Source organism: Hirundo rustica, chromosome 6, assembly GCF_015227805.2.
Source record: "Hirundo rustica isolate bHirRus1 chromosome 6, bHirRus1.pri.v3, whole genome shotgun sequence".
Classification (NCBI taxonomy): domain Eukaryota; kingdom Metazoa; phylum Chordata; class Aves; order Passeriformes; family Hirundinidae; genus Hirundo; species Hirundo rustica.
Window position 1 is genome coordinate 2,487,114 of NC_053455.1, and position 243,224 is coordinate 2,730,337.

General features: G+C 52.1%; 9 protein-coding genes, 1 long non-coding RNA gene and 1 pseudogene across 21 annotated transcripts; 6 read left to right on the top strand and 5 right to left on the bottom strand.

Moving 5' to 3' along the window:
- Positions 1 to 6,802: 6,802 nt before the first annotated feature.
- PTGDR (prostaglandin D2 receptor) lies at positions 6,803 to 11,111 on the top strand. Its single transcript, XM_040067981.2, has 2 exons — positions 6,803 to 7,846; positions 10,845 to 11,111. The coding sequence occupies exons 1-2, from the start codon at positions 7,031 to 7,033 to the stop codon at positions 11,109 to 11,111; spliced, it is 1,083 nt and encodes a 360-aa protein (XP_039923915.1). The 5' UTR covers positions 6,803 to 7,030.
- Positions 11,112 to 17,133: 6,022 nt separating this feature from the next.
- PTGER2 (prostaglandin E receptor 2) lies at positions 17,134 to 20,743 on the top strand. The gene is made up of 2 exons (XM_040067874.1): positions 17,134 to 17,990; positions 20,507 to 20,743. Exons 1-2 carry the CDS (start codon positions 17,145 to 17,147, stop codon positions 20,741 to 20,743), a joined length of 1,083 nt encoding a protein of 360 aa, XP_039923808.1. The 5' UTR covers positions 17,134 to 17,144.
- Positions 20,744 to 42,897: 22,154 nt separating this feature from the next.
- Positions 42,898 to 80,236, bottom strand: TXNDC16 (thioredoxin domain containing 16). 2 transcript variants are annotated; one of them, XM_040068455.2, is made up of 20 exons: positions 79,955 to 80,236; positions 74,086 to 74,289; positions 73,048 to 73,130; positions 72,248 to 72,321; positions 71,350 to 71,424; positions 70,932 to 71,053; positions 70,358 to 70,448; positions 68,257 to 68,413; positions 67,043 to 67,209; positions 66,665 to 66,725; positions 65,075 to 65,216; positions 64,214 to 64,360; positions 63,705 to 63,764; positions 56,593 to 56,761; positions 56,159 to 56,298; positions 51,364 to 51,448; positions 47,970 to 48,108; positions 47,273 to 47,427; positions 45,811 to 46,001; positions 42,898 to 44,848 (listed from the first exon to the last, which is right to left on the bottom strand). In XM_040068455.2, exons 2-20 carry the CDS (start codon positions 74,252 to 74,254, stop codon positions 44,562 to 44,564), a joined length of 2,514 nt encoding a protein of 837 aa, XP_039924389.1. In that variant the 5' UTR covers positions 74,255 to 74,289; positions 79,955 to 80,236; the 3' UTR covers positions 42,898 to 44,561. The 2 variants fall into 2 exon arrangements, with proteins under 2 accessions (XP_039924389.1, XP_039924390.1); XM_040068456.2 differs by lacking the exons at positions 73,048 to 73,130; positions 74,086 to 74,289; positions 79,955 to 80,236 and adding an exon at positions 72,484 to 72,730.
- A 465-nt stretch (positions 80,237 to 80,701) lies between these two features.
- GPR137C (G protein-coupled receptor 137C) lies at positions 80,702 to 104,346 on the top strand. Of its 6 annotated transcripts, none has more exons than XM_058420863.1 (7): positions 80,702 to 81,123; positions 88,245 to 88,288; positions 88,950 to 89,178; positions 92,155 to 92,304; positions 92,826 to 92,948; positions 93,042 to 93,157; positions 96,467 to 98,630. In XM_058420863.1, exons 1-7 carry the CDS (start codon positions 80,791 to 80,793, stop codon positions 96,783 to 96,785), a joined length of 1,314 nt encoding a protein of 437 aa, XP_058276846.1. In that variant the 5' UTR covers positions 80,702 to 80,790; the 3' UTR covers positions 96,786 to 98,630. The 6 variants fall into 6 exon arrangements, with proteins under 6 accessions (XP_058276846.1, XP_039922469.1, XP_058276847.1 ...); XM_040066535.2 differs by lacking the exon at positions 96,467 to 98,630 and adding an exon at positions 104,172 to 104,346 and having other exon boundaries at positions 80,704 to 81,123; XM_058420864.1 differs by having other exon boundaries at positions 80,704 to 81,123; positions 96,508 to 96,770.
- LOC120753827 (splicing factor 3A subunit 3-like) lies at positions 96,959 to 98,630 on the top strand (annotated as a pseudogene).
- ERO1A (endoplasmic reticulum oxidoreductase 1 alpha) lies at positions 103,587 to 123,056 on the bottom strand. The gene is made up of 16 exons (XM_040066533.1): positions 122,953 to 123,056; positions 115,942 to 116,061; positions 114,713 to 114,796; positions 112,471 to 112,509; positions 111,175 to 111,251; positions 111,007 to 111,080; positions 110,239 to 110,359; positions 109,804 to 109,841; positions 109,165 to 109,176; positions 107,997 to 108,023; positions 107,734 to 107,826; positions 106,107 to 106,353; positions 105,184 to 105,253; positions 104,959 to 105,045; positions 104,695 to 104,828; positions 103,587 to 103,983 (listed from the first exon to the last, which is right to left on the bottom strand). Exons 1-16 carry the CDS (start codon positions 123,037 to 123,039, stop codon positions 103,923 to 103,925), a joined length of 1,371 nt encoding a protein of 456 aa, XP_039922467.1. The 5' UTR covers positions 123,040 to 123,056; the 3' UTR covers positions 103,587 to 103,922.
- A 2,229-nt stretch (positions 123,057 to 125,285) lies between these two features.
- PSMC6 (proteasome 26S subunit, ATPase 6) lies at positions 125,286 to 135,392 on the top strand. The gene is made up of 14 exons (XM_040066841.2): positions 125,286 to 125,412; positions 126,182 to 126,261; positions 126,490 to 126,529; positions 126,890 to 126,942; positions 128,772 to 128,839; positions 129,219 to 129,333; positions 129,857 to 129,944; positions 130,415 to 130,476; positions 130,559 to 130,682; positions 130,810 to 130,871; positions 131,857 to 131,977; positions 132,069 to 132,149; positions 134,298 to 134,369; positions 134,896 to 135,392. Exons 1-14 carry the CDS (start codon positions 125,286 to 125,288, stop codon positions 135,012 to 135,014), a joined length of 1,212 nt encoding a protein of 403 aa, XP_039922775.1. The 3' UTR covers positions 135,015 to 135,392.
- Positions 135,393 to 136,199: 807 nt separating this feature from the next.
- LOC120754680 (uncharacterized) lies at positions 136,200 to 138,655 on the bottom strand. Its single transcript, XR_005701520.1, has 3 exons — positions 138,513 to 138,655; positions 137,185 to 137,325; positions 136,200 to 136,428 (listed from the first exon to the last, which is right to left on the bottom strand). It is a non-coding gene; the product is annotated as an uncharacterized LOC120754680 (long non-coding RNA).
- Positions 137,702 to 151,982, top strand: STYX (serine/threonine/tyrosine interacting protein). The gene is made up of 11 exons (XM_040068549.2): positions 137,702 to 137,944; positions 146,521 to 146,553; positions 147,370 to 147,423; positions 148,123 to 148,220; positions 148,620 to 148,680; positions 149,410 to 149,446; positions 149,974 to 150,013; positions 150,105 to 150,155; positions 150,630 to 150,702; positions 151,202 to 151,295; positions 151,470 to 151,982. The coding sequence occupies exons 1-11, from the start codon at positions 137,888 to 137,890 to the stop codon at positions 151,541 to 151,543; spliced, it is 672 nt and encodes a 223-aa protein (XP_039924483.1). The 5' UTR covers positions 137,702 to 137,887; the 3' UTR covers positions 151,544 to 151,982.
- A 3,024-nt stretch (positions 151,983 to 155,006) lies between these two features.
- GNPNAT1 (glucosamine-phosphate N-acetyltransferase 1) lies at positions 155,007 to 161,964 on the bottom strand. Of its 2 annotated transcripts, none has more exons than XM_040068508.1 (6): positions 161,914 to 161,964; positions 159,437 to 159,624; positions 158,724 to 158,786; positions 157,678 to 157,805; positions 157,078 to 157,139; positions 155,007 to 156,849 (listed from the first exon to the last, which is right to left on the bottom strand). In XM_040068508.1, the coding sequence occupies exons 2-6, from the start codon at positions 159,606 to 159,608 to the stop codon at positions 156,702 to 156,704; spliced, it is 573 nt and encodes a 190-aa protein (XP_039924442.1). In that variant the 5' UTR covers positions 159,609 to 159,624; positions 161,914 to 161,964; the 3' UTR covers positions 155,007 to 156,701. The 2 variants fall into 2 exon arrangements, with proteins under 2 accessions (XP_039924442.1, XP_039924443.1); XM_040068509.1 differs by lacking the exon at positions 161,914 to 161,964 and adding an exon at positions 161,675 to 161,792.
- An 11,629-nt stretch (positions 161,965 to 173,593) lies between these two features.
- Positions 173,594 to 224,058, bottom strand: FERMT2 (FERM domain containing kindlin 2). 5 transcript variants are annotated; one of them, XR_005701292.2, is made up of 17 exons: positions 223,834 to 224,048; positions 205,290 to 205,523; positions 193,407 to 193,541; positions 189,800 to 189,832; positions 189,127 to 189,352; positions 188,894 to 188,996; positions 188,356 to 188,463; positions 186,612 to 186,746; positions 184,935 to 184,984; positions 182,643 to 182,767; positions 181,211 to 181,317; positions 180,654 to 180,875; positions 178,315 to 178,335; positions 177,720 to 177,844; positions 176,927 to 177,068; positions 174,783 to 175,047; positions 173,594 to 174,339 (listed from the first exon to the last, which is right to left on the bottom strand). XR_005701292.2 is itself a non-coding variant. In XM_040066826.2 (16 exons), the coding sequence occupies exons 1-16, from the start codon at positions 223,988 to 223,990 to the stop codon at positions 174,874 to 174,876; spliced, it is 2,097 nt and encodes a 698-aa protein (XP_039922760.1). In that variant the 5' UTR covers positions 223,991 to 224,048; the 3' UTR covers positions 174,767 to 174,873. The 5 variants fall into 5 exon arrangements, 4 of the variants coding, with proteins under 4 accessions (XP_039922762.1, XP_039922760.1, XP_039922759.1 ...); XM_040066826.2 differs by lacking the exon at positions 173,594 to 174,339 and having other exon boundaries at positions 174,767 to 175,047; XM_040066825.2 differs by lacking the exons at positions 173,594 to 174,339; positions 178,315 to 178,335 and having other exon boundaries at positions 174,767 to 175,047; positions 223,834 to 224,049.
- Positions 224,059 to 243,224: the final 19,166 nt, after the last annotated feature.

The window sequence follows — 243,224 nt, forward strand, 5'->3', positions numbered from 1 at the left end:
AAACAGAGCAGAGTCACAGAATTCCCTGAGCTGGAAGGGATCCACAAGGATCAGAGTTCGGCTCCTGGCCCTGCACAGACACCCCAGCAATCCCACCCTGGGCACCCCTGGTGGGTGTCCAAACGCTCCCGGAGCTCTGGCAGCCTCGGGAATGTCACCAGTCCCTGGGGTAGTGCCCGGCACCCTCTGGGGGAAAAAATCTTTCCTGAAATCCAACCTGACCCTGCCCTAAAACCGCTCTGGTCCTGCCCCACCCCAAAGCTCTGACCCTGACACTCTCTGGGCTGAGCTGCTGCAGCTTTGAGCTCCTTCCTCGGGTGTTTATACCCAAAATCAAAATCTGCTGCAGAATTCAGCTGGATTTGTTGCATGGATTTGGTGCATCTGGAATCTTCCCAGCTCCCCCCCAGCTGGAAGTGGACAGGGAATCCCAGACTGGTTTGGGTTGGAAAGGACCTCAAACCCCACCTTGTTTCATGGGCAAACGTGAAATTCCCTCCTAAGTCAGCTCCGCGGGAGCTGCGATCCCATGGCCCGCCCTGGGAGCACCATCGCAGTCGGGTTCAGCCCTTCCCACGGCCCTAACAAATCCAGATCTGCCCCCGGAGCATCTTTCCGGCTCCTCTCTCCTCGCCTGACCTCCCGAGGCCTCCAGCCCTGACCCCTGCAGCCCCCGAGGGCTCAGGGAGGGGGACTAATCCCAGCAATCAGCCTCGTTCCCTGCATTTATCTGCTTCCTGCCTTTGTCTCCCCCTGACAGCTTCTCCCAGCAAATCCCTGCCACATTTCCCCGGCTCCGTCCCCCTCCCCGCCAGCTTTTGTCCCTCGGAGCCTCCGGGAGCTGGGTGAAGAGGTTATTCCCCCCCGACACGTGTGACAAAACCCTCCCGCCGAGGTCACCGGGCCCCGGCAGGACCGGCTCCGGCTGCGGGAGGGAGGATTTGTTCTTTAAATTGAAGACGGATGCAGCCCCCGGAGGCGTTTGAGGCTACCAGGGGACTTTCAGGGCTGAGCGATGCGGCTGAATGGGGACAGAGGGCTCGGGGTGGCTGGAAATTCAATGGGAAAAGAGAGGAACACATGGGCAGCGCCTTTGGGAGCGGCCGGCTCCACCCAGCCCGGCCCTCGGGACGGGGGATGGACACACGGACACGCAGAGGGGTGGGAATCCTCGCCTGTGTGGGGTTCACAGCTTTTCCGTGCCTGAAGCAGTGAGCCCAGCCCGCTTGGGTTTAATTATTCCTATGTTTTCTGAGTTTTGGGGTTTTTTTGTTTTAGATTTTTTTTTTTCCCCGCAAGGAGGTAGAGGCCGCTCATGAAGGGAGGAAAAAAAGAAATGGAGGGAAGGAAGGAAAGAAGGATGGATTTGGGTGGAAAGGGACTTGAAAATCATCCCATTCCAAACCCCTGAGATGGGCAGGGACAACTTCCACTGTCCCAGGTTGCTCCAAGCCCTGTCCAACCTGGCCTTGGACACTGCCAGGGATCCAGGGGCAGCCACAGCTTCTCTGGGCACCCTGTGCCAGGGCCTCAGCACCCTCCCAGCCAGGAATTCCCAATTCCCAATCTCCCATCCATCCCTGCCCTCTGGCACTGGAAGCCATTCCCTGTGTCCTGTCCCTCCATCCCTTGTCCCCAGTCCCTCTCCAGCTCTCCTGGAGCCCCTTCAGGCCCTGCCAGGGGCTCTGAGCTCTCCCTGGAGCCTTCTGCTCTCCAGGGGAACATTCCCAGCTCTCTAAGCCTGGCTCCAGAGGGACTCCAGTCCTTGGAGCAGCTCCGTGGCCTCTCTGGACTCTCCAGCTGCTCCAGGTCCTTCCGATGTTGGATGCAGCGCTTTCGGTGGCTCGGCCGGGTGGCGCTGCCTGGATGGAAGGGAGGAGAAGGAGCGGGGCCGGTCCCTGCGATCCCGACGATCCCCGGTGATCCCTGTTGATCCCGGTCGCTGCCGCCGCCTGCCGCCCGCACCGGGACACGCAGCGCGCACGGACGGGACTCACGCACCCACGGAGAGCCCCGCACCCCTCCCGCTGCTCCCTGCTCGGGCACAATTCCCCCCGCCGGGGGTGGCAGAGCCGGGACCCACGGGAGACCATCAGAGCTGCACCAGCCCAGCCCGGACAGGTGCCGTGCCGTGCCTTTCCTTTCCTTTCCTTTCCTTTCCTTTCCTTTCCTTTCCTTTCCTTTCCTTTCCTTTCCTTTCCTTTCCTTTCCTTTCCTTTCCTTTCCTTTCCCCCTTCCCCTCTCCTCTCCTCTTTTCCCTTTTCTCCTTTCCTTTCCCCTTTCTCCTTTCCTTTCCCCTTTCTCCTTTCCTTTCCCCTTTCTCCTTTCCTTTCCCCCTTCTCCTTTCCTTTCCCCCTTCTCCTCTCCTTTCCCCTTTCTCCTCTCCTTTCCCCCTTTCTCCTCTCCTTTCCCCCTTTCTCCTCTCCTTTCCCCCTTTCTCCTCTCCTTTCCCCCTTTCTCCTCTCCTTTCTCCTCTCCTCTCCTCTTTTCCCTTTTCTCCTTTCCTTTCCCTTTTCTCCTTTCCCTTCCCCTTTCTCTTTTCCCTTCCCTTTTTTCTCCCCTCTCTCCCTCACCCTCTTCTCCCCATCCCATGGCCGATCCCTCCCCTCTCTCCCTCCCGAGTTCCACCCCCGTTTTTTCCCCTCCCGGTCCCCCCAGCCCTGCCCGGATCCCTCCCCGTCGCTCTCCCCGGCTTGTGCTTGAAACTCCACCGATCCCAAAACCGCTTTCCCCGCTCTTTCCGGTCATCCCCCGGCCGGGACAAACCCTGGCCCGGGCCGGGCTTGTGCAACCGGGCAGCGTTGCTCCATCGGCCCCTTCCTGCCCCACGCCTGCTTTTCCTGCTCGTTTTCCCCCGGTTTTCCTGCCCCCGGGCAGGATGCGGTGCCTGAAGGCGCAGGAGGTGGCTGCAGCCCCGGGACCCCCCGCGGGACGAGCCCGAGGCTGTGAGCGCAATTCCCGACTTCCCAGGGGTTTTTTATTTTCCTGCGGGAGGAGCCCGCAGCTGGGAAGGATCGCGGGATTGCAGCCGGTGACTCAGAGCGGGGCTCTTCTCTTCCCGAACCGGAGCGATCGCGGCGCCGAAACTCCCCTCTGCTGGAGACCGTGGCACGGCCGGGATGGGGGGACGCGGGGAGCAGCGCTGTCTCCATTTATCGGTTGAAATCGGCGGGGTTGGGCGTGTTGAAAAAACAAAACAAACAAACAAACAAAACAAAAAAAAAAACCCTCAAAAAAACCCCACAAAAAACTAAACCCAAAAAACCCCCAAAAAGACACACACACACACAAAAAAAACAACCAAAAAAAAAAAAAAAACACCACCAAAAAAACCACCCCAAAAACCCACAAAACCAAGAACAAAACAAAAACCCACCCCAATACCCCCAAAACAAAACAAAAAAACAAACAAAAACCCACCCCAATCCCCCCCCCAAAACAAAACAAAAAAACCCAAAACAAACAAAAAACCCCGAATCCCCCCCCCAAAAAAACAAAAAAAAACCCCAAACCAAACCAAAACAACCCCCCAAAACAAAAAAACCCCCCCAACAACAACAAAAAAACCCCACACCACCACCATCACAACAACCCCAAAAAAAACCCCAAAAAACAACAAAAAAAACAAAACCAGAAAACCCGAAAAACATCCCCCACCCACTTGTTCTAAGGGAGGAAAAAACCCCGGGGTATCCCCGGCGTGAAGGGTTCCCCATCCTTGTGCCTCCCCAAGCCGGGGAGCTGTGAACTCCCGAATCCCGCCGCCTGGAGAGGCTGAAATCCTATTTAATCTGGGAAAACCAGAGCTGGGAACAACCGGGAAAGGAGCCCGGGGAGGGGAGGGCGAAACTCTGCTCCAGGAAGGACTCGACAACATTTTTTTGGAAAGAAACCCAACAAAAAAACCCTAAAAATTCCTTGTGGATGCTTCAAGTTTTTTCCAGTTCCTCATTTGCCTCTGGGTTTGGTGGCTGCTTTTTCTTCCGCTTTGGGTTGTTTTTATTCCGTTTTTTTGGGGGGGGGGGTTTTTTTTGGCCTCCCCACCCCTCCTCTCCACCAGGAATGTGACCAGCCACGGGAAGGTCACGTCGGAAGCGTGACGGACGGGAGAGATTCGTCATCCGTGGTGGCGATGAGACTTTCTCCAAAATCATTTTCCCCTCCCCTAATAGCTGCAATTTATGCAAATGGAGCCGAAGAGGAGCTAAATGGGGATTTGATGCAACCTGGCTGCCCACGCCCGGGGATGGAGGCGGGGGATGAGCCTGCGGTTGCATTCCCGGCTGGACACCCCGAGCCCGGCTTTAGGGATGCACAGCTCTCCACAGAGAAGGCTGTGAGCTCTGCTTGGCCGTCCCCAGCATCAGCAGGAGAAGGAATCCGGAGCAGGTGAAATCCTCCCCCTGCCCACCCTCCCCGACACCCCAGCCACACCCGCGCCGGGCGCTGCCTCCCGGGACATCAGAGCCACGGCCAGACGGTCCCAAAAAAGTCCCTTCTCCACCCCAGGCTTTCCCCATCGAGCAGGGCACGGTCAGGAGCGGCAGCATCTCCTGATGCTTCGGGGTTTCCAGCCACTGCTGGTGCAACCGGGGCAGGCACCCACCTCCAGAAGGGGCTGGGGTTTTGTCACGCTTCTTCCTCTTGCCAGGAGTTGAATTGGTGCCGAATTTGGCCTTCTGGTGGCTGTGAAGGGACTTTCCAGTGGTGGGGGAGCAGCCCAGAGCTCCAGCCTCTTCCCCGTCAGAGCAGATGTGGGAGCGAGCGGGGTCACAGCTCAGCCGGAGCTGATCCTATCGCTGGAATCCCAGCGTGGTTTGGCTTGGAAGAGATCTCAAAGCCCACCCAGTTCCAGCTCCCACCAGTGGCCAGGGACACCTTCCACTATCCCAGGCTGCTCCAAGCCCTGTCCAGCCTGGACGTTTCCAGTTCATCCTCCCTGGAATTTGCAGCATCACAGCAGGGCTGGCGCCGCCTGCTCCAGGGACCAGGCGCTGCGCTCCCGGTAAATCAGCTCTCCGGAGGTGCTGGGCTCTCCTTCCCAATCTTCATCCTGGAGAAAACCTGAAGGATCCCACCACACCTTCCTTCCCCTGATCCCTGCCGCTGGGATTCCCGCAGGGAGCTGGCAGCAGCCGGTGGGACCAAAGCGCAGGGACAGCCGCAGAAGGCGGTGGGTGTTTTCCAGGAGATATTTTGGGGGATAAATTTTGGATTGCTCCCCAGGGCACGCTGAATTTCCTTCCCCCAGGGCCGCAGGCAGGAAGCAGCCTCTGGGTTCACGCTCAGCCCTAATGAGGGCAGCACTTCAACGCCAACAGCGGGTGAGAGCTGAGCTGCGACGAGTTTTGCCTTGATTTCTTCCAGCCCTGGGACTTTCACTCGCACTGCCACAAACAGACGCTGCCCTCGCTGCTGGAGGAATCAGCAGCTGGAAAAACTACAGCCCTGTCGTGTTCCTCAGCACCTCCGAGGGTGCCCAGCACCTCGCAGAAAACGGCTTAAATAACTTTGTGAGATGGCACGGTCGAGCGCGTCTTGAAAAAGCAAAAAGGTTTTAATAAAAGAGGGAAATAACACAAAAAAACCAAAGAACAAAGCCGAGCACAGCGCAGGGACGGGTCCCACACACCTGCTGCAACACCCCAAAAATGCACTGAGGAGCCTCGTGCTCTCCCTTAAGGGCTGGATGATTTGGGTGGGTTTTTTTGGCAAACAGACAACATCTACTTATCTGAGGAACAGGTAAACAGAGCTATCAGTGCTTTTGTCTCGGCACGGAGCCGATTACTGCCAGGAGAGCAAAGAAACTGCTACTGTACTTTCCTTAAAAGATTTTGGGGTGAGTCTTAAACCTTTCCCTCTAGGGAGACACCTGCTCGGGTGCGGGGTGCATTCCCGCACAGCCCATCACTAAAACCTGCCCTGCTGGGGTCTGGCCCCTTAAACCTCCTCTCCCACCCCTGCTGTCATCTCGATCCTCCCCTGCGCTGGGTGTAACACTCCTCCAGAGCGCAGAGAAGCGGTCTGAGAGCAGTCGGGCACGGTTTCATGCTTATTCATCATCACATGCACCCTGCAAAGCCGCCGTGTGCGTTTTGCAGCCGCCTTGCTGCGGTCGGAGCTGCTTTTCCGGGAAGAAGCTCCGGGGGCTGCTCCCGGGCTTTGCTGGTGGGACAGGGCAGCACTGCTCGGGGCTGGGGGGGGGGTCGGCGGCGGTTCCAGCACACGGCACACCCCAGGGATGGGCCGCAGGAAGAAGCGGCACCTGCTGAGGTTGGATCATATCACAGAATCCCTGAATTGTTCGGGTTGTAAAGGATCTGGAAGATCATCCTGCGGCCGGCAGGGGACACTTTCCACCGCCATCCAGGGCGGCTTGTGTCCCGCGACAGCCCCAGGGAATCGGTGCCAGCCCCCTCCCCTGTCACCCCGGGGCTCAGCCCCAGCCCTCGGCCCTGTCACCCCTCCAAGGGCTCAGTCCCCGTGACTCCCCCACCGCGGGGCTCAGCGCTGTCCCCAGCCCCGGGGGGCTCAGCTCCAGCTCCCTCCCCTCCCGTGCCTCACCCCAGAGCCCCTCACCCCCGGCACTCACCCCCGGCCCCTTCCCTTCCCTCTTCCCGGGGGAGCAGCGCAGCCCCCCTCCCCACCGCCGATCTCCGACAGCCGGGGCGGGCCGGGCGGCGAGAAAGGGCTGTCCCAGGGGCCGTGCCGGGTTACACCGCACCTCCTCCTCCCTCCTCCCTCTCTCGGCGGCGGGGGCCGCCCGCCCCGCCGGGACAGTCTCCTCCGGCAGCCTCGGCGCGGTGCGGTGCGGTGCGATTCATCCATCCATCCCATCGAATCCCGGAGCGATCCATCCATCCCGGAGCGGGACATCCATCCATCCATCCATCCATCCATCCATCCATCCATCCATCCATCCATCCATCCATCCCCCCGCATTTCAGCCCCTCCCGGAGCGGTGGGGGCCGTGGTGCAGCGCGGGACGCCCCGAGGAGCAGCGGGGCACCCCCGGCAGCCCGTGCCGATGGAGAGCCAGGGTTACCGCTGCCGCAGCAGCCGCTACATCCAGAGCGGGCAGTCGGCCGTGCCCAGCTCGGTGCTGTTCGCCGCCGGGCTCCTGGGGAACGTGCTGGCTCTGTTGCTGCTGGGCCAGCACCGCCGGCGCTCCCGCTCGCCCGGGGGCCGCCCGCCGAGGGTGTCGGCGTTCTACGTGCTGGTCAGCGGGCTGGCGGTCACCGACCTGCTGGGCAAGTGCCTGCTCAGCCCCATCGTGCTGGCAGCCTACGCCTACAACCGCAGCCTCAGCGAGCTGGGGCCGGGGGGCCGCGGCGAGGACGAGCCCGGGGTGCTGTGCCAGCTCTTCGCCTTCCTCATGGCTTTCTTCGGGCTGGCCCCCACGCTGCTGCTGCTGGCCATGGCTCTGGAGTGTTGGCTTTCCCTGGGCCACCCCTACTTCTACCGGCGGCACCTGACCCGCCGCCTGGGAGCCGCGCTGGGGCCGGCGGCCGCGGGGCTGTGCGCCCTGTTCTGCGCCCTGCCGCTGCTGGGCTTCGGGGCTCCCATGCAGTACTGCCCGGGCACCTGGTGCTTCATCCGGATGGCCGGAGGCGGTCCGAGCCAGCTGGGCTTCCCCGTGCTCTACGCCAGCCTGATGGGCTTGCTGGTGCTGGCCATCGTGGCGTGCAACGTGAGCAGCATGCGGCACCTGTACGGCATGGCCCGCAGGCAGCCCCGCCGAGGGCCGGCCCCCGCCGCCGCCCCGCGCATGGAGGAGCTCGATCACCTCGTCCTGCTGGCGCTCATGACCGTCCTCTTCACCGTCTGCTCCCTGCCGCTCATCGTGAGTAAATCCCACCGCGCCCTGCCCGCCCGGGAAAATCCCCCTGCCCCGCGGGGGTTGGGCACTGAGCTAAACCTCTTGGAAAATATCCTTTCGGGGGGAGGGGGGGGGGGGGGTTGGATCGATGATTTGGCTCCCTTGGGATAGTCCCCACCCCTGTCCATGGGGGTCAGGCCGTTGTTAAGCACCCTGGGATATCCCCCAAAATCAGCCCCTGCCCCTGGGAGCGTGGCTGGTCGCTTTGCCCCCCCCCCCCCTCTAATACGCATCGCCCCGTGCCCCAGGGGGTGGTGGTTGCGTTAATCCATTCGGAAAAATGTCCGTTCTTAGCACCATCTCCTCGCGGGGAGGTTGGATGGATGATTTGGCTCCCTTGGAATCGTCCCCACCCCTGTCCATGGGGGTCAGGCCGTTGTCAAACACCCTGGGATATCCCCAAAACCATCGGCGCTCAGTCCTGGGGGGGGTCACAGCACTGATTTTGGGATAAACCCTGACACCACCGCAGGCTCCCAGGGACCGAGGCTTTGCCTCCCAATTCCCCTCCCTGCCCTGCCCACGGGGAGCAGGTCATTGCCTAAAATTCCTTGGAATAACCCCCCCATCACCACCACCCACTCCCAGGGGGTCAAGGGTTGTTTTGGCCCCTTGGAATAAACTCTGGAGCCACCACCCACTCCTGCAGGTGCCAGGGGGGTCCATTGCTTTAGTCCCCTGGGTGTAACCCACCCCTGCCACCCTCCAAGATCCTCTCCTAGGGTCAGGTTATTACTTTAATCCCCTTGGAATAAATCCACCCCCCTGGCTCCGCTATCCCAATCTGGGAGGTTGCCCACCCTCGACACAAGCACCACATCCCCAGCCCTCAATTTATTTCAATTCATTAAATAAATGAAAAGTATTTAAATTAAAGGTTATCCTTTAACCCTCGTGCAATAACCCCCCAGTAGTGCCAGAGGTATTGGGGGGTGTCAGGTAATGACTTTGTCCCCTCTCTGAGTGTCCCCCACCCTGTCCCAGGGTGTTGCTTTAACCCCCACGGAATAACGTCCGACACCCGTCCTGGGATGGGGGCAAGTTAATTCATTGTTTAATCCTCCTGGGACAAACACAACAACCCCAGCACCCTGTCCTGGGAGTTTGTTTATTGCTCAAACTTCCCTGGAATTATTGCCCCCACCACTCTGTCCTGGTGGTTCCATTGCCCCCTCCCTGGAATTCCCAATCCCAGCACCACATCCCCAGGGGTCAGTTCATTGTTTTAACCCCCTGAAACAACCCCCCTCATCATCACCACTCTGTCCCAGAGCTGTTGGAGGGGGTCAGGTCATTTTTCCAGTCCCATCTGAGTGTTCCCCACCCCATCCCAGGGATCAGTTTCCTGCTTTAACTCCATTGGAAAAACACCCCCCCCTACCCCGTCACCACCCCTCCCGTTCCTCTGAGGCTGCCCCTGAGGGGGTTAAGGTTTGGGAAGGGGGGTGTCAGTTCATTGCATCAGACCCCTCAATATCCCCCCATTCCCACCCATATCAGACCCCTCAATAATTCCCCATTCCCACCCCATCAGACCCTTCAATAATTCCCCATTCCCACCCCATCAGACCCCTCAATAACCCCTGATTCCCACCCATTAGACCCCTCAATAACCCCTCATTCCCACCCCATTAGACCCCTCAATAACCCCTCATTCCCACCCATTAGACCCCTCAATATCCCCCCATTCCCACCCCATCAGACCCCTCAATAATTCCCCATTCCCACTTATTAGATCCTTTGATAATTTCCCATTCCCACCCATATCAGACCCTTCAATAATTCCCCATTCCCACCCCATCAGATCCCTCAATAATTCCCCATTCCCACTTATTAGATCCTTTGATAATTCCCCATTCCCACCCGTATCAGACCCTTCAGTAATTCCCCATTCCCACCCCATCAGATCCCTCAATAACCCCTCATTCCCACCCCATCAGACCCTTCAATAAACCCCCATTCCCACCCCATCAGACCCCGCAATATCCCCCCATTCCCACCCCATCAGATCCCTCAATAACCCCTCATTCCCACCCCATCAGACCCTTCAATAAACCCCCATTCCCACCCCATCAGACCCCGCAATATCCCCCCATTCCCACCCCATCAGACCCCTCAATAATTCCCCATTCCCACCCCATCAGACCCCTCAATAACCCCTCATTCCCACCCCATCAGACCCCTCCATAATTCCCCATTCCCACCCCGGTGTCCCAAAGCTGCTGGGTGGATCCGGCTCCCTTCGAGCCCCACTGAATTATGCCCTGAAATCCCCTCCCTTCTCCCCGGGGTTGGAAGACCCCCGGCAGCAGAGAGCCCTCGCTGCCCCCTTTTCTCCCCATTCCCGGGTCGGGATCCTGCAGTTCCTCCTCTCCGTCACGCTCTGCAGGCAGAGCTGGTGCCACAGGCGGGGCCATCCCGAAATCAGGGTGGGAGGTGTGCGCGGGTGGCTGCCACTGCCCTTGGTGACAATTGCCACATCCTCTTCCTGTCACCCCTGTCACCTCTGACACCTCTGGAACCACACCTTGAGGTATCAGCCCTGGGCTCGTTCTGGGTTTGCGACCGCCCCGGTTGTCCTCGGTCAGGATGAATCCCTGTTTGAGTTATCCCATGGATGCCAGCTCCAATTTCCATGGCGAGGGGGGGCAGCAGGAGTGGGGTGCCTTGGGGACAGAGCAGCACCTGCCGAGGTTGGATGATTCCTCCATCCGTGAAAAAACCCCGGTCACTGGGACCACATCGGGTGTGCCGCCCCTGAGCCACGACCATCCGTGATCCAGCCCCACTCCCAGCTGGATCCGCCACCCACAGCACGATCCGTGGGGTCTCTGAGAGCTTAAACCTTCCTCTTGCTGCCCTCACGGGAATACTTTTACCCCCACCGTAGCGAGACCTCCCTTCTTTCCTCGACCTTCCCTAATTTCCTCCCCCTTCCTGGATATTTTTTTCCTTCGGCCAGATCCGGGCCTACATGGGGGCTTTCGCCGCCGACTTCAACGAGAACGCCGACCTGAGCGCGCTGCGCTTCCTCTCCGTCAACTCCATCGTGGACCCCTGGGTCTTCATCATCTTCCGCACCTCCGTCTTCCGCACCTTCGTGCGCCGCCTGTGCCGCCGGCTCGGCTCCCGCCGCGCGTCCCTGAAAGGCTCCGGCCCTCCGGGTGACGGCCAGTTCTGTCCGCCGGGCTGGCGCAGGACAGACCCGCCGCAGCTCGGCATCCCCTGAGCTCGGCGCTGCCGCGGAAGCCGGCGGCTGCCGGCGAGGATGAGGAGCGAGCCTTCGGCCCCGCATCCCTGCCCTGGAGCGTCCCGAGGCGGCGCGGGGCGGTGGCGAGGAGGGGACGGCGTCCAGCTCGCTGCGAGGGACGCTGTGAAGGGTTTCTGTCCCCTCCTCCGGCTGCGTTTTGTCCCGGAGAGGAGCCGGGGCCGGGCTCCCCGGGGAATTCGGGAATATCCCGGAGCGGCTTTGCGGAGGGTTTGGGGAACGCCCGGCTCCGGGGAGGCAGGAGGGGTTTGGAGCGCGGTTCAGGGCGGTGGGGACGCACGGGGGAGGAGAAGCGTGGGTGTGACCCCGTGGAATAAAAGCGGTTCGGTGTTTTCATCGCCTCCTCCTGTGCACCATCCCGTTCCAAGGCGTACCCAGAACTGGGTTGGGGTGTCCCCAGGCTGGGTGAGGGGCAGGAGGGGCTCAGAAATTGGAGCTGCAGTTCCTGGTGAGAGGAAGAGCTGGATGCAGGCGGAATCCCTGCCTGGCACAGCCTCCATCCCTGCCCGGGATCTTCCCTATTCCCAGGGCAGGGCTGCGGTTCGTCCGCCCTCATCTCGCTCTCCACTGGAAAACTCCGAGCAGCTGATGTTTGCGTTTGTGCTCCTCAGCCGTACCTGTTCTGCTGTAATTATTGAAATCCAGTATTTATGAGTGTCCTGAGCCTTAATGAGAGCAGTAATTGAGAGAACGCAGAGCCTGGGACGCACAAGCTCTCGGCCAGAGCGTGCGAGAGAGCGATCGCTTTAATGGAAGGCCCATTTCCGCCCAACCACACGTATTAGCTGGATTTAATTTTTCCCTCAAGTGACCATTTAGGCCAGGAAAATTACGATGACCAACTGTTTAGTGCCCTTGGAGGAGACAGAGAGCATTTCTCTCCTCTGTTTAGCTAAGCCTTGCAAGGTGCAGCCGCGTTCCTGCCCGCTCCCACGTGATGTTTACCCTCGGCGTCAAGCGCGTTCTGCTTTTGAAGGAACGGTATCTCGGAGCTTTTTGGAGGTCACCTGCTGGGGTTGGCTCTGGCCGTTTCTCCCGGCTGGAGAAAAGGGCAGAGCTGCTTTTGGGGATGTTTTGGGGGCACCTGCGAGCTGCCGGCTCGGTGCCCCTCCTCGGGTTTTTCGGAGGAGAAGGAAGGAGACGAGGGTTGGTTCATGGATCGGTTTCATGTTACGGGCACGGTATCGACTTGGAGATGGCTCACGTGGGGCTGCAGAGTCAACAGCCCCGAGCCTGCTCCGTGGCTTTCCCGGGATCTGTTCCGCCGCAGCCGGATGAGATAACGGCCCTGGAAAACTTTGTTGTTTTCCCCCCCTAAACTGGGATCTGCTCTCCCAAACAGATCCGTGCTCCGCTCAGGACAGGCGGAGCGGGCGCCGTGTTCAGCAGTGTGGAATCGTGGGGGGACCTCTGAGGTGGGATTAGATTTCCAAGATAGTGGATCCAGCATTAACAGGAGCTGAGGGCGCTCTGGGAGTGCAGGGCATCGTCTGCCCGCGATGCCCGTGAGGATTCACTCCTGGAGAGGCCTTGTGCCAGGAAAAGTCCCAGCCCCAGGAGAGATCCCTGGCCCGGGACAAGTCCCTGCCCCTTGATACGTGTGTGTTTAGATCCCAGGGCAACCACGATCCATGGAAATCGGTAATTAAACTGCCACAAACCGAGTCGGGTTCTTTACTGAGGTGCAGAAACAGACTCCACCTGCTCCCCAAGACGGCGCAAACCCCACATCCGCGATTTTATCACCCCGGGAGATAAATCCTGGAGCCTCGAGTGACCCGCACATCCCCGCAGCATCGCCGCTCCCTGGCTGGGACCGCACGCTCCCCAGCGACCTTGACGCGCTCCTCTGGCTCGGGCAGCGCTTTTAATCGGGGTTCCGCCCTTCCCGGTGTGGGAACAGACTCGGAGTCTCCAGCCGGCCGCCGCCGCCTGCGGGCGAGCCAAGCGAGCTCGGGACTCGGCGCTGCGGATAAATCCTGGCTCCCGGGTGTTCCCGGGGCCGAGCTGCCGTGTCCCCGTCCCCGCCAGAGATGGCAGCACGTCCCCAGCCAGGCCGGGCTCCCGGCTGGCCGGGCGCAGGGAGCCGGGATGCCGCGGGTGTTCTCCACCCCAAAGCCGCTCCCTTGGGCGCCCCGTTTTCCAGAGCCTCGACACGTCCGGGAGTTATGTCAGGGCTTAGATCCCCTCCTCGCTGAGCCTGGGAGCGGTCGAAATAAAAGGGAAAGCAAGCAGGAGTTAAATAAGGATTGAAGGATCCCGGCTGCTCGCGGGTTGGATGCGAGGGCTGCCAAAATAGGAGCCAAAAAAAAAACCCCACCTCGGGGAGCCCCGGGTGAGGAGGGGAGAGCGGCTGCGGAGCCCTCGCTGCTCGCATCCTCCCCCCAGGCTCCTGCGCTGCTCCGTCATTGCCCCGGGGACCCCTCGGTGCCAGGCGTTCCCAAAGGGACCTGGTTCTTAATGGAGGCACTAAAGAGACGCCGCTCCGCTCCCTGCCAGCGATGCTCCTCTGGGGGCTGTTTCATGTCGCTGTCACCCTCCAGCGCTGCCAGCATCGCCCTGTCCCACGCCGCCACTGCTGCCACCAGCATCGCCTCTCCCTGCATCCCGCTCCTTTCCTGGACATAAATCACTCCCAGGGTGGTTTTGTTACGTTTTTTTTTTCTCTTCAGCTCGCGAAATCCAGGCGCAACTTTGCTCGAGCTCATTTCCCGACAAATTGTTTCGTCCTTGCAAAGAGCCCTTTTATTTTTTTTTTCTTTTTTTTAAATTTACTTTGTGTGGGGTTTGTTTTTTTTTTTTTTTTTTGCCTGCCTGCATTTTTCAGCTATTCTGGAAGCAGTGAGACGCGTGCCCGGGCAGGCAGCGGTGCCAGGGCTGCCAGGAGCCCCAGCCAGCCCAGGAGTGGCTTCGTTTATTTTTTAACCCGTGCACCCAGGTGCTGGTGCAGGATTACAAGACAAGGCACCAAAACCCGGAGCTGCCCGGGCACTGCTCCCCCAGGACAGGGAGCGAGGCTGCTGGAAGCGCTGGGACACAAGATAAAGGATGGGAAGCGTTGTTTGGATTTATTAAACACGAGTCAGGATGGGGGTTCGGTTAAAAAGGGATGAAATCCACTCACCATGAACAGGAGGGCTGGACTCCTCCGTGTCCCTGGTGCCAGAGCCATCCTTTAAAATTCCACCCAGGATCCCAACGCCCTCCCCAACCACAGGCAGCAAACTCCCGAGGCTGAGTCCTCTCTGTGAATTTAATGAAGCTTTCCTGCAAGCCCAGAGTGTTTTCCCCAACTGGGCCAAGCCTGGAAATCTTCTTTTTGGGAAAACAATGCCAACAAACCTTGAGAGGATCTATGAGGTGCTGGAGCAGGGAAGGGAAGGGAGCTGGGGAAGGGGCTGGAGCAGCAGGAGAGGCTGAGGGAGCTGGGGAAGGGCTGAGCCTGGAGAAAAGGATGCTCAGGAGGAACCCTGTGGCTCTGCACAAGTCCCTGACAGGAGGGGACAGCCGGGGGGGATCGGGCTGTGCTCCCAGGGAACAGGGACAGGACAAGGGGAAATGGTCTCCAGTTGCACCAGGCGAGGTTTAGATTGGATATTGGGGAAAATTTCTTCGTTTGTACAACTGCCCAGGGCAGTGGTGGAGCCTCCATCCCTGGGGGGATTTAAAAGCCGTGTGGATGTGGCACTTGGGGACACGGGGCAGTGGTGGCCACGGCAGTGCTGGGGGAACGGTTGCACTCGATGTCTTTGAGGAGTTTTCCAACTTAAATAATTCTAGGATTTGATCCGGCCCTCGCCAGAGGCAAGACACGAGCTAAAGATGGAAGCAAAGGGAAGAAAACAAACACTTCCCAAGGCAAGGACAGATTGTACCAAGCAGTCTGTTCCTGGTTTTGAGCTCCGAAGAGGGAATGAAAAAAAAACACAAAAGCCCGGCAATTTTCCTATTATTGCAGAAAAATCCCATCAGAGACAACTGTCAGTGGAGAAGCCTGAAACCCCAGAAGGGTATTTAAGGCTCCATTAGCTGCCAGGAAAATGAGCTCCAAGAAGAACCAAAACCCCTTCCTGAGCCTGCGACACGGAATGCCAGAAAGGAGCGGGAGGCTGGGAAAAGCTTTGGAGCAACCAAAGCGGTTGGGAGTGTCGACTCTACGGGGTGCCTGCCGCTTGGAGAAGGTCTCTGGATGGGCAGAGTGCAGCTGCCTGCACGGATCAGGACAGGATCCAGCCTCAGTGAATTTGTGGGTGGCACGAAGGAGGGCTGAAGGTGGCACCCAAGCCTCCGGAACGGCTCCCACCGGAGGATGGGCTTTGGTGCTCTGCTGGATCAGGACTGGAAGCGGGGTTAGAAGCTCCTGGGCTGTGTTTTCCTGGCCCACCCGTGCTGGGGCGGTGTGAGATGGCTCAAACGCTGTTCCCTCGGCAGCGGGAGCAGAGCTGGAGCCGTGGCTTTGCCGCCTCCTCCTCCTCAGCTCGTCCCCAGCACACTGCAGAGGCCTCTGAGGAGCTCCCGGAGGGCAAAGCCAGGACTCGGCGTGGCCCCTCCGAGATGGAGGTGCTGTCACAAACCGCAGCTCTCCCTCGAGTTTGCCGTGCCCCGCGTTTCCTCTGCGAAGTTCCTGTTACAAAAAAAAAAAACAACAAAAAAAACCAAAACGTGGTTTGAAAAATAACAGCCAAACCCACTCGTGCCGGAGTCGTCCCCGCCGCAGTGCTCCGCTGAGGTCTGGGGGGACAGGTGTGGGGAGATAATTAAAAATTAAAATGTTAACAGCTGTCAGAACAGGCCCAGAGGGAGGGAAAAGGTTTCCTGTCCTTGAGGCGTTCTGGAAGTTACCTGTGAGGCACCAACTGTTTAAATAAAGGCAGCTTGAGTGAGGGCTGGCGTCCTGGAGCGTGGAGAGAGCATCCGAGGCCACTGGGATGGAGGATGTGGATTTCCCACCCCTGGATGTTCTCCAGGTTGGAGGAGCCTCGGAGCAGCCTGGGGTGGTGGAAGGTGTCCCTGCCCCTGGCAGGGGGTGGCACTGGATGGGGTTTAAGGTCACGGCCAGACAGGCTGCAGTCCCTTGGGGACCTCCCATGGCACGTAGGAGAGGGGGACAATGGGGCACGGTGACAGCCGTGGGGCAGGGAGCTCTCCGTGGGTTCCTCTGGAGCTACGAGGATTCCCTGGGCTCCTCTGGGACTGGGGGCTCGGGGGGATTTGGGGTTCTGGAGCCAGCCTGGAGCTGGCCGTGCCTCCGGGCCCCCAGAGCACCCCCGGGAATCTCTGCCCGTGTGAGGGGCTGCAGGAGCGGCACCGGGGTTCCTGAGCCACACCGGGGCTCCAGGAGCTGCACCGGGAGCGGCCGTGAGAGCGATCCCGGGCGGCACCGACACCCCTGGACCGGCACCAGCGCCGCTGGAGCTGTGCCGGGATCGGCCGTGAGAGCGGCTCCCGGTCTGGCACAGGCACTGGCCGTGCCTTGGGGCTCTCAGAGCTCTTGGACCGGCACCGGGGCCGATCCTAAGAGACGCTCCCGGGTCGGGCAGCGGGGCTGGGCATGCCGGAGCCGGGCTGGGTCAGACCGGGGACTGCCCCAGCAATCCCGGGGCCACCCCAGCACTCCCGGGGCTCCCAGACCGGTACAGGACTGGCGGTGTCCGGGGCTCCCAGACCGGTACCGGGACTGGCGGTGTCCGGGGCTCCCAGACCGGTACCGGGACTGTCGGACCGCACCGGCACTGGCCGCGTCCGGGGCTCTCAGACCGGTACCGGGACTCTCGGTCCGGCCAGGCTCGGTCCGTGCGCGTCCCCCGCCTCCGTTCCGTCCGTGGCTGTGAGCGCGGAGCCGGGGGGGCCCGGGGCGGTGCCGGGGGGGCCCGGGGCGGTGCCGGGGGCTGCGGGCGGGGCGGTGCGGTCGGGGCGGTGCGGTCGGGGCGGGCGGTGCCGGTGCCGGTGCCGGGGGCGGTGGCTCAGTCGGGAGCGCGGCGGCGGCGGCGCGGGATGAACGGGACGGGCCGGGCGTGCGGGCGAGACGGGGCAGAGCTGCCGGCCGGGGCTCGCCCGCTGGTCAGCGCGCTCATGTTCTCGGCCGGGCTCCTGGGAAACCTCCTGGCTCTGGGGCTGCTCCTGCGCGGCCGCCGCTGGCACCGCCAGCGCCCGCCCGCGCTGTTCCACGTCCTGGTGCTGGCCCTGGTGGTCACCGACCTGCTGGGCACCTGCTCCGTCAGCCCCTTGGTGCTGGCTTCCTACCACCGCAACCTCACCCTCACCGCCCTGGCCCGCGGGGGGCACATCTGCCTCTACTTCGGCTTCGCCATGAGCTTCTTCGGCCTCGCCACCATGCTCATCCTCTTCACCATGGCGCTGGAGCGCTGCCTGGCCCTGGGGCGGCCCTACTTCTACGAGCGCTTCCTGAGCCCCCGCACGGGGCTGGTGGCCCTGCCGGCCATCTACACCTTCTCGGCCGCCTTCTGCTCGCTGCCGCTGCTGGGCTTCGGGCGCTACGTCCAGTACTGCCCCGGCACGTGGTGCTTCATCCAGATGCACCCCGATCGCCGCCGGGGCGGCGGGGAGGCGGCGAGGCCCAACGTCGCCTTCTCGCTGCTCTACGCCACGCTGCTCCTCTTCCTCATCCTGGCCGTGCTGCTCTGCAACCTGAGCGTGATGGTGAACCTGGCCCGCATGCACCGCCGCGGGCAGAGGACCCGCCGGGTCACCCCCACCGAGCAGCCCCGCGCCGCCGCCGGCTGCGGCCGCCGCATCTTCTCCATGGCCGAGGAGATCGACCACCTGCTGCTGCTCTCCATCATGACCATCATCTTCGTCATCTGCTCCCTGCCCTTCACGGTGAGTGTCGCTGTCCGTGCCCGGCGTGGGGCGCCCGCCCCGCGTTCGTCTGCTGGCCTTGGTAGAGCTTCTCCCGACTCTGCTGGCCGAACCTCGAGGGGTGAGGTCGGAGCCCAGCTCAGGCAGGAGCTTGGCAATTTGCACATCACCTGGGGGGGGGCCGGGGAGTCGCTCCCGGTGTCCCCGGTGCCAGGAGGAGGATGGGGTGAAAGGAGGACAGGGTGACGGGAGAATGGAGTGGCAGGGCAACAGGGTGACAGGAGGATGGTGTGACAGGAGGATGGTGGCAGGAGGATGCTCTGACAGGAGGATGGAGTGGCAGGAGGATGCTCGGACAGGAGGATGGTGTGGCAGGAGCAGAGGTGCCCTCCCACCCCGCACAGGCTCCGAGGCCAGGCCGTGTGGCTCGGGCAGGGACAGGCTGGGGATCCCCTGAATCCCCATCGCTGCGATTCCCAGGATGCAGGAACTCACGGTGGAGGTGTGAGGGATGGCGAAACAACCAATTCCCCTTCTAGAGATGGGATGAGGGATCTGCCCTGGGCTGCAGGCATTGGATATCCGTGAGTTATCCCAGATTTCTGCGGATGGATCTGGAGATGCAGGAGGCTGCGCCCACCTCGCTGTTAGGGCGGTGGTTTCTGCTCCTCTGCAGCAGCACCGAGGAGCAGGCACAGAGATGGGAGATTTCTGGGAACAGAGATCTGGCACAGCAGCCAGAGCACGTGCCATCCCAAGGGGAATGCCCACATCCCGTGCCTCACCCGTGCACGAGGCTTCCAGCAGAAATCCGGGATCAAAACAGCCGAGTGGGGAAGCGGAGAGAGCGAGTCTCTGGCTCTGTGTGGGCTCTCCCCTCCCAGGGGCCACTTTTCATCCATCCACGTGCTTTTCCACCGGGAGCATCGATGGCTCCAGAGCACCTCTGGCCTCTTCCCGGGTGCGTGAGCCCCCAGTGCAGGAGGCTGATCCCATTAGAAGTGACCCCACCACGGCTGGGAGCACGGCCAGTGCTAATTTCACACTCCTGGTGTTAAATAGACTCCACCTTCCCCTTCCTAAGGGGAAAGGGAATAACCACAGCACAGAGCCCAGCCAGGGTTTTAGGACAAAGCAACAATGTCCAGATGCTCCTGAGCATCCCAGAGCCTCAGTGCCCTGAGGGACTCTTCGTCAGCTGAGCGCGAACCCACACGTGATGGACGGCTCTTCCCGCGTCCCAAAAAAGCCCCGGCTTGGCTGCTGTGGTCAGCTCGAAGCGGAACCCCTGGGTGGGGACACGTGGGCAGGGCCCTGTCAGTGTGCTTGGGGCAGAGGGGCTGGGAAAGCGGCCCTGGCCGGGATCCCCTGGGCCCTGTGGTGGCAGACACGGCCTTATCCAGAGCCAGCTTCCCTTTTCCCATCGCCCGGCTCCCCGGCGGGGCTGCGCTTGGCAGCGCCCCAAACCCAGCCACCTCCTCGGGGCGACACTTTCTCTCCCGTCCCCCGGCTGCCCCACGGCAGCAGCCCAGGCACACCAACCCATCGGGCCGGGAATTCCTTCCCGAAGCACGCCCAGAGCCTGGGAACGCTGCTGCGGATGTGCCGCGCCGCGGGGGCACCCGGCGGGTCCAGGGGAGGGAGCGATGCTCCCGCTGCCCTTCCCCGTCCCAAGCGTGTCCCCGGGCCGGAGCGAGGGGGCGGCGGGTGACACGAATGAGTAAGGAGAGAGCTGAGTCACCCTTCCAGGAAGCCCCGCGGGCTGTGATGAGTCGGCAGTCGCAGGAAGCACCGGCCAGGTCCGGCACCCCTCGTCCTCTCCGTCTCCCACGCTTGTCGCTCCCGTGTGGTCTCCAGGTGAGAGACGCCGCTTACCCCCGGCAGCTGTGGGTTTGGTCGAGGCTCTGGCTTTCGTTTGAAGTTCATTTAAACCCACGGAGTCGGCAGATTTGCTGTGACAGCCCAAATGGCCCCAAAAGAGCCGCCTGGGGGGCCCAGGCTCGGAATTGTTTCTCCCTGCGATTTCTCCCTGCTTGTGAGACCCCACTGCAGTGCCGTGGGATCCTTCCAGTGCAGGAAGGATCTGGAAACGCTGGAGCGAGCCCAGAGGAGGCACCAAGTTGATGAAAGGGATTGAGCAGCTCTGCTGGGAGGAAAGGCTGGGAGAATTGGGATTGTTCACCCTGGAAAAGAGAAGGATTTGGGGTCACCTAATTGGGACCTTCCAGCACTTGGGAGGAGCCGTAGGAAAAATGCGGAGAGGCTCTTTACAAAGGCCTGGAGTGACAAGACGAGGGAGGAATGGATTCAAACTGACAGAGGGGAGGTTTAGATGGGATATTGGGAAAAACCCCTTGCCTCTGAGGGTGGGGAGGCACAGGTTTCCCAGAGAAGCTGTGGCTGGAAGGGCTCCATCCCTTGGATGAGGCTTGGCTGAATTTTGGACAGCGCAATGCCAAGCTGTGGGGGATAGACCGGGATGATTTTTAAGCTCCTTCCCCAGCCGACCCCCCCCTCCCCGTCCCTTGCTTCCGCAGATCCGCGCCTACTTGAACAGGTTCGGCGGGGAGGACTCCGACCACGGCTGGGACCTGCTGGCGCTGCGCTTCCTCTCCATCAACTCCATCGTGGATCCCTGGGTCTTCGCCATCCTGCGGCCGCCGGTGCTGCGCCTCATGCGCTCGGCGCTGTGCTGCCAGCTGACCGCCGCCGCCGCCCCGGACGGCCGCGCCGCCTCCGGGGCCGTGGCAAAGCCGGACCTCTGCGGGCGGTAGATCCCTGGGGACGTTTCCCGGAGGATGCCCTCCTCCTGACGGGTGTCGGGGAAGCTCTGCCTTCTCTCTCCGGCCCCACAGCCTGGGGGCCACGCCGGCCTCAGGCAAGGACAAAAGCCCCGGGTTGGAAGGGTTGGTGAGTCCCTTGGGTGCTGCTGTCGCCCTTTAGGGCCAGTCCCTCCCGGAGAAGGGCTCAGCCCCGCCGCGGAGGTGAAGCCTTGGGGGGGCTTTGCTGTAACCCCGCGGCTGGGCGGTGTTGGGGAGCGGAGGTTGCTGCTGGTGCGCTTCCCAGCAAGGTCTCCGTGGGTTTTTTTTGGGATGCAGGCAGGGCTACGGCCCCTGGAGATGGGGCTGGGTGGCTGCGAACACCCGTGCGTGCCCCCAGATCCGTAAGGATTGGGAAGGAGAGGAAGGGAGCAGTGTATCCTAAAAAATTCCCCCTTTTTTTGTGGGGGGTGGCTGCCTAAAGAAATGCACTTTTTCAGGGGCGGGTCTGTGTGCTCGTGTCTGTGTGTCTGTCTGTCCCACACCCCTGAGATTTTAGGCACTGGTGGGTCCCTGAGGGGCACCAAGGTACTAAAAAAAGCCAAATTTTGGCACTTCCCTGGCGCTGTGATGGAGCAGAGCAGCCCCTCCTCGGCACCCGTTTGGAAATTCCCTTTGCCCCCTGATTTTTGCAGGAGCCAGCGGAGGGAATAAAGAGCCTGACCAGGGAATGGTCACGGCCACGAGCTTCACCCACATCCAGGGTGGTGCTGGTGGTGGGGTTTGGGTTTGTCCTTGACTGGGACAAATATTTATTTAAAATGAAACAAAACCCCCTAAAAAACCCCAATAAAAGCAGAAAAACCAACTGCAAAACCATCCAGGTCATCAATCCTGCCCCGCTGGGCAGCATCCTTCAACACCACTGTTTTGTTTCCTGGGGCTCCTCTTGCTCTTTGGGACCCCAGGATCGTTCCCACCGGGATGAGGAGCATCCAGCTCCGCATCCCAAGGCCACCAAAATGCCATCAGGAATTTTCTTGTGGCTCCCATTTGAGCAGCATCCCGTGGCATCTGTGCAGTTCCGAGTGCGGAGCCTCGTTTGGGAGCTGCAGCTCTGCTCAGGGAGCCCAAAGGCGCCGGGATTCGGGGCTTTTCCGCGGATTGTGAAGTCGAGGTGATGTGAAAAAAAGGAAAAAAGAAAAAAAAAAAAAAAGAGTTATTACTATTTAAATAATAAACGTCTCTCAGAGGAGCCTGCTGAATCATGCGTGGGTTTGTGCTTGCGATGCTCCCCAGGGTAGATCTGGCTCCTGGAGGAAATGTGTCGGATGTGGGATGAAACCACGGGAATGGGGGGAGAGGGCAGCAGGGAGAGGCTGGCAGGGGGAAGTGAGTGCCTCCAATTTCCTAAAAAGTGGCGATAAACTGTGTTTCACAGATGTAGGATGAGGTTTTTTTTTTTTTTTTTTTTTTTTTTACCAGAGCTACCGAAATCCCACCCCTCCCTTGCTCCTCCTCAGAGCTTTTCCCTAAAACCTGCCAATCCAGGTTTTCCCTAAAACAGCCAGGGAAAGGCAGGCAGAGCTCCCACCTGTTATCAAAACACAACCCCCAAAAATACCCTCCCTAAAAAAAGGCGGAATTGAGGTCACTTCTGTCCGGCAGCCAATGTCCACAGGAAGTTTCCTGGCCTCCCAAAGGCGTGTGGGCAGATGTCAGACAGGGGCTGCTCTCGCTCAAGCGGGATTTTGGCAGCTCCCCGTGGCTGGGGGGCTTTGGAGAGGGCCTGGAATTTTAGGGGTTGGGTTTCCAGATGTGCCTGCCCCGTGGGGGTGAAGCTGGGGTGCTCCCCACACCGATATTCCATCGTCATTCCATAACGACCTTCCATCGTCAATCCCGGTGCCGACCTTGGGAACCCAAATTTGGCACCGTCCCACCCAAGCACTCGGAGGGCAGAGTTGTCCCTTCCCAAATTCTTCCCTCATCCGTGCACACAGCAGGAGGAAAAAACACGTTCCGGGCTCAGTTTTGGGGCTCCCAGCGTGTCTCAGGGTGTGCTCAGCTGGAAAAGGAGCCAAAAACTTTGGGAAGAGCCTTGGGTCCTCGACCTGGAGGGGTCACGACCGCGTTGCTGAGGCTGGAATTTCAGGACTGGTTGCCTAATTCTCCTCTGAGCCGGAGGGGATGGCTGCCTGGCGTGCAAAAGAGAGAAAGAAAAATTTTAAAAAAATGGGAAAAATGTTGGAAACGGCGAGGAGGTCGCATCCTGCAGGGATCAGAGTGCCGAGGAATGTGACAGGGTGGGAAGAGAACCCAGCAGGATCCGTGGCCCAGCCCAAAGGCAGGATTCTCCCAGAATCCCAGGATCCGCTGCTGCCAGCCCCCAGCTCCTCTGCTGACCGCTAATTACCGGCTGTTGGTTTTTTTGGGAGGTTTACGGCTCCTCGTGAGGAAACGCAGGGCCGGGAGAGAACCTGGCGGCATCCATCCCCTGGGATCTGCCTTTCACTCTCCCAGCCGTCAGGGCAGCAATCCTGGCGCGTGGGCTCAGGGAAATGGTTTGGATCCAGCCGAATCCCGAAACAAAAGGGAAATCAGTGAGGAACCCCTCAAACCTGAGTCCCTCTGCCAGGACGCATCCTGAGCCGCTGCCCAGGGATCACCCCCAAGCTCTGGAATCAAACTCCTCCTTTCCCTGCTTCCAGAGGAGAAAAGGGCCTTCTCCAGAGCTCTGCGAGCACGGGGAGCGCCGTGAACCCCTGCATCCTGAGCCGTGAGCCTGCACAAAGTGCTGCTCTTATCAACGTCACGCAGGAGCCTTTGGGAAGAAAGCAAATTAATTTGCCGCTCGTCAGCTCCCTCAGCGTCTGCTCGGCGCAAATACCAGATGACAAAGTTCCATTTCATTGCCCTTAACGGCTTTTTTATTCCCACACCGGAAACCTGCTGGCGCAGGGAAGCTCCAGGCAGGTCTTCAGCCCTGAGTTTCCATCTGGGAATCTGCTGCTGGAGGGGAGGGAGGGAGAAGCCATTCCTTGGAGACAACGGAGGGTGTCCAGCCGCCCCTCAGACTTCCCAAAAAATGGTGAGACTCTCCACAGTGGCTGGAAGGGATGCAGGGAGTGGGGATCTGCTCCAAAATCTGCCACGGAATGATGGGATGGTTTGGGATGGAAGGGACCTTGAATCCCATCCTGTTCCATCCCCCTGCCGTGGGCAGGGAGAACTTCCATTATCCCAGGTTGCTCCAAGCCCTGTATTATGTATTCATGCATTATTTCTGCGGAGGGACCAGGGTCCTGCTGTGTTATCCCACCCAACAAATCCAATCCTGGCTCACTGCAGATCCCATCCTGCTCCAAAGCAGCATCCAGGGACGGATGCCTCCATCTCCAGCCGTGATTTTCTGCAGCATGGGGCACCCCCTGGGCACCTTTCCTGGTGCAAACTCAGCCCTCAGAGCCCTTGGTCTCACGGGATTCCCTAATTTCGGTGCTTTGCAGAGGAGAATCCCCAAACTCAGCCATCCCAGGTAATCAAGGCCCCCCAGCCAGCTCCCCTGATTTATGGAATCCCAGAATGGTTTGGGTTGGAAGAGACTTTAAAGCTCATCAGTTCCACCCCCTGCCATGGGCAGGGAAAAATTCCACTGTCCCAGGCTGCTCCAAGCTCTGTCCAGCCTGGCCTTGGACACTTCCAGGGATCCAGGGGCAGCCACAGCCTCTCTGGGCACCCTGTGCCAGCACCTCAGCACCCTCCCAGCCAGGAATTCCTTCCCAGTATCCCATCCATCCCCTGTTGGTGGAAAGCCCCTGATTCCGTCACTTCAGCCCTTTGTAAAGAATCCCTCTCCATTCCCAAATGATGGCGATGCCGCACCATGGTTTTGGGAAAGAGGCGTTTTGGGAGAGTAGAGAGGAAGGGAAAAGCGCTTCCCTCTCGCTCCCTCCTTTCCTGGCTTGTTTGGAACATCTCCACGTTCCCGCGCTGTCAGCAGGGAGGAAACTCTGGAATTTTGGCTGTTTCGGTCGTGGTTTCACTGGGGGCCAGGGAATCCCCTCAGCCCCATCCAGGGGGATCAGGAAATGTGGGAAACATTTGGGAACACCCTACAAAGGTGGGGGTGGGATCCATGGATGGGATGGGATGGGATGGGATGGGATGGGATGGGATGGGATGGGATGGGATGGGATGGGATGGGATGGGATGGGATGGGATGGGATGGGATGGGAGGGGATGGGATGGGATGGGAGGGGATGGGATGGGATGGGATCCATGGGATGGGATGGGATGGGATCTATGGGATCTATAGGATTTATGAGATGGGATGGGATGGGATGGGATGGGATGGGATGGGATGGGATCCATGGGATGGGATCCATGGAAGGGATGGGTGCAGTGGTGTTTAGAGCCCAGCATTCCTGCAGAGCACTTGTGGAATTGCTGCTCCAATCCTTTGGAAGCAAAGCAGAGCCGCCTTTCCAGGCACAGGAGCCCTCCCTGGGCTCCAGAGGGTGGGATCCGCGTTAAATTGGATTAAATTAATTAGCCAAGGAAGTGACTTATGGAGACATGGCATGGCTGGGCTTCCCATGCAGCTCTGCAGTGATTCCAGGGCTTCCCATGACGCAGGAAAAAGTCCCATTTGGCTTTTCCACAGCTGCCGCCTGCTTTGCAGCTGGTTTTGCCCCTCTGCATCTCCACACGTCCGTGTGAAACCTTTCCTCTGAGTCCTTCAGAATGATCCCATTCTGAAAGAGGGATCAGCCTTTTCCAGAGGTTTTTTTGTGGTATCCCAAACTTCACAGGCTTCAAGTCGGATCACTGAGACCCGAAATGAGTGATCTGTGGCCTGTCCGCTCTCGTTGTGAGGAGTTATGAGACCTTGGAAGCAGCAGGGCTGGGCAGAATTACCTGAAGGGAAACCAAATACACCCAGGGGATCCGGAACAAATTTTTGTGGGAGCAAAAATTCCTTGTGCCACATCACTTCTGCCTGGGAATCCTGCAGTGGAATCCACGGGCCGGCATCCCTGCATCAGCCTGCCCACCCTCCCAGGGAGGAAATCCCAGTTCCCAATCTCCCATCCATCGCTGCCCTCTGGCACTGGGAGCCGTTCCCTGTGTCCTGTCCCTCCATCTCTTGTCCCCAGTCCCTCTCCAGCTCTCCTGGAGCCCCTTTAGGCACTGGAAGGGCTCTAAAGAGTCCCTGGAATCTTCTCCGTGTGAACACTCCCAGCTCTCCCAGCAGAGCCTTGAATTTCCAAGCTTTTTTTACAATATATGAATAAAAATAACACTTTTCGCTCCATTCTTTGGGTTCAGCGTTGCAGGGGGCGAAGGTCTCGTGTGGCTTTTCCCCAGGCTGCCGTGCACTGCCCATTTTTCAAGCCTGACTCTTTATTTTCTTTTCAGATGTGGCTGTGCCCAGACATTTTCTCGTGTAACTCTGTTTTTCTCTGACGCGAAAACAGCACCGTGAACATCCTGGTTACTGCAAGGTTGGAAGAAGATGGGCTGTGAGGTCTCTTCCAACCTAAATATTCCAAGATTCCACGGAGCTGCGGCCCTCCTGCTGCTCATTTCTCCTCGTGGATGGAGTTGGGTGTGTGGGGAGCGTGAGCTGGAGGATCCTGGAATGGGGCAGGACATTGTATCCCTGCATTCCTTCATTCCTGTATCCTTGTATCCCTGTATCCTGAAATCCCTTAATTCCTGAATCCCTTAATTCCTCTATCCCTGAATTCCTGAATCCCTGAATTCCTGTATCCCTGTATCCCTGTATCCTTGTATCCCTGTATCCTTGAATCCCTGAATTCCTGAATCCCTTCATTCCTGTATCCTTGGATCCCTGAATTCCTGAATTCCTGTATCCCTGTATCCCTGTATCCTTGTATCCCTGTATCCTTATATCCCTGTATCCTTGAATTCCTGAATCCCTGAATCCCTTAATTCCTGAATCCCTGAATTCATGTATCCCTGTATCCCTGAATCCCTTAATTCCTGTATCCCTGAATTCCTGAATCCCTGAATTCCTGTATCCCTGTATCCCTGAATTCCTGAATCCCTGAATTCCTGTATCCCTGTATCCCCTGTATCCCTATACCTCTGAATCCATGAATCCCAATCCCTGAATCCCTGTATCCCCAAATTCCTGAATCCCTATATCCCTGTATCCCTGTGTCCCTCAATCCCTATATCCCTATATCCCTATATCCCCATATCCCTATATCCCCACATCCCTATATCCCCATATCCCTATATCCCTGTACCCCTATATCCCTATATCCCCATATCCCTATATCCCTATATCCCCATATCCCTATATCTCTATATCCCTATATCCCTATATCCCTCAATCCCTATATCCCTCAATCCCTCAATCCCCATATCCCCATATCCCTATATCCCCACATCCCTATATCCCCATATCCCTATATCCCTGTATCCCTATATCCCCACATCCCTATATCCCCATATCCCTATATCCCTGTATCCCTATATCCCTATATCCCCATATCCCTATATCCCCACATCCCTATATCCCCATATCCCTATATCCCTGTATCCCTATATCCCCACATCCCTATATCCCCATATCCCTATATCCCTGGTATCCCTATATCCCTATATCCCTCAATCCCTATATCCCTATATCCCTGTACCCCTGAATCCCACAATCCCTGAATCCCTGCTATTCCCTGCCTCATCCTTTATCCAAAATTCCCACACAGACAAAAGCCTGGATGGAGCAGAGTCCCCCCCTCAGCCAGGGCACATCCGACCAGAAAACCAAACGGAAGCACTGGGAAAAATCCAGCCAGAGCTCCAAGATGATCCGCAAGTGACGGAAAACGGAAAGAGGGGAAAGTTTTACGAGCCTGGCCGGGACTCGGAGTTAAAAATACTGCGGCAGCGACTCGGGGAGGGAGCGGGTGTCCGAGGCCGGCCCGGCGCTCGCCCCCGGAGAAAATCCTGTCCCTCAGGAGCATCCCGATGAGGTGTGAGGGAATTTATATCCTCTCTCCCTGCTCTCCGTGTGGCTGATCCGACAGGGAGGGCGGGATCGCGCTTCCCCCGCTGCCCTCGGGCTATTCCAGAGGTTTGGAAGGGGCTCCTCCTTGTCCCTGTTTGACAGCCTGGGGCGGGCAAAGCGTTGGAGAATACTCCTGGAAGTCGTCTTATTATTTTTTTTTTTTTTAATTTTTATTTTTATCTGTTTTTTCCCTGAAACGTGCGAACATCCGCGTCCATCCAATCCGCAGGGAAGCGCCGCCCGTCTGTACTGGGGCTGTTCCCAAAGCCACGCGAATTCTCCCGAAGCGAGAGGCTGAACAGCGTCAAACTCGCGTGGAGCATCTGGATTTTACAGGGGCCATAAAAGCTTCGGGGACGGATCTCTCGCCACCCTGCCCCGCCTGATCAGCCTGTGACCTGTCCCCCAAAAATCCCCCGCACTGATTAGGGGAAAATCAGTCCCGGGGTTTCCGAGCAGGTCAGGCCATAAATCTTTGTAGGGTTTCGCGTGCCAGCGCTGCGGCTCTGGTTTCGTTGTGGTTCCCGCTGGGCTGCCCCAGATGCAGGAGGTGCCGTTTTGTGGCTGAATTAAAAACTCTCCGGAAAAAAGCCGCCCGGAAATCTCGTTTTCTTTCCTCAGCAGCTGTGGGTCCTGCCGCAGTCAAAATTCCAGCCCTCGGGTCTGGCACGTCCCATCCCTGGAAGTGTCCGAGGCCAGGTTGGGATAGTGGAACAACCTGGGGTAGTGGGAGGTGTCCCTGCCCATGGCAGGGGTGGAATGAGATGAGCTTTAAGAGTCCTTCCAACCCAAACCGTTCTGGGATTCTCTGGTGCCTCTGCCTCAGTTTCCCCTCCACGGTGCTGAAAACGGAGTTGGGAGAACTCCTCAGATCTCCTTGAGAGCATCACCCTCCCCAAACCCATCCCAGCACCACGGTCCTCACCGCCCTCCTCCCTCTGCATCCCTGAATCCCTGGAAGGGGCTGGGTGAGCAGCCCGGCAATGACTGGCAGAAGTGGGACGGATAAATCCACCGTGGATGCCGTTTTCGGGGACCCCGCTCCCCCAGGCACCGCGGCGGGGACGTGGTTCCGTCGATCTGCTCGTGTGGGGGCAGGAGGAAATGGCGGGGGCCAGCACAGATGTGAAACATCAGGAGCAGACAGGGTTTTGAACGGAGTTAAAAAGAAACGTCTCTGTTTACAAGAGGCCGTTCCAGGGCGGTTTTGGAGCCTGTTTATCCCTGGACATTCGTGCTACCAGGGCTTTGGCCCCGCAGAGCCACGGGGTTTGTCACGGGGAGTGGATGTGTACACCAGACAACATTTATTTGTCATGAGCAGCTGCTGCTTCCTCTGCTCCAGACCTTCTCCGTGCAGCTGGGGCTGGGAATTGAGCTGTGAGGTCTCTCCGAGGGCCCTGCAGAGCCACAGATCCGTCAGGACGAGTCCTCGGGATTCGCTGCCGGCAAAGCGATGCCTGGGGAAGGCAGGAGCAGCCCGTGCCCTGCTGAGGGGCTCTGCCAAGAGCTCCCCGGGGCTGCCGGAGGAAGCTGCTCATCATCTTGGAATGATCGCGTCAGGCATCGGCTTTGGAAAGCTGCGGAGCGCTCCTGCTGCCTCCAGCATCCCGGGTCATCGCCATCCCCCGGGGCTGTTCCCGGAATTCCTGCTGTCTGCTGGGGACAATGGCCCTGATGGGGATGAGGAGCAGCGCGGAGCTTCTGAAAATGGGGATGGGGACAGGGAAAAGGGGGCAAGAGAGAAGGGAAAGGGGATAAAGGACGGGGAACAAGGGAAAGGGAAAGGGAAAGGGGAAAGGGAAAAGGGAAGAGAAAAGGGAAAGGAAAAGAGAGAAGGGACAAAGGGAAGGAGGATGAGGAAATGGGAAAAGGGAAAGGGGACAGGGATAAGGGAAAGGCAAAGAGAAAATAGGGAAAAAAAGGGGCAGGGATAAGGGAAAGGTGAAGAGAAATAGGAAAGGGGAAGGGGACAGGGATAAGGGAAAGGCAAAAAGAAAATGGGAAAAAAAAGGGACAGGGATAAGGGAAAGGCAAAGAGAAAATGGGAAAGAAAAAAGGGACAGGGATAAGGGAAAGGTGAAGAGAAATGGGAAAGGAAAAGGGGACAGGGAATACAGAAAAGGTGAAGAGAAATGGGAAAGGGTAAATGGTGCAAAAGAAAGTGAAAAGGGACGAGGGACAGGGAACACAGAAAAGGGGAAGGAGGCCAGGGGAATGAAAGAGAAAAGGGAAAAGGGCAAGAGAAGAGAAAGGAAGAGGGGGCAGGGGACAAGGGAAAGAGGAAGCGGATGGGGAAAGAGGAAGGGGGTGGGGAAAGAGAAGATAAAAGGGAAAGGGGAAATGGGGCAAGAGAAGATGGAAAGGGGACAAGAGACAGAACAGAAGAAAGGCGAAGGAGCTCAGGGGAATGGAAGAGAAAAGGGAAAGGGGGCAAGAGAAAATAGAAAGGAAGAGGGGACAGGGGACAGGGAAAAGGGGAAGGGGGTGGGAGAGGGGAAGAGAAAAGGGGAAAGGGCAAAGGGAAAAGGGGAAAGAGGAAAAGCTTCAAGGCTCTGTCCTGGTGTGTCTGAGCACTGGAATCGCTGTGCCCGGCTGGTTTCTCAGTGTGGGGCATTTTGCCATCGTCCCTCCATTCATTACCTTTGTCTTTCCCCAGTTTTGGCAGCCAATCAGCCCTAGAGACCTCGGCATCCCCTGCGAGCTGCTCTGGGAACGGGAGGCTTGGTGCTGCCCAGGGGTTTGGGAGCATCCCGGGGCAGAACCCCTGCTGTGCCCGACAGGGTTCAGGGATCAAAACCCAACACCAGGACATCCAGGGCAGGACATCTGCTGCCTCAAGCGGCTCTCCCCAGCTCCCAGAGCTCCTTGCCCAAGTGGTTTCCCAGCACTTCCCTCCTTGTTGGGGTTTCTGCTCGAACCAGGCCGGTTCTGCCTCCCTGGGCACGGCATTCTCCTGCCGGTGCATCCCACCCGTGCCACTTCCAACGGCAGTGCGGAGAAACCGGGCTCAGCTTCAAGTAGCCAAGAGCTCCCACGGTGCCAAACGCTTCTCCAGAGCTTCACAAGAGCTATTTTGCCTTAATTATTCATGGCTGGGATTAGCGTTGTTGGAATAATTCAGGATTTACTGTGTTTATAATCAACAGTCTCCCTTGGAGAGGGGGCTGGAGGGCCCGGGGGTGGCACATCCCTTCTGTTTTGGGAGCAGTGGAGCAGATATTGAGAATCTGGCAACTTTTTGAGGGGGATCAGCTCTGCCTGGGCATTGCAGAGATGATCTCAGGGATATTGTGGGCTGCCGATGCTCCCACACCCCCACCCTGCCCACCCAAAGCGCCGGGAGCACATTCCCCACCCCCTGCCAGGGCAAGGATTGAGGTCCAGTCACCAAAAACCATCACGTTGCTGCTTTTCTCTGGGTTTTTTGTTTTTTTTTCCCCCTCCGGGGAAAGCAAATGTGTTTTCTCACATTTTTCTGAAGTCGCTGTGTGTTTTCAGAAGGACGTGCTAAGCCAGAGAGGATTTCTTCTCGCGGGCGTGTTTCCTCTCAGATTTTCCTTCACGCAGCGGTGACCAGTGCATTTTTAAAATCCTGTTTAATTGCCCTTTCGCCCCTGCTCGGGTTCCCTGGCCCCCTGCTGCGAGTGGAAGGCTGCTGGCAGTCCACAGGGCCACAACAGGCGACATTTTTGGGGTCCTTGCAGGGAAGACCCTGTCTCAAGGAGTCACTGTGAGATCCTTGTCCTGGCAGCAGGGTTCCTGGTCTCCTATGGGCGATCCCTGTCCTTGTAGGATTGTGGGTTTCTCATCCTATAAACCCCTTTTAGAGTGTCCTTGTCCCCCTAGGAGGTCGCTGTCCTTGAGCAGGACATCCTGTCCTCTTAGGAGATCTGTAGGGGATGGCAGCGGCCGAGAGGAGCTGGGGGGTCTCCTACAGGGAGCCACATTCCAGGAGGGGGGCAGCCAGGATGGAAGGGGACAAGGAGCTGGCTGAAAACCCAGTTTGTGGGACATTCCCAACACAAACCGACAGCTGCTGCGGTCTGGAAAATCCCACAGAGCCTGGTGTTGGGGATATTGGAGCAGGACAGGGCAGGCAGAGGTCACGGTGAGAGGGCGACGGCCAGGAGAGCGAGGAGGGGTGAGCAGGAGCTGAGCTCTGCAGAGAATAAAGTGGCCAATGTCAGCACCGGCAGCTGGGAATGAGGGCTGGCAGGGACAAAGAGTCACCTTCCTCCATCTGGGCGAGAAAATGGGCCTGGCTGTAAGTCCAAGGAAAAGTATCTCAGCATTGCAGACTCCTGATCCCAGGATGGTTTGGGTTGGAGGGAATCTTAAATCTCGTCCTGTTCCACCCCTGCCATGGCAGAGACACCTTCCACTGTCACAGGATGCTCCAAGCTCTGTCCAAGCTGGCCTTGGGCACTGCCAGGGATCCAGGGGCAGCCACAGCTGCTCTGGGCACCCTGTGCCAGGACCTCACCACCCTCCCAGCCAGGAATTCCCAGTTCCCAGTCTCCCATCCATCCCTGCCCTCTGGCACTGGAAGCCATTCCCTGTGTGCTGTCCCTCCATCCCTTGTCCCCAGCCCCTCTCCAGCTCTCCTGGAGCCCCTTCAGGCCCTGCCAGGAGCTCTGAGCTCTCCCTGGAGCCTTCTCCTCTCCAGGTGAACATTCCCAGCTCTCCCAGCCTGGCTCCATATCCATATCAAGCAGCAGGGTGCTCCCAGCGCCGCTGGAGCTCTCGATTTCCCCTGACAGGAGGAGTTTGGACTGTGGCGGATCAGGGAGGACCCATGGAGTGGGAGAGAGCAGAGCTGCACCGTCCTCGCATCCGATGACTCAATTCCCAGCCATCCCCGGGATCTCAGAGGGACGTTGCTCAAGGAAAAAAAAAAAAAAATCATGGAAAGCTGAAAAGGTCCAAAGGAAATGGACAACATTTGGCCTGTGATTAAATGGCTTTAACTCATATCCTAAAGGCATAGATCTACTCGGGGAGCTGTTTGGGGACAGGAATGTGTAGGGCTGGCCCTGCTGGCTCACGTTGAAGGTCTCCACCAGCAGACATGAGCTGGGATTTAGGGAACGAGTCCAAGGACGAGGGAAGCCAGAACAACCTCAGCCGGCGATGGATGGCGGCTCCCAAAACCAACCCAGCCCCTTTCTGGAGGGACCCCCACCCCCAAGGCCCCTGGGGCTGTCCAGGGGTTTATCCACGGTGGGGAACACACCTTGTGGGGACAGGGGATGGAGGGGGTGTCCTTCCAGAGGGAAAAGCTGGGAATTGCAGCCAGCTGCCCCCCCTGACATGGCAGGACATGGGGAATAGTTGAAGCTCTGCCATCAGGAGGCAGGGCCGGCTGGGCTGTGTTGGGAAGCCTTTCCCATTCCCTGGGAACCAGACTGCAAAGCAAAGTCAAGTCAGATAAAGTAAAATATGTGAGACCTGTCCCAGCTGGAGCAGAGTCCTTCAAACCGTGCCGCTGGCTGCGGGAAAGGAAGAGAGAAATCCCTGCCGGGGAAAAAAAAATCCCAGCTTTCTCTCTTACTCAGCCCAGGAAGCGTTTTGGTGACCCGAGTGTCATCCCTGGAATCTCGCTGCCTTCCTGCGTCCTCCGTGGCCGGGGTGCCCCTGTGGGGAGCGACGCTGGCACCCGGCAGCGCCCCATCACCCAGGGCCCTCTCTGCTGTGGGGCGGCACCGCTGGGTCACCGCTGTCCCAAAAAGCCGCGGGACTTCCCAGGCCATGAACCAAGAGGGATTTCCTGCGGCGGGGACAGCCCCGGGGTGACACAGCCTGAATCACATTCCCACCCTCCCCTTTCACTCTCCATGGCTTCACTCCCCAGGGAGAGAGATCCCCGTTTGCCCGCTCCCAGCAGCGGGGACAGTCCCTGCTGTCTTGGTTTGGAAGGACAGGTGTCTGCCAGGGAAAGCTGGAGCCTCCCTTGGAATGGAGAATGTAAACCCCCTCCCCTCCAAATTATTATCATTTTGCAATTAGGGGTTTTCAGGTAAAGATATGGGAATGGGAGTAACAGTTCTTCACTAGGAATATCAAAAAAAGAGGAAAACACAAATGTTGTAGTACAAAAAACAAGCAAGGAAGCAAACAAAGATCCTGGGAAAACCCTGACAGGGTCAGGGACGCGAGCTGGCAGCCTGGTGGTCAGGGTGTTGGAAGCAGTCCAGATAAATCCTCCTGGAGTAACAGATGTGGTTCTGTGGAGTAGAGATGGTCCTGTAGGAAGTACAGTGGTGGTGAGATGGGTCCGGTCTTCCTCCGGGAATCCAGTGGAAAAACGGGATCCCTCGTGTCCTTCAGCGCCAGTTTTTATCCAGCTGGGAGCAGCTGGCTCCTCCCCACTGTGTGGAGCATCTCCCAGTGGGGTGATGGAATGTGTCCTGGCCCTGGTGGGCACTGATGGGCCATTATCAGGAGATGTCCCCTGGAGGATGGAGGGTGGTGACAGAGATGACAAACACTGCCCCACCTGGGTTTAATGGCTGGGCCATGACCAGAAGACATCCGGCCCCCTCCCCCTGGAGTTACAAGGATAAAACATCTCCCAAAAAACAGCTCTCAAGGGATGAAATGGAACACACACTTTTAGGTTACGTAATCCAAGACAGCATCCCTGGCGGAGTGAGGGACCCCTCTGGCCCCAGTGCAGAAAGCTGCACGCACCAGTTGCAAACTGGGAGAAAGGACTGGCTGTCCCTCTGGATGGACAGGGAGAGGGAAGGCTGGATGCCACCCTCGTCCTGGGGGGTCTCTGCTGCAGGTGCCACCCAGGATGGCCACCCCGGCGTCCTTGGGGATGGTGACGGTGCCACACAGGAGGTGACCCATTCCCAGCATCGGTGCTGGCGCCTCCAAACATTTTGGGACCAATCTCCCACCCTGCTCAAACATGCAACGGCTCAAGGCTGCAGCATCACCTCCGAGCTGGAAGCCGCAGACATTCCCAACTCCCGTCTCCAGCGCCGCTGGAAATCATGGAGTGAGGATAAACAGACAGGTTGGGGTTTGGTGGCTTTTTTATTTATGGATTTGGGGTTTTGTTGGTGCCCACAGGGACGGGGATGAGTGGGAACGTGGAGCGCTGCCAGGTGGGACGCAGGAACACAGGAATGTCACAGCCAGCCCTATAATTAAGCCAGCACTTAATTAAGGCTCCAAAAGCACTTTGAGTGCATCCCTGGTAGGGCAGACTCTGGTGAGGAGCTGAGTGTGGCCTCAGAGCAGGAGAAGGAACGAAACAGGATCCTGGCTGCACCTGGAGCCTGTGGAGCCTCACTGCTGCCTCCTCCCCAGCCCCAGGGAAAGAGCAAGGAGAGGCAGGAGACCCGGAGTTTTTGGGATTTGTCCCTCTGGGGTCCTCAGCTGGTGTCCCTCGGGAGCCAGAGCCCCTGAGGATGGTGTGGCAGAGTTGCCAGCTCATCTCTTTTCATGCTCCTCTTGAAAGGAGGAGGAAGGATGAGTGTCACCAGGGTGGGGACCCAGGCAGGGACAGTGGCCAAGTGACTCAAACCGGTCGTGCCCACCCCGGTTGTCCTCTTAGCTCATTCCCAACACCTGGAGATGGGTTTTGTCACCCACCACGTGTCCTTTCGGGGGCCGTGCCCTTCCTGGGGAGCGTGTAGGGGTTTGGGGACAGGCAGTGGGATTCAGCAGGAGGGAAATGCAGGATGCCAGGGATGGTTCAGGATTTGGCTCTGGACGCATTCACCTGGCAAGGAATCCCACCCAGACGTTCCTGGCGCCTGTCCCCGCTGCCTGCTTGGATTCACACCCAGCTCTGGCTCAGTGGGAGCAGGCTGAGGCTTCTGAGCTCCAGGCTGGGTGTCTGGGGTGGGGAATCTGCTCCATCCCTCTGTCACCTTGTGCCCTCCAAAAAGCACACGGCCCCTTTGAATCCAAAGGTGCCGATTCCTGGGAGAAAATGCCATTATCTGGATGCTGGCACCCACGTTTCAGCAGCTTTGTAACTGACAAGGAGGACAATGCTACTTTCCCCTTATTCAGCTTCCAGGTTCGTGGGATGGGATGTTTCCTGAAGTTTCCCCCCCACCGCCACAGGAAGGGTAATCCATGGACAGATGTTGGCCATTCCCCTTTGTCGGGGGCTTACCCCAACACTGAGGTGGTTTCAGGGTCTTTGCTCCCCTGCACAGCTCTGAGCCGAGCCGAAGGAAGAGACGGAGTTCTCAGGTTTAGATTTTTCAAGGTTGCATATTTCGTTTATTGTTTCTTATCTTACAATTTTCTCGGAGTTCGACAAGATGTTCGCAGCTGCATGGATTCCTCCCGTCTCCCCCCGAGCTGGGCTGTCTTTATCTTTTATACTAATTACTACGTATTCTTTATTTACTATTTCTTACCAATGTCTATCACTATTATTAAAAAGGTCATCTTTACTCTGACCCAATCCTCACTAACTACTTTGTGCCAACGTCACTGCAGAAATGGAGTGAGGGAAGGAGAAGGAGAAGAAGAAGGAGACAACGCTTCAGATTCTCCATCTTGTCCCCATTCACTTCAATGCTAGAAACCTAAAACTACTATTTTCTTATTCTGTGATAAGCTAAACTACTATTTCTCACATTCTTGTGGCCTGTAAACCTTCTCTCAGTGTAGGAAGTTTTTCCCATGGACTGAAATCAAATCCAGTGTCTCTCTGAGCTCTGGGCTGGGGTCCCAGACCCCCCTGCCCAGGTCCCTGACCCTCTAGGGCAACCAAAGGAATGCCCTGGACTCCAACACCCCTTTCCCATCTCTGTCCCCTGTGTCTGGCAGCTGCCCTGGGCTGGGGGACTCTGGCTGCTGCCCACAGACACTGTTCCAGCTTTGCTCCTGAAAGCTTTTCCAGCTATTTTCAGGCAGCAACTGCCTTTCCAAATATTTGCCTTGGTGCCGGTGCCTGGCCCTGCTCACAGCTGGGGCTCCCTGCCTGCTCCCTGCTGTGCTGAGCGGAATTCTCCCAGCTGCAGCATCCCTTGTGCTTCCACATCCAGGATCCCACCCGTCCCCATGGGTCACTTCTCCCCATAGCAGGTCCAGGATCCACAGGGAATCACCCCAGCCCTGCAGAGCTCCCACTCCCCAACATGAGCCACTCACAAGCCCAGCTTAAGGAGACTCCAAGGCTTCCAACTCAGCAGGAGCCTGAGGAGCTGCTCCGTGCACTGCACCGAGGTTCTGCTCTCCCCTCTCCTCCTGCTCATGGAGCAAGGCTGGGATAGGGACACCATGGATTTCAACCCCAAGAGCCTGCTTCAGCCCTGGGGACAAGAAAAAACAGCCTCAAGTTGCTCCAGAAGAAGTTTAAATTGGATATTAGGGAAAATTTCTTCATGGAAAGGGTTGCCAAGCACCGGCAGAGCTGCCCAGGGCAGTGGTGGTGTCTCCATCCCTGGAGGGATTTAAAAGCCGTGTGGACGCACCTGGGGACATGATTTGGTGGCACTTTGCAGCGCTGGGGGAATGGCTGGACTCAATGATCTTAGAGGCCTTTTCCAACTGAAACAATTCCAAGATTCCATGATTCCACGGCTTTGCTCTCTCTGAGGCTCCTGGATTTTTACTCCTGATGGATCCACGTGCAGAGTGAGCTCAGGCAGTGGCCAATGCAGAGAACACCACCCAATTTAGCAACAGGACCATTTGTGTTGCCAGCAAGCCAAGAAATCCCAGCTGATGGGCTCTCCCCCACCTCCCCATCCCAGTGGCGAGCCCAGCTTGCCCTGCAGGGCTGGAGCAGAGCTGGGAGCTTTCCCACCACAGCCACGCCGGGGAACCGTCCCGTGCGTTACCGCGGAGCTGAATCATGGGCTCGCAGCCACTCTTGCAACACACAGGAGGGATTTGGCAATTCCGCGGGCTATTAATAGAGCCAGGCCGCTCTCCTGGGCCCCACGCCGTGCTGGAGGGGTGAGGGAGAGCAAAGCAAACTCTCAGGGAGGTGAAGGGCTGAGTTTACCTAAGGAGAGGTCGGGAAATAACCTGTCGGGGAGCAGGAACCGAGCGCTGCCCTCTCCCCACTTATCGCTCCCCGTCTCCACGTCGGCTCCGCCGAGCCAAGAGGGAACAATGGACAATGAACAATGTCCCCAAGGGGACGTGCCACTTCTGCTCCTCCCATGGCCCCACGGAGCCGCGGGGGCTCCTGCTTTTCGGGAGCAGCAGGACAGGCACCGGGAAGGGATTACCATGGGATGGACCATGGTGGTTGCTGCTCTTCCAGCCTGGACTTTGACTTCCACCGCTGCGTGTGAGTCAGGAGCAGTGAGGACCCTGCAAGGACCTGGTTTGGGGATGGAGCAGGAGAGCAGAGCCGAGGGTGCAGTGCCAGGACGGGCTGGAGGTGGAGCACGTCTGTGAGAAGGGGAAATACAGACAGAAGGGGTTCTGTGAGGAGCTGGTTTGGATCGATCTTCCCAGCTCCATCCCAGTCCCCACCCTGGAGGATGGAGGCAGTGGTGTCCTCGAGACCCAGCTCCTGCCCGTGTTGGGCGTGGGGCAGAAGGGATGGGGACCCAATCCTGGCCACCCTGCAAGCAACAGGCTGGGGCTGGGGGTGTTTTCCTGGGCCATTTGTATTTTTAGCAATGGAAGAGCCAGGTGGAAGAGCCACCCTAGGCCGTGAGGAACCCAATCCCGCTCAGCCACCACCCCTTATCTCGCATCCAGGCTCCATCCTGCACCTGCACCCTCCCTTCCACAGCGCAGCTCCTCTGCTATCACGGCATCACCCCTGGGCCAACATCTGTCTGTCTGTCTGTCTGTCCCCAGATCGTCCCTGCTTGGTCCCCACCACCTGCATTGTGTGGGCTCTGGGAGCTGCTTTGGGAAGGGACACACAGCGGTGGGGACACAGTGACAGTGATGGACACAGGGGTGGGGACACAGTGACAATGATGGACACAGTGGCAGTGATGGACACAGTGGCAATGATGGACACAGTGGTGGGGACACAGTGACAATGATGGACACAGTGGCAGTGATGGACACAGTGGCAGTGATGGACACACAGGGGTGGGGACACAGTGGCAATGATGGACACAGTGGCAATGATGGACACAGGGGTGGGGACACAGTGGCAATGATGGACACAGGGGTGGGGACACAGTGGCAGTGATGGACACAGTGGCAATGATGGACACAGTGGCAATGTTGGACACAGTGGTGGGGACACAGTGACAATGATGGACACAGTGGCAGTGATGGACACAGGGGTGGGGACACAGTGGCAATGATGGACACAGGGGTGGGGACACAGTGGCAATGATGGACACAGTGGCAATGATGGACACAGTGGCAATGTTGGACACAGGGGTGGGGACACAGTGGCAATGATGGACACAGTGGCAGTGATGGACACAGTGGCAGTGATGGACACACAGGGGTGGGGACACAGTGGCAATGATGGACACAGTGGCAGTGATGGACACAGGGGTGGGGACACAGTGACAATGATGGACACAGTGGCAGTGATGGACACAGGGGTGGAGACACAGTGACAATGATGGACACAGGGGTGGGGACACAGTGGCAATGATGGACACAAGGGTGGGGACACAGTGGCAGTGATGGACACACAGGGGTGGGGACACAGTGGCAATGATGGACACAGTGGCAATGATGGACACAGGGGTGGGGACACAGTGGCAATGATGGACACACAGGGGTGGGGACACAGTGGCAATGATGGACACAGTGACAATGATGGACACAGTGGCAGTGATGGACACAGTGACAATGATGGACACAGTGGCAATGATGGACACAGTGGCAATGATGGACACAGGGGTGGGGACACAGTGGCAATGATGGACACAGTGGCAGTGATGGACACAGGGGTGGGGACACAGTGGCAATGATGGACACACCAGGCAGCTGCAGGATCCTTCTTCATCCCTTCCGGCTGTGCCAAGGGCACAAGGAACACACCCATGGCACAGGGATGGATTGCATCACCCTGGATGTCCCCCGGGGTGGGCTGAGCTCTGGATGAAGCTATTCCAGACGCCCTCGGCAGCAGCCCAGCCTCAGCAGCTCCGGACAAACACTCCCGGACGCAGGGCCCTGCGGCAGGGGTGGGTGCTCCAGGGCAGGGATCACAGCCAAGCCCTGCTGGACAGGAACCCGCCCTGCAGGGGAATCATCTCTGCCTGGCTGAGCCGCCGGATGGGATGGAGGGACTGGTTCTCACTGTCCCGCAGCCCTGCCAGCCTCGCTGTCCCCACCCAGCCACCGATGAGCTCAGGGGACACGAGCCAGCTCTCCGGGTCTTGTCCTGCTCCACATCCTGGTGGCGCTGCTGGAATCTGTCCAGGCAGATCTGTCCTTCCCGTGGCCCTGCTCCTGCCTGGCAGCATCTCCCTCCTGGGCATCACGTCCTGTCCTTGCCTCCTCCCTGCTGCAGCCGCCCCTTCTGCCATCCTGCAGCTTTATCCCAGGCCAGAGCCTGGCTGGGGAATGAGGAATGCCAGGAGGGACCGTGGCTACCCATCAGTGGTTCAGGATGGGCTGGGAATTTGGAAGTTCTCAGCCGATTTGGAAAAGCCACATTCCAAGACAAGGGTTTGTCTCCCACCACCCACCCTGGTCCTGCTCCAAGGGTGAAAAACTTGGAAGAGATGCCGAGATTGCTTCCGATGTCCCACGGTGTCAAGACCGTTCCCTCTAAAAGCTTTAAAACATGGGAAGCACAACTTTTAATATTCTCTCTGCCCTGTAGTGAGCACTGCTGCCAGCCTGGCTTTGTGGGATTCCTTAAGGATGGGTTCAGACCAGAGAATCACAGAATATCCTGAGTTGGAAAGGGCCAACAAGGAGTGCATGGAGAATTTCCTGTTGTTTTGGACAATAAATTGTTTTGCTTTCAGGACAAGCGCATCATCCTTTTTTGGGTGCGTGTGTGCATCTTTGTTTTATCGCCTGATAATTAAAACACGCCCTGAGAGGCTCCTGAAGCACATCCAGACGTCCACTGAAATGAAGTCCCACCTGAAGAAGAAGAGCTTGGTCTGAAGTTGATCCTATCAGCCAGGAAATCTCCAGCTGAGCCTGCACGCCTGAGGGAGGCAGAGCTGTGGTTTATGCAAACACCGGCTTTTATTGTCAAATGCTTGAAGAGGGAGCAGATAACATCAGTGGCCCTGGTGATCTCACCTCGCTTGAGCAGCAGCATTGACACAGGGAGCCTGATGAACACGCAGATGCTGCTGTGCAGGACAGATCCTGCTCCTCCAGCCTCCTGTGCAGCACAGATCCTGCTCCTCCAGCCTCCTGTGCAGCACAGATCCTGCTCCTCCAACCTCCTGTGCAGCACAGATCCTGCTCCTCCAGCCTCCTGTGCAGCACAGATCCTGCTCCTCCAGCCTCCTGGGCCAGCACAGATCCTGCTCCTCCAGCCTCCTGTGCAGCACAGATCCTGCTCCTCCAGCCTCCTGTGCAGCACAGATCCTGCTCCTCCAGCCTCCTGTGCAGGGACAGATCCTGCTCCTCCAGCCTCCTGTGCAGCACAGATCCTGCTCCTCCAGCCTCCTGGGCCAGCACAGATCCTGCTCCTCCAGCCTCCTCGGCAGGACAGATCCTGCTCCTCCAGCCTCCTGTGCAGCACAGATCCTGCTCCTCCAGCCTCCTGGGCCAGCACAGATCCTGCTCCTCCAGCCTCCTGTGCAGCACAGATCCTGCTCCTCCAGCCTCTTGTGCAGCACAGATCCTGCTCCTCCAACCTCCTGTGCAGCACAGATCCTGCTCCTCCAGCCTCCTGTGCAGGACAGATCCTGCTCCTCCAGCCTCCTGTGCAGGACAGATCCTGCTCCTCCAGCCTCCTGTGCAGGACAGATCCTGCTCCTCCAGCCTCCTGGGCCAGCACAGATCCTGCTCCTCCAGCCTCCTGTGCAGGGACAGATCCTGCTCCTCCAGCCTCCTGTGCAGGACAGATCCTGCTCCTCCAGCCTCCTGGGCCAGCACAGATCCTGCTCCTCCAGCCTCCTGTGCAGGGACAGATCCTGCTCCTCCAGCCTCCTGTGCAGGGACAGATCCTGCTCCTCCAGCCTCCTGTGCAGGGACAGATCCTGCTCCTCCAGCCTCCTGTGCAGCACAGATCCTGCTCCTCCAGCCGCCGGGGCATGACTCTGTCACTCACAGCTGCCCCCAGAACACAAGCTCTGCCTCCTCTTCCTCACTCCTCACCCAAGGCTGTCATTCCAGACCAAGCTGATGGGAATCAGAGCAGCCTTGTCCAGGGGAAGATCTCCCTGCCCATGGCAGGGCTGGACTGGATGTCCTTTAAAGGTCCCTTCATCCCAAACCACTCCGTGGCTCTGAGTCCATAAACACCCTCCAAATGTTTCTTTCCACCCCGCTCTGCCCCCAGAGCCGGAGCTGTTTGGAACAGCCTGGTGCCGGAGCGTTTTCCTCTGGTGGTGAGGAAAATTTGGGATGCAAACTGCCCTCAGTAACATTTTCCCCCTGTCCATCCCAGCACATTGCTGCCTCCATGGACTTCCCCGAGCTCCTGTTTGGGCTACACAGTGGAGGAGACATTTTGTGTTGAAAAATAAAACCCCAACAAACTCAAAAGCACCTGATGTGGTCCAGGGCAGTGACCTGCATCCAGAGCAAAACCACCGGAATCCCAGCTGGATTCTGGCAGCGATGGGACACGGATAAGCACATCCCTTGCCAAGTCTCCGTGCTGCCACCTGCACGGTGGACTCAGCTCTGGGGCACCCCAACCTAGGAACTGGAGCTGATGGATCCCACTGGCGATGCTGGGGATGGAGCCAGCAGAGTCGGGGATCTTCATGGAGCAGCATCCCCACAGGATCCCACCGGGAAGCCGGTGAGGACGCTCCGGCCTCAATCCGGCAGCACTGGGAGAGGCAGGGACTTGGGAAGCCACAACGGAGATGTGGCACTGACCCCTAGTGACAAACTCCTGCCCCAGTCCTGCACGGGAGAAGGGCTGTGCCGGGAAAAGGACACGTGGATGAGAGCGGGGACGTGGGAACGCTCCTAATCTTCCACAAACCCGGCGGATGAGGGGCACCCGACCAAGCCGCCCTGCTCCCACCACCCGAAACAGGCGCGGAGGAGCCTCCTGGAGATGGAGTTTATTTAAGATGCACAGAAAAACCCAATTACTCCACTTCAAACTACCAGAGAGCAGGGTTAGATGGGATAACGGGAAGAAACTCTTCGTTGTGAGGGTGGGGAGGCCCTGGCACAGGGTGCCCAGAGAAGCTGTGGCTGCTCCTGGATCTCTGGAAGCATCCAAGGCTAGGTTGGATGGGGTTTGGAGCAGCCTGGGACAGCGGAAGGTGTCCCTGCCCATGGCAGGGGTGGGATGAGCTTTAAGGTCCCTTCCAACCCAACCCATTCTGGGATTCGATGCTGATGATCAGGGACAGGATGGGAAATGACCAATGTACAGTTCATGGGATTCAGCAGCGTGAGGACCTCACCCTCCCCTTGGGAATAATGCCTTTGATGAACAGGCTGCACTTTATTCCTTTAAATACATACATTTTGGCTCAAAGCCTGTCACTCAGTCCAAAAACGGTCTCTCTCAATTAAGGGCTTCCAGGAGAGCCCAGGACTAATGATCTATTTCTGGGTATTTCAAGAGACTCACAGCCATGCGTGCTGCTTGCAGAATGAGAAATACGGAGTTTGTAATGCTCTCAGCAGTCCCTCACCAGCGTTTTTTTTCTTCTTCCCAGCAATTTCAGGAGTAGGAGGAGGATCTGACTCTCCCAGCACATCTCAGCAGGGCTGGGGAAGGGAGATGTTCATCGGAGGGAGCGGGATGACCATGGAATCCTAGAATGGTTTGGGTTGGAGGTGACCTCAAAGACCATCTGCTTTCAAGCCCCTTCATCGCCCCAGGAGATGAGCAGAGGCTGCAAATCCACTTCCCCAAGTTTTGCATCTCCCCACTTAAATTCTGGACGTGAAGCAGCTCCATCCCACCTTGGAAGGGTCCGGCCTTGCCCTTCATCTCCCTCCCCTGCTCCACAGCACTCAGCTTTGCTCAGACCTCGCTCCCTGCACCATTCCCGGCTCAGGAGGCACCGAGCTCGCCGCTGTCACCGACAGCAAAGACAAATCGAGGCTGCAAATAACCCCCTGGGCTTGTGACCAAGAAAATGCCAGCAGTGAGGAAAGCCATCTCCCAACCTGTCCACCCTTGGGATTTGCTGGCGGAGTTTTGTCCCAGATATTCAGGATTGTTGTGTGACCTGAGCTCCGGCCTCTGGAATAAATCTGCTCCGACCAGATCCTCCTCTTCCCCCTGAGGATGAATTTGGGTCACGAGTCAGGTGTAAACACAACTGGGGGCTGGCTGGAGCGGCCCTGGAGCGGTGGAATGCTGGCTCCACATGGTGCCAGCACAGATGGAACAGCAGGATTTGCTGTCACACATCAGTAGAGCTTCTCCTGCAACCAGGGAGGAGAGAAATGGGCATTTCACCTTGGAATTGCTCACCCCTTCCTGCTCAGGGCCAACTGAAGCGACCCTGAGGCTTGGGGAATCTACAGAGCAGGGCTGGTTTGTCTCTTGCTCGTTGCTCAGTGAGCTCCCAGCATCAGCCAGGGAACAACATGTGGGATGCACAGACACGTCCCTGGCATCAGAAGCCCCCAGCATTCTGCAGCAGGCAGTGGCCTTTCCCTTCACCATTCCCTGACAGCCCAAACCCCTTCTCTCCTCGAGGGAAAGTGCGAGGTTTTCCAGGGCAGTCCCGCACCTTTCCCCCACGCCAGCTCTCAGAGCTCGCCGTGCCTCTTGCCCTGCTTGTCCCTGGCTGCCAGCCTCGGGGCCGTGCCCCGCAGACCCCTCCCAGGGGAGCCAGCTTCCTCTGCCGTGCTCTCCTGGGATGGCTCTTCCCGGGTGGCAGCGTCCCCTCCGGCAGTGTCCCCTCCGGGGTTTTTGGGTGGGCGCTGTGCCGGGGTGTCCCCGGGGCGCGCCGACAGCTCCGGCACGGATGGCTCCATCATCTGGAGGAAGTCGTAAGCAGGGAGTGGTGGCTTCCAGTCTTCCTCAGACAAGGTACCTGAGCAGCAAACACAGTCCCAGTTAGTAGGGAAAGAGCTCTGCCCCACCTCCACGGATATTTCCCTTTCTGAGGAATTTTGGCTTTTTTTCCCCCCCATTCCAAGGAATACAAAATTACAAATCCCTTCTGGAAGATCATAGAACTACAGAACGATTTGGGTTGGAAGGGACCTTAAAGATGAACTCATTCCAACACCTGCCATGGCAGGGACACCTTCCACTATCCCAGATTGCTCCAAGCCCCGTCCAGCCTGGCCTTGGACACTTCCAGGGATCCAGGGGCAACCACAGCTTTTCTGGGAATCCCATCCCAGCTCCTCCCCACCCTCACAATGAACAATTCCTTCCCAATCTCCCATCCATCCCTGCCCTCTGGCAGTGGAAGCCATTCCCTGTGTCCTGTCCCTCCATCCCTTGTTCCCAGTCCCTCCCCAGCTCTCCTGAGGAAGGCAGATCCATGCTGGCTTCCTCCAAAGCCTCATCAGGCTGACCAACACAGGAGGGATGCAGTGAAAAGCTTCACAGCACAAGCCAACCCTTCATGTCCCAAAACTCCCAGCTTCCTCAACCTTTCCCACCCAAAAAGAAATGCAGGAAGGTGCCTGAAGAGCAGCTACTCCTTACACTGACAGCTGGGAGCTGGGAGGTTTTTTTATTAGCAAGCTGTGGCTGGGAATGGGAAAACACAGCCAGATTTGGGGATAATCACAGGGGAAAAGATGTCGATTCCAAACTATCCACATTTGGCTGTGAGCATTAAACAGTCCCAAAGCAAACTTGTGAGTTGTGGGCATTCTCTGCTGGCTGGACTATTTGTACTTCTCCAGCTCTAACAAGCAGAGCTGGTTTTTCCATCGTTAAATTCCAGGGCAGACAATTTATTGCACGTAGTATCTTCTCATAAACAGACCGGAGCTCACAGTGCGTGCTCGGGAACGCTGTAAACCTGTGTCCACTTACTGCTGGGAATCTCCAGTCCTGCTTGGAGCTTCTCCAGCCACGACAAGATGTTCATCTCAGTGATGGACTGCTCTGATGGGAACTTGAATACCTGACCCCCAGCATGGAGGTTCACCCAGAGGAGAACGGGCAAGGGAGGCGCGGTGGAAAAGTACGTCCTCAGGATGCCATGTCCCACTGGAGTCCTCTTCCTGTTGGGAAGAGGAGATTCAGGAGTGAGGAGCCAGAAAAACCACCAAAGCCTTTGGGTCACATCCAGCAAAGCTGAGTTTGGTGAGACCGCAGAAGTATCAGCCCTGGAAGGGTTCAAAGCCAGGCTGGGTGGGGCTTGGAGCAACCTGGAAATCGTGGAAGGTATCCTTGCCCGCAGAAAAACAAGACGGGCTTTAAGGTCCCTTCCAACCCCAATCATCCCATGATTCTGATTCTAAGCAGTGTAAATAAGCTTGATGTCAGGGAAGCTGTTAATCCCAGGCCAGGTTGGATGGGCTATCTTGGACAGTGGGAGGTGTCCCTGCCCACATCAGTGTTGGACTGAGATGATCTTTGAGGTCCCTTCCACCCCAAACCGCTCTGGGATCCTGCCCCGTTTTGTGGCAGTGCCATTCCGCCCTGGCGCAGGAAGGCTTTTTGTGTCTCAGGAAGGCAGAGCAAAGGCAGATGTGTAGGTGGGGAAGTTCCAGGGCTCTCGTTTCTGCTGCATTACTGGCAGCCCAATCCCCTTCTCTCTGAGCACATGTGCATTTTCCCCCTCAGCTCAACTCCAGCCCACGCTGGACGGCGCTTCCCAGACTTCAAAGCACGTTATGATTAAGCCACTGAAGTTTCTCTGGGCTTGGGCAAAACAAACAGAGGCCAAAAATTCAAAATGCAACTAAGAAGAGGAGGATTAAAAAAACCCAAAAAAAAGGCCAAACCCAAAAACCTTTCCTACAATCTTCTGTTTCTTAGGTCTTGAATTAATTTTGTTGCCTGAATAGTTTTTAAGGTTAATTTATGGGGCTTCTGGTTGAACCTTCTGGTAAAAACTTTCTTTCCCCAGTCAATGACCAGTCATCCCCTCTAACTGCTGGTGGAAAATCACCATAAGACATTCCAGGAGGGCAAATTTCCATTTTTTTTCCCCTCCTCCCACATGCAACGAAAATACAAATAACACCAGACCCAGGGTCAAGCTACTACAAGCACTAGCGAACATTCTCCTCTATTGAAAACGATTCCTGCAATCAATTTAATATTTACTAGTTTTACTTTGTCAGGCAATTTTTGCAGTTGCCCAGAACACTGAGTGAACCATTGCTCAACGGCCTGACCTCCCAGCTCCTGATGATTTCAGACCCAACAATCACATTACCAGCTCGTGTTCTCAGTAATTGCAGCCTCAGGGTTTTTGTTTTGTTTTTTTTTTCTTCGAGGCTCAGGGCAGAGTTAATGCAAAGGAAGAGACTTTGAAACAACTCACAGGTTCAACCAGCAAGCCACAAACTGGGGTCTTCCTTTTGCCAGCTTCAGCATTTCCTCGCTTTCCATCTGACTGATGTCACCAGCACTGAACAGGATGAGGAAAGGTTTTCCGAGCTGCAAGTACCGGGGCAGATTCGGCACGGTGATCTCTGGCTGCAGGACGCCACACACAAGAAACTGGGGGTTACGAGGAGGAGAAAACGGGAGGGAATTCCACTTCCTGCTCTTGCACGAGGGTGCAGGGGTTAAGCAAGGCTGCAGAGTCCACGTGGAATGTGGGAAGCTGGAGGAGGGCTGGGATTTCGGTGCACTTGGAGACGTTTTTTGCCCAAGCCAAGCCAAGCGCACCGAGTCTGTGGGAGCAGCTGTGAGCTTGGAGACGGGGATGTGAGCAGAGCAGGGAGAGGCTCCAAAAGGCACCGGGAAAAAGCCCTGGGAATGGGGAATAGACCCTGTGGGAGGCCAAGCCACTGCCGCAGCAGGTGAGTGACCAGGGTCTCCTGCTCCAAGACCACACAGCAAACAGCAGATCTCTGGCCAGACTCCCCGCTCCAAGCCATAAAATTTAAAAACAAACACGGCACGATAAAAATAACGAGCGGACGCGGCCCTTCCGCAGAACTCCACGCTACAATCGGGGCTCTGCAAATGACTGCAATGGAAAAAGGACGTTTTGATTTTATTTTTTTACTCACAAAAATGTCCAGCAGCTCGTATCTGATCATCTGCACCATGTCCTGCACGCTGCGTTTGGACAAAGCGATGCCTTCCACGCTCCGGCCTCCGCTCCGGGCGAGGAGGAGGGCAGGGGGGGACACGGAGTATTTTTGGGATCTGAAAAAGAGGGATGGGCACAGGGAGGGGTTGGACACACTCCAAATGTGCTGCACACACAGAGCTGGAATCCTCCTGGAGATGTGTCCCATGCTTGGAAACGTTCAAGGCCAGGTTGGATGGGGTTTGGAGCAACCTGGGATGGTGGGAGGTGTCCCTGCCCGTGGCAGGGGTGGAATGGGATGAACTTTAAGGTCCCTTCCAACCCAAACCATCCTGGGATTCTGGGATTTTCTTCCTACTTCTCCTTCATTTTCACACCTGGCTGTGATGCCAACACCCACCCAGGGCTTCACTCTGCCTCCCCAACCGAGGCAAAGAGAGGTCTCAGACTCCATCCAAGGGACACAACCCACACAAACCAAGGCTGGATCCTCCAGGAGATCCAATTTTTGTCTCGGTGAACAAGCCCAAAAACCGTAGTGAGGTCCAAGCCCCACACAGGAGCAACACACACAGGCTGCACCCACCCACTCGTGGTGGAGTAGCCAGATCATCCTTTGTTTCACCGTGTCCTTCTGGTAAGAGGGCTCGAGGTATTCAAAGAAAAGCTGAGAAAGTGGGAAAAGCAAAAAATAGGAGAAGTCTGAGCAATGAAAGGGCAGGGGGAACACCAAGCCAGGACAGCGGTTTTCTGGAAGTTTGAGGAACTTCAACCCTGGAGGCTGCAGACGGCACTGCCCAGAGGAAGGGCGTGACAGGGGAAATCAGCTGCCTCTGCACTTCTTGGGGGCACGTCTGGTTTGTTTTTCAAAGGCTCCTGGCAATTTTTCAGAGGCTGTGACACCAAAGAATCCCAGAATGGTTTGGGTTGGAAGGGACCTTAAAGCTCATCCAGTGCCACCTTCTGCCATGGCAGGGACACCTCCCACTGTCCCAGGCTGCTCCCAGCCCTGTCCAACCCGGCCTTGGGCACTGCCAGGATGGGGCAGCTTCTCCAGAATCCTCTTCCAGGGCCTCACCTCCCTCCCAAGGAAGAGTTTCTTTAGGTCATCAGTGACACAACAAGTGGAGGGAGCTGCAGGGAATTCATTTCCATGGTGTCCAGCTCTTATGGAAGCCTTTCCCATCCTCCATCACAGCATTTACCTCTCTGGGACTAATACACCCACTGCAAACTTCACCGTGAGCTGATGTATTTACAGCTGATTAAGTCTGACAAACCCCTAAAAAATATTTAATGCGGGGATTTTGAACTTATTAAACTTCTCTGGGTTTTAAAGAGATTCTTTGGCTTGGTCATGGCTCAGAGGGGTGAGGACTCCTGTTCCCTGTATCTAAAATACATCACCTTGTTCAGCAGCCTTTGATAAGCCCTGTGAGGGTGGTGAGGCACTGGAAGAGGATTCCAGAGAAGCTGTCCCATCCCTGGAAGTGTCCAAGGCCAGGCTGGGCTTGGAGCAACCTGAGATAGTGGAAGGTGTCCCTGCCCATGGAAAGGGAGAGGAACTGGATGGGCTTTAAGAATCTAAACCATTCGGGGTTCTACTTTATGATTCTATAAGGAAGTATCTTCTATACCGCCAGAAAATCAGCAAATTCCCCAGCTACTCTCTATCCTGAAATCCCTTCTCCTCTTCCTGGTGCTGAGGGGTTGTGTGGCTGCTCACCACAGCTCTCTGTTTATACAGCAGGACCATTCAGTGGGTAACACGAGTCTTGCATTTCAATCACAACCATCTGCAAACGAATGCTTGGCAGGAACATCCACGTGGGAATAAATAACGACCTCACGCAAAGCATTTCTTCCTCAATGCCTCTTCCCCCTTCATTAGTGACCAGCCCAGCAGGTGCCTGCTGAGCAAACAGCTTTGCTGACAACAGCCTTCGTGTATCCTGTAGGCTTTTTTTTTTTTTCCCCCCTCTGGAAAAGGTCTGCAGGATGCACAGAAGAGGAATCAGCTTTCTGTGACCTGGGAGCCACAAATATTTCCCCTGAGCGCTGAGCTGAAGAGCGGCTTTTCGTTTTCTGAAGAAGGGAAGTGAGCCTGGCTCTTGCATAAGGAATTCCTGTAAGTGTTTACTTTCTGCTTACAGTTGAGAAGCCCATCAGCTACAGTAGCTTCACCCACAAATCACAGCCAAGAGCCAAATTTGGCAGAAGGGCTATCAATATAAACTGCACTAAGTATTCCTGCCGAACAGGAGCAGGCTGCAGACTCCTGGAGCAGGAGCAGGGAGGTGGATTCTTGCATGTGTCAGCTCTGAGAGAGCACAGGCTTCTTCTGCTGGTACCTTGAGAGATCACCCTGCCCTCTGCTTTATTCCCTTCCATCAGCTGGGCTGAAATCCTCAGGGAAGAAAAGTCTGAACTGATGCCTGGAGCAGTCTGGTTAATAGAGATGCACTCCCATGACATTTGCATTTTTATTCTCCGTGCTCACCACAAAAACGCCCCGTGTCTGACCAGGAATGCATCACACCTCTGAGGAACCAATGAAAACAATTCCCTGCTTCTCTGCAGGCTGTTAAACCCACACCTGAAAAACAGGCCAAGGACCTCCTGGGATTTTTAGCTCTTGCCTTGATAGCTCATTCGTGATGGAAATGAGATGCCAGGGCAAGCTGGAGATTCCCCCTGGATCCAGCTGCATTTCTAGGTGCTGAAGCACCTCTCACGCTCCAACCCAAAGGACTCTGCCCCTTGCTGGAGTCTCAATGACACAGGTAAGATCCCAATAACTCCCACTTGGCTTAAAGTCAGGAACGGCAGCTCCATGGCAAGCCAGCATTTATTTCCCAGCTTCCAAAGCCTTTTCCAGCACCAGACTCAATGTCCACTCCACTCCTAGCCCAAGCATCTACAAGCAGCTTCTTTTTCTGGCTGTTTTTGGCAACTGGGGCAACCACCAGAGCAAGGGAAGGCACTGCAGCAACTATCCATCACTTCCTTCCTCATGGAAAGAGAAAGGCAGGAGTTTTTCTCCCTCACACACTGATGATATGATTTTTCCAGCCTGTTTTTTTTATTTTCAGAAAGGTTTGCTCCTGTTTGTGGTGAGGAACACAACCACATCCACGGGGGGGGTGAAGGACTGAAAAAACATGGAGTAAATATGAACAGCAGGAAGGTGACCATGGACAGGCTGGGAATCAGTGGCCAGAGCCAAGGTGACAATTCCCTTTGGATGAGTCCTGACCCATCTCCCTGCAGGAAAAAGCCACTTGTAGCTGTCACTCAGCACTGTGACACTTGCCTTTCACTAAGTGCAGATCAGCACAAATTCTTCCCAGGGTAAAAAAGAAACCACTTACAAAGCCAAGGCATCGTCTTCAAAATACATCCCCATCCTTACGTGGCCACTTAGGATGCTTCCTGCCTCTTCAAAAGCTTCCCTGGCTGGAAAAAAAACAAAAACACCAAAGACACAAGAATAAACAGTAAGAAGAGAGGTGTTGAGGTTTTTTTCCTGGAAACCTGATGGATGCCTTACACCACATAACATCCTGCCAGAGCAGACTTTCAGGCACTAAAGCAGGATTAAAGGCTCACGAGAAATTCCTGCAGCTCAGGGCTGCAGGCCGTGGCAGGAGGAGCAGGCAGACAGCGAGGATCAGGGGAAAATTCCCATTATGAGGACAGTGTTTGCTCTTCAGCCACCAGCATCGAGCCTGCAGGGTCTGCAGGACAGAGGCACTGCTGGAAATGAAATGTCTTTAAGGACTTACGGTCCGTAAGCGTTCTTGGAAACAAGAGACCAATTATAAGTCTAAACAGAAATCCTTTAAGTCTCAGTGACCTTTGAGAAATGATGGATGACGGCTTTACTGGAGTAGGGCTAAGAGCCTGGAGATAAACCAACCTTTCCCTCAAGTGTCTCTTGGTTTATCCAGCTCCTCCCAGCAGACTGGGGCTGCTGCAGGACAGGGAAAAACCAGGCTGGGCCCTCTTGATCACAGCTGAGACTGCTCCAGAACGAAGCTAACTGCAGAGCTGGTTTATTCCCTTATAAAAATACTCCAATTTCACACAATAATTTAGGTTGGAAATGACCTTAAGTGTTACCCTGGTTTTTCTGAGTTTCTTTATTAGCCTTTTGATTTTCATAGATGGAGTCAGATCTTTTAGTTACTGTAGAATATTAGAGCAGTTTTCTACCTTTCCCACAGAAGTAATATACACAAATCCTTTGTTTTTCATTCTCTGTCTTTTGTTTGCATGTTTCTAACCTGAAAACAATTGTAACTGACAATTCGTCTGGCCACTGAGGCTGAGGGGTGGAAACCCCAAAAAGCCAATCTTCTGCTGGACCCACAAATGTATAAAAAGTAAAAAAATAAACAAAGGGGCTCTCCTTCTCTCCACTCTCTCAGCTAGGAGCTGGATCAGAAGAACCTCTGCGAAAATCTCTTGTCTGAGTGATTTCTTTGTGTGTCTCGGTGACACTTAAGCTCATCTTGTTCCACCCCCCTGCCATGGGTAGGGGCACCTTCCATCAGAGCAGGCTGCTCCAAGCCTCGTCCAGCCTGGCCGTGGTTTCAGGCAGCGGATCCATGGGAAAGCCAAGCTTTGTGGGAACACAGCGGGGAGCTTGTGAAACGCAGAGAGAGCTCCAACCAGCTGCTGCCAAAGGTGGGGTGAGCATTTCAACACCACCACTCCCCTCCTCCTCTGCATTGAGCAACTGAAAGCAACAGAAACGGCTCTTCCGACCCGAGGAGAGGGGGAAATCTCACTCTTTGGAGAAGCCAGGTCTTTTCCTGAGAATTGAGGGGCTGTCTCAGATACAGCCACGATACAAACTGCTGTCACACAGCAGTGACTGCTCCTCAGAACGTTCTCTGTCACAGCAGAGCTGGCCAGCCCAAGCTCCTGGGAGCAGTGACTCAGAGCTCAGTAGATGGAGCTGCCTCACAACCGGTCACTCTCTGGTTCTCTGGTTCCTGTTTTGCAGCTACACTCCAAGCTGTGTTTTCCACCGTTTCCCATGTGGCCCATAAACTTTCATTGAATCTGTTTTCCTTTTTAAATGAAAGGAGTTCCTTAAGGAGCGGCTCATTGAGGGCTCAGTCATTATCATAGAATCTCTGAATGGTTTGGGTTGGGAGGGACATTAAAGATCATCCTGTTCCACCCCTGCCGTGGCAGGGACACCTTCCACTGTCCCAGAGAACTCCAAGCCCTGTCCAACCTGCCCTTGGGCACTTCCAGGGATCCAGGGGCAGCCACAATTTCTCTGGGCACTCTGTGCCAGGGCCTCACCACCCTCACAGCCAAGGATTCTTTCCCAATCTCCCATCCATCGCTGCCCTCTGGCAGTGGGAGCCATTTCCTGTGTCCTGTCCTGCCAAGCCATTGTCCAAAGTCCCTCTCCAGCTGCTACAGAGAAACCATTCTTGGATGTTGTTTTCCAGCCCTTCTGGTCTTTGGTTACTTGATTTTATCAGTGCTGAGAGAAAAGTTCCCATCCCAAGTTCCTCCACCAAGCTTTAAATCCTCACTCGAGATACGAGCTTGTCCTGAAGTGCCGCCCTGGGTCAGCCCTGGCTGCAGGAATTCCCTCCTAAGTCAGGACAACCTCCAGCAATACCAGGCTTATTCCTTGACCTGAGATCCTCCCTCCCCACCACGCTTCCAAACTTTTCCCTGTTTCTGGCTGTGTCCCACACCAGGCAATGTTTCACCATCCGGTGACAGGCTCTTCGCTTCGTACCCAAAACCCCTCCAAATTCACACAGCTCCACTGCAAACAGGAAGCACTTCAAAATGATCTATTTAAATGTTTCCTAGGAAGTTAGTCCTCCTTGAAAGCAGGATTTTAATTCCCTGAGGGGCCCTGATCATGCTCATGCCTTGAGCTGGAACCCCAGCTGCCCTGAACTGCACAATTGATTTGGGAACAAGAAGGAATCAAGCTGCCAGATGAGGAAAGGTCTAAAATCCCTGCGGAATTTTGGGAAGCAGGATCTGAGCCTCATCTCTCGTGCCTTCCTCACTTGGCTTCCACGGATGCTGCCAAGCCCTGTGAGGCACCAGAGCTCAGGGATATTTTCAAATATTCTACCTCAGTTTTACTTCCCAGGATGCTCCCAGTTCCTGCATCAAAAGCAAATTTCTGTCCTGAAAGTTCTCCGAGTTTCCAGGGAAACACTTGTTCATTGCCCTCATAGGGCATGAGGAAATTTGATTTAGGATTTTTCCACTAAAGCTCTTTTAGCTCAGACCCCTCAAAGGGCTTCTTAACATAGTCCTGATGCTAAAGGTTGGAAAACTCCCAGGATTTTTTTTCTTTTTTTCAGCAGGACATTCTCCTTGCTCTGTTTCAGTGCACTAGAAATGGCAATGGCACGGCTCACTGCTGCTGGGGGTTAGAGCAGGAATTCCGCCATGAGAAAGGGATTGGGAATTCCAGGTAAATCTGCAGCTGGATAAGAGGAACAATGACTCTCCTGACTCCAGCCTGGTTCCATGATGCCAGAACAGCTGGCTCCAGGTTCCTGCTCCCTCAGGCTGTTCTGCGTCACAGCTCCAGCACCCCCAGGAAATGGGTGGAGAAATCATCCCAAATTTCATCTCCCTGTGGCTGAGTTTACCCCAGGCAGAGGATGCCAGTCTGGATTGCAGATGGAATGTGCCCTGAGGGAAGAGGCAATCCTGCAGGATCCACAAAAAGCTGTCAGGAAACCTCCAAGGCTCTTGTTTGCATGGAAGGAAGTGAACAACTTCTCTGTAGAATCCCAGAATGGTTTGGGTTGGAAGGGAACCCAAAACTCATCCAGTTCCAAACCTCTGCCATGGCAGGGACACCTTCCACTACCCCAGGCTGCTCCAAGCCCTGTCCAGCCTGGCCTTGGACACTTCCAGGGGCAGCCACAGCTTCTCCAGGCTGGATGAAAGGTTTTTTGGGATCAGTAGGATTTCCTGCCATATTTACCAGGTTATATCTCCAGAGGAAGGGAGAACTGGCTATCAGCAGGCTCAGGGAACACAGCCCAAGTGTTTTCTAGTTGGTTCCAGGCATCCTGTCTCGTTCTTACCTCTTCCCTCTGGACCCTCTCACGGGAGAAAGTAGCTTGGTTTGCATTAAACCAAAGTTTAGAGGCACAAGGGAGCTTTGAAATGAAAAAATAGTCTGAAAGTTTGATCTTGAGCAAGATCAGGAAGTTCTCCTATTTTAAAGGCAGCAATTTCCAGGGGAAGCTGGCAACTGAGAGTCTGTGGGGTTGGGATATCTCAGCTCCCAACAGTGAGGCACTGGCACAGGGTGCCCAGAGAAGCTGTGGCTGTCCCTGGATCCCTGGAAGTGTCCAAGGCCAGGCTGGACAGGGCTTGGAGCAGCCTGGGACAGTGGAAGGTGTCCCTGTCCATCTCAGGAGCTGAATGGGATGGGCTTTAAGGTCCCTTCCAACCCAAACCTTTCCAGGATTCTGTGATTTCCCTGATGTCCTCTCTCCACACTGGCTTTATTTCCTCTCCCTTGGTAACACATTGCATTTCTGTGTCCATCTATTCCAAAATCCACAAGAGAATTTCACTGAGTTATTCACATTTCATTCCTTCTGACGCAAGAAGCTTCTACTTTACCTCATTGCTGCTCTGTTTTTTTAAAAGAATAAAGGTTTTGGATTGTGTGTTACGAGAACTGGGGCTACCCCTTCCTCAGGAGATGGCAGCAAGGTCCAAGAGTGGACCTCTTCCTTTTTTAAGGAAGAATATGCTGGGGAATGTTGTTCATGGGCTACAGGAAGAGGCTGATGGATCTGGGCTAAAGGCTAAAACCTTTAATGCCAGCCTACAACTACTTTGAAGAGACACATAAAGAGGACAGAGCCAAACTCTTTGGGGTAAAGGGGCAGGAGACACAACAGGGACAACAGGCTTGGGAAGTTTCTACTCCCACAGTGGGTGTAGCAAACACACCTGGCAGCTGAACGTGGATCTGGAATCCCACACCTGGAATCACCTGCCACCCTCTCGCTGTCAAACTGAGAAAGGCAGTGTTGGGAAAGGCAGGCTGTGTTGGGAACTTCCAGCAGCTGGAAGCAGCCCTGTCCCACCAGGAATGAAGCTGGAGAGTGCTTCAACATTAACCCACCCATCCCAACAAACCTTCTCTGGTGGCTGTGCTGAAAACTCCCAGGAGCGAGGTGTGGTGGTGGTGGGATGAGAGCTCGGGTGGAAACTCCCCTCTTAAATATCCTTCTGCTTCATCCATCGTGGCCAGCTTCAGCGGGCAGGAAACTCGGCTCCTGTGGAAAGGCAGAGAAACAACTTGGGCTGCTGTCTCCTCCTGCCTTTGGGATGAAGAGACAACAATCCAACATTGGGACAAGTGTGACACCTCGTCAGAGGCAAAAATTATCATCTAGGAAGTGCCAGAGAGGTGCTGGAGCTGGTTACAGCAAAGAGAGAACAGCCTGAGCCAAAGTGAGAGCCTTGGGATCCCCGTTCAAAATAACAAAGAGGGAATTCCAGCAGAAAGACGGGGATGGTGAGAGCAGAAGGATGTGGCCAGTGTCACCCTGTGGGGATTTGTCACTCACAGCAGGATGAAGCTGCTCAGCTCTTCGGTTCCCCACATGCCACCGTAGGTCACGGACTGCTGTCCCTCCTTGTAAATCCTCATGGTGGGGAGCTGGGTGACATTCTCCTGGGAGCAAAGGCCAGGCCAGTCCCAGCAGTTCACCCGGGACAGCAAAACCCCCGGGGTTCCTAGGGTGGAAAAGAAATACCCATGGATGATATGAAAAACTAAAAACAATAATTAAATTGGTTGGGAAATAGAGCTTTTTATTAGCTGGGTGGATATTGTTGTCTGTATTTGTATTAACGCTGACAGAAGTCCACCAAAATCCAGCCCCAAATGCACAATCCCTTTGAGTCCAGCCCATCTCCCTCTGGAAATCACTCATTCCCAGAGACATTCACATCTGACTGGTAACTCCAAGCAACACCACAGAATCCTGAGACAACTGTCCAGGAGCTTAAAAGGCAGTAGGGAAAGGTATTGGAAATAGCTTAGGAATAAGGCCAAGAGAAAGAAATAATGCAGGCACTCACTTACAGGAAAGAGGGAAGATAAAGCTTGGCAGGATGGAGGAGGAGGAGATTGCAGCCAAGGGTTTTGCATTCATTAAGTTGTTCGATACTGAAAAAATCTCTGTTCTGCCTCCAGCATGAAGCCAAATGCACGTGGAGCAGTTGAAGGGGACGGAAGAGAGATGCTCTCAGGCACAGGGTGGGATTCTTGGGGCTGTCCTGAGAGCCTGGAGTTGGGCTTGATGATCCTTGTGGATCCCTTCCAATTCAGATTTTTCTGTGATCCCACCCAACCCATGAGCAGACACCTGGAGGACCTTAAGAAAGGGGTCTCACAAGTAAGGGACTGGGAAAGGGAGAGCATTTGGGAATTACAGAGCAGCCAGCCCAACTGTGGCTCCTGGGAAATGTCCTAAAAAGGATTCTGTGGGTCTCGCCGACACAAGAAACTCAAGAGATTGGTAAGAAGTGAAACAAATGAAAAGCTGTTTCCTTGAGTGCTCTCTACGAGCCCAAGATTTGTGCAACTCCAGCATTTCCTTCAGCAAAGAATTGTGGAATCACAGAATCTTTGGGCTGGAAGGGACCTGAAAGCCCATCTCATTCCACACCTGCCATGGCCAGGGTCGCCTTCCACCATCCCAGGGTGCTCCAAGCCCTGTCCAACCTGGCCTTGGACACTTCCAGGGACCTTTATCAGCCTCGCTTTCATCTTTGGGCTGGGTGAAGCCCAGCACAGGCTGCTGCTGTTGGTCCATGGCTAAGCCTGACCTAAATCCTGACCAGCTTCACTCCCTCCTTCCCTTTGGCTTCCAGCCTCACCCGAGCTGCCTCAGGGGCTCGACCAAGGACACTGTGCAGTCGTCCATGCCCTTGGCAGGAATGCTCTATCTCAGAAATCTTCATTCCTTCCCTAAATTTCTTCGAACAGGACTCATGAGCCGCATGGGAAAGATGGGATAAAACCTGGAGACAAGTACACACATGGAGGCAGACCATGGCAAAGAGTCCTTCAGAAACCACAGCTGGGGCAGCTGATGAGGGTTTCTCAAGAGAAACCAGCCAAGCTTTCTTCTCTCCCTGTCCTGGCTCTGATTCTGATCACTATTTTCATTAAAGGCCTGGCTGATGGAATAAAACACATCCAATCTGGTTTTGATCTCTAGCCTTGAGGGGCAGAAAGCAATTTGAAAGGCAAAGTGTAAGGACAGCAGCGTTCCATGAGGAGCGATGCCTTGGGAAGGCTGAGCTGGAACAGAGACTGGACAGAGCTGGAGAATGAAGCAGATATTTACTAAAAGGCCTTTAAGGTACACCTTGGGCAGGACAAGAGCCTGGCCAGGGCTGCACCCAAGGTGGACCCAAAACGGGCACAAAATGGACACAAAATGGACAAACGGTCACGAGGTCTCACACTTTGATAAGTTTTGGTCCATTTGCACATTGGGGTTTAATTGTCCAGTTCCAGCTCCAGATTATCCAGTCCCATCCTTCTTGTTTCCTCTCTCAGCCACTGTTGTTTGTGCTTTTGGGCCTGAAAGTTGTACTCGCTGTCCTTGGTGTGCAGCAGGAACAGGATTTGTTTTGTGTCCCTGCTGTGTGCAGAGAGCTGAGTGACGCTGAGTGTGAGCTCAGAGCTGCACCCTGGGCAGCGCAGAACATGGAATACACAGAAAATAAAAATTAAGGTATCAGGAGAAGCAGGATGCAAAGGTACCACCAGTGCTGCAGGAAAGGATGGACACTCAACAACATCTGCAGCCCATGGGAAGAAAATTATGTTTTCTGTCCTGGTGAAACCTCTGCAGAGCCCAGCATGTCAGCCTGGGAAGCATGTTTTTGGAAAGGTTTAAGGAAATGAGAATCTGGAGCAGTTTGGAAGATTTCCCTCCTGAGGAAAAACCCAACCAAGTTTTGCCTGGAAACGGGCAGTGAGAGAGAAACAATAAAATCTCACAACACGTCAAGGGTGCTCTGGAGGGGGCAGTGAGATCACTGGGCAGGGTCAAGCAGCAACCCATGCCAGGGTGGGGAGGGCTGACCAAATATTAAAACAGGTTTCTGAGCACAGCTGAGTGTTGCACAAACCCTTGCTGCCCAGAGGAGCTGTGGAACCCTGGGAGGGTTCCAGGCCAGGCTGGACATGGCTTGGAGCAACCTGGGATAGTGGGAGGTGTCCCTGCCCATGGCAGGGGGTGGAATGAGATGGAGCTTCAAGGTCCCTCCCAACCCAAACCCCTCTGGGATTCCATGAGGATTTTTGTAGGTGGGAGTGATGGCAGATGCGACCTCAGCACGAGTTCCTGCTCCTTGTCCCTGTATCCTTGGCCTCCCACAGGACCATTTTCTGCAGCCTCCACTGGAGGTTCTGCACTGCAGTTCACAGGAAGAGTTTGCTGCCGCTCTGCTTTGTGTCAAACCCCCGGGCAGAGAAAGCAGGAAGCAGCACAAGTGAAGGGCCTGCAGCTCCACTCAGACAGGCAAGAACTGTCAGAACACTCCACGAGAGCAGGAGTGGTTTGTGTCATTCGCAGACTCTGCAAGAGGAGCTCAAACCGAAAGCCTGACCTCAGATTTACTTCACACCTCTGATCCAGTGTAGCTGGTTCTCATCATCTCTTACCACATCATCTCGTGTCTTGCCCAACTCTGGAATACAATTCCATGGAAATGGGGCTTTGATGTCCTGTTAAAATCGAGTTGTGAGGCTGCTGGAAGCTCTTTCCAAGATGAATTTTAATATTTGGATATTAGCTGAAGGAATTATGCACCATGTGCTCTGAAGGAGCCCCATCTGGTCTGAAAATCATCTGGTACAGGATGGTCCCTCTCCCATCCCAACCTGCCCCATTTCATTAGCGACTGAACGAGCAGGACTTTCAGGAACTGGGTAACTCAGCAAAGAACTGTCCGGCCCTGTGGTCACTGCTGGGTGGGAAGAAAGGTGAAAGAGGAACACAAAATCCTGTCCTGTGGTTTTAGGTGCTAAACCCAGCAAGAGCAAGAACCTCTGTCCTAGAGGTCTTAGAAAACCAGGGCAAGACAAACCATCAATGCCATAGGGAACAAGAAAAAACAGGAATCCCTTGAACTTATGATCATTTGAACTTATAATTATTTGAATGACAGGACTGGTGAGGTGCTTGAGCTTGTTCAGGGAAAGGAATGGAGCTGGGGAAGGGGCTGGAGCACCAGGAGAGGCTGAGGGAGCTGGGGAAGGGGCTGAGCCTGGAGAAAAGGAGGCTCAGGGGGAACCTTGTGGCTCTGCACAAGTCCCTGACAGGAGGGGACAGCCGGGGGGATCGGGCTGTGCCCCCAGGGAACAGGGACAGGAGGAGAGGGAACGGCCTCAGGTTGCACCAGGAGAGGTTTAGGCTGAATATTAGGGGAAATTTCTTCCTGGAAAGGGCTGTCCAGCCCTGGCACAGCTGCCCAGGACAGTGCTGGAGTCTCTATCTCTGAGGGATTTAAAAGCTCTGTGGATGTGGCACCTGGGGACATGGGGCAGTGGTGGCCTTGGCAGTGCTGAGAGGAAGGGTTGGACTCAATGATCTTAGAAAGCTTTTCCAACCTAAACAATTCTGTGATTGTATTAAAAAACAGCTCACTTGAAGAGCTGGTCCAAAGGCTACAACATGAAAGAGAAGTTATGTACAAAGTGCTGCACTTCAAGAGGAAAAATCCAATACAGAATGGGAGCAACTACCTGGAAAACATCACACAGTGAACCCCAAAATCCTCGCTCCCGAGTTACACCCCATGAATGCACATTGCTAAATCATGCAGCTGATTTTCCTGCCTTTGAGCCACAACTTCACCCCCTTGTCTTTGTAAGTCCCTGGTGAAGAAGACCCCATGAGCACCGAGGAGGGAAGCAGAATCATTTTCCACCACAACATATGGAAATATATATGGAAATATATACGGAAATACCTAAGTTCTTCTTAGTAACTGATTTCCTCTCTTTGCAAAAAGGGTGAATAACCCACCCAAGAAATACTCAGCACTGTCTCACCTTCACATCCTCTGCTCTTAACCCTGCTGCTTCCAAAAATTCCCATCTTGCAAAAGCAAACCAGAGGTGTGGCAGTGAGCCCTGGCGGGACTGGGAAATTCTTGCTCCGAGGGTAAAAAACGTGCTCAGTTCAGCAAGGCAGAGATGCTCCTCTCTTGTCTCCTGCTAAACTGGATCCCTCAACAAATGGAAAACACTCGAGGGCTGGAAACTCCACTTGGTGAGGATCTGCTGAGCATCTGCTGTGGGATGACTCAGGGGTCACTGCAGTCTCCAGCCTCCTCCATTCCCAGCTGTTTGATCACACGGGGCCTGCTCTCAGTGCCATTTTGCACAAAGAATTGGCACCGGGAGCACGACCTGGTTCTGTAACTCGAGATGTGCCTCCAGCGTGGGTGATTCACTCCTCAGACAGCTGCCTGTGCATTCCCAGCCCTTGGGAAGGAAGCTCCACCCCGGAGCAGGCAGGAATACCAGCACTTCTGGGGAACTGAGAGTGCCCCAAGCCATACCCCAGGTTTTAGTCTCGGTCCTGCACTGCTCGAGGTCTTCTTCCTGATCCAGCCATCACTGAGAGCCCAGGGAGCAGCATCCTCTGAGGTTTTCCAGCTCCTCTGGTAGCTGGTTCTCCCAGTTCCCTGAGGCTCTTTCAGCAGCAGGGAAAAAGGATCCCCAGATCCACCAAGGCAGCTGTTCTGTGTCTACTCCGAGGTCACGGCAGAGAGACCAGACTGGAGTCATTCCATAGGGTCACATCTGGCCTGGGAGCCTTTGGAGAGACCTCAGTGATCAGAGGAAAGGCCCTGACCCCGGGCAGTTCATGATCTCTGCCGAGAATCCGTCTGCGGCCGCTTCCCTGCCCCGAGATTGTTATCAAGTGATTCAGAACACGCATGGTGAAATCCTGGCCCCGCAGAACCCACCAAGAGCTGGCCACTGCCTTTTACCCACAGACTCTCCTGTGTTGCTCCTTCAGCTGGTCTGGCTGCTGGGGAAGTCCAAAAGAAACCCCAAACCACCACCAACCCCGATATCTCTAACAACAAATATCTCTTCTCCCGTCCCTTCCTGTTTATTCCTGGGATTTCAGTCCAGATCAAACCCGCCAGTGACTTTCCCTTCACACAAAGCATGGAGGCAGAGCTGCTTTCCTCCAGCCATCAGCACTGTCTGCAGCATTCCCAGGAGAGCTTCCTGTAAGCAGCTGCTTCCCAGAAAACTCTGGGGTCCTCTGCACACTCCACTCGTGTCCCCACTGCTGAATCCTGCAGGACACAGTGCCCAGTGCCAGGGGCTGCCAGCACCAGGAAAAATGAGCCTTGGTGGAGGAAAAAAAAAAAAAACAGGAGAAGGCACCAGCCACCTTCAGAGGTGCTGGAATAGCTCTTGCCCTGCTCCACGTCACTTCCCCACTCTGCTGCAGTGGGATGAAGCCACCTCAGCGTCCCCTGCAGCCAAAGGGAGAAAAAGGCACCTCTGGAAGAGATCCAGCCCATGTGAGAACCCACCTCTCTCCACAAGGCAGGGTGGGATGGGGTTGAAGGCCTGAGTGTGGGGCTTACACTGCACAGAGCCTCCTGAAGGATCCCTCCCTGCTGCCTTTGTTCCCAGATCCCCTGGCTGGCTCTAAGCTCTGCTGATTGTTCACCATCACTGTGTTATTTATAGGGTTCTGTGGCCACCTCTGAGAGCTCCCAGGTAACTGAGCCAGCCTGCAAGCCCTGGAGGCACCATCACTGCAAATGGGACATTGTCCTGCCCACACCTGTCCCCTTTTCCTCCAAAGCCAGGGATAATCCCAGCTCCTTTCTCCAGCAGAGCCGAGATGCCACCAGGCACATTGATGTGTAGGGCACCTCCTGTGCCTGGGTAGGACAGGGCCCTGAGGGGCACGAACAGGACGCTGTTTCCATGTTCCAGGCCACAATTCCTGCTGTTTGCTGCTCTGTGTCACCCACTGGCACCGGGGCTTTGCCCTGGCCCTTCCCAAATTCTCCCTCGTGCAGTCACTGTGCCCACCAAATGGGATCACAGAGTAATTTGGATTGGAAGGGGCAGGGACACTTTCCACTGTCCCAGCTTGCTTCAAGCCCCGTCCAGCCTGGTCTTGAATGTTTCCAGGATCAAAAAATCATGGAATTGTTTAGGTTGGAAAAGCCCTCCAAGATCATTGAGTCCAACTGTTCGTCAGCACTGCCAAGGCCACCACTGTCCCAAGTCCCCAGGTGCCACATCCACAGGGCTTTTAAATCCCTCCAGGAATGAGGACTCCACTACTGCCCTGGGCAGCTGTGCCAGGGCTGGACAAACATTTCCATAAAGAAATTTCCCCCAATATCCAGCCTAAACCTCTCCTGCTGCAACTTGAGGCCATTTCCTCCTGTCCTGTGTTTTTTTTTTCCCCTGGGAGCAGAGACTCTGCAAAGATCCCTAAAAAAACCACAAGGGAGTGTTCCTAAACAACCTGCTGTGGATATGACTTTCCTTAGGAGTCTGAGGGAGGAAAATGAGTGTTCCAGCTGAGGGAATGAGTTCCATCAATGTCTTGGTTCCTTCTGCCAAGAGGAGCAGGTGAAAGCCCTGAGCCCTGAGGTTCCTTACCCTTCAGGAGAGCGGCCACCTCGGAGTAAGAGCGCAGCACTGCCAGGGACACGGCTTCCCCTGAAACACAGGAGAGGGGAAACACAGCCCTGAGGGACAGCCAGGGGACAGCCAGCCCCACCCTGCTCCCTGACAGTGTCACTGTGTGAATCTCTGCGCCCTGAGCCGTTTCAAGCTCTGGAAAACTTGAAATAAGTAAGGAAAATTTAACTTTATGCTTTAGCAGACTGGCTAGACCAGCCCATGAGTCCATGCTGCATTAATTTCCCCTCTTGTCCCACATTTATTTCCTATAAAATGAAGGCTTAAAATCTCTAAATATCAAGATTGATATCTGCTCTTATCAGCCAATGGGAAGAACTGATTTAATCCGATTGTTATTAGTGCCCATGGGATGTGGCACGGATTAATGGTCAAAATCTGTCTCCAGGATCTCTCCATGATCATGGAAAGCACAGAGAGCACCCCAAAGTCAGAGAAGGGACAACCAGGCCACATTTCATACTCACAGCTGGCATAAAACAGCACCACAGTCCGGGCAGCCTCCGAGAGGGAAGAGTGGAAGTTCTCCTCCGTCAGGACAAGGATCTGCTCCAGGGGCAGCTCTCTCTTCTTGTCCCTGGAAACTGCTTCCACCACCTGGTCATCCTGAATATCTGCAAGGGATCCACAGGTGTGTCCAGGGCAGGGGGAACTGCAGCCCCCCTGGGCCACCCCGGTGCACGATTTTGTGCTCCAGATCCTCTCAGCAGAGACGTGGGGTGAGTGAAATCTTGTGTGGGGAGAGGAGGCACAGCCACCCGGACAAACCCCCCCCAAATGCCCTAATCCCACCTCACACCAGCTCTGCCCTTGGGTTGGAACAATGCTCTTTAAGCTCCTCTAGGATCCTGACCACTTTTTTTTTAAGAAAACACCCCCAGCTTTGCACAGAGAACTGTGCATTTTCGATTCTGCATTGCAGGGACCGGAGTTTTCTCCCCGGAGGAAGCAAGTCTGGATCTGCTCTTCCAAAAACGTGTCTCAAACCCTTCCAAAGGGATGGATAATTTTCAGGTGCTTGCAGAGGACACGGTGCTGGGTGCACTTTAACCCTCCCATGCCTCTGGAGCTGGTGCATCCAAGCACATTCCCTGTCCCTCACACAGCAGCTGTTCCTCCAACAGCTCTGATTTTTCTCCCTGGTGTTTCCACTGAAAATCAGACCTGTCTGTCATATTCCAGTGACCTCAGAGAATGAGAGAGCCACTTTGTGGCCACCATGAAGGGACTGTGATGGTTTGCAAGTGCTCTCTAATGCTTTGCCATGCCTGATGCTGATTGTACCTTCTGTCTGATGACAATCAGCTTTGCAGTGATTAATTGCAAACCTTGATTGTTATTCTCTTTCTCATCCTCATCTTCCTCCTCCTCCTGCTCATCCTCCTGGATTTGTTTGACCTTGTTCTTTTCCTCCACCAGGGTTATAACTTCATCAGTGTCTTCCAAGACCAGGTATTGGATTGGCATTCCCTGAGGAAAACAATAAATCAGTGGGAGCACAACATCCCCCTCTGCTTATTTTGCCTGCAGACCAAACTCAAGGCTGATGGGGCACCATCTTCCCAACTCCTTAATTTTGGGATATGTCACAGATCCCTGAAGCTGCCAAACAGGGGAAATGTCTGGGTTTCGTTCCTTGGACCCAATTTCTCCTCTGCATGAGTTTTTCTCACTCATCAGGCTGATGTTTCCTTGTGAGGAAGTAAATGTGGTGAAAGTGAACACCAGCCCAATCTCCTAGCAACTGAACTCAGATCCAGCACTGCAGGAAAAATCCCAGTGGCCAGGCAGGGAAGGAGAGCAGGGAAGTACAGGGGACACTTGGATGTCCCCTCATTAGAGGGGTCAGGCTGGGTCTGAGGAGCCCATCACAGCCTGGGAAACCAGCACGAAAAATCCTTTATCTCATGGAGCTCAGCCAGGAGAAACGTTCCCAAGTCTACAGGGACTGCCAACCCACGGAAAGAAGCAAAAAAGCAACACGAATTTCTCAGAAATGAGACCTTGTCAGCTTAAAACCAGCGCTGGCACCAGCTCAGACTGAGGCACTGGAGAGAAAATGGGAAGTTCATCAGGAGCTGAGAGAAATGACAAAGTGCTGGCACCTCCCACGGGCTCCCAGAGCCACCCAAGGCGCACATCTCTCAGCAGGAGAGCCACGGGAAGCCCTCAGGGGACGCTCAGGTCTGATCCTGCACCTGAAATCACAAGTGTGACACTTCAGGTAATCTGGGCCATCGTTGTGTTCCCTGGCATCTGCCAGCACCCAACCCCAGCCTGCCTCACAAGCTGGGTCAGGTCCCTCGGGAGTTTAACTCATCTCCATCCACCTCACTTACCTCACACCCTGCCCTTTCCCCAGCTCGCTGCCAGAGGCACTGGCTTACCTCAGCTCAGCACAGACCTCTGGTTGTTCGCTCTCTGCTTCACACTCACTCCCTCTCCCACCTTTTGATGCCTTTCCTGAGGCCTTCAGAAGCCCAGATCTTTGGGGAATCTGCACTTGGATGTCGTTCACAAACTTGTGTTAAGGTTTAGTGGAGATGTCACTCAGTGTTTTCATAAAGAAAATACACTCACTGTTTTCTCTCTCCCAGCAGGCACAACGGCTCTGCAGCGCCCAAATCGTGGAATTATGGAAGGGACATGAAAGATCACCCAGCTCCACCCCCTGCCATGGGCAGGGACACCTTCCACTATCCCAGGTGGCTCCAAGCCCTGTCCAACCCGGCCTGGAACACTTCCAGGGATGGGAAATCCACAGATTCTCTGGATAACCTGTTGCACACACGTGTGCAGCTTGGGAATGACGCTTCCCCTTGAGCTTCAGGGAATGCTGTCAAATTAAAACCAGAGATGAGCAACATCCCACCACCCTCTCCAGAGCTAAGTCCAATAAAGAAAATCCAGCATCCAACCTCATCTGGTGTCTTGAGGGCGACGTTTGACCGGTGCAGAACGTTCAGATCTACGAGGTCCCTTCCAAAAACACAAGGTGAACATCAGATGGTGCGACACGGAAGGTCACCCCTCCTCTTCCTGCCCTAATTCCATCAGTGCTAAGTTTCCTCTCCAAAATCTCTCTTAGTCTGACTCTTTTTCCAACCTTAAGCCAGCAACGCTTTCATATTAATTCTGGACAAATCCTTAAACATGAAACACGCTGTCACAGGATACAGCCTGGTTTTACTGCCTCTCATCCGAGTGTGGTTGAGTCCACTGACTGGTGTTGGGGTAACCCAACTGAGAAACCCTTCAGAAAGCAAGGAGAACCCCAAAACACCTGAGAGAAATACCTGGACAAAAGGGCAACTCCTGCTTTCCCCAGGAGCTGCCAGGCCACAAACTCTGCTGTCCTCCTGTCAGCCTCATAGGTCTCTTTCTGGCTCAGGATGAACACCAGGGGCAGCCCGAGCTGCAAGTGGACAGTGGAGATCTTCTCTGGGTCCTCAGCAACCTCTGTCTGGAGAACAGCCAGGGTTATGCTGCAGCACAGCTCCACAAGTTGAAGGTGCCTCAGCTCTTCCCCGGCCACAGAAACCCTCAGGAAAAAGCTTCCAGCCCCAATTCTAAAACACCCATGGGAGCAGAACCCACACAACTCCAGTTAGACTGCTCCGACATGTCACGACCTTCCCCGTTAAAAACCTGGCCTTTATTTTGTGTGCTTTAGCAATTCCAGATGTCAAATCTCCGCTTTTTTTTATTCACCTGGCATCCATTCCCCGGGGCAGTTTGAAAAACCCAGCCACAACATGCCAAGAGCTGGAATCCTTCCCTTCCTGCCTTGGACGTGCTGCTTCATGACAGCTTGATGAATTGCTTTCTCTCCGTGGGCCTAATCCAGGAAAATGGCTGAAGGAGCATTCCCAGCTCGTTCTACTCATCCTTTTGGATGGGCAGGGATGATCACTGGGAACAGGAGGCTGCTGAAGTTCTCTGCCCCGTGGAAGGAGGAAACAGGAGGGAACTTTCTGTTCCTTGTGATCACCAAGGCGTGAAGGACTGATACCAAATTCCAGAGGGTGCTGAAACTCCTGCAGGGAGCCTGCAGGAGCAGCTGAGGACTTTGGGGGTGTCTAGTTTGGAGAAAAAAAGGCTGAGGGATGACCCCATTGCTCTTCACAGCTTCCTGAGGGGATGTGGAGAGGCAAACACTGATATCTCCAGGGTATCCAGGGATAGATTATGTGGAAATGGTTCAAAGCTGCATCAGGCGAGGTTTAGACAGAACATCAGGAAAGTTTCTTTACCAAGAGCACTGGAACAAGCCTCACACTGAGTTGGGCAGTGCTTAAGAGTCATTTGGAAAATGCCCTCAACAATTTATTTACGTTTTGGCCCGCCCTGAATTGGCGAGGCAGCTGCACCAGGCGATTCCTGCTCCTTGCCCGGACCCACCCTGGAAGGGGCAGATTCCCACAGCCAGCCTTTCTCTCTGCTCCCACCTCCCTCATCCTCACCTCCCTCCCTGCCCTCCCACCCGGCAGCTCCTCCTTCCCAGTCCTACCACCAAGGGAGCCCCCATGAGCTTGAGGTGCCTGTGGATGTTGAGCAGGGACAGGGGCTGTGCCAGGGCTGTCCTCCTGCAGGGCTGGCCCGGCTCTGTGGCCCGCTGGCAGTGGCAGAACAGGAGCCGGGCAGAAGAGACATCGGGGTCATCATGGCTGTGAGAGAGGAAACAAAACCCACCCTGAGCAGGGCTTCGAAGCGCCCTGAGAGAAGGACCAGGGCTGCTGATGTGCTTCATGGGGTTATCCTCAAACTCAGGGTTTGGCAGGGTGGTGGAACAGGGTGGGAGAGCTGGGAATGTTCACCTGGAGAGGAGAAGGCTCCAGAGAGAGAGAGCTCAGAGCCCCTGGCAGAGCCTAAAGGGGCTCCAGGAGAGCTGGAGAGGGACTGGGGACAAGGGATGGAGGGACAGGACACAGGGAATGGCTTCCACTGACAAAAAGTAGGGATGGATGGGAGATTGGGAAGGAAGTTTTGGCTGCGAAGGTGGGGAGGCTCTGGCACAGGGTGCCCAGAGAAGCTGTGGCTGCCTCTGGAAGTGTTCCAGGTCAGGATGGACAGGGCCTGGAGCAATCTGGGATAGTGGAAGATGTCCCTGGTTAGCTGCGACACCATCACTGCTGCTGGCCTGTGGGTAACTTTGGGAAGCCACTTTCCTTTCCTGATGCACTTGTTCCTTACCCCTAAAACAGGGATCGCCTTCTCTGGGTAAGGATTTACGAGCTCTCCATGGAAGAGCAAAGTGCACTATTAAGACCCCGAACACTGCTGCCCCGGTTGGCTGGAAGCTGCTCCTGTTGGAGAAGCTCCCACCATTTCAGCAGCTCGGGAGGCGGCGGCGCTGATTCAAGGAGAATGAAGGCGATTCCTGTGCAATGACAACCGTGCCATCTAGTGGGAACCACAGCACAATTCCCCGAAATCCCGCCGGGTTGGAATGGCACCTCGGGAAGGGCCACGCTGGTGCCTGCCCTGGTGTCACCTGTGACAAAACCCCGGGTTAACCATTACGGAGTTACTAATGTTGGGAAAGACCTCCAAGATCGCCGAGTCCAGACGTTCCCCCAGCACTGCCAAGGCCAGCACTGAGCCGCGTCCCCAAGTGCCACACCCACACAGCTTTTAAATCCCCCCAGGGATGGGGACTCCAGCACTGCCCTGGGCAGCTCCTTCTAATGCCTGGCAACCCTTTCCATGAAGAAATAATCCCTAATATCCAACCTAAACCTCCCCTGGCCCAGCCTGAGGCCGTTCCCTCTCCTCCTGTCCCTGCTCCCTGGGAGCACAGCCCGACACCCCCGGCTGTCCCCTCCTGTCAGGGACTTGTGCAGAGCCACAAGGTTCCCCCTGAGCCTCCTTTTCTCCAGGCTCAGCCCCTTCCCAGCTCCCTCAGCCTCTCCTGGTGCTCCAGCCCCTTCCCCAGCTCCGTTCCCTTCTCTGGACACGCTCCAGCCCCACACAGTTGTCATGAGGGGCCCAGAGCTGTCCCCAGGATCTGAGGTGTGGCCTCAGCAGTGTCACAGGGGGACAATCTCTGCCCTGGGGCTGTGGCCACACCAAGGCTGGTACAAGCCAGGTGCCACCGGCCTCTTGGCAACACCCCAGGTGATGTTCCCACTTCCTCCCTCCCACTCCTGGCTGCAGGAGTCATCAGCAGTCACATGGAAGGATCTGCCATTCCAAAGCAGCTCCTCCTGCGTGGGAAGGGGGTGGCCAGTGAGGCCACGGGATGGGAATTCCCAAATCCATGAGCAGTGCTACAGTTCTTGCTCTTGGATATCGCAGCACAAGGTGGGAGCGCTTTAGGATTTTAACATCAACTCACCTGAAAACCCCTGGCTGAGGTTTGATCCATCAGCCACGGAAAGGAGACAGAGGGCTCTTCTCCCGTGAAATCCCACCCAATACAGCCACAAACAGCAAGGCTACCCCAAGGCTAAGAACACAACCAGCAGCTTTGGGAAAACAGATGTGACTGTCCAGCCTTGGCACAGCATCCTAATGCCATCCCAGAGCTGATTCGGGAATCGGAGAGACCAGGAGTGAGGCAAACAGTGCATGGAAGCAGCTCTCCATGGTGGGGGGGTGTGTGGATGTACCTGGTGGCTTTCAGCAGTGCTGCCTCAGTTGTCAGGACAAACTGGTGGATGGTGCCATAGACAAAAGCTGCCTCCATCACAGCTCTGTGCTCTGCAAAGGGAAAGGCAAGGTGAACTCAGCTCTGTTCCCTTCACAGCTCCTGCTTCATCCTTCCCAGGGGCAAATATCAACTCCCAGGCTTTCAGGGACTCTTGGTACAACAACACAGAGTCTGTCTGAAAACACTGCAAAGGGAAGTGAGCAGCTGGAGCTGGATCCCATTCCTGATCCCCAGCAAATCCATTCCCTGCTGAGACAGAGATCTGCCCAGGGATTTATTATTTTCGGGACAGCAAGCATGGGCTTGCTTTCCCTCTCCAAGTCCTCTCAAGGTTTATGCTCCCAGCAAAACTCTTCTGGTGCAACTGATCCCTTTGGAATCAAAGCAAGACATATGGAAGTAGAGCTCTCGTGGCTGGGTGGCCCTTGCAGGTTTCCATCTGCAGGATTTGGGGTCAGAAACTCAGCTCCTGGATATTCTACCAAAAGAAGGCTGGGGGAAGAGAGGAAAGATGGAAAGCTGAGCATCCATACCTGCTGTCCCAGTAGCTGGTACATAGGCAAAGACCATGTTGGACTTCCCTTTCAACACATTTTCAATGTTCTTAAGATCTGCCAGTGTTTCGACGTATTTAACTTCATTAAAGAGCAGGGCACTGAGGAGGCAGAAGAAACCTCATTAGCAGATGGCTGAAGAGTAAATTTGCAGCCATACAACCATGATGGGAAAAACAGGGTAAAATTCCAGCTTGTTGCTGGCAGTTTAAGGATTCACAGCCAACTGGAGGTGCCCAGGTGTGTGCTGGTGAATTGTCTCAAGGGAAAAGGTTTAACAGGGTCAAACCATAATGAAGAGAGAAGCTTGACTGAGCTTCTGGAATACCTGGGGCTGGCATTTAGTGGGAGCAGAAAGGAAAAGGATTTCAGAGAGTGGGACGTGGTCTGGACTCACAACAAAACGTTGGCGACGATGGAGTTCACGTCGAACAGGGCGTCGGTGGGGAACTCTCGGATCAGTCGGTCTCCTCTGCGGAGGGAAGAGAGAGTCACCAGAGGGACTGAGAGAGATTCACTGCATGGATCACACGGGAAAAGGGAGCCAAGGCAGGCACAGGAGAGGCAGGACGATGGAGAAACTGCAGAACACATTTGAGATGTCTTTGATCTGAGCTGGGAATCGTTCAAGCCCGGCTGAGCAGGTTCCTGCTGCACTTGGGGACACGGTGGCCTTGGTGGCCTAGGACTCAATGATCTTAAAAGGTCCTTGGAATGGTTGGACTTGATGCTCTTAAAGGTCTTTAGGATGGTTGAACCTGATGATCTTAAAGGTCTTTTCCAACCTTAACTATTCCATGATTAGCAGTGGAACAGTCAATGAGAACTGAGCTGATACATCACAGTTTCCAGGTGACAGCTCTTGGAGAGACCAGGAGCTGAACCTTCCCGCCCAGGGCAGAAGAGTTAACCCCACCAATAAGGAGAGCACCAAAATGTGGGGTTTTTTTTGGACTAGACCCAAAATCTTGTGGCCTGGGTATAGCTCTGGGGGTGGGAGGCCAGAGGAACAGGAGAACACCAACGGAGGGTTTCTCCTGTGGTTTCATTCCACAGCTCATCCTTCTGCTGCTCCAAGGAACTTAGGGCAGGATGGGGGAATTCACATTGAGGACAAAGCATCTCCTCTGCCTGTGCTGGAATTTTGGGGGTACCTTTGGCTCAACTGTGCAGGTCACTGCTGTCCTCAGGGCTCCTCTCATTCCTTCACAGACATCTCTGATCGCTGCCAGTGTTTCCTTCAACCATTTGCACTGGAAAGAAATCCCAGTGCAGTGCCCAGAAATGCCCCTCACCTGAACAGGAAGGCTTTCCTTAATGCATTTTCTTTTCCACAATATCTTGAGACATCCTCTTCGGGACAATTCACCTAGAGAGCAAACATGTGTGATTACAGATTCAGCCCCACAATGACCACACACACCCCCTTACAGCTTTCTTCCGTTCAGGAGTGTAAATCCAGCCTTTCCAAACCTTCTGGGAGGGAAAATCCACCAAAATAGACACCAGAGATGGAGAGTGGAGTTTGTACCTCAGTTTTCCAGCCCAGCCTGCTGATTTGGGTCAGATGGGATCAAAAGACCCCATGATCTGTCCAGCACATTCAAAGTGACAGATCAGCACTTCCTTACTGAACTTGGTCTGCAGCTGGAGGAAACGAAATAAATCCAAATATAAATATATAAGCACTTGTTAGAGCCTAATTACACTTGCCTGAATTCGTAATTCCCTCACGTGAACCTGCATAAAATTTCAGCTAAAATCTCCTTTGTATGAAATTTTTATTGCACTGAGATGAAAAGAAGTTAACCCCCCTCATCCATCGTGGAACAAGGACACTGGAACAGAGAAGTTGTGGATTTTCCATCCCTGGCAATGTTCCAGGCCAGGCTGGACAGGGCTTGGAGCAACCCAGGATGGTGGAAGGTGTCCCTGCCCATGGAAGGTGAAGTGGAAAGAGATGAGCTTTAAGGTCCCTGAAAGCCAAAGCTGTTGTGTGAGTCCACGATTCTATGAAAAATATTTGCTCATTCCCTTCCCTGCTCATCTCCCACTTACTCCATCCCACCGAGCAGCATCCCTGAGCCCCGTTCACCTTCACCACGGAAACACCGTAGTCCTGGAGGGCCTCAGCTGAGCTCTCAATCTGCTCCAGGAAGGGCTGGGCACCAGGAGAAACTGAAACACACACACACACACACAAAAAAAATCCTCTGCAAGTCCTCAGGGTGAAGAGCATCCTCCTGCCACAACCCGAGATGTGGGAGATGTTCCTCAGCCCACGCCAATGTCTTTGGGAAACCACACCCAGGGGATCACGAAGAACAAAAGAAAGGTCAAGGATCTTCTCCTAATCCATGACAGCCTTTAGTTCTCCCTCATGAAAGGGATTCTCCTTTTTCTAGCAGGTACTATGGAAGAGAGGAAAATTCATTAGGAAACTGTCTTTCTCCTCCACAGTATCTCCAGAAAATATTCCAGAAAATGAATGAAGAAGTTTGAAGGACTGTGCCTGAGGACACAGCCAGGAAAAGAACCCATCCCAAGAAGTCTCTGCCTGTCAGGAGCACTTGGGACTGTGCAAACACAGCGCTCGACCAGCTCTTCAAAACCCCTTTGTGTTTAAAAATCTCAAGAACTGCCTCTTCACTGAGGAGGGGCACATGTTGGTTAGAGGGATGGAGCAGTCCTGCTGGAGGAAAGGCTGAGAGTTGGAAAACAGAAGGTCCTGGGGTGAATTAACTGCAGCCTTCCAGTGCCTGAAGGAGCCAACAAGAAAGACAGAGATTCTTTACAAGGGATGGAGAGCCAGAACACAGGGAATGGCTCCCACTGCCAGAGGGCAGGGATGGATGGGAGACTGGGAATTGAGAATTCCTGGCTGGGAGGGTGGGGAGGGGCTGGGATAGAATTCCCAGAGAAGCTGGATCCCTGGAAATGTCCAAGGCCAGGCTGGACAGGGCTTGGAGCAGCCTGGGATGGTGGAAGGTGTCCCTGCCCATGAAAGGGGTGGGACTGGATGGGATTTAAGACCCTTCCAACTCAAACCATTCCATGATTCTGGGATTGTTCCACTCTCACCCAAGCCTTGCTGAGCCCCCCAGGCTGATGGAAACTCACTTTAAACACGTACCAGTGGGGCTGAAAAAAGCCAAGGATGTTTTTCCAGCTTCCAAGCCACCGAAATAGTGCTGGGGGCTCGGCTGCTGCTGCAGGCTGGCACTTCCACATTTTGGGATGGAGGAGGCACAGAAGAGAAGGAAAACCAAGGAAGAAACCCATCTGTCCTTTTGGGCTGACATAGCTATTCCCAGCTACAGGCACAGGAGAGTCACAACTGGGGGAAAAAATGAAAAAAAAACCAAAACAACCAACATAAACACATATATGAGCGTTTCTCTGTTTTAGTCTCTTTTATGTGACTGTAATTTCCAGCTGTGGAAATTATTATTAATATGACACACACATCTTGAGGATATTATGAATTAGTCACACAATCCACTCAGACAACTGCAGAGAGGACAGCAGAGGCCACTCTCTCCCCTCTGAGTGGCACCTTCAAGTGCACAGACCCTCAGAGCTTTCAGCTCAGGGCTCGTTTTCTTCCCTCCTCTTTAGTTTTTTTTTCGAGTCAAACAAAAATTCCACGCGCAGGCATCAAAGCAGTGACAGCATCATCCACAAACCCCCGCCCAAACTGTCTCCATTGCTGCTCCAAAGCTTCGAGGATGCCAACAGAAATTTTTGTGGCCCTGAAAGGTGTTTTGCAAAGGGATGGGACGCGTCGTGGTTGCCAAAAAAACCAAGTGGCCATTTGGGATTCAAACGGGAGAGCTCCTGTTTCAGTGCAAAACAGAAATGTGCATCTCGTGACGCTTGTTTCTGGTCAGAGTGAGGAAGAATTTTGCAGGTATATTTATAAAGATTTTCTAGCTGAAGTCCTTAGCATGAGGATGTTCTGCTGGTGCTTCAGGAACACATGTTCCAAATTTTTTTTTTTTTTTTTTTAATAGAATAACTGATTTCTCTCTTATATTTATAAGGATTTATGTAACTTAAATGGATGCTATTTTTATATAGACTGCTGGGTTTTTTCTTTACTCCGCCATCAGACGCTCTATACAATTTAACCTTTAAAGGATTAATTAAAAAATCAGATTACCCTTGACCTAAAATATGCGTAGCAATAAGTCAGACAAGGATTCTGGAGAATCTTTTCTGCTTCTGGCTACTGATTTTGCCACTTCTTTGTAGCCGCCTTGATATTCTCAGGGAATATATTTATTAAGTGGTTTTATTTATATATATTTATATATTTATATTATATAGATCTATTTTTATATATAAATAGATATAGATACAAAATAAATATATTAGAATATATTTATTAAGTGAGTTTTCCTGAACAGACTGATTTTGGTGGGAAGTGCCCCTGCCCCTGGCACGGAACAAGTTGATCTTTAAGGTCCCACCCAACCTAAACCAATCTGGGATTTTGGGATTCTGCTCACTTCGGGCCACGGCAGATGACGTGAGGAGGTTAAAGGATGAGAAGCCACCTCCTTCCCACTCCATTCCTTCCCAGCCTGCTCCTCAGGGATTGCTCTCTGCTGCTGGAGCGTGGCTGCTCCCTGCCCAACAAAGGGACAAAGCTGGGACTGAATCCACGCACAATTTACATCACGAGCTGCAGCTGCCTCCCTCGACAAACACCCCTGTGTCCACGGGCTGTCACTCCCTCCAGAGCCTGGCAGAGGCTGTCAGCTCACCACGGCTGCCCTGGGATCAACCCAAGCTCAAACACTCCAAAAACAAGCGGGGAAAGACCCTCTGCCATGCTCCAGGAGTCAGGAGTTACTGACAGGCACACTCAGCCTTCACAGGCTCCTTCTCCAGGAGCTCAGGGGTTTGGATCAGGCCACAACAGTGCTGGAAATGCATTAATTTTTTTTTTTTTTTCATCTCAAAATCTCCAGTTGTCTCCTTTCCAGCTTTGGGCAGTGTCAGGCATTCCTGGTCCCATGCCCTCCCATCTGTTCCCCTTGGCTTACAGAGGGGACAGGGATCAGGCTTGGGGGGGTCATGTTTATTAAATGACAAACTTGGCTACGGCAGGATGGAAAAATAAACACAGTCCTGGCAGGTGGGAACGAGCCCGGGTCAAATGGGAGAGCTGACAAGGAAGGAAGAGGAGCAGCCTCCAAGGACTCAAAGATGTCACAGGATTACACCTGGAGGAGAGGTTCAGCAGTTTGAAATGTAATTCCAGCCCCCAAGGAGACCCCAGAGCCCCTGGCAGGGCCTAAAGGGGATTCCTGGAGAGGGACTGGGGACAAGGGATGGAGGGACAGGACACAGGGAATGGCTCCCAGTGTCAGAGGGCAGGGATGGATGGGAGACTGGGAACCAGGAATTGTTCCCTGTGAGGGTGGTGAGGCCCTGGCACAGGATGCCCAGAGAAGCTGTGGCTGCCCCTGGATCCCTGGCAGTGTCCAGGACCAGGGCCTGGAGCAGCCTGGGATAGTGAAAAGCATCTCTGCCCATGGCAGGGGGTTTGAATGAGATGGGCTTTTAAGGTCCCTCCCAACCCAAACCCTTCTGGGGTCCAGTGAAAAATGTGTGCTCACCCCTCCCCTGCTCAAATCCTCTCACCTCCTCATCCCTCCTTCCTGCCCAGCAGCTTCCCTCTGCTCCCCATCAACCAACACCTGAATATTCAGCTTTTAGGCCATTTCCTCTGTCACCTCTTTCCCATCAATGGAAAATTAACACCCCAGGGCTGGAAATATCCAGAACCCTGTACCACTGACACTTGCAGGATTGCCAGAGATGTGTGAAAATACCACGGACGTGTGAAGCAGCTCTGTGTCACTGCTGGGAAACCTTAAGCCCATGGACAAGGGACGGCCTAGCACAGCACTGACGGAATGCCAGGCCTGGTTCACGTTTCCACTGTCACAATTCCAAGGCAGAGCCAGGCAAGGTAGTTTAGGTCACTGTAGGTGACCTGAAGTGAAACCAAATCCACCAGAGGTATCCAGCCCAAACTCTTGTGGGGGCATAAACTGTGGTGTCACATCAGTTTTGTTCGGGACTCCTGCACAGGAATCCATGGGCTGGGATCACCTCTGATCCCAGCTGCTTTCCCTTTTCCTCACACAGATCTCAGCTGCCAAGATTCACCACTGAGGAAGATGAGGGTGTTGTGGGGTGGGATTTGAGAGTCACGAGACAAGGATGAACTGCTGTTCTGTGGGGATTATGGACTGCACAGCCACCTGGTACCATCATCCATGGGCTTCCCTGGACTTGGGAGAAACACCACAATTTGTTTGTTATCTTCTTTTATTGTGTTAGAGCCAGGATTAAACGCTCAAGAGACGCAGTTTTCATGTTTGGACTCAGATGTTTATTAATTCTTATCTATAGCACAGTCTCACAAGCTGTGAGTTCTTGCTAACAAGGTGAAAAATGGCTCTGTCTCTATCTCTGTACAAGGCCTTTTAGAGCACAAACTGACCAATTATGAAATGACACCTAAATTATTTTAACTTTTAACCCAATAACCAAACACCCCTGGCCCGCAATGTGGATTTTTCTGCCCAATTACAAAATCCCACCCAGAGCCATGGAGAAGAAGGTGAAAAAGAAGGACTCAGCCTCTGCCCTAAATCCTCCATCCTGCTTCATCTCTGTTCCTGTGTTCTAAACCCTTCAGCTCTGAGTTTTGCACCCTGTGCTGTCACACACTTCTATCCAAACCCCACACCCACAATCCCAGTGCTGTCACTCCATTCTGGAGCCTTTTCCACGGCCTCAGGTCAGTGCAGGGTTTGCTGGGGGGTCAGAGCCTGGCAGCACAGAAAGCCTGGAATTCTCAGTGCCCGGGGTTCCAACACACCACCAGCCTGGGGTTTAACACCAGTGATGTAAAGTCTGCACTTTGTCTTGTCCAAATATCATCACAGAATCCCAGCATGGTTTGGGTTGGAAGGGACTTTAAAAACTAAAGTTCCAACCTTGCCATGGGCACCATCCCAGGGTGCTCCAAGCTCCACCCAACCTGGCCTTGGACACTTCCAGGAACTCAGGGCGAGCCACAGCTTCTCTGGGAATCCTGTGCCAGTGTCTCCCCACAAATACACTATCCCGTTGCTCCTCATAAATTTTACCCCATTCCATCCTCTCCCAGCCTGCAGAGGCCTCAGCTGGTAAGTTTTAACTCCCTAGGTAGATATTCCTAAAGCAGGAGCATTCAGGATGCTCCTAAATGGAGTCACCTCAAGCTCTCCTGTGCTGACCTAAATCAGACCTCTCTTTGCAGCAGGACATTCACCCCACACCCTGCTGGCACAGGTTTTTGGCAGGATTCTCACCTGCCTTCCATGCCCTTCTGGCAGCACTTAACCAGGGAGCTGCTCTCCTGAATTTCCTGGCAGGGAGAGCACAAACCAGACCCCAAATCCATGTGGAGCTGACTCAATCCCTTAGCTACAGCAGGATGGACAGGCTGAAGCTCTCTCTCCAGCTCACCTGGATGTTCCAGCACAATTATCCCTCCTCCTGCTGCTCCAAAATACCAGGCAGAGAGGAACACTGACAGCTCCTCCTGTATTTTTGTTCATGCAAACAGGTTTCCATTAGGTGATCCAGAAAAATGACAGAATCCTTAAGGTAGGAAAAGCCCCCTAAGATCATTGACTCCAATCATTCCCCAAGGGGGAATGGCTTCCCACTGCCAGAGGACAGGGATGGATGGAATATTGGGAAGGAATTCTTCCCTGTGAGGGTGGCAAGGCCCTGGCACAGGGTGCCCACAGAAGCTGCCCCTGGATCCCTGGAAGTGTCCAAGGCCAGGCTGGACACGGCTTGGAGCAATCTGGGATGGTGGAAGGTGTCCCTGCCATGGCAGGTGTGGAACTGGATGAGTTTTAAGGTCCCTTTTTAAGGTCCCTTCCAACCCAACCCATGATTCCTTACCTGGAATTGTACTGACTTTTCATATTTGACTACACACTTCCCTTCCCTGCTCCAGACTTTTCCTACACAGCCAACAAGTTAATTATCACAAACCCATGATAATTATCACAAGTTCATTATCATCATCCAATTAGCTGGCACAGAGCTCAACCCAAATCCTTTCAAATTTTTCCAAAGGCGAGTTCTTGGACTCAACTGATTTGAATAGGGTGGTAGAGCTGCAATTCCCCAGCATTTGGTGCTGGAATAACAGTGAGATACTTCTCCAGAACTTTGGGATGAGCCTGCAATTATGGGACTGAAATAACCACTGGCCCTTTGCACTCACTCCATCTCCCTGCTGCCTACAGGGGCAACTGTGGGAGCATCTTGAAGCACAGGGATTCTTTTCTGGGAACATCCAAGTGCATCCCAGCCTGTTGCCCAGAGTGCTTTGCATGGATACTTGCAGGATTTTTTTGCCTGGATTTTTGATGCTCTCATGCTGCCCTTTATCCTGCCACTTCTAGAAGAGTTTCACTTTCATTTTCACTTCCAGGTCCAACTTCCCAGCAGCTAGGTCTCACTTTGCTATCCAAGGCTGCAGGAGGGACACGCTGCAGCCTTTGCCTCTGCCCGTGCCAGGAGAGGAGGGCTTTGATTCCCGTGCCCAGCAGACAGCCTGCAGCATGGAATCGTACAGGTTGGGAAAAAAACCTCTAAAACCAACGAGTTCAACCACTCCCCCAGCACCGCCAAGCCCACCGCTAACCCACGTCCCCAAGCGCCACATGCACACGGTTTGTGAACACTTCCAAGGATGACGAATCCATCACTTCCCTGACAGGATCGCCGCGTGCTGGAATCGCCATCCCCTGGAATGCTGAATCCCAGCGCTTCTCTGCTGGAACCAGCATCGCCCAGCGCTGCTGCTGCTGCCCCGTTCAGTCTGTTCTTGGGAACCAGCCCCCCCCGAAGTCCCTGGAAAGCAGCCGGCGCTGGATGCTGAGCAAGCTCCGGACGGGCTGGGGGCTGTCACCTACCGGGTGTCCCGAGCGTTCAGGTCGATGTCCTCAGCCCTCCTCCGCGGCGCTGGGACAGCCTCCCGCTGCTCGGCGCCCCTCGGCCCCGGCCGCAGGGCTGGAAGAGCCGGGATGCCCAAAGCAGCGCGGCTGGGTCTGTGCCAGCCGGGGGAAGCGATCCCTGAGCCGAGCGAGGCCTCTCGGTACCCAGGGGTTCCACCCGGAGCCGAGACCACTTCGCGGTGCGGAGCTGTCCCTGCACCCACAGGGAAGGCCGCCTGCATGGAACAGACGGTCCGTGAGCGACACCCGGACATCCCCACATCCCCAGCCTGCAGCAGGGATGTTCCCGCACCCCGACTCTGCCTGCGGGGTGCTCAGATCCCCCCGGCTCCTCCGGGAGGCCCCTCAGCGCTCCCCTCAGCGCCCCCCGCTCCCCTCTCTCCCCTCCCATCCCTCTCCCGCTGGCCCCTCACCGCCTCTCAGGGAAGGAGGGACGGCGGGCGGGCGGCGCCGCCAACCCAAGAAGCAAAGCGGCGGCGCGGCCGGGGCGTCGCGCGGGTGATTGACAGGCGGCGCTGGCCAGTGGGCGCGGCGAGCGGGCGGGGCGGGGGGCGTGTCCGCCGGGCGGCCAATGGGGAGCGCGCGCCGCCGCCCCTCAAATCAGCGGGCTCAGCCGGCTGTCCCCGGCACGGAGTTGTTTGGCGGCGGGCGGGCGGGCGGTGCAGCCGGGCGGGCGGGAGGGAGGAGGAGAAGAAGAAGAAGGGGAAGAGCGGGGGGGCTCCCCTTTGTTGCATGGGGGTGTCCAGCCGGGGCTGAGGGAAGGCAGGGAGGGGGTCGGTACCTCCCGCTGCCCCATGGCCCTCGCTGAGGGGGCGGCCGTGCCCTACGCCGTGGAGCTGGGGCTCACCGTGCTCCACACGGCGCTCTACGCCGCGCTCTTCCTCTTCGCCTACCTGCAGCTCTGGCTGCTGCTCTACTACCGCGAGCGGCGGCTGAGTTACCACACGCTCTGCCTCTTCCTCTGCCTGCTCTGGGCAGCCCTCAGGACCACCCTGTTCTCCTTCTACCTGCAGAATTCCCTGCAGGCCCTCCGCCTCCAGCAGCCCTTCGCCCACTGGCTCCTGTACTGCCTGCCCGGCTGCCTCCTCTTCTCCAGCCTCTGCCTCCTCAACCTCTATTTCGCCGAGGTAAGTTTTGCCTTTTGGGCAAAACCCCTCCAAAATTCCCCTTCCCAAACCTCCAACCCCTGCGGGACGCCGGGGCTGGAAGCTCCTCTTCAGCCGCCTCTCCAAAGTTGGAGCGCCCTGGAGCCGAGGCTTTGGGGTGGGATGGGGATGTGAGGTCCAGGTGCGGGTTAGGGTTAGGAGGCGATCCTGGGGGTCTGCCCTGAGGGGAGGCTTTGGGACAGCCTGAGGGGATGCAGGGCTCTGCCCCGGATCCCGGCTTGGAAGGAGGCACAGGGATTGTGCCCTGAATCCAGCCCGCGGCACAGACTTTGGGACAGGCTGGGGGGGATGCAGGGCTTGTGCCCTGAGTCCCAGCTCGGGGGAGAAGCACAGGGATCGTGCCCTGAATCCAGGCTTGGGGAGAAGCACGGGGATCGCGCCCTGAATCCAGGCTTGGGGGGCGGGGTGGGATTTGCGGGGGGGATGGTGTGAGCTGAAAGTGTGCCCAGAATCCCACCATCAGGGCTTTGGGGTGCAGGGCTGTACCCTGACTGCAGACCCCGCATGGAGGGGACGGGCACATGCCCTGAATTTGGGATTTGGGGGGGCGCGGGGAGATGCCCTGCTCCCAGGTGAGGTTTTCCTCTTTGCAGCCCAGACCCACGGCGGGGTGTTTGTTTGGGGGGCCGTCACTTGAGGGACTGTTTCCCCTCTTTTTTCTTCTTTTTTTTTCCCCCCCATTGATTTCCCTTCTGCAAAGGGGACCAGAAAGTGGCAGCAGCAGGGGCTGCTCTGGCCTGGAGTGATGCCAACCATTACGTCACCAGCCAGAGCCTCTTCTGCTATTGTTGCTGCGCTCCCTCCTTCCCTCCATCGCTCCGCTGCAAACCGGGCTTGTTGTTCCGCAGCTTGTCAGACAAAAAAAAAAAAATAAAAACAACAACAAACCCCGAGATCCCTCACACAACAGCCCGGGGGAGCCGAGGGGTGCCCCTTCCCAGTACCGGCATCGCTGCTGGGACAGTGCCGAGCCGCTTGTTATTGTCACCGAGCTGTGTCCCTGCTTTTTCTGGGTTTTCCCATGGCTCGTGTCGTGGTTTTTAAGCCTCCTCTCCTTAGTCCTTCCACTTGCCTTTATCTCCTAAAGCCCTAGCTCTCCCCTCCCCATCCTCCTCCTGAATATTTTGTTTCTGCTCCAGTTTCTCGTGAGCAGCCCTCTGCTCGCCTGCCTCCCGGTTCGCTGCCTATTTATGAAACAAGTCACCACTTTTTTTCCTTCCAGCTTTGTTGTTGTTGTTGGGATTCTTTGCTCTGCGGCTCTCAGCTGTTCCCCAGCCTCACAAAGGAATCGCTAGCACACAGCAAAATCCCTCCTTTGCTCCAGTGTGTCACCCACGGGAGTTATGATTTCATTTTCCCCAGGACACTGGTGTTCGCATGTGACTTGCAGCAGTGGGGCTGTTCCGCTGTTCTGGTTCTTTCCCCCCAAAAAACACCTGGGAGGCTTTGGGGGTGAGCTGCCTGTTGCAAAAAGCTGTTGGAGGTGTTGTTGACGGATTGGCAGTGGGATGACAAATGGTGCATAGAGTGCACAAATCCATCTCGCCTGCTCAAGGGAGCCTGACCTCCTGGTTGCTCCAGGCAGGAGGGGTTTGTGTCCCTTGAAAGGCAGGGATTCTGTGCTCTGCTCCACAGAGTGGCTGGATTTCTCTTTTCCTCTAGGTCACTGGATTTGACAGCAGATTTGCCTCTCTGCAGGCTTGTTTAAAGGTCCTCTTAAAGTAAATCCAAATAGATTCCTGGGCTTCTCCTCCTCCCACGGTATCTGTTTTTCAGTGAACTCTGCATATATTCCACTTCTTTCTCCTTGAAGACCTGGAGCCAAGGGAAATCCTGCCTGAGGAAATAAGAGCTCCGAATCTGGAGTGGGGAAGGATAAAGTGACTTATGAAAATGGGTCTGCTTGCTCAGCTCCAGGGAGGGCCTGACCCTTCCCTGGAACAGCCAGGAGGGGTGTCCGTTGCTCCGTGGGGTTTTTGGGAGATCTCAGTGGTGAAGCTCCAGAGATTTGGAGGAAAAAATGGAAAGCCTCAGGAGCTTTTCTGGCTCCCATGTTCTAGAGGTGTGTTTACTGGTGTGACTCCAGCAGAACGTGCCCATCCATTCCCAGTTTTTCAGGGCCACTTGGCAGCAGGCTGTGGAAGGACCCTGAGCTTCTGCTGCCCTGGGGGTGGCATCCTGATCCGAGATGTCCTCGGATAAAAGCACGGGCTGCTGCTGTGCTGAGGCTCATTGTCCCTGCACACAGAGCCTCCTTTGTGGAGATGCTGGAGAAATGGCATCTGGGGAAGAAAATGGCCTGTGCTGATATTGGAGCTGATCTTGCTTGATTCACGGAGCTCCTCAGGCTGCGTAGGGGCTGAGGATGGAACGGTGGTGGGGAAGAAGCTCCAGGGAACAGATCTCTCTGTGGAGAGCTGGTATTACTTAACACTCCAGGCTGTTTTGGGACTGAAATTCAAATTTGCTGAACTGCCTGGTGTTCCTCCTTTCCGTGGGGACAGGCTGTCCTCTTCCTATCCCATCTTGGCCCCTGAGATTCCTGAGGGGATACAGAGATCTGACAGAATGAGTGTGGGATGTGTGTTTCTTTTTCATAGAGTCCCAGAATGGTTTGGGTTGGAAGGGACCTTAAAGCCCATCCAGTTCCACCCTCTACCATGGGCAGGGACACCTTCCCTGTTCCAGTGTGCTCCAACCTCTCCTTGGACACTTCCAGGGATCCAGGGGCAGCCACCGCTTCTCTGGACACCCTGGGCCAGCCACTCACAGAGAAGAATTCCTTCCCAATCTCCCATCCATCCCTGCCCTCTGGCAGTGGGAAGCCATTCCCTGTGTCCTTTCACTCCATGCTCTTGTCCTCTCCAGCTCTCTTGTAGGCTCCCTTGGGATGATTTTCCCACCTGGAACATCCCTTTACCTTGGGAGCATTTCTACTTCAGCTTGTACCAGAAGGACTCCTTCCCTGGGAATCCAGAGTCCACACTCCATCAGGTCAGAATTCCTCAGATCCACTCCCAGTCTTGCCTCAATAGCTCTGATATCCAACCTAGGATGCTCCTTTGCCTTTGGAATAGCTGCTCGAGTAATGCCACCTTTCCCAAGAGTCGGCAACTTCTGTTTTTCCCCAGGTCTCTGTCAGGAGCATGGAAATGGAAACACATGGAGGGAGCTCAGGATATGTAGCCTGGAGAAAAGGATGCTCAGGAGGGACCTTCTGGTTCTGCACAGCTCCCTGACAGGAGGGAGCAGCCAGAGGGGCTTGAGCTCTGCTTCCAGGGAACAGGAACAAGAAATGGCCACAAGCTGTGCCAGGGGAGGATAAATGGGATATTAGGGAAAATTTCTCCATGGTTTTCAGGCATTGGAAGGAGCTGCCAGGGAGGTTTGGAGTGCCCATCCCTGGAAGTGTCCAAGGAACCCCTGGAGGTGGCACTGGGTGCTCTGAGCTTGTGACAAGGTGGGAATTGGGCACAGCTTGGAGATCTTCTCCAACCCACACGATCTGTGAAATGCAGCCACAACAACCTTGATCTTATAGACCTCCTCGAGCCCTTGGCACCCCTGGTTGTCCTGGGAATCAGCAGCTGGCGCAGGGACGAGTAAGGAATGCTGGCCTGGTGGGGCTGATGGTGTGGCCAGAGCCCTTCACCTGCTTGGGTTTCTCTAAGTGCTCATCTGAGGAGATGACATCAGCCCCTTTCATCCCTTCCTGCTCTAATTGCACTGGAGACAGGCACGGAGAGAGCATCCAGCCTGGGAGATCTTAACTGTCCTGGATCTTCCTGCCTTTTCAGATGGAAAACTGGCAAAATCTCCATCCTTCATTTCCCTCTTTCACCTTCCCTGTGTAGCAGACACCTGGCAGTGCCCTGTGCCTCGGAGGCACAGCTGCTGAGGGATCGCTGGAACTCCAAACTGCTCCATCCCATAGCTGCTGGCTCCCATGTTTCCCAGATGAACAGGTGGCCCTGCTGCAGACCAGCTATTCTAGGAAAGGAGGGAACAAGAAAAATTGCAGCCTGTGTTCGCAATGGCACGGAACGATGTCGATATTAATGTGAGGGTGCTGAGAGGTCCTCGTGGATAGCTCCGGCTTTTCCTCCATGGGGTTTGCACGCTTGGTACAAGGTGTGATCCCCAAATAGCCCAAGCTGTGCTCCCATTGTCTCATGTGCTGAGGGAGGGATCTGTCTGGGGATGCACAGCTGAGCTGTGTTGGGGCAGGGCATGGCTGTGTCTTGTATCTGCAGAGCCCAAATTCGTGATGCCTTTGTGAAGCAAAAAAAGAGTTTGGTTCCAGTGGACAACAGCAAGTTCCTGGATCTTTCAGGTCTGCTGAAAAGTAGTTTGGGTTTGGTCCAGCCTGAGTTCCTCACTGTTAAGATCCTGCCTTGTGCAGGTACTGGGAGTGGTCCTTGGATTCATCTGTGGGATCTGGGACATGTCACTTACCTTCCCCTGGCAGCTGTGAAACCTCCAGTGTCACCTTCTGCGGGTGAGTGTGTCTCTTCAACACACCCTTAGGGACTCTGGGCTGTTGTGTGAGCAAGGAAATCACTTTTATGGGATAAATCCACTCCTCACAAACCCCAAAGCCTCCAGCATCATGGAGCGCTTTGGGCTCTGTAGCTCATTTCAGCCTCACCTCCTGGCTGATGTGGAGTGCTCAAGGTATCCATGGCTCTGGAAAGGCACCTGAGTATTCCAAACTGCTGTAAAAGACTTGTTCAGGAGTAAAATGTTCCCAGTCCTGCTGCTCTGTGCTGCTGAGACCTCAGTTCCCTGTTTTCTGGCTTGATTTCTGGAGCTGGGCTCAGCTCAGCTTTGAAGGAACTGTTCAGTTTGCAAGGATTGCTGCTCACAGCTTGGCCTGATGTACCTGCTGAAGCACAGGGGTCTGTTTTTCTGAAGAACAGGATTGCTCCTGAGCTCTCTGTGCCAGATTTTTCACAGCAGAACCCTCAGCCTGAGCTGTCCTTGGGCCCTGAGAGCAGCAAAGGCTCAGAGCTCGTCTCAAGGATAAGAAACACCCTGAGACACCCTGTGCACGCTGCTGGTGGCACCTCCTGACCCAGTCCCTGGGAAGGAAAAGCAACTTTCAGATAACTTATCAGCCTTAATAACCAAACCCACCAAAGCAGTGGTGTCTGTTCCCTTCCTGAAGTTGCAGGAATAACTATCCAGGGGCTAATAAAAGTGTAAGGCTGGAGCTGTGGTCTCCCTCTGCTTTCCATGGCAGCGGGCCAAGCGTGAGGCTCAAATTGCTGTTGCACTCTTAACCCTGACTCAGCTTTGTGTGCCTTAATCCCCAGAGCTGCAGGGGAGGGTTTGGGAAGAGCGTCCTGCCCAAAACAGCATCTTCCTGTGAGCCAGGGACGCTTTCCCTGCTCAGCTCAGGGGCTGTTCTCAGCTGAGAGCACGACATTCCCAGCTGGAATACAAAGCCAGGGACTCTGCAGAGCTGTTCAGAGGCTGAGGTTACAGGCAGGGTCACAGCAGGAGTGGATTTCCACTGAATCCTCGGTGGGTTTCCATGCTGCTGGAATGGGTGCTGAAGCAGGAGTTTCCCAGCTGCGTGTCACCGTTGCCTGTTTTGACAGGACAAGAGGAAACGGCCTCAAGTTGTGCCAGGGAACATTTAGATCCTAAGTGGATGTTAGGAAAAAATCCTTCACTGAAAGGGTGGTGAAGTGTTGGAACAGGCTGTTCAGGGCAGTGGTGGAGTCCCCATCCCTGGAAATGTTCCAAAAACTCGTGGATGTGGCACTTTCAGGGCACAGTTTAGTGGTGAATGTGGTGTTGCTGGATTAATGGTTGGACTTGATGACCTTGGAGGGCTTTTCCAGCTTCAGTGATTCCATGATACTCCCAAAGTGCCTGAGTGTCACCCACAGACAAACAAAGGAGGATTCAGGGATATTTCTGGTTTGGAGTCACCACGTGGCCCTTCCAAAGCCCAGTTTTCTGTAACTGAGATGAGTTTTAGGGCTCAGGGTGGATTGTGCCACACTGCTGTACTTCTGTGTGCCAGGACAGCGGGGCAGAGAACATCCCTGAGGCTGGATACCTCCCTCTGCTGAAGAACAGTGTCTCATTCCTCACTAAGTTGAGCTCATCATTCCTCAGCCTCGGGAAGAGGAGCCAGGCGGTGGAAGTGGCTCTTGGAAGAGAATCATTGAAGCTGTCCAATGTCTTTTGAAATGCTTGGAACCACTACAGTGGCTCAGACAACCCTCAGATCCTGAAATGTCTATGGAAATCCTGTTGGCAGCAGCTTGATTCCTGGAGCTCATGTGCCATTTCCTCCTCAGTGCTGACTTGGAAGCAGGAGCCAAGGAATCCCACCAGGATAAAAGCTGCCTAAGGGTGCCTGGGAGGAGATGAGTGATCCTTCACTGCTGACAGGGAAGGCTCCTTGTGGGAGAAAGAGAAACTGACCCTCCACACCTGTGCAGTGATCCCACAAGTACAGGTGGGATCACTCTGGACGTGTCTTTGCCTCTTCCCAAGCTCCTTCAGAGTCTCTAATCAGAGCATGAGCTTTGCCTGTGGCTGAACGTGACCCCAGCTCTGGGATCCTTCCTGGTGGGGTCTGGACCTGGAGCTGGACACAGCCCGGTTCCTGACTGGTGTGAGCACTTGTTCCCTGTGCCTTTGCAGCAGCAATTCACATCTGAGCTGTGACTTGGGAGTAGCTGCACCTTCCTGAACTGTCCCTACTGCTCTAATATGAAAATCTAGCATGGATGAGGTTCTGAAACAGCCCAAACCACTGGGAAAATGAGATGTATTTTTGAAGGACTTTAATGACTTTTAAGTGCTAAACTCCTTCCTTTTCTTGAAGTCTTTCAGGTGTGGTGTTAAATATGTTTATGGTTGTTGGGAACCTGTGTTTGGGCTGGGCTTGTACAAGGAAAAAGTACCATTCTTTTGGGTCCAGACTAAGACTTGGTGGTAATAAATAATCCAGAGTCCTTGGGGATGTCCAGCTGGATTCTGATTTCCCTGTTTACCTCTTGACAAAGCTGAAAGGAAGCTGTAGGGCATCTAAAGTAACCCTGTGCAAATCTTTCCTCCAGGTCATATTCAAAGTGAAATGTGCAGCTGAATTCAACAAGTACAAGTAAGTGCTGCTGTCCTGACCTTCCCTTCAAAGCTGGTCCTGGGGGAAGTGGCTGGGAATGGGCGGGTCAGGCCCCAAAAGCTGAACAGGCTCTAATTCCATACCTGTGCTCTGAGAAGGGAGCAGGGTTGGACCTTGGAGCAGGACTGGGAGCTTCAGGGGTGCCAGCGGAGCTCAAGCAACCCAGTTCCCCTGGGTGGACTCTTAGGGTCGCTCTGAGCTGTCCCAGGCCAGGAAAGATCTGCAGAACAAGGCTTGAGCAATGGGTGAGCCCCAGGTTTGTGCAGCCCAGGTGCTTCCCGAGGAAACCCAGGGTGGAAAATGCAAGCTCCAGTGGCTCTCAATAAAGGAGTTGCAGTGGTTGTGATGACTCATGGCTTATTGACTGGAGTTAATGCAGAGCTCGAGCAACACTTAAAATCTGCAAGATAAGAACCTGACTGTCAGAAGATGAGTCTTGTAACTCATGACTGCTTACGCTGCTCATGTGTTATGAGAGCAGCTCCAACAAATCCTCTGCAGCCTTGGGCTGCCGGTACAACCCCTGAAATTTGCAGGAATGCCTGAGCTTCCCTGCAAGCAGAGCGCTGGGGAGGGTCTGCTGGGGCAGGAGGGAGGTGCAGAATGAACCTGGGCATTTTTCCCCTCGCCATCTCTCCAGGGTCCTGTTGTACCTGGGCTCCATCCTCACCAGCCTCCTGTTCCTAGTTGTGAATTTAACCTGTGCAATGCTGATCCACGGCGAGGTCCCGGAGAAGCAGCTGAGGTGGACGGTGCTGGCCCGGGCTCTGGTCAACGACAGCCTCTTCATCCTCTGTGCCATCTCCCTGGCCTGCTGCATGTGCAAACTGGGAAAGATGTCTTCAGCCAACGTCTACCTCGAGTCCAAGGTGGGTAAATGCCTTGGGAATTCCCACTGGCACCGCTCAGCTGGGTCTGGGTGTGCTCGCTCAAGGCAGTGCTGGCATGGTGGCACCTGAGCTGCTCTTGCTCAAATTCTCCTTCCAGTGGGGAGGTGGCAGCTCTTGGATTCCTCCCTTTGACAAAGTGCACGCTCCTGCCGTGGGAATGGCGTTTCCTGCATTTTTTAGGGGAATGCTTTGTCTGCAGCTTTGGCATAACAGATTTATGAGCTGCTTCTGCTTTTCAGGCATAGAAGAATCCCAGGTTTGCCTTGAAGGGAGGGTTCTCTAAAAGCAGCAGATGCAGTTTTTGCTGTGTGTTTTACCTGTTAGCAGGTCGGTGTGTCATGATTCCCTGCAAAGGGGATTCCCCAGAAATCCAGCTTTAGCTGGACTCTGCTCGGGTAGGATGAGATGAGCATTTTGGAATGGGAGGAGAAGTTGCTGTAAGTCCTGCCCCAAAGCAGGACAGGTGAGGGTCTGAACACACACAGCTTTTTTCCAGCAGACAGGAAAGTGGAAAAGCCACCAGCAGTGTGCCAGGAGGTTGTGATCAATGTCAACTCGAGTGCCTGGAAACACCTCGAGTCAAAACCAGGGCACCTGAGTGTAGCCAGTTGGAGCTGAGGCTTTCTGTAGGAGATGTCTGGCTCCTCCAGCAGCAGAGGCCATCGGTGGCTTCCTGGAATCCAGGATGTGTGGGCTGGCTCTGGTGTCCTACCTGGCTCCTGTGACAGCTGTCCAGAAGCTGCAGGTTGCATCCAGATCTGCAGTGAGGCAGGAGCAGAGAAGCTGCTCACATCCCTGCTGGCCTGGGCCTGGTATCCAGCTCTCACTGGTTCTGGACACTCATTAACTCACCCAGTTCCCTCAGTGCAGGAACTTCCTCTCCTCACGTGCTCGAGGCTGCCCCTGGGCTGTGACCAACGTGCTCCAGGGAAACCTCTGCTCTCCACCTGGATACTCCCCCTGGCTGTCTGCCTCCCTCCCCTGCCTTGGGGACATCCCCTGATGCTGTGTGTGGGACATGGCTGCAGAAACAGGGTGGGGGTGAGCAGAAATGGTACACAGATGCCCCAGAAGGTTGTCCTGGCTCTGAACTCAAAGCCACGCAGCAGGGCTGGAGGCTGCTGCCTCCACGATGAAGGTGGGAGCATTGGATCTGTGGGAAGGAGGCTGGAATGCAGGCAGCTCCTGTCCTGGGGTCCTTGTGGGTTGGAGCTTTGCTTCAGCAGCCTTTGGGCCTCGTTGTGCTGCCCTGAGCACCACAGGCTCAGCTTCCAGTGACAGCAGGATGTGTGCTGAGTGTTTTGGTTTGGAAAGACAGGTGTCTGCCAGGGAAAGCCAGAGCTTCTCTTGGAATGGAGAATGCAAACCCCCTCCCTCTGAATTATTATAATTTTGAAATTAAGAGGCTTTCAGGCAAATACATGAGAATAGGAATAACAATTCTTTACTAGGAATATTAAAAATAAAAATGTAGTAGTACAAAGAAATACCTAAGCAAACAAAACCCCAACAAAACACTTGACAGTCAGAGCGCAGGCTGACACGCTGCTGCTCAGGGTGTTGGGCACAGCCCAGCCCAGCCTCCTGCAGTGACAGATGTGGTTCTGGCAGCAGGGATCCTGCAGCAGGGTGCAGTTTTCCTCTGCAGCTCCCGTGGTGCTGGGATGGCTCCGGGGCTCCTCTGGCAATCCCGTGCACACGGGCTGTGCTGCTGTTCCCAGGGCCAGGTGTGATCCAGCCGGGAATGCCGGGCTCCTCCCCTGGCTGCAGCATCTCCCGAGGGAGGATGGAATTGTCTCAGCCCTGCAGTGAGCCTGGATGGGCCAGGAACAGCAGAGATCCCTGCAGGGAGGATGGGTCCTGGAAGGGATAAAGAAAACACCTCCCCAAGCGGTTCCAACAGACGGGAATAGAATACACAATTTTGGTTACATCTCTCATTGCAGCCCAAAACACTGGGCTTCAGGGCTGTCACTTGTCTGTTGGTACCTCTCTCCTGCTGACTCTCTCAAGACACTGTCGTGAGCTCCAAATCCAGGAAAATAGAGCTGGGATGTGGAGCAGACCAGTGGGATGAGCTTCCCCGGCAGATTCTCTGCTTAAACACAAAGACAGCTCAGGTGCTGAGGGGTGTTTGCCCCTCACTGTGACTTGCTGCCTCCCAGCAGCCATTAAATGGATTCGTGGATGGATTTAACAAAACTGTCCTGGTTTGTCTCAGCATTCCTAGACATTTAACTAGATCAGGTTGCTCCAAGCCCCATCCAGCCTGGCCTTGAACACTTCCAGGGATCCAGGGGCCAACCACAGCTTCTCTGGGCACCCTGTGCCAGGGCCTCACCACCCTTCTAGCCAGGAATTCCTCCTCAGCATCCCATCTAACCCTGGCCACTGTCTGTTTGAAGCCATTCCCTGTGTCCTGTCCCTCCAGGCCATTGTAAATGGCCTCTTTCCATCTTTCCTGTGGGCTCCCTTCAGGTGCTGGGGTTCAAGCTCTGGGACTTTCTGCCCACCCCAAATATTTGAGTTTCTTTCCTAGACAAACACTGTGTGCAGTGTTGGGGTGCTGGGTGGCTGCAAGTGAAAGGGCTGGGTGAACACCTCTGCAAACTTGATTTTCCTGCTGGTTGGTTGCTGGCCTTGTGGAGATTCCCAGAGGAAGGCAGGGGGTGGAACAGCACCTCCCTGGCCCCCCAGTTTGGAGCTGACTGACAAAGTCCTGCCAGGGATGCTCCAGTGCCTCAGATCCTTCCCTGCTCCCAGGCAGCTCTGGCTGTGTGGCTCCTGCAATGAACTCATCACATGAGAAAGCTCTTACCCAGCTCTGAATATTTTAGCAACAACATACAAATGTTCTGGGTCATTCTTGCCTGCACAGCTGCTCATGCATTTAAGGGAACGGGAAAGAACATCGCAGCCCTGTATTAAAACTCTTTTTATTTCTTCCTGTCCTAGGGAACATCTGTCTGCCAGGCTATTCTGGTGGGATCTGTAGTAGCCCTCCTGTATTCCTCAAGGGCTTGCTATAACCTGGTAGCTGTGGCCATATCTCCAGACAGTGTTCCTGGTCCTTTTAACTATGGCTGGGACAACCTTTCGGACAAGGTGAGTGCGTGACCCCCAATCCAGAGCGAGGGGAGTGAAATGCAGTCACTCCCCATCCTGTGAGGGTGAACAGGGGGCTCTGGGGGGTGTCTGGGTAGCTGGACCCCCACATGAGCTGCCTTTCTGCTCTACTTGCTCTCTCCACGCAGCAAACCTGAGTCCTCCTCTCTTCAGGCAGTTCTTCAGGCAGGATTCCCTGTTGTGCCCTTCCCTTTCAGCCTGCCAACTCTTCTTTTGAGGGAGAGGAGGGACGACTCAACTAGAGCAGAACAGCAATGCTTAATCGGGCATGGCTGTGTGTGAGGCAGTCACTGGTGTGGGCAGCCAGCTCCCAGTGCCCTGGTAGCACACTCTGAGCAGAACCAGCTCACCCAAACCAGCAGCAGCAGCCAGGTGAAGGTCACTGTGCTGCTTTAGGGACTCCTGTCCTTGGGAAGGTTTCTCTGCCCTCCCACTTCCAGCTTTTGGGAGCCCTGTGGGTGGCTGGGACGACACAGAGCCCTCTGCCTTTGTGCCCACAGGTGCACGTGGAGGTGAGCAGCGAGGAGTACGTGGTGTTTGGAGTGGTCCTGTTCCTCTGGGAGCTGGTGCCAACCACTTTCGTGGTGCTGTTCTTCCGCGCTCAGAGACTGAGCCAGAACCTGGTAGGCCTGAGCAAGTCCTCCCGTGCTGGGAGGTTGCCTGGGATGACTTTTGGGAATGTTTTGCTTCTGGCCTAACTCTTTTCTCCTTGGCAGACTCCAGCAGGGATGGTCAACAGCCACAGCTACAGCTCCAGGGCCTACTTCTTTGACAATCCCAGGCGCTACGACAGCGACGATGACTTGTCACGGCTCGGGGCCAGGGAAGGAGGGTAAGGAAGGCTTGTGCTGCTGCTCTGCTGCCCTCTGGGGAAGCAACAGAGCTCCTGGCTTCTCCTCCTAGGAAAAACTTTGGTGGAAGAGGCAGCTTGGGTGAGGTGGATGGGGCAGGGAGCCTCTGACAGAGCCTTTGTTCCCTTGTGCAGCTCACAGGTTTTTATTGGGCAGAAGTGACCGGCTCAGAGAGGTGGATGGTGCTCACAGGTGGTGTTTGCAGACAGGAGACCTCATCCAGGAGGGCTGGGATCTGTTTCAGAGGGCTCTGAAATGGTCTCCAGAGGGGTTTCTCCACTGGGAAGTGAGAGCTGGTGAAGTTCTGGAGGGGAGCTGGGACAAAGCTCTGCAGGAGGTGCTGGTGTGGGGGAGCACCAGGGGATCCCCAGCAAAACTCTGGCGAGGCATCCTGGCAGCCCTATCACCTGTCATTATGGAATCATGGAATGGTTTGGGCTGGAAGGGACCTTAAAGACCATCTTGTTCCACGCCCTGCCGTAGGCAGGGACACCTTCCACTATCCCAGGCTTCTCCAAGCCCTGTCCAACCTGGCCTGGAACACTTTACTTCCTTTCCACTTCACTTCCAAGTCCATCACTGTTGGAGTAAATCAGCCGAGACTCCATTTTCTTCATGCAGAAAGACAATTCTTTTATTCACAAAGCTCATATTTGTAGGAAATATCAGAGGGCACTGTGTTAAACCTAACAGTGAAACTCAGCTCATTGGTCAGTAAGGGCTATGGTATATGTCTATCAAATTTTCTAGATATTCTCTAGATATGTTTACATTTTTCCTTTGTCAGTTCTCATGGGACAAATCTTATTGTTTACACAGGTGCATTTGTTTTTCACCCTCAGATTGTTGTGTTAAAGGAACTTCTCTTTCTCAAAATAGCTTCACATGGGAACTTGCAAATTGCTTGTTGGCTGCACTTAGAAGAAATGACAGGCCAGCTTTGGCAATTTTAGCAGAGCGAGGCCTGATTTCATAAGGTCTTTCTTTTATAATTCTACCTTTCTATGACATCTCACCCTTTTCATTAATTTAAAAAAGGCTCATACGTTCTGTTGTTAAGATAGCTCGCTCTTGTGAGGGTATTATCTCATTAAGGTTATCACCAGTTATCTATTAGATATGGGATAAGACACATAAGAGACCGATTACAATCAACAAAACTTACCAAATTCTATTGTGTCATTGCACACGGAGTTCTGCAGCATGAGAAAACAAAAGAATAATGTCCAATATCTCTTAGGGAAATGGAAAAAAAAATTACCATTGTTTTAAAATCCAAATGGTTGAGACTCAGGAGAAAGTTCATTAGCTGGAAATGTTGATCTTTGACACCACTGAATGTCCTCCTGCATCCTGGAACGGGGATAACTGAAGAAGGTTAGTAGGAACACTCTGCCATGATGATGACATAAGGCTTTTGTTGGCAAATTGCCTCTGTAGTTTGCAGACGCAGCTGAGTCTTGGCAGTCCTATTTCTGTCCGTGTTCTGGCCACGAGGGCTGCATGGGGATTAGGTTATTTCTTATTTCTCTTTCCACTGGGCCTTGTTTTCTTGGAGGTGATCAGTGTCCAATCGATCCAACAGGTGAGCGCTTCGATCCTGCTGATGACGAAACACAAGTGTGCCCTCTCTCCCTCTCTTGAAGTCAGTGAATCAATTAGGCTTTGCTGTGGCACACTCAACAATTCAGATTTAGATTTGATCATCTTTTTTTCCAAATTTCTCGTGCAAATATTGCATTACTCGAAATGATTTGCTGTCTAGATTTCTAATGTACGTATTACATTATTTGGATGTTCTTAAGGCACTAAATTTCCCCCTTTTTTTTTTTTTTTAATGAGTTGCATGTCTTTGGTTATGAGCATGAAGAAGCATCAAGGCAAAACAATACATGTAGTGAACAAGAAACTTGACAGCAATCAGGAATAAGTCAGGTACAACAATTAAGAATATTTCAGATAATACACATAATTAATAAAACATGTGAAATTAGGTAATTAGGAATCTCTGAAATACTGTACCATCATCCCAGAATCTGCCAACAGCTGACAAACCTCAATTTAGTGAGGGATTGGATAATTATTTCCAGATAATAATTCCCAAGCTCACTCTAAAAATACGTTCAGCTGTCATATATAAAGGGTCAAATTGCCAAGTCCAAGTGACCTGAATCTAATTTTGATGCAGAAAACATCTGGGTTTATTGGCAATTTCTCCATCCAGGTAGAGGCAAGGCCTGGCCACTGCCCCAGCTCCAACTGGAAGGGAATTCCCCAAACATATTTTAAAACAAGGCTCTTAAGAGTAGCAGTTACGACTAAAGGCCTTGAGGTTAAAGACTGATCAAACCATCTGGATCTCTGTGAAGTTTTCTTCAGGACAGAGATGCTTCAAACATTGCAAACTGCTGGAGTGCTCCTGTAATAATAACTGGGAAAAACCACAGGACTAGCAGTTCAGAGGAGGCTTTCCACAAAACTCACATATCTTTTCTTGGAACTCTGAAAAATACTTAAAATTATGAGACGGCATTGGGTCAAACCATAGAGCCAGCGCAGGGACTAGCCAGAGAGCTCACCTGGTCTAAGAGATGAATAAGCAGCTAGAGAACAAAAAAGAAGGATTCTGAAATTACATGTGTCTTTTAGATAATTACACAAAGAGGTGTTAAAGCATAGAAGAAGCTGGCTATAAATACAGTAATAACATCTAATGAATAATGCCTATTATAAAATCAGTAAATTCGCGTCATGTAATCAATATATCAGCGGTAACCCTCTTAGGAAGTTGAGATAACGCCTTTCTAAACAGTCATGTACCTATGACAGCAAAATGAAGCAAAGGAAAACGCTAAAACACTTACAATCAATAACAGCCATAATGTAGGATCGTAACTGACTCTTTTGTGTTATCTATGGAAGATAAAACTGCACAGATTGTAACGAGCAATAGAATCTTCGACAAAATCAAAGGTGAACACACTGTACCTTCTTTATCCACAAACAGGTGCTTATCAGTGTTTCATCACAGCTGTTTTGGTCGCAGTCATCTTATCTCTTAAAAGAAAACAACTCCATATCTTATAATGTAGAAGAGCGATGTTTAGCTGTCTTAGATTGCAATGCAAGATGTAACCAGCAGTATTCTGTCACCATCTCGTAAAACCAGATAGGGAAATGTTCTTTACTTTGTCCACAACCCATCCCTCGTAACTCTGGGGTGGATCTTTGTTAATGGCCCAGCTGTTAAAACCAGGTGGGGCAGTGTTCTTTATCTTTTCCACAACCAGTCCTCCCTCCAGGGGGTCTCTGCTGTTCCTGGCCCATCCAGGCTCACTGCAGGGCCGAGACAATTCCATCCTCCCTCGGGAGATGCTGCAGCCAGGGGAGGAGCCCGGCATTCCCGGCTGGATCACACCTGGCCCTGGGAACAGCAGCACAGCCCGTGTGCACGGGATTGCCAGAGGAACCCCGGAGCCATCCCAGCACCACGGGAGCTGCAGAGGAAATGACACCTTCAACAGAACCACATCTGTCACTGCAGGAGAACTGCAGCCACCGTTTACTCAGACTGCTACCAACACCAACACCAACAGGGTGTCAGGTTGAATCCTGACTTTGTTCAGCAGTATTTTTTTTTTTTTTGTGAGCTGATTGTTTCTAAACTTTAAAGAACTGCTGCAGATAAAATTCAAGTTTATAGGGCTTGGTTAAGAACTTAAAATTTATTGCTGCAAATAATCTTGGGAGGAGAGCCACAGGTAGTGGAAGCTGCGTGTGGGATGGAGATGATCCTGGAGCAGCAGCGGTACCATGAGGAGTGGAAGCGGCTCCTGGATGTGATGGTGAAGGAGATGCTCACCAAGAAGTCCATGCTCCATGACAAGATCAACTCAGACCACTGCACCCAGGCCATGGAAATGAGTGGCACAGGTACATGGAAATGAGTGGCAACCTGCAGGACCTGTACGACGACGAGGACGACGCGCTTAAGGAAGAACTCAGTGCCATTTCCAGGCTAAATGAATTTGCGGTTTCAACAGACTGAAGCAAATTATGGAACTTCACCGGAAGCACCCAAATGAGATCTGTGTTCCTGTGTCAGTGGAGTTTGAGGAGCTGCTGAAGGCCAGAGACAACCCGAGTGAAGAAGCTCAGAATAGGGTGGAGTTCACAGATGAGGAAGGGTACGGACGGTACTTGGATTTGCATGGTTGTTACCTCAAGTACGCTAACCTGAAATCATCAGAGAAATTGGATTACATCACTTGCTTATCCACATTTGACCAGCTCTTTGATATTCCTAAGGAGAGAAAAAATGCCGAATATAAAAGGTATCTTGAAATGCTCCTTGCGTACCTGCAGGATTACACAGATCGAGTGAAACCATTACTAGACCAGAATTAATTTTTTGAGAGAATTCAGACAGAGTTTGAGAAAAAGTGGGAGAACGGCAGATTCCCAAGCTGGCCGAAAGAGACCAGGAGTGCCCTCACCTATGCTGGTGCCCACTTGGACCTCTTGACCTTCTCCTCCTGGGGGGAATTGGCCTCCCTGGGACTGGGAAGGGTAAAATCAGCTTTGCTGGCTTTGGGGCTCTGGTGGAGCATGCTCAGAGGCTTTTTAGCACGAAAGGCAAATCCCTGGAATCGCTGGATCCTTCCTTTTTTGCCAAGAATCCAAAGACAAAAGGAAGCAAAAGAGACACTGAAAGAAGTAAAGATCTTGTGTTCATGGAAGCTTAGATTTATGAGTATGTGCAAGTTCTTGGGGAACAGAGATGCCTCACCCATGAGAACGTGCAGCGTAAGCACGTGCGGACCAGGGAGGAGAGAGAGGAGAAGGAAGAGCAGAGAGTGAAGATGAAGAAAATGAAATAATTTATAACCCTAAAAATCTGCCTCTTGATTGGGATGGGAAGCCCATCCCATACACGTTGTATAAACTCCATGGTCTGAGCATCAGCTACAACTGTGAGATTTGTGGTAACTACACCTACCGAGGGCCTAAGGCGTTCCAGAGGCACTTTGCAGAGTGGAGAAATGCCCATGGAATGCGGTGCCTGGGCATTCCCAACACAGCCCGCTTTACCAACGTCACACAGATTAAGGATCCAGTCTCATTGTGGGCAAAGCTGAAACAGCAAAATACTCCAGAGATGTGGCAGCCTGATACCGAGGAGGAATATGAGGATTCCAGTGGGAATGTGGCGAATTAAAAGACCTAGGAAGACCTGAAGCGCCAAGGGCTGCTGTAGCTGTCCCCAGGTAAAGGATCACACCTCTGCACAGAGTGGATCTGGCAGCAGCTCTGACTTCTTCATTGTCTGGATTTTGTTTGTGCATGAATATAGATTTCCAGAATACTTTATAGAGTCTCTTTCCAGTAAGCCCTTTAGACTTGTGACGTTGTTTTATATTAATAAATACCTTGAGAAACGAAGTCATTGTAATTAAAAAAAAAAAAAAGGAACAGAGCTGCTGCGCCCCAAGGCGGGGGGAGGCCCGCCGTGCTGTCCCATATCTGCAGCGGGTCTCTTGGATGAACAGCAATTAGATATAGATCAGCTGGTCCCAAGTGCTGGGCAGGCACCGCCCCAAAAAGAGGTGAGGAGGGCTGAGCCACCCCACACCGCCACTGCCGCCAGCTAGGGAAAGGAAAACTCCGTGGCACCGTCCTGTTCTCGCTGCTGGAATTTCTTCTGGTGCTGACCCTGCGGCCAGCGATGCTGCCGGTGCTTGCGTTCGCGTGCTGCGTCTCCTCTCGCTGCAGGCTGCTGTTCGCTGCCAGCCGTGCTCCGGGCTGCCTTCGCTCTTCCTGTATTCCGTCTCTAAATCCCGTCTCGCTGCCCGGTCCTGCGGTGGGCTTGGCTCGTTTCACCTTCTCCTTTCACGACAGGCTGTTGGTCTCGCGTCGATCGCGTCTTCGGGGTCACCATAAGTTGGAATAAATCAGCCGAGACTTCCATTTTCTTCATGCACAAAGACAATTCTTTTTTCACAAAGCTCGTGTTTGTAGGAAATCTCAGAGGGCGCTGTGTTAAACCGAACTGGTCAGCAATACAGTGAGAACGGTCAGTAAGGGCTATGGTATATGTCTATCAAATTTTCTCTCTCTAGATCTGTTCACATTTTTCCTTTGTGGCTTCTCATGGGACAAATCTCATTGTTTACACAGGTGCATTTGTTTTTCACCCTCAGAATAGATGGTTGTGTTAAAGGAACTTCTCATTTCTCAAAATAGCTTCACATGGGAACTTGCAAATTGCTTGTTGGCTGCACTTAGAAGAAATGACAGGCCCGCTTTGGCAATTTTAGCAGAGCGAGGCCTGATTTCATAAGGTGTTTCTTTTATAATTTTCCTACCTGTCTACAACACCTCACTTGCTGCCCAGGGGTGTAGTGAGCAGTTCTGTGGGGGCTGGTGCTCTTCTCCTTGTAGCTGTCTCATCAAAGCCAAGTTCCTTGGAGATATTCTGCCTTCAAACTTAACACCCTGACCAGTGCTGGGAGCAGAAGTCTGGAGGAGACAAATTATTCATCCCTTAAAAAATCCATGCCTGTTTTGTTGTGGGTTTGTTTTTTTTTTCCCTGTCTCTCCCGCAGCTTGGCCACCCCTCAGTCTGTTTTTTTTTTTCTGTCTCTCCTGCAGCTTGGCCGCCCCTCAGTGCTCGGGCTGCTACGGCTCCCTGGCTGGCACCGACAGCGGGAGCACCGCGGACAGCGCGCCCTTGCTCTGCGCCGCTGGCGGCTCGGAGATCAACCACCACCACAGCTCCCACCCCGCCCCACAGAACTGAGGAGGCTCCCTCTCTTCCCGGAGTGGCACTCGTGTATAGGATTGTAACCTGGTTTTCCTCTTTTCCTCCTCTCCCCCCGAAGCATCTAACTCATGACACAAACATTCCACTACCTGCCGCGGCGGCGCGCGGGACTGAGCCCAGGGCTGCGGGCAGAGTTAAGTCAGAGAACTGTGACTTTAAGGTACCATGTAGCAAAGTGAAGCTGAACTCTCTGGAAGCTTTTTTTTTTTTTTTTTTTCTCCTTGGTCTGGTCTTCAAGATGTTGGCAGCTAAATGCACCAGAGCTTCCTCACTAGAAAAGAAACATCAAATGCATATTTGCACTTTTATCTGCACACTTGGAAGGAACGAATCTTGCTCGGGCTGTGCTTGGCCTGAGACTGTTCTAGTTAACTCTTTTAATTGCACATCCAGAGCTGGGAGAGGCACTGTCTTCCTGCAAAGACGTGTTCCCTGAAGGACTCTGCATCCTGCCTCCCTGGGAGCGGGGAGCTCTGTGCGGGCAGGGCCCCCGGCGCTGGATGCTCGAGTTTACCGTGCCATATTCCCACCTGGCGGGGCTGGCTGAGGCCTCGGGGAGCTCTTGCTCTGCCTGCTGCTCCCACCTGGCTGCTGCCCTGTCCCACCTGGGCCTGTGGCTCAGAGCTGTGTGAGGTCAGTTGCTCCTGCTGGCCCCTGGCAGAGGGACGGGGCTGGAGCTGGCTCAGCAGGAGTGCGTGTGCAGGAATGTGTGTGAATCCAGGGCTGCTGCACCCCTGGGTGCTGGGAGCGGCCCTGCTCCCCCTCCTCGTTGCCCACGGTGGGGCTCCCCTCGTCCCCCTCAGTATTAAATTGCATTTAGCAGATAACCGAGAGTTTTAACCTGAAGTGAATGTGAACTGCTGGGTCCCCGCTGAGGTGCAGGGGGGTGCGTGGCTGCCTGTGGAACGTTGCTGTTGGAGAGGGAAGGGGCAGGAACCACAGGGAACTGATCCTTGGGCTCCTTGCTCTGGAGTGCCCAGGGTGGGAGTGCTGGCTCAGGCTGGGACGGGTCCCCCTGTCTTTCCTTAACCAAAATAGCCAAGTCTGACCTGGCCTGGGCTCTTTGGAGGTGAGGCTTGGTGTTATTCCTGGCTTGTCCCTGAGCCAGACATGGGGATGAGCAGAGCAGCTTTGGATAAAGGCACCGGTGAGGGGAGGGAGCTGCTCTGACCGTGAGGCAAATCCACCCTGGGACTGCTTTTAACCTGCCTGGGGCTGCTCCAGCGCCGGTGTGACACCGGGGTGACACCGGGGGACAGGGAAAGCTGTGCTGGGACACCAGCCTGGGAGCTGGAGGGAGCCCGGGGCAGCTGTGAGACAAAGCCCAGCCCCGGCGCATCCTCTCCTCTCCAGCCTGGCCCCCTCGCCCCTGGGGCTGTGCTGAGCTCGGTGTCACTTGTCCCACTGCCCTGTCCCCTGCCCGTGGCCTGCGCTCTCCCTGCTCGCCCCCTGCACTCGCGCCGGCCCAAAAAAGCAACAAGTCCTGCTGCTCCTTTGGAGAAGGCAAAGATGGCAACTCTCGGCACATCTCTCGCTCGAGTCCCTGAGCCCGGGCTCCACGCCGGCTGCTCCCCTGTGTCCCGGCAGGAACAGGTTGCTCCATCTCAATCCCTGCTTGGCTCATGGCAGAGCTGGCGATGGCACTGTCACCCTTCCTTCTGCTCCTCCCGTAAGTCTCCAAAGACAGCAAGTGACACTCGCGGCCCCTGTTCTTGCTTAAATTCCAAAGCACTAGGAGCACTTTAAGTTTTACTTTCGAGGGAAAGGAGTGTAGTGCGAAAAAAAAAAAAAAAAAATTAAAAAAAAAATTAAAAAAACCTACAAAATCCAAGGGCTACAGGCTCATTGTTCCTCTTGCACTGAAGCACACACCCACACTACGATCTTCCTGGATTATTTGGGATGGCAGGTCAGGGCAGTGAGCCTCGTTGCTGATGGACCCCTGAGCGGCTGGCCAAGCGTTTGGGTTTTACTCCTTTGTCCGGTGGATTCCGAACTGACCGCTCCTCCCGGGGCCGGTCCCGTGTTTTACTGAAGTAATTTATAGCTGAGAAGTTACAAGGACTTTTTTAATGCATAGTTGCCTTTTGTTAAACTTTCTTTTGGGATTTTTTTTTTTTTTTTAATTTTCTTTTTTTTTTGGTATGGTTTAACAGTGTTCTGGCTTTGCAGGCGGGCAGCAGCTGCTGCCCCGGGAGCTGTGGCCAATGAATGTACCTATTTGTTCTTCACTAAACTGTAACCAAGCACTACTCTGTTGAAATAAATTAAAAAAAAAAAAGAAAAAAAAAGGATTTTCTGTGCTGGGATGGCTCCCAGGGTGACGCAGCCAGCTTCAGGTGTGGCCCTGTGATCCCCTGTGCCCTGCCAGCACCTGGCACATCCGATTGCTCTGCTGCCACGGGGCTGGGAGCTCTGGGATGGGCACTGAGGGCTGAGCTGGGGGTGGCACAGGGGGTTTATCCACTGCTTCTCTGCTTGCAGCCCCGAGGGAACGGCTGGAGCTGAACCTGGGGAGGTTTAGGTTGGATTTGGGGAAGGTGCTTTCCCCCAGAGGGTGCTGGGCACTGCCCCAGGGAATGGTGACATTCCCGAGGCTGCCAGAGCTCCGGGAGTGTTTGGAACACGCTCTCAGGGGTGCCCAGGGTGGGATTGTTGGGGGTCTGTGCAGGGCCAGGAGTTGGACTCCACGACCCTTGTGGACCGCTCCCAGCTCAGGCAGGCTCTGCCGTGATTCTGTATCTCCGTTTTGTGAGGTGCAGGGTGCTCAAACAGCGCCAACCGCAGCTCCCGGGGCTGCTCGGAGACACTCCCGGCCTGCGGCTGTGCTCTGTCCTTTCCAGCCCCAGCAGCACAGAGCTGAACCCCCACCCCCAGACCCGCAGCTTCCTTTATTCCTTTCCCAGGTTTATCCACATCCACACCTCGAGCCAAAGGGCAGCAGCTCTGCTGGAGCACACGCTGCCTCTCCCTGCTCTCCCCAGGTTTTGGGGTGCAAAGCAGAGGGCTTTTCACACAGCTCCAGCCCCGGGGCTCTGTTTTCCAGCAGCACTGCCCACACCCAAGCCTGTCCCTTGTCCCTGCGGCAGTGCTGGGTGTTGGACGGTGCAGCCAAGGCTGGCCCCATCCCTGAGGAGGATCCATGGGGTGTGCCCAGCCCAGGAGGATCCCTCTGCCCTCTCCCAGCACCTCTGCTCTCTGCCTGGCCTCGGAGCAGCACAATTCCCCTGCACCTCACTCGGTGCCACCTCCCAGGAGCAGCAGCTCCGTGCCCAGCGCATCCTTTCCCATTTTAGCCCTGCCTGCAGGGAGAGGATCCCAGAGAGGCCAAACCCACTTGGCACGGGCTGGGAGGGGCAGGAAGGCCGGGATTGGGGTAGGACACTGGCACAGCTGAGGCTCCTCCAGCGTGATCCTCCTTTGGTGCATCTTCCCTGCACCAGGAACTGATCCCACAAGAAGAATTCACCTTGGGACATCAGCAGCTCCTACAATCCCTCGAAGTTTGGGGTTTTTTTTCATGCAGCAGGACGTCGGCGTAGGCTCACTGTGAGTGAGGGGCTGGTTGGAATGACGGAGCAGACAAGGAATTTCCCCCAAATTTATTCAATGGCGCAGTTCTTGCCCTGCCTCCAGCTTCCAAAGGCAAGGCCACATGGGTCTGATCCATCCAAATAGCACAGCAGCATTTCCAAGAGTTATTCCAAATGATCTTCTGATATATAAAATAAAATTTACATATAGTCCCCGCTTTTATACAAAATAAAAATAGCTTTTTTGGTTTTTTTCCCTTGTACAAAATATCTCCTCAGCAGGTTACAGACAATCATGGGACAGCAGGCCCAGCGAGTGGTTTCCGTGGTTTTAAGTCAGAGTGGTGGAATGATGGTGTTTGTCCTCAAATCTCTCTTTCTCCACTGAATTCACCGCGTGTTTTGTAAGATATTCCTAAAGTTTTCCAGTTCTTTCACGCTGGTTGAAACCCTGTGCGTGAGGAAAGCAAAAGGGAACCGTTACAGCAACGTTCGTGCAGTGAATTATTTAAAATCCGGGAGAAAGGGGGTGTTATCAAGCAGAGCTTCGAGCAGCTCTTGGGAAGATTTGGAATTCAAGCTAAATTAGGTTGAGGTTACAACCAGGCCCTTCACCAATTCCCCTGCCTCTCTTTAAAGCAAACACAGGGAATCGCAGTGGAACAGGACGTTAAGGAGCTCATCCTTGGAAAAACCTGTTTGCCAGAAACTCCCGTTCTCTCAACATCACAAAGAGCTCGTGTGTAACCAGAGTGTCCTGAAAGCCCCTCCTGAAGGCCTCGCTGTCCTCCTTTGCTGACAAAAACTCCTCATCCAGAGAGGCTGGGCTGATGGATTCCTGCGAAATGCCACGGGAAGTGAACTGGTGGAGAGGCCTGAGGAAAGCAGCCCTTGCCTGGGACAAGGACAGAGTCACACAGCCCCTTAAAAATAATGAAATTCTTTGTATATTAGCAGGAGTGCTTGAATTCCCTACAAAAATGTGGAGTATAAAGAACGTTTTCATTCATTCCGGTTGTCGTACTCCATAGCAACACCTGGTATCAGACCGACAAGAGCTGGAGTCCCCACCAAAACTGCGGAGAGCTGACCGAAATTAGAGCTGAAACTTGACGTAACACAGCAGCTTACACAAAAGCTGGGGGAAAAGTCTCAAACTCACCTGCCAAAGGCGTTAAATAAGGCCACAATTTCTTGTCTGGTCAGCTGGAATCCGTAGGAAGGGCCGCTCTCGGGAATCTTTTCGATGAGGTTCTCCGAGAAGAGGATCTTCAGCGCTGTGCCCAAGCCCTGTGTCTGTGCAGGGATCAAAGAGGATCCTTGAACAGCAGCATCCAAACCTCCCTCCACCTGCACCCAGGAGCTGGTTGGTGTCCAGGGACCAGTCCCAGCACCAGAGCTCCCAGGCACTGCTGCCAAATCTCACCTGCAACTTCCCCCACAGGCGACACTTGAAGCAGCCAACACAGTCCATGATCTTGGAAATGTTCTTGAAGTGCAGCCTGAATTCCTCCTGGGGGAAAAAAAAAGGCATTCATGTTGGTCATAGGAGCACTAATTAGGGCTCATTCCAGGTATTATTCCAAATTAATCCTGGAATTCAGTGGGACTGAGGGAGGGAAAAGCCTCCTGCAGCGGGGTCAGAAATTACCTTCAGTTTAGCAGCTTCCTTTTTATTCCCTGCAAAGAAGGAGTTTTCATCGAAATGCAGCGGGAAAGACCTGGAAGGGAACGATGAGAGTTTGATTTCTGCCCTGGTTGGTTGGATGGCTGCAGTCAGGGGTGGGCATGAACAGAGGTGGGAGCCACTGGACGTCTCCAGAGGTGTTTAAATCCGACATCCAACCCCAAGGAACGGAATGAGGTGATTTAAGGTCCCTTCCAACCCAAACCACCCTGGGATTGTTATTTCCTCTTCCAATTTGAGCTGGCATCTCACCCTGGAGACATTTTCAGCAATTGCTGGATGGTTTTTAAGCAATTTCAGTCTGTTTTCTGACAGACAGAAGCACAGGAGGGTGACAAGATAAAATCAAACATGGACCACTTTAGGAGACGCCCATTTCTGTCTGGTTCCTGTATATTCCATTCCTTTCACTCCAAACTCCATCCAACAACCCAAACCTCTGTTACCAAGATATTTAGGATGTTTTTCTAGCTGCAAACAAGAAGCCAGGCCTGGTATCCCACAGATGAGTCACACAGGTAGCCAATTTTAGGGCTGACACGTAGGCAGTTATTAAATTCAATCCTGCTAAACCCAAAAGGCAGCCGAGGCTATTAAACTGTGGGACTAATTACCCAAATTCTGCAATTTGCATACAGATATTAATGTCTCCCCAGCAAAACTACACTGCTGGTAGCACGTCCCTGCTCATTGCAAGGGGGCTGGACTAGATGACCTTTAAAAAGGTCTTTTCCAACCCAAACCCTTCCACGTTTCTACGATTCTGCTGCACAAATCACTCCAGGAAAGAGCCCAGAACCTGCCTTTCCAGGAGCTTTACATGGTCAGGTTAAGCACACTCAGAGACGGTGCCAGAGCCACTGTCCCCAGGTCCTGAGTGCAATTACTTGGCCAGATGGAGAATTTCCAGCAGCAGGTGTTTCATTTCTGCATCCTGGCTTTTATTCCCGGTGTACAGCTGGAAACCCGGGCGCTCAAAGAAGGGCAGCACTTTGGAGAGGGCCCTCAGCTCGATCAGGTACAGGAAATAAAGGTTCTTGAGTCTTCTGGGCCCTTCCCCACTGGTGAGCACTCCATCAAACCTCTGCAGGAACTCCGTGACGTTGGGGCCCCATTTCTTCTCCGACCACGTGTCTGAGACAGAAACAAACCCCAAAGGCGTGAGGGGGAGAGGTTCAGCTCTGGTTCATCTCCTCCCTCCAGGGAAATGCTGAAATGGGATTCCAGCCGGGGAGATCCCAGCTTTTCCAAACCACTGACCCAAAACCACAGAATCATTAAGGTTGGAAAAGACCTCCCAAGTTCAACCTCTGAGTGCCACGTCCAGTCACTCCTTGAACCTCCAGGGATGGTGATTCCATCACATCCCCGGGAAGCCCTTTCCAATGCTTGCCAACCCTTGCAGTGAGGAAATTCTGCCTGAAAATTGTTCAAGGGAGGCATGATTGTAACTCAATTCAAACCCCAGCAAACAAAAAAAAAACCAACCCACAACTCCTGCAGACTTTTTTCAGGTGATTCCTGAAACTTCCTAACGAAGCGGGACACCTTAGGAGAATTCCTGATGGTATGGAAAAAACCAGCCTCTATTTTCCATTTTCAAGCCCTCAAAGAATATTTCTGTTCCTCATTTTACCATGTATTGAAGATTATTTTACAAAACATATAGTGGAAGGTATAAAAGTCATACCAAGCTGATGCTGCAGCCCAAACTCATCCCTTGCCTGTGATGTTTCCCACATTATTCCTTCTCCCAACTCCAACCCGGCCTGACTCCCATCGAGGTGAGGTCCAAGTGGGCTGTAGACACTTCAATACAATTATTTAGTTAAATCTAAATGATTTGAAGTAAATAATGCCCAAATCCCAACAGCTATCACCTTGATTTTTCAAGCCCAGGCTTGAAATTGGGATTCCTCAGACAGGTATTTATGGACCAAAGCAAGGGAAGGAAATGGAAAGGGGAGTGGAAATGGGAGTGGAAGTGGGAGTGGAAGTGGAAACGGGAGTGGAAATGGAAATGGGAGTGGAAATGGGAGTGGAAATGAGAGTGGAAGTGGAAATGGGAGTGGAAGTGGAAATGGGAGTGGAAATGGGAGTGGAAGTGGGAGGGGGAGTGGAAGTAGGAGTGGAAATGGAAGTGGAAATGGGAGTGGCTACTGGAAATGGATCAATGGCCTTGTGATTCCCAGTCCAGATGAGGTTATTCCTGAACTGACCCTCCCAAAACCAGGCTGGGAAGGGACAGCCCTGACCCACAGCTAGAAACCCACTCCAAAATAACCCTGGAGGAAGGACAGAGGGAACATGTGCTGGAAATCCTGAGCAGAGCCTGGCCCAGCCCCTGTCAGGCGTGGAGGCGTGTGGCAGCTGCATCCCTAACCCTGTTACACAAGCTGGGTGCTGGAAGGGCACAGACAGGCAGGAATCCTGCTGGAACAGGCTCCAGGCAGAGCCATGGAGGCGTCAGCTTTGGAGTGAGGCAGGAAAGCTGGGGCAGGAAGCAGGATTTACCTTGCAGGAGGTACCTGGCGCTCAGGTGGATGTTGATGCTGGCGTGGAGACCAGAGATGAGCCTGTAGAAAGCTCTTTTCTCCACGCAGAGCCCTGCAAAGGAAAGGGCAGCTGAAGACACTGAAAGCACCCACTGGATTTTCAATCCTCCTGGCTGGGGGGCAGGAATCTCAGCCCACTGAGAGTGGCCACGAATCCCACCCACTCCCTGGCCTTTTCCTGTCCATCCCAGGAAGAGCAACCACGTTCAGACCGAGGATTACCTTTGAGCCACTTGTAAAAGGTGTGCCCTGGAAAGAAAGGAAAACACGGCAGTGAGGGTAGAGCCCAAGCCTGGTGCCCTGAATCCACCTGCCAGGCCGGCCCCAGGGGACCCTGTGCCCACTCCGGTTTGCAGAAGTGGGGAAAGGAGCATTAAAAGAGCATGGGAAGAGTTTTCCTGCCCAGCCTTGTGACTGCTGCTTCTGTAACGCGGCACGGCAGCAGCTCAAAACACCACGTGGGCTTTCCCCAAGGGGCTGGGGAGGGGCAGAACAAAGGGAAAAACAAGGAGCAGGGATTGCTTTCCTCTTCTGGGCAGAGTGGGGAGAGGGATATTTTTATAAAACAAACAAACCGACCAACCAAAAAAAACCACAGAGCGCAACCGAGCGTGTAGAATCCCACGAGTCAGGGTTTCACTGCTCTGTGCATGGAAGTGATCTGGAGATCAGGATCTGGGGATGCTTTGGAGGCAAAAAGGTGCTGTGGAGAACAGAGAACTCCAGGGAAAAGCCCTTCCCAGGGCCTGAGGGAGTTGGGCACCCAGCTCCTACAGCTCTGTTGGGATCATGAGTCTGTTCAAAGCTTCCTCAGCAATAAGCACTGAAAAAAAAAACCCCAAAACCCCAGGACAATTCCTGGTCCCCAAGGCTTCCCACACTTGAGTGACTGCCTTCAAACTGGACTTGTGCTGTTAAAATAATGCTGGTGGACTTTTTCAGCCCTTCCCATGAGGATGGGCAGCGATAGGGAGCTCACAGGGATCTCCCCTCTGCTCACCAGGGCCAGGACCCAGGGAAGGGCTGGAGCTGTGCCAGGGGGGGTTGAGGTTGGATTTCAGGGAAAGGTTCTGTCCCCAGAGAACTGCCCAGGCTCCCCAGGGAATGGTGACATTCCCAAGGCTGCCAGAGCTCCAGGAGCATTTGGACAGCGCTGCCAGGGGTGCCCAGGGTGGGATTGTTGGGGTGTCTGGGCAGGGCCAGGAGCCGGACTGGACGATCCTTGTGATCCCACTCAGGATTTTCTGTGATGCCAAGACTTTAATTTCTGGTTTTGCCTGACGAATGATTTTGCTAAGCAGGTGCATTATCTAATGGCACAGCCCGTGCCAGCAGGATAAAGACGCCCCATTTGTTTCTGTTATCAGTGAAAACAAACAGTGCCACTCACCTCCGTCATCTCCTGGTGCAAAAAAGCACAAGTGGTGGAGGGAGAGAGAGAGAGAGAGAGAAAAAGAGGATAAAAACATTGCACACAACCAAAATTAAGCTCCAAAGCACAAGCACTGCTCTGTTCATCTGCTCTGACAAGAGGAGGATCCTCTCCAGGGAGGTTTTGGAAATGTTCTGAACACTCAAAACTCCAAGTGCAGCAGTGAGGACACCGGATGAGCAACGGTGCTGCCCAACGCAGCAGGGATCAATATTTGCAAAGGAAGTAAAACCTGATATTCCCAGGGACATTGGACATCTCCTTCAGCAGGAGAGGAGCCACTCCTTCACAGCAGGGTCAGAGAAGGCGGATAAACACCTCCATCATTTAATCCTCCTCCAAAATGAGGAGATCCTGCTCCCAGTCCCTCCAAAACTCACATTTTTTCCAGGAGTGGAAGATCAGACATTCTTTTTTTTCCCACAATGGATGCTAGAAAAGCCCACTTCCGGGTGCCATCGAATTCTACACTAGGTCAAGAGCTACAAGATGTTTCCCATCCAGCAGGAGAAGGAGCTCAGAGAACATTTACTGTCCCTGGAGCTGGGATCAGCTCACCCACACTAACCCACTCAGTGAGATAAATAAATGACTCACCTCTGCCAGATGCCAAAGGTCTTTTTACATTCTGAGGCCTAGGAGGGGGGGAAAAAAAAAAATCATTTAAATAAGAGATGTAAATAAGTTACTGTCTCTTGTGTGCACAAACAGAGAAGAGCAGAAGGAGCTAATTCTGCAAACAGCCTGAGGGGATGTCAAAGCCCCTTCCATGCTTTAGCTTTGCTCAGGAAAGGAAAGGATAGAGCAAAAATGTGGGTTTCTGTGGGGTTTTGGTGATGATTTCTTCTTCTTTTATTTTTAGAAAAAAACAGGCAGGAAAACTCAAATCTCTTCTCTTTGGGACAACCACCGTGACTCGGCCCTGGCGTATCCCACCCTGCACAGGCACTGGAGCAAAGGCAGGGGGAGGAGGATTCATCTCTGCCCCTCGGCACCGATCAGCACTGCGATTTGTCCCCCCAAAGCACCTACTTGAAGCAGTTCTCTTCATAAATGCTGTTCCAAATTTTCCAGGCGTCCGGCCCCTTGTAGCCGGTGTAACGCTCTGGGTTCAGGAGCAGATCCACGTACTCAGCGTCAGGAGAGTGGATGTCTGCGGAGCAGAGCGCTGGGTCAGCGACAGCCACGTTCCCAGGGAAAAGGACATCTGCCAAAGCTGATCCAGCCACCTCTTCCCCGCCCTGCTAAACACAGCCTGAGGGGCGAGGGAGCTTTATCAGGAGTATCTGTGAATTATTTTCAAAATACTGAGGTCAGGGGGGCGTGGAAAGGAGCAGAAAGGCTGTTTTGCTGAAATGTTACACTTTGGCCTGGAACTGTTGAGCCTGGAGGAGAGGAGGTTGTGTGGAGACCTCAGAGCAACGCTCCAGGATCTGAAGAGGCTCCGTGAAATGGGAGAGGAGCTCTGCCTCAGGAACTGCAGGGATAGGGCACAGGGAATGGCTTCCCACTGCCAGAGAGCAGGGGTGGAAGGGATTTCGGGAAGGAATTGCTCCCTGGGAGGGCGGGGAGGGGCTGGGCTGGAACTCCCAGAGCAGCTGTGGCTGCCCCTGCATCCCTGGCAGTGCCCAAGGCCAGGTTGGACAGGGCTTGGAGCAGCCTGGGACAGCGGAAAGCACAAGATGGAATAAGATGGGCTCTAAGGCCCCTTCCAACCCAAGCCATCCCATGATTTAACGCTCTGCAGAAGTGCTCAGGTCCCACTGCAAGCCCTGCCAGCTCTCCCAGGCCCCCCCATACCATCAGCCTCGCAGAAGCTGTCGGCGGAGTCGTCGTGCTGCGCCCACCGCAGCACCGCCTGCCGCGTCTCCTTGCTGCAAGAAACGTGGGGGGAAAAACGGCTCAGGGAGAGCTCTGATCCCAGCTTTCCTTCAGCACAGGCAAGGATTACGGCAGAAGGAGTCAAACCTCAAAGAGTCGTCGACGGCTCCGAGCCTCTTGGCCTCTTCACATTCCTCAGCGCGGTTATTGGCTTCCTCCGAGTACTGGGTTGGAAAGCGAAGGCGTGGGGAGGGACAAACGAGGATTAAAAAGGAAACGGTTCTGCTGTTTGTATTTAGCCCCTGTCCAGGTGAAGCCGTGTTGTGTTCTTCTGAGGAATGGTTTTTTCCCCTCAGAGTCCCCCTGAAGCCTGTGCTATGTAGTTCAACCCCTTTTCCCCATCATACATACCCCTGACCCTATTGGCTCAGGGCCAATATCTTTCCTTGGCCCAAAACTAGATGTACCCCTGTTTCTTCCTGGTTCTCTCTCTCTCTCCTCGGCCTCCTGGAACATCACCTCGAGAATAAAGCCTGGATGGAAGCTGGGGGTGAGAGCCACTCTTTTGAAATCTTTATTCTGTCTCTCTGAACTATATTTCCCTAAAACCCCTGAATAACTGAGCTAGCGAGAGCTGGCAGGAGGGAAGGATATTTTCAAAGCCCCACCAAACCCTTTCAGGCCTCAGCCCAGGCTGTGTTTGCACAGGATGCCTGCAGACATCCACAGGATCCCGCGGCGGTGACGAGTCTCGCGGGGGCTCGGGCCAGGAGCTTCGTGTGCCTGCTGACACCTGCTCTTGGAGTAGGGCCAGGAATTCCTGCAGCCAGGACAGCCACCTCAGAGGCTCTGGGCCATCCCAAGCACTTGAAGTGAGTAAAAATTTAGGCCTAGAGAGCATCCTGACAAATGCTGACCCATGCTCAGATCCTGGGGGCAGTTTTGGGCCCCTCATGACAACATTGAGGGGCTGGAGCGTGTCCAGAGAAGGGAACGGAGCTGGGGAAGGGGCTGGAGCAGCAGGAGAGGCTGAGGGAGCTGGGAAAGGGCTGAGCCTGGAGAAAAGGAGGCTCAGGGGGAACCTTGTGGCTCTGCACAAGTCCCTGACAGGAGGGGACAGCCGGGGGGATCGGGCTGTGCTCCCAGGGAACAGGGACAGGAGGAGAGGGAACGGCCTCAGGCTGGGCCAGGGGAGGTTTAGGTTGGATATTAGGGGAAATTCCTTCATGGAAAGGGTTGCCAGGGTGATGGTGGGGTTCCCACCCCTGGAAGTGATCAAAACCCACGTGGGTGTGGTACTTGAGGACTTGTGCTAGTGATGGACACGGGGGTGGTGGGGTGACAGATGATCCTAGAGGTCTCTTCCAACCTTCTCAGTTCTCTGGCACGAAACTGAACCCCAAAACAAACCTCATCCCTTCGTGCTCCTTCTGTTACACCCACCTTGTAACTTCCAGATCTGATCCCGTCAGGGACTTCATCCTGAAAGACAAAGCAAAGCGCTTGTGGGGCTGAGGAGACCTCTGAGCCCCGTCTTTGGGGAAGGTCTGGGACGTCACCACAGCTGCCAGAGGTGACAAGGTGACCAAAACACTCAGCTTGCAACACGCCCAACTCCTCACTCCTCCCCAGCCCGAGCACAACCAACATTCTGTTGGAGCCCAGGGCATTCCTTTGGCTGCCCTGGAGGGTCAGGGACCTGGGCAGGGGGTCTGGGACCCCAGCCCAGAGCTCAGAGAGACACTGGCTTTGATCCCAGTCCATGGGAAAAACTTCCTGTACTGAGAGAAGGTTTACAGGCCACAAGAATGTGAGAAATAGTAGTTTAGCTTATCACAGAATGAGAAAATAATAGTTTTAGGTTCCTAGCATTGAAGTGAATGGGGACAAGATGGAGAATCTGAAGCGTTGTCTCCTTCTCCTTCTCCTTCTCCTTCCCTCACTCCATTTCTGCAGTGACGTTGGCACAAAGTAGTTAGTGAGGATTGGGTCAAAGTAAAGATGACCTTTTTAGTAATAGTGATAGACATTGGTAAGAAATAGTAAATAAAGAATACGTAGCAATTAGTATAAAAGATAAGGACAGCCCAGCTCGGGGGGAGACGTGAGGAATCCATGCAGCTGCGAACATCTTGTCGGACTCCGAGAAAATTGTAAGATAAGAAACAATAAACGAAATATGCAACACTGAAAAATCTAAACCTGAGAACTCCGTCTCTTCCTTCGGCTCGGCTCGGAGCTGTGCAGGGGAGCAAGGACCCTGAAACCACCTCAGTGTTGGGGTAAGCCCCCGACAACATTCCTAGAGGCTTATTTTGATTTTTTTTGTTGTTGTTTTTTTTTGCCTTGCAAGATTCCTCTTCTCCAAAGGTCTGCAAACCTTCCAACAGCTGCTACGTCGGGTTCTGCTTTGCTTGTCCAAGCAGGAATTTGGGGAAGCCAACACAAACTCCAGAGGAGCTCTGCTCAGCCCAGGTCTGGCATCACCTTGCTGGCAGGAGCCCAGGTGCCTCCTCAGATGTTCGGATCTGCCAGCCCCTGGTACCTGCGATTCCAAACTTCCCTCTGACCGCTCCGGCACGGAATGTCAGCCCTGCCAACCAACCCCCGCCAAAATTCTCCTCAGCTCCCATTTCCTCCAGGAGCAGGAAAGGCAACAGAACCACTTCTACAGGAGCACCTGGAGTTCTTTTTATTGATTTCGGGATAAAAAGGACCCGGATCAAAATAATTAAGGACGGCAGGGAGAGTCAGCTGTTAAAATAAGAACAACTTCCAGCTGAAACTTAGGTAACTGCAACGTAACTCCATCACATTAGTCATAATCACTACCAAATAAAGATTATTTATTTTTTTTTAAGGAAGAAAAATTATTTAAACAACATTTAGGGCTATTTTGAGGCAAAAAAAAAAAAAATCATCACTCCATTTTAGAACCCAAGAGTATGGGAGAAAGTCAGTCTGTGCCGGCTGTCAACAACAAAAATAATACGCCTTTAATGTTAATTTAAATTAATTTTAAATTCATTAATTTAAACGCGAAATGTCCCCAAAAGGACCAGCAGCCACCAAGTTGTGATTCCCTCACCTTCTCACCCCCTTCTTTTTGGGCAGATATCTGCACTCAGGATGTTTTCTTACAGCTGAGGGCACAAAACCCTTTTGTCCAGGACACAGGGACAAGAGTGCCCTTGGCAAAAGGATGCTGTAGAGCCATTTCTCCTACAAGAAGAGGGCTGGAAACCTCTTGGTCAAATTCATCAGCCAAAACTAAATCACAGCGCAGCTCACGGGCAACAGGGTCAAGTTCTGTCAATCAGCACAAAAACAATAATGGATTTGCCCTAAAAAATAAAAAATAAATAATGGATTTGCCCTAAAAAACGACTTACTAATGGAAAAAATAATTAAAAAAAAAAAAAAAAAAAAAAAGACCAGGAGAAGTTTTTGGCTGCTTGCAGAGGGTCAGCTAATTAAAACCCCAGGCTGTCTTGAAACTTTCAGAATTGAGTATTTTCTGGCCTTTCTTCTGGCCACCCACGAAAAGACCCATCAGAGCCCGGGTTTTGCTTCACCTAAATAACAACATCCAGTCACCTGTCTGCTGTTTCCTCTTGGTCTGCAAAAGCTGAATAATACTAATAACAACAATAAAAATATGGAAAAGAAGGGATTTGGTACTCACGGAGGGGCAGGGCTGCACAGCACAGTCTCTCATCCCACAGTGGCTGTTGTCCTCCCAGAAGGGACAAGGTTTCTGTAGGTTCACCTGCAGGTAACACATCACCCTCTTCAATACCACACGCAGCCAAGCCGAGCTTCCCCGTTTGCCAACGGGAATCCGTGGCCTGCACTGGTTTGCTCCCACACCGGCAGCTCCTTGGTGACCCGGACTGAGAACAGCACTCACAACCTCGTTATCAGCACAGGCCATCTTTTTATTCCTTGCTTGCATCCTTTCTGCTGGCGCTTTCCCACAAAGACATTTCCAGAATTCCAAAATGTTCTCTTCTGGGAGAGCTGGGGATGTCACCTGGAGAGGAGAAGGCTCCAGGGAGAGCTCAGAGCCCCTAAAGGGGCTCCAGGAGAGCTGGAGAGGGACTGGGGACAAGGGATGGAGGGACAGGACACAGGGAATGGCTTCCACTGCCAGAGGGCAGGGATGGATGGGCGATTGGGAACTGGGAATTCCTGGCTGGGCTGGAATTCCCAGAGAAGTTGTGGCTGCCTCTGGATCCCTGGAAATGTCCAAGGCCAGCTTGGACAGAGCTTGGAACACCCTGGGATAGTGGAAGGTGTCTCTGCCACGGCAGGGGTGGCACTGGATGAAACCATCCCGGAATTCCAGGATTCTACGCTTCCTTCAGCCCAATCTCAGTATTTCTGTTACAAATCCCAACCCTGGAAGGAGAAAGGACGTGAGCTTCTTTAACAAATCCCAATTTTTCTCTTCCGTGAGATGATATCAAGTATCATTCTTCCGAAACGATTAACATTTAACAAGATTTGGTGGGTTTGGGAAGAGAGGGGGATAAAGGGACTCCGACTGAATGGGAGCAGAATCCACCTCACGGAATCTAACCCATGGAATGTCTGGCAGCAACAGCATTCTGAGTGTCTGTAATTAATCCAGGTTTTCCACGGAGTCACCGTGAATCCTCTAATTATGGATCACTGGTCATCAGCACCTTTAAATCACACCTCAGCAAAGTCCTCTCATTAACGTGTTTCTTAGGAGGGAAAAATGGATAAGAAAATATCTCTGAAGTCCTCTTAAAAGTACATTGCATCAGGGTTAAAATGCAGGTGTCTGATTTTAAAAAGATCAGCAATGAGTCCACAGGAGAATAGAAAAAAAAAACAAACAAAAACAGCAGCACACAGATAAATACAATTCTTGTAGGAGAAAATTACCTTGTAGTATCTAAAATAGTCACTTTCCAGCAGTTCATTCAGCCTGGGAAAAAGTTTGTAGTTGTTGAAGGCATCGATGGTTTCTACGTCACAGGTGCAGTCATCTAAATAACCAGTAACCTTTGGGGGAGAAAAAAAACCCCAACAATCAAACCAAAATCAAACCCACCACCACCACCAAATCAAACACAAACTTTTTAACACTGCAGACAATAAAAAATTCACCCTTTTCCTTCCTTTTCCCGGTGAGAGCAGCGAGCCATGGGCTGCCAGCTCAGGTTCCCTATCCCGGCTGAGCCTCAGGAAACAATTCCTGCAGGACAACAGGAGCTGAGAGCTGGAGTTTGCAGATGGGACCAACGATGACACAGTGAAAGCCCTCGCTGTTAATGAGCAGCCACTGATTGGGTGTGATCAGAAGCACAGCGAGCTGGCAGAGGGATGGAGCAGCTCTCCTGAGAGGAAAGGCTGGGAGAGCTGGGATTGTTCAGCCTGGAGAAGAGAAGGCTCCAGGCTGCCGTAAGTGCAGCCTCCCAGCACCTGAAGGAGCTGACAGGAAAGATGGACAGAGAGGATTTACAAGGGATGGAGGGATGGGAAACAGGGAATGGCTTCCCACTGCCAGAGGGATGGGAGATTGGGAATTGGGAATTCCTGCCTGGGCTGGAATTCCCAGAGCAGCTCTGGCTGCCCCTGGATCCCTGGAAATGTCTGAGGCCAGGCTGGAGCAGCCTGGGACAGTGGAAGGTGGATGAGCTGTAAGGTCCCTTCCAACCCAGAGCATTCCAGGATTGTGTGATAAACTGCAACAGCCCCTCTGCTCGCCTCAGAGAGACATTTGGCATGAGAGCATCTGCTCTAAATCCGATGGATCCCCCTTGCATCATCCTGAACAACTCAACTGGCTTTGTGTAAGCCCCGAAGACAACAAAAAAAAAACAAAACAAAACGAAGAAAGAAGGAGTACAAATTCAGCTGTGGTTTCCTGACTCATCCATTACTGGCTGATGACAAAGTTGCTCAACACAGAAGTAGTTTTGCTTCCCCCACGCCCCCAGTGAGTGCTTGGGGAAATCACAGAATCCCGGAATCACTCAGATCACTGAGTTCAATCATTCCCCCAGTGCTGCCCAGTGTCCCAGGGTGCCACATCCACAGAGCTTTTAAATCCCTCCAGGGATGGGGACTCCAGCACTGCCCTGGGCAGCTGTGCCAGGGCTTGACAAACCCTTCCAGGAAGGAATATTCCCTAATATCCAATTTAAACCTCCTCTGTTACAACTGGAAGCTGTTCCCTCTCCTCCTGTCCCTGTTCCCTGGGAGCACAGCCCGATCCCCCCGGCTGTCCCCTCCTGTCAGGAGTTGTGCAGAGACACAAGGTTCCCCTGAGCCTCCTTTTCTCCAGGCTCAGCCCTTCCCAGCTCCCTCCGCTGCTCCTCATAACTCAGCAAGAGCTACACAACAACTTAAATAAAACCATTATATTCACCACCGTGGAAATGGAGCTGAGAGGAGGATGGCAGAAATGGAGCACAGAGTCACATGAAATGGGGAGGTGGGGGGAAAAAATAGCCAGAATTCCCTACCCTGCTGCAACAACTCTGTTTTGTTGAGGCAGCATGATCTGGAGGCTCACTCATATTTTAAGTGTTTACGCTGAAGCTCAGTGTGTCACCCTCACACATCTACTGGATTCTGTCCTGCATTGTGCATGGCAATGAAGATTAACAGTGATTTAAGATTTCCACTAACCTGAATCACCCTTGTAAAAATAAACAGCAGCAATTTGCTAATCCAGTTACCCAATTTAAAGCTGTTTCCAAATTATATATACATTAAAAAAAAAAAAAAAAAAAAAAAGGAAAAAGAAGAAACAAACATCAGAACGAGAAACCGCAGCAAGCCACCAACCAACCACATTTTTATTTCCTGGAATCTTGGCATCCTTCAAGGCAGGAAGCTTAAAAAAGGCTGGGTCTCTAAGTGGCCTACAAAAAGATTTGGGGATAATCTTCAGCTGCCCTCTGTACCCACGCTGGACAAAGATGTGACTCCAAAGGAATGACATCCCTGGGCACACCGGAGCTGCCACCAACCCCCCACTGGAAGCACCATTTGGGCCAGGTCTGTTTTTGTTAACGTCTGGTGACCAATCCAAACCAGAACCAACCTCACCCCGAATATAATCCAGAGCGAAGCATTGCAGGTGATCCCCAAATCCTTAGGACTGGATGGGGGCCGTGCTTTGGAGCCCTCCAAATGCCAATTGATTGGTGGCATCAGGGTCACCCTGAACACACCTGTGTGGGCAAGGGGCAAAGGGGAAGAGATGAGAAAACTCCACCTCTGCTCAGGCTTTCTTCCTCCAAGGATTTCAGCTGGACTGGGCAGAAATGGGCGATTTCCCAACCTGTGTGTGCCCAGCCTAGCAAAAGCAGCACAGAAGAGAAGCAGCACCAAGAACATCCTGAAGCTGAGGCTCCTCAGAGCCCTCCTGAAAGCCCCAGTGATGCTCCCAGCGAAGAGCTTTAAGCTGAGCCACTTGAAGGCTCGGGGAAGCGTCAGGTGTCAGATCACTTGGCAGAACTTGGGCTTCATTTCAGAGGTTCCCTCTTGCTCCACGACCACGCCAGAACCCATTTTTCAGCCCTCACTTGGTTTGGGACTTCACCTCCTGCTGCCAGAGCGGCTGAGCACTGGCACGTGCCAAACGTGCCCTCCAGTGGGTGGTACCTCCAAACACTTCCACAACACAAACAAAACATTCACCTACACCTTCGGCCCGTGCCAGTGAGAGCAGGTGTTTGAGATACACCAGTCCCAACACGTGCCACGTGCTCGCCGGCCCCGTGAATCACCCGGCTGAGGGGGTTTGCTCCACCTGCCTTGGGCGTGAGAAGCTGGCAGGAGGCTGAGGGGCAGGGCTGGGCTTTCCCACCGGGAAGAGATGCAAGGGAGCCGCCGGGACAGACGCGGCAGGAGCGGCTCCGGGTGCTGAGTAAGCTCCCGGGGTGACGTGCTCGCAATCCCGAACTCGGACGGACGCGCCTCGTGTGCTGGGAACAGCGACGGCAGGGACTGTGCAATCCCTGGGCTTGGCCTCTGCTTCATCCTCCTTCCCCTCCAGCCCAGCCTCCTGTCCAGGCTGCTCTTCCCACATCTTTTGGAGTCTCACAGGAACATCCCCTGAGCAGCGCATTTCGGGATTTCTTCTCGCTATGTCCCGCACCACGGCCGGGCAGGAAAGAAGGAAAACAATATAAAATAAAAAATAAGGCACAGGGAAGGCAGTGCCACAGAGGCTGAGGGGTTGGGTTTAGCCTGTACCAACTTCCCTGGCACTGCCTGCTCCTCTGGACAAGCCACAGCAGTCCCAGGCTGGCGGTGAGCAGGTGCCTCCCCTGCTCCCTCAGCAGAACTTTCCTGGCACAAAGGAGTTGGACTTCCATGATCCTTGTGGGTCCCCTCCAACTCGGGATATTCTATGACTCTCTGAAATGATTTCCCTTTCATCCTTGCCAGTGCACTTGGAGCGAGCTGCTGGCAGCCAGCTGAGGACAGCCATTCCTGCACCTGCCCTGGAAGCATTATCTGCCATTCCAGGCGCTTCATCCCCATCTTTTGCCCAAAAAACAAGGACTAAGTTTTCCAGAACTCACACAGAAGCGAATCTCACGTGGGAGCCTCAGGATGGGGTCAAACCACAGGGCCTGAAGGGCTGTCACAACATCCCAGAATGGTCTGGGTTGGAAGGGAGCTTAAAGACCATCCAGTGCCACCCCTGCCATGGGCAGGAACACCTTCCATCATCCCAGTTACTCCAAGCCTCATCCAGCCTGGCCTTGGACACTTCCAGGGATCCAGGGGCAGCCACAGCTTCTCTGGATAACCTGTGCCAGGGTCTCACCACCCTCACAGGGAACAATTCCTGCAGTCTCCCATCCATCCCTGCCCCCTGGCAGTGGGAAGCCTTTCCCTGTGTCCTGGCACTCCATCCCTTGTAAATCCTCTCTCTCCATCTTTCCTGTCACCTCCCTTCGGGTACAGGAAGGTCACAATTTGGCCACCCTGAAGTCTTGTCCTTTCCAGGCTGAACAATCCCAACTCTCCCAGGCCTTTCCTCACAGGAGAGCTGCTCTGATCATCTTGGTGGCCTCCTCTGGACTCGCCCCAACAGCTCCATGCCCTTCCTGCTCTGGAAGGACCACAGAGCAGGACACAGTATTCCAGGAGGGATCTCACCCAGAGCAGAGCAGAGGGGCAGAATCTATCTCCAAAGATCTTTCCTCCACCTGGAAACTCCTCCTGAAGCTGCTCCAGAGAAACTGGGAACCGTGCTAGGGATGAATTCCTGCCCTGGAGGCTGCCGGGTAGCAAACACCAATTCAAGAGGAACGCGAGCACAGCTCGAAAGCCTGCCCAGGTAGCAAGGAGGAAACCCTCCATGCCCAGCCTCACCCCTAATGACAGCATCCTGCCCTCAGAAACGTTCCCAAAGGGAACCAGCCCTCGGCCAGACCGGAAACCTCGGCAAAATCCCCGTCTGCCAAACACCTGCAGCACATCCTTAATGCAGCTGCATCAGCCTGCAAACAGCAAATGAACAATAATTACCAGGAATATACAGCAGACATGCACGGCTGACTAAAGCTGTGATGCAAACAGGAATATCTCGAGGGGGGTGGGATGAGCTGCCTGCAGAGTTTGAGGGGATTTTGATATTGGAGCGTTAATCGGAGCTTGGGAAGCAGAAAACAGTATTTGAAACGCAAGTGTTGGTAGCAACAGATGGATGTTTCCAACAAAACTTTCAGGGCTGCTTGGTCTCTGAGGAAGGGAGGTAAAATAACAGTGACAAAAAACAGGTGAGGCACTGCCCTGGGTGCAGACAGACAGGAGTGCAACACCCATCCCAGAATCACGGCCTGCTGAAGTCAGCACTTGGAATATTGCTGGAGCAGCACTCCCAGAAGTGGCCCCTTTCTACTGTCCCAGCACAGGCTGACAGACGAGTCAGAGCTCTCCCAGCCACCCCACATGGAGGCTTCTTCCCCTGAGCACCTCATGAGACAGCAGGAGATGCTTCACAGGAGGACACCAAGAGCTGGACCAGGCCTTCAAGCAGCTAAACAAAGGAGGGCAAACCAGATCATTTGAGGCTGCCCCTGTATTTTCTTCGGTGGCAAATAAAAACCACCAGACCAGTTCTGCACAAGAGGATCAGAGGATTGTTTTTAACCAAAAGATGAGGCAGCCCTCGGGTGTGATTTAAAAGGCTGGGTGGTTAGAAAGGCTCAGAAATGCTGCCCCACACGACACCTTTTCCTAAAGGTAACAAAAAAAATCCTGACCTAAACATTTGTAGGGAAAACCACGCTGCTGCACAGAATGAAGAGTGTGCTGCAACAACCCAACAGTGCACAAAGCACCACGCCAAGCTCCTCCAGCCCAAGGAAAAGAGCCTGCCAGTCACTGCCAGGCCACAGTGCCAGTTCACTCAGTGGTTACGGCTCCTTACCCCATTCCACACTCCTGACTCAACACTCAGTCCTTAGGAGACAAACTTCTCTGCTTGCAGGAAGCTGCAAGGAAAAACCCCGCAGAGATCCAGAATGTGAATGCACGTTTTTCAATGCTTTATCAGCAGAGCTTTTATCTACCGTTTCCACAGGAAGCTGAAAGTGTCGAGAGCCGCCCCAGAAGGCAAAGCCAAAGCTAAGAGTGTAATTCCATTGGTTTTCTTTCTCCGCTCTCAGTTCCTGAGAAGTTGAGGACCAGAAAATTAATATGGCAAGAGTTGCCTTTATAAAAGCTTCTTGCTTTTAAAGGCAGCAAAATAAAGGACTAAAGACATCTGTGATCTTGCAGATGTGCTCATCACAGGAATTATTCAGGTTGCAAGGGAACTGAAAAACCATCTTCAGTCACCCCCTGCCATGGCCAGGGACACCTTCCACTACCCCAGGCTGCTCCAAGCCCTGTCCAAGCTGGCCTTGGACCCTCCCAGGGATCCAGGGGCAGCCACTTTGTGTCAGAAGGAACTGCAGAGTGATCTCTTCCTTAAATCCAGATGCCTGGTGGACTGTACCCAGTTCTGTCGTTACTGCATCTCAACAGAAGCTGCACTGAGTGCACAGAAACACACACCTGGCACAGAACAAGAGGAATTAACCCTGGAAGTGTTGTAGGGAGCAGAGCAGCCCAGCTCACACCTGGGCACGGCAGGGCAGGGTGGCAGGAGCCTGCAGCAGCCACGCTCTCTCCTGGACAGCGGAGCCGGGAGAACAGCAAGGCAGGAGAGGGGATGAAGCAGCTCCCAGGGATAGCAATGATATCCCTGAAACATCCCAGGAGGAGCACCTGGGTAGCTGGGGAAGAAATGCTCAACAAGTTGGAGCACTCCCCTCTTGTGATGGGAGCAGGGACAGAATACAGTTAAGGTGGCATGGAGGAGAATCATAGAATCCTGGCATGGTTTGGGTTAGAAGAGACTTTAAAGCTTATCCAGTCCCGCTGCCATGGCCAGGGACACCTTCCACTATCCCAGGATGCTCCAAGCCCTGTCCAGGGACACTGCCAGGGATCCAGGGACAGCCACAGCTTCTCTGGGCACCCTGTGCCAGGACCTCACCAACCTCACAGGGAACAATTCGTTCCCAATCTCCCATCCATCGCTGCCCTCTGGCACTGGAAGCCATTCCCTGTGTCCTGTCCCTCCATCCCTTGTCCCCAGTCCCTCTCCAGCTCTCCTGGAGCCCCTTTAGGCCCTGTAAGGGGCTCTGAGCTCTCACTGAAGCCTTCTCCTCTCCAAGTGAACATCCCCCCAACCTTTCCACACAGGCAAGCTCCTGCCGCCCTCGGAGCATCTCCGTGCCCTCCTCCGGTCTCTCCCCAGCACCTCCCGTGCTGGGCACCCCACACCCGGCCACTGAACCCATCCGAACCCCTTCCCCTCCCCTCCACGAGCCCAGCCGCCATCCCGCCGCCACGCCGTGCCCGGGCAGTTCCCACCTGGCAGAAGCAGCGTGTCTCGGCTCGGCCGGGCAGCGCGGCGGGCAGAGCCAGCAGCAGCCCCAGCAGGATCATCGCCGCCGCCATCTCCGCGCCCGGACCCGGCAGCACCGCAGGGGCCGCCCCGCTCGCACCGCCCCGCCCGGGGCGCGGCCGCCGGCGGCTACGAGCGCAGCGGCACGGAGCGGGGACGGCGCGGGCAGGGCCGGGGGGACGGCGCGGGGAGTGCCCGGGGGGACGGCGCGGGGAGTGCCCGGGGGACGGCGCGGGCAGGGCCCGGGGGGACGGCGCGGGGAGCGCCCGGGGGACGGCGCGGGCAGGGCCGGGGGGACGGCGCGGGGAGCGCCCGGGGGAAGGCGCGGGCAGGGCCGGGGGGACGGCGCGGGCAGGGGCCGGGGGACGGCGCGGGCAGGGCCCGGGGGGACGGCGCGGGCAGGGCCCGGGGGGACGGCGCGGGCAGGGCCGGGGGGAAGGCGCGGGGAGCGCCCGGGGACGGCGCGGGCAGGGGCCGGGGGAAGGCGCGGGCAGGGGCCGGGGGAAGGCGCGGGGAGGGCCGGAGGAAGGCGCGGGGAGGGCCGGAGGAAGGCGCGGGGAGCGCCCGGAGAAGGCGCGGGCAGGGGCCGGGGGAAGGCGCGGGGAGCGCCCGGGGGACGCCGCGGGCAGGGCCCGGGGACAGCGCGGCGCTTCCCGGTGTGACTCACAGCGGAGGGACATCGCAGGGGTCGGCAGCGCTCTCCCGGCCCCGCTGCCAACGGGAGGCCTCGGGGTGCAGCTCCCCTCCCCGGCCTGCGCTGACAGATGGGGATCAGATTTAAAAAAAAAAAAAAAAAAAAATCAGAATTTTTATTATCAAAAATAATAAAACACTTGCAAGATCCCCGACGTGTCGTGGGTTGTTTTGTCTCCGCCGGGAAGTTACATCAGTACCGCCTGCAAAGGGAGAGAGGAGCGGGTAGCAGCGTAAAACAGTGATGTGCACGTTACAGAAAAAAAAAAAAAAAACCAAAAAAACCCACCCCAAACACACTTCAGCGCACTAAGGACCCAGTGGATAAAAAAACAATGCTAATATTCCACACCAATGAATATTAATGAATGTTTAATGAATATTCACACGTATCAGTTACCTGACAACGACAGCCAACCATTTATAATGGTCCGTTTGTATCACGGTTCATTTTTTTTTGTTTCACAATGACTGGAGAGAGAAAATGAAACAAACAAACAAACAACAACAGCAACAAAAAACAAACACCAAAAAAAGCCCCAAAAACAAACACCACCACCACAAAACACAAACACCAAAAAAAGCCCCAAAACCAAAAAAACCCACCACAACTTAATTCAGGATGAGTTGTGGTTTGGAACTATGCGGTGTCTTTTTCTGCCAATAATCTGATCATCAACACTTTAATTCTTTTCTCCTCAAAATTATTAAGCAGATTTAAGTTACGAAAGCTTATTATTATGCGGGCTGTCCCATCCTGGAAGTTTTCAAGGCCAGGCTGGATGGGATAGTGGAAGGTGTCCCTGCCCATGGCAGGGACTGGAATAAGATGAGATCTAAAGTCCCTTCCAGCTCAAATCAGTCTGGGATTTTAGGACACCAAACCCTCCAGGTTTCACCAAAACCACATCCACTCTGAGGAGAGCACGAGGAAAATGTGTCTGATCCCTCCCTGGTAGTGACTGCAGCCAAAAGCGCTCCCCATGCCACCAGCTTTCCCCGGCACAGGTTTTGGGGTGAGCTCCAGCGGTAAAGCAGGATTTGGGGGAGCAGCTGGTCTTTGATTTAGGTCCCTTGCAGAGCCATAGGGACGCACTACTGGATGGGAGCGAAACCCCAATGTTTTTCTTGGCTTCCCACGGCCAGAGGACAGCGTCAGATGGGATTTGGGGAAGGAATTGTTCCTTGTGAGCGTGGTGAGGCCCTGGCACAGGGTGCCCAGAGAAGCTGTGGCTGCCCCTGGATCCCTGGCGGGTCAGACGGGGCTTGGAGCACCCTGGGACAGTGGGAGGTGTCCCTTGCCCGTGGCAGGGACCGGAATGAACTTTAGGCTCCCTTCCAACCCAAACCCTTCCATGATTCCTTGACCTCCACGAGCTCTCCCCGCACCTCCTCGCCCCTCCGCCTCTACCCACACTCCGCGGCCGCCCTTTAACCCACGCTGCGGCCTCCGAGCGCTGACGCAGCCCGTGCCCATCGCAGTCGGGGTCTGTGACACTCGCGGTCCCTCACGACACCGGCCGCGTGTCGCGACAGCCGCAGCCCTCCGAGGCGGCAGGGGGCGCTGCGCGGCGCTGGGGGCCGGGCGGGAGCGCCCCCCGCCTCTATGGCCCTTCCCGGCATTCCCTATGAGCTGCGGCTGCTCATCATGGCGGACCCCAGAGACAAGGCGCTGCAGGATTACCGCAAGAAGCTGCTGGAGCACAAGGAGATCGACGGGCGCCTCAAGGAGTGTGAGCGCGGGCGCGGCGGGCGGTGAGGGGGTGCGGGGGTGGGCGTCGCTGAGCGCCCCGCGGAGCCTCGAGAGGGAGCGCGGCGGCCGCGGCGCTGCCCGCGCTTCGTCATGGGCCTGGCCGGGCCCCGGGGAACGGGGGGTGGGCGCTGCCAGCGCCGCGGTTGGGTCCCGCTCTCCTCGGGAGGGCTCCGGAGGGTCACAGAATCGCGGAATCATTTAGGTTTGAAAAGATGTCTGGGATCAGCGAGACAAACGTGTGACTGCCATCACCTTGTCAGTAGAACAGAGCACTGAGTGCCACGTCCAGTCGTTCCTTGGACACCTCCAGGGATGGACACTCCGCTGTCTCTCTCGGCAGCCTTTTCTCAATGACCGACCACCTTTTCCGTGGAGAATTTTTCCCCAATATCCCATTTAAACTTACTCTGGCACAACTGGAGGCTCTTCCCGCTCTTCCTGTCCCTGTTCCCTGGGAGCAGAGCCCGATCCCCCCCGGCTGTCCCCTCCTGTCAGGGAGTTGTGCCGAGCCACAAAGTTCCCCCTGAGACTCCTTTTCTCCAGGCTCAGCCCCTTTCCCAGCTCCCTCAGCTTCTCCTGGTGCTCCAGACCCTTTCCCAGCTCTGTTCCCTTCTCCACATTAGCTCAAGGATGCTCATTGGTCTCCCAGTCTCACTCTACCTTGCAGCTTTGCTGCTGGAAAGGGGTCTGGTCCCATGCTCTTGTGGGGTTGAAGGTTACTGGAATTCTGTGTCTCTATTCTCTTGTAGTAAGGGAACAGCTGAAAGAACTCACCAAGCAGTATGAGAAGTCAGAAAATGATCTCAAGGCCTTGCAGAGCGTTGGGCAGGTACGTGAGGGAAGCGAGGTGTTGGCACCCTGTGCTGGTTGGTGACAGTGCATTTGCCTGGAAGTAACCTTTACATCCATTTTTAGTATCAAGAGAGAGAAAGTGGGAACAGTCCAGGTAAAACAACCTTGGACATCAGGAACTGAGGGGTTGGGGGGGGTTCCAGCATGTCTGACTCCTGCAATGGTAGTTTCTCTTGAGGCTAATGCTGTTTTTACTTTTTTACAGATTGTTGGCGAGGTTCTTAAACAGCTGACAGAGGAGAAGTGTGAGTACACTGAACTGTTACATCCTCTGAGATCGTGAAAATCATGGAACCACGGGAGGTTTTGGGTTGGAAGAGACCTTAAAGCTCATCTCATTCCAACCCCTTCCACACCTTCCACCTTCCCAGGCTGCTCCAAGCCCTGTCTAGCCTGGCATGGAACAATTCCAGGGACCCAGGGGCAGCCACAAAAGAATAAGTTTTCAAAGTTAAAATCTTGTTAAACTTACGGAGAAGTAAAGAATTGAAGTATTGGCGATCAGATTCTTGGCAGAAAAACATTCTGGATAATTCAGAATCACAACTGAGAGGGCGAATTGAGTAAATTTGAGGTTTTTTTTTTCTCTGATTTTCTTTCTCCAGTCATTGTGAAGGCTACAAATGGACCAAGATACGTGGTTGGCTGTCGCCGCCAGGTAATTGATCTGTGTGAATATTCATTAAAAATTTGCTTTGGTGTGGAATATTAGCATTGCATTTCATCCACTGGGTCCTTAGTGGGGTGTTTTTATCTTCTGTAATGTGCACACTGCTGCTTTGCACTGGTACCTGCTCCTCTCTCTCCCTTTGTAGTGGTAGCAGCGTGGCTTCCTGGTGGAGACAAAATAATCCACAGCATTCCCAAGGCCTTGCATGTGTTTTTAAGATTTTTTATTGAGTCAAAATTCTGTCCCTCTGCCTGATTTTGGACTCTCTGAAAATGAATTATGATGATTGATAGTTTTCATTGTGTAATGTGACTGTTGCTGTCATAGTGCTGCGCTTTAATTTTAATGTTTTATTCACTGTGTATCATAATCATGGAATAGTTTGGGTTGGAAGAGACCTTCGAGTCCATCCCGTTCCACCCCTGCCATGGGCTGGGACATTTTCCACTCTCCCAGGCTCTCCAAGTCCCATCTTGGACACTTCCAGGCATCCAGAGGCAGCCACAGCTTCTCTGGGCACTCTGTGCCAGGGCCTCAGCACCCTCCCAGCCAGGAATTCCTTCCCAATATCCCACCCAAACCTGCTCTCTGTCTGTTTGAAACCATTGCCTTTAGCCATATCTTCATTTTTTTAATTTTTTTTCCTCTTTCTGGGGAGAAACTGATGTTCCTTGCAGAATTTTGGGATATAAGTAAACCTAATTCCACTGTGGGGCATGTGAGGTAATCTTGATGTTCTGTGTTGAAACAGAGGTGAATCCTAAGGAATAGGTTGTCCTTGGATGAACCAGCACTTTGCAGCTTATTCTTCACTAAAAACACTCTTTTATCTTAAAAGTTCCTTGATTTGCAACCAGAGGCTCAAAAAAAAAAAAAAAAACCAAACCACAACAACAAAAAATCCAACCCAACAAACCCTGATTGTTTTCAAAATGTCAGAATATCAAAGACAAACAATTTCTCCCAGACTAGAAGGACAAGTTTTGTGATCAAAGCCCTCATGGCTGAGCTGCTGCTGCTCAGGAGGGAGGAGAGCAAGGCTGTTCAAGTGGGAGCAAAATCACTTCCCTATCTCAAGTGCATTAGCTAAGAAGGTCAAGTGGATTCTCTTTGTTTTCTTCTCGCTGCAAAATAACTTCAGGGTTGTTGGGCAGAGTTGAATCTGAGAGAATTCCATGCTGTCACGAAGTTCTTTGGATAAGGAAGCTGGAAAGAGCCCTTAGTAGTGACCCCAGTAAAGGAGGGGGAGCAGCTTGATCCTTAACCCCTCCAGAGGGTCAAAAATCCATGTGGCAAGGGACCTTATAAATCCCCCAGAAGGGACAATGGGAAACTTCCAGCAGTCCTGGAAAAGGATTGTCCAAATCCTCTTTTAATTCCAGCAAAATTTAGTAGGGTGTACTGGAACGTGTTTTAAAAATCCCATAAAAATGGCAGGTGAGGAGGCATCTGAGGTGAAAGAGTAATAATTGAACAGCTGACTTCAAAGAGGGGAAGTAATGACACAGGAAAATGTTCAGCTTTTTGTGAGGGTTGTTCAGCTATTCTGAAACAGCTGTTCCTGTGTGGAGCAGAGGGAAGGATTAGATCCCACTGATCCAGTCTGATTGACGGCAGTGAAATTAAAAATTAATGGTGGACTAGAAAACAGTCTTTATTTTAATAAAGTGGTGGAGGTAAGTTAATGGCTGCTTGCTGTGTCACTCTTTTCTTGTTTTCTCTTGGAGCAAGGAGTGCAAACTCCAGTGAACATTTTGGCTAAAATCAGGGATTGTGTTGGAGTGGGGTTCTAACAGAATTCTTTTTTTTGGGATTAGCTTGACAAGAGTAAGCTGAAGCCAGGGACAAGAGTTGCTCTGGACATGACCACTCTGACTATTATGAGGTGAGATTCTGCTCCTCTCATCATAAAAATGGGGAAAAACATTACACAGAAACTCGAATAATCATTTCTGCAATATTTTGTAAAAATTCTCTGCAAAGCAATGCTTAAGTAAGGGCAGATACGTTGAGGGAAGACTTGTGTTTTATATGATTTAAAAAGAAATCGGTTATTCTTTAGAAAAATAATTACAGTATTTCCAGCCATGTTCTAAAACTTTAAAAAGTTTGCTAGGTTTGGGGTTTTTTCTGGTTTTTTTCAGCACATAAGTTGGGAAGAGAAGAAATAACGTTCATGTTGCTGTAAAATTTATGGGAATAACTATGAATTTATAAATGTGTCTGCACAATGAAAAGATCTCCTCCTAACTCCTGTATTCCAGATACTTGCCCAGGGAAGTGGATCCGCTGGTTTATAACATGTCTCATGAAGACCCAGGAGATGTTTCCTACTCCGAGATCGGAGGCTTGTCGGAACAAATCCGCGAGTTACGGGAGGTACCCAGTGCCTCAAACCCCCTCAGATACTGATCCATGCTCTCAGTGAAGCTTTTCAGGGCAAAAATCACCTTTTTGATGTTTGTCCTCTACCACCGTGGTGCTGTTCAAGGATCCTCTCAGATCAGTGCTTTCCATGTTTGATTTAAAGTGCTTGGATTGGGATTCAAATGAAGATAATCCTGTAGAGAAGAAGCCCTTTGGGCTGTGGGAGTGCCTGGAAGCCAAGTGGGAGGGTCAGCAAAGCAGACTTTAATTTTGCTCCAAAACTACCAGGATTGCTCTGGGGAGTGGAATTAGGACAGTAAGGATGTGATTTGAGCAAAGAGAGGGAGCAGCAATTGCAGAGCCAGGGCAGGGGAGTGGATTGATCCATAGGATCTCCCGCATTTTCTCATTAAACTGTTTCTCACACAAAAACGCTGCTAATAAATAAATGCAGCTAGATGAAAACTGAGCTGGCAGGTGCGTCATTAACTGTTTTAAAACTCGGAGGCTCAGTTTGTTCTCTGTCCCTTCACAGGTCATTGAACTGCCACTTACAAACCCAGAATTATTCCAGCGTGTGGGAATTATCCCTCCAAAAGGCTGCCTGCTGTACGGCCCCCCTGGTGAGTCTCAGCAAAGGGCAACAACTCTTTGCTTGTTGCTTTCAGACTGTGGCAAGAGCCTTCTTTGTTTCTCCTTCTTTCCCTTTTTATTCTCATTTTTTCTTTCCTTCTTCCTTTTTCATTTTTTCTATTTTCTTTTGTCTCTTTTTCATTCTTTTCTTTTCCCTCTCCAGCTGTTTCCTCTCTGGCTATTTCTTCTCTGTCTCCTCCCTTTCTCCTCCCTCCCTCTCTCCTCTCTCTGCTCTCTTCCTCCTTTATCTCATCTTTGGTTCTCCCCCCTTTTCCCCCTCCTTTCCCCCCCCCCTTTTTTTTTTTTTTCCTTTCTCTTTCCCTTTTTTTCTCTCTTTTTTCTCTCTCTTCCTCTCCCTTTCCTTTTTTCCCTTTCCCCTTTTTATTTCCCCTCCTCCCTAAGTCACTGGCAGGCAATTTTGAGTCAGTAATTAAACAGCTTCAATCTCTTGTCTGTCCAGGTACAGGAAAAACCCTTTTGGCCCGAGCAGTTGCCAGCCAGCTGGATTGCAACTTCCTCAAGGTGTGTAGTGGCACTGCCCCCACACATTTTTGGGTGTGTTTGCTCTCCAGTCTCCTCATCCACGTCCTCTGTCCTTCCCAAGGTGGTGTCCAGTTCCATAGTGGACAAATACATCGGCGAGAGCGCTCGGCTCATCCGAGAGATGTTCAATTATGCCCGAGATCATCAGCCCTGCATCATCTTCATGGATGAGATCGATGCTATTGGTAAAGCTCGTGGCCTGGGGGGGTGGCTGGGCTCTCCTTTCGAGGCTGGAGTCGGCTGTAAAGCCAATTCCCCCCGTTTAAAAAGCAACACTCGAGTAGCACAACTGATGGGTTTGGTGTGCTGCAGGTGGGCGCCGCTTTTCCGAAGGCACATCAGCTGACAGAGAAATTCAGAGGACTCTGATGGAGGTGAGTGTCCAGTTCCTGACTGTGGCCTGAACGGCCACATTAAATAATAATGCAGGTGTGAGTTGTTACCTGGGATCTGGCTTTGCAGAACCTTTTCTGGGTTAATAATCTTAAACTGGAAGGGAATTAAGCGCTGCTTTTGCAAAAGGCAGCTGCACATCCTGGTAATTCAGACACGAGTTCAGTGTGGAGACTAATTGAATCTTTTAAATTGCTGAAATGGTTTGGGATATTTTCTTTTGCTTATTGCTGCTCCCTGCACCTTTGAAGGTTTGGAGAACCCCCCTTTCTGTCTCCTATAATCCCAAAGATGCCCAGTCTGTAACGTTTTTGGACTGTTGCAGTGGGATTTTCAAAGCTAGGAGGAGCACTTGTGTTTCTTTGTTTCTGTATTAATTGCTTTGATAAACTAGGTTGTGTGAAGAGAATATTAAAGCCACTGGTGACAATTAGGAATTCTGAAGCTGATGGGAACCTTCCTTGGCCTGTGTTTGCAAACACTTTGCCTGGTTCAAAAGAATGTCTCTGCCTTCCACAGAGAATTAAATCACTGTGATCAAAGAGCAAGTGCTTTGAGTGTTCACAATGAAACGCCTTCCTGTGTGTGGATTAGTATTCCACAGGCTGTTCTTCAAGTCTAATTGGAATGTCTTGGCCTCGGTGCACTACGATCCAAATGTGTCAGGCAGCCATTGGCTCCTTTAGTCCTCGCAATGTTTTCTTTGCCTCGTTGTTTTAGTCAAGTGTTTCACGTTTGAGCTCAGCTTTGCTCAATGCCCTTTTCTCTGGGCAAAGCGTTTGCAGGGTCTCTTCAGCCCTTCATTGCTTGGGATGGAATATTCAGGGAGCTCGAGGCCTTGTAGGATTTTTTTTTTTTTTTTTACTTCAGAGCTTTTCATCTTGATGAAGGATACTTAGGCAGGAAAACAAACCCAGACTGGGAAGATTTGGGGTTGTTTAAAACCAAAGTTCTGTTCCCTGCTAGTTGTTGAATCAGATGGATGGATTTGACACTCTGCACAGAGTTAAAATGATCATGGCTACCAACAGACCTGACACCCTGGATCCTGCCCTGCTGCGGCCCGGAAGGCTGGACAGAAAAATCCGTGAGTTTCTGCTTCCCAGTGCCTGGAAAGGAGGATGTGATCCATGGGAATTGTGGGTTTCTGCTTTTATTGAAGCTGTAATTTTTTCTAGATATCGATCTCCCAAACGAACAAGCCAGATTAGATATTCTGAAGATTCACGCAGGCCCGATCACTAAACATGGTGAGATAGGTGAGTAGAAGTTCCCTGGATGTCATTCCTACTGCTGCTTGTGGAGAGGGGAAGAGCTGAGTTGTTACAGCCATTCTGACTGTATTCCCACTTCTGCACTGCCCACACAGCTTCCCCTCCTGGAATTCTACTTATTTTTTAATGCATCCTGATTGAGCTGTTGTTAAGTCTTTGAAAAGGAGAACCTAATATAAACCCTTGGAGCGCAGCTGGAAACTGGAAAATCAACGTGGTTCTCATCAGGCAGTTCCTGATTCTAATGGAATGCCTTAGTGCAAGTAAAGAGTGTTTTCATTCACTCCTCAATGAAAGAAATACTGTTAATGAAGGAGTCTGAAAGCAACAATCTTTAAAAAAGTCAGGGAGAAACCTCGGAGTTCGGCGACGGCATGAGCAAAATTGTTGTCTGGTAGTGGTGTGGGTCGTTCTCAGGAGTGCAAGGGGAGAGTAATAGGATAAAAAGGGGAAGGTTCATTTAAGGACTGTGTTACTCTGGGCTACCCCGAGTCCTGCTTTCACAGTGACTCCTCCCAGCTTTCCCGGACGAAACTGGGGCTGGGCTTTGCCTTTAAAGCAGTGCTGGCAGTGCAGCAGTGCCCCAGGGCCCCGTGCCACCCCCACCTCTCTGTGCTGACAGCAGCGATTCCTGCAGCCCTGGAGCTGATCCCAGTCACCATCTGGCCGCATCAACAGCTGCAGCTCAGCTCAGGGACAGCAGGAGCGAGCTGGGGGAGGGCTTTTCTTAGCAGCAGTGTTGGCTTAAACCTGCACGTGACTGCAGGCTGAGAGAGAGAAGGAGCTCCAAAGCAAATCATGAAACAGAGGTAAAGTTCTTGGAGGGAAACTTTTTACAAGGCATGGAGTGGCAGGACAAGGATGAATGGCTCCCACTGCCAGAGGACAGGGTTAGGTGGGATGTTGGGAAGGAATTCCTGGCTGTGAGGGTGGGGAGGCCCTGGCACAAGGTGCCCAGAGAAGCTGTGGCTGTCCCTGGATCCCTGGAAGTGTCCAAGGCCAGGCTGGATGAGGCTTGGAGCAACTGGGAGGTGCCTCTGGCCATGGCAGGGGTTGGAAGGAGATGGTCTTGAAGGTCCCTTCCAACCCAAACCATTGTGGGATTCTGGGATTCTACTTCATCCTGTTCCCATGTCTTTGGCACTGGAGTGGAGCAGGCTGGGATCATTCCTTCTGCCGTTCAGCAAGGCGAGGTGTCAGGTCCTTGGTAAATTCCTGCATGTGATGTGGAAACACTGGTGCTCAGCTTTGATACCCCAAAAGGAAGGCCTGAACTTAGCAGCAGGGTGAGGTGGAAATTGCATTAAAATCCAAAGATAAAGATTTGCTTCCAGCATGAGATTATCCTGCTTCAGTCCTGGTATCTGCTGAAAACCTTCAACTCACAAACCTTGCACTGTTCAACCTTGTTCATTCCCCTCACATATGTTTTTTAACTTTCAATTATGAAAAGAATTTTTTATGTGACATTGTACTACTTGGAATTAAAATACAGCAGAAGAACGTCTCATCTTTAGGAGCTTTTGGATTCTCGAGATAAAAACATTCAGTTCAAATATTTTGAATTTTATACAGAAGGGAAACTGAAAAATTTTCCAGGGAGCTGATAATTTTAATAAGCAGCCTTGCAAGAATCAGAACTTGCTGGAGGCTCAACAGTGGTTTAGAAATTGATTTTCACTGAATTATAACCATGGCCACTCCTTTAATAAATATACGTGCATAAAATATCGGGCTTAATATATTAAGGCAGTAAGAGCCTTTATTAGATGGAGTGTTGGAAGTGGAAAGGGACTGAGTTATGACCACTTGGAGATAAGTTTTCTGGGTTTTTACAGCATTTAAATGATAAGAACATTGCCTCGATGGAGCTTTTATACTTCGTGTTGATTCTTGTAACCACAAGTTGGTTAACTTTGGGATTTAATTATATAACCTGAGCTTTTGGCTGCCACACACTTCTGTGTTAATGGAAGGGCTGATCCAGCTGCTGATTCCAGTTAATTTATCAGCCCAGTGGGCAGCTCTCTGCTTGCTCTGAAATCCAAGTTTGATAGCTGGATCGGTATTTTCCTGGCATCCCTTACAGGAAGGGTGATTTATTCCTAACGGGCATTGGTGTTTTATGAACAGATTATGAAGCAATCGTGAAGCTTTCAGATGGCTTCAACGGAGCAGACTTGAGAAATGTCTGTACTGAAGCAGGTAATTCCTTAACTCTTCATTTGGATGTGCTAAATCTTGGATAATGCTGAATCTTGGAGCTGTTCCTCTGTGGATTAAACCCGGGAACTCAAAAAAGTTCTGCTGGAACATTTCACTTGAGCAGATCTGAGCCAGCCACTTTGTTGGCTGATCGTGATGTGTCCCACTGTCTCATTAAAACCAGATACATTCCAGAAACAGGGATTGTACCCATTTTGCTCCTTTTTGTAAAGAATTCAGGGCTCTTGGAGAGCTGATGCTATTTCATGCTTTTTTTTCTCATGAAAATTTGTGCACTTGGGGTTTGCCTGCATGGGCAGGCTGAGTAACAGAGTTAATGCAGACTCAAGAGTTGAAACAGTTTTTCTTTTTAGTAATCCCCTAGTTCAGAAAGGTGAATTCCCTCCTCTTCCCAACATCCAAGACGTGGGAAAGTCATGTAGATAGTGTAACCTGGCTCAGCTTTCAGTTGAATTTGGGTGAAACTTCATGTTCTGTCTTCACACTGTTAAATCCTCCCTCGCAGGGATGTTTGCGATCCGTGCTGATCATGACTTCGTAGTTCAGGAAGATTTCATGAAAGCTGTCAGGAAGGTGGCTGATTCCAAGAAGCTGGAGTCCAAGCTCGACTACAAACCTGTGTAAATCAACCATAGAATTGGTGATTGATTGTACACATCCTGCTGGGTTAATGCATAAAAAAAAGGAGAGAAATAATGTACCTCTTGATTATCATTGTAAGGTGTTCGTGTAGCATGTAGCTAGTAATTTTTGGGAATGCTAGTTGCAAGTTGGCTACAGGAGTGTGTTTTCTGTACAATTCCGAAATGCAATGTTCATTACAGCCCAGGCTCAGTAAAAATGTGTGGAGATGTGTTGTTCTCTTAGCAATTATGGTGGGAATTTATAAACGTGCCTGAAGGGATTCACAAGCAGAAGTCAGTTAATTTCTTGACTTTTTGTATATCAGTAAAGCTCCTTTCCCCAAACAGTTTATGAATAAAACCTGTTTAAATCCGTTTATCCTGGTGCACTTTGTAGCTCTCACAGAGAGGTGAATTTTGTGTGTTCTGAGTTTGAGGAGCAACTTTCCTCTGGTGTAAGGATTGGAGTCCTGTGCCTCCTGTACCAAACGGAGGCAGCCCAACCCTCAGAGAGAGAACAGACTGGTGGGGTCTGAACAATCCTTTCCATGAAGAAATTTTCCCTGATATCCAACCTAAACCTCCCCTGGCCCAGCCTGAGGCCGTTCCCTCTCCTCCTGTCCCTATTCCCTGGGAGCACAGCCCGATCCCCCCGGCTGTCCTCTCCTGTCAGGGACTTGTGCAGAGCCACAAGGTTCCCCTGAGCCTCCTTTTCTCCAGGCTCAGCCCTTTCCCAGCTCCCTCAGCCTTTCCGGGTGCTCCAGCCCCTCAGTGTCCTTTCCATGAGGGGCCCAGAGCTGTCCCCAGGGCTGGAGGTGCCTGGGAACAATCTCTGCCCTGCTCCTGTGGCCACACCAGGCCTGGCACTGGCATCTTTGCCCATCTGGACACACTCATTTGCTGCTGAATCCTGCAAATAGGATTTACCTGAGCTGGTGCTTATTTATTGCAAGAAGTAAACAAGGTGGTGGTGGTGGTTTTAAGGGCATCTGCTTTATTTATTTTTATTTTCCAAGCAGTCCCACCCCGAGGGGTGCACACAGACCTACTGCACTGTGCAGCTCACCTGAATGTTGGACTGGAGCAGCAATGCACTAAACTGCACTTCTGGCTACTTCTAATTATCCTAATTGGATTACCCTGGGCCTGCTCAGCTGACAGGCAAGTACATTAGATTAGCTCTTGACTTCCCAGGAAACACACAGCATCTCCCTGGCAATTTTAACAGCTGTAGTTTTATTTCCTTTCCCATCACAGATAAAACAGATGGTGTGAGGTGTAGAACAGTTCAAACAGGACAGGCAGCAATATTTCCCTGTTTATATGGCTGTTACAGACCTTTCTGCCTGTTGTGGCTGTGAATCTCAGGTTTAGTTTTAACACCCTTTTGAGTGCAGCTCGTACAGCCCACGTGCCTGGAACAATGAGAACATGAAATAAAAATCCATTTCTGAGCAGAACAGTGATGTAAACAGCGAGCTGAAACCTCTGGCTGAGGGAATGGTTGCTGAAACTGATTGATGAAGGTTTCTCAAGGTTTTATTTAGTAAAAACAGCAGAAAGGTGCACTAGAAGTAAAAAATGAGACCAAAATTCCAGGGCTAGTATTTCTGAAAGGTTACTTCCAATTTTGTTTAAGCAACCACCCCATTGACTTTGCTTGCTTTGATTAAGCTTCCCTCAGCAATTCCAGTGACACCAGTGTAGAATTTTGGTTCACAGAAGAGCAAAGGAATGAAAAACCGCAGCTTAAAGTGAAATCTCATAGGATCATAAAATGCTTTCGAGTTGGAAGGAAGCTTAAGGAGCATCCCATTCCAACCCCATGCCATGGGCAGGGACACCTTCCACCGTCCCAGGTTGCTCCAAGCCCTGTCCAGCTGGGCCTTGGACACTTCCAGGGATCCAGGGGCAGCCAGAGCTGCTCTGGGCACCCTGTGCCAGGACCTCCCCACCCTCCCAGGGAACAATTCCTGGTTCCCAATCTCCATCCATCCCTGCCCTCTGGCAGTGGGAGCCATTCCCTGTGTCCTGTCCTTCCATCCCCTGTCCCAAGTCCCTCTCCAGCTCTCCAGGAGTTCTCAAAGCACGGGATCTCAAAAAGCACAAAAACAGGTTCTTGCCGCAACACTGAGGTGTCTGAGGGCATCACTCACACGAAGAAGAGTCACTTAGGTTGGAAAAGACCTCTGGGATCGCCGAGTCCAATCTGTGACCGATCCCCAGCCCAGAGCACCGAGGCCACCTCTAAGGCTGGGGACTCCACCACCTCCCTGGGCAGCGCAGAGAACGACCCCGCTTGGCGTTGCCAGCTGAAATATGAGGCAGCAGCGTCGTCCCCACGGCCGATAAAGCCAAGATGGAAGCGGGCGTGTGAGGAGAAGGAGCCCTGGGGAACGTCAGGGGACGGCGACAGGCAGCGCTAATGGCCGCGCCACGGCGGGAGGCTCGCCGTTAACAGGCGAAGCGCTCGTTACTGGAACTCCGGGGTGAATTATCCCGAGTCCGGGGCTGCCACCGGGCTCGGTAAACGAACAACGGCCGCTGCTCTGAACGGAGAGCACAGCGCTGAGGGCGGAGCGGGGCGGGAGCCGGGGGAGCGGAGCCCGGGGGTGGGCGGGAGGCTGGGAGGAGGAGGAGGAAGAGGAGGGGGCGGAGGAAGAGGTGGGAAGAGGAGGAGGAGGAGGAGGGAAGAAGAGGCGGCAGCAGCAGCAGCAGCAGCATGGCGGCCGGGCGCGAGCGGCTGAGCGCGCCGCCGCCGCCTCCTCCTTCGCCGCCTCCATCTCCTGCCGCTCCCGAGCCGGAGCCCGCGGTCCCGCTGCCCAAATAGCCGCCCTGCCCCGGGTCCTGCCCCCGCCCGGACAGCGCCCGGCCATGGAGCTCGCCAAGCCGGCCTTCCCCGCGCTGCCGCAGGCCAAAGAGGACTCTGAGGTGAGCGGGAGCTCCGGTCCCGGCCCCCCGCACACGCCCGGCTTCCCCTCACAGCCCTGGCCGCCCCGCGGTGCCTCCCGCGCCCCTTCCCGCGGGATTCCCGCTGGGATCCATCGCAGGCCGCGGCTCCGTGTCCCGCCCTGTGCTGGTGACACCCCCTGCGACCATCGACCGCATCCTCCTTCCCCTGCTCGCTGCCGGCCTCTCCGGCATTTCCCGTCCCCGGTGCCTCCGGCCTGGAAGCGTCCCCCTATCCCAGGTTGTTCCAAGCCCTGGCCAACACGGCCTTGAGCGCTTCCAGCCATGGGGCAGCCGCAGCTTCTCTGGGCGGTCTCGCCCCCCTCCCATTCAGGGAACGGAGCCTCCCCTCTTGATCTCCTTTTGGCTTTTGCCCACCCGTAGCGGCCCCCGCTCTTTTCTACAGCCCCTTTCTGCGCTCGGCGTGTCACAGCCTGTGTGCTCCCCGCCCTTTGGCTTCCCCCGCGTGTCCCTCTGCCTTTGTGCGGGCCCCGGCCGTGTCCCTGTGCCGCTGGCTGCCCCGGGGGGAGCAGCCCCGGCAGGGAGTTACCTGCGCGTCCCTTCCACCTCCCCGCTCCTCCAGGAGCCATCCGGCGCTCGGCTGAGTCCAGCGGGGAGGTGTTTTCACGGCGTTCCGGAGCCAGGGCTTCTCAGCGGGCGAGGACAGGTGGCAATGTGCGCTCAGACCGGGCGGAGCGGTGTCTGATTTCTGAACTTGGCTGAACTCCCCGGCGCTGACCCTGGGCGCTGCTGATTTGGTTTTTTTGTGTGTCACAAACATCCCCGAGTCTGTGTCCTCCCCCCCCCCCAGCTCCCTTTGGTGGCCTCAGATGTTTAATGCGAAATGTCACAGCCTGCGTGAGGGAAGCTGAGAGTGTCTGAGCTCTTCAGACGTCTGTAGATTGCCATGTATTTCTAAACATCGGCATTTATTTCTGTTTGAACAGCAGTGCTCAGCGCTGTTATGGTGGTAAATTACCTTTAAATATGGGAGTGACTCTTTTTGTTCTTTTTTTGTTGTCAGGATTTAATATCCCCCCCCATCACTTCAGAGCTCTGGAGTCATTACAAGTCATTTAGTTATTTTCACTTTTTATCTCAACGCAAATCATCTTGCACCCTGTGAGGTTTATAATTTGTTTTAAAATTATCTTTTAAAATTGTCTTTTCTTTCTGGAGAAACCAATCGTGTTATCCACAGTTTTGTCTGAGAATGGTTAACTAAATTAGCCCGGGTGGCTTTTCATCTAAAATGGCTAAAGAGGAATGTGGGGTCAAAATAAAAATGAAACCAGAGCTCAGCGCCAGTGTAACAACTCTTAACTGATGAAAACCGAGATTGTAATACAGTGTCTTTCAGAGTAGTTTTTCTTTTTGGCTTTTTTTTTTTGTGAGCTAGCTGTAAATAATACGATGTGTGGTGTGTTAGAACTTCACACAGAGAGGATTTTCAAGAACTGATTCTAAAAACTGAAGGAATTTCTTTTCAATGTGCTACATTTGTGTCTGACTTGACCTAAATACAAGATCATGTAAACAAATTCCAAGCTCTGAATACAAGATAATAAATAGTTGGAGCATGTGGGGAAAACAGGAAAGTGAAAGCCAGTGGTGAATGTCAAAGTTCTTGTGGAGGTAACTCGTTAAAAGCAAAGTGTAGGGGACTTAAGCCCGGGTCTTATGAGGAAACTAAAATCCTTCTGCCCACAAAATGTAGATTTTCCTGGAGAGCAGAAGGATCCTCTCTTGTGCATTGCAGCCAGGAGCCTCTTTAAGGAGGAGTAATCCCTAATATTTCAGGAAGTTGGTGCTGGATGGTTTTAATGCTGGCTTGGCAGATTTGATTTCAAGATCCTGGGAAGGGGAGGAGGCAGAACTTGGGGGAATCCCTGCCTGACTTCCTGCTGCTCAAAAGTGCAGCTTTGTCACTTCTTTAGCTCCATCCAAGTGCCACCCCCAGCTCCCTTCTCCGAGCTGACACTCGTAACCGCGCCGCAGCTTTAATAAGAATAATAACAATTAAAAATAAAGCCAAATCACTGGTTGGCTGCCCAGCATGCCATTCCTTCCTGAAACATGGAGAAGTGTTGAGGGGAGAGAGCAGCCTGGATTGACTGGGGCAGGCTGCAGGGATGTGCTCTGGATAAATAGGTCACTTTCCCAGCCTGGGTGTTGTTCGCCCTGTCCCTAATCCATAGTGTGATGTTTGGGATTGCTGGATTTTTTTTAAACCTCTTGGTTGTTGATGCTTCTGGGGGCTTGGGCAATGCCAGAAAACCTGGAACTCATCATTCTGGCAAAGCTTTTCTGGTTTATACCAGGAATGTCTGTGAACTGTGTGTTCTTTTACAGTCTGGTGATGGTGAATATCTCAGTTTTATGAGTAATAGTGATTATATGTGATGTGGAACCATTTCTAAGCTTAGATTTTTTTTTTTTTAACTAAAAATCACATTTTCCAAGGTCAGCTCTCAAACTTCCTTAAATTTGAGAAGGTCTGTGTTACGTGTTTATACTGTGAGGAAAAAATGTGGCTAAAAACCCATTAAAAAGGGTCAGGTTAATTACAATTAGTACATGCTGGCTTATTAGTACTGAGACACCTTAGTACTTCTGGAAAGAAGGTCAGTAAGGACTGGAATAAGTGAAGGAATTTAATAGAAATTATTTTTCCATTAAATTTTAAATAAACAAAAATAACTAGGATATATATAATGAGAACACAGCAACAATTACCAGTGTGTTTCTCTGTTAAAACATATTTGCTTGCAAAAAAATCAGGCTGAGCAAACCAAATATTCATGATGTACTTAGAAATTTTTTAGGACTCTCCAAGGGTTTTGTAATTAAATTAGCAGCCTATTGACTAAGCAGACATATTTGCCTTTTTATTATGCATAAAAGCCGAGTTCTTTTTAGCACATGGGGTTTTTCTAAAAGAGAAATTTACATTTTTGACAGCTATATTTAGTCTGAAATGCTAATGTATTTCTGACTGCTTTTTTTTTTTTTTTAAACTATGAAGTGATGCAGCCCATCTAAAGGTGGAAGAAATCTGTTAAACTTTTTTTTTACTCTCACTTTTGATAGGCAGCACAAATAAACCCCTTAAAGCACTGCTTTTTTTTTTTTTTCCCCTCCTCTGCAGACTCTTTAAAACAAGTAGGAAGCCTGTGCCATTAGAATTATTTTACCTGCCCACATAATAGAGCCCCAAAAATGGAGAACAAATGCTGTGTTGTGCTGGGAAATGTAAATCAGGTGACAGATTTTGATCACAGCTCTGTGGGATACTATCAGACTGCTTTGCATAAATCAGAAAAGTGCTCTGTGGCAGCTGGAGTTGAGCAGACTCTCAGCCCTGGGTAATTTGTGCCGGGTGGGATCCACACAGGCACAGCAGAGCAGTTTGTAGAATTTGGGAATTAAGGCATGTTTGGGGTTTTTTGGTTTTTTTTTTTTAGCTGCATGAGGATTTTCTCAGTGTGAGACGTGAGTTAAAAAAGGGGGGGCATGAAAAAGGCCATTATAAACACCATTGTAAACAATTCTGATAATCTGTGTGTGTGTGGCACTCCAGGCACTTGGCTTCGTGCTTCCTGTAAGCTGAAGGACTCTGCCTCCACTGCTTTATTTGTGATTTTATTGGGGAGAAAAAATTGTATGATGAAAGTTTTTATCAGTGTGCTGATGGTATTTAATGAGGTGTCTTTAGGACCACTGTTGGAGAATGGGACAAATAGGAATTGTTTTGTTTCTACTTTTCGTTTCCGCTTTTCCTTTAGTTGTACCTTTTATCCTTTTCTGTGGTTTGCATTTCTCTCTGCTGAAATAACATTTCTTTCCCTGTTGTCCTTCATTCCTTCCTTCCTCCGTGTGCTCTGTCATTCCCACCTGCTGTTATTCCCCTTCTCCACCTTCCTGCTTTTGTATTCCTTTGTATTTTGAGTAGCAAAAATGTCTCTGGCGGGGCCTTCCCATTGTCTGAGTGCTCTTGACAAACACAGAATTCCCTTTAAAACTGCTTCCATCCATTTCCTGAGTGTGGTGGCCGTGGGATGGAGCAGCTCTGCAAGGGTGGCAATGTCACCATGTCACCTCTCCCTTTCTCCTGCCCTCGGCCACTTTGGGGATAGCAGCGCTGTCCAAACATTCCCATGGTGGTGCCACGCTCACACCTTCAGGGAATTAAAGGATTTGCTTTAATTTTGAGTATTTTACCGACTTGAAGCAGGATTTCTAGCTGGGGATATATATATATATTTTATATATATTTGGGCCTGCAGTAGTCAGGTAGTTGCACCAAACGTTTGTTTGTAGGTCCCTTCCAACTGAAATAATTCTATTTGTATAATAATCCCCATATTTTTAATATTAGTGTCCAAGAACACCAAGCATGACTGAAACTGAAGCCACGACCTTTCACTTCATTCCTGTTTGGAGCCAGTTTTGAGGCTCTTAAGTTCCACCTTCCACGGTGATAGACGTGACAGGTTTCGGTGATACTCAAGTATTTTCCTTGAATATTCTTTCAGTGCCTCATTTAATTTGCTTTCTTATTAAAATACGGCAAGTGAGTGTGCTCTGCTGCTGCTTTACTCTTCAGAGATTTCTTCTGCAGTTTTACAAACTGATTTAGATGTTTGTGCAAGCCTTTGACGATAACGCCCCTCTCCTCCACTTTGTCAGGCGGTGTAAAATAATGCGTAAAACCCTTTCAAACCCAAGGTGTGCTCTCTTTTTTTTGTGTGGATGACACTTAGAGCTGCCTGGGCATTAAGCCTTTGTTGTGGGATCAGGACCCAGCCCCAGTTCGAGCTGCAGCCCGGGCAGGGGGATGCTGCTGCTGCTGGCGGCTGGTGTAATCCTGCCCTCGGAGCGCTCTGATATAGCAGGGTCAGGCTGTAATTTGAATTTCCTGTGCCAGGAGCTCACTTGACCGGGGCAGATGCAGGAGCTGGAGCAGGTCAGAGCCCCTGGCTGTGCCCTAACAGTTTCGGCTGCCCCAACCTCACAGCTCGAGGGAGAACTTGGAGCGGGTTTGGAGGAGAGGCTTGGAGTGTTACAGCGGAACAGCTTCAGGCAAGAGGATTCTGACAGCCCTGGATTTTTGAGGTGCACAATCCCTGGTGCAGGAGTCCTGCTGGGATGAATTGTGATGGGAAATCTGTGTGGAGAGGGAAGTGGTGCTGTAAATCAACAACAAAAAAAGCTGTCTGGGAGCTGGGAAAGGGTTAAAGCTGGAGTGGTCGGGGAGGTTTTATTGGAAGCTGTGTGCAGCTTTTCCACAGGAAAAGTGATGGTCTGGGAAGCAGAGGAGTCATTGCAGGGGGTGGGTGGTGCTGAGCAGGTGAAAAGCAGCAGTGAAAATCCAGAGGAGATTTCCTGATGTCTTCTCCTCTGACTATTGATTGGATTTCTTTTCCTGGTGGTTTTTGCTGAGAGCTTCTCCCTTCACCTGGGCCAGCCTGTGGTTTGCAGGCTCTACTGGTAACAAGGCAGCAGGAGCCGAACCATCCGAGCTGGGCTTGCTTTTCAGCCAGAGCTGAGCTCTGACAAAGGCTGGGGCTGCACCTTTTATGTGTGAAAATCAGATGGGTCTGCAGACTTCAGCTGTCAGTGAGGGACCGGTTAAGCTGTGTCACGGGGCTCCATTTCCCTGCATTCCTTCTGGAGAGGCAGATGCAGGTTTGGCTGTTGTGTTTAAAAACCACGCTCTTTGCTTTGGTAGAGTCTCAATGTCAGGGCTGGTAAACTAATTTAAAAAAATAATAATAGAAATTTTTTTAGATTAAGTCCTAGCCAAGGTCACTCTTACAAAAAAAAAAACAACCCAGCTCCATGTTATTTTTTGCCATTAAACTGTTCTAAAGAAGAGCAGGTGGCAAAACACGGACGAAATAACCCAAACTGTTGGCAGAGCTGCTCGTGAGGTAGTTTGGATTTTGGATACCAAGAAGTTCTTTGTACTGTGGACAAGTCTTAACCTGTTAATTCGCAGCTTCCATTCATTTCAGCTGGAGATTGGATGGGGAAGGGAGCACTTTGGAATGTGCTTTATTCCCCTTTTTTCCTGCATGTTTGAGGAGATCTGTCAGAGGGGAGTGGCTCATCTTGAAACTTTTGGAGTTCTAGGGATTATTTTTTCCACACCATCTCTTTGGTGTCCTGCAAATATTGATGAGGGAGACTTCCAGTGAGTTGTCACTTGTTCTGGAGAACCTCCCAAATCCTTGGCAGCAGGGAATGCTGTCCTTGCCTCCACCTCTGGCATCACCCTTTGTTTTCTTAGCAAAATTCTTGCATTTGATCTGATCAAAAGAGAAGCTTTCAGTTGTTTTTTTTTGTCTGCTGGGCGCTCCAGACAGTGTGGAAAACCTGGCTGATGAATGAATTCCTTAAAGTGGAACCTCTGCTTGGCTTCAGTCTCCATTAATAGATTGGGTTTTTTTACATAACTTTGCATAACATTTGAATAATCTGGCGTTGTTGGTTTGGAAAGCCTTGAAGGGCTGTCAGCAGCCACCAAAATCACTCTTTCACTGGTTTGTGTACTTGTCTCAGATTAAACGTTTTCCTTAAACACTCTCTTTCAGAGAGCTATTTTGCAGACTAAATCCCAGTGGAAACTGTACCTTTTTGTCATCCTGCAGGGCACTGAAGACCAATGCCTGGGGCCTGTAGTGATATTTTTTTCTTGTTCAGAACATCTGTGCTATCTTTTGGGATTTGGCTCCCTTTGGACTTGCATTGCTCAGTTTTTACCTATTTATCTTGCACAGTTTACAGCTGTTGGGGCTAAAAGAATTCCTGCCTCTGGTGAGTTTGAAAGGAGCTCTTGGCAATGTGTTGTTAAACCAAAATCGTGACGAATTTGTGTTTTCATTGTGCTCCAGATTAAGATTTCTAAATTCTCCGAACTGAATAATAAACCCATCAAAGTGCTTGTATATTCCTGGAGCGCAGCTCAAGCTTTTCAGAGTTTATTGCTCTTAGGCTTGGTTTTAAACTTGGGCAAACCTGGGGTGTTCTGGCCTTTTGAGGGCTGAATGATGCTTTTGTGACAGAGCAAGGCAGCAGGGTTGTGCTGAACACTCTCAGATCTCCCTTCAAAGGATGCACTTCTGTAAATATCATCCTTTTGTCACAGCATTTCTCCTTTCTGCTTCCAGGAGTTTATTATTTCAGCTGGAACATGCAGAAGTAATTTAGCTATTTCTGTGTCTTCACTGTGTCAGTGCATTTTATTTCCCCTTTTTTTATTTTTTATTTGCCGCCCCTTTAGGTGCTATCCAAAGGGTTTTCTGGAGTGGCTTAACGTTTTGTTTGCTTTCTTTTCCAGAATAACTTTACTGATACTAAAATCCTTCTTAATTCCACTACCAAGAGCTGGGAAATCCTCCCTGTGTACTGTGGGGGTGTCTGAGGAAAGCACAGGATTTTTATTGCGCTGGTAAAAAGAGCTTTAATGTGAAATTAATGCTGTTGGGACAAGTGTGGGTGCTCAGGTGAACAGTGCTGCAATTTAAGGGATCCTTCCTGCTGTGATCCAGACTCCCCTTCCCAGCTGGAATATCTGGAGTTTAACTTCCCCATACTTTTGAGGACATCAGGGGAAGTTTTTTTCCTTAGCTGCCGGCGTGTGTGCGAATCGAACGACAGAGTTATGTAAACAAATGTATGCAGCCTTTTGGATATATTTGACTATTCCCTTTTATTTTTTTTTACCTCCAGATGGTAACTGGGATCTCAGCTCCCAACTCCTTCATGTGTGGGGGTCAAGGAATGAGTAAGAGCCTGTTAATAGAGGCCAGTGGGAGTTGGAGGGAAGGAAAGCCAGGAATAGTCTCAGCCTGAGCACTTTTGTGTTCAGCTTTGGCGGAGCTGCAGCGTGGAGCAGAGGGTGGAAATGTTGATCCTGGCGTTTGCTCTGGGCACTTCTGGCGGTGAATGGGAGCTGAGCCCTCCCAATCCCGGGCTCTGGGCTTGTGGAAGGGGCTCTGAAGGATCACGGACACGAGTGTTTTATTGACTGTGGGGTGGGGAATAGGGGAGACTCACTGCTGTGCTCACGGAGAGCACAGGTTTCTGGAATTGTTCGAGCTGGATCCTGAATGTTCAGATTGGATTTAGGTGAGGCAGTGTGGATTTTAAGGGAGTTACCTGCTCCAAGTGTTATCTTCTGTTATTTCAGTGGCTGCAGGAATGCACCGACCAGAGGAATTCTTTTGCTCCCCTGACCAGTACAGAATGTTCTAAAGCTTTTTTTCCTTTCTCTTTTTTCCCCTCCTCACTTCAGAGGGAAGTTTGTCGAGGTGTGAGTGCACAGCTGATTAGGATCTTTTCCAGCCTTAAGGATTCTTGGTGGAATGCTTGAGGTTTCTTCACATTAACTTCCCAAACAGTGTTCCTTGCACTTGGGTGGTGCTGGCATCCATGTGGAAAGGTGGCATCCATGTGGAAAGGTGGCAGGGATTATTTGCTATAAAATGCATCTGAGATGTTTTTCTCTGTTGTATATATAATTATTTAATTTTTTTTTTTTTTTTTTTTTTAAGGATTGGACCTATCCCATGAGGAGAGAGATGCAGGTAGGACGCTTTTATTTACTTTTTGAGGCCAAACCCATGGAGCATTTAATGAGGAGAAGAAAGAGCTGGTATCAAAATCAGCCTTTACTTGTAAAGTGTCAGGCAGCACCATGGGAAGCAGAATTAATTGGTTAATTAAGGTGAGGATTTGCCAGCTTGGAATACAGGGGTGTTAACATCTCTGTGCAGGTACTAAAAGAGCAATCCGCCAAATATCACATTTTTGTCTTTCTGAATGTTTTTAAATGGTACTAAAAATGTAGCAGAGCTTTGCCTTGTACCTTAAAATTGGAAGTGTTCTCCAGTGGGATGGACAATTAAAATTTTCCCACCGTGGTGTCAGTCAAACCTTTGCACAAGATAAAATCCACACACCTGCCTGTCTTCATTGGTGGGGAGATAAATGGTTAAAAACTGATATTTTCCCGCTGCTTGAAGAAGTTCCACGTGTGTGTCTCTTTTCATGAGGGCAATTTGGACTTAATTACAAGACAGGATCATAAAGCAAGTTAAGAGTTCCCTTCACTTGATCTGGGGCTAGATGAGATGCAGGAATCAACCTGGAACTTAGTCCAAATCCAGGACTTTGTTCCTGGTCCAAAACAAGATCTCCAGCACCAGGATCATGTTTCTTTTATCCTGCCAAACCGATTTTTTTTTTTTTTTCACCTTGTCCTGCTATAAATGACATTGATTACACATTTCAGGAATACGTAAATTATTTGTGTCCGTGGCCGTGTTCTGAGGTGAGTGAAATGTGTTATTCCAAATCGTTGGGACTTGGTATTAAATGTCTGTTCCTCTCCTGCCTCCTAGGAAATCTTACCTGGGTTATTTTTAGGCCCGTATTCTTCAGCTATGAAAAGCAAGGTATGATTTTTTCAGAATGTTCTCTCCTGGGGAGGCTTTGCTGTGGTGATTTGATTTGTTACTGTGGAGATCTGCTCGAGTGTATCTATGGAGGTGTAAATTTGGTTGCAGTTCTGAACTGGAACGTGAAAAATGCCAGAGTGGAAGGAATATGTGGTGCTTTTGTGGGATGGTCTGAGCTATTTGTATGAAAATTGAGTCTTAAATACAATTTTTCTTAGAAGTTTTAAACCCTTCGAGGCGCTGCACCAATTCCTGTTCCCTTTCTAGAGCGTGGCAAGACAAATGGAACTGGTCACTTGCACACAAATTAAGAAATTAAATCTGCTGTAAAGTCAAACGCTGCTCAGGCAAAGCTTGGCCCTGCAAATTTGCCTCATGGTTTAAATGATCTGATTTTCATGGTCTGATTCCAGCAAGAACCCAATGCTGGCTGCAAATTCCTCCCTCGTGTAGGGACTTGAAATTTCAGGCAAAGCGAAAGGTGGGGAGAGACAAACAAGTTCACTGAATGTCCTCCTTTTTTTGTCATTTTTTTCTTTTGGAAAAACAACATTTGCACGCTCTGAAGGCTAGAAAACCAGCTCAGATCTTCCTTGGAAGAGTCCTATTTTATATCTAAATACAGCTTTTCTTTTTATTGCTGTCTAATAGATGAATCTGTAATTTAAAAAAGATATTTTTCTTCTTTCTCCACAGCTACCTATACTCCAGAAACATGGAATAACCCATGTGATATGCATACGGCAAAACATTGAAGCAAATTTTATTAAACCAAACTTCCAGCAGTTATTTAGGTGAGAAATGCTCAAGATTCCTTTGTGTGTGTGTGTGTTCTTTCCAAATATTTTCACGTTGTCCGAATTATTTGAAAAATGTGCTGAGGTGCAGGAAGTCTCTAAATCCAAACCATGGTTTTTATTCATCCTGAACGAGTCTGCAGATTGGAATTATCCGTAGTTTGCAATAATTTTTTTTCAGTTTGAAGTGATTTCTGAGAGGGGGAAATCTGTCAGGGGGTGTCGGAGGAGATTCCTCCCTCCTTTCCTCTCCAGGTTTTTTGGTTGAATTTCTGGAGTTCGGAGCAGGAATTAAAGCCAGGGGCTTGTGCTGGGTTCCTCCTGCAGCTGGGAGTGCGGTGGAGGGGTTGTAGCGACTCCAGGGTGTTGTCAACTCACAGTCAATTTTCATTGCAGGTATTTAGTCTTGGATATTGCAGATAATCCAGTGGAGAATATAATCCGATTTTTCCCTATGGTGAGTTGGACGGATTGGGAAGGGAATTGCCCAGGAGTTTTCTGAACTGACAGACAGCAGTTTTATGTTTGGGATACTCAGCCTGAAGCACCTGGAAGTGCTGCCAGCTCTTGACTTTGTTATTGACATTTTAATAAGTGTAATTAGCTCCTTTTTACAAGTATGGAAACAGGCGGAGTTGTAGGAGCTGCTTCTTGTTACGGTATCAAAAAAAAAAAAAGAAATAAAAATTAAAAAAAGACTGGCCTCAAAACAGATTTGGTCATGGGGCAATCTGGGGCCCTTGACCTGGGGGAAACTTCTATTTGAGCCCAAGAATATTTAATTCAAAACAATAACTAAGTCTTACAGTTTGCTGCAGAGGAATTCAAAAGTAACTCGTAAATTGAGCAATGCCCGTTATTGGAGCAAACACCTGGGTTTGAGCTGTGGGTTTGTATCTTTGTTTTAGTTCAGTTTGCAGCTGAACAAAAGGATTTTGTTCCTTCTGCCACCAAGAAACCCAGCAGTGCCTTCACTGGTTTTGCACTGCCAATTTTAGGAATGGTTTGAAGTACAAGAAAAGAAATACAAATGCCCAGGTAAAATGAGGTTTAAGTCTGCATAAAGGTGCATTATTAGTGCTGTAAATAAAGACTGATAGAAAAATGAAACCAAGTTTAGGTGTTACTGCTACTGGCACTTAAAATAATCTGAAAGTTTGAGTCTTGTATTTTTTCTTCTTTTCAGACTAAAGAATTCATTGATGGAAGTTTACAAAGTGGAGGTAAAATTATATTAACTTCTCCCTCATTTATTAAGGTGGTGTGAAAGCTTTAAAACACACTTAGGGGTATATTAGAGGCTCTTAAATATGAGCTTTTCTTAAATTTGGGGATTTATTACTCTTGATTTGAACTCTATTAGACAAATTCAGAGCAAAGTGTTCTTTCCTTTTACCTCTAACTGGAAAATTGACCTCTGGGGTTTGGACTGGTTTCACTCCTGGACTCTTTTCAGAAACACAGCTGAGTTCTGTGCGTGAAGTTTTTCTTGTCCCCTCTCTAATGTAGGGCCTGAAATTGCATCGTGGCCGTTCTGTCACTCAGAATCCTCACAGGAGCAGGGATCCCAGTTCCTGTATCCCAAATCCGTGGTTAGAAATTCAGGCTGAAGGAAGACAACACCTGTTTTTCTTGGATGTGCCTTGCTGCTGCCTCCTCCTCCATAACAAGGAAAAACCACATTTCAAAGAATTTTATTGGGTTTATACAAACGTGGTTAATTTTGTTTTGTTTTGTTTTTCCTTCTCAGGAAAAGTTCTTGTCCATGGGAATGCAGGGATTTCTAGAAGGTAGGAGATGATCCATCCTGATGTGATTATTTTTAAACAATTGAAAGACATTTTACTGATTTTTATTTTTATTTTTATTTTTTTTTCCCAGCGCTGCCTTAGTTATTGCATACATAATGGAAACATTTGGGGTGAAGTACAGGTAAGATGAGCTATTCAGGGTTTAACTCAGGTGGTGTGAGTAAATAAAGAATTTGGAGGGAACAGAAACTTGTGTTTTCAGTCTCAATGCCTCGCCTAAGAGCTTACCAGGGGCTGATGATTCCATTTTACTTCACTGCAGTTGCGTTTACACCCTTTTTTTGATTAAGGATCAGGCAGCTGCTGCTCAGGGAATCAGGGCATCAGCCTCCAGCCATGGATAAAACCTTGGGAGAGGCCCCAGGGGCTGTTCGGAGCCCGTGTTGAACAGGAAAGTGAGCTGAGCGCTGGGCTGGGCAGACAGAATTGTACAACTGCTGCTTCCCGCTTTGGCCAAGCAATTCCAGTTGTAAAAACCAGTTCTGGGGAGAGGTCAGAGGTTCTGTAGTGCTGAAAAGCTGCTCCTCTGAAGGAAGACTCCAACCACTGAGACTTTTAGATATTTTTCACTGAAGTGTTTTCTCCTCTTTTGAAGGGATGCGTTTACTTACGTCCAAGAAAGAAGATTCTGTATTAATCCTAATGCTGGATTTGTCCATCAACTTCAGGTGAGGTTTTTTTTTTTTTTTTTAAATTCCTGATCATAACTGAAAAGGCATCTAATGAATCATCTTCCTGCCAAACAGATATTTACACAAATGTGCTTCAAAGAAATGTCAGGAGCTGGAGCAAAGCTTGGGAGGAAGATGAGTGGGCACCTCAGTTCCTTAGACTTAAGCTTTGGACAAAGCAAATCCAGGCATGGAGGAGAAATAAAAATCCTGCTTTGTGCAGTGATTAAGAGGCTCTGAAATGTCTTGGCTGGTGCTGAAGGAGCTGCAAAGGAAATGTTGTTTGTTCCTTAAAACCATTTCTTTAGTCATCCTTGAGCTTTTCTTTTCCTCTGACTTCCTGATGGTTTTTGGCATTCATGTCAAAGCAACAAAGAATTCTCCTCCTCCCAAATCCGTGCCTGAATTTGAGGCACACTCTGAATTAGCCCTGCTCATCCTTACAAAGCTTTCTGCCAAAGTAATTCCAAATCAGATGTTTTTTGGACCTTTCCAGGAATATGAAGCCATCTATCTAGCAAAATTAACCATCCAGATGATGTCACCTCTGCAGCTGGAGAGATCCCTCTCAGTCCCGCCTGGCAGCACAGGTGAGAAACTTCTCCTGCTTCGGGGCTTTCAGGTGGTTTTTAAGCAAACCTTCAGCAGCAGAATCCCAAACTCTTGGGAAGGGCTTCTGGTGCTCAAGCTGAGTTTAAACCTCAGCGTGGAGCGTTTAAATATCCTGTTTTCCCGTGGCTGAAGTTCCCTCTTGCCTCCTGCAGGGAGTTTGAAGCGGATGCACGAGGAGGATGAAGATCTTGGCACCATGCAGGTGGCAGCAGCACAGAACGGGTGATGGCCGAGGGCGAGCGCTGGTTGTAGTGAGAATTCCTGCCCAGAAAGGTGAAGGAAGCTAGGGGGGGAAAAAAACCACAAAAAACAAAACAATTAATGCAAAAGAATGAACACACATAGCTTCTTTTCAATTACATGTTGCTTTCAGATGTAAATCTGCCTCTGCAACACACTAAGCATCATTTTTAAGATGTTGGACTTCTTGAATGAATAGATGGCACTGATTGTTTTACTCCTTTTTTACACTTTACAGTTTTATTCTAAACCAAGATTTTTGGACTTGCAAAGAGGTATTATTGCAATAATGCACTTTTCATACTTGAAATTTCTTTATTTGTATGATATAAAGTTATTACTTTAAACAAAATGCAAGCGGGGGGGGATTTGTTTATAAAGTTATTTGTGTAATTTATAACAAGAGACTTTAGTAAAGAAAAAGTTTGCTAAAATTCACCTTGTTCTCAGTATGTATTACGGCAGAAACGTGCTTTAGGAACATCAACACAGATGTTAATTCAAGCTGAACTATCTAGAACATCCTCAGACTGGTTTTCAAGGAGTAGTTGCTGTTGCAAGGGAGTAGTGGCATCAATTGAGGTAAAAAATTTGGTTTGTCTTTGAAAACTGAGGCCCAGGGCACTGCCCATGATGGCATCAAGGCTTGAAATATTCACCTGAGCTCCTGTAAAACCTTGGACAGAGCTAAGGAAACGCTTCTTGGTGCTTTAAGGTTTTCACGTTGGGCATTGCCAGGGTGGTTTGTGCAGCTGTAACTCTCCTGTCTCGGCAGCGCAGAGGTTGTGCAAGCACAGTCCTGGTTTTCTGCATCTGCTTGATTTCCCAATGTTTGTTGCCTGAAAGCCAGGGCTGGAATGATTTGGGAGCAGTGTGGTGACCGAGCAAGGCTGTTAGAAGAACTTGTGTGTTTGGGAGGTCTGAGCTTGGTAAGCAGGCTGTGTTTTAACAGAGAAAAAAATGGGCTCGGGATTTGGGGATCAGAGCATTCAGCAGCACTTTCCTGTTCCTGCTGATACCCTCTGCCACCTACAGCAGCACTGGAGCAGCGTAATTCCTTCAGGGAGAGGAAAAAAAAAAATCTGAGTAAACAGTTTGATGTAGTTAGGAACTTTTCAGCCAGAAAAAAAAAAAAAAGGAAGTGATTTATCTCCTGGAGAGCTGCACCGTGTCAGTGTCCAGCTGCCAGGCTCAGGGTGCACTGCTGGTTTTGCAGTTGTGTTCCTCCAGGAAGGAATGCTCTGGGGCTGTTGGGAAATGCACTCCTGGCCAGTGGAGCACGAGGCTCCCACATGGCACCAGTGCCTGGCCCTGCAGAGCCACGAGCTGCTGCTGGGACTGGGTGGGGAAGCATCCAATCCCTCTCCATTTCAGGTCCCCGGGGAAAGGGAGGGATGAAACCCAGATGGAAGGAACTGATTCATCTCTCCAGGCTGCTCTGTGTCTGGGTCTGTTCTCTCTGGGGTCCTGGGAACACTCCCTTCCTCCTGACAAGCTCCATGACTAAGGATTTTTCATCAATCTGGTTTTCTTCCTGGCATTACCCCCTCCTGGAGCCTTTTACAGTCATTCTGCTCTGTCTGCCTGTCAGATCCTAAGGGAATCTGAGATTTAATTTTCCTCAGATCTATTACTAAGCCATCTATTTAAAACTTCCTGTCTGTCTGCCGTAGTTTCACTGCCACGAGGTGTTTCAATGTTTGGTTTGGGGAGTTGAGCTGAAGGCAGGAATTGGAAGCAGGGTCCCTCGCTGTGGATTGGAAAGAGAAGTGGAGGGTGAAGTATTATTTTTATTTCCCAGGTTGAAACACAAAAGCGCAACGCCCAGATCTTTGGGAATCCACAGCTGTTCACTGAGGTGCTGAAATTGCCTTTGCCAGCTTAGGGGAAGCAGAGGGAAGGAGCTAGAGATTTCTTCCTCAGGGTGGGAAAAAGCCAGAAAACCACAAGGAGGAGGTGACATTCAGCCTCTGAAGAAGCTGGTAGTGCTGTTAGGGCTGCTTCTGACAAAAGGAAGTGATCCAGGCAAGCTTGGACAAGGCTTGGAGCAAACTGGGGTAGTGGAAGTGGCTCTGTCCAGGGCGCGAGGGCTGGAATGAGATGGGCTTTGAGGTCCCTTCCAACCCAAACCAGGCTGGGACTCTCCAGCATTAATTAACTGTCTCCAAATACTGCTATTTATATATATATATATATATAATATTTGTATGATTAGATATATATAATTACATAGCTCTAAACCAGAGGTACCCAGATGCCTCTGTGGTCCAGGGAGGAGCTTCCCAGGGGGAAGATATTTATGGCAGGGTTTGGTGTTTGCCTCAAGGGAAGTCATGGTTGATTTTTTTATATATAGATAAAGTCTCTCTATGCGTGTGTGTGTGTGTATATATATATATATATTAAAAAAAACAAAGTATGTCATATATATTTTTTATGTATATTTGTATATATGTATATACACGTATATATACCATGTACAGATATATCTATACATATATATAGAGATCTATATCTATACACACACATATATATGCATATATATATATATGCAAGAAAAAAATTGAGATAAAAATATATACCTTTGGTTAAAACCATCTCTTTAAGGAGTCCTCTGTGACTTAGCTAAAACAGAATATATATACACATACATATATAATATACATATTTATGTCTATATTTTAGCTCTATACACCATCATACATATACAGGAGCCCTTGCTTTTCCCTCTTCAGCTGGTTTCACTGTGGATAAATCCACAGGACCTGCTGCAGGTCCTGTGTTTCCCTGCCCCTGGAGCCGTTCAGAGCTGGCACTTGTGGCATTGTCCCTGTACTGGGGTGGCCCAGGGACACACCTGACCCCACCCTGGCACCTCCAGCTCCCCAGGCTGGGCACTTGCAGCTGTCCAGCTGCTGATTTTCCGGAGGGTGGGAATGTCACCTCTGGGGTGAACAAAGAGCTCTTGAGCTGCTCTGAGGGGGCTGTGCCCCGCAGGGCCATTGTGCTGCAGCCACAGGCCCCAGCTTCCAGCCCCATTCATGGGTTTGGCAATGATCTGAGCTGGCCCAGGCACCTGCTCCTCCCTCTCATCTTCTCATTAACTCTTGATGAAGGCCTGGGGCTCATTAGATGCTGTTAGATACCATGGAATTCAAATAATCCACTTTCAATCGGTGGGAATTCTGAATTAATTAACAACTGTGTGAAAGGCGAGAAAATCCACCTCAGTCACTTGGGCCAGCAGAAAGCAGGAGCTGCTTTACAGAATGAGTCAGGGCCTGAGCCTTGCAGATGCTGCCAGAGGAGCACATCTGCTTTCTCTTGGGAGAGAAATCCACGTGGAATTGCTCACAGTGTTCTTTTCAGCCCAGGGAAGGGGAACAGGTAACTGCAGCAGATGGTGCTGCTCAACAACCGCATCCTCCCTCCGTGAAAAACAGTCCAGATACAGGTGGCAATCATTTATTCAGCTTAAACAAAGACATTCTTTTAAAAAAATAATCAATAAATAAAGCAGACATCACCAAGGAGACAGTGGACAGAGTGGAGAACCCTCAGGAAGATCAAGCAGAGCCCCCAGCGCTGTAGAGTCGCTCTCCAGAGCACAAAGCAGGACAGTGTGGAAGGCTGGCTGCCCACAAACAGCCCTGGCTGCGTATAATGCCCTATTCACGGCTGTGGGATTTGTCACTCCCCACACAAAACACCACTGTTGGCAGCAGGGCTTGGCGTGGTATTTGCTTTTCACCCCTGGCAAAAGCGCTAAAACCATTGATCCAACCTTGCAGCAAGAGGGGAACTCCACAGCAGCAGCAGTGATTCCTTTAGGAGCAGAAGGGGGGGATTTCTCTCCTGGTTTGCTGTGGAAATCCCTCCTGCTACAAGCAGAGCCCCCCTGCTCCTCTGGAGTTGCAGTGGCTGGGCCAGGGGTGTTCAGTAAATCCCAGGATGGTTTGGGTTGGGAGCGACCCTAAACTCATCTCATTGCACCAGGGACGACACCTCCCACTGGCCCAGGCTGCTCCAGCCCGGCCTTGGGCACTGCCAGGGATTTGGGGCAGCCACAGCTTCTCTGGGCACCCTGTGCCAGGGCCTCAGCACCCTCACAACCAGGAATTCCCAATCTCCCATCCATCCCTGCCCTCTGGCAGTGGGAGCCATTCCCTGTGCCCTGTCCATACAAAGTTCCTCTCCCTCCTTTTTAGGTACCGAAGTGGCTCTAAGGTTTTTCTGGGCTGAACACCCCCCGCTCCCTCAGTGAAGCTCAATGAGCCCATCCCAATCCCCTTCCCACTGATTACTAGCCAGAACCCTACTATATATGGGATATATTCCTTCACACATCCCAGTTTCCCAGCTCCCCTCTGCCCTGTTGCGGACCACAGATGGGTTTTTTTATTTATGTAAGAAAAAAAGTAATTTATCCTGAAAACCAAGTAATCAGCTAAAGTGCAGGAGCCCTGCAGTGAGAAGCACACATCCGTTTTTAGACTGGGAATTCAGCACAGCCTGTAAGGATTCTCCCCAACCTGCACCAACAGTAACAAATCCAGTCTGGGAAAACAGTGCCTATAAAACTTCTGATGCGCCACCAGCACTTCCCGTGAGGTGTCACGGAAAAAGAAACCAGAACTCAGGGCTGTTCTGTGTCACTAATTCTGCATAAGAGAAGCCTCATCCCTTCCCCAGCTACGTCATCCTTCCATCAGCACAGCCAGCAGCACAGTCCCAGGGGCTGTCCTTTGGCTACTGAGAAAAGAAGCACAAACCTTTAGAAAAATACAATGCAAGAAAAAAATTTGAGATAAAAATATATACCTTTGGTTAAAAACCATCTCTTTAACGAGTCCTCTGTGACTTAGCTAAAACAGAAGCACTTCACCTCGGCTCAACAGTAGTAAAAATTAGTTCTAAACTTATTTCCTAACCCAGAGGACCTTTTCTAAAACCTCAGTCATTTTTTTTTTTTCTCCCAAGATTTACACATTCGATGTTCGTTATTTATAGGGATCATTACATATGCAGCAATAAACTATAGAAGTTTTTCCATGGAGAGAATGTTTGTAGCACAAGCTCCTCTACCAACAGTCTTTCCAAGAAGAAGAAAAAAAAAAAAGGGAACCCAGGACACCTAGAAGTCATTAATTAAAGAACCGTTGAAACATGTAGTTCTCATCAGATACCAAATAACCAAACTTCTTGTAAAAATCCACATTTTTGGGCAGACACTCGAGCGTGATTTTGTAACAGTTCAGTCTCTTGCTTAGCAAGGTGAGGGTGGACGTTAATCTGCAAAAGACAAAAAAGAATCAGCAGTTAAATGGTGGCTCAGTGAATATTTAATTCTTTCTGTTATCACAGCCACAACACTGAGGGCTGAGAGCGCTCTCTGTGTTTTCCTGCAGATCATTTTACGCCCAGCTGGTGATCCCTGCTGGCTGAACTCTTCCCAGCTGCTTGGCAGGAAGGTGTGAGGTGTAAAGGCCTTGCTGAATGGCAGAGGTGGGGGATACTCACAGTTTTCCAAGCTGCTTCCCTCTGCACTCCCCGCTGACCACCACATCTTCTATCCTGCCTCTCTGAAAACACAGGCAAGCGTTTGTCAGCCTTGGAATTGCACAGCCTGGCTGGGATTCCCAGCACGGAGATCCTCAGCCATCTGCTCTGTCAGAGCCACGTCTGACTCCTTCAAAAGCTCACTGGGACAACGGCACAGATCTCCAAGTGCTCCTTTTCTTTAGGAAAAGCTAAAGCTTCCTTTTACTATCGGCTCAGCACTCGAGGATGTGATGTATTTTTTAAATACACAAAATACTTCTCTTTTAAAAAATAACATTTTTTAAATATTTACATTTGTAAGGTTGGAAAAGACCATCGAGCCCCACTGTTCCCCAGCACTGCCCCATGTCCCCAGGTGCCACATCCACGTGGCTTTTAAATCCCTCCAGGCACGGGAGCTCCACCACTGCCCCTTCCCACCAGGAAATTTTTCCCAGTATCCAACCTAAACCTCCCCTGACACGACTGGAGGTTGTCACCACGCAGCAACACCCTAAAACCAACACGCCCAGAGTCAAGGACAGGATCTTTTCCTCCCTTCCCAGCTGCAGGATTTACCTTGGCACAGGAGTGAGTGAATTTATGTTCTATAACCAGCGTTGCCGTAGCAACGATCTGCCCCAGGTTCGTGTCCTCCACCACGGTAACGAAGTAATCTCCAGACCTCTTCATGTGCTCAAAGGTTTCTGTGGGAGCAGGCAGAGTGGAACAGGCTCACAGCAAACTGCAGCTAAGTCTGATACTGGCAGCAGTCTCTGACTGCAAATCACTATGGGTTGGAAGAACCTTAAATCCCATCCCATTCCACCCCTGCCATGGCAGTGACACCTCCCACTGTCCCAGGCTGCTCCAAGCTCTGTCCAGCCTGGCCTTGGGCACTGCCAAGGATCCGGGGCAGCCACAGCTGCTCTGGGCACCCTGTGCCAGGGCCTCAACACCCTCACAGGGAAGAATTTCATGGAAAGAGTCATCCAGCTGTGACACAGCTGCCCAGGGCAGTGGTGCAATCCCTGGAGGGGTTTAAAAGCTGTGTGGCTGTGATACCTGGGGACAGTGGTGGTGGGTTTGGCTTAGATCCTGGGCTGCTTCCCCCCTGCCTGTCTGGCCTGGGAGTGGGATCTAATGGGGACCTAAAATAGGTTCAAAGAGAGCTGGAGAGGGATTTTGCTCGAGGTCCTGGAGGGACAGCACCAGGGGAATGGCTTCCCTCTGCCAGAGGGCAGGGTTAGGTGGGATACTGGGAAGGAATTCTTCCCTGAGAGGGTGATGAGGGGCTGGCACAGGTTGTGCAGGGAAGCTGTGGCTGCTCCATCCTGGAGAGTGTTCCAGTCCAGGTTGGAGGGGCTTGGAGGAACGCAAATTCAGCCCAAACAATCCATCCTACCAGCTATCTAAAGCTCAGTCTAAAAACCAGTTTCACAATTCAGGCCTGTCTCAGCCAAGCAGCCCTTGGGGACAGCTGCAACTGGCTCCAAGGCTGAGCTGAACCAATCCCTCCCTCTAGCATCAGGCACTGGGGAGCTGAGCAGCTTTGCTGTCAGCATCAGGATCCTTTGATTCCCTGCAACCCCTACGGAAATGCCAAGGAATAATGAGGGACTCACTGATGAACTGCTCCGGGCTCACAACTCCTGTTTCCGTCAGCTGACCCAGAACCTTAAAAAAGCCTGTCAGGAAAGGAAGGGGGAAAACAACTCTCAGTGAGGGACAGACACACAGCCAGCTCCAAAGAGCAAGAACAATCCAACACAGCTCTTTGGAGAGGGACCATCCCATCATCACAGTGGGATTGAACAACCTTGAAGGATTGGCTAAAGGTCAAGTAAGCCTGGAATAATGAAATCCAAATTCCAGAACTGAAGGAGAATTCATGCAGCAAGATGCTTGTTCGTGTTGCTTTGGTATTAAAGGGTACAGTATGAACAACTGCGCTCCCTCTCCAAAACCACGGTGAATGGGAACTTGTGGATTATTTGGAAGATTTTTACTTGAATTTTAGGATTAAAACAGTAAACCAGATTTTCAGGATCACCCAATCCACGACACCAAAAGCTCAAATTCAGGGATGTGGTCACAGTCCCAAGGCTACCAGAGCCCAGAGGATGTCAGGACAAGGCACAGGGTGGGATTGTTGGGGTGTCCTGTGCAGGTTCAGGAGTTGGACCCTGTGGGTCCCTTGCAGCTCAGGATGTTCTAAAATTCCACCAAATTGTTTACTGACAAAAAATAACCCAAATCAGGGAAAATGAGCAATCCCTATCTACTGAGAGCTCCTGCAGAAAAAGTTACCAGCTCAGCCCCTCGGTGTCATTTCTACCTCGATTTAAATCAGCTGTGCAGAGCGGTCTCAGGACCAGCCCATCCCCTGGATCCAGCGGAGAAATAGCAGGAGAAAAGCTGGTGGTGTTCTCGCTCCAGTCGAGCTCCTGCAGGATCCTGGGGTCAAACATGGGCGTGTCGTCGGGCATCACGGTGGCCACGGGCATCATGGCTGCAAACGGAGACCTGCAACGGAATGAAACGGTTTGATCTCTTAAAGAAGTTGTTCCCCCCTGCAGCATGCCGTGGGATTTTCCTCAGGGATTTTCCTCAGTGATTTCAAGGAAGGTGAACACACTGCTGTTCCCTTTATCTGCTCAGCCTTCACCCGCCGGGTTAACAGAGCGCGCGCACCCGGACACGGCACACGGAGTTTGTGTGTTTGCCCTGGAAAAATCCAACCTGGTAAGGCTTTCAGGGGGGGTCTTTGACCTCTGCAGCCCTCTGGAAAGGAAAGCATCACTCTCAAGAAACCTCCCAACAACCTGTCCAGCCATCGCTTGCACTCCTGTTCAATTTAAAACCCGCAAGCGGGAATAATGCTCTTTTTTCCGACCAATCCCACCCCACAAATATTTAATCTGTCGGGCACAAGGTGCCACGTCCCACAGCAGGTGATGGCACAGCCACAGCCTCTCCTGGGCTGTCCTGTTTGCTCTGTGTGTTGACAGAGCCCAGCTGCCAAGCAGAGCCCCACAGCGTCCATTAACAGGGAAAGCAGCAGTGCCAAGGTGACAGCGAGACACCGTTAATGATTAAAGGGACCTGGGGGTTATTCTGGATGGCAAAGGGATGGATTTTCCTTATTGCCAGGCTGGACAGGGCTTGGAGCTCCCTGGGATGGTGGAAGGTGTCCCTCTTCCTGGATGAGATGGGCTTTAAGCTCTCTTCCAGAAAAGAAATTCTTACCCTGTGGGATACCTGGTCAGGGTTCTGGTATGAGCAGAGCTCATCAAAACTTGTAATTTCTTTATAAAATCTTCAGATTGCCTTAGCTGCGCCATGAACGGCACAGCAGTCACACACGAGCGGTCAGGCCAAATAAACAGCAGAAAGAAAAAAAAGTGTTTGGGATGACACTTTTTTAAAATAAAGACACCTCACAGAGAAAGAACAGAATGTTTGCTGTGAAGCATCACAGTGTAATGAGCATCAAAAGTGAAAGTGGCTCGAGAAACCCAACTGAAACTTAACTAAAAAATAAACCAATACAAAAATCTTTTTTTTATGCCACCTGCTGGTACACACTGGCCTTTGAATCCCAGCTCTCACCCTAATTTTGCCTATAAAAGTAAAAAAAAAATTGCTGTTACAGCAATTAAACAGCAACACAAACTCTCATCCCGTGTGAATTTTCAAAATGAAACAGTGCGAAAGACGAATCGCAAAGAGAAACGTTTCTACAGATTTCTCTGTTCCTGCAGCTCAACTAGTCCAATGTCGCTTTTCCTCTGTCCCCCAGAATTCCCAAGCGTCCATATCAACATTCAAACAGTGGCTGTACAGAATAAAGCAAACCTCAAACTCCAGCTCAGGGTTACAGCGCACCGAAGGAAAAGCACACAGAGAAAATCAAATTTTCGATGCTCTACGAGCAATTAGTGACCAACTAAGAGTCATTTTCCCAACTACTTCCGGCACAGCCGGGAGCAGGATGGAGTTCCAAGCTACGCTCATTTTCTGGAGTCAGAAATATAACTTACGTTAATTAAAATTAAAATATTACTTAGGTCAATTAAAAATAGAAAGGATTAAGGTACAGGGAAGAAAAGCTCGTGGGTCGTCCTGGCGCAGAACTGAAGTTTTCCTGGAGCATCCCGGGATCCCCACACGTGTTGGGAGCAGGGGATGGCCAGGGATCCCCAGAGCTGAGCTGCCACCCCGGGGGACACCTCCAAACTCCCTGGGAGGGTCAGTGGGTGCTTGGCCAGACCTCTGCCAGCCCCCGGTTTGAGAGGGATGGGGTGACAGAGCCCAGCTCTGCCCCTCGAGGGTCCCCACAGCTTTCCTCAGCCACTTGGGACAGAACAACCCCTCGAGGGGCTCCCCGCACCTCACACACGGCCCCTCGAGGGGATCCCCTCAACCCCTCCACTCACACACAGCCCTGCGGGGGGGTCCCACACCCCCTCACCCCACACTCGGGGAATCCCTACGGCTCCCCTCAGCTGAAGCTGCCGCTCGGGGGTAGAGCCCTTCCCCAAACCAAGCCCTCCGAGGAGACCCCTCAGCTCACACACGGCCTATTGAGGGCACCCCCTCACTCCATCCGCAGCCCCTCGGTGGAGGGGCATCCCGTCGCCTCGCACACAGACCACCGGGGCGGTCATACACGCGCGCAGCCCCTCGGTGGCGTCCCCAGAGCGGCCCTGAGCTGAAGCAGCCCCTCGGGGTGGGGTTGGGACCCCTCCCCGGACCGACCCCCGCGAGCGTTCCCCTCCCCGCAGCCCCTCAGGCCCCGCCGGCCGCACTCACCCCGCTGCCGCCGGCCCCGCCGCACGCGCCGCACGGACGTGGCAGGGTGGGCGGGGCCGCGCCGGGCCCGGCGCGCGCGCGCGCCCGCCCGCCCAGCCGCGCGCAGCCAATCGCAGCCCGGCTCCACCAACCGCAGCCAATCGCCGCCGATCTCAGCCCGCCGGTCACGCCCCCATCAGGGACCAGCCGGCCTCGCGACCTTCGGGGCTCGCCCCGCCCCTTCGCGCGGGGTGGGCGGGAGCGCTGTGGACGCGCCCCCTCCCTCAGAGAGGCCACGCCCCTCCCCGCCCTCAGAGCTCCGCCAAGATGGCGGGCGGTGTCCCGTGGGGGTGTGTCTTGCTTGACTCGGTGCTCCTGCCGCTCTTCCCGCCGCTTGAAGGGCTTTTAAGCGCTCGCAAAAGCCCCAGTGGGCTCTGCGAGGGGAAGGGTGAGGGCAGCTCAGCACGACAGTCCTCAAGTCACACACACACCCCTCGCTCCACCTCAGGGGTGCCAAGGCTGAGGTGTGTGATGGATTTGGAATTATAGAATCATGGGATTCCAGACTGGGTTGAGTGGGAAAGGACCTTTAAAGATCATCTTGTTCCAATTCCTGCCGTGGGCAGGGACTCCTTCCACTGTCCCAGATTGCTCCAAGTCCCATCCAGGCCTGGCCTTGGACACTTCCAGGGATCCAGGGGCAGCCACAGCTTCTCTGGGCACCCTGTGCCAGGGCCTCACCACCCTCACAGGGAAGAATTCCTTCCTAATACCCCATCTAAACGCACCCTCTTCCAATTTTAAAGCATTGCCTCTTGTCCTGTCCCTCCAGGCCCTCGTTTTGATATTTTTTATCTCAGAGGTATTGTTTTGGGAGGCTCCATTTCTCTGCTTGGACAAGACTTGTGCTGGGATGGGCCTTGTTCAGCCTGCAAGGCTGACAGACTTCAGGAGTGAGGGCTTCAATTCCTTTTCAATAAAAAAAACCCCAACTTTGGGATCATCTCAAGAGAGTTTCATGAATAGCTGAGGTCAGGGCACGCATGTAGCCTGCAGCAGGGGAGCTGATGAACGCAATAATGACACAAAACACTTCTGAGACATGATTCTCATTTTCCATGTGTCTCCCCTGTTATTTTACCATCAGAATGAATCATTCTGTAACCGTGGAAACAATCAACATTCCTTATTTTTGACTTCTTCAGGCCCAGAGTGACCAGATGACACACACCGACCTCCCTCAGTCCAGGCACACCCAAAATCTGGGGGCGAAGCTCCCAGATTGCAGCCAGAAGAACCACTGCAATATTTAACCTTTTATTGCAAGGGAAAGGTGCAGGCTGGGTGTGAGTTTCCCCTCCTATCCCTTCTCGTTGTTTCGAGGGATTTAGAGGACTGGGAATGCCCCATCCATGCTAAAAATGAATGTTATATTGTTGTGCTTTGCCTGGTTGAACAGGGGCACTGGGAGTGTGGACACCTTTCCACGGTGTGAAAAACGACAGACTGAGGTTTAGCTTAACTCCCTCGGCAGCGCCTTCTCCTCGATTTTAGGGATTTGAGGTGGATTTTAAACTTTGTGTAAATAAGTGTGGAAAGTCAATGCTTTCTAAAACCAAAACCATGCCGTAACAATGCTATGGCCACATGGGGTCAGCCCAGCTTTCCCCTCTGAGGCTCAGAGCAGAGGTCCTGGACCTGCAGCGACCCGGAATGCAGCGATTTTTGGAGAATCCTTATCCTGCTGCATCCTCCCAGACTCCAACAACTGCTGTGGAGGGACATCCTGACCCAGAAGGTGCATCTGGAATTTGACAGCTGAGCAGTGTCCTCTGTGTGCGTATCTCAGCTCTTGTGCAGCAGTGGTACACTGAAAAATGAGGGGGAAATCCTTTATTTTGGTTAAAACTCTCGCTCTGCCCCAGCAAGGCTGAGTTTGTCAGGCCTGTAACCGGTGCTGTCCTGTTTCCCACCGCAGGTGCTGACAAACATTTTTGCGCCTGAGTTTTGTAGCAGCAAGAGTCTGAACCAGAGCAAGGGAATGATCTGCATGGGAAAACCTTCCTCATCCTTCCAGGCCTTTGTAAATAGTCTTTATCCCTGTTTTTTGTAGGCTTCCTTCAGGCACTGGATGCTGCAGTTAGGTCACCCTGAAGTCTTTTCCAGGCTGAGCAATCCCAATTCTCCCGATTTTTCCTTGTAGGAGAGCTGCTCCATCCCTCTGGTCAGATTGGTGGCCTCCTCTGGACCCTCTCCAACAGCTCAATCGGTTGGTGTTCCCAGAATGGGAAAAAGTGGATCAGGGATCAGCCACTTTGCCGAGTCCACACTTGAAATGGGCTTTGCTTCTTCTCTGCTGAGCAGGGACAGGACCCAGGGAAGGGCTGGAGCTGTGGCAGGGCAGGTTTAGGTTGGATTTTGGGAAAGGTTCCTCCCCCAGAGGGTGCTGGGCACTGCCCCAGGGAATGGTGACATTCCCGAGGCTGCCAGAGCTCCAGGAGCGTTTGGACAGTGCTGCCAGGGGTGCCCAGGGTGGGATTGCTGGGGTGTCTGTGCAGGGCCTGGAGCTGAACTCTGATCCTTGTGGGTCCCTTCCAGCTCAGGATGTTCTCTAGTTCTTTCCAAGGCTAACAAAGCTCCCTGGTATCTCTGAGGCCAGGATTTGGCTGCTGAAGGCCAAGGGGAAAGCTGAAACGACACTTTTCCACTGTTCCCTCATTTCCACATCTCCTCTCTCCCGGTTCCACTGGGGCATTTTCTGTTGCAGCAGGGAAAAAAAAAAAAAACCAAACTCCAGCAAAGCGATCTCCTCTGGCTGCTCTGGATTTGCCAGCAGGGAAATTGCAAATCCATGACCGCGGGACAGCCGGAAAGATGGGAAGGGAGCCATGCACTTGTTTGATGTAAATGCCGGAGCCTGAACACACCCTGCTTTATGAGGAGAGAAAAAGTGCTCTCCTTTTCCTTCGGCTGCATGACACAAGGCAGGAAGAACGGAGCAATCCTTGCTGCAGTAAAAGTGTTTACATTCTGTTTTGGAAACATGCTCAGGGCTTGGAATACCCAGGGCTCGGCCTCTTTGGTTCTTTTAACCTCTCATAGACAGGGCTGTATCCAGCCACAAACAAATCCTGAGGGGTGGAAATATCTAAAGAGCTGCACAAACCAGCTCCTGGATTTTGCAGAGGATCCGGTGCCTGTTTATCTCCTGGAGACAAAGATGCTGCTGTGTCTCCCCGAGTGTTTCCTGCAGACACATAATGAGAAACTAAATACCTGCTCCAGCTTAATAAAGTCAAGAGGAAACCTGGCAAAGCTCTGCCGCCATCCAGATGGCCTCCTGGGCCTGGGAAATGGCATTTCCTTGGGGTTTGGGATAGTGTTAGTGCAGTTATGGAAGGAGAAGTGCATCTGGACCGTGTCTGCCTCGCTGGAAATAATTATCCTATCTTTAACCAAGCAGCCAAATGTAATTTAACTGCCCAGAAAGTGTTCGGAGCCACTGGGGTGTTGCAGCCCCAGCCTGCCATCCATGTTTGGTGTCTTCAGGTCCTGCCCTTGTCCCAAATCCACTTTTTTTTTCATGGAGAAAATCCCTGCCTAAATCTGACAACATCTCCCCTTATTAATGCTCCAATATCCTGGCTCAGAGTCCAAGTCAGGGCTTAAAAAATACAACAAAAAAAAGCTCCAACAAGTAACTTAATTATGGCTCTCACCCTTCTTTGGATGTGGCTGTTTTATGGGAAGTAAAATGGTAACAGCTCATCCCAAAAAATTGGAGCTGGGATCAGATTCAGCACGAATCTGGCCTCGGGGTGAGAAATAGGGGATGAAACTCGAATGGTGCCTCTGATCGCAAGGTGCTGCAGGTACAGGGGTGTGCACGTTGCAGGTGACTCCGGAGATTTGCGGTAAAAGGACATTTGCTCGCCAGGCACAGGCAGAGCACTCGGGATGACAGATCTTCCCACACACTGTGGGTTCCATGAGCTGTTTTTTCCTGGATTAGTGAGTAAATAGCAGCTTTTACCTTTCTCCTTTCCACCAAGGTGGCACCAAGACGGCATTTGCCCGGTGACTGTCTCTGCAGACGCTGTCAACTGATGTCCCATCAGTGGGACGCTTAAGGAGCGCGGAGTTTCCCAGAGGTTGTGTTTCTATGAGCTCCAGTAAATTTGGGATTGAAGCTTCTCCGAAGGAAGTCCGGCCCTGGTGCCTTGCCCTCCTCTTGGAGTATTGGGGGCTGTATTTAAGGGATGTGTTTAAGGGATGTATTTAAGGGATGTGTTTAAGGGATGTGTTTAAGGGATGTATTTAAGGGATGTATTTAAGGGATGTGTTTAAGGGATGTGTTTAAGGGATGTGTTTAAGGGATGTATTTAAGGGATGTATTTAAGGGATGTGTTTAAGGGATGTATTTAAGGGATGTATTTAAGGGATGTGTTTAAGGGATGTGTTTAAGGGATGTATTTAAGTGTCCCAAGTGAAGGACTTGAAGAATCTTCTGTGTGAGACCAGTGAGGGGCAGCTGTTCCTGAGGGTGGACAGGGACAGGTGGCTTTGGGATCTGAGCCAGCCATGGGATCCCTGGGAACTGATGGCCTCAGATACACCCAAGGGACAGAGCATTTAAACTGAATGAGGGGAGGTTTGGATTCGAGATTAGGAAGAAACTTTTCCCTGTGAGGGTGGGCAGACCCTGGCACAGGGTGCCCAGAGAAGCTGTGGCTGCCCCTGGATCCCTGGAAGTGTCCAAGGCCTGGTTGGACAGAGCTTGGAGCAGCCTGGGACAGTGGAAGGAGTCCCTGGCCATGACAGCGGTGTCACTGGATGAGCTTTGGAGTCACTTCCAGCCCAAACCATTCTGCCATGCCACAATTCTGTGATCCTGCCACCGTTGTCCCTGTGGCCGTCCCGGTGTCCGGGCAGCGACCCCTCCTCTGTGCCAAGATTGGGAATGTGCTCAGCCCTGCCGTGCTCACCCGTGGCCCTGCTCTCCCAGTCCTTTTTCCCTCTAGGTGGAGTTATTCCACATCAGATTTCAGCTTCTTCCGTGTCTGGAGCTGCTCCTGCAGACAGTGAGAGATCCCTGCCACTGCCTGGGTGCTTCCCTGGAATTTAATGAAGTTAATGAAGCCCAGCGTACCTCGGAGAGCTCACACGTGTTGCAGGCATGGGGTGGGAAAGGTGAGCCGTGCTTTGGGGGTGTGTGGAGCAGGAGAGGATGGGGGTCCCTCAAAATGAAAGGAAAATGATTGATCAGGGATGCTCCATGGAGCATCTTCCCTCAATTCTGCTTTATGAGCTTTCCCTCCTTGCTCTTACCTTGTGGCAGAGTTGCAGGGGAAGAAGAGGAGGCAGGAAATCCCGCGGGGTTGTTTTTGAACTCTGCCTAATTAACGGCATCGTTTGGATTGACTTGGTCACGGAGGGCTTGAAGGACAATTTGAGACTCAAAGATTCCAGGCGCCCTCATTTCCAGGCCCTGTGGACATCTGGGACAACGTGGGTGCTGGGGGAGCAGCTGGGCCAGGATTTTCGCTTTACTCCACGCTGTGCCAGGGACACATCCACCCTTGCTGTGCCATCCTGGCTTTTCATCTCCTCCACCTTCCCCCACCGGCGACATTCCCTGTTCTCACTCCAGTTCTCTTCCAGGATGCAGCACTTCTGTGCTTTGCAAGATTTACATCCCTCTCCCTCCCTGCTGTAATTTCTCTGTCTCAGACACATTCCCACCCTCTCCTCCTGTTTATGGGAAGGGGAAAAACATTCAGGACATAAAGCAGCTGCCCACGGCCATCAGCCTGACCCTGCAGCTCGTTCTGTGTTCCAGGGAGCCCCTGGCTGCAAGGCTGCATCCTTGGAAGTGCCTGACAGGGGATTTTCAGCTGGGAGATGATGTGAATCAGATGTGGTCCCTCCAGAGGGCCACCCAGGGTGGGGCACAGCAGGGATGGGGGCTGGAGGTGGCCCTGTCCCTCTGGAAGGACGGGCAGGCTTCTTCCCAGGTTCGTCATTCCCAAGAGCTCTCCTCACCCTCGCTGCCTCGTCAGGGGAAAAGCAAAACTCACAAAACTCTTTCCTCAGGGTCACAGCAGCTCTCTGCTCTCCTGCCTCAATCTGCTGAGAGCCGTTAGTGATACCAGGAACCTGGTTTTTCCCCAGTGTCCCAGGTGAGGTCTGGCCATCCCTGCCCCTGGGTGAGCAGGAATTAGACGGGCTCATTCTGCTGGGACCAGCATCCCATCTCCACTGGTGGGGAAGAGCTCAAACCTGAGCTCAGTGGGCTCAAATGCTCTGAAACAAGAGAAGATGTGGAAAAGAGGGCAACTTTAGATGGGACATTGGGAAGGAATTCCTGGCTGTGAGGATGGTGAGGCCCTGGCACAGGGTGCCCAGAGAAGCTCTGGCTTCCCCATCCAATGGAATTTTTCAGTGCCAGGTCAGATGGGGCTCTGAGCAACCTGGGATAGTGGGAGGTGGGGATTGGAATAAAATGGGATTTAGGGCCACTTCTAACTCAAACCATTCTGGGATTCTGTGATGATGGTGGAGAGATGGCACAAGGGGAACAACAAGAGCCACTGTTGTCATCCCATTCCCTGCGCCCAGTTCGGAGGGCAGTGCGGTGCCTTTCCTTGGGATCAGGGAGCTTCACTTTCTCTGGGCAGCCCTGCAGTTCCCCTGTGGCCCCAGTGCTTGTTCCTGAGCTGTCCCAGTGCCTCTCTTTGGGACACGTCCCCAGGCAAAGGACTGATGGGAGTAAATCCCAGCTGGGATCACTGGTGTGAGTCAAATTTCTAACCCAGATCCTCTCCCATTTCTCACCCCCTTCTCCAGGCAGGAAATCAAAGCCCAGCTCACTCATTAGGGACGGACCAGCTGTTGACTAAAAGCCAAAAATAAAACCCAGAGCAAATGCTTTATTTGCTCAAACTGCTGCATTCTCAGAGGAGGGGGAGTGGGAGTTTTGCGAGCAGAGGCTTCCCACCAGCTGGGAATCTGCAGCTTCACCAGGAGCTGACAGCACAGGGGAGCTCTGTTACCAACTCTTTGTCTTAGCTGGGGATCAAAGGGAAAATTTCCTGAATGATTTCAATATCTGACAAGTTCCTGCCTACTTGAGCCGCTGTGAAATATGGGATTGGCCTTTCTGAGCCACTTGGGAATTCGGGAAATATTTTGCCGCTCCTGTGTCAGGCTAAAAAAAGAAAAACTCCTGAAGCTGCAGCTCCACGGCCTCTTCCTCGGATCAGACCGAATGCTGATCACACTGATGTGAGCTCCCTGGCAGCTTTTCGGGGATGAATTTGGCATGTTGAGGTTTCAAGTTCTTTTTTAACTGGAGTTTCCCATCCTCTCCCCCAACAGCCCATCAGCAGGGCTGTTCTCAGCTCCCACACCGGGAAGGTCCAGGTTTGCATCCCCGAGGGATGGCAGACCTTCGGCCTGGGAAAAGTCCCCGTTTGCATCCTGGAATTATGAAAACCAGACGGGAGAGCTTAAAAGGAGCAGTTTCTGGGGGGAAACCGAAGCCTGAAATATGTGGAACAGCTGGAGGGATGCAGGGGATTTCAAAGGGAAGGCTGGGATGCCGATGGAAACGGGAGCAGGCGCCGCTTTGCACTGGTGCTTACGGGAAGAGCCGCGGGCAGGGGGTGGCACTGACTTTATTTGTTTCGGATCTATAACATCCAGCAGATATTTATGGATCTTTTATCCCTTTAGTGCCTCGGGGCTGCAAATCAAAGCACCCGGGGCTCTTGTGAGATCGAAAGCAAACAAATAAAAGCCCCGCTGGTCTCCGGAAAGGTTTGGAGTGCGGTCACTGATCCGCCTGAATTTCATTAGACCCATTACACCACTCCTGGTGCCGTCACTCTGGAGGGCTTTGGATCCTCACCATCCCTTCCTGCGTCGGAGATGAGGGATAATACACCTGGGAAATGAGGCTTGTCTGAGCCGGATGGAACCGGGCGCATCCACAGCCGCGCGTGGTTCCAGCTCTGCGCTGGATCCCGGCTCTGGCGACACCACGTCTGGCTTTCCTGCATCCCAGTCAATTCCAGGAAAATCCCTGGTGGTCCTGAGTGCCCTCAGAGGGTTCCTCTGTGGGACAGGTCAGGGTGAAAGGTGCTGCTGATCCCAGCCCTGGGCTGCTCAACCCCACGAGGGGCTTGGAGAGCTCGGCCAAGGCAGGGCGAGGTCGGATAAAGCTCTCGCATTCCCCCTCGGTGCGGGCACCGGGAATTTGGGAGATGAGTTTGCACACAGCCAGGGAAAGTGCTGCTGGCCACCCAGGAGCCCCTTCCCGGCCTGAAGGCTGGAAAGTCTCCAGTGTTCTTCCCCAGACGCTGCCGTGACTCATCCTTGGGTTATTATGGATTACTTGGAGGAGCTTTTTTCAGCCCCTGCCCACCACAGGAAAGCCCCTGGGGCGGCCATCCCAGGGCAGGAGGAACGGGAGGGTTTTTGGAAACCCTGGGTTTAGGGAATGTCCTGGGCATAAGGAATAACCCAGCTCCTTTTGGAGCGCTCAGGGATCAGTTTGTGTTCGAGAATCGCAGTCATGGAACATTTTGGGTTGGAAAGGACCTTAAACATCCTCTCCTTCCAACCCCGACACCTTCCACTATCCCAGCCTGCTTCAGGCCCCATCCACGCAGCCTTGAACATTCCCAAGGATGGGGAGTGGTTGTCCTCCGCCTCCCCACAAAGCAGCGGCTTCCCCAAATGTCCCTTTTCCATCAATTCCTGTCAGCGGGATATCTCCATAGCCAGCTCTCACCCCCTCCCTGCTGGGGAGATATTTCTTTTATTGCCGTGTTTTTAAAAATATCTGTGCGTCTGCAAACCTCTCCCGCGTCCAAAACCCCGCCGATCCCGCTCCGGCACCGGCCCATCTGCAGGGTATTAAATTACTTGGGGCTTAAAAGGCCGTAGGAATCCCAGCCGACCCCCACGGCCATGCCTGGCTCACGCAGGCATCCAAATCCCCTGCTGCATTCGAAGAAGTGCATTTTCAGCCTGGCAGCCGGTTTGCATCAGTACCTTGCCAAAAAGTGATTTATTTTTTCCTTTTCCCCTCCTCGAGGTCCTGGGGCGGGGTCAGCAAGGGAGGAACATCGTCCGCCTGGCCCTGCTGCTGTTGGAGGGCTGGAGCTGTCCCATTTTCAGGCGTCTCTGCCACTTCTTTTGTTAAAGCGAGGTTGGAACTTTGAATCTCCCTCCCCATCGTGTGCTTATCACTGGAAGCTGGAAGTGATTCCACTTTCCCAAGCACAGCAGCCGGTTTGTGGATGCCAGGCGGTCGCAGCGCTTCCTCCCCGAGGCTGAGTCACCCCGAGGCCTGGGGACACCCACGGCCTGGCTTCTCCTGGGTTCTGCTTTGGGTTTTCATTTGAATTACTCCTTTGATTACCCCAAAGAAACCACAGCCAGATTTCCCCGTGTCAGCAGAATCAATCTCTGTGTCTTCTTCCAGTGCTGGAGCTGCAGGATCTGGGATTGGCTGTGCCTTGTCTTGCCGAGGCCCTCCTCATCCTCTGCTGCTGGGTTTAATGCCCAAACATCCCAAACCCACCCGGCCTGTGATTTCCACATCACTGGAACCCCTCTGTGCCCACCACATCCTGGTTTTCCTTTGCCTCAGGATCATGGAGCGAACAACCACAAACCTCCTCGTCCTCGCTGCCGCCTGTCCCTGAGGTGGATCATCCTTCCCTTCCCGTGGGCTCCAGCTCTCACCATTTCCCTCCTTAATCCCTTTTCCAGTGTGCTCCTCACGCTTCCCCCTCAGCCCTGTCCGTCCTCAGCGTGTGGCCATTCCCATCTGCGCCGTATTTTATCTGGTGTTCCTCCAGATTTGGGGAAAACCACATCGTTTTTTTTAACCCCCCTCCTCTCCAACATCTCGTTACCGCTTGCATCTTTTCACCGGAGGAGAAAGGAAGCTTTCATCTAGGAAAGATCCTGGAAAACCCAGCAGGCTCCTTAGGATCACCTCAAACCCCGTTGTGACCCTTTCCCCGTTTCCTGCAGCTCCGGCACCGCTTCCCACCCGGCTTCTCCCAGCTCCCACCCTCGGGGGGCCGTGTGGGGAAGGGCTGTGGTTGACAGCAGCCTCTGCCTTCCCACGGCCCTTCCCCGACCTCCTCTGCTCTTCTGCTCGGCGTTTCCTGCCCCATCATCTCCCCCGGCCGCGCGTCCAGGCCGAGCCCTGCCGAGGGGACGCATGGACCGAGGCCGCTCCATCCATCTTCTCCCCCACCTTTTCTCCTCCCCATCCTGCCTAACCTCAGGCCGGGCAGGAGGAGGTGTGTCACCGAGACACACAAAGCAGTCACACGCAGACAGGAGATTTTCGCAAGGCAGAGGCCCTTTTGAACTAGCTCCCAGCTGAGAGAAGAAGAGAAGCCCCTTTGTTTATTTCTTATATTTTATACATTTGTGGGTCCAGCAGAAGATTGGCTTTTTGGGGTTTCCACCCCTCAGCCTCAGTGGCCAGACCAATTGTCAGTTACAGTTGTTTTCAGGTTAGAAACATGCAAACAAAGGACAGAGAATGAAAAACGAAGGATTTGTTTATGTTACATCTGTGGGAAAAGGTAGAAAACTGCTCTTAATATTGTACAATAACTAAAAAGATCTGACTCCATTTAAAAAAATCAAAAGGCTTAGAAAAACCAGGGTAACAGAGGTGAATATTTTTCGGGGAGCCATCCCCATCGCACGCCCGGCTTTGGAGCAGTTCCAGCGCTGCGTGCCGGGAGCGCGCTCGCCGCCCTGCGCTCGCGCGGCTCGGAGCTGCCCGGGCTTGCCGCGTCCCAAAGAACGAACCCGCGGGTGTGGGGCGGGATTGGGAGCACCCCTGGCACGTCCTGGGCTCTGCTCCACCCTGCCTGGGCTCCCTTTGGAGAGGGAGGGATCGCCCCAGCCGCACCAGGCCACCCCTTGTCCGGGATTTTATGGAGGAAGGGCGCGGCCCAAGAATGGGAGGGTGAATTTGCGCCAGGGGAGGCTTAGATTGGGGATTAGGGGAAATTCCTTGATGGAAAGGTGGTCGGGCACTGGAATGGGCTGCCCAGGGTGGCACTGGAGTCACTGCAGGGAGGTAAAAGCTGTGTGGGTGTGAGGACATTGTTTAGTGGCGGCTTTGGCTTACATCCTGTGATCCCTGAATCCCTGGGCTGCTTCCCACTGCCTGGCCAGGGAGCGGGATCTAAAGGGGACCCAAAGGGGCTCCAGGAGAGCTGGAGAGGGACTGGGGACAAGGGATGGAGGGACAGGACACAGGGAATGGCTTCCACTGCCAGAGGGCAGGGCTGGATGGGAGATTGGGAATCAGGAATTGTTCCCAGTGAGGGTGGTGAGGCCCTGGCACAGGGTGCCCAGAGAAGCTGTGGCTGCCCCTGGATCCCTGGAAGTGTCCAAGGCCAGGTTGGACACTGGGGTTTGGAGCAGTTGGGACAGTGGAAGGTGTCCCTGCCCATGGCAGGAGGTAGAACGAGATGAGCTTTAAGGTCTCTTCCAACGCAAACCATTCCAGAATTTTATAACGTTTTGTTGCTTTTATTTGCAAATAGGGCAGCAGGAGGGAGCCCAAGGCTGGCATGGGATGGCTCCATCCTACAGGAGTTGTTTATGGCCTTTCCATACCACAGTTAGACCCCAAAAACCAGGAGTGGCAGCTGAATGTTAAATAAAAGATTTGACTTTTATTTAAAATAAAATGTATTTGAACATAAGTCTTGATACCACGGACTACGGGAACGCAACACTGGTTATTCCTTGGCATTAGGCGGGCACGGGACCCCTCCTCGTTAACGTTAACGTGGGAATGGCTTAATGAACCTGGCAGTCCTGGCCCCAGGGATCAGCTACTGAGGGTGTTGTGGCACAGCTCTGGAATCCCCTTTAACTTAGATCAAAATTTACTGGACTGAAATTGTCATTTTTGTGGGTTTTTTTTAATTCCTTGGTTTGTCCCCGTACCCCTTCCAGACATCCTACAGTTACTGCTGATCTATGCAATATCCTAGCTGGCTTGTGAGACTAGTTACAAAAACTGTACAACTTTATAAAATTTGTGGGTTTTTTTACATTAGTTACACAAAAACCTTTACTTCATAAACCTTTTACTTCATATCGTAATGAAAAAATTTGCATATCAGAGGCAGAACAGTGACTATGCTGGTGAATACTAAAAGTGTCATAATACAATACGGTGTACAAATAAAATTTAAAAAAAAAAAAAAAGAAGAAGACAATATAAATGATTATCAAAAGGCAAGTTAAACAAATAAAACCAAGCTATAACAGACTAACAGAAGATAAATCTTCGAGGCCACACAGAACTATCCTCAAAGTCATGTCAGGCACCTTCGGAGTCCTGGTGTAGTGTGAGAGGAGAGATGGCAGCTCTGCTCGGGAGCAGGACGACTTCAAACAGGTCAAATGTACAGAATAAAAACACACACACACACACAAAAAAAAGGAAATAAAACACTCATGCATTAAACATGATAAATAGACTTCATATAGGTTAGCCCCGGATGGCTTTGCAAGAAGATGGCTTAGAGTTGTCTTCCAAAAAAATTGGCTTTTTAAAGTCAGTTAAATCTTTATGCTGATCTGCCCATCAGAGTCTGGATCTGCGGGTCACCCTGCCCAGACACGGTCTGGTTATAGCAAATTAACAGAAGTGCTCGTTAGTGCACACAGATTAACTGGTCTGGTAATGCAAAAAAAAAAAAAAAAAAAAAATCAAAAAAAAAAAATGAAAAGGAAAAAAAAAAACAAAAAAAAAGTCAAACAAAACAAAACAAAACAAAACCCTACAAAAAAAATCCAATTAAAAAAAAAAAAATCTATTTCAAGCTTACTTTATTAAGCAGCATTATCTCAAAGGACAGCTTTGGAAAGTTAAACATGAATACGGCCGTGGGGGTTCCTGTGGGGCGAGGCTGGCGGGGCTCACACCCAGCCACTGGTCAGTTTGTAGAACATCTCCTCGTCCAGGCTCTCGTTCTGGTCCTTGGCCCGCGTGGACAGGAAGATGTAGCCGCCGATGAACTCGTGCACCACCTTGCAATCCACCTCGGTGCAGATGAATGACACCCGCACCTCGTCCGCGAACTCCACCGTCACCTGCAGGGCACACGCGGCTCAGCCCAGCCCTGGCAACGGCTGCTCCCCTTCGCCCCCATTTTCGTTCGGATGATTTCCTAGTGCCTAACGCAAAATTCTGTGGTGCCAATGTAGGAGTGAGCACAGAGGAGGCCAAGGGCTGGAGCCCCACAGCTGGGAGAGCTGGGAATGTTCACCTGGAGAGGAGAAGGCTCCAGGGAGAGCTCAGAGCCCCTGGCAGGGCTTAAAGGGGCTCCAGGAGAGCTGGAGAGGGACTGGGGACAAGGGATGGAGGGACAGGACACAGGGAATGGCTTCTACTGCCAGAGGGCAGGGATGGATGGGAGACTGGGAATCAGGAATTGTTCCCAGCGAGGGTGGTGAAGCCCTGGCACAGGGTGCCCAGAGAAGCTGTGGCTGCCCCTGGATCCCTGGCAGTGTCCAAGGCCAGGCTGGACAGGGCTTGGAGCACCCTGGGATGGTGGAAGGTGTCCCTGTACATGGCAGGAGGTGGAATGAGTTCATCTTTAAGGTCCCTCCTAACCCAAACCATTTGGGATTCTGTGAATGGTGATTTGGCCTTGAGGATCTCTATGAGTTCCTTCCTCCTTTAAATCTCCTACGACTCTTATTCATATATTTAGATACTGAAATACCTTTTCTTGCCTTTTTTTTTTCGTATTCTGTTTATTTACCCATTCACTTATTTATTTAAATTACCATTGCCCCTTGTATTCTCTCACGACTCAGGAACAATCCCCCAGTGTGTTTCCACCTCTCCATGGTGAGCATGTGGCCACACTTTCCCTGCTTCCAGAGAAACAGGGATTGGGCACAGACCTGTTGAAGTCTGGGCTTTCTTTCCACTTTTTTAAGTTGAATTTTGGCCACAGAAGTACTTTATGTGGGCTGGGGGAGCTCATTCTGGAGTGACTGAACAAACCATTCATTTATCGATGCTCTTTCTGTTCTTGTCCTCCCATCACTGACAGCTCTGCAGGAGGGATGGGATTCCCAGCAGAGTATCCAAACTGGATAATTGGGATATCAGGGCTTGCAACTGAGTCAAAACAATGACTCTGAGGCAGAGGGGGAAGCTGAATAACTTTTCCAGCAACTCTTAATGAGCTGCAAACTGCAGAACAGCCCTCACATATCCCTGGCAATTTTAATTGGGTGTTCTGCCAAAAAGGAGCCCAAAAATTTGTGCATCCAAATGTAACAGCAGGGGAAAAACCCATCTCAGAGCCCGGGGAAGTTTAAATGCTCGGGGTTTTTTGCTATTTACGTGGAAGTGTCAGTTGTATAGCAAATGAAAGGAATTTTACTATGGATAAGGCCCTGTATATTTGTGTTGTGGGTTAGGATAGAGCCCGAGCATCAGGGCTGAGGTTTCACTTCATTTAATTGTGTGGGGTTCAGAGAATGGAGAAAATAATTCCTGGCTACAGGAGAGAAAGATTCAGGGTTTTTTTCTTGAGGGTCCTACACAACTCCACTCAGGCCCAAAGGGGCTCCAGGAGAGCTGGAGAGGGACTGGGGACAAGGGATGGAGGGACAGGACACAGGGAATGGCTTCCACTGCCAGAGGGCAGGGATGGATGGGAGATTGGGATCCCTGGGAATTCCTGGCTGGGAGGGTGGGGAGGCCCTGGCACAGGGTGCCCAGAGAAGCTGTGGCTGCCCCTGGATCCCTGGAAGTGTCCAAGGCCAGGCTGGACAGGGCTTGGAGCAGCCTGGGACAGTGGAAGGTGTCCCTGCCCTGGCAGGGGTTGGAACAAGATGAGCTTTAAGGTTCCTTCCAACCCAAACCATTTGTGGTTCCAGGACTCCGGGAGAGGTGCCTGCCTCACTGACAAAAGTGCAGGGGGAGAGGACGGGGTGTCAGACACCATCTCACCATTTTGATCTCCCAGTTCACGTTCCACTGTTTCATGTTGCTGAAGCGCCAGGTCTTGACGGCGTCGCCCGTGCTGGCGTCCATGCGGATCAGCCGGTTGTAGGCGATGCCGATCAGCTCATCCTTCTTCCCACCCTGGAACCTGGCAGAGGGATTGAGAGAAACAAGCCTGTGAGACACAGAAACCCAGCAGCTGAGTTTACTTGTACAATCATTTTTATAAATCGGCGCAGCTCCTGTCTTTAATTTCAGCTGCGGCGCAACCTCCCCAGCCAAGGATGTGCACAGGGATGTGTCCTTCCCCATGGCAGGGGGTTGGAATGAGATGATCTTTGAGGTCCCTTCCAAGCCAAGCCAAGCCAAGCCAATCCAATGCAATGCAACCCAATGCAATCTGACCCAACTCAACCCAACACAACCCGACCCAATCCAACCCAACCCAACTCAACTCAACCCAATCCAATGAACCCAACTCAACCCAACCCAACCCAATCCAACGAACCCAACTCAACCCAACACAACCCAACCCAATCCAACGAACCCAACTCAACCCAACCCAACCCAATCCAACCCAACCCAACCCGACCCAACCCAACCCAACTCAACCCAATCCAATGAACCCAACTCAACCCAACACAACCCAACCCAATCCAACCCAGCTCAACTCAACCCAATCCAGTGAACCCAATCCAATCCAACCCAACTACCCAACCCAACCCATTCCAGGATATTTAACCCACTCCCTGTATCCACTAAGGAAACTCTCCCAGCCCAGCCCTGCAGCCCCACTCACCTTGCGTTGAAGTGCGTGATGCCGAACTCCGGCAGCGACTGCCAGGCTTGGATAAAGCGCATCTTGGCCTCGATGAGGCTCATCTGGGCCACGTTCTGGTGAGCCTCCAGGATGCGCGCCGTGATCTGCAGGCGGCGAGACACAGCGGGGTCAGGGGACCTCGGTTCCACCTCCGCTGTCAGACGCATGGGAGCGGCTCCGGAGGCGTTCAGAAGCCGCCGCGGATCCGAGCGCGGATTATCAATAATTCCTCCCCTGAGGTTTTATTTCAGCTCAGACCACTGAGCCCACATGGAGCTTCCCGTCTCCAGATACAGGGAAGCAAATACAGATCAGAGCTGTCTGGAGGCAAAGACCCACTCATGCTCTTGGGAACTTTAGGGATGTGAGCGAACAACAAGGCAAATTTCTGGTGTAGGGTCTCCAGTTTCACCCCACAAATCACTGGGGACCGTTATAAAAACCAACCAGGGCCCAAGTGTCACGGGGAAGATGCAGGTTTTGTTAGTGTTTTCACCGCTGCTCTCTAAACCAAAGGGGTTCTAGATTAAGTTTATTTTAAGTTTATCTTAATTTTATTGTTGCTGTCACTTACCAAGTCTCTTACATAGCCTGGCTGAAGATGGCAAGGCGAAATGATAAAAAAAAAGAGAAGGAGGCAGAAAGAAAAAAAAGCAATCAGAAATATGGCAACAAAGCAAAGAAAAAGTGTAAATTAACTGCAAACCAAAGGTCAAGCAAAAAAAAAAAAAACCAAAACAAAACCAAAACAAACCACATGCACAATTCCTTAGGTGGAAAAGCAGCCGAAGGGAATGTGAGGAGGGACAAGCGAGCAGAGATCGGCCGCTCATGCTGGCCCTGCTGGAGCACTGGAGTGATCCCAGCTTGGCTCTGGTGTTGTGGAGAGATGGTTTTGTTCCTGAGATGGTTTAGGAAGGATTTCAGGAAAAGGTTCCTCCCCCAGAGGGTGCTGGCACTGCCCTGGTTCCCCAGGGAATGGTGACATTCCCAAGGCTGCCAGAGCTCCAGGAACGTTTGGACAGCACTGCCAGGGATGCCCAGGGTGGGATTGTTGGCGTGTCTGTGCAGGGACAGGGGCTGGACTCTGATCCTTGTGCATCCCTTCCCACTCAGGATATTCTGTGATACTGTGCTCCTGCTGGGGGGTGAAGGGGAGGGTGAAGTTGTCACTTCAGAGGTGGGTTCACGTCCTCACTTTCCTCTCCACGTCTCTGCACAAACTCAAAGCCACTCCCTGACTGGGGAAGCTCGAGAGGAAGCTCAGGAGCTCACCCTGAGCTCAGCAGATCCTTCTGTTTGGGATGTGTGGAGAAACGATTGGGATGCTGCCTGGGATAACAAGCAGATGAAGGGAACATCAGCTGCGCTTCCCAGGGATGCGTCTGCTCTTGCTGGCTCTGACACCAAACTCAGGCAGGGCACCTGAGAGCTCTAAAAATCCTTATTTTGGGTCGGGTTTTATTTATTTTCATTTAGGATTTGGTGTTTCCAATCCCAACCTGCCAACCCTACGCTGCTGCTCGTGGAGACAAACATCACCCCAGTGAGTTTGGGGCTGGTGAGGATCCAGAGCCTCCATAAATCCATAGCCAATTCCCATTCCAGCACCTCCTGTGGGCCACATTGCCTCCTCCTCCCCCTCCTCCCCCTCCTCCTCCTTCCCTGTGCCGGGGCCACTGAAGGACCCTTGCGGTCAAATTCCTGACATTCCTGCGGCCTCCATCCCTCATTCCTCTCAGCAAACATCCTCTGCTGCTCCAAGCTTCGCCTCTGGCCACCAAAGAAAATCCTAAATCCACTGCTTAGCTGATGCCTGTGAGGGCCCTGGTGTCCACACCATGGCCACGTCCTGACTGGGATCGTCTCCACTGTGCCCATCCCCTCAGTTTCATGGATTTTATTTTTTATAACCAGGATACCTGCACAGTAAGCAAGTTTTCCAAGCTAATATTTTTCCAGGTGCCTCTCTTTTACCAGAAACTTAGAAAGTATTTTATATATATGAATATATATATCTATATGTATGCTAATATAGTATATTTATGCAGCCTCTCCTCCATCCAAGTGGATATAAAGGCTTATTCAGGAGAATAATAAGGGCTGTATAAAATATAACTCCACTGCCAGGAAATCATCGTGCTGTGCCAATAAAAAGTTATATTTTTCCGGCTTCTCTGACTTGCAGCCTTCTTCTGGGCTTGGAGAAATCATATCCAGCCCCAGCCAGCAGCCTGAAGGATTTAAGTCACCAGAAGGCCACGGAGCAATGCTTTCCTTATTTTCACTGCTGTTCTGACATATAATTCTCTTTGAGAAAATCCTGCATTTATTCCCAGTGAGGAACAGTTCAGCCCTGTCAGGCAGGGATCGGATGGAGCATGGATGGAGTTCAAGCACGAGTCACAGCAACTCAAAACCAAAGCAATGTTCCAAGGACTGGCATTTGGAAGTAGTGGAAAAGCAAAGAGAGAAATATGCAAACCGTGTTACAGCCAAGTGTGGATAAAGCACTGCAAGCAACTGCAACTCCGCTGATCCCGGGGATTTCTCCATGGATTCTGTGCAGGGGAAGGGGTTTTAACCCCAGCACCGGGCAGAGATGGGGCAGCTGGGGCCAAACCATTCCCGGAACGTGTTTAAAATAAGCACCAACCAATTTCAAATGTACTTCCAATTGAAGGCTCCCCGCCGTGTCCGTGCGCGCTTCGCAGGGCACGTGGCAGAATCCCGGTGCTGGGTGCCATCCCCAGGTGCTGGATCCAAACCACACCCTTCAGTCCCACCTCATTTTAGTAACCACGTGCATCCCGGTGAGTGAGAACATCCAAAACATCCAAACCACGCCGTGTTAAACACCAGCCACTGCCGGGACGCGCGTCCAGCCCAACCAACGCCAACGGCAGCCCCTACCTGCTTGTTCTTGTACTTCTTCAGGTAGCGAGGAGACACCAGGCACTCGGGGTTGATGTCGGTGTTGATCTGCTCCGGGATCAGCTGCGGGTCTGGGTTCAAATGCTGCATTTTCAGGAAGGACAGGATGTTCTGCACTTCCATGCCGTAGGAGCTGTCGGCCATGGTCTTGCCCTTGGAGGCCAGGCGGCAGGCGGCCATCCAGCTGGCGTACTGCGTCTCCTGCCCCCCAAAACAGGGACATGCGTCTGCCACAGCCATGGGGGGAGCACCAGACCCCTCAAGAAACACCCCGCGGAGCCCTCATTCCCCTCCCTGCCTCAGGAGGTTCCAACATGCCACAAAGAAGGGCAGAAACCCAACCAGAGCGTGGCCAAAAACCACACGACAAAGCCAAGGCTGATTTCCTGCTCCAAACTCACAGGTGACTTGGAGCACATTTGGAATGCTGAGATCGGACGGGTGAGAGCACTTTCTATTGGTTTTTTAAAGGACGGCACCTGAGGAGGACGGTGGGCAGAGGGTGAAGAGGTGGCCACTCCAAGAGATGAACTTACGTTGTCGCAGCGCAGCCAAATCTCATTCATCCCCTCCGCCACCGGGATCAGGAGCTTGATGTTGAACTTCTGACCGGAGATGTTCACATCAGGGGTAACTTCACATCCTGCAATGAGGGAGATGGTGTTTAGCAGTGGTGTGAGGAACTGTGATGTAAGAAGTGGCAAAGAAAGCGAAATTAGGAAAAGAAAGAGCAAAGCTCCCGGACTCAAAGGGTCTCCGGTGGCATCTCGGGTTTGTACCACACTTCCAATGGGATGAACACTCCACACAGCAGAGAAAAAACCTGTGTCAGATGTCCCTTTTTCCAAGTGTCAGGAAAACTGGGGGGAAAAAAATAAGACCTGATCCGAAAGCAATGAAGACAAAGCGAATGCGCACCCACAGAACTCCGGGATCTTGCCTGGAATCAGAAATGGATCCAGTGGCTGGCAAACACCCCAAAACCTTCATAAAGGATAGGAAAAGGTGACTGGATGGGTGTTGACTCTCCCCCCGAAACCCCTCAATGTTATTTATGAATGATGGGATGCCTTGAAGTGTTTCAGGCCAGGCTGGGTGGGGCTTGGACCATCCCGGTTTAGTGGAAGGTGCCCCTGCCCATGGGAGTGAGGTGGAACTGGACGGGCTTTAAAGTCCCTTCCAACCCAAACCATTCAGGGATTCCATGATTTGGCTGCTGCAGCCAGCAGTGAGGTGTGAGCATCCTACTCCTGGTGCCTGGAGAGAATTCCAAGTGGTTGTGTAAACACAGGGGGTGATGAACCCACCCAGCCACGGCGTCAACACCTCCTCCCAGATTTCTGGGAAGTGCCGGCACAGCAGATTTGTCAAAAGCTCCCGGAAAGGTCCTGGGGGCCAGGCCTTGCTCCCACAGCAGCCTGAGGTTGCCTGGCATCTCCCCTGCTCCTGCCTCCACCGGGAGCCTCACTGCAGCTCTGCAGTCGCCAGAGCAGGAATGCTTCACTTGACGTAAGGACAGCCACCGTAGGAATTTCAGCTCTGGAGTGAGGCTGCCCCCAACCAGCAGCGGGGAGAGGAGGAGAAATAAAGGCAGCAGAGGAAGAAAATGGTCAGTTCCTTCCAGTTTCTGCTGTGGCAGTCAATGCAATCCTTTGGATAACTGACAAAGAGGAGAAAGGCAGGTGGAAAGTTGGAATAAAGTTTGGAAGGTTCCCTCCAACCCAAACCATTCCATGGTTCTCCAAGCTCTCTTCCCAAGCTGTTGGGGGACTGGTGGTGCTTCCCCAAGGGATCACATGTAATCACAGTTAGAAGTCCAAGCCCGTGCCACAATATCAAACTCAGCCACCTCATTCCTTTAAACACCTTTACCCAACCCCGGGATGGAATTCTGAGGCGATAAAGCACTGGGAAAATGAGATGCAGGAGGAGCAGCCTATTCCTGGAATAAAAAGCAGCTTCTCTTACCTCTCAGGTTCATCTGGTGAGCAGGAGTCCCGTTGGATTCCTCTTTGCTTTTGTAGCAGGAGATGGAGGTATCTTTGAAGGTGCACCAGTAGGGCTTGTAGCCTTTCAACGTCAGCTTCTTGGGCCTGCAGGACACGTGGAGGGACACCTCACTTGGTCTGAGCTCCTAAAACAAGCTGCTCCCCAGGAAACCTCAGTATTTCCTCAGAATTTCAGCCCAGGCAAGCTGCTGTCAGCAGCCTGGGTTATTCCCACCCCTGCCATCCCTTCACTGCTGGCTGGAGGAGCTGACCTCCAGTTCCAGGCTCGGACTCTTCAGTCCCAGGGAGATTATTTGGGGCAAGGTGGGGGGAGCTGGAGAACTGTGCTACATAAACAGAGCAATCCATGAACCGCTGCAAAATCCGCCTCTCCAGCCACCACATGAAACTGGAACCACTCTGCTCAGGCTCCGAGGGGAAGCGGCACTTCCAAGGACGTGTCGGTCACGCACACGCCTGAGTGCGCTCCTTGTTTTCTTTTTAAACACTCCACAGCACAAAAGGTTCCGTTCTTTTCTACAGAAAGCGTGGATTCTGCTCGATTCTGCAGGAGAACTGACGGCCCTGCAAAGTGAAGCACCCTGAACTCATCCCAACACAAGCCCAGAGCCTGCACAGAGCTCCAAGTATCGGAATATTTTAATCTTCCCTGATTTCTAAGCCCTTTTCTAAGGCTGGATCTGCAGCCTCTCACGCATTTCTTGTATTTTCATCTCAGAAACAGCTGCTGAGAATGGTTTAGATGGGATATTGGGAAGAAATCCTTCCCTGGGAGGTGGGGAGACCCTGGCACAGGGTGCCCAGAGCAGCTGTGGCTGCCCCTGGCTCCCTGGAAGTGTCCAAGGCCAGGATGGACATTGGGGCTTGGAGCACCCTGGGATAGTGCAAGGTGTCCCTGCCCATGGAATGGGCTTGGAACGGGATGTTCTTTAAACTCCATCCCAACCCAAAACACTCTGGAATTCTATGATTTTAGCGGCCAAGGGCAGTAACCTGGCTGGCAGGGGAGAGAGAACCACTCCAAATCTGCACAGCCACAACAGGCACACACCGGGACACATTTATAGGAGTTAGATATATGGAATACAAGGGACATGCACTGCCCCCCCAGTTCTCCTCCCCAGCCAAAGTGTGACATCCAAAGCTGGGGCAGCTGCAGACATTGCACCATTTACATTGGATTTCTGGCACTAAAATGCCACCCAAGCCCCATTTTTAGGAGCAAACGGATTTCTGTGTTCAATCCGACCGCCTCAAACCCCAGCCCCGGGGTTTAGAGCTTGCACTGAGTGAGGAACCAGCAGCTTCTGGCTGCTCCATGCCCTGGCTGCTCCAATTTGCAGGCAATTAGCTCCCGGAGTGGTGCCTAATTTGATTGGCAAATCAGCAGATCAAGGGGAAGAACAAGTTTTTTGTTTGTTTGTTTGTTCAAGGGAGGGAAAAAACACCCACTGAGGCACAGCCTTGAAACTTTGCCCCAATTAAGCCAGACCACAAGCCCAGACAGAGGCAGAGACCTCGTTAATTCACCTCCGGAGAGGGAGAAGGAGTTTTCAGAGCAGAGAGTGCCAGGTTCTGGCTCCAGAACCAAACAATTCATAAAATAAAGGCTTGATCCAGAGCTACTTCACTGTCTGCAGCATTCCCTCCCCCCTTACTATCCTACAGCTCTGCTGCGAAATCCCATCAAGTGTTTCCAGCTTCCAGAACTTTCACTGCAGCAGGCAATAAATTGCAAAAGACGGTTGTGGCTGCCAAAAATGTTCCTCCAAGTCCAGACGCTGCCGTTCCCCGATTCCATGAACCACCAACCGAGTCAAAGCAAGCTAAAAAGACCCCTAAATCCTTGAGCAAGCTGGGAGAGGGGCAGAGTCAACTTAAGCCGCTCCTTTTGGCACAGAGAGACCGGGACCCTGGCTGGGCAGGATTCTTCCAGCCTCCTGCAGGCCAGGAGAAATCTTTGAGGGAGGTTTTTAGGTTTCACTCCTCATTTTAGGATGGTTTGTTCTCTCCTGGGCATTAAATGTGTTCAAGGAACATCCCAGCGCACACTGCTGCCTATGGGATGCACCAGAGCAGGAGAACACCTTGAATTTTATATTTAAGAACCGATCAACTTAAGTATCGACTATTTTGAATATCGTAAGGCCGGGAGATTTAAAAAAAAAAAAAAAAAAAAAAAAAAAAAAAAATTAAGAGGCAGGACCATTAATTATTCACAGCCATTACCAGTTCCACGAGCAGCACTTACTTGAAGACTTTAATGTAGTCGGCGAGCTCCGGGATGGAAGTGATGTCACCCTGGAAATCAAAGATTATCCCATTCACTGCGAGCAGCGGGACCAGGAGGGAAGGGCTGTGGTGCAGGAGCACCATCAGCGCCCCTGAGGAAGCCCCAGCACCTCCCAGGAGAAGCGAGCAGTGAAAAATCCAGGGCCCAGCTCTGCTCTGCTGTTTTGAAAGCAGAGGAGCAAGGCTCGGTTTTCCTTTGAGGAACTCCTGCTGCCGCTGGAGCCAATTCCCAGCCGCGGGGTCACCGGCGGTCACGGCAGCAGCGTTTGCACAGGGAATTTTCTCCTCCCTTCAGTTATTCCTGATGCTCCAAACAAAATGGGAAAGAGGCATCTCCACAGAGAACTGACTGGGGAAGGGATTTCTAAGCCTGGAAAGATTTTCTTTTCTCCCCAGAAATTTTTTTAAAATATTGAGTTTGAATTCCCTGTTTTTTTATTTTTTTTTTAAATTTTTGCATCAGGGTGGCACTTGCAATTCCCAGAAGCTGGAAGTAAAAAAAAAAAAAAAAAAAAAAAAAATTCGGGAGAGAGGGAAAGGCAGGATTGCTCCAGGAGCTTCCAGTAGCAGGACAGTTTACTTTCAGTCTGCAATGAGAAATTGTTTACAGACACCACAGGGAAAAAAAATGCAGAATCTAAACAAACAATCCAGTAATTGCCCATTATCCGTATTCAATTACTCGAATGCATCTGGAAATGGCTCCTGCTCCAAAGCCCTACGGAAAGGGATGGGGGATTTTCTGGATGAATCACTGTCCTCTTCACTCCTGTCTGGCAGGGACCGCTCCTCGGTGATGTGTTTCAAATCAGGTTTTGCAAAAGGAATTAGAAAATATGTCCTGGTGATAAAGATTTGTTGTTATTTCTGGTTTGTGCTGCAAAGCTCTGCTGTTGTTAATGCCAATAAAGCGACTCAGGATGGATGTAGCTTCAAAAAGACCCATCATAAACACTTAAAAAATTATATGAAGTGTAAAAGTGGAAAATTTCAAAGATTTTAGGGTTGGAAAGAGACGGTTTAAATGTGCAAAATGCCTGCAAAAGCTGTGCTGGGCCAAGGCTGACAGTACTGAGTCCTTTTAATACACTTTAATTTTCAGGCTTTATATTTTTAAAGGTGGAAAACCAGTGTTAAAACGGCTTCAACATCAAGAAAAAAAATCCCAAATGCTCTGAAAATACAGACCTAAGCTAAAATCCAGTCTAATAAAAACAGGCTTTCATGAGCCTAAATTAGTTCTGAAAATCCAGCAGCTGCTTTAGGTGCTGTAAAATGTGAATTAGAAACAGTGGAAGAGAAACCTCAACGTGGAAAACTCAGTTATTTGGGAAAGTCAGTAGTGAGGATAAAAAAAAAAATTAATTTCCATTTAGTTTTCCATTATTTCATCAGGAGGGTGGCTTGGTGCAGGGGGTGGATCATTAAGATCCTGGCTCCTCCAACACTTCCCCAGATTCTGCCCGAGGTTCCCTCTTTCCAGAACTATCCCTTGGTATCTAAAATTCCCTGTATTTTCAAGAAAATATTACTGGGGTGTGAGCAACATTCTCATCAGAATTAGAAGGAAAAAAAAAAAAAGGAAATAAATGAGACTGGATTCCCTGAGACTGGAAAAATTCCCTGCAGCCCTCACCAGGATTGTTGACGTCTTGCCACCTTCCAGGGTGATCTCCAGGTCCGAGAGCGCGGCGTCCACCTCGTCCACGTCCTTGTCACTGTGGTTCAGGTGGTTTTCCGAGGACATGATGGACAGCTTGTTGATGTGGTACTGGAAGGCAAGGCCAGGGTCACTCCTGGATGCTCCTGTGACCCCCAGGATCCCACGGGATCATCGTGACGCAGCCGCCACGCGTGGCAAGCGGAGTGGGAAACCGGAGTGGGAAACCAGGAGCAGAGGCCAGCAAATACTGGGAGGGTCTGCTGGGTCAGGAATGGCCATCTTGGATATTTCCAGTCCAAGGAGTCTCCAGGCACTGACCCCTGAAGGAGATCTCTAGACCTCGCAGGGCACAGCTGCTCTTTCCACCGGCCTGAGGTTGGAAGGGACCTCTGGAGGTCACCTGGTCCCACTCCCTGCTCCAGCAGAGCCACCTGGAGCTGTTGTCCAGGACCACATCCACCTGGCTTTGGAGGAACTCCAGGGATGGACACTCCACAGCTCCTCTGGGCAAACCATGCCAGTGCTCAGACACCTCCTGGTATGAAGTCACCTTCCCTCCCGTGTTCCAGGCTGTGTCCACGGCCTCTGCTCCTGCCACTGAGCACCTCTGTCCACCCCCCTTCCTGCCTCCCACCAGGGGTTTATGGATATTTGTAAGATCCCCCCATCCCTGGAAGTGTCCAAGGCCAGGTTGGACGGGGCTGGAACAATCTGGGATAGTGGAAGTGTCCCTGCCCATGGCAGCGAGTGGAACAAGATGACCTTTAAAGCCCATCCCAACCCAAACCATTGTGGGATTCTAAGTCTTTGCGTCTGTTTTCACCCCAGAGAACCAAAACATCCACAAAAATCTCACAGGAAGGACCGTGCCCAACCTACTCTGGAGCACTTGGATGTACACCGAGTCATTACGTTTCTGCTTTCCTCTCTCATTTTTGCTGGGAGGGGCCCTTGGAGCAGGCAGCCCTGCTCCTGAGGGGGATATTTCTGCATCCTACAGCTCCAAGGTGTGCCAGACCACACAGAACAGGGGCCTGCCATCCCTCTCATGGAAGTCAATAGCAGGTGGAGCATTTATGCCAAATGACACTGAGTATTTCACAAACCAGATAAATAAATAGTTCTGGGAAAGCCACAGATTATCCCCAGCTGGTTTGGGGGCAGAGAGCCAGGAAGGCACAGTTCAGTAACCCCGTGTTCGTATGGGATGGGTTAAGAAGGACAAAACTAAAAGTTAAGATAGACATAAACATGTTCGGTAAAAGCAGGTCAAGTTCTTTTTCATGAGGGATAATCAGTGGCAAATATTTAAATTCTCTCATAAACTCAAGTGAGGATCTGGAGATGGGAAATGATCCAACTTCGACCAGCAGGAGAAAGCCGAGCTCCCACCAGAGATGAGGTGAGGCTTAAAACACAATTTTAAACTGAAGAAGGGATGGTTTAGATGGGATGTCGGGAAGGAATTCCTGGCTGTGAGGGTGGTGAGGCCCTGGCACAGGGTGCCCAGAGAAGCTGTGGCTGCCCCATCATTGGAAGTGTCCAAGACCAGGCTGGAGCACCCTGGGATAGTGGAAGAGGGTTGGAACTGGACGCGCTTTGTGGTCTCCTCCAACCCAAACCCTTCCAGGATTCCATAATTGCGTTTATCAGAATAATGAGCAGAGAACACAATCGAGTCTAACCCAACCCAGGGACGTCTGGGGCCGTCTCTCACCTGCAGTGCTGCAAACATCATCATCTCCTCCTCCGTGCACTCGATCTCCTCCAGCAGGATTGCCCACTTGGACTGCTCGTACAGCTGGTTGATCCTGATCGCGTCGTACTGCGGCACAGAAACACGCAACGCTTGGAAAACCAGGAGCCCAGCCCAACACAAACCACCCCATCCACTGGAAGCCGTCCCTGCCCAGGGAAAGGGGGCTGGAATGAGATGGTCTTTAAGGCCCATTCCAACCCAAACCATTCTGGGATTCTGTGACCTCTCCTCTCAACACAACACTTTGATCTGAGACTGAACATCCTCTGCCACGGACAAGAAGTGGCTTTAAGAACCCTTTAAGCACCTCTAGCAACACCTAAAAACCCCTGGAAAACAGGAGCACAGATCCTGGGTTTGATGCCTGCACAACCAATTTTCAAACTCCCATGTTCTTTGGGAGATTTACCGACACAACGGCACCTCAGAGATCCGGGCACCCTTCGCTCCAAAGGACGGAAATTTCAAAATGCAAGTGGAACGAGGAGCTCCGTACCTTTGGATTCAGGTCAAAAAAGCTGTAGTACTTGAACCGGAGTAGCAAAGCCTCGTTTTCTTTCACCTCCTGCTCCATCAGGGATCGGGACGAGTCCAGCCACCTGTGAAATTGCCAACACGGGATAACGCACGCGGAACGCTCCGGCGGAGCCGCCACGACGCTCTCGAGAACACAAGGGAAAAAAAAAAAAGCCGGCGAACAACCCCCAAATCCTCGGCTCCTGAACTCACCCTTGGTTGATTTTGGCCTTATCGAGCAGCGTCTGGGGCTTGTACATTTTGGCTAAGGACTCCGGGGAGGTGACGGGCTGGCTCACGGCCAGGATTCCCGGGTTGCCCTCGGACAGGGCGCTGTCGCCGAACCAGGCGGACGTGGGGGACAGGGGGCTGCCGTCGTGGGCGTCGTAGGTCGGCGTCATCGTTTTGCTATAGAGTCCTGGGCTCGAATAGATATTTCCTACCAGCGAGGGGAATAAAAGCCGGGAATTAGCCCAGGGCCAAGCCCCGCCTGCTCCCGGCCACGCCGGCTCCGCGCAAACCCGGAGCCGGCGGGTGGAAAACCTTCCCTTTTCGTCTTTGCGCAGCGGGAAAACGCTGCGCCGCCTGTTCTCCCGTGTTCTCCCTGTCCCTCGCCTCTCTCTCGGCTCTTCTCCAAGAGCAAAGCTGGTGGAAAACTCATTCCAGCCCAAAGGATGGGAAAAGACTCAGGTCTCCCACACCGGGAAGCTCCTGCCCCATGAGTTTCTGTGGCACCTGGGATGTGAGTGGCCCCCGACTTACCGGTATTACCTGTTGCTTAAAGATTTTGGAAGTCAAGAGTTTTAGAGGAGCAGGAAAATAAACTAAGGGTGCAGCCAAAGAGACCACAGGCAGAGGGCAAAAGTCCTATTGAGGTGGAGCTCACCTTTGACGGGGCCGATGTAAAGAATATCGGTGCCTATAGAGAGGGAAAGAAAGGAGGGAAGTGAGAAGGCGAGAGAAAGTCACCCGGAGAGCAGGAGAAGGACAGGAGCCAAAAGTGAGTGTTTTCGGAAGAGGGCAGAACAGCACAGGTGAAGTCGAACCACGGTAATGGAGCGTCTGCAGCAGCGCTGGTGGCAGCAAAGCGACTGAAGTGACTTCCCGCTATTTTATTCACGTTATGAGGACGGCCGGGCATGGGAATGTGGCGTTCCCGGATGGAAAAGCTTGCTGAGGTGGCCACACAAATTCAGGATTAATGTGCTGGGTGGTGCGATGTGGTGCCAGACTGATCCCAAAAGCACATGTTATTCCCAAGCCTTTTGAAGCTTCACAGCTCGTACCAACTCAGAGCAGACATGAAAACACCCAAACGTTTAAAAATTATTAATTTGATGAAAAAAAAAAACCCAAATCCAGTTTGGTATCTCATAGCTCAAAGCAGCTGAGAGCTTAACAGAGAGGTTGTGGCTGCCTCATCCCTGGAAGCGTTCCAGGAGAGCTTGGATGGGGCTTGGACAACCTGGTCTCTGGAAGGTGTCCCTGCCCACAGCAGGGGGTGGAATGAGAAATGTTTTAAATCCCTTTTAAGTCCCTCGCATCCTAAACCATCCATTGAAACAGGGACACTGAATTTTTATAGAAATTTTTATAGAAAACCCAGATTTTCAGAATAAGGGAGGATCAACCACCGTCTCCTCATGCCAGGAGTTCCACTGCACGCACATTCCACGCACGTCGGGCCAGGAGCTCACCCAGCATCACCTGCTGGGCAAAAATCTGCCCACCAGAACCAGAAGGTCCAACACCACACTGGATTTTTGGGAAAGGGCTGTGTCCTTCCTAAATCATGAGCCTGCAGCTCAATGCACCCAAGCTCTCCCTCCCAGAGCCCTGCCGAGGGTGTTGAAGATGGTGACAGAGTTGAGACGCCACCAACAAGGCCTTTGGTGTCACCTCCTGCTGCTGCACTGAACTACCACCTTGGGCCACGCTTCCAAATCATCCCCCCAGCCCCATGGCCAAGGAATGACAGCAAACTCAGCTAGACTGGAAAACTCCAAGACCAAACCAATGGAAAAAAAAAACCTTTCTAAACACTCATTTTTCATGATGGGCATCCTGAAGAGCAGGAAGAACGGTGTGAATCAGCAGCACCAATGCCAGTGACAGCCAACATCGTGGCTAGGAAACTCCAAATAATGACAAACCTGATTCTAAACTGCCGGGCAGGGTGGAAAATGTAAGTGAAAACAACCAAACAAGGATGCTTTTAATGCTCCTGCTCGTTTTGCTGGCATCCCAGTTTGGATGAATCGTTTGGGGACCTGTCACCACCACGAGTACCTGTCACCACCACAGATCCAGCAAACCAGGCATGAGCAAAAAAACATCAGGAATGGTCAAGGGATGGAAAAATCACCTCTGTTTGCGAGGAGAAGGCCAGGGATCATTTCCAGGTTTTTAGACCAGGTGCTTGCACTTTGGGAGCTGGGACTCTCTTAGGGTCTCTTCCAACCTGAGCTATCCTGGGATTATAAAAGCAGCAGAAAGGTGCTCTCCCCATGGATTGTTACAGCACTGGAGCAGAGAACTCCAGAAAAAAAACAGCCATAAACCCTCATCACCGTCCATAAACCACTTCCCGAAAGAGCTCTTCCCTCCTCCCCATCCACCCTCGCTACAGCTTCAGCCTTCACATGGCTCGAGAACACAAGCCTGAGCATCAACTGGACCAACAAAAGAAAATTCCACTTTTTGCCCCAAATTCTGGGCGAGTTTTTTCCACGAATATCCCCCATATTCCTTGACCGAGTGTCTGCTCCATCAGAGCAAAGCTTCCCCTGCACTGTTCTCCTCATCTCTTTCTCCAAACACCTGAAACATCTCAAAAGAAGCTTCCCTTAGAAAATCTGCCCCAGGCAGGCAGTGTCATGGAAAGTTCCAGCAGAAATAGCTACAAATTTGGCTAATTTATGTAAACAAGTGACTACAGGTCTTCTAATGGAAAGTGTTGGGCAACACATCCTGTGGGTGTATTGACAACTCTGCCCACCGGGATTTAAATGGTTTCGCTGCCAGGTTTGGGGTGCTCAGTGACAAAACACTCCCAAGACAGTGAAATCAGCACCTCCTGAATTATTTAGTTAGTTTTCCAGAAGCTTTCAGCACACAAAGTGATGTTGGAACAACGCTAGAAATGATTTATTCAGATGAAACCCACGACTTTTATCGAATGGCACCTGAAGAGGCAGGAATTCAACCTGCTGTGAGTGATTTCATTCACAAGGAGAGCAAAACCGGCCAAGTGACTCACTGGAAGAGCCATAAATAATTAAAACAGACCCCAGCTTCTGCATACATTTCACCCAGAGGAGGCCAAGTCTTTCCTATTAATCTAACAGAGATGCTCTCTGTGAACATTGGCTGTTGGAAAGGCTTAGAATGGCTTTTCAAGATGAAAATGCCAAATGGAAATGAAAATTGACTGGAGCCTTGCCCGAATTCTCTGAGCCAGGAGTGGAAGAGGACAAGCCCAGAAGTATTTTTAAGTAGCTGAGAGGGGAAAGAGAGGGATCAGAGCAAAAGGATTATTTTTCCTTGTTCCAGACCCACGATGCACATCACTCTGCATAGCCAAAACCTTCCTTTCTGCAAGCCCTGTGCCACCACTGGCATTAACCACGCTCCACGACCTTCCCTGCAGCTGATTTAACACCAATTAATACAACTTTACAATTCCAAGGTGGTTTTTCTTAATTAAAGCTGCCCTGCTGCCCTTGGAGTGCTGGATTTAAACGCAAGAGCTTTGGCAGCCAGACACGTCTCTCCCGTTCACCGCCGCGGCTTTCTCCACAAATCCAGTTGGGATAAAGTGCTCCCACTTGGCCAAAATGATGGCTTTAAACTCCTGCCATTTGCCTTCAGACACCAGACTTCCAGCAGCCATGGAAAAAATGCTGAGAACCCCTTCTGCTTGCAGACACCTGCATCAATTTGCTGCCTGTGGAAACTCCATCAGGGATGTTACTCCATCAGAAATTCACTTCCCAGTCCTGCTCTGGATCTGGAATCCAGACTGGCCAACCATCCCCCCAGCAATAAAAGGATTTATTTAGCACGACAATCTACAGCTACACCCTTCATGTAAGGCAAGGCTAAAGCAATTAATGCAACGCTGCCCTTGCTGGGCTGTAAACACGGAGCAGAACGGTGGCACAGCCCAAACCACGCCAGGAATGTGACATTAGGAACGATTTCCCATTTAACTCCTTTCTCAGCGGGGTAAGGAAAGCTCTCAGCAACAGGATCTGAGTGTTCAAGTGGCCACACTCGGGCTCTGGCTTGTTCTGTGAAGCCTGGGGTTGCTCTGCTCCCGGGAGTGCGTGACAGCTCCAGACATGCATCCGTGCGACCGAGTGCTGCAGCCCGCCAGGACTCGTGCCATGGATTTGGGGTCTGTTTCTTGCACAGACCTTAAGAAATTCAATCAGCCCCACGTTGCTGTGCCAGTTTTTCCCCCGTTCCCATTTTTTTTCCCCCCAGCTCACCGGACCCCGGCGTGATCAGTGGCCCCTCCAGCTCGAAGGTGTCGTCTTCACATTGATCGTCCAACTTCTTCTTTTTTTTCTTTGATGGATCTCTGGGTTTCCTCAAAAGGGAGAGTTCTTCTGGATGCCTGATGTCTGGAGGGGAGAATGGACCGCTTTTATAATGGAAGGATGGAAAAAAAGGAGAAAAAATGGGAAAAAAAGGGGATAAAAAGGGGAAAAGAAGAATATCCTTCCATTAGGAACAACGTCCAGCCAAGTCCAATATCTCCCTTGGATGAATTTCCTGCTCTGTAATGGTTAAAAATCAAGTTGAGGACATTTTCCCTGCAAGCCTGTTGGAAACAAGTACTGTCCTTGGCTGGAAAGGTAACGCAACATTTGGATAAAATGTGGAACATTTGGATAAAATGTGGAATTTCCCAGGCACAGCCACTCAAATGTAAATGTGAGCACTGGCAGACCCTGTGACAGAGCCTAGACACCTTCATACATTGAATAGAAATGATAAAAATAATAAACCTCCACATTAATAATATAAAACTATAAATAATATGTAATACATCATAATATATAGATAATATAATGAAATAAAATTAACAGAAATAGAAATAGAAATAACAGAAATCAGCACACAAATCCCTACTTAGCCACACAGTAACAGGCCAGACCCTCTCACTTCCATAGGAGCAATACAAGAGTTAAGCCATTTATTTACACATCAGACTGAAAAGTTTAAATCCTATAATCTACCCACTTTTAAAAGAGATTTTGGCCAAAGTGTTTCCTTTTCACAGCAAACCTCTCCCGTCTTCCTGCCTTGGACCAACCCGAACAACGTAAAACCCATTTAAAACGAGGAGCATCCCACTGTGTTTCAAGCCATGGGAATATGGGGAGCAAGGAGAAAGGGAATTTTCATCTCCCACCAAGGCAGTACTTTGGGTTTGCTGCACTCAGCTCCAAGTGGGAAGGAGTTTCCTGGGAAAGCAGAGCCTGCTGCCTGCTGTACCACTGAAACCATGGAGGAACCAGAGCAGCACCAGGAGTCCCTGTGCTCGGCCAGTGTGTGTGGGAGCTGACCTGGAAAAGGATTCACCTGGGCATGGAGCCATCCAACTGCAGCGGTGAAAGGCTGCAAAAGCTTGGAGAGCTCTGAAATACAGCTTGGATTGGGAAAAGACAGGATGAGAGCATTGGGGGTGTTCCCCTGGGGAGGAGAAGGCTCCAGGGAGAGCTCAGAGCCCCTGGCAGGGCCTGAAGGGGCTCCAGGAGAGCTGGAGAGGGACTGGGGACAAGGGAGGGAGGGACAGGACACAGGGAATGGCTTCCAGTGCCAGAGGGCAGGGATGGATGGGAGATTGGGAAAGAATTCTTGGTTGTGAGGGCAGGGAGGGGCTGGGCTGGAATTCCCAGAGAAGCTGTGGCTGTCCCTGGATGCCTGGCAGTGCCCAAGGCCAGATTGGACAGGGCTTGGAGCATCCTGGGATAGTGGAAGGTGTCCCTGCCATGGCAGGGGTGGAATGAGATGGGATTTAAGATCCTTTCCAATCCAAACCATCCTGTGATTCTCTGGTGATTCTGCGGAGATCACGGACCTGCCTGAGCCTGGAAGGAGTTCCGGAGTCTCCTCTGTTGGCTGTCCGTGCTGAAGCTCCTGTGTTGTTCCATGCTCTGTTTTTTTGCACCTATCATCCCAAAATGCTCAGCTGCAAAGCTTTCCCTTTGGAATGCCCTTTGGAATGCACCCCCTGGTCCCATCCCCGCTGCAGGAGAGATGAGGAGACAGGAGCTGGCTGCAGCCAGGCTGGGTTTTCCCACCCAAGGAATGCTGAAGGACACAATCAGCCATTATCCCAGCCAGGACAAGTTACAGGGCTGGGATCTCACCACGTGCTGGGAGTTCCCTGAGCATTCCCAGACACAGGGATTATCATTAACACCGGGATTTGGTCCCCAGCACGTGACCTGAGCAGGACACAGCCCCACACTGCCCACCCACACCAACATCCTTCCTTCCTGCAGACAAGCTGGGAAACACCACACTGGGAACTGGCCCCATCCAGGTGATTTTCAGGGGTGGGATCCCACTAGCCCTGGCATTCCAGAATCCAGAGGCTGTGCACTTCTGGATTGAACCTTCTTTTATATTGTAGGTGTCCCATCCCAAACCATTACCTTACTTTAAATTTATTTTTATTTATATTCTTGTAGTTACTTACACATAATATTTAGATATATATAGTATATATACGGATATTTAGTTTTAGAAAGCATAATTTATTTTGAGCTCTATTTTTATTTATATATTTACGTCTATTTATTTCAATGATGTCATTGAATCCCAGAATGGTTTGGGTTGGATGGAACCTCAAAGTCCACCTGGTTCCACCCCCTGCCATGGGCAGGGACACCTTCCACCATCCCAGGTTGCTCCAAGCCTTGTCCAATCCGGCCTTGAACACTTCTAGGCTAAAATTATATAGATTTAGATATCTATATGGATTTAAAACCTATAAAATATATTTTTTATATATATATATATATATATATATATATATATATTTGTATTTTATTTTTATGTAATTTTTTATAATTTACTTTGATTTCTGCATTTAGAGACATTTATTCCTATCTTATTTACCTATTTTTATTCCTTGTTATATCGAAGCTTTATCTAATTCCAGCCTTCGTTTAACCCTGACTTATTATCACTCCACGCACATCGTCCCACTAAGCCCCACCCCTGCCCCCACCACCTGCCCAACTTTTTTTTGACCATTTCTAGCAATAAATACCCCGAGCCCGAGTGCAGCCAGCTCCACACATTCCCATTTATCCCAGCTTACCTCACGGAGCAGGAATCTGCTGGGACAACCGGGGTCACGCGCAGGGGACAAGAGGCAGCACAGCCTAAATCGAGGAGTTCCCCTGGTATTTTGGAGCAAGGTTGAGGCTCTGAGGTTTATTTATGGTGCATTAGCAACTGCTGGAGCCTCTCAGCTGGAAGCACTCAGGGAGGCCGGGAGAAGGCTCCAGGCCAGGCTCGGATTCTGGAAGCGATCCTGGAAATCATCCCAGGGCTCGACCATCTGATATCAAAGGGATTTTTATAGCCCCTCGCTTCTTCCTGATGCTCCCGGAGGGATACAAAGGATCCAGGGCAAGCTTTGGGCAGCTGCAGGGCATGGAGTGGGCAGCACAGCCTCAGGATGCCGCAGCATTCCCCGGCAGGGATTCTATGGATGAGCGGCAAATTCCTCCTGACCGCGTTCCGACGGATGCGCCGCAGACGCCGGGACTTTACAAACCCACCAAGGCAGCTGAGGGAACGGCTTTGAAGTGAAGGTTTAGATGGGATCTTGGGAAGGAATTCCTGGCTGGGAGGGTGGGGAGGGGCTGGGACGGAATTCCCAGAGAAGCTGTGGCTGCCCCTGGATGCCTGGAAGTGTTCCAAGGGCAGGCTGGACATTGGGGCTTGGAGCAGCCTGGGATAATGGAAGGTGTCTCTGCCATGGCAGGGGTGGAATGGGATGGGATTTGAGATCCCTTCCAACCCAAACCATTCTGGGATTCTATGGGAAGGAGACATGTGGGCCTGATATTTCTGAGTCTGAAGGGATTTTAGTCTGCTAATAGAGCTGTTTCCCAAGGGAAAAGTTCTCGAGAAAGCCTCTTCTCAAAACGAGCTTTGCAAAACAACTCTCCTTTCCCAAAACAATCCTTCTCCAGGTGGTGTTTTGCTGTTGCTCTAGTTTCACCAACAGGATTAGAGAGGTGTCTGTATGGGAACACCTTATACAAGGCGGTAAGAACTAGACAATAAAGCTTTTCTATACTCTTTGCCTTCTGAAATACTTGGGAGTCTTTCCTCTTTCTTTCTTGTCCTACAGCGAGAGACAGGATGGCCTGAGCATTGAAGGAAGAGTTCTGGAGCTCAAAATATGATCAGAAAGGCAGCTTTGAACCTCCAAGAGAAATTTATCCAACTCTTGGATGAAGCCATTTTGCTGCCTGCAGCATCTTTCTCTTCCATTTGCCTGCAGGATCCTGCCTGTGCCTGCTGCCTCTGCCTGAAGGGAAGTCCTTGGCCTTTTTTCCTGTGTAATCCCTCATTTCCCACCCAGCCCCTGCACACCTCACCCAGCCCAGCTGTGCTCATTTATCTCCCACCCTGAGACAAACTCCAGAGCTGAGATTAAACCCCCTTCCTTCACAAAGCAGCATCTGCACCCTGAACACTGAGTCCAAAAATCTTCCTTACAGGGTGTAAAATTCCCAATTTATGCTCTTTTGCACTACATCCACCACGTAAATCTTGCAGCTGCTGCATCTTTATCCACCAAGATGTGTTGTGATGGGGATTCCAGAAGGGTTTGGGCTGGAAGGGACCATAAAGCTCATCCCATTCCACTCCCTGCCATGGCAGGGACACTTCCACTGTCCCAGTCTGCTCCAAATCCTGTCCAACCTGGCCTTGGACATTCCAGGGATCCACGGGCTCCCATTCCCACAAGAAATCAGATTTATGGTTTTCTTACATCACCCACATATAGAACATGACACCATTGACTGGAAGGGCTGAGTATGGACCAGCTTCCTCAAAAACTGAAATTATGGGAAATCACACTACTTTCTGTATTCAGTTCTCGTAACCACAGATGATAATACGAGACACAAAGAAAATTTTGATGCAGAAAGAAAATTAACGTTCCAAAGAAGCTTCCAGCATCCATCATTTCCTTCCCCGTTTCTGGCTTCCCTTAAAGGCCAGAGGGCTGGTTCAGCTCCTCAATTCTTGAACATAAAAACGCCATAAATTTCCTTGCAGCACAGACAGCACTGAGGGGAAATCCCGTCTTTAATGCTGATCCAGCCACCCTCCTTCAGGAAACGTGGTTTGAAGTGGGCTATCTCTGGGAAGTGGGATTTCTCTGCACTGCATCACTGCTCCCTCCAACCAGTGACTCATAAAAATCACAGCCTTTGTGCATCGCTCTGACGAGTCTTAGAAAAACGAGACCTCAAACCTCGTTCTTCTTCCATTTCAGACTTAAAACCAAAAATAAAGGGTTGGGTTTTTGCTTTTTATGCTTTTTTTTTTTTTTTTTTCCTTGGAATGAGCGAATTCTGCGGATGGTTTCTCGCGGTGTAAGTTTACAGAATGAAGCATCCGACTTATCTGCAACATAAACTCTCTCGAGATAAAAGTTCTGCAAAACACACCAGAGGGGGAAAAAAAACAAAAACAAAACAACAAAAAGAAAACTAAAGGAGGACTTAAATAACTTGAGGAGTGCCTGGAGATAAGGCCGTGGTTGTGCTGGGCACTGGGCAGTATCTGATGGAGCAGGTCCTCACCCCCCCGGCACAGTTTACTGGGGTTGTACATTCAGTACATTTTATTATGGGCTCTTCAGATGCCCAGGAACTTAAATATTTATCTGGGCAAAAGCCAAGCTCTCCACTCACTGCCTGGGGCCCTGCAGCTCTCTCAGGACATCCCACAAAGCCTCTGGAGATACCCTCGGAGTGCTACGGGTGTGGAATCGGCTGGGGCCGACCCTGGCAGAGGTTTTGCTGGAGCCTTCCCAAATTGTGGGTGGAAAATCCAAGTGCCTGCTGACTTATGGATTTGTCAAGGGAGCAGCGACGTGCAAAAAGCACCCGAAAATGGGGTCAGTGGGGTTTGGAGGGGTGTGAATGTTTGTGCCAGTGGTTCCCAGAGCCGAAACTGGGCACCACCAACCCAGAGAGACCCAGGAGGAGAGGGAAAAGGAGGAGGAGGAGGATGCAGGCAGTGGTGATGGAACCAAGCATTACTGCAAGGCCAATAAAAAGAGCCACTGCAGAGGCAGAGTCAACAAACACTCGAATGTTTGGGTGTTTTTTTCCGTAAGTGGGACGAAATCCCCATGCTCCCGTTATCCAGATGCCTCTTGGAGCACAGGCAGCACTACAAGCCTTGCCCCTGAAGTGGCTGAGGCGCAGCTCGAGTCCAATTAAACTCCATTAATTTAATCCCACAAACAAGAGAAAAACAATCCACTTACACCCTTCCCTCCGCATCGGCCCATAAAGAGCAATCCAACTAATTCCAAGGAAGGAGGCAGCGCTGGCTTGGCCAGCACGTCTTAATGTCTTCAGGAATTCTATTTAAAGGGTCTCAGTCAACAGCAGAGTAAGGATGAAAAAATTCACTGACTCACACGGTGACATAAAACCTGATGCTCCTCCACACGCAGAACACAGCTGGGGTGGGGACGGGGGGGAGAGCGGAGAGGATTTTTTTTTTTTCCCCTCCCCTCCATCTCAGACACTTTGTAATTAAATCTGGCTATTTCCCTGACCCCTGTTCCTGGGGTTGGTCTGGATCCTGCACGACAGCTGAGCGCGGGCAGGCAATAAAAGGGGAACACGCCGCCGTTGGCAGCCGGACGCTTGGGCCCTGCCGTTGAAAAAGCTGAGGACGTTGCAGTTTGGCCGGCTCTCGAAATGGGAAGGTTTCCTTCCACACCCATTCCCTGGACATATTTAGAAATAGCTGTGCCACTGCCAAACCTCTCTGCTCATGGAGGGGAAAGGCAGCAAATCCATCCTCGGGCGTTTCACCGCCTCCGTCTCCCCGTGAGCGTCACCCCCGATGCTCCTGAGCATCCACAGCCTGGATCCCGAAATCCCGGAGTCATTTAGGTTGGAAAAGACATCCAGGATCGTCAAGTCCAACCCATCACTCATCCCCACCTTGTCCCCAGCCCAGAGTGCCATGTCCAGTCCTTCCCTGGATACCTCCAGGGACGGGGAATCCATACCTCCAGGGATGGGGAATCCAAACCTCCCTGGGCAGCCCCTTCCAATGCCTGAGCACCTTCTCCATGAAGAAATTCCTCCTGAATGCTGGTGCTGCTCCCCAAATTCCCCCTGAGATGCTCATGTGCATCTACCAGGACTCCACGATTTCATCTCCATGATTTCAGGGAAAACACTCCTTTATTTACCAACGGGGTGTGAAGGAAGAAAAGAAAGTTTAGGAGGTTTGCAGTGGCCAGGGATTCTTGTCCTGTGCTGGGCTAGGAGTTGGACTTGACGATCCTTGTGTGTCCTTTCCAATCAAGATATTCTAGGATTCCACAGACTCCAGACAGCTTTGCCTCCTGGAAAGCAGCTGGGCCAAGGATGCAGCTCCACGTGCCTGTCACAGAGCCCTGGGAATGCTGCACATCGTCCACCAAAGGGTTTCAGTTTCGGGAAAAAAAAAAAAAACACCACCACCAACAACAACAAAAAAAACAAACCACAAGAAAAACCCCAAAAAACAACAAACAGTGGCTTTTTATAGAAGTCTTTTTGGCAACGGAGGGCGTGGAAATATTGCAAATACTTCAGGAGTCAGAGGACGTTCTGTCCTGGAGCAGGGAGCGATTGGAAACGGGAACAACAACAACAAAAAGGTAGGGTCACATTCGGCACTGGGACGGTGTCACCTTCCCTGGGCTGGGCTGGGCTGGCATCCTGCCACTCCCAAATGCCACTGTCACCAAATGCCACCTCGGCTCGGGTTGCATTTGGTGGCTGGAGGCCGAGGCAGGGAAGGTTGGCTGTCGCCTCGCCGTCACTCGCTGTGTCTCGGGAAAACTTCTTTTTGGGATGATGGGAAGCAGCCCATCACCTCATGGGTCTCTCTGCAAACTCAGCTCCACAAGCTCCTCAGGATCAGAGCACCCTCACCCTGTGCAAGAAGAGGAGCTGGGGACTGGAACAAGCTGGAATGTGGGCATGGAAACTGCCACAGCTGGGCACAGGATGCTCCCCAGACTGGGTTTTCCAAAACAGGTGACTAATTCACAGGGATTACCAGGCAGCAGCTTGGTGTGAGGCTCCACCAGGCTCTGGGGAATTCAAAGAGCCTGAAGGGAATTTCTCTGTTTTACACAGCCTCGGGGTGGGTAGGGAGGGATTGGTCATGAATTTTGGAGTGTGTCCTCCCAGAGCTGCCTCCTCCCAGCTCTGGCACTGAGTTGTCCTCTCTGTACTCCCAGGAACATCGACCAGAGTTTCCCCTGCTCCTCTTCTCAGGCTGGAGGGCAGCAGAGGTCCCAAATCTTCACAGCCAGGAGAAGAGGAGAAGGAGGGGAGCTTTCCTGCTGTCACAGCATCTCCCCTCACCCTGCAGCTCCAGCAGAAGCTGTGTCCCCAGGAGAAGGAGCATTGCTGGGGCAGGAAACGCCGAGGCCTGGGAAAAAGCTCTCACACTTGCATCTTGCTGTTTGCTTTTCCTGTCCCACGTGCCCGCAGAGCAGCAGCAGAGCCTGCCTGGAGTCCCTTGGAGCTCCTGGGATACATGGAAAAAAATACAGGCAGAATGCTGGGAGGAAGCAGCTGCAAAGCATCCACTGGGCTGGAATCAAGAGAAGCCATCCCAGAATCCCAGAGTGGTTTGGGTTGGAAGGGACCTTAAAGATCATCCAACTTCCCTGCCATGGGCAAGGAGCTTCCACTATCCCAGGCTGCTCCAAGCCCCATCCAGACTGGTCTGGGATGCTTCCAGGGATCCAGGGGCAGCCACAGCTTCTCTGGGCAGCCTGTGTCTTACTGCCCTCACAGCCAGGAATTCCTTCCTACTCACGCAGGAAAAGAGGATTTTTCCATTTGTTGTTATGTCAGATGATGTGTGAGCATCTCCTACCTCGCCAAATCCCACTTTCAATGAGGACATTCCCACTCACACCGATAAAATGCTGAGTGCAGCCCCATCAAACTGCAGCTGGATATTTGATGGGCACTTTCCTGGGAGCAATTATCTCCCAGTGGGATGATGAGAGCAGGAAGGCACACGGGAACATCCCATCCCAAGCCCCGTGTCCTGCTGCCTGCCAGGCGGGAAACACAAATCCCTGTCGCTCCAACAAAAAAAAAAATAAAAAAAAAAAAATCCCAAAATGAAGTTTTACTTTCTCTTTCTCTGGTCTTTAATTGCAGATCAAAGCTGGCCCTTCAGGCTGGAGCTGCCTGCCAGCAGCTGCTCCCGGGCAGGATTCCAGGCCGCCCTTTGGATGAGGGCTGCCCATCCCATGCGCTGCCCGCTCCTCTCCTCCTGTGTGCCGGGGTCAATCCGTGCCTTTAACCCTCCTGAGTGGCTGCTGTGGGAATCAAGGGGCTGCAATTCGGCCACTGGGGAATGGGATTGGGTTTTTTTTCCGGCTTCACACGACCTCCAGGAAAGTGAGGCGTGTGCGAGTGGCTCCAGCATCTTCTCACAGGCACCTCCTGGGAGCCCCGGGGAGCTGCCCTTTGGAATAACTTCCCTCTGCACAAGAACACGGACTTCTCTTTAAAAATCAACCACACTCTGCAAGGGTCACACCTCTGGGTAACAATTTAAAGGGAGCAGAAACAAAGGACAGCCCTAATTAATCCATCCATGGGTGTTCTTGCTTGTGTAGAGAGGATTTTATAAATGCAGCCAGCCAGAGTCCTGAGAACATCAGGAATTACTTCAATTACTCATTAATGATGCTTTGTGCTGGAGTTACTGAGGTGTGCGATTAAATGATCCCAGGGCAAAGACAGCAAACAGGTACAGCCAAAATATGAGCAACTCCCGGGCACAGTTCTGTCCTGACTTCCCTGGAGCCCAGCAATTAAAGGATTTTAGGGACAAGGACTCTGCTGGGATCATTTTCCCCTTCCACCTTGAAATACCTGCTCAGTTTTCCTCGGGGAGACAATTAGCTTGATTAATATGGGATATGGGAGCTCTCTGCAGCCACGCTGTGCAAGGATGCTGAGGAGGGCAGGGAAAGGTAACGGAGAAAAACGGGGCAGGATGAACACAGCTGGGGAGGGGAAAAGGAGAATCACAGAATCACAACATCACAGACGAGTCTGGGTTTGAAGGGACCTTAAATCCCATCCCATTCCAAACCCCTGCCATGGGCAGGGACACCTTTCACTATCCCAGGCTGCTCCAAGCCCATCCAACCTGGCCTTGGACACTTCCAGGGGCAGCCACAGCTTCTCTGGGCCATCCTCACAGCCAAGATTTTACTCCTAATATATAATATATATATTTATATTAATGCCTAACATATGCTTTTATATTATACATATGAAGTATACAAAAGTTAAAATACATTAGACATGAACAGTGGTATTTCAACATCTATTAGCGGCATTTTAACTCTGACATAAAATGTATTTGTACATAATTTGTATTTATACCTCTGTGCTCCTGGGAAGAGCAACCCAGTCCCTCCAACTCCAGCACTTCTGCATCCCCACATCCCAATCCCTCTTCCCTCAAGCTCATGTATCATCTTCCCAGTAGCTCTGCTGAACATCTGGCTCCCAGGAAACACAACTGGGAGGCTTAAACAACTTAATCACTTAATGCAGTTTGTGTCTGTCCTCAAACAGCTCAGGCTGCTGAGAGTCACTCAGAGGAAAGTGAAATTTCCAGTAAAAGCTTTCCCCAAAACCAGGAACTTCATTTCAGTACTTCAGATGCTGCAGAAGGGAAGTCAGCACCACCCTTGATGGATGTGTCCCTGCTGCCTGCTCAGAGCTCCAACCTCTGCTATCCCGGAGGCTTTCCCCCCTTCCCAAACCTGTAAATATCAGGATTACTCTGCTGGATGGTCATAAATACCCCAAAAGCTCTGCAGTTGGAAGGAAAAGGCTGCTTCAGGCCCATGTAGGGTTCTGACAGCATCAGTGACAGATCTCCTGTCCCGTGATGAACCGTATCAGAATTTCCTGACGTGAGTCACTGCTGGAGACATTCATCAGCGTCCAAGCCGGGGACCTCCCTGTCTAGCACGACATCCCAAACGCCACGGGGGTGGGGGGAAGCAAAATCCACTCAGAAATAACGCTGGCTAAGCCTCTTCTATTTTAAGGAGAAATTGCCCAATATTTACACTTTTAAATAAGCCCCAACAAAACAGGAAAGGAGCAGCGAAGATCCGCAACCAGCTAAAAATACCAACCAAACCACGGAGGCGCCGGACACGGCACGTAGGGACGAGCTCTTCCTGCCTCCCCAAACAACTGGGTCAGCCAAGAGTAACCTCAGCTGCCTTCTGAGAGCAGGAATAGATTTGCTGCAGCTGAGGATGGGTTGCAGGCTCTTTTGGAAGGGGAGAATTCCAATATGGAGAGATTCCTGGAGTTCCTCGGGGTGGAGCTGCCATCTCCTCATTGGGTTTTTTGGTTTTTTTTTTTTTTGGTGGGCAGGAAGAAACACTGGGTTTTGGGATGGGGAATTTGTGAAGATGGGTAAAAAATTATGCCTGGTAGGGAAGGATCCCTCCTTTCTCCTGGGTTTCTCCTCCACCAGGAAATGAGGGCGAGGAGGAGACAGCAAGACTTGGTTCCTTCCTTCCACCAGACAGTTTTACGGTGGAGCATCACCACTTAATCTCTAATAGGATTTTCCACTAGAACAGAACCCACAGGGCTGGCAGATTTCCCATTTCAGGGTTTGCTTTTCATCCAGCACATAAATTTGCAGGGGGGGGCAAAAAAAAATCACAACCCAACACCAGCAGCCTGAACATCTCACAGGGCTGGTAACGCCTCGTCTGCGACAAACCGAGGACAGCTCTGCTATGGAAGAGGATTCAGCACAAAAAAATGCATTTTTAAAATCACTTTTTGGCTCAACTGGTCCTGTTATTTAAGTATTTACACACGAAAGAGCAGACCTGGAAGGGAAAAAGAATGGACAACTGGGCTGCTTGATGTCCAGGTGACTCCAGGGTGCTCAAAGCCAGAAAACACCAAGGATTTATCAGATTTCCAGGACAATCACATGCACCAGAGTAGAGGCAGGAGCCAAACCGAGCAGGAAGTACCACGGGAGGGGGGGTTTTCAGCACTTACTGAAGGTTTTGCAGATGTCAGAAACGGCCTTGAAGACCCTGTCGGAGAAGTTGACTTTCACCTTGACGTACTTCATGTTGGGCAGCTGCAGGCGCAGCAGCTTGTGCTGAGGGGTGAACTGGAGCTTGGCATCCGCCTGTATCCCGTATTTATCCAACGTCCAGTGAGTTTTAAGGAGCCAAGTTTTCTTCTTTTCCCACCACAGCGCGTGATCCGACCAGTCCTTCTTGACATCTACAACAAAGAACCCATTTTTTCCCCCGGTTAAAAGCGGGATCAGAACGAGCCTTCGGAGGACAAAAGAAGTTTCGAAACGTGCTCAGAACTGACAAGGAACTATGGACCCAAAAAACTCCAGCAGCTCTTTCTGGGTACGAGTAACTGCTTGTTTTCAATGCTGTTTTGATGGGATATAAAAGCAGGAAAGAACCAAAGGGGATTGAGGATGAGACACAGCTGTCCGTGGATCACCAGCCTAGCAGTGATCCCACCTGGAACACAAAGCCAAGGGGTTATGAGCGACCCAACACCTCCCCCAGCAGGGATTTTGCACAGTTTTGGGGGTTAACTACCAATTCTTGGGCTTTTCCCCACCATTCAGGATACCTGTGCTATCCAAAGGCGAGCCCAACCACCTTGGCACACATGGAAAACAGAACCAGGAGAAGCTCTGCAAGGAGAATTCAACGGGACTTTCTACAAAAATCCCCTGAAAATTCCCAGCTGAAACGAAAAGTTACCTCCCAAAGGACCAAGAAAACTCAACAGCCACATCCCCTTCCAGCAGGGATAGAACCATGGGGTCCTTGGAGGTCACCTCCAGGCTGGAAAGCCTTTGGGGAACCAAAACATGGGGATAACTCCAAAAGACAAACCCTGTGCAATATTTTCCCTAACACCTGGAACATTTTTCACTAACACCTGGCCCCGCCGTTCCTGCAGAGCATCTTCCACTCTGACAGCCAGTAACAGTGCCACATCCTTCCACCACACAGGGAAAGGAGAATGGAATGATACATAACATAATAATACATTTAGTAACAGAGTAATTCAGTTTTCAGCTCCAGATCCCCCTGTGATCCTGGATTTCCATCATGAAACACCAGTTTAACCCCAATGAAAACCACGAGCTGATGTTTATGCCAACAGCTCCTGTCCTCCATCGTTCAGCAGTGCAGGGCACCAGCCAGAAAGGCAGGAGCAATTCCAGAGAACTGGAGAATTTCCAGGATTAGGTAAAGTCCCAGCAGACACTAAGGGACTGAAGGTAACAGCACCAGCATCACGCTGGGATTCTTGATGTCCTGGACAGGAGCTGGACTGGATGATCCTCGTGGTTCCTCCCAGCTCAGGATATTCCATGATCCTGTGATAGCGAGGATTATCCCCATGAGCCACATCTGAATTCAACTGAGATGAGAACAACGTGACAAATGAACTTTTGTCTGTCCCTATCTCAAACCGGGATCTCGAGCTCGGGGTTACTGAGAAAAGCCAGCAGGAGCTGGGTTTTTCCTTTGAACTCCTGGTTTAATGGCACGGTCAGGACTGCAGAAAGTGGAAACGTTCAGCTGGACTTTTCAACAGCTTTGTACAATCAAATTAAACAAAACCAAATATAGAAAAGCATGCAAACTTGCACAAGCCTTGTCTACCCGGAAAAAAATCCAAGAAATCATTACAATGGGCTCTGGTAACGAAGTCCAACTTCTGCCCTACTGAAAGCTGAACGAGTTGGCACCGAAAATCAGGGGGAGGAAAAAACCAAAGGCATTTGGAATCAGTAACATTTATGCCTAACAGAAGGGGATTTGGGTTTACGCTGCAGATTAACCACTCAGGCCACGGCACAAAAACAAGTCTCTGGGCCTGACAGTAATTAACACTTTCAATTAACAGTGAAGTTAGTTGGTTCTAGCAGGAAGGGGAAGTCCTGTGCCTGTCCCACGGGGTAGTTTTATATAAAGGAGGCTGGCAAATGTTTAGCAGCTGCTTTGTGGGGTTGAGTTTTACACGCTGACAAGAGCCCTGCGTGCTTTGCAAGGGATCCGGGATTGCCTGGAGCAATCCCTGCAGGCAAGGGTTAAATCCGATCAAAGGTTTATAAACCTTCACCAGAGTCCCAATTCATGAGTTACTGATTTGTTGGGGTTACAGCTCCACAACAAGGCTCTGAGTATTTCAGCTCAGGCTCGTCCCATCTACCACCATCAGTCGCTGGCCACTTCATATTATACAACCTATCACATTAATCAACTTATTTGTATTTATCAATCAATTATCAATTTATCAGCTGGCCATTCATTCATCAGAGCTCAGGTAAGCCTCCAAGCACAAATTCACCTCAGAGATGCCAGACCTGGGATTTACAAGTTTACTGCAGGTTGCAAATCTCAGGGATGTGTGTAGATCCGGCAGCTCCTCTGAGCTGCTGAATGTGATGGGCACGGAGCTGCTGGAGCGAGTCCAGAGGAGAGGCACCAAGATGATCAGAGGGATGGAGCACCTCTGCTGCGAGGAAAAGCTGGGAAAACTGGGATTGCTCAGCCTGGAGAAGAGGAGCTTCAGGGTGACCTAACTGTGACCTGCCAGTACCTGATGAAGCTTCGAGAAAGAGGGAGGGAGAATATTGACAAAGGACGGAGGGACAGGACAAGGATGAATGGCTTCCAAGTGCCAGAGGGCAGGGTTAGATGGGATATTGGGAATTGGGAATTCTTCCCTGGGAGGGTGGGCAGGCCCAGGCACAGGGTGCCCAGAGAAGCCCCTGGATCCCTGGCAGTGTCCAAGGCCAGGCTGGACATTGGGGCTGGAGCAGCCTGGGACAGTGGAAGGTGCCCCTGCACATGAAGATGGGACTGGACGGACTTTGAGCTCTCTTCCAACAAAAACCCTTCCAGGATGAGCTGCACACATGTAAGGGTCACAAGAAATCACTGCCAGCCTTCCAGGCAGGGAATCCCTCAGGTGAAGGCAGCAGGAATGTGGAAGCTGGAGCTGTCAGCATCAGCTGGAGCGTGGGCTGGGCTCAGGGAGTTCCAGGAGCCCAACCCCAGCAGCAACACCCTCGGGAAAGGGAAGCACGGCGCTTCCTTCCCGGCCTCAAAAATAAACCCTGCTCCCTGCTTCCCCCACCTTTCCCTGCAGCCTGAACCCAAACCTCTGGAGCCTGGGAAGGCTGGCCAACCCAGCTGTGATCCTTTTTTGTTTTTCCAGGCAGAACCTGGCGTTGCATTTGCCTCCCAGAACTGTGCCAAGAGGCAGCGACGTGCACGAGGGACGTTCAGGATGTTTTGCACGGCCAAAACCCACGGAGCCGTTCCCCTTGGAAAGCCATCCAGACAGTCCTGGGAACGCCAGAGGCATCTTAAATCACACAAATGGCCCAAGAGACCTCTGTGAGGACAGAACAGTGAGAGAAGGAGTGAAGGGCCGCTCTGTAAAGCGTTTTAAAACCCGAAACATCCTCAGCTTTCAATCCACGCCGGCGCCTGGCCGCAGTCGCATCCCGCCAGCTCGTCCAGCGTGAATCACAACTGCAGATTTTAATTCCCGCAGCCACCACCGAATTCCCATCCAGAATCCGAGCAGCAGTAAGGCCGAACTGAGATGCACACGGGGTGTGTTTCAATTCTGAGACCCACGGACACGATCAGCATTCAAGCAGCAAGGCTGAATCTGGGTGAAGGGCAAAGAAAATCGAGGCGGCCCTGCCTGCTAGCCCATTTATCCCATTTATCCCATTTATCCCACTTACCCCAGGACTTGGCTGCTCCCAAACGCTCTCCCTCTGCCAACCCATAGTTTTTTAAAGCCCCTTTCCTGCTGCAGCAGCTATTGAAGCTCCTTCCTGCACGAGCTGTGCCGTCACTTGGCAGCTTCTCCGGGCCAGCTTAGGACTTACAAGCAGTAGGATACAAGTCTCCAGTGCTGTATAAACACTGTATTTTCCTTGTTATTTTGGGATATCCCCTGGTGCAGATGGGCTCTCCTTCCCTGCATTGCTCAGGACAGCAGAGCCCTGATATGACCAAATAAATCTCTTTTTTTTTCCCCCCTTCCCAGAGCACGGTTCAATCCCACTGGATGGGTGTTTGGAAGGCAGGGGTGGCTCTCACCTCTGGGAGAGGCTTTCCTGGGGTTTCCCAAATTCCCTTCCACAGCCACATCTAGGATTAAATCCACAGGGCAGCCAAGATCCTGCAAATGCCTCCATCACCTTAACACTGGCGGTTCATAATAAATAATTAAAAGGCTCCTGCAGAACCTTGAGGAGGCACAGCGGGAATTCTGCAAGCCCGCCTGGGTTGGATCAGGGATTTTTTGTGGATTTTTGGAAGCAGAGGGTTTGCAGCTAACGCTGTTTTCCCCGGAATTCTCTCCACCTTGCAGTGGAAGCAGCTGGAGCAGAGGTTGCAGCTCATTCCTTAATTATAAATGATGGCTTTTAGAGCAATGGATTTGAGTCTTCAGCATTCCCACAGGAACAATCCGAGAGGACCATCCCCCTCTGGAGCAAAAGATGCCAGAGCCAAAGCCCATCCATCCCACTGGGGGGTTTTCCACAGGAGCAGGATTAGCTCCACAGCTTTCCCTGGCTCTCTCCCAGGGGTGGGTTTAATCAGGATTATCCCTGCTCTGGTCTGGGCACGCTTGGGAAGCTGATGTGGCAAAATGCCTTTCCATCATCTCAAATTTATATCTATAAATATATATTAAAAAATTACAAATAAATATGTTTAAACATGTATTTTATACATATATAATATGTATAAAACATATAAGATATATTATGCATATAAACACACACATAAACATTTACCCCATATATATATGCACATATAGAGACAAAACCAAATTATATACATATATAATTATAGATAAGCATGCAAAATAAAGGCATGTAAAAATATACCCACATATATACACTATGCATATATAAATACCACACAAATAAACATATATATATATATATGTCCAAAATACAGTGCAGAGACTGAAAGCAACTCACAAGCCAAGCATCTCCTCTTGCAAAAAGTCACTTTCGTATTTTATAATCTACACAAAACCAACCCCAAGTTTTCCACCTTTTCACTGAGTTTGGTGCAGATGGGCTGAAACTCCTCGAGGGTTTTTATGTGAAAAATTAAAATAAAAGTCGTTACTTTTTCGGGGGGGGTGGTGATTTTTGGATTTTAAAATTAACATGCACTTCACACTGAATTGAAATAATACAGCTGTGGACAAAAAGCACTGAGTGCAGGCAGCTGATTAAAGCACCTTTAAACACAAATTCCTGCTGATAACACCTTAATCCAGCCCTCACAGCTCCAAGGGGCTCTCCAAACCCCGAGCTGGGTGTTGGCTGCATCCACACCCCTCTTGGGAAGCTGGAGGAGGAGAGAAAAAGTCCTTCAAAGGAAAAGAGACTTCCAGCAATAAATAGCTGGGAATGCCCTGGGTGAGCTCAGGGATGGGGGATACCCTCTCCTGCTCCCTTGGGATGCTCACAGAGCATGGAAAACAAGGTAAAAGTATCAAAAAAAACTTGGGAAGGAGAGAAATTTAAGACTGAAAGCAAAAAATAAAGAGAAAAAAAAAAACAACCCACCACAACCAGCCATCAAAATTCATTGCACAGAACCTCGTGTGGTTGTTCTGGTGGGTTTTTCTTTTCTATTTGTCCAGGAGGGGGAAGGCACAGCCTCAAAGCACTAACAAAAGCAGCAAAGAGGGCAAATACTCCTAAAATATTCAGAAATGTTCAGAAATATTAAAAAAAGAGGCTAATTTGGTGCATGGAGCAGGACAGCAGTGATGGGGAAGGCCAAGGATAAAGGAGGTGAAAGGGGGAAGAAGGGGAACAGGGGGGAAAAGGAGAAAAAAAAAGGAGAAAGAGGAGAAAAAGAGGAGAAAGGAGAGGGAAAGGGAAAGGAAAGGGAAAGGAAAGGAAAGGAAAGGAAAGGAAAGGAAGGAAAGGAAAGGAAAGGAAAGGAAAGGAAAGGAAAGGAAAGGAAAGGAAAGGAAAGGAAAGGAAAGGAAAGGAAAGGAAAGGAAAGGAAAGGAAAGGAAAGGAAAGGAAAGGAAATCTTGAGTTGGCAGGGATAAACAAGGATCATCAAGCCCAGCTCCTGGCCCTGGACACCACAATAGCCAAGAGAGTTACTGAAGGTCCCAAAGATGCTGCAGATCTTTCTTAAAATAAATATTTTTATTTTCTCATATTGGTTATATATTTATTTCATTTAAAATATAAATATAAATGTGTAACGCTCATGTATCTGAACCCATTGCTCTCTCCCTCCAACCTCCTCCCTGCTCTCACTGACCTCTGGAAACCCGGATTCCTTTAAACATGCCAAAGCCACTCCTTCCAGGATAATTATGGAGGGAAAAAAAAAGAGTAAAAACAGAGCTATTTTCATTTATCACGAGTCCAGCAGAAACGCTGATGTGTTTGCTGGGTGACACAGTCCCTGTCTTGGGGCAAAATCTGTAAGTTTAGGAAAATATGGGTCTTTCTGGAGTGCATTGGAGTAGAGTCCTCTCCGTCCCCCAAGGGGGATTTAACTGCAGAGCAAAGTTCAAAATGGAACAAAAATCCCTCCAGCCTCTGGTCACAACACTTGACAAATTATACTTTGAAATGGGGAGATCAGCAGCCCGTAAAATGATCACCAGATTGATGCAACAAAGCTGCAGGCAGGACAGGCTGATGCTTCCGGAGCTAATGGGACTTGAGAGGGCTTTTAATCACATCTCCCACATTTATTTGACAATGGAAAACACCCTGTACAGCAGCCACTCTGCAGCCAGCACCTGTGGAAGGGATTTAATCCATGGGTAACACAGGATGGTACCTGAAATGCCCCTGGATCTGCCACCATGGGCAACTCTCACCATGGTTTTCATGGAATCCAGGAATGGTTTGGGTGGGAAGGGACATTGCAGCTCATCCAGTCCCACATGGGCAGGGACAACTTCCACTGTCCCAGGCTGCTCCAAGCTCTGTCCAACCTGGCCTTGGACACATCCAGGGAGCCAGGGGTAGCCACAGCTTCTCTGGGAATTCCATCCCAGCCCCTCACCACCCTCCCAGCCAGGAATTCCCAGTTCCCAATCTCCCATCCATCCCTGCCCTCTGGCACTGGAAGCCATTCCCTGTGTCCTGTCCCTCTATCCCTTGTCCCCAGTCCCTCTCCAGCTCTCCTGGAGCCCCTTCAGGCTCTGCCAGGGGCTCTGAGCTCTCCCTGGAGCCTTCTCCTCTCCAGATGAACATTCCCAGCTCTCCCAGCCTGGCTCCAGAGCAGCTCCAGCCTTTGGAGCATCTCCGTGGCCTCTCCTGGATTTGCTCCAGCAGCTCCATGTCCTTCCTATATGAGGATCCCAGATCTGGATGCAGCATGGTCCAAAGCAGAAGGAACAAGAGACCTGCAGCCTCTTCCTGCCTTGTGTTTACAACAGGAATGAGCTGGGACTAAAAATCTCCTCTCTTCAAAACCACTCCCCCTTGTCCTATCACCATCTGCCCCCGCAAAAATTTCATGCTCCTTTATTTTCAGGAAAACAAACGCTCAGGAGAAGACCCACACCCATCCACGGAGGTGCCTAAAAAAGGGTGGATTTGTGCCGGAATTTCACCCTGAGAAGAATATTTCTTGCCTGGGGAAAAAAAAAAAACAACAAAATAGCCTGACTTAATAAAGTAAAAACCGAGCACCGAACAAACAGGGACAAAAGGAGCGTTGTTCCCAACTCTGTGATTCCATGAGACCTCCCTCTCATCCCCGTGTGCCAGGGCACACGCTCGTGGCAGAGCCTTGACGTCAAAGCCCCCGCGTAGTGGCACAGGGTGATTCAAGAGCAAGGAATAAAGGAGGAGGGAAAAAAGGAAAAAAAAAAAAAAGCCCAGTGGAGGAGCCTGAGCACTCTGGGATGCAGTGCTGCATGTGGATGTTCCGCGTGTCTGTCCTTGCTCGGGGAAATTACGGAGTGTCTGCCGCTAACGAGGGAGCGCGCGCTAAGGCGCTGCTGGAAGAACAGGTGGGATTCTTTGATTGCCTTTTATTGGGATTCTAAGTGAGCTTGGCAATGGAAAGTCCGTGTCTTGACGAGGCAGGGGTGGTAACTGGAGAGCTGAAGAGTTGATAGGTCAACCCAAAGTATCCCAAAGTGCTGCTCCTGGCAGTGCAGGGCTCGAGATGCTCAGCCCATGGGATACAGGGAGAAGAGCAGATCCTAACAAGCCTGAAAGCCACTGGTTTTCTAAAGTAAACTCGAGGAAGGAAGCTCTTCCCAGTGTTAATAGGATTGCTCAATTAGCTTACTTGAAAGTTTATTAACTTGGATTGTGTCTTGTTCCACCTCCACACCTCCCACTATCCCAGGTTGCTCCAAGCCCCGTCCAGCCTGGCCTTGAACACTTCCATCACGTTTTCCTGTGAAATTACCCCTGTAATTTTTAGCTTTTTGGATATTTGGTACCTTTATGCTCCACTTAAACGCTTGCACAGCCATACCCAATCCTGTCTACACCCCTGAGTAGGGAGAGAAGTTTTCCAGAGATGCTGAATCCAGCTGGGATACCGGGAAACTCCAGAGGAGCTGAAAGCTGAGGTCACCTCAGCTCCCCAACACTCAGCACTGAGGGGCTCAGGAAGGGCTTTGCCAGTGCTGTGCAGAATTCCTTTAAATCCCAGCACCAGCATCCCAGAGAAATGTGGATTATTCATTTTTTCTACAGCATGGAACAAAGGAAAGCAATGGTGGATCAGTATATTTTTAATTGGATTATTTTTGAAACAGGATCTTCCCAACCTGATTTTGCTAAATGTTCCCCCCCACTCATCAAGCTGCCCTCCAAGAGGAGGCTTTCACTGGCTTCTCCTGCCTCCATGGAATCATGAGAAATGGCAGAAAACTTGACTAAGGAGTGTGGTTTCCATAGGGAAGGAAGGAAGGAAGGAAGGAAGGAAGGAAGGAAGGAAGGAAGGAAGGAAGGAAGGAAGGAAGGAAGGAAGGAAGGAAGGAAGGAAGGAAGGAAGGAAGGAAGGAAGGAAGGAAGGAAGGAAGGAAGGAAGGAAGGAAGGAGGGAAGGAGGGAAGGAGGGAAGGAGGGAAGGAGGGAAGGAGGGAAGGAGGGAAGGAGGGAAGGAGGGAAGGAGGGAAGGAGGGAAGGAGGAAGGAAGGAAGGAAGGAAGGAAGGAAGGAAGGAAGGAAGGAAGGAAGGAAGGAAGGAAGGAAGGAGGGAAGGAGGAAGGAGGGAAGGAGGGAAGGAGGGAAGGAGGGAAGGAGGGAAGGAGGGAAGGAAGGAAGGAGGGAAGGAGGGAAGGAGGGAAGGAAGGAAGGAGGGAAGGAAGGAAGGAAGGAAGGAAGGAAGGAAGGAAGGAAGGAATGAAGGAATGAAGGAAGGAAGGAAGCAAGGAAGGAAGGAAGGAAGGAAGGAAGGAAGGAAGGAAGGAAGGAAGGAAGGAAGGAAGGAAGGAAGGAAGAGCACTTCTCCAGGGAGCTGTCCTGAGGAGCAGCCCAGCCTCCCTCACCCCCTCCAAAAAGAACAAGTGTCCCAGGGTGACAGCAGCCTGCAGTCCTGACTCATCCCCAAGAAATGTGCAAGCCAGAGAAGCTGCTCCTGCCAAAAAGACATCACACCCGGTAAGGGAGCCAGAGGATGTGCACTGGGAGGGATGATGCATCAGGCAGGGAAAGGAGGATGATGGGCAACCCGAATTCCCAACCTCGAATTCCCAACCTCTCACCAGGCAATTCCCCAAGTGCTTTAGTGATGGCTAACCCCTGGTTAAAGCTTAGATCCCTGGAAAGGGACTTCTGGAGGTCTGAGGACACCTCAGGCCACATCACCCCACTCCATAATTTTAAGTGCTGGTCTTCCTCTTACAGATCCATGTGGGTTCATGGTTGGAAGAACAGGGCACTGGCAAAGGGTGCCCAGAGACGCTGTGGCTGCCCCTGGATCCCTGGAAGTGTCCAAGGCCAGGCTGGACAAGGTTTGGAGCAACCTGGGATAGTGGAAAGTCTCCATGCCCATGGCAGGGGTGGAACGAGATGGTCCCTTCCAACCCAAACTATTCCACAATTCCACGATTTCTTTCTGGTTCTGCCTCTTGCCCCAAGCTCATTTAGGAACACAAAACACTTTTAAAGGACTTTAACACCTCCAGCCTTGAGCCTGGATCTGCCTTGGCACTAAAGCCCTGGGCAGGACATGAGGGACAGGGACAATTCTGCTCCTGCAGAAACCCTGGAGCTGGACAAAGCTTTGTGGAACATCACCCAGGAAGGGAAGCTGAGCAAGACCTGGGAAGCTGAGCAAGACAGGGACAAAGCTTCTTCCAGGCAATTTCATAAAGGCACGACTTTCTAACTGAATTGGAGTTTCGGCAATTAACCCTTCCTAAAGTGGCTGCAGGGGGCAGGGGAAAAGAAAGAAAACAACCACCAGCCAAGAAGGTATAATGGGCTGGGAAAAGATTTAAAATCCATTGGGAAGATGGATTTTTTTGGGTGCCGTCAGGATGTTCTGCAAGCTAAAAATCAGCTGAGGTTTCTGGGGAAGGTTTCTGCAGCTGCTGGTGTGGTTGGTTTTTTTACGTGCATCCCCTCCTGGAACTGTTCTCAACCTGTTGGCCAAATTCAGCCACGTTTTACCAAAAAGTGGAGATCTCCCAGGATCCCAGCTGGTCTGGAAGAGTGGGAGCAGTGCTGGCACAGGGCCATGCCATGCACACAGCCCCCAGCTGAGGTTCACATCTGAATGGCCACAGAAGGGGAGCTGCATTCAGGGGTGTTGCAACCTCGCTGGGAAACGGGTGAATGAAAGGAAAACCAAGATCAGTTCTCCAGAAATAAAATTTAAAAATTAATAAAAAAGCTTTCCTCTGGTTTTCTGGGCACTTCTCATGGTCTGTCCCAACAGCTCTACCTGGCAGAAGCTTCAGCCTGGATGAGAGCAATGTGTCAAAAGTAAATTACGGCAACTCTGCTAAAATTCCATCCAACAGGAATTTGAGGGGGGGGGTGTCAGCGTTTTTCCAAATTACACACCATAAACCCCTGAGAGCCACTGGAACATTCAGAAACGAATCCCAGCAGGTGAGTTTCGCTCAGTTTTGTTTCTCTGCCCCTCTCTAAGCAATCAGTTAATTCACAATGCAGGATGAGAATGAAGAAACGCAGCTTCTCCACGATGTTTTCACACCACCAGACTCTTCCCCCGTAACACACCCAGGGCTGGATGCCGGGCTGAAATCAGTGAGCTCCACGAGGGCTGTAAATCTCCCTCCTTCCCCTCACCTGTCAGAAAAACCACCGCTAAAAAAACTCCCCCAACATCCAAACCAGGAGCTGGCGGTGTTGGGTGTCCCTGGTGATGTTGAAACAACTGAAGTTTGCAGTGCAAACAACCCCTCATCTTTCCCAACTCAGTAAACATTCCCCACATCCACAATTTCAGGCAGTTATCCACAATATTTTTTTTTTTTTTTTTAATCACATCAAAGACCAAGGGTTAAAATCCAGGTTTTAACTGAATGGTTTGCTGAATCATGGAATCACAGAGTGGTTGGGGTTAGAAGGAGCCTTAAAAACTATTTAATTCCACCCCAAGAGACACCTCCCAGTGGACCAGGGTGCTCCAAGTCCAACATGGCCTTGAACATTTCCAGGGATTCTATTCTGACTACAATTTCTTTGAGTTTTTTGTACGGCTTAGAGAGACTCAGCAGATGCCTGAGTGAAACACAAGCCCTGATGGAGAGGAAAATGGAAGGAAAAGGGAAAGCGAAAAAAAAAGGTATTAAATAAAAGGGAAAGTGTGTGAATATGATGATTTCTGTGATTTTTTCAGCTCCCCACACCGACTTCCCCACGTGCCTCATGTCAAATCGAAACCTGAGGGAGCTGGAAGAGGAAACTACTGATTTGGGCTGGGTGGGAGCAGCAAACCCAACAATTTCCTGTCTGTGGTGTGACAAACCCAGGCTCTGGGAACTGCAGGAACACCAACACCACCTCCCACTCCTTCCCCTCCCACCGGGACCGCGAGCTCGGCCGGGCTCCTTCCAGCCAAATCCCACGGCTCACAGCGACAGAATTAAAATAAAAACACAATAATAAAAATCAAATCTTAATTGTTTTGCCCCTTAAAGAATCGTCAGCACTCTGGGTACAAATATTAATTGCCGTGAGTAGAGCTTGGAGCTGCCTTTATGTGGCTTTTACCTCCCCCCATCCTGAATTCCTCTGGCACTGGCAGCTCAGCTGAATATTCCACCCAGGCTCACAAAGAGGACTTTATTTGAGCCTCCATCAGTCTGAGCCCACGTTGGAGCTTCCTGGAGTCCAAAGCTGGATGCAGAGGAATGAACCAGCCCCTCACAGATCAATGTGCATGGCCGAGGTGTGTGTTCACAGCACGTTGTCACTTAGATGTCACCAAAAATGTGCTGTTTGGAGGGTAAGGATCAGCAGAGGCCACAGGTGAAGGCATTCATCAAGTGGCAATGTGGGAATGCAGGGAATGGGAGCAGCTCTGCTGGTCTCCTTGAGGATGCTGCTGAAGCATCCAGTGGGGTACCAATTCCAACTCAGACCAGCCCCAAATCCTGCCTGGATCTGGAGCAGGAGGACTTTGGTGCTCAGCAGGTGCCAGGTCCCCCTCTGTGCTCAGCACCCCACGGCCTGCGCAAGTTTGGCTGTTTAAAAGCTTGGGATGAAATTTTCCAGGGAAATCGGGAGCAGGGTCAGTGCCTGCCCAGTTTGTGACAGAATTTGGGACAAGCTCTCAGCACGCAGCCCCACAGGGAACACAAACAGCTCCCCGAGGATTGAGCAGCACTTGGAGTCCTCTCATGGCCGTCATGCACTTGGAAAGCAACACTGAGGAGTGACCAGGGCTGAGTTTGAAGAGAAAAAATCCTTCTCATCTCAGGTGGCAGCTGAGGACCTGTGGGTGTCCCAGTGAAGGTGTTCAGGTGACATCGTGGGCACAGACTGGAGAAACTCCCTGAGTCACGCCTGGCACCAGGGACTGATGCTCAGACACCCAGTTCTGGGAACTGTGGCTACAATCAGAGAATCCCAGAATGGCTTGGGTGGGAAGGGAACATAGAGCCCATCTCATGCTATGGGAGGGGACACCTTCCACTATCCCAGGCTGCTCCAAGTCCCATCCAACCTGGCCTGGAATGCCTCCAGGGATCCAGGGACGGCCACAGCTTCTCTGCACACCCTGGGCCAGCCACTCACAGAGAAGAATTCCTTCCCAGTCTCCCATCCATCCCTGCCCTCTGGCACTGGGAGCCATTCCCTGTGTCCTCCATCCCTTGTCCCTCTCCAGCTCCCCTGGAGCCCCTTTAGGCCCTGCCAGGGGCTCTGAGCTCTCCCTGGAGCCTTCTCCTCTCCAGGTGAGCACCCCCAGCTCTCCCAGCCTGGCTCCAGAGCAGAGGGGCTCCAGCTCCTGGAGCAGCTCCATGGCCTCCTCTGGATTTGCTCCAGCAGCTCCAGGTCCTTCCTGTGCTGGAGTCCCCAGACCTGGATGCCTCATCCCAGCAAAGTCCAAAGCACAAGGAACAAGCCACCTACAAGACAAACCCTGCAGCCTCCTCCTGCCTCGTGTTTACACCAGGAATGAGCTGGGACAAGGACTCTGTATTCTCTCCCATAGCCTCAAGCTGTTTCCAGGAGTTCATTCCAGTTTCGAGGCAAAAAATTTCTCCAGCGTGCCTCACGAAGGGCCTGGAGTGTTTATAAGCACGGCAAAACCTCAAACACAAACCTGGGCGAATCAATGACGCTGCACTTTGTTGGTGTTTTATTCATAAACCTTTCAGGGGTCCATTAAGGAGAGGAGACTTCACAGGCAGAACAAGACTAATATTTAGAATTGATCTTGCAAGGAATGGAGCTGAAATCCTTGGAAGATAACACAGCAAAGTCTATTTGATGGTGAAAAGAGCCCCTGGGGTGAATCCCAGACACATTTGCAGGCTGAAACCGCTTTTAAAAAGAGCTTTAAGTGCTGCAACCAAAACTGTATGGGACAATTCCCGTGCCAGTCCTCAGGTGACATCCCACCCTCTCCCAGGTGACACAAAGGAGACAATGGAGGAGCTGCCAGAGGGAACAATGGAGGTTAAACCAGTTGCACAAACCCTTATCCCAGCTTCAATTCACAAAAAAACCCCGAAGGCTTCAGGAGGTGTCACTGTCAGCCCGTCTGAGAGCAGAGGGTTTGCTCTGACATTTATCCAGTCAGCTCTCCTGCCCAGCCCAGGTCACTAAAATAGGGATGCCACCACATTACCCATCCTTAACCCCTTCTGGTCCAGAAGGACATCTATAATTCCAAACCTTGCTGGTTTGTTTTTTGGGATTTTTTGGTTGTTTTTTTTTTTCCACTCTATCTGTTTTCCTCAGGTACAAGCCCAAAAAGGTGCTCAGTGCTTCCAGCAAACCCCAGGAGTTGGGAGTCGCCTGCCACCCATCTGCCTGTTAAAGAATCCCAGAGAGAAATCCACATTTCCATCACAAAACTTCTATCCACGGACTTTCTGAATCTGCTCAGTGCACATTTAGGTCATCTGTCTAAGGCTGTGCCTCTGCCAGACACCATTTGTCCCCCCTGCCCTGTTTCTGTCAGCTATTCCTTTATTCCCACGACCAGACAGAGCATCCCCCATATATCCCACAGAATTCCATAAACCCCACAGAGCTCCTCCCAAGCTCCTTTCAAAAAAAGCAGGACTTTTTTAATTCCATGTGTTTAAAACAGCCTCAAGTTGACAACAACAATAACCTGCGTTCACTTCCTTCCTTCCTCTGCTCCCAGTGATTTTAAGCCTAGCTTTATTTTATTTTTTTGTTTTGTTTGTAAGTCAATAGTGGCAAAATTCCTAAAAAACCCTGAGAGAGCACCAGGAGTTTCCAGCACAGACCCCAGCCCTCATGGAGCAACTCAATGCTGCTGCTCTTAAAACCTCAGCAGTTTTTTTTTTTTTTTTTCCTTTTGCTTATTTTTCAGGGATGACTTTGCCAAGAACTTGGCACGGCTCAATTAACGGAGTGGCTTAATCCAGCGGGTGATGAATAACAGGGGAGCCAACAGGTCACTGCAATTCACTTGAGTAACCAGAATCCCTATCTGCTGCTTGGGCTTCCTCCAATCCCTGCCTGCATCAGCCACGGATTTTAATTGCCTGTTCCCAAAGAGTCCGAGTGCGGCCGCTCTGCGCAGGCAGGGACCGAGCCCGTGGGATTTATGGATACCTGCAGCCCTGCAGTTACAGAGGAGAGACTTTGCTGGACTCCTGCTGCATCCCAGCAGGATATTTACTGCACTACTCCCAAACAACCATCAATAAATGCTGATGTCAATCAAGATTTTTCCCTTTTCCAAGCGCTCCTTGCTGCTGGGAGGAGGGAAGGCATTTTTCCCCCTGTTCACTGACGGTAAAGAGCTCCTACCCCCATCCCAGAACCGCAGTGTGGCTGATCTGCTGCAGATTCCCACTGATGTCCTAAACTTCCCTGAGACTCCAGGCAGGCCACAGAAGTCTCCTTTCCAAAGCCTGCAGGATTTGTCCCAAAGGATGGAGCAGGCAAACCCCAGCCCAAGGCACTGACCTGCCTTCCTTCCTTCCCCTGCACTGTGCAAGTGGAACAGCCCATGGGGGATCCCACAGGGAAACACAGAACCGCAAGGAAACTCTATCTTTAGGAAATTTCCTTAAAACTCACAGCAGAAAATCTCCTTGGCAGGAGAATAATAATTTTTTTTTTTAAACACTGAAAGTTGCTGAAGCAAGGAATTAAACAGAGGAATGACAGGGAGGAAGAGGTTAAAAAACGCAGGGAAAGGGTTTCAGTGTGGAAAAATTGCAAAATGAATTTATGTGGAGACAAGGCAGCGCAGAGGCTGGGATGAAGGGAGGCATTGAGGAGCACGGGAGAATGAGGAACGAGCCCCGTCCCACCCCGCTCCGCTAAACCCGACCCCGCTCAACTGGCAGGAGCTCAAAGGAGCCATAAAAATAATGAGAGGGCTGGAAGAGCTGACACGAAGGAAGATTAAAAGGAACTAAATACGCAGAGCTTGGCTGGGCGACGAAAGCCAAGGGGAAAGGGAAGGCAACAGCCGGAGATATCCATGGATCTGACCGGCCCGGGAAGGGAGGCGCTGGGGCTCAGCCCCTGGGGAGCTCCATCCCCTCTCCCCACGCCGCTGCAGCCGCCGCATTCCTTCCCTCTCATACAATCCCTAATTTAACAAGTGGAGAGGATCTGGGCAAACATTTAGGGGGGGACGGATTACGTCAGGAGCTAATTTAGGTCCTCTCCGGGCTCCGGCCCCGCGCACATGCCTGGCTCTCCACACACAACGTTTGGGCCCTGGATCCGCTCCGGCATCTCCCAGCTCCCAGCATCGCTCCTTCACTCATGGCTGGATTCTTGTATCACCTCTAGAAAGCTGGTTTGCTTTTTCCCCAGCCACAGAGAGCTCAACTTCAGCCAAGCTTTCTGCACCTCCAGCGTTAAAGTAAAAAAAGAAAACCAGAATAAAACGAAGTTTTTGGGGCGTTCAGGCTCCCTCCAGCATGGGACCCTCTGATGCGAGCGCTCGCTTCCTTTCGAAACCCAGCGTATTTACATCCCTGCCTTCCTTCCTGCCACTCCAGCTAATTAATAAATCAAAACCTATGCACGGGGCGGGGGGGGGAGATGGGCTTTTTATTTTTCTTTCTTTTAAAAAAAAGCCACACGCGGGCTCCGCAGCGGAGCGGGACCTTGCAGCTGACAGCTCCGCTACTCCCACAGCCGCAGGCACGCGCGGGACCTCGCAATTAATATTTTATTTGAGCAATTACAGCCATCAGCCCGGGCTGCACCGCTGAGTCAACACAGCCGAGCCATAAAGAGACAAGGGGGAGGAGGGTTCGGCGGGGACCGAGCCCTGGACACGTCCCCGTTGTTCCCACGTTGTTCCCGGACAAACGGGCTCTTTGTCCAGGTGCGCACCCAAAGGCGCCGCACACCGCCGGGTCCCCAGGGTGCCCTCGACCACAGCACCCCACGGGAGAGCTTTGCTCTCACGGAACTTCAGGATGGAGCTCCCCACAAACCCCCACCCCCAAGAACGAAAACGGAGCTGTTTCCTAACTCTGTGTAAAAATCCTGGGTGTGAAGCGGCCGGTGGATGGGGCTGAGGCCCCGGGGTGGTGAAGTCTGGCTGGTGGAGGAGGTGAGAGGGAGAACCTGGAAGGCTGCAGGGGTTGGGGGGCTGGGATGGGGGGTTAGGGGATCTGGGGGTCTGGGAGCTAAGGCAGAGTACTGGGAGAGGGTGCTGGAGCCAAAACACAGCACTGGGGCAGGACGCTGGGAGCCAAAGTACTGGGATAGGGTGATGGGAGCTAAATCGCAACACTGGAGCGCAGCACTGGGCGCTCAGGCACTGTACTGGGGCAGGATGCTGGAAGCTAAAGCACAGCTAAAACACTGGGAGACAAAAGTACAGTCCTGCAGCAGGGTGCTGGAGCACCGTACTGAAGCAGAGGTGCTGGGAGCTAAAGCAGGGTACTGGGTCAGGGTACTGGGTCAGGGTGCTGGGAGCTGAAGTACAGCACTGGAGCAGAGGGCTGGGGGCTACACCGGGGTACTCAGGCACTGCACTGGGCAGGGTGCTGGGAGAAAACAGCACAGTACTGGAGCAGGGTGCTGGGAGAAAACAGCACAGTACTGGAGCAGAGTGCTGGAAGCTGGACACTGCACTGGGCAGGGTGCTGGGAGAAAACAGCACAGCAATGGAGCAGAGTGCTGTGGGCTAAATTGGGGTACTCAGGCACTGCATTGGGCAGGGTGCTGGGAGCTAACAGCACAGCACTGGAGCAGAGTGTTGGGAGCTGGAGCACAATCCTGAAGCAGAGTGCTGGGAGCTAACAGAATAGTACTGGAGCAGGGTGCTGGGAGCTGGAGCATAATCCTGGAGCAGGGTGCTGGGAGCTGGAGCACAATCCTGGAACAGGGCGCTGGGAGCTAACAGCACAGTACTGGGGCAGAGTGCTGGGAATTGGAACACAATCCTGAAGCAGAGTGCTGGGAGCTGGGAACCGCACTGGGCAGAGTGCTGGGAGCTAACGGCACAGTACTGCAGCAGAGTGCTGGGAGCTGGAGCACAATCCTGGAGCAGAGAGCTGGGAGCTGGGAACCGCACTGGGCAAAGTGCTGGGAGCTAACAGCACAGTACTGGAGCAGAGTGCTGGGAATTGGAACACAATCCTGGAGCAGAGAGCTGGGAGCTGGACACTGCACTGGGCAGGGTGCTGGGAGCTGGAGGACAATCCTGGAGCAGAGAGCTGGGAGCTGGACACTGCACTGGGCAGGGTGCTGGGAGCTGGAACACAATCCTGGAGCAGAGAGCTGGGAGCTGGACACTGCACTGGGCAGGGTGCTGGGAGCTAACAGCACAGTACCGGAGCAGGGGGCTGAGCACTGGGAGGATGCCGGGCTTGCAGGGGGGGTCCCGGGGCACTCACCGAGCTTCTCGACGAGGCGCAGCATGACGCCGCCGATGTGGATCTCGCCGGTGACCCGCAGGGTGACGTCGCGGCCCAGGTCGGTGACATGGACGCTCAGCTCCCACGTCCCGTCGGCGTAGCAGCCGTCCGGCATGCGGATCCCGTCCAGAGCCATGGCCCCGGCCTCCTGCGCCGGACGGAGCGGCAGCGGGCTCAGCAGCGGCAGCGGCAGCGGGATGGGCCCGGCTGTGCCCGCTCCGCGCCCCGGGGCAGGGCTGGGGGCGCGGTGGGGCGGGATCGGGGCCGCGCCGCCGCCGCCGCCGCTCCTGAGGGGCCGCCGCGGGAGGAGCAGCGCGGGCGGGCAGAGCGGGAGGCGGAGGGAGGGAAGGGAGGGAGGGAGGGAGGAGGAGGAGGAGGGGGATAATAATTAAAGGAAAAACGCGCCTGTGGCTGCCGGGCCCCTTGGCCTTTTATGGAAGCGAAGGACGGAGCGAATGGGGGCCGCTCCAACATCCGGGAATCGCCGGGGGGCGGCCCGGCCGGGATCGGTCCGGCCCGGTTTGGGATTGTCCCGGTCCGGCCCGGCCCGGCCCGGCCCGGCTGGGGCTGATTCGACACAGCTCGGCTCAGTCCAGCTCGGCCCATCCCGGCTCAGCTCTGCCTGGCTTCTCCCGGTTCGGCTCTGCCCATCCCGGCTCAGCCCGGTTCATCCCAGCTCGGCTTATCCCGGTTCGGCTCTGCCCAGCCCGGCTCAGCCCGGTTCATCCCAGCCTGGCTCCTCCCGGTTCGGCTCTGCCCAGCCCGGCCCGGCTCAGCCCGGCCCACCTAATCCCGGTTTATCTCATCCCGGCCCGGCTGTGCCCGGCTTTGCTCAGCCCTGCCCGCCTCGGCTCGTGGCCGCTGGTCCCAGGACATCCAGAGGGGGAAATTCGGGAGCCAGCGCGGAGAGCAGCATCAGTGCTCCATTGGTGTCCCAAACACGCGCAGGTTCCACGGCAGCCGTGCCCACTCCGCACCCTTTGGGGTGTTTTTTAACACTGGCCCCAAATTCATCCGAAAAAAGCCTTCCCGTTCGGCAAAACCTTACCTTGGCGTAATAGTCCGTGCCCCCGTTGAGGCTGGGAGATGGGCTGGTTCCCTCCATCCTCATAATCTGTGTGAGTGTGGGGAAGTGGGAACTGTCTTTAAATAAAAGGGTCTGAACCGGCACAAATGGAGGAAAAAAAAAGATATATTATCCGCTTCCTGTAGCTCCTCCACCCAGTGATACACACATCCCGCCAAGCAACCGCGCTTCCTGAAAATCCAGCACGCGGAAGGGGCTGTGGTTTGAGGTCCAGCGCTGTGGATGTGTCCTGCTCCATGCCAGGTGATGGGAAGTCACATCCCGGCAAAGCTGTGCCCGCCCTGGCAGCTTCGGGATGGCTCTGCCAGCCAGCCCAGCGCTGCCTCACCATTCCCACACTCCCTGTGAATGGCGGTGGGAGCTTCAGGATCGTAGAATCGTGGCATGGTTTGGGTTGGAAGGGACCTTAAAGACTGTCCAGTTCCAGCCCCCCTGCCATGGGCAGGGACAACTTCCACTAGACCAGGTTGCTTTGGCACCATACAGGGAACAAAACCTCTTAACAGGATGGTAAGATTTCCCCACGTTTCACTTTGTTGTAATGGAGATATTTATAAAAGCTATTTCTCTGCTTTAATACCTAATATACCTGTAATACCTTTAATACTAATAAAACCTTTCCTGAGGTCACTCTGGGCAGACTTAGCCAGGTTTTATCCAAAGGTTTTTGCTAATGTGGCCGATTCTGCCAGAGGGAATTTGGGTGACGCTGCAGCAGGTGACCTTCCCCCCTCAAACCCTCCTGGGGCGTCCATCCCTGGCCAGAGGAGCCCCCATTCCATCCCCCCAAATGTGCAATTTAGAGGGTGACTCTGGAGCGCAGGCGAGAGCCGGTCTGTAACAACAAAGCTTTCCCAGATGGTATCTCCGTGTTCCTCCAGCCTCAAACAATAGGGCAATAAATAGAAAGGGTTACTCTCGGCCCGGCGTGTTGGACGAGGTTCCCAGCTGATGCAATTGGATACGGCCCTGCGGAGCTGGTAACCTTTTAGTACAGCTGGCTGAGGAAAGGCTGCCGGCTCCTTCTGCTCCCAAACCCGCTCGCAGAGTTTCCCTTCCCCTCAGGAATCCCCTCTCCCTGCCCTCTCCATCCCCAGCAGCTCCTTTCCTACGTGGAGGGAGAGGCTCCCTGAGCTGCGGTGCTCTCGGCCGAGAGGCAACGCAAGGTCAAAAATGCACCGGCGCAGCTCTTGCGTCAGAGCCAGCCAAGCATCCCCAGGGCTCTTCCCACTGTTTGCAACAAGTCCTCGCTCCCTACGAGCAGCAATAGCCAAATAAGGTGCCGAAACGCATGGCCGCTTCCATCGGGATTGGGATGATACCTACCAGACCTGCCCACGCCGCAGCTCCCAGCCCGTTCTGCCCCTTCTTCGTGGAAACCGGGATGCTTTTCCAGCGAAATGGCTGCGTGGGCATCCTTGGGGAAACCAGCGGTGAAGCTGAGTGACAATTTCCCTGTCCCCAATTCAGTTTGTCCCTCTTTTTTTTTTTTTTTTTTTTTTTTAGCTCGTGACCTCTGTTTTGGTTTTTAAAGTGTTACGGGCAGTTGTTGGAAGCAGCTGGCGTTCCCTGCCTGTGTTCCTGCTTGGCTGCTCCGGGCAAGCCGGTCAGACTGGCTCTTCCCAGGGTGACCAGCCATGGAACTCTGCAACTCAGTGCCTTTGCTGGGTGACTGGAGCTGGGAAAGCAACAGGACTGGGTGCCTGGCCTGTCTCCATACACACAGACAGAGAAACTCCCCGAATCTCTGTGTAAACAAATGCTGTTTCCTCAAATGCTCTGAGCACGACACGCTCTGACCTGGCAGTGAGCAGGCTCCTGTCACCTCTCTGCTTCACCTGGGTCTCGATATTCCCTGTCTGCAGCTTCTTTCTTAAAAAGGATGATGTTTCAGGGAAAAAAAAAAACAAACCAATAGCCAAAAAGGAGAAACGCAGCTGCTTGTTATTCCCTCCACTTTTTGTGCCTCCAACACTTCCCGGCCCATATTCTCCCTTCCAAACCTCTGCCGCTGATGCCGCTCTTCATGTGGGGTTTGCAAGCTCTTCACAAAATCATGGAATCTCGGACTAGTTTGGGTTGGAAGAGACCTTAAAGACCATCTCATTCCAACCTCCCACCTCTTCATCCCCTTCCGCCTCCAAGCGTCTTTTGGAGGCAGCCAAGGCTCCCTTTTCACAAATGACCATTTCCCAGCAGGGACAGGGTCACGCTCCTGGCAGAGGAAACATGCTGGGTAACTCTGCTTCCTTGTTTATTCCTGGCCACATTTGTTCTTCCCTGATTTTGTCAGTTCAGAAACATCCACATGATGTGGCTCTTCTATTTTTCTGGATGTAAAGGCAGCGACGCTGTCGTGGCTACGTGTCCTACAAATGTGCATGGAGTTAATCCAGTATTCCCGTAATGGAAAGGATGAAGGACATTTGTGGTGAGGATCTTGAAGAGGCACAGGAGATGGGGAAGTTTAGTCTTTCTAGGTTGTGATTGTGATTTGGTTGCTCCAAGACCTGTCCAACCTGGTCTTGGACACTTCCAGGGATCCAGGCACAGCCACAGCTTCTCTGTGCCAGGGTCTCCCACCCTCACAGGAAACAGTTCCTTCCCAATATCCCATCTAACCCTGCCCTCTGGCAGTGGAAAGCCATTCCCCTCATCCATGTCCTTGTCCTTGTCCATGCCCCTTTTCTGATGGCCAAGGCCACACGGGATGAAGCCAGGGACCAAGATTCAACGCTGTCACAACCATCCAGCCTGGTCCTTCGTGCCCAAAGGTTACAGAATCATAGAAGAGAATCCTGGAATAGTTTGGGTCAGAAGGGACTTTATAAATAATCTCCATTCCCTCCTGTCGTGGGCAGGGACACCTTCCATAGACAAGGGCACTCCAAGCCCCGTCCAACCTGGCCTGGAACACTTCCAGGGCATCCACAGCTTCTGGAAGCATCTGGAATAAACCCTAGGCTGCAAGAGATAGCTATGCTAAGAGGCAGGAAGCTGGATTGAGGTGCCTCCTCCTCTTTGGCAGGTCAAGCTGAGGTTTCGAGGCCCTACAGCTACAAATTCCCTTCTCATTTTCCTGCCTCTAGCTCCTGAAATCAGCCACGGTGCACTGGAGCCTGCCAGGCTTGTGCTGCAGGACAAACCTCCCTGCAGGGCTCTTCTCTGTCCCCTGTTCACCTTTTTTCCAGGTATTTGGGTCAATTAAGCTCTCGAAGCCTCAGGCTGAGAGGTTTTCTCCTCTGCAATCAGCTCTTCGGAGCACAGCACTCCGCTGGTTCTCTGGCTGGGCCTGTGTCAGGCACTGGTTTCCTGCTGACATTAATTCCTGTGCTGTCATTTATCTTTTAGCCTTTTTCTGTGTCCTTCTGATGTTTCCAGCTGCCAGGAGTGACCTCCACTGAGTGTGACTTTTCCTTTGACCCACACAGGAAGCAACGCGCCCCAAATCATTTTCTGGTCGGTGTCAGGAGTGTCCTTGAATTTTGTGTCCTTCTGGAAGGGCTGGCAGGTTCTAGAGCACCCTAAAACATCACTTGGAGCCAAAGGGAGTTGTTAGCTGAACACTTGAATCCGTGATGTGATGGAGAATTTGGATAAATCCCAGGGAAATTATCCTAAAAGCTGGTTGCCAGGGCTGCAAAATATCCCTGCACCTCCCTGCCTGGTGCCTGAGTGTCTCCCAAGAGAATCTATCCCACTGCTGATCTTCCTCTGCATCACCTGTGCCTGACTGATGGTTTAGGGACCACTCATCATCCTCACCTTGTAACTTCCCGTGTTAAATGCTGCACCGGGGATGCAGGAATTTGTTCCTCTCAGGTGCTGCTGTCCACATCCATCTTTCAAACCTCTCCAGAACCCTCAGGGATGTAGGACCATCGCCTCCACGCAGCCCAAAGGCTCAAACATCTCCCACATCCCCCCTTCTCCCACAATATGCAGCATATTAAACCACTTTCTATTGTCCATCAGATTTTTTGAGCCTTTGCCACTCCCGTTCTGGCTTCTCTCCACCTCCACAAGGCCTCCTATTCTTCTGCCTTTACAAATACCAAGTCCAGGCTGGAAGGCTGGACTTCTCCCATGGAGCAGGGGCTCAAAGAAAATCCAAATGTCAGGCAACACTCACTCACCACCCCTGGGGCTGGTGACTCTGGGGTGTCAGAAGTAACACCCCGAATCGTTTATCCACTGTTAGTCGGCGAGAAGAAACACCAAAAGTCCCAAATAGTTCATCTGATGGCTCTGACATTTCTCTGGGCAGATGGTGGGAAACATCTATTTGAGAGTGATTTACTGGAGGGGAAACCAAAAAAAAACAAAACAAAATATCCCCAAATTCCACCGTCAATTATTCACAGCTGCTCTTCAGGCCCTCTTGGGGGAAGCCACTTGATGGGAAGTGGAGCTGTGCTGGCACCCAGAACCCTGCAGGTCTCCCAGGTGGTGAAGGAAGGGGAAGAAAACTGTCCCCAGCACCCTGTGTGATTCCAAAGGGACAGCCAGCCCCACAGCTGGCACCAGCGAGTGCCGCAGCATCAGCCCAGCCCTGGCACCGGCACGTCCCGTTATCTCCCAACCCCAGCTCTTCCCTCCCCAACGGTTCGGGAAATTGGCTCCCAGCCCATCAGTTTTCCCTCTCTGAGGGGGAGGTGAAGCTGCTCTGACAGGCTTTTTTAGGGAACTGAGGCCTGGAGCATCCCTGAGACACGCTGGACAACTCCCACTCTATGGATGAGCCCTGGTGTTGCTCTGGAGCTTGGCAAAAATCCCGAAATTGTGGAATGGAGAAGGAAATCCCCAGCGGTGCCCAAGGGACATGAGGATGGGGATGGATTTTCCTACTGTGGAACCCCCAGAAACCCCAGCCTGGGCCCCCCATCCCCTCTGGATGGCACTGGGATCCATGCTGGCTCCACCACCAACCCACTTGGTGCTGGGGTCCTGTCCCCACCCCACAGCCCCCAAAAATGCTCCGAGCTGGGTTTATCCTTCATCCCCATGACCAGGGGTATGACAGCAGCAGCTCAGGGAAGGGAATTGGGAACATCCAGATGTGGAGAGCAGTTGGGACACACTTGTGGACCAATTATCCCCCAAAATCCCACACCTCCCTTCCATGTGCCACCCTGAGAAGGACCCACGTGGCCTCGAGCTCCCTAAGGATGGGGCTCCAAGCCCAGCCAGAAGGAAGGAGAGGCTGGCAGCAGAAACACCACCTCTTGTTCCCGTTTCCTGATCCCAGAAACATCCAAAACCTCGGGAATAAGGGACTTGAAGCAAAGCCACGCAGGTGCAGGGAGCTCTCCGAGGCTGCTGCAAAGCTCCCCGCACCCCGAGTGTAGCTGCAGCCCCATAAATCACACCTGTCCTATAAATCACCCCCTCCGGACAAATCCCACCCCTGCTGCGGGAAGCTGCGGGGCTGGAGAAGGAGGAGAGGAGGAGGAGAGAGGAAAGGAGGAGGAGGAGAGGAGGAGGATGCCAAGGACAGAGCCGCTGGGCTTTGGCCGCCTTTGCTTATGCGCTGCCAAAGACCGAAAAGCACCGAAGGAGAGTTTTTATCGATTCCCACATCAGAGCTGTGTGAGAGCTGGCTGATAACAGGTCCCTGAGCAAAGCACCGACACCTCGGTGGGGCGCTTGGGGGCACAGCCCTGATGGAGAAAGACACTTTCACCCTGCATGAGGCACCCAAATTTGCCCCAGACCCCAAGTCGCAGGTCCAGGGGGAGCGACTCAGCGTTGTCCCCTACAACCTCATCACTGGGGTGTCCATGGGGCTCTCCAGCCCCACAAAATCTCTGCTGTCTTATTTTTAACCAAAACCAGTGATACCTGCCCATAGCAGCGGGGTTGGAACGAGATGGTCTTCAGGGTCCCTTCCAGCCCAAACCATTCTTTGGGACTTTGGGATTCTATATCCCGGCTCTTCTTGCTTTGTTGTGAGTACAGGTCACCCAAATTCCCTGATCATATCCCGCAATGAATGGCTGCAGCCGAGGGAATCACAGCGATTTCCCCCCATTTTCCAGATGGAGAAGTCCAGGCTGGACACACGGCAGTGACTTTACAACCCCTGAGGAACGCAGATCCCGACTGGAGCAGGGATCACGCTGCCCAGGGTGGCTGGGGCGGTTCACTCCGTGAAAAAGCACAACAGACCCTGGGTGCATCGTTGGTTAAAAAAAACCACCCAAATTGCTTCCTTTTGAAGGGAAATCAACACTGGGAGGCTGCAGGGAAACAGGGGGGAGCGTGCCCTGATGGAGCTCAGATTTCCCGGTCACATCCATGTCTCCCCACCGTGGATCGCTTCGGCTCTCAGAGAGCTGTTCTGGGCTGAAAAAATGGGATTTGGGGAAAATAATCAGAACACAAATCCACCTATAGAAGGGGTTGATATCTTTTATTTGCCCCTCAGACACCTGAGTTGCCCTGAGAAGCTGCAGCACGTTTGGGAACCTGTTGTGCTGGGGGAAGGAGGAGATGGATGATGCCCAGACAGCTGCACGGCTTTGTGCTTTTCCAGCTCCAGCCTTCCACCGGAAGGATCGGATGCGAGCGGGATGGTAATGCAGTTAGTGCTGGAAAAATAGAGACAGAGCAGGGCAGAGTGGTTTAATAAGGTCGATGTTATTGAATCAGCCGGGTGGGATGAACTTCGTCTCCGAGCAGAGCGCTCTGAAGCCATCAGCAGCTCCCCTAGGAAAGGGAGGTGGGCTCTCAGCTGGCTGGGAATGGGCAATCGTGTTGGGAATCCCCCAAATCCCATGAAATGGAGGTGATTGGTGAGCTCCTGGACGAAACACGGCACCTGAAGCCAAGGGTCCTGTGGTGCTCCTGGGGTGCAGCCCCAAAAATTCCCCGCAAAATAAGGGTCAGGTGGGCTCAGGGAGGGCCCCACTGAGGACCCCCAGTTCCTCAGCAGATCCTGGTGAGACAGGAGAGTGACCAATGAGGAAAGGCTGGAAGAATTCAGGCTGTTTACCCTAGAGAAAGAAAGAATGATGATGATAACATCTTCAGGTAGATAAAGAGGGTTTACCTAGGGAGGGAGGGATGGAAGAGGGAGGAAATGCCCTGTTCTGCCTTTCCACAAGGGATGGGCAAAAAAGCAATGGAGGAATCACCTGGAGAAAGACTCAGACTGGCTCTTTGGGGAGGCTGTTTAGATGTGAGGGCGTGAAGGAGTGACCCCGCCATCAGGGGGTTCTAAAAGCCAGAAAGAGGAGTCCTGGGTGGCCGCTGTGCCCACTCTGTGCCAGCAGGGCTCTCCCACCTTCTCTGGCCAGAAAAACCTTTTGACAGCTCATTGCTTGAACTGGAGGACGCTGGAGCTGCAGCAGCTTCACGCCAGCTTCAGGTGGCAGCAGGGTTGGAACCAGGGTGATCTCTAAGGTCCTTTCTAAACCACTCTGTGGTTCTGCGATCCTCCGCAAAGGCGGGTCAGAGTTATCGCCGGGCACAGCCTTGCTCCAGTCCCACTGGCAGGTAAATCTCAGCGTGGACACTCAGCAGGAAGAGTCCAACCTGATCACTAGGAGAGGAAACTGCAGGAACCAGCTGGGGCTTGGAAAAGGGGGGGAAAAAAAAACAAACCCTCCAGCCAGGAAAGAAAATAACCTGCTGGATGGAGAACTGCCTGTCAGTGATGGCTGTTTAAACATGGCAGAGAATCAGAGCGCTCGAGGAGCTGGATGTGTGTGCAGGAGGACGGGAGATGGAGGTGGATGCCAGTATTTTCTGGCAGGGCTGGGTTGGAAATATCCTTCAGCTCCGTAGATAGCAAGGCGGAGATTCCGACGCGGAGGAATGCGCCGCGAGACGCGGCCGTGCAGCCGTGGGAGGGTGGGAGGAGAAGCCAAGGCCCATGGCAGCAGGAGAGGGAACATCCTGGAGACAAGGAGAAAATCAGGTCAATGCTCTGAAGTGGCTTAACAGGACACCAGGGAGCTCTTGGGAAGGGGAATGGCACAGAGGGGGGAATTGGTTCGGGTGAGAAGAGGCCACCGTGGCAGAGATCACGGAATTGTGGGATCCTGGAATGGTTTGGGTTGGAAGGGACCTTAAATCCCATCTTGTTCCACACCTGCCATGGGTGACACCTTCCACTGTCCCAGGTTGCTCCAAGCCATGACCACCATGACGTGGAACACTTCCAGGGATGGGGCAGCTACAGCTTCTCTGGGAAGCCTGTTCCAGGGCTTCCCTGCTCTCCCAGGGAAGAATTCCTTCCCAATCTCCCACCTGACCCTGCCCTCTGGCAGTGTAAAACCATCACCCCTTGTCCTATCAGGATATCCTTATTCCCCATGATGGATGTCGTGCTTTCAGCTGGGATCTGCAAGTTCCTGGGGACCAGGAACTGAAGGGACAAGCGGGAAGTTCTGTGCCACCTTCTCAGGGATGGACCGGGGGGAATGGGCAGATCTGGGATCCCAACCCAGACTTCTGCTGCTCTCCCATCTTGGAATGTCAATGATGAACAGTCAGGGATTTATCACCTTGCTTGGCTCCCAAAGCTCTCTGCACCAAGCACTGGCTGCTTTAGGGAAACTCCATCCAACAACCAAAATCCTGACACTTCCAGATTTTTTTTCTTAAAGGGAAAATCCATGAGGTTATACTGTCAGAGAATTTTTTCCAAGCCTCTGGTCCCCTGTCCTTCCTTGCAGGGCTGTGGAGTGGCCAGGCTTTGCTTCCAGCTCTCCAGTGTGTTTGGGACACTGGAGATGCTGCCAGCTGAACAAGGATGGGTTATTCCAACATTTGTTCCTCGGCCTCCTCCTCCTCCATCTCCCAAGCGATGACACCGGATGGTGACAGAGCCAGGACAAGAAAAAACAGTGATAGCAGCACTGGAAAGAATAAGGAAAAAAACAAAACAACCCGCAGTTAAACCTCCAAAATTCCATTAAATCACACGGAAATTAGGCAGCATCTTGCAGGATTCACTCCTGGATCTCCAAGGAGAGGTTTCCATGTGGAGGGCTGGTCATAAACGACCTGTCCTTCCTGGAAGAGACCCCAGTGGAAAGGTGGGACCTGCTGTCCAGCAGAACGAGCCCCTCCTTAGGAGAACCCAGATCCTGGGAGCAGCACTGGCATCTCAGGTGGCTTTGGCAGGTGACACCACAGCTGCCACCTTCCACACCCAACCTGCCCGTGGTCGTGGCAGGTGACGTCCCAGGGGGCACAGGGAAGAGCAGCTTCCGTGTTTTGAGGAGGTGCAGGGACAACGAGAATCCCAATTTCTTTCCCCTGGGAGAGGTGCCAGGATCAGGCAGGGCCGCCCTGCTGTGTCCTCACGTGTCTTCTGCCACCAAGCCACCACCCAGGGACGTGCTGCTGGAGAGTCACTCAGCTGGAACAACTTTCTCTGGAACATTCCCAGCGTGGAGAAGGCCGGAGTCAACTTTCCAGGCAAGGCTGTAGGAAACGAGAAGTGCGACAGGAGAGAGGCTGGAGTGTTCCTGCCCTCCTGCATCCCACAAGATCAAACAGATGGGGGTTGTCCTGTCAGGAAAAGCAATTTCAAAAGGGGGAAGATAAAAGGCAGGAGATGTTCTTTGCAGCATAGCTGCTCCAGAGATCGTGGGTGACATTTCCAGCAGGGCAAGGAACGCTGCAGGGTCGTGTCCCAGCTAATACAGGGAAGATTTGGGCTCGTTCCCAGGCACTCTGGCTCCAGGCCAGCCACTTAACTCTCAGCATCTCAGTTCCTGCAGCTGGAAGGGAGGCAGGATCTTCTTCCTGGCCTCTGGCATCTCCTGGGCTGTGAGGAGTTTGGGATGCACATCCAGGAGCGTGGGGGACACCGGTGTTCAGACAGCCAGTGCTCGCAGGTGCAGGGTCAGGTTCAGGAAACTCCGCTGGAATGATTTGTAGCCTCCTTTTTTTTGGGGGGAGCCGTTTCCTTCCCTTGGCCACGTGATGGGAGCTGCCCACGGGGATGTTGGGAGCACTGGGATGGATCCTCACTCACCTTTTCCAAGGGAATTTGGCCTCGGTGGTGATGTCTGGGGGTCAGCAAAAGCTGGATTGAAGGCAAGGTCTTAAAGGGAATTCCAGGAGGGACAAGTCCGTCTGTCTGTCCCTCCAAGGTCCTTCCTTCACTCACAGCATTCCTGAAAGCAAACAGATAAAAGGCCAAGTTCATCTAATCACAGAATATCCTGAGCTGGAAGGGACTCACAGGGATCATCCAGCCCGATCCTGGCCCTGCACAGCATCCGGAGGAGAGATCTCTTCACAAATCCCTCAGAATTCCCCAGGCACAACATTCCTCACGCAAAAGGCGTCGGAGTGGGACTTCCAGGCTTCTGGAAAACCATTTCTGGAGCAGGAGGGCTCCCAAAAACTGCAAGCACCCAAACTCCAGGCGAGCATCGTGCTGCTCCTTCTCTCCAGGACGCTTCTCCCGGGAGCTGGGACCTCGCAGAACGCACAGAGGCGATTCCCAACGCTGCCTGCAAACTAGAAAACCTTATGTCAGGAAGAAGTCACAAGGCATCCTAACCAGAAACATATTTGGGGAGTGAGTCATGTGGAGGGGGAAGCAAAAAAGAAAGTTGCACCCTTTAACTTGATGAAAAAAGCATATGGCAACAGCCAGTATTGTGAGCAACATTCCCTGCTCCGGCAACACAGCCAGGGGGAAAAAAAAAAAATCAAATCATGACTCAATCATTGCATTTCATCCAAATCTAAGGAAAAATCTCGTTTGGGATGGGGTATTTGCGGGGAGAGCCAGCCAGAGATGAGTTAGCTGTTTAATTAACAAAATTGTTTGGAGAAGGGGAAATTTTGCAGCAAGTTTTAGGCTTTAAAAGGCCTGATTTAAACACAGCTTTGGCTGTGGAGTAACAAGTGAGCGCTGCAGATGTAACTGATGCGAAAAATGAATCCATCCCTGCTCAGATCCCACACTCAGCTTCTCCTGAGAGCACAGGATAAAGCCAGGAGCAGCCTGATCCTGACCCAGGAACAGCTTGCAGCCAGAGCTCCCGCTTCCCCCAGGAGGCTGGGAACGTGTCCCCATAAATCCTGAACCCAAGGAGGCCAAGAATGCCATCAGGATTATGAAGGAGAGCTGGAAACCGGCAAAATGTTCGCTGCAAAATCCATATGACCCTTCTTTTCTTTGGGGATGCATTGCAGGGCTCGGGACTGACAGGGGCTGCAGATTTCCCAGGCATTCCCAGGGCTGAGGCCACTCGGAATTGAAATTCACTGCGGGAAGAAGCAGTCAAACCTCAACTGGTTTGTTTTTTTGTTTTCTTTTCCCAAAGGTTCTGTGGCTTGACAGATGTCAAAGCTGTAACTCTCAGGGAGCCCCAGGAGTTGGGAAGGGAAGTGAATAATCCCTAGAAAGCAGCCCGGAGGTGCTGGGTGGGAGCTGCCACATCAGCCCCTTCTGGATTAAGCCATCCATCAGTGCCCGGGTTTAGGTGGCTCTGGGACAGGAATCAGCTGCTCCTTAGAGATTGCCCACTGAAAATGGGCCAGAGATGGTGCAGCAAGGCTGGGACAGGCTCAGAATCCTGGAATTGTTTAGGTTGGAAAACCCATCTAAGGTCAAGTGCAACCATTCCCTCAGCACTGAGGTCACCACTGCCCGGTGTCCCCAAATGCCACATCCACACCGCTTTAAAATCCCTCCAGAGATGGGGTGGGGACCCCACCACTGCCCTGGGCAGGTGTGCCAGGGCTGGACAACCCTTTCCATGGAGAAGTTTTCCCTGATATCCAATCTAAACCTCCCTTGGTGCGACTTGAGGCTGTTTCCTCTTGTCCTGTGGCTTGTTCCCTGGGAGCATCAGCCAGCAGTTCCTTGGACACAGATTGTGCTCTGGGCTCTGGGAGATCCCATCTAAGCTGCCAGGACATGAGCTGCCTTGCAGAACTGTGCCAGGGCCAAGTGTGATCACCGGAGGAGTTAAATCCCACCAGGACAAGCCTTAAGATAGCCACGACTGGGGTGAGTTCCTTTGCTCAGCTGTGCTCACGGTGAGTAGAATAATAAAAGAATAATTGCTGGGACAGAGGTTGATGGTTTTGAATAGAAAGAGAGAAGTTTGGATTAGATATTGAGAAGAGATTCTTCCCTGTGAGGGTGGGGAGGCCCTGGCACAGGGTGCCCAGAGCAGCTGTGGAAGTGTCCGAGGCCAGGTTGGACCTTGGGGCTTGCAGCAGCCTGGGACAGTGGGAGGTGTCCCTGCCGTGGCAGGGGATGGAACAAGATGGGCTTTAAAGTCCCTTCCGAGCCACACCATTCCAGGATTCCATGAGTAAGAGGGTGCTGTGGGAAGAGAGCCCTGGTGGGAGGGAGGTCCGTGGCTCCCCTCCTGCTCCCTGCCCTCCGCGCGCGCCCACGGCTCCGGCTGGGAACGTCAAGCTCCGACATGTGTTGCACACGTGCTGCCTGATCCACATCAGGCTGTTCCCCGGCTCTGCCAGACTTCTCCTTGATTTAATCAGCTCCTCTCCTGCCTGGGCTGTGTCCCCCTCCTCCCCTCCCCTCCCCAGGCAGATGTGGCGTCTCGCACGCCAAGGTGGATCCATCCGTGACAGCGGAACACGCCGCGCCGGGAGGGAACGTTTCTGCCCTCTTCCCTTCCCTGCAGCCACCGCAAAGCTGCCTCACCTCCCTCCCCATCTCCTGCTGGCTTTTAGTACCTCACTCTTATACAAAAATAACCCACCCCACGCTCGGCTGCGTGCGAGGAGGGGCAGCCTGGAAGGCGTAAAGGAGAATTCCCGAGGAGTTTGCCAAGAGACAGAGAGACCCCATCTGAAGAGGCTTTGGAAACACAGAATATTCAGCTGCTGTCTCAGTGTGAGCCCTCCCTGCAGAGCACCCAGGGCTACACACCAGTGCCGCGTCCCAGATCCTTGGGGATTGCTTTTCCAACAGGATCTCCCCTTGTCCAAAGCACGGAGCCCAGAAGCTGTGAAACTCTTTTGAAACTCTTTGGGAAAACACCGGTGGAATGTAGTGGTGGGATTGCTGGAACAAACGGCTGTAAAGAAGCAACGGGAAGATGGAATCACGGAATTGCAGAATGGTTTGGGTTGGAAGGGACATTAAAAACCATCCAGTCCCACCCCATGCCACGGGCAGGGACACCTTCCACCATCCCAGGTTTCTCCAAACGCTGTCCATCCTGACTGTGGACACTTCCAGGGATCCAGGGGCAGCCACAGCTTCTCTGGGCACCCTGTGCCAGAGCCTCCCCACCTTCCCAGCCAAGAATTCCTTCCTAATATCCAATCTAAATCTCTCCTCCTTTACTTTTAAACCCTTCCCCTTTCGTCCTAGAAAGTGGAGTTTGTTTTGGAAGTGGTCTGTCCCTCTTTGCAAATTACCCTAACTTAAATTTCCATACTGAAAGTGCTCCTAGCAAAGCTGAAAGTACAGTTATTTTTAAACTTCAGTACTGGTCACTTAGAAGCAATTAATGAATGTGAAATTTTCTGACAAATCCCCGCAGTCGTAAACGTCCTGGGAAGTCATCAGAGCAGGACACTGGCATTGTAAAGACTCGAAGTACGGTTGCTCCTCATTCGGACTTTCAGCTCAGCACAGCGGGAGTGGGATGGAAAGGTGGGAAGATAAAACATCTGTGCATGTTTTGGCTCTTCTTCCAGAGGTTTTTTTTTTTTTTGCCATTTTGCATTTCCAACAGGAAACCCCTGTCCCGGGAGCCGGGGGGGAGCTGTTCCTGCCCAGCTGGACTCACAGGGACCGAGGGCAGGGATTGGGGCAGCCCCGCGCCAAACCTCGGCAAGGTTTCACAGGAGGAGGTTTAGTTTAGATACTGGGGAGAAATTCGCAGCTGGGAGGGTGGTGAGGCCCTGGCACAGGGTGCCCAGAGAAGCTGTGGCTGCCCCTGGATCCCTGGAAGTGTCCAAGGCCAGGGTGGACAGGGCTTGGAGCAACCTGGGATAGTGGGAGGCGTCCTTGCTCATGGCAGGGGTGGAATGAGATGGGATTTAAAGTTCTGTCCAACCCACTCCACTCTGGGATTCTCTGGTGGCAGCACCACCTCAATTTTCTCTTTGGGAAGGTGTGAGAGACACCAGCAGGTGAGAGAGACCACAAATCCAAGGTCAGCAGAGCTGCTCTCCTTTCCCTCTTCCCACGGCTTCGGTTTCCAGCCAGTCTGAGCCTTGCAGGCGGAGGAATGGGAACAGAAAACCAGAAAGGAGCAGTGAAATGGTGAGACAGAGCTGCCCTTTAAGAGCACAGTCTGGGCCTGCTCTGAGATGAAATCCTGACTTTCTGGGGATACTGGAAGAGCCATAAAATGAGCAGGAACAACAAACTGGATGTGGGGTCTCTGGAGCTCCAATGTGCTAGAGAAGTTTGGACTTCCCTTCTCCCCCCGCCGGGGGTTGGAATCAGATCATCTTTAAGGTCCCTTCCCAAACCATTCTGGGATTCTCTGTCCATGCCCACAATCAGTGAGGCCCCAGGGAACGGGCAGCGTTAGCTGCAAGAACTGCTATTTTATTTAGGAAACAAAGAGAGCAGTTAATCCGTGGCAGATGCTCGCAGAATCATCAAATGAAACCCCTCTCTTTTTGGATAAATCATCGAGGATTTCAAAACCACCAGAGACGGCCCCTGGGACAGCTCGTTTTTGCAGGGAGCTTCTCACTCCTGAAGGGGAAGGACTGGCCAAGGTTTGCGGGAGAGCTGCAGAGGGAGAGAGGGGGAAAAGGCTGGAATTGGCTTCCCAGAGAGCACTGACCCTCAGGGTGACCTGAAACATCACAGCCAGGTGTTCCTCTCCATGGATTGGGACTCCTCTTGCCAGAGGAGAAGTGTTGACACGCTCCGAGCTGTGCTGCCGGTTTTGGAGCTTCTGCAAAGGAACGCAGGGAAACACAAAACGCTGGATTTCTATAGCAAAGTGGGGGTCAAATGGCTCCCCAGGGATGCAGGAGAAACACGAGGAGCAAGGATTTAGCCTTGGGAGAGCCCAGCCCAGCTCCACTGCTGGCTGGAGTGCCAAAATTCACTGACAAGGACAGAAAGTGCTTTGTCAGCGCCGGGGTTGAGCTGACAGCAGCAGCCAGAGCGGCACAAACGCAGCGAGGGAGAGAACGTTGCAAAGCCACCCTGGGAGCTGAACGCATCCAAGGTGGGACCTGCTGAGGCTGAGCGCTCAGCAGAAGTCTTGGGGGGTCCCAAGAGCGGGATGTGCCTCTTGGGGTTCAAACGGGTTCCAAGATTTCCCCTCAAAGCCTTGAGGATGCTCAGACAAGCACGAAACGAACGCTGAATCCAGCAGGAACGAAATCCCAGCGCTTCGGAACAGGCTGGAGAGCAGCGGGGAAGAGACTAAAGCACAAAAACCACCTGTGTGGAAGAGGCAGGGAAAAGCCAAATCAAGAGAAAACGGTGGGGATTTTTTTGGGAGGGAAATTATTATTAAATACAGCTCAAACTGGGCCTTGGCGTGTGAAAGCTCTCTGGTGGCGACTGAAGATGTTTGGCTGAGCCTGAGGAGGTGACCCAGTACAGGTCAACCACCTGCAGTCCGAATTCAGCAGAAAAAAAGCTGTGCAGAAGCAGAAATCTCCTCCCCAAGCTATTAACAGGAAAACGGGGAACGAGGAATTCCAAATAAACTCGCCTGGCAGAGGGCACACAAATACACAGTAACTAACTCAGTGCAAACAGTTGACACAGTGATTCATGAACTCAGCTTGGAAATAAAAAGAAAAACATCAATTCCCAACGATTCAGGTACGGCAGAGTCAGCTCAAGAGCCAAGCACCTGGGAAAGGAGCAGCAGGAAACCGGGAAAAACAGGTGGCAACCAGGCAAAAATGTAAGTATGGGAATGTGAAATATGTTTCAGCTCCTAATTAGGGAAGGAGATAAAATGACTGAAGTTGGCCAGCCTGACTGTCCGTGGTGAGATCAAGCAAAGGGTGTCTGACTCCAGGAACTCTGGCACCGAAGCAGGGAGGGAGTGAATGCAAATGGAGAGGAAGCTGCAGCAGAACCAGGCCAGAATAATTAGGAGCAAAGGGACAGAATTAAGGAAAAACAATAAAATTCCTGCTCATTATCAGCAAAAAATGACCTCGTAGCAAAACCACTGCAAGCAACAGAGTTGGACAAAGACCTCAAGGCCAAGTTTGGAAAACAGGTCGGTATCAGGCAGAAGACTGACAGCCGTGAGGAACATTCCCCTTATCTTGGTTTCTCGAGAAAAACCACCAGTCAACACAGCTTGGAGAGCTCAACATCATCCCCACAGAAGAAAACAAGTCAGTAATTGGAAGCCAGGACATTCCAGCTCCACATTATGCCACAGAGCATCTGACCAGAGAGCTGGAAGCAGCGGACGTGACCCTACTTGAATTCTGTGCTGCACCACGCAACAGAGGTGGGGCAACCCTTCCACCACCTTCACCATCTGCTTTGCAAAGAGGATTTCACCCTTGCAGCAGGACGAGGGGCATTTTTTGAGGATTAAAAAGATGAAAGCCTGTTTAACACCTCTGCACGCAATTTAGAGTAAAATCTCCAGTTGATTCTTTCAAGGTGTGTTTTATAGTCGGAATTTAGCTCGGGAGATTAGTAGGTGGTCCAGGGAGCTGCTAATTAGGGCAGACTCACAAATAAACACACCCATTAGCTCAGGGAAAAACACAAAGGGATGATCAGGTATCGGCTCTCGTTATCCCTTCTCCTCCCAGCAGTGTGATTTACTCCTCAGCGCTGCCTTCTCCCCGATTTTCCAAGGGGCACGGACCTGAGAGTCGGATCTCCTCCCTTATATGGAGAGCAGTCAGCGAGTACCAGCATGTTCTGAGGCCAGGGGAACAGCTATTCCATAAATCTGAAACACGTCCTGGACAACAGCAGGGTTTCCACAGACCACAAGAATTGCAGGAATTAACCCCTTTTGTTTACAGCCCTTAAAAAAAGGATCCAGCGTGGATCCAGAGCTGGAAAGGGAGAAGGCGGCAGCACCACAACCCAGCTCTGAAAGCCCTGAAACACCAACCGGGCACGTTTGGAAACGTTTCGCACGTTCCAAATATATAAAAGGAGATTCTTCTTTTTTTTTTTTTTTTTTTGTGTGTGTGTTTAAGTTGTCCTCATTAGGAGGAGCTGATTAAACAACTTATCTGGAGAGCCCAGTCCTGTAAACACGAGGCCGTTTGCTGGAGCAGAGGCTTCCTCCTCTCAGGGGGTTATTTTCCTTTCCTGGGATTGCTCATCCACCAGGGTAAACAGGTCAGGCAGGAGAGCTCCACTTCTCCGAGGCCAGATGGGATTTTTCACAGATCCACACCGAAGCCGAGGTCCTTTCCACCACCTGAGTGTCGGGTGTCGGTTCGCCGCTGTTTGTGTCGTTTTCCCTTCCCATTCCCCTCCGCTCCTCCCTTCCCTTTTCCTTTGTTTCCCCCCCCCTCAGAATTATCCCTAAATCCCTAACTCCAGCAGAGAATCCGAACTCCCAGTGCTTTCAGGGAAGGAGCAGCCCAAATAAATACAATCTGGGAGAAGAGCCACCCTCTCCCCCCAGAGAGGGAACTCTGGGTTTCCGCAGCTCCAGCCACTGTTCTGGGCTGATGTTGCCACATCTGTTTACGCTGAGAATGCGACGATTCACCAACAGCACAGCCTGAGCTTTTTGCTCTTTTAACTGAAGTTTAGGCTCTGCAGCTCCCACATGTGCCATCCAGATCATAAATACCTCAGGCAGAGGCAGCTCTGAGGGCAAAAATCCAACATTTCTGCTCCAGAGCCGTCCACGCCGCTCTAAAATCTCAGCAATGACCCTCCGGTGTTTTATTTGGAGATCACTCCCTTTCATCCCAACGCTTCCCTCTTGACTTCTGAATTAGTTTCAGGCACAAACCTAATCTAAATGTTGGTATTCGCAGGCCCCACCAAGTTTATTTTATGGTGCCGTCGCTCCCCCTGCACATAAATATACACATCCATATGTTTTTATACAAACACACACATGTATGGATTTAATTATGGTCAACAAAGGACAGCTGGATCCTCTGCAAACCAATCCAACGTGCCTGAGAGACACTTGGAACCTGGAAAAGCAACGGCACTTACCTCTGGGAAGAACGTGACCGATGTCATTTGTGTGAAACCACAAATATTTATTTTTAATGAAAAAATACTTAAAGTGTGCCACAGTGTCCATATATTCATTTGAATAGTAGTACAAAGATATGCATTTCTGAGAAAAAAGTCTTAACACTGTAGAAAATAAATGTGGTTCTTAAA

Excerpts from the sequence above, each read along its gene's own strand:
- FERMT2 (XM_040066826.2), bottom strand. The coding sequence starts at position 223,990 with ATGGCTCTGGACGGGATCCGCATGCCGGACGGCTGCTACGCCGACGGG. Across the intron at positions 186,747-188,355 it reads TGATGTTTGCAGCACTGCAG|TACCACATCAACAAGCTGTC; the intron begins GTGAGAGACGGC and ends CTTGCCTTCCAG. Across the intron at positions 181,318-182,642 it reads TCACCAGATGAACCTGAGAG|GATGTGAAGTTACCCCTGAT; the intron begins GTAAGAGAAGCT and ends CCCTCATTGCAG.
- PTGER2 (XM_040067874.1), top strand. The coding sequence starts at position 17,145 with ATGAACGGGACGGGCCGGGCGTGCGGGCGAGACGGGGCAGAGCTGCCG. Across the intron at positions 17,991-20,506 it reads TCTGCTCCCTGCCCTTCACG|ATCCGCGCCTACTTGAACAG; the intron begins GTGAGTGTCGCT and ends TTGCTTCCGCAG.
- PTGDR (XM_040067981.2), top strand. The coding sequence starts at position 7,031 with ATGGAGAGCCAGGGTTACCGCTGCCGCAGCAGCCGCTACATCCAGAGC. Across the intron at positions 7,847-10,844 it reads TCTGCTCCCTGCCGCTCATC|ATCCGGGCCTACATGGGGGC; the intron begins GTGAGTAAATCC and ends TCCTTCGGCCAG.
- PSMC6 (XM_040066841.2), top strand. The coding sequence starts at position 125,286 with ATGGCCCTTCCCGGCATTCCCTATGAGCTGCGGCTGCTCATCATGGCG. Across the intron at positions 129,945-130,414 it reads CCTGCTGTACGGCCCCCCTG|GTACAGGAAAAACCCTTTTG; the intron begins GTGAGTCTCAGC and ends TTGTCTGTCCAG. Across the intron at positions 134,370-134,895 it reads AAATGTCTGTACTGAAGCAG|GGATGTTTGCGATCCGTGCT; the intron begins GTAATTCCTTAA and ends CCTCCCTCGCAG.
- GPR137C (XM_058420863.1), top strand. The coding sequence starts at position 80,791 with ATGGCCCTCGCTGAGGGGGCGGCCGTGCCCTACGCCGTGGAGCTGGGG. Across the intron at positions 88,289-88,949 it reads GCTGAATTCAACAAGTACAA|GGTCCTGTTGTACCTGGGCT; the intron begins GTAAGTGCTGCT and ends CCATCTCTCCAG. Across the intron at positions 89,179-92,154 it reads ACGTCTACCTCGAGTCCAAG|GGAACATCTGTCTGCCAGGC; the intron begins GTGGGTAAATGC and ends TTCCTGTCCTAG.
- ERO1A (XM_040066533.1), bottom strand. The coding sequence starts at position 123,039 with ATGGCGGCGGCGATGATCCTGCTGGGGCTGCTGCTGGCTCTGCCCGCC. Across the intron at positions 112,510-114,712 it reads CTGTGCAGCCCTGCCCCTCC|GATGAAGTCCCTGACGGGAT; the intron begins GTGAGTACCAAA and ends TTTGTCTTTCAG. Across the intron at positions 103,984-104,694 it reads TTATTTAACGCCTTTGGCAG|GGTTTCAACCAGCGTGAAAG; the intron begins GTGAGTTTGAGA and ends CCTCACGCACAG.
- TXNDC16 (XM_040068455.2), bottom strand. The coding sequence starts at position 74,254 with ATGTCAGCCCAAAAGGACAGATGGGTTTCTTCCTTGGTTTTCCTTCTC. Across the intron at positions 70,449-70,931 it reads ACCAGCTACTGGGACAGCAG|AGCACAGAGCTGTGATGGAG; the intron begins GTATGGATGCTC and ends TTCCCTTTGCAG. Across the intron at positions 46,002-47,272 it reads GTGGCTTGCTGGTTGAACCT|GAAGAGGACTCCAGTGGGAC; the intron begins GTGAGTTGTTTC and ends TCTTCCCAACAG.
- GNPNAT1 (XM_040068508.1), bottom strand. The coding sequence starts at position 159,608 with ATGATGCCCGTGGCCACCGTGATGCCCGACGACACGCCCATGTTTGAC. Across the intron at positions 157,806-158,723 it reads GAGCCCGGAGCAGTTCATCA|AAACCTTTGAGCACATGAAG; the intron begins GTGAGTCCCTCA and ends CTGCTCCCACAG. Across the intron at positions 157,140-157,677 it reads TCACTCACTCCTGTGCCAAG|AGAGGCAGGATAGAAGATGT; the intron begins GTAAATCCTGCA and ends CTGTGTTTTCAG.
- STYX (XM_040068549.2), top strand. The coding sequence starts at position 137,888 with ATGGAGCTCGCCAAGCCGGCCTTCCCCGCGCTGCCGCAGGCCAAAGAG. Across the intron at positions 147,424-148,122 it reads CTTCAGCTATGAAAAGCAAG|CTACCTATACTCCAGAAACA; the intron begins GTATGATTTTTT and ends CTTTCTCCACAG. Across the intron at positions 148,221-148,619 it reads AACTTCCAGCAGTTATTTAG|GTATTTAGTCTTGGATATTG; the intron begins GTGAGAAATGCT and ends TTTTCATTGCAG.